Source organism: Alligator mississippiensis, chromosome 13 (genome assembly GCF_030867095.1).
Source record: "Alligator mississippiensis isolate rAllMis1 chromosome 13, rAllMis1, whole genome shotgun sequence".
Lineage (NCBI taxonomy): Eukaryota > Metazoa > Chordata > Crocodylia > Alligatoridae > Alligator > Alligator mississippiensis.
The window spans coordinates 55,369,944-55,656,600 of record NC_081836.1 but is presented as its reverse complement, the minus strand read 5'-3'; the positions used below and the strand labels follow the sequence as shown (position 1 = coordinate 55,656,600).

The 286,657-nt window shown below is 49.3% G+C and overlaps 1 protein-coding gene across 6 annotated transcripts; it reads left to right on the top strand.

Annotated features, from left to right (window-relative positions):
• The first annotated feature begins 93,623 nt into the window (after positions 1-93,623).
• On the top strand, positions 93,624-286,384 carry CACNA1H (calcium voltage-gated channel subunit alpha1 H). 6 transcript variants are annotated; one of them, XM_059716434.1, is made up of 34 exons: positions 93,624-94,381; positions 97,489-97,622; positions 106,470-106,567; positions 116,889-117,048; positions 136,083-136,395; positions 156,794-156,886; positions 160,044-160,830; positions 168,499-168,911; positions 202,425-202,576; positions 203,959-204,144; positions 210,238-210,355; positions 212,079-212,234; positions 222,318-222,414; positions 224,270-224,478; positions 227,114-227,548; positions 227,961-228,061; positions 228,555-228,678; positions 228,819-228,887; positions 229,069-229,253; positions 232,932-233,058; positions 233,431-233,556; positions 235,846-235,935; positions 237,320-237,533; positions 248,828-248,979; positions 251,993-252,102; positions 252,720-252,853; positions 253,539-253,609; positions 265,985-266,063; positions 270,539-270,660; positions 272,074-272,412; positions 274,916-275,071; positions 280,671-280,857; positions 282,639-282,817; positions 283,066-284,181. In XM_059716434.1, exons 1-34 carry the CDS (start codon positions 94,289-94,291, stop codon positions 283,534-283,536), a joined length of 6,480 nt encoding a protein of 2,159 aa, XP_059572417.1. In that variant the 5' UTR covers positions 93,624-94,288; the 3' UTR covers positions 283,537-284,181. The 6 variants fall into 6 exon arrangements, with proteins under 6 accessions (XP_059572417.1, XP_019350098.2, XP_019350095.2 ...); XM_019494553.2 differs by lacking the exon at positions 283,066-284,181 and adding an exon at positions 284,191-286,384 and having other exon boundaries at positions 93,786-94,381; XM_019494550.2 differs by lacking the exon at positions 283,066-284,181 and adding an exon at positions 284,191-286,384 and having other exon boundaries at positions 93,788-94,381; positions 222,318-222,408.
• The last annotated feature ends 273 nt before the right edge of the window (positions 286,385-286,657 follow it).

Sequence of the window (286,657 nt, the reverse complement as noted above, 5' to 3'; positions counted from 1 at the left end):
GGAGAGCTGTGTGGAGGGGACCTAGTTGCAGGCAACTGTCGATCCTTCTGGATCACGGTGCATGCATGAGAGGTCAGCGGGACTCTTGATGCATAGACCTAGGCAGGAGTATGGAGGAGTGGAGGCTGCCCAGATCTTCCATCCTCCCTTTAGACCAGCGTTTCTCAACCTGTGGGTTGCAACCCATGGCAAGAATCTGTGAAAGTGTTACAAAGCAACTTTAAAAATGGAGAAAACCGTGGGTTTTCCCTTGCAGGCTGGTAGTGTTGCAGCCTGCAAGAGGCTGCTTGGAGCCCCCCCTTCCCCTACCCTACACACTGGGGTGGGGGTCAGGGCGCAGCAGGTCGGGACTGGCCATCGGTGTTTCCAAATGAGTCCTGGTAGAAAAACCACTGAGAACCACTGCTTTAGACCATTGAGATAATGTCCAAAGTTCAGACCGACGAGACCTCAAATAGCAGTAATTGCACTTGAAATATCTTTTGCACTTGAAATATCTTGGCCTGTTATAACCCAATAAAATTGAATTTAGCCATGACCCCAGCCGTCTTTCCTGCCCAAGTGTGGCAGGGGCAGGGTGGACCCACTGATCTGTAAGGCCCCTTGCAGCTCCTAAAAACTATTAAACCAATTCTGAAAATGCTTGCAAGCATGGCTGTAGTTGTCATTTTATTAATGGCAGTCTGAACACAGCCCTGTTTTTAGCTTTAAACCTTTTAAACCAATCACCTGAAATAGATACTCCATGGGCACAGATATGGGTCTTTTTGTTGTTGTTGTTGGGGTTTTTTTTAATAATTCCAGCCAAAACTATAGATTAAATGACAATATTGTTGCTGGTCTCATCTGGAAAGACTGAGCCAGTTCTCTCCTCCAGTTTAAATCAGTGCGGCTCCAGTGAAGCCAGTCTGGTCCTGCCCATGTCACCCCAGGGGAGCAGCCCATCCAGGCCCGCTAGCGGATGGGCCTTGTCTCATTTTTCTGTGCCTCGCATACAGTCCCTCAAAATAACCGAGTGAATGACAGCTGCAAACGCAGATGCAAGGGGCCGCCTTCTCATTCCTCTTCTGACTGCTCTGTGCTGCTGAGCATCGGGGACAAGAACTTGCCAATAGGAAAAATGCAAAAATGACTCCGGTCTAGCCCTTAAAATTGCATACGCTGAAGGCTTTTACGGGGGGGAACAAGCCTAGCGTTCATTCCCCTGGCAACCTGGATTTATAATATCTCCTGCACCCCCCCCCTTTCAACTATTCATTTTATTAATTTGTCAATCTGCTTTGATGGAAAGTGAGAGAAATCGCACTTGGGATTTTCTTTTTTCAGTCTGAGCAGGAAGAACGAAAACCGTCGTGGAAATGTAGGGCATGCCATTGCGGTACAATCTGTGTCTTGAAACAATCAAGCTGGGTTTGTTTGAAACTGTCTGGCCATTTCCCTCTCGATCTCTCGCACACTTTATTTGACTTTTTTGTTTTGTTTTGTTTTATTTTGTTCAGTCATCTGGAACAATCATCCAGAGGGTAGATGAAAGCAGAGCACGCCGGATAATAGCTCTTCAGCGGCAGGTTGCTCATAAAATGGCTTTATCTGTAGGCTTTGTCCTTTTTCATCTTGTTCATATCAGTTGGAACAGACTTGCAAATGGGGTAGGGGCGGGGGAGGCGCGAGCGACTCCGCAGGGTGCTCGGTTCTCCTGGCATTGCGCAGAGGGATTGCCTTTGATGGGCAAGGTGAAATCCAAGCTACCGGCCCCTCTTGGTGGATACGTCTCTGGAGACAAGCATTTGCATTTGATTTTTGTTGGTTTTGTGTTTTTTTTTTTAAATGAACATACTCAGCGAGGCATAACTATGAGGCCCTTTGTGCTTATCAGCTGGGCAAGAGTGTGTCTATCTATCCCCTGCTCTTAGTTTGACTTTGTGGGAGCTCTTCACTAGCTTTCATGTTGCCTCTGCCTTTTAGCTTTTATCCTACAGGGATGAATTGCCCCCTTCCTTCTACTCCTCCTCCCAGGGAAGTCAGCAGAAGTTTCCCCAGCTCTCAGGGTAACTCCTAATTAGATGCTCATCACTCAGGCTGCAACAAGGTGGGCTCCCCTGCTTGACCTGTTCATCCTCACTAGCTGTGCACCTGCTGATAGGTTCATGCCTTGCTGGCGGTTGCACAGTTATTTAGTTTCATAGATGTTAGGGGCTGTACGGGGCCTTGCAGATCGTCAGGTCCAGCCCCCCCACGCTTGGGCAGGAAAATTGTTGGTGGAAGAGGCCTACACAAGATAGATATGATACTAGACTATGATACTATGAGATATCAATTCACAATGGCTTATGGAAGGGGTGGACGTGATGTTCTGCACGTGACCCCGAGCCTCTTTCCTGCATTGGCTTTCCTACTTTTGGGTTTCATCTCAGTAGCTGGGTCTTCCTTAAAAACCCAGGAACAGCAAATCTTGGGATAGTTGCTTCATCAGTCGCAAGGAATCTAAGAGAAGCTCCTTTTGCATTTCTTGGAGCAATGGGAATGGGCATCATGTAGCTCCCCAAAATTGTCTCAAAAGTGGTGGGCGCTGGACTTGTTAAGGGGTGGGGGTTGGGTTGGGGACCACTGATTATTTCTCGCAAAGCAGCCGTCTTGAGTTGTTTCAAGAATTTGAAGTCGTTGGACTTCTCCCGCTATACACTCACTTCCTTCGATTTCCTTTTTTTCTTTTTCTTCCCCCACCACGTCGTCGTCTCTTCAAGCATCCTAACCCTTGTGTCTGTTGTGCTGTCAAGGTGTCACAAGGTGGCAGTGTTATTGCTGTGTGAGCGGGAAGTCGTTTAGTTCAGTATCTGGCCGTTGTGCAGCAAATGTGTGCGTTCAAGGGCAGCTCTGAGACGGGCTTCGATGAGCAAACGACAACCGGTCAGTGCTATATACCTTGCACAATGCACCATGTCTAATTACATAATGCACAACACATGTGTCGGTGCAGGTAATATATACAAAGCCTTGCCAGGCCTCTCTCTAGACCGCAAAGCTGTTCATCTCTAACCCCAGTTCCCCAGCAGGACATTTTGACACCTGCCCAACTGCTCATTAGAGCAGCCAGGAAATGTTCTCGCCGCTGCAAAGCAAAATTGCATCTGGGCTAATGTGCCAACACCCCCCTTCCGCTTGGCCCGCCGCCCATCATTCAAAAGCGCAGTGCATTTTTCGTAGCACCCTGGTTTGACTTGGTTTTGTGTTCTGCATCAAAAAAGAAGGCTTGATAGGGGAAAAAAATAAAATAAAAAAGCAATTCTGTATGGAAAGGAAACGTGTTGGTTTAGACCAGCTTTGCCTTGGGCTGAAATGTTGCTGCTTTTCCCCACTGGAAGAAAACAAGTTGGGTAGAAACAGGGTGGCGGGGAGAATAAAAACCTGGCTGCAGATGCAATTCACTACCAGGAAGAAAAGAGGATGGAGCTCATGTGGGGTTAGCCGTGAATCCTTCCACCAGCAGTACTTCTGGGTACGATCTGGCCTCTTGTCAAGAAACCAGGACTGTACCCAGGGGTGCCTAATGCACTTGTGATATCAAGGTATGCTGCCTCCCCTGAAACGGTACTCCTAGCAACGGCCGCTTCTGCTGTGCCAGGAGGCCTAGGGATAATGAGTATTTACAGAAGGCTTCCCATCTGAGTCGGAGCTGGTATTTTCCAACTAACTCACACGGTTGCTTGCACGCTGCGACTCGGGGTTTTTATCAGAGCAGTACGGTCTGAGCTGATTGTGGGGGGGCAAGTGTCCCCCTGAAAGCACTAACTGGCAGGTTAGGCAAGAGCAAGGGGCAGGGGCACTGAACCGCCCTCGAAATCTTGACTTCCTTGGGGATGGGGGAAATTGCCCCGTTGCATTTGTTTTGAGCGTCGAATGCATTGCACTCCGGGGGCTGCTGGCGCCTTCCACGTGCCCCGGGAGTTCAGCGGGAAAGGGAGAAGCAGGCAAATCCTTGAGCATGTGCCGTGCAAGTCGCGGCCCCTTGGCAGCTAGGGCAAAACCAGAGCTCTCCAGCCCTCCTCGGCCAAGCCTCAGGGCGGAGGAACAACGCTGGTAGCTCAGAGCGCAGCGTTTTCATCAGCTGTATTTCCTGCGTTAATCCACTGCTTCTCTGCCTCCTACATTACTGTCTTGTGAATGCTTGAACTTCCTACTGCGTGGGCGGCTGGGAGCTCAGCATACTCGGTGCCAAAGACATCAGGAATATCAAGTAGATTCAGTGGCTGACATGCCATGTTTGCAAGCAAGCGATGGGGGGAGGCGACCGGGGCGTAGTAAGTAAATACATCGCCTTTCTGTGCGACGCGGCGGTGACGGAGCAGTGTCCAGTGGTCAGCGTCGACTCTTGGGACAGCAGGGATCTTGGGTGGCTCCGACACTCGTCCGCCGTGCGGTGCCGCGCAAGTCATTTAACACTCCTGCGCTTCATTGGGATGTCTGTAAAGCAGCAATAAAGAATAACACACCATCATCCCACCACGCTTGCAAACAGACATGCACGCTTGCACAGCGCACGTGGATTTTCACATCCCTCCCCGCCCCCCCGCCCTCCATAGGCAGACACAACAAAACCCTCTTCGAGCGGCTATTTTTGACAGAGCATGGAAACCGTGTGTCTCAAAACAGAGCAGACGAGCACCAGAACATGCCGTCCTGGGGACCCTCTCCAGAAAGGTCATTGATGACGAGCAAATTAAAATGTTTGGAAGCTCAGCCAAAGCTAACTTTGTTTTGATTTCCACCCCCCTCCTTCCCCGCTTCACTTACGTGCTGCAATGAATGCTTTGCAAGAAGGGGGGGAAATGGATGTTTAAAAGGGTTGTTTTCTTCCTTTCCTCAGCTGCTGTAATGAGCCTGTGTGTCAAGGGCAAAAGCGTTTTGTTCCCTGTAAACACAGAGTGGTCTTATTCTCTAATAAACTCACTAGGCGTGTTAAACGGATCCCGGGCTGTGGAAATCTAGGGAGATCTATCGAAACCCTCGGGGTTATTAATGGTCTACGGATGCCCTTTAAATTGACACCTTCGAGTGCCATCCTCACGTAGTTATTCGGTTCTGGGCAGCATGTTGCCAGGTTTTAATGCTCTGCCTCTCATCCCTGGATGGATCCTTCTTGCCAGTGGTACCTGTGTAAAGGCAACCATTAGAGTGAAGGATCCTTATGTTTCCACCCTATTGTCCAGGCACATCAATGGGACACCGCGTTACTTCAGCAGTCATACAAATCTGGCCGCGCGTGACGGTCCTTTCTGCAGAAGCAGAAGTTGTATTTGGCCCCAAATTCCTCCCTCCCCCCCATTATACAATGACATATTTTGATATCTGCCTGTTGATCTTTTTGCATCCGTTCACATCATGTGGTTTACTCCACTGGCTGATTTAAGAGGCTTTTGGAGGATACAGCCCCACGTTTCTGTTTTGTGGCAAGGAGCGCACTTCAGCAGTAGATCAAAGGCATTTAAAAAAAAAAATAGCGTGACTTAAAGTCTGTTTAATTCAGGCTGGTGTTTCCAAAGGGAGTTGGATCCCAGCACTTTCTCATATGCCACTTTAGGTTTTCAGATCCAGCTTAAAAAATGCCGAGTGTTACTCTTCAAGAAAACTTTGCAAGTTATACACACGCTCTTTCCTATCGGCGCGGTCAGCCCTGCTGCTCGTACATCCTATATGGGAAGAGCAGGGCTCTGCCGGGCTGCTCTCCGAAGGGCCGGCCCTTTGTCTGGTCCTTAATTTCGTCTCTGCCTCTCCTCCGTTCTTCGCTGTCAGAAAGACAACTGTGTTTTGGGAAGCTGGGAGTACAGACATCTGGCAGCTGCTCCGGTCTCAGCTTGTCAATCCATCTCCTTTTTGAGGCAGGAGCCGGCTCCCGGCACTACTCCAAACAAATCAATAAAACATTGCTAACCATCACGGGAGAGGACAGTCCTCCATTTCCAACCCAATAGGTGCTGCAGTCATCTGTCCACTCCCAGCGTCTTGCATCGTCCTCGTGGCAGGGGGAATATTTCCTTTGACAGAGACAAATGGGCCCCGGACCTTATGTTTCTAAAATGTCATTGGAGCAGGCTGTGAGCCATACCACCCAAGCCATGAAATGTCATTTATTTTGTTTCGGTGGCCGTCTGTGCTCCTGCGTCTAAAGTTTATGAAGTAGCATCCATCAGGGAGACCGGAGGAAGGGTCCCCTCTGCCCTTACGGCTGTGGCTTATTAGCTGGGCCAGGCTTTACGCGGTGCACTGCCGCTGCATCAGGTGAGCTCTTGCAGCTGGAGACAGCTGTGTCCAGTTGTTTTGATTGACAAGGCGATGAGGAACGGTTCCTATAAATTGGGTGAGGGATTCGAGGAATTCAGGAAGACGAGAGAAACCTCCCGAATATTATGGGTGTTCCCCAAGCTGGAAGACAAGTGAGGCATTTCAATGTCTTATAAGCTTCTGGGGGGCTCCAAGGGCCCACTGGAAAATGCAACAGCTCAGGGACTTGGTTTAAGCAGTCGGCAATTTGGGGAGGGAGGGTGGCTTCCCGGCAGCACGTGGCTGGAGGAGTGGGGAGCCGGTAGCTGAAGGCAGAGCTATGCACGAGGCCTGGAAGCTCGCGCCGGGCTTTCTGCAAAGCGTGCAAATGCGAAACAAACCTTTGGGTCGGTCTGGGATTCGAAAGGAGAGCGGCACGCGAGCACAAGCACGCTGTCTTGTTTGCAGTGCCAGGCTCTTCAAGACGGGGGCTCTGCTTTGAGATTTCCCTTACTTGAGAAGGTCAGAGTTTGGCTCAGGAACGGTAGCCGGCAGCCCACCACGCTCGGGCTTCATTGGGTTATAAGACTCGTGGGTGGCAAAACTGCATGGGTAAGAAATGAAATACCCCCTCGCAACTCCATCCAGCTGCTTCCAGAAGCCCAGAGGGAGGTATCCAAGCAATGCTGGCTTTTGCATCATGGATGAGCATTTCTGTGGCTCGGTTGCTATAGTATCTGTGAGTTGTCTGGCTCCAGTATACACTTATACTCATGATCATCACATCTCCATGGATTGCTCACATGTTTAATGCTAAGCCTGTGCGTCCAGGCTTGCTGAATTGGGACCCAGTTTTGCACGTATGCAGAATTGCATTACACAGAAAAATTATAACCGACACTCAGCTCCGTCTCCAAGCCCCCCGCGGGCTCCGTCTTCCTACTTGTGACCATAGATGTGATGGGGCCAGCAGCTCAAGCTGAGTTTCAGTTTAATGGATTTCATAGGCATCGAGTTGCATAGAGAAGTCTCATCCTTTTCGTGGTGCAAAAGAGATGGGGGTGTTCATTGGAGACTCAAGATCCTGGGGCAGTGTAGGTTCATTCAGATGGATGTGAAGAAGCCAAGGGATCCTGTCTGGAGAGTAGACTGCAATCTCGGGGCACTCCTTGGTGCTGAGGGCCAACTTGAGACCCAGAGTCCTCCGGAGCCCACCCAAAATCTCCCGTTGCTTTTGATGGGATTTAACCCTTAGTGCAGTTGGGCAGCAGCCCTAAAACTTGCTCTGGGAGATTGCCCTCCTCTACCGTTTCCGCACACGCTCATTCATGTGCCGCTGCAGACAGCTGCCAGAGTCACTGCTCGGGGAGGACTCATGGGAGGCAGGTGTTACCTCTGGGAAGATGTCACTGTGTTAATCACCTCTTTTTTTTCCCCCCGGTGATGTAAGATTATTCCTGGAGCAAAAAGCTGCGAGGGAGAGAGAAGGAAGGAATTAAAATGAAATGCCGATCCAGTTCAGAGGTGGCAAAAGGCAATAAACTCAGCAACCCTATATACACAAAGCCAAGTATTTCTTAAGGTGATATCTTTTCTTGGCCCGACTGTGTATATAGTTGGGGCAGATTTAGACAAGCTTTTAAATGCAAGATATTTATCATGGCTACAGCATCGCTCTTGCACTACCTTTACACACGGGGCGTGCATACACCTCCCGCACAGACTCTTTGGCCCATCCCTCGATTTCTGCTCTTTCTTCGGTGCGTGTAGCCCCTGTTTGAACACCGAGACTCCTTGCGCATTGATGGGTGGCTGGGTTTTATAAGTGGGGAGGTGTTGTTTTGGAGGGGTTTGACTTTATTCTCATTTGTTGGGGGGTTTTTTAAACAAATTCTCGAGACGGTTTAAATTGGGATTGCGACAAGCAAAGAGAACGAAAGGTCATATTTGCCATTGCCCCGCACTATGTCCAGACATTTATACTGGTTGAAAGCAGCTTTTAAAATGCTATTAAATGGGAGCCATGATTTACCCTTGGTTTGCCTGGGTGTGAATGATGGCATGAGCGATGGAGCAAATTGGAAGTTAATGCTTTTCTCTTTCTATACCAAAACACTTTTAAAAAAAAGAGAGAGAAAAATCTATCTCTGTGCTCGTTTCCATCATTTAGCTGCACTGGGCTTCTGCTTCGAAAGAGAAACTCTTGCCTTTGGCAGTATGTTGGCAATTGCCCAATACTGAAATAATTTGGGGTAAACTCTGCATTCATGGAACTTTCTAATGATGATGGCCAGCTGCGGCACGGACTGGAGTGATTAACTTTTAATGGCAATGCAGTATAAGCAATTGGAGACCTAGATCATTGTCTTCAAACTGTAATGGAATTGGTGCTTCTCCAAGCCCCGGACTTAAGGTTATCTTCCAAGCATATGGGAAGCGTATCTTTGCAAAGCAGCGATTCGAAAGGGTCTTGCTAACAGTTTTGTAACGAATCTGTTTAAATATCTTTTATACACGTATGCATGCGGTGTTTTCCTGCTGCATTCAATTGTTTGGGCTTGTTGCATGACTTTCTAATAAAAAAAGCAAATAATACCTTGCACGGATGCAGAGGTGTTCATCTGAATCTTACAGGGCTTCAAATGACTGGTGAATTAAGCCTCACAGAGTAGGCTGAAAAATCAAATTAAGTTTATTGTGCTGCTGCTTCCGCTACAAAACCACGGGGAGACAAATGTTGAGATAATAGAGAACTCCAGTGGTCCTTCCTTTTTCATGTCTTTATGACAAGGTATTTAGCTGAATTTGCAGATTCGTTGGGGTCTGACCCGGCCGCGCCACGAGCGCTTCTGCTACGGCCACGAGCTTGTGACCTCCGGGTTGTCAGCTGTGGCCATCGACTCTAGAGATCGCTTACGGAAACTCAAGCTGAGAAGAGTGTCTGTTCGTTACAAATTAGCAATAAAGTACATATCCAGAAAAAGAGCATTTAAAGAAAAAAAAAAGTTTCCCCCAAAAAGTTTGTTCAGGGGGGAAGCTTTTTATGAGTCATTTTTATGTCTGAATTTTTTGTTTAATTTCAAGGTGTCTAAATTTTGGACTGTTTTCTTATATATATAGAGAGAGAGAGAGAGAGCGATCTCTCTCTCTCTCTCTCTCTCTATCTCTATATATAAGAAAACAGTCCAAAATTTGGACACCTTGAAATTAAACAGAAAATTCAGACATGAAATGACTCATTACATTATATATATGGGGGAGAGTGTATGTATGCATATGTGTGTGTGTGTGGATGGATGGATGGATGGATGGATGGATGGATGGATCTATATATAGACAGAGATATATATGGGGGGTGTATGCATATATGCGTATATTTACATCACTGAATGCCACATCAAAAGTAAGAATGCAGAAAATGCCAAATCACGTCACTATAAAACATGAGAGGCTCTTTGCTCTATAAGGGAACATGTTTCTCTCAAAACTTAGTTGCATCTCTCCTTAATGATATAAGAAGAGAACATGTCAACTATTCTGTTATAATGTCCATAGCAATGCCTAGTATTTCATAGATAGATTTCATAGACATTAGGGCATTTGTGCCTGGTTATGTCCTGAAATGATGCAACTATTAAAAGAGGAAAACAACAGTACAACCCATAAATTAAATTCCAAAATGGACATTTTAGAAGTTAAGAATGAGTGCCCCCCTCCCCCCGCCCCTCAAAAGGATTTACAATATTTTAAAAACTATTTGGGGGTTTCTCTGTTTGTTGGTTCTGCATAAAAGCAAAACCCAATCTTGACATTTCCTGCGGAGCAGAAATTTGGAGTCTGAATGAGTTGTAGTCGGAACGGACACCTTCTGTTTTGTGCAGCGCACCCGCTCCATGCCGGTGCCAGCCCTGCGTTGTATTACATGCAAACCGGGGCTTTACTTTGGGCACGTGAGCAGACTAACGAAACAGTTACCCCTTGCAGCCCACTTCCAGTCAACACCTTTCCTTTCTCCAGGTGAGCAGCGGAGACCTCTGTTAAGGTTGTTTAACTTTTTCCATCCTGTTATAACAGGAATCACCAGGTGGCACTGTTAAGTCTTAAAAGTCATTGTTAGTCTGTGAGCATTTTGGTCTTTGGGAAAAACGCCGTACTGTTCATTTTTGAGGCAGGCTTTGCAAAAAGGTCTAAGGCAGTGGCTGTCTGTTTTGATCTCTCTATCTGGAGTTTATTCTTGGTACAAGGTTGCTTTTCCTAGGAGCATGTTATTTGCTATTTGTGCTAAGATCTCATACAGAAGAGTCGGCTTGTCTGCTGTTTGCAACCTCCGCTGTCCTAGGACTGTAGTATGTAGTATAAATCAACAAGCTACACCAAGAAAATGCCTAGGCACTGTGTCACTGATTTCCCTGCGTCCCCCACCGTGAGAGTCCAAGTTGCAAAAAAGTCTTCAGTTCCTTGGCAGAGGAGTGAACATGTGGTAGACATGCATATTAACAAGGCTGATTTTGTATCTCCTCTCCTGTAGCTCATTAGAAGTGAGTCTGGATAGTTATGAAAATGAAGGATCGTTGTATGAATCCTTCATCCTGTGAAGCATTAAATGCCCCGCATTGCTTTGCATAGGTGCCTGTTCCAGTACATGTCATTTAAAGATGTTTATAACTTCAGCGGCATTACGGTGCACGCGCAGTAGGAACAGGACAAGCCATCTGGGGCGTGAGTAGGTAACAGGCACGTCCTCCCATGTAGGGCTCTGTTTTACTTGATTTAACGCGGCAGTGGCTAAAAGAAAAGGGGCTGGAAATATTGCTTTCCAAGTTGCCTTACAGAAAGCAAGAACCCACTTTGCATTGCCTGGAGAGTGACAGGTGCTTTGCCAGAGCAGGGGAAGCAGCTTTGCTAACTCATTTAAGAGCTCCACAGACCAGAGTTTGGAAACAGCAGATGTAACTGAGGCTCTTTGAAATGTGTTTTCAGCTCCGCTTTGAACTCAGGCCAGAAATACCCAGATGCCACAAAAAAGGGGCTCGTTCTCGGTCTCTCTCCCTTCCCTGTACGTTACTTTTTGTCTACGTGCTGTGAATGGGGGAGGATGTAACCAAGGACCTCGTGCCTGAGTCCAAGATTCCAGTCCCAGATATTCAGAATCGAAATTTCAGATGTCAGACCCGTTCAGACTGCACCCAAATCTCTTGGGGCTGGTCCATCTCCCTCTGAAGTGTCCTCTATCCTAACATACCTGCTGTGTTAGGAAGTTCGTAGGAGTGGTGGCAGCCGATCGAGGGCAGCGATTCGTCCCCTCTATTCCACACTGGGGAGGCCACATCTGGAGTCCGGTGTCCAGTTTTGGCACCCCGCTGCAGAAAGGATGTGGACAAGTTGGAGAGTCCAATGTAGGGCAATGGAAATGGTTTGGGGGACAGGATTTATGAAGAAAGGCTGAGGGAACTGGGCTTATTGAGTCTGGAGAAGAGAAGACCGAGGGGGATTGAATAGCAGCCTTCACCTCCCTGCCAGGGGGTTGCAAAGAGGATAGAGCTGGACTGTTGTCAGTGGGGGCAGATGGCAGGACAAGGAGCAATGGGCTCACGCTGCAGCAAGGGAAGTTGAGGTTGGATATTAAGAAAAACTTTCTCACTGGGAGGGTGTTGAAGCACTGGCATGAGTTATCTAGGGAGGTGGTGGAGTCTCCATCCTTGGAGGTTTTCAAGACTCATGTACTCAAAGCCCTGGCTGGGATGATGTAGTTGGTGCTGGTCCTGCTTGGAGCAGGGTGTTGGACCAGATGTGACCCCTTGAGATCTTTTCCGACCCTCATTGCCTGTGATTCTATGAAATCTGGAAAGCTATAAAAACAATATTTGCTCTGTGCACTAAGAAACTAAAATCTGCCATTTTAAATCTAGTGATAGTCTTTAGAGGGACCACAAGAAGATAGCTTGGTGTCTCCATGTCTTGTCTTGCTGACCTCCACGCCAAATTGCTCATTTCGCAAGCAAATAAGTTTCCCGCTGTTGACCATTTGCCTGCAAACTCAGTCCCGGGTCACAGAGTATCCAACCGTGCCCCTTCTATTTCACACTTCACAGGTTCAATTATGCCCAAATCATCTCCTTTGCCTTCCAAAGGCACCTGTGCCTTTCCGTTGCCTTTCCCGTGAGTTTGCATGAGTATAACTGACCAGAACTTAGCAAACCCATTGGAGAATCAGCTCCCTCCCCTGAAGCTCTGCTGGCTGCGTAGGACTTGCTGGAGGAAATAGTAGCACCCAAAAAATTTGACAGGGTGAGCCTGGATTCCTAATGAGAAATCATGACCTGGTCTTTGGTTGCATGCAGTTGGCCCTAGATAAAACCAGAATGTCTGCAAAGGCAGGGAGAGCTTCACGAATACAGGGGGGAAGTTTTAATGAAGATTAAATCCACTGCATTAGCCTTCATGTGAGCTCTGGGAGGGAGATCTTGGTTTTAGAAGATAGTTAATAGCCCCGTTTGCACCGTTCTGTTATCCTGTCATATTACATGCAAACCAAATCCTATTAAGGCTTTTTCTTAATCTAAAACAACCCTATCTGAATATACTTTGGTGTTGGTGCAAAAAATATTCAAGACTTTCCTCTCCAGAGGTGACTGTTACCTGTTCTCTTTGCTGCTAACCTGAATGAGGACATAAAACTGGCCACATTAGGCCATACCCCAGCTCATTTAGTTCAATATCCATCTTCCAGTGCCGGCTGCTTCAGGGAGAGGCTTGAGGAAACCTGCAGAAGGCAGCTATAGGATAAGGGAAATCCCTCTTTTAAGCAGCCAGCATTTAATGGCAAATTCATGCGTCCTTTAACCACCACCTGTGGCATTTGCCAGAGAGTCTGCAGCTCTAGGATGAGCCTTCTTAGCCATCAACAGACTCATCTGCAACCATTCGGTCTAGCCGTAGCGAGAGAATGAGCCATGAACCCGCAGGAGGAAAGCAAGGGCTCCACAAAGGTTCAGCTCGGTGTTTCCCCCTACATGCAGGTGCTGGGGAGGCAGTGGAAGAGCAGAAGGCCTGTGGCCCTGTCAAGTCAGGGGACCCAGCTGTAACAAATCTGTGCCATGCATAGCAGATGGACTAACCAGCCAAACGGGGGCCGAATCCCTGCTTCTTCAGCAGCAGAATTGCAAACTTCTGCCACCGGCACGCAAATGGAAATGCCTTTGGCTGTTAGTAGTTATAGGCTCCTTCTCCTCTCTGTGAATCTGCACTAGAAGCCAGCATCTCATGCACATGCTCACACTTGCACACCAAACCAGTACATAGCGAGCCAGGCTCTCCCCGCTGCCTTCAACGTACGGGGAAAGAGTCTGGCTAGCCGAAAAGGTGTCTTTGGTTCGCTGAGTCTTGAATAGGATGACTGCCCAATGTACGATTCAGGGATGTGCTTGGTAGCCATGTTGGTCAGAGACAAAAAGAAATGCAAAACTCTAGAGCACTTGGTTCAGAGATGATACCTTTTATTAGAGCAACTAAGAAGTCGCAAAAAAAAATATTTTTTTCAGGCTCACACGCCCTTCCTCAGGGAAAATTAAAGATGGTAAAGTCCCCATAGGTAGGAAAAGGCAATCGGGACTCATAGTAGAGGTGATATCTTTTATTAGACCAACAAGATTTGTGCAAAAAAAAATGTCTTTAATTGCAAGTTTTCGGGCACAAACACCCTTCCTCAGGCACTGGAGAAAAGATTGTCAAAGCTTTCCTGGGTAGAAATGCAAGTTCATATTTCATAGGATTTCACGGAGGACTCAATAGATGGAAAACTCCTCTGCGCACTCAGTTCATAGCTGGTAGGGCTGTGCGAAGCTTCAGTCTCTGATTCGATTCGGTGGCCGAATCTCCGAATCCGAATCGAGTCAGAGGACCTTTTAATCTCTCCGAATCGATTTGGAGCCCTCCTGTGGGTTGCTGAATCAGCATTAAATCTTCAGATTTGCATTAGGCCGAATCGAATCAGGGACAGTGATCCGAATCAACGAATCGAATCACTGGCCCCGATTCGGGCTGAATCCGAATCGAATAGGGCCCATTTCTCACAGCCCTAGTAGCTGGTATGCAGCCTCTCACCTCCTGCGAGGCTCTGTGCTGATGCAAATGACCTTGAAACAAAGGCAGGAGCAGGGTCTCAGGGTTCAGGTGGTCACAGTTGCTTCCTGCTTGGGAAAATATGAAGATTTCATTTAAAAAATCAGCTAAAATTTTATATCTCCCATGTGTCAGGTATCCAGGTTGTAGCCGTATTGGTCTAGAGGAAAAGGCAGTCAGGGCTCGTAGTAGAGATGATCTCTTTTATTAGGTAGGAAATAAACTTCATTTTTGCATAGAGGAAGGTGGAAGGAAGTCTGTTTCTCTGGGTCCATGAGCTGTACGATTCGATGCTTAGAGGGAATAAATAAGCTGGGAGGTAACCTATGGCATTGGCCCACAGTGTTGGCAGACGTTTCCCCTCAATATTACTGTTGTAAGAAGCAGCCGTACAACCCAGTCGCTGGAGCTGGCTTCCAGAGGCTGAACTAGAATTGGACCACTATGAGACCATTTGCATCGAGCAAGCGGTTATCCCAGTTTAAAACCAAATAGGGGAGCAGACCCTATACTGGTCACTTCTGTCTGAGAGGTAACTTTACCCCTTAATGGAGTAATTTATATTGATATAAGGCTGAACGTTGTGTCCACTCCACTCCCCACCCCTTCCCCACCCACCCAGCATTTGAAATCAGATTAGTCCACAGTCAAATTCCTGTGTGTCCATGCCCCTAATTTAAAGAAGGAGCAGGTCCCGGGAGCTGGAGCAACTGGGTTTTACTGTGGACTTTGCTGCGTGACGAGGGAAAAGTTTCTCTGACTTGGCTTCTCCTTTTCTACAATGCAATGAATGCTTCTTGGCCTCGCCTGACCTCTCCCCAGGAGCCCGCCGTGATTCCTGTTGCAAAAGGCACAGCATCGGATTGAAAGAAACACAGGAGCCTTCCCCGTGCACCTGGAGATTGGCAAAAAGCATTCTCCCCTTTGCTCCGCTGCTTGAAAAGGCTTTTCATGAGTAACGCAGCCGAAGTGTTCCCCGGAAGAAAGTTTCTTCCCCAAGCCAACTTTCTGTGCCCCCATAATATCACAGGAAGATGCCTGTGGATTCCTGCTTACAGCAGAAAAAAGAGCTTCCAGCACAGCACATAAAAATATACTTTAAAAAAAAAATTGCTCCTGCATTTCTCACCTAGCGGTTCTTTGAAACGTTCCAGTCTTTCCTTTAATGCCGCGGTTGTCCAGGGTTTGAATTAACCTGCAAAACGCGCATGGCTTGCTGGTCTTTTTTTAAAGAGCCCTACAAAAGAGACATGCTTCAAAACACAGGAGCCCTCAGTATTTTATTCACTTGGATGGACAGCCAGGCAAAGAAAAGCTATCGGCATCACCGGGCGACGTAGACTTTTGGGAGCATCCTAGTTTCACTAACGTTCTGGGAAGCAAGAAGAGATACGAGCTGGTGTTTTCAAGACGGTCCCATTGACCGTCAGCGGATCACAGATTTTGATGCGTGTCTGGATCGCTTTTGAAAATGGAACTTGGGCCTCTAAACTGGAACTTTTGAACACGTCCGTCCTTATTGCTCCTTGCTTCAAAGACCCTCAGTTAAGCAAAAAATGCCTGGAGCAGACCCCTGCTCTTTAGGTTTTGTTTTCTTCCATGTCCAAGTGAATGAAAAACTGGGGGGCAACTTGTGCTTTCAAGTACAAATGCAATTTTCAGACGTGACTTCAGAGCTCCTAGCTCTTACTGAACATTAGGAGGATAGAGGTATTTTGAAAAATAATTACCCCAGGCTAGAAAGCAGACATTGAGCAAGAATCCCAGCAGCAGCAAGCACCCACCTTTCCAAGCCTACCTGACAGTTAGCTTTGGTCGACGTGGACGTTAACATCTCATCATGCTGATTCCTATTTGCTTCTCCACTACAAAAATGACGTGGATATTCTGCTCGCAGAAACCCGCCCGCCCCAAACCACCTGTTAAGGTGGATGCAATGATGGAACTGGCTATTGTGGCCTGTATTTGCTATGGCTGATTTCTCAATGTGTGCTCGCTATACAGGATGCAGAGATGACACACTGTTTATCAGAAGTGACTTATCCTCCGAGCCTCCTTCTGTCCCCTTTGAAATCAGTAGCAAAACTTCCATCGACTCCAGTGATTGTAAGAGCAGGACTGCTACCATGATATTTTAGCTAGTGCATCACACTGTCAAACAATGACTTTTCCTGAATGTACGGTTTGGTGTACAACCTTCAGAGCCAGACAGCTAGTTCGCCTCTTACTTTTAAATCCCCAAATCTTGTCAAATCCACAACATTTGAGATAATGGTTTTATGCCTTAAGCTTTGGCCCCAATTACCGATCTGTCCTGGAGGCCTACAGCACAGGGGAAAAGATCCTGCCGTATCTTTTGCGAGCTTTCCCCTGGTCTGGCAGCTCTGGATTTACAAGTTTTATTGGTTTAGAGTGTATTTGATGGCAACGATTTGATTTTTACTTACTGTAATGCCGTTTTGTAAGCAGATTGGTGTGGTTTGGTTGGAGATTGTTGTTTAAAAGGCCTATTCATTGCTAATCCCTCGTAATGCTATCTCTGCCGCTTTTAACATGATTAAATAAGAACAGCCTATGACGGCACTGTACTGTTCAGCTTCCTGCAGTGTATTGGATTAAAAGCTAAGTAAGGTGGATGCTACTGGGCCGTGGAAAGCCATGCTTTTCAGTGCTCCGTTTTAGGACAGTCCTTAGTTCAATCCCTAGTTCAGTCCCTACCTTTTCACCAAAGGTCACTTGAGTACAGCTGTCTGGTATTAAAACATGAGAAGGAAAGGGTATTTTAATCAGGTTTTGCTCCTGTCCAGACCTGTAATTCTTTTTAAAAGAGGCTGGTACCTTGCTGCTAATCACTCTCATAAGCCCATTGCTTATGTCACCAACTCCAAACGTGTCAGTACATTTGTATTTTAAAGGTTCATAGGTAACCTAGAACAAGAAAGGAAAATCCAATTGCCCTGGGGGTTCGTAGGACCAAGGATGCATTGGTTAGTCAGGAGTTCCTAATTGTATATAGCCAGCCACAATTTTTGGCATTGGAAGTTTTGCTGCCATAAAATACATTTTTATTTTTAAAAAAAGGAAATCCACATAGGAAAACAAAGAAAGCACAACTTTTGATGGAGATAATGAAGGAAAAACTGTTGTTTTTTTAAATCTTGAACTGACATTTCAGGATAAATCTATGTGTATAGATGCCAGGACTTGGGCGGGGGGCAGATTAAACCTCCTGTTAACCAAACATCCTATTCCTCAGGGTTCACAGTACAGCCCTATTCACCAAACAAACCACAAAGTTACCTGGAAAAAAAAGCTTCTTAAATGGAGCCACCCTATGAAAGCAAATATTGCTTCATAAATGAGCGCATGACGTGAGGTCCAAATCCTCAACTGATGCAAACCAATGCAGGAATGAAGCCCACGGTCCCTGTCTTCAGAAAACCCATATATGTGTTTCAAACTAGCAGCCAGTTCATGCAACTTGAAAATTGCTTCTAATTTTGTGCCCAGTTTCTTTTTAATGGACGCACCTGATCTTATTTTATCCAGCCCATTTTACCCCGTCCCTTCGAACAGCAGCATTTGCTTCCGCAGCAAAGAACTGGATGGCTTTGCATCCCTCTGTTCAGATCGAAATTGGGTTTTCGTAGCTGGACTGGAGAAAGCGGCTGCCTTTGGCAGATCAGATGCTATCAGCTCAAAAACCAAGATGGGGCTTGACTCAAACTGGGTATTGCTGCCGTGTCGGCCAATAGCTTACAAAAGCAAAGCGGGGTCTAAGAGGTGCCAGAAGCTTCATTACTTACCTTATTCAGGCTCCCTATGAGACTGGTAGTTATCAGGGATCCTCTGATTTAAAAAAAAAATCCCCAATTTTTGATTAAAAAAAAAAAAGTTACCCTAAATTCACAGTTTTCTGTGACTTTAAATGAAAGCCCGCTAATATAGAGATGTATATATAGTGGCATTTCATTTTAATCATGGAAAAAATGTGGATTTGGGTTACTTTTTGTTTAACTGAAAATTGGAATTTTTTTTAACTTACAGAAAACCAGGATCCCCGGTAATTATGGGGGAGCTTCTCAGCGTCCATGGTGCCATTAGTACCTGTCTACAAGTAAGGGAACGTGGCGACTGCAGGATGAAAGCAGTGCCACATCTTGTGCCTTTTTTAACGTAGTTGCCCTTTAGGTGAGCGATAGTCTCTCCCATAGCAATTAGTGCTTGTGAAGTGGGTTTGATTAAATTAGTTACCTCCCTTCTTCCAAAAGTAGGAATAATTAATCTTCTCGAAGACTTTGTATGAGTGGGAACTTTGTGATTGATTCATTTCGTGATCTTCCAAAGAGGTTTCTAAAGAGTTGGGTTGAGGGGGGGACTTTAAATCTGTACAACTCTACTTAGAGATGTTTGCATACACATCCATTTAAGCATATGCTTAACTTTAAACATCCAAATAGTTCAAGTAAGATCATGCTAAGCCTGCATTTTGAAGTTTATTCATGTGCTTAAGTGCTATCAAGTGCCAGTGCAAGAGGCAAGAATTTCTTAGGGTGATATCTTCTGTTGGACCAACTGCATAGTCAAGGTAGAGGTAGACAAGCTTTTGAATACAAGAAGCTATTCATCAAATCTCAGGCGATCTGATGAAGAATATCTTACATTCAAAAGCCTGTCTAACTCTATCCCAGCCATGCAGTTGGTCCAGTAAAAGAGATCACCCAAGGAAATCTTTGTCTCTTGCATAATTCTTGAACTGTTATGCCTACAACATCACTCTAAGGCTACGATACAGAACTGGGTCTCTTAAAACACACGTTTGACATTTAAAGCTGTAACTTAATGTTGAGCCAAATGGAGTATTCCTACATACGTCTGTATTTTGCTGAATCAAGACCCTGGTGCATGATTGGTGACCCTGGAGACTGACTTCTTCAGTGTACCACTAGCCCAGGTACAATGTGACATCAGCAATGCAAGTCTTCTCATTGGGGTGCAATACTGAAATGCAGAAACTCCATTTAAGGAATCAGCCAAGCATTAATTAGTCACCTCTTGGTCTTTATGTCCAGAGCTCAGTAAAGAAGCCTGTTATTGTCTGTCATATTGGCTCTTTTGTGATGCGGATTCATGCGTGCTGGGGACAGGACTAAGTTTACCAGCTCCACCTAAAAGCTTTAGTCTTTGTTGACCTGTTTTATTTAGATGAGTGTTTTCTGGGGAGGTCAGCTCATGGCCTAAGTATGCCAACAACAAGGGGAGCGTATATGAAGCATAATTAAATTGTAAACATATTTAAACTGTTTTCTGAGCACTTCTTATGAAGAAGCAAGGATATTCAGAGCATATTAAACTGTCAGATTTAATAAATCTAAAGCAGCATGGCCTTGGGCCAATACCAATGCATGTTTTTGCAATGCCAGTTAATTAAGAGCGAACATTGTTCTTTAAGCCTGTTCATTGTACATCTGAAACAGAGTGCACAGCAAGAGCTGCAGAAATGATACAATAAATTAGGCCTGGGCTCCTTTTTCATATGTTTAACCCTGAATCCTAACCCTGCAGAGGAAGGCAACATTTTCAAAAGATAAGACATGAAAGGAAAAAAAATAGCCTTGGTGGAGTGATGGATGGAGCAGAGCAGGACACTCCACAGAAAAGCAACACATTGTAAAAGGATACGGTGAATGCAGTTCAAATGGCAGTAAGTCAGCCGTTCCGTGACAGGGATGGAGTTGTGCTTTGTTAAAGGATAGCATCTCTTTGGGTGATTGAACAGTCAGGTTTTAGTGTGTTTCTCTCCTCCATGTCCAGTGACTACAAAGAGGAATCCAACTATGTGTTGAACAGGGTGGGGGAGAGTTGGCACATATTCTAGCCATAAAATTGCATTAGTGAAAATATTTAGGCTCTTGCGTGAGTTACAGCTTTATGGCATCCTGGTTCCTTTGAAGCTAAGGCCAGATACTTAGTATAAATTACAGAGAGCTGCAAACAGACCCCCAAAACTTTTTGCCACAGTTGGCCTTACAGGAGAAGCCCTGTCCGTTTCCATTCAACACCATTAAGACACGCGTTCCTTCATTATAGCCTCTTTTCTAGCCTTTGAATGCAGTGATCCCTTAACTAGGCCACTTTGCAGAGAACTGGGGAAAATTAGACACACTCTTTAATGATATTATTTTTAACAATTTGAGCTCATTTTAATCCCCTTGGAAATTAGATGAATATGCCTTAAGATGCCCTCCCCCTGGGTTCAGCTTTATTGTGGAGAGATTGCTACTGAACACGTGTTCTTTCCAATGGCAGATCCCATCCAAACACACATTTATGCCTAAAACCTAGTTTATGCTGCGTGCATGTGTATGTTTACAGAAAATATTACCTACTGTTGAAGACAGAGTTTAATCAGCACTGGCACTGATTAGTTCCCATTCATTAGACGGGATGCTGTGGTCATAATCGTTGCGTGCTCATGTCACAGTCCTAATCAAAAGGGGTGTTGATGCAAATTCTGGGCCTGATTCTTGCAGCCCTGCAAGATGGATATACAAGGATCCCAACCTGATTCAGTGATGGTTTTGCACACACTTCTTGTGGTTATAGGGGACCTGCAAAGCATTAGAGAAGCGGGCAATCTTTCCGGCTCTTGCCCGTTCCAGTGGGGGTTTGTTTCAGCACCAGGGACAGCTGCTCGTTGCCGCTTTCGGCTCAGCCTAGAGCTGGTTTCTCCACGGCGCAGAGAGAGGCAGGAAGACACTGAAGCAGTGGGAAGGTAGGTGGAGATAACGGAGCGAACGCCTTCCCACTGCTTCAGTGTCTTCCTGCCTCTCTCTGCACTGTGAAGCAACCAGCTCTAGGCTGGAAGATGAGATGCAAGGTCCTACTGCCTTGTCACCAGCAGGAGCGTCACATGCCCCTACGCTACTTCCGTGACTTAGGGGTGTTGGTTGTAGCCGTGTTGGTCTAAGGACCTAGTTCTTTGGGTAAATCTACTATCTTTTATTAGACCAACTCAAATAGTTGAAAAAATTCTTCTTTGCAAGCTTTCGGGTTCAAACATCTTTCTTCAGGCAGAGGGGTGTTTGTACCCGAAAGCTTGCAAAGAAGATTTTTTCTAACTGTTTTAGTTGGTCTAATAAAAGATAGCAGATTTTCCCAAAGAAACTTGTCTGCTTTCAGCGACTTAGGACACTTTCCTTTGGCGTTTTGCCTCTCACGCCATTTCCACTCGATCCAGAGGATTTTCCTTGTCCTGCCTTTTGTTTTAGAGTTCAGTGGTTTAATTGAGGGTCTTAGCATTCCACATTTCCCACGTGATTTGGGTTTTCATTGGTAGTTTTTCCAGCCTTTTGCTTTTTTTTCTGTGTCCTTTGCTGCTTTAGTTTGATGCGCGATACTTAGGGACCTACTTAAATCATAGTTTCACGATTTTTGTGGAAACCACAAAAAAACGGCGCTCTCTGTGATTGCCATGAAAGAAGGCATTGGCTGTGATCTTCCCCAGGAACCAACCAAAAAAAAGAAACCCTTAATGAAAATAAAATGCCAGCTCCCCAGTGGGAGGCAGCGGTCTTCACTGCGGCTGTGGTCCGGCCTTGCAGCCCACCTACTCACGAGCGGCACCAAGATGATCGCTCTCCGCCAATCGGCGCTGTAGGGCAGGGCTGCATGAAGGGCAGCCAGCAGTCAAGATGGTGGCCACCCCCTCATCCCATGTCCCCCGAGGGCCTCTCTGCCAATTGGCACCAAGGGGTGGGGCCGCAGTGAAATGACCATGAAATTAACTCTTTGGGTCACAACCAAGCTTCAAAAATTGCTTTCTGTCACCATGAGTTATGATACTATGCTACGTAGTCATTAGGGTTTCATTTTTATACCAAAGTTATAGCATCTTGCAGCATTTGTCTTGATCCTCTTCGATGCCTCTTGAAACTGCTCTGCCCATTGCTCTTCTACAGACTATTAACCTGATAATATCCACCTCTGCAGCGCAACCAATTGATCTGTGAGTCTCTCACCCAGATTCTGCTCTTTGTTAAATGGAGTCAAGCTGAGCAAGCCTGCTTTGGTAATTAGTACATTTGCTTAAAAACGAGCTTTCAGGAGGGACAAAACGTTTGAATGAGTTATAGTCAAACTGAGTAATTCCGTGCCAAAAGAATGGGGGAAGTAACTCTGAAAATGCCATAACTTTTCAAAATGAAATGCTTTCATTCAGGAAGCCTCAAATGCTTCATTTGGGTATTTTGAAAATGTCACTTGTTGCAGTTTCACAGATTATTTTTTAATTAAAAATGGACGCAAATGGAAAGAGGAAAACAAGAGAAAAGGTTTAATAACCCCCATGGGGAATGAACCAGCGCAGCACAGTACCCGGGAGCACTCTGCAGCATTTTTGGGGGTGCCTGATGGAAGCCATTGGGAAGTCTCTTCTTCGCTTTCAATGGGTTTTGGATCAAGCTGTAGAAGTGAGAAGCAGTTTACTGTGACGCTGGGGCTAACTGTTACAGAACTGGATCTTTACATGGCGTTTGTAAGGTTTTTGTGTAGGATAGCAGGGAAACCTGCAAATTCTGGTCTAATTTTGCACTCCTTTGCACTGGTGTCCATCTTGAGCAGGAGCTGGCAAATTATGGCCCATGGATTTGATCCAACAGAACCATTGGATCTGGCCTCCAGACCGGGCAGGGGGTCAGCAGTGTCCCAGTAGCAAGGGCTTTGTCTCATCTAGTGGTGGGGAGAATTGCCTGTTTGGTCATCAAGTGGCAAGGAGAAATGGTGGCAGCGGTGGGGACTGGGTCCCAGCACCGGCCAACTTTGGCCGCTCTGATTTGACTGCTGATCTAAAGTGACTCGGAAGTCAGTAAACTTACTCTTGAATTTGCACCTGTGCAAATTAAAACCGAGGTGCCTCTGGCCATTACAGCCCAGCCCACTCCGAGCTGCTCTCTCCACGTGATCGTGTGAGAATGTAAGAAGTCGGTCATGATTTCTCTCGCAAAACCCTGATTAGGCTCCGTGCCCAAATGTATCGCACGGTTATTTCTTACACAAGGTCCTTGCAAGGAAACGAACACCGCGAGCAAGATAAAGGGCTGTTTTCCTGTTGTTTAAATTAAATTCAGCGGGGCCCCAACTCTGCAGTGAATTACAGGAGACGTTTTCAGGTTTGCAGTACCTCTGAACATAATAAGGTTTATGCGAGAAATGCATTATGGCTAATGATATGCTGTAGCAACAGTTGTCTAAACAATACCGGCAATAAACCATTCCTGTGCCAGACGAAGAGCAAACGGGAAGCAGAGCCGATGCCTTTGTGATGCTTTTTATTTATCCGCAGCTAGTGCAAGTAAGTGCCGCTTAAGTTAATAACTAACGGGCTACATCTAAATAGGAAATGCTGCCCTTTGGACTCGAGGCGGTTTTTCTAGACGGCTCCTTTCTGCAGGCCTCTGTGAAGTATTGGAGAAGTGGCGCTTGCAAGTTTTAGACCCATTCTGTCTGAGGCTAGAATCGAAAATTGCCTCTGAATTATTTTTTTTTTCTTTTGCACAAACTGTTTTAAAAGTTTAATGAATTTTAAACCTCTGTGGCTGGAAGGACCTAGCATAGAAAATCCATGCATGTAATTAAGCTTCACAAATGTACACAGCGCAGCAGCGATAAGCCGTTGAGTCTATTGACTGCAGCAGGAGTCTTGCTTTCTTAAATGCGATTGGGAAAGCTGAGCCTCCTTCCCCACGCGCCGGGAGGGTCTCTTTCTCTAACTTGCCGACAGTGGTTCAATCTGGTGAATGAGAGTCAAGACTTTTTTTTATTGTGGATAGCTTGCCTCCCTTTTACATGCCTCAGTTTCCCCATTGAAGAAAACTGGGCTCCCATATAGTCAAGTCCTGAAAAAGTGTAAAATAGTAGAGTCTGTTTGAGGGAGGTGATGATAATGTATCCCTGTGAGCCTAGAAAGCAGGCTACCTTGGATTTTGCAAATTATATACTTCAGAGGGGCTAGTCTTTGTCTGTCTCCGTGTTCAGCAAGCCCCAGGCAGGCTTTAGGTACAGCAGTAATCTAAATAATTATAATGATTATTGTAACTCCTGTCTGCTTCAGAGAAAGTAAAGTCATTACAATTTACCAAGCAACTTCAAATGCACAGTAGCTAGGTTTTTCCAAGATGAAACGGGGTAAAATTAAAATTCACAGCCACTCCTTGCTTCACCCAGCCTCGGGCTTCGACAATGAAGAGCTGAACAGCCTCCCCTGTTGATGGCTGCCCATTTAAAAGCTGCCACTCATTAACTTCAAAGTAGACCAGATTGAAAAGGGAAAATAACCTTGTCTTCCTCCTGGCTGCTCCATAGCAGCCCAACCAGCATTACCTCTTTTTATGAATCCGGGTGGGTCGTGGCTCGGGGGTATGGGAAGCCACAGCTGACCTGGTAGGAATCTCCATCTGTGTCCAGCCTCCTCCATCGTACGTCTATCGTGTTTTAAGAAACTCTGGTTGCGAGAAGGACTTCCCTGCTTGCTGAAAGACAGGCCTGAGGCTGCTTTTCCCCCTTTCCAGTGTGACTTTACAAGGGATTGAATAGCAGCCTCCAACTCCCTGCAGGGGGGTTGCAAAGAGGATGGAGCTGGGCTGATCTCAGCAGGGGGCAGATGGCAGGACAAGGAGCAATGGGCTCAAGCTGCAGCAAGGGAAGTTGAGGGTGGAAATTAGGAAAAACTTTCTCACTAGGAGGGATAGTTAAAGCACTGGAACAAGTTACCCACAGAGGTGGCATCTCTATCGTGGAGGTTTTCAAGACCTGGCTTTCTCTGGGATGATATAGTTGGGGCTGGTCCTGTTTTCAGCAGGGGGTTGGACTAGATGCAACCTCCTGAGGTCCCTTCCGGCCCTAATTTTAAAAAAATAAAGGAAAAAAATATGTTACATCTATGCATCATTTCTACCAGGGCTTAGCTGCTCCTTTGCAGAGTAGATGAACTGGACACCTTTGAGTCTTTCATGGTGTTTTGCTCCTGGGTGACTGAATGCTGGACCATAGTATAACCAGGGGTGGGTGAAAGGGATGCTGCCAGTGCCAGGTGCCCACCGAGGGGGTGCGATACTGCCCCAACCGCTGCCCCCGTGAGCGATTCCAGGATCATTTGCAAAAGCATGCAATCATTTGTAATGGGAAGAGGGTACTGCAGGCCGAAAAAGAGGGTGGTTCTTGCTCCAGTCTAATGTTTCCAGCTGTATGTCTGAGCTGCGTTCTTAATTGCGATCCAGAGATGTGATCTCTGTTGTTTTTTTTTTTAAATCAGCTGTTTTATAAAATTGTAAACAGCTCAACTTACTTGTTCTTCAGGTGTCTCGGGAAAGCTTGCTCAGCAGGTCGGGGATGCAAGCAAGCACTCAGACCTATCCTTTCCCATCTCATTGAGTAGGGCTGGGATTAATTTTACAGGCCGAACAGCTGAGCCTCAATTAAATCAGTGACACACCAAAAAAAGAAAAAAAAGAGAGTGAGAAAGAGAGAGGGAAGATTGTCACTTTAGGTTGACAAATGATTAGCATGTGATGGGTAGATTGTCAGAAGCAATTAGATAAAAGATTGACTGTTCCCCCACACACGCGAGGAATCGCAAGCTTTGGGATGTGGCGTCTGATGTACTCGGTCGGCAAATACTCTGCATTGATGAACTCGGATGAGGGAAGCAAGGAAATCCCTCTCTTGCAGTTAGTCATTTTTAATTGCTAAGATGTCTGCAGCATGATCCGTTCTGTTGCCAGTAACCTCCTCGCAACTTTTGCAGGCTGGTATTTTCAGGAGCGTTTTCCATCCTCGCCCCAGCTCCGCTTTGGAATAGGGCCTTGTAATGGAGTGTGAAATGCTGTTCCCTCCTTATTACCGTGTCCTTTATCAGCATCCTTTTGGCAGCATGCAAAGCCAGATGTTTTCGAGTGTTTTAGAGCACGTTATTCGGGATCCCTAGCTCTTTCACAAGCTGATGAGAAGCCGAGGGCTTGGGTATGCCACCTTGGACGTCCGTGAAGGGCGTCTGTCTCGTTTCTGATCGTGCAGCACTGTCAGGAAGAGAGGGGTGATGTTTTGGCCTACACTGGGGGTTCCCAGTGGGGCTGTGAGTCGAGCGCATGAGGACTGACTTGCTTTTCAGGGCCTTACAAGCGCGTTGAAGTGGTGCGGTAATGGGCAATGCATGATTGTGACTTTAGGCATAGCCCTAAGCAAAGGCTGTCTCCAGAAAGCCTTGCAGCTCTCATATATCCTCTGCCTCTTTCTTGCACCAAAAGGGGTAATAATGTAATGCTGGCCCAGACCCCACTCCTGATCCAGAGAGGGGAGAAGTAGGCATGTAGCCCGCTTACTCCTGCCCTCTTGGACCCGAAGCCGAGTTAACCCCCTTCCCACATGATAGTTGGGGAGGAGGGGTTACACACACGCTTGCTGCTTCTGGAGGCGGTGGGATTGACATTGCAGTCAGAGCTGGAAGATTTTAGTCAATGGGTTTTAATTGGGCAGGTTTTGTCGACACTGGGTTTCATTTTCTCTCCATAACACTCAGTGCAAGCTCCTGGCCCAGGGGATGCCCTGCAGTTCCTGGCCACCATCCCCCCTATCGCCCCTCCACGAGCAAACTCGTGTCCCGGCTCACGCGCAGGTGATCAGATGTGATCAGCAGCCCTTGTTGCCGTGTGTGATGAAGCGAGGCACCTTTCTCCTGTGCAGGCAGCAAACGAACTGATTTAGGCTGAGAAAAATGGATGTTGCTGTCAAAATAGCCACAGCAGTTTTATTGTGCAGGAGGGGTTTGAAACAAAACCACCAAAAAAAAGGCTTGAGTGTTTAAAGGACCCAGTGCATCTTAATAGGGGAAGCAGCAAAAGTGATGCTACGTCCCGGTTCTCTTTGTCCAGAACGCGATGCATCCTGATAACCTGAATTCGTGCTCGAGCCGTTTGAGTCCAAGTAATATTAACAACCACTTTCCTCTTGCCTGGTCCCAGAAGCCATGCAGCAGCTAGATGCACAGCTCTTAGGCTTTGTTTCATCTTCAATTGGTCTGATTTTTTTTTTTTTAAGTGTGAAGATTTTCCATTCAATTAGGACTGAAATGCCTGTCATCTTAGTAATAACTTTGTACCGGAGCATGTATATTCTCCATCATATGTTCAAGGGGCAGAGGGAAGATGAGTGGATTGAAGCAATGCAAAAGGAAGATGAAGGAAGTGCTGGGGTGGGAGAGACCCAATGCACTGAAGTACGTGTTACTTCCTATCAGACTATGGCTTTATCTCTATGAGAAAGCTGCACTTAAATAAATACATGGGCTTAGAAATGGCTGTCATTAAATTGGGTGTCCTGCCACAGAGACTTAAATCTAACTAAAGGTAGAGTGTGATGGGAAGCAGCTTTCTGGTTTCATGATTTTTTTTTTCATTCCAAAGTGAAGGGGTTTCCTCCCAAATTTTTGACGTGGGATCGAAGGTGGCGGGAGAGAGATGCACGTGCACACATATGCAGCTGAGAGAGAAACAGGAGACTCTACCACCACCCCCAGAATAAATAGCTGGTATATGGGAGACAGAAGCAATCAGTACAGGGATTTGAACCTGTCTCCCATAGCCAGGTATATGTTCTAGCTGCTGGCCTCTTGGCTGCTCTGCAGCAGGAGAGAGCATCTGCAGGGTTGACCAGAAAGTCCATCCTAGATCCAGGAATCCTTCTGTCGAAAGCTTTGCAGCAGCTTGTAGGTTCACATGAAACATTTCCTTTTTTTTGTTTTAAGTTAATTGGCATTTTCTGGTGAAAAAGCCCTTTCCCAGCTGGTTCTGGTTAAGAGCATCTCACTGCAGCTTGGCCCAAGTCAACTCCTTGTTGACTTGCGTGGCTCTTAAAACTAATGCAAAAAGCAAAGGCCCCAAACCAACCAGCCGGCCCCCTCTCTGCTGCTCCCTTGCTTGTTCTCTATTTTCCTGCAACCCGAAACTTCCTGGGCCCGTGTCTCATTTCCATCACAGGCTTGAATTTCAGACGGTGACTTAGGTGGGCGGAGAAAATGAAAAGCAAGTTTTTCTCATCTTCCCTTCTTTTAAACCTCTCAGTAAACACTGCAGGCCAGATCCCAAATGCAAATTACCTTGGGTTTCTCTGTTCTTTGAGACGACGGCTGTCGTCAGCCACAGCCAAAACACAGGAGGAACATAAAAGCGGAGGGAATGCCGGGGGTGGGGACATTAGCTCACTTATGTATTTGCTTAGATGTTGTCCCTGGGTATTAACATTTTATGCCAATCACGTTCGCTCCCAAATCTGAGAGACAAGGGACCGTGCGTTGAGAGTGATACAAAGAGATGCTGGAGCGAAACATTTTAATTATTAAGATTTCAAATGCGTTCTTGCAGTGACTTTGGAGAGTTTGGTGATGTGGGCGCAAGGCTTTGCTTTCTCCTGGGCCTCTGTGCGCTGCAGGGTGCGAGGCTGCACGTTTGCATCCCTGACAGCTGAAAAATACCATGCAGACGGGCTCTTCGCTGAGCCAACACATTCCATAGGAGCTGGAGATTATTAGCTACAGGTGACTTGTGTTGGCTGGAGACTTAAAAGGGGTTGGAAGACTAAAGGGTTATCCACCCCCTCTTGGAATTCATGGTTGATTAAAGACTGTAGGGGGAAAGGAGCCTCTTCTCTATTCCTTTGTATTATAAGCTCTCTGGGTGCATCTACACATGCACTTTAAAGCGCATTAATGCAAATTAAAATCACTAAAATACCATGCTATTTAGTTAACGTGCATCAAAACAGGCTAATGCTCATTAAGCTTCACTTAAAAACTGTGCCTTTAGTTAATGCTCATTAAGACAGGCGAATGTGCATTTACCTAGTACCTCACAATGGAGGTACTAAATTTAATGTGCTCTAACTAAAGCACATTAATGCACATGTAAACACACCCTCTATGCCTGATAGATCCTGTGACTGTTGGAGAGACAGCGGTGGTGCAAGTCGGAGTGAACACCGCTGCAGTTTGAGGGACGAGCAGTTTTTGTTCAGATGGTTTAAAACTCCAGGGGTGGGGGTGTGTGTGTGTGTGTGTGTGTGTTGAACAGCTATTTAGCATGGATGATTTTATAGAAAAGAAGCTTCTTTTGATGATTCTATGCTCGCTTCCCTCTTCTATGATTCTGCGCTCGCCATGGCGTGTACAAACGCCCTTAGTCGTGACATACAGGTGTTTGCAACACGCCTGCCCGGAGGGTACAGACAGCCGTAACGAGGATGGGGTTATTGGAAGGGTATTGGTGCAGGCTGTTACACTGCAACTCGTGTGCCTCGATGCTCCTATAGCCATAGGGGTGTAACAGAGCCCTTCTAACTTGAACCCTGTTTCATCCATGGTTGAAGTTAAAATGGTTTCGCTGTAGGCCAGCTCCAAGTCTTCCTCTGGGGACAGGCTTTATATCTGGTGTGTTGGTCACAGGCTTGCTAGATCCTGCCCGGGATATGTATGAGAGACTCGTCCCTCTTCCAAAGGGCCTTTCACCCAGTGATTTCCCCTGGAGGGGTGTGCACCTGCTCCCCTGTTCACTTCAGTGGGTCCTGCACAGACTCGGGGATCCAGCTGCCCACAACAGTTGCAGAATTAGGGTGTCGAACACCAGAATCTGACTCTTCCCTCAGCCCGAGTTGGATCTCCTTCACCTGACTCATCTGACCCCCTCTTTCCATATTTGACTTAATGTGAAAGGATCCTGACTTCCTGCCTTAGAGCAGTATTGTGTCATTTGGAAAAAGTCTGCTCGTAGATCTGAATCTGGTCAGCTGGCATCCATCAGCACAGTCCTCCTAAACTGTATGTCATGGCAGTGATTTACATCAACTCAGGATGAGGCCTGGGAAGGCCCCTTCTCCCTATCCTTTACCCCTTCCCCTTTCAGCTGGTGTTCACCGAGTCCGAGCAGGGATGTGGGGTGAATTGGCACTGGCTGTAGTTCGAGCTGACGGTGAACTCCCCACCTACCTCGCTGTTGAACTCTTTCAAGAACAGATTTCTCTCGTTACAGCCTGGCTCTAGGAGGCTTTGATAAACTCATTGTGGCAAGACACCGAAATGAGATGAGGACGTGCAGGCGGGCCCATGGACTCCCCCAGCTGCATTGTTAATGTAGTTTCTTTCAAGTTGGGTTTCATTTGCGTTCTGGTAGTTGGATGCAGCTGGATGTTGGTGCTGTCCTGGTGTTGCCCCCTTAACTGTGGGTTTCAGTAAATCCCATCTTAACATTAATGTCATTTCCTTGCGTGGCAGTGCTTTTAAAGTGGAGGGCTGCAGCGGTGCACAAGGAAGTGTATTTGGATGTGTCTGCATGTCTCCTAAAAGTGTAGCCCAACTGTCTGGGCTGCTGGTGTCTACAGAAAGAAACCTTATGATGATACCCCTTTAAGCAGCACGCCGTCGTACACTTGTGTACATCCCTTGTTCCCGTCAGTTCGATTGCATAGGGTTATTTGTATGGATGGAATTGGGCGCGGCATAAATTTGCAAGGTTGGGGTCTTATTTATTTATTTGGATTCCTTTAAAGTGCCCCTATGGGATGTTCTTGGCACAAGATGTTCACAAGCTGCTTTGAACGCAAGCTGGATCTGAAATGCATTCATGTGTTTGCTCCTTGTCCGTCATCACATTGAAGCCGGAGCAGTTGCAAGTAATGAGTAGTCTGGTAGAGTCTGCAGCAAGCACGCTTCTTCCGTGAGTCCCAAAGGCCGCGTGTGAGAGGAAGTGACCTGCCTAAGGTCACCCAGGAGGTCGGTGGCAGGGGAGGGAATTGAACTTTGGTGGCCCAGGTTCCAGGCCAGCATCTTTACCATGGGGAACATCCTTCCCCTCTTCCCCCACTCCCCATAAACATATGTAAACCTCCCCTTGATCCATCCAGAACTCATCACTCAGCTGGTTGGGTTGGGTTGGGTTGGGTTGGGTTGGCGCAGGAGACAAACTTCATTTTGGCAGACCCCTCACCTCAAGCCGTCTGTCAAACGGCTTCCTCCCAAGACCTTTCAGGCACGTCAGTGTAAAGGTGCCAATCAATAGTGTCATGAGAACACCTCATCTTACAGGAATAATGTAAGCAGCACCATCCCGTGCATAATGGTCCCTTTAGTCCAATAGCCTCCTGTTTAATAGCTATTAATGGACCTGCCCTCCATTAATGTGTGTAATCACTGTTTGAACCTGGCTATATAATCTGCTTCTATAACCTCCTGTGGCAGTGAGCTCCACAGACAACTATGCACTTCGTTAAACAAAAAAAAGCACTTCCCCTTCTTTATTTTATACCTGTCTCCTGCTGTTTTCAGCGCGCGGCCTCTTAGTCTGAATAATGGTCCTCATCTCCTGTTGTTGCAAGTAGTAGATGCTTTAGAGGGAGAGTATATGAATGGGGCACGTCGAGAGTGATCCACCTCCCGTCATAACCCCTCTGGCATCAAACATTATTGGTTTAGGAACAGCAAGACGATGCATCGCGGACTATTGAATAGCTCCCGATGGACCTGGACAACAAGCTGTGCTTGCATCTGAAGGCTTCAAGGTGTTTTGTGGAGCTTGATTTTGCTTGCCAAAGCTCTGGTTAGGGCAAATCAATTTTACCCACATTGTACCAAAGGCATAAGGAAGTCAAGAGTTTGGCCCAGAGTCTCATGGCAGGTCTAGGCCAGATCTGGGACAGAGCCAGCCTTCCTCCTGGCAGCTGAGTCCTCGCGCTCATCTTTTGTCCCTGTCCAGAACGAGGGACTGCAGAGATAAAAGCAAAGTGGACCAGAAGCTGCTGAGACTCACAGGCTTGGCTCGAACTGCGCTCTTTAAATCTGAGCTGTTATTGCAAGCTGTTTTTTCTCACATTTTACCCAGCCAGCATTGAAATCAGCACAGAAACAATGGGGGGGGAGGGAGGAAATGCTGATTTAAATGCATCATCTCCCTGGCTCTCTCTCCTTTTTATTCTTTCTTTAAGATGAAAAATGACCACAAGAGAGGATCTGTCCTCCGAACTCACTTCCATGCAATATAGCAGGGCACCGTGCCACGGTAAACAGCATATTGGCACTCTTTAATTGGCTATATTATCCCCTTCAGCTACTGTTACGACCGGAGCTGACATGGGTCCCTTCATCTCTCAGCGGTAGTCAATATTGCAATTATGGGCTGGAGTTGAAGTCAATTATATCCATTATATCTTTCAACTACAGCTGATATTGCTACTCCGTCTTTCCAAGAGCGCTGTCCTTCCAGCCGGCTGTGTGCTGTTATTTTCTGTAGAAATACCAGAATTACAGGTGGCAGGTCCTTGACGCCAAAAGTGCATTCCCTCCCTGCTCAGCTCTGCCTGCTTTTGCCTCCACGCTTCCCGTTATCAGCTCCATCGATGGAGGCATTGCGAGCTGACAACCTGGCCTCCGAGCAGATGCTCGACAGCCCATAAAGAGCCCACTTTTTTTCATGAACAGATTTAGCAAATAGAAGCAGCAGGCAATGGCAACACCTGTGAAATAAATGGAGAAATGCTGATTGGCTTCCTGCAGCTGGTGGGGTGCGGGGGAAGACATTTCGTGGCTTTAGTGCTTCCGTGGCTGGGGGGGAATCCCAAATAACACCAGAGAAATGACATTTGTGGCTGTGCAGTATTGTTGCATCTGGGAGGTGAAGCTGCCAGCTGTGCACCCGTGGGGACGTGACCCCGTGAATGAGCCATACTTTCCCCTTTGAGTTGGTTAAGAAAAGATATCGGATTTCCCCAAAGAGCCTTGTCTGCCTAGGTCATTAGGCCAACACGGCTACAACCAACACCCCTGTATACTTTACACTTAGCGCGCACACCTGAATTGCATTGAACGACTCTCCGATAAAGCTCCAACCGCTTTGAAATGACTCTTGTCCTGCAAGAAAAGGGGATAGCTGGTAAGTGGAAATGAGTCATTTTCAGTGGGATTCCCCACCTGGGCTGGGCAAGAGCTAGGATACAAGAATTGGAGGGGGTGTTTTTCTTTTTCCCCTCTATTGAAAGCTGAAAACACCTTCAGAGCTTCCAGCAGGGAAGAACGGTCCTTTCCAAGCTATCCCATCTAGGAAAGGCTCTGCCGTGCTGCTAGAGCCTGTCTTCTGGACTGTTATTAGGGCCAAATTACAGGCGCCGCTTTGTGAACAGAGAGGATAATCAAAATCCAATTCAGCAGCCTTGTAAGACAATGTCAGCTCATCCCTGCAAGAGAGGATTCCATATGCAGGCGGATGATTGAGGGGAAAGTCGTTTCGTAACATGAAAGCGGCTCTGATGAGCCACCTGTATTGAAAATCCCTTTTGCTTTAGCGAGCCCGCTCCCTAGCTCTCGTCTCAAGTGCTTATTTTCAGCCAATCAATGTGGCATCCAGACCTTTGTGATTTTTAGCTTATAAGCCAGTTGTCAGGGTTGGGCGAGATTCTTCGCTGCTAGAAATTGTTGTTTGGAGAGAAGCAGACATGAAATACCCACACCAAACAGGGCTCCAAAGTATCTGTAAGCTTGACTGGTCCGTCTCCAACCGCCGCCAGCAGCTCTTTCGCTGAGCCCAGCTGAACATTTTTCAAGCACTGGGTCTTCCCCGTCTTCATTACGAATACCCCGCCACGGTCTGAGTGTTAGGCAATGGTTCCTGATACTGTTTGGGTTAAGCAATAATTGGCTGATGAAGCCCCAAAATGTTCTTCCTACCAAGAAAATACCTTGTGTTTGACTGAGAATTCTTGTCCAATTTTCTGATTTTTCAACTGACAAAAGTTGAAAAAGTTGTTTTTCTTTTTTCTGCTCTTGGTTTTCTTTTTTCTTTTTTCTTTTTTTTTCTTTTGGTTTCTTTTTTTTTTTTTCACTTTTTTCTCCTCTTGGTTTTCTTTATTCTTTTTCTTTTTTCTCCTCTTGGTTTCTTTCTTTTTTTTTTTTAACTTTTTTCTTCTCTTGTTTTTGTTTTTTTTTTTTACTTTTTTCTTCTCTTGGTTTTTTTTTCTTTTTTTTTCTTTTGGTTTCTTTTTTTTTTTTTCACTTTTTTCTCCTCTTGGTTTTCTTTATTCTTTTTCTTTTTTCTCCTCTTGGTTTCTTTCTTTTTTTTTTTTAACTTTTTTCTTCTCTTGTTTTTGGGTTTTTTTTACTTTTTTCTTCTCGGTTTTTTTTTCTTTTTTTTTCTTTTGGTTTCTTTTTTTTTTTTTTCACTTTTTTCTCCTCTTGGTTTTCTTTATTCTTTTTCTTTTTTCTCCTCTTGGTTTCTTTCTTTTTTTTTTTCCACTTTTTTCTCCTCTTGGTTTTCTTTATTCTTTTTCTTTTTTCTCCTCTTGGTTTCTTTCTTTTTTTTTTTTTTTTACTTTTTTCTTCTCTTGGTTTTCTTTTTTTTTTTTTCTTTTGGTTTCTTTTTTTTTTTTTCACTTTTTTCTCCTCTTGGTTTTCTTTATTCTTTTTCTTTTTTCTCCTCTTGGTTTCTTTCTTTTTTTTTTTTTTAACTTTTTTCTTCTCTAGTTTTGTTTTTTTTTTTACTTTTTTCTTCTCTTGTTTTGTTTTTTTTTTACTTTTTTCTTCTCTTGGTTTTCTTTTCTTTTTTTTCTTTTTTCTCCTCTTGGTTTTCTTTTTTCTCCTCTTGGTTTTCTTTATTCTTTTCTTTCTTTCCTCCAGTGAAGACCCTGAAAAATGTTATTGAAACAAAAGTCTTCCATGAAAATTTTTCCTAAGAGCCCCTTTTTGTCAGGGGAAAAAAGTTGAGCAAAACATTGAAGGCAGCTCTGTTCATTGTTTCCCCTCCGCTCCAAATAGGCGATCCTGTACTCGCCATAGCTGGGAAGATTGTAGGAGAAGCTGGAGGAACCAGTAATGAAAACGAGAGAGAGGATCCCGAGGCCGTCAGCGGGACACACGGAGGGATACGTGCCCTTTGGGTGTGCATGAATGCTGCCAGTTGTCTTAAAGTCCAGGTTTATACCAGTAACTGTGAATTATCTATTCACTGAATGGCTTCTTGTTGCCATCCTCAGCAGCGAGGCCAAGAGCTGGCTGGAGAATTGGCTAACCTGGAGCTGATTCCTCCAGACGATGGTTGAAGCGTGTTGGTGGTAGAGCAGGGGGGCGTAAGGGAAGCGCACAAAACGCATCTGGCTTGCCGAGCGCGAAGCCCCCACGCCTGCTGGAGCCAGGTGGAAGGAATTGAATCATCCCACATGGACGCCCCGAGCAGGTCTGTGCTGCTGGCAGAAATAGGCATGCATTTGAACCTCCTGCTACCGAGGAGAAAGAGAGAAGTTGAGGGCGAAAGACTGTCAGCTCAGCACAAAACTCTCTCTGCAAAAAGAGCCTCGTTACCAGCCCGGTCGTCCAATCTCACTGCAATGCACCTATTTTCCTGACAGCTCGGAAGTTTCCTCTGCGCCCTCGGAGCGAGGCATCCCTGCCTTTCCATCCTGTGATAGGTGGCACCACGTCTTCTGTAGGTTGCAGTCGTGTCCCCTGCTCCCCTCCCCTCCACAATCAGGTTAAAAGAGGAGGTTGCTTCTCTTTTTCAAAAACCTTCTGTGCTTTTATTTTATTTCTTTTTAATCTGAGTAGGATGAGTCTCAGCATCTCTTGCTTAAGATGCAGGGGAAGATCACTGCACAGATCCTTCTCTCCCCGTGTTTGCTGGGGTCCGTCTGCTTTGGACCGATAAAAGACATGCCGGTGTAGAGGAAGTGTGTCATGAAGATGCTAACACGGCCTTGTAGCTGAATTGCCGGCGTCTGTGTCTCCTTCCCGGTTGCAGGGGTGCTTAGACCCCTTGGTCACCCGTCGGTCACTGTCTGTGCACTGCAGTGTAGCTTCCCACTCACCGCAGCACACAGAATGGTTTTATTTGAAAATTGCCATTACTTTCTGAAACACCCACACCATTAGGGATCCTAGGCAAGGACTAGGGAAGATTATTTTTCTTTGACAAGAGTTTGGGGCCCGGAAGAATGATTAGATGTGGAGATCTGGTTCCAGCCACGTTTGATGCCCAAACAGAAATGAATCCATGTTCTCTGTACAAATTGAATTTGATTAGTAGATGATCAGTAGATTACTACATGCAAAAAAACCCAAAAAAAACAAAACCCCAAGCGGCAGTTTTGGGGTCTCGTGTGCAGTGCTAGGAGCTCCTTATATAAAATTCACTTGAAAGTTTTCCTTAAACCCCCTTGCTAGCACCTTTGGAGAAGAGCACTGGCACACCAAGTCAAAGAGAAGGGCCACCTTGTTTGCAGTGGATAGAGGTTACTCCACACATCCCGAGAGCACAAGGAAATGGTCTGAAACCAGCCACGTTGCTCGACCGTCCCAGCATCCCATACTGTGCCCCATTCAAAGAGGAAGAGGCAAGATCTCAGGTCGAAATAGGAAAATGTATTGATCTGTGAATGCTGGTCTGTAAATGAATCCCTTTCTTCATTCCTTTCCTGCTTCTGAGCAGCGGATGAAACGGCAGCTGAACCCACTGGGCGGTCCCCCGCCTTCGGGACTGGATTCAGTGGGAATTGCTTTTGAAAATCCCACTACATGCCCATCTGCACCTTCACGTCTCAAAATACTTTGGCAAATCCCGGCCCGAGTCAGAAGAAGATCCGGCCCTGACTCTCCCACCTGAGACCGACAGCGTGAGTCATTGCACTCTCTTCCCCCTCTCCCAGCTTTTTCTTTCCAGTCTCCCTATTTATTCCCCGTGCGTGGAGAAAGCCGCGATTGTTTGACTGCAAGGGGACTGCGTATCTGACTGCCGGCTCGTCGGCTTCGGCTGTGTTTCCTCTTGGTTTTCGGAGCAGATCAGCGCGATTCCTTGCTGGAGGATAGGAGAGCAGCCTGTGATTCAGGAGACTGGTCCCTTCTCTGCTACAGACTCCCTGCCGGACCTTGGGCACATCATTTAGCTTCCCTATACTTCAGCTCCTCACCCGTAAAATGAGGACAGTGCTATTTCCCTTGCTCACGGGTGTGTTGTGAGAATCGAGGTTGAAGAGATCAAGCACGGCAGTAATGGGGGCCTCTAAAAGTACTGCAGGAGGGAGGCAGGGGGTCACCCAGAGACCTGGATAGTCCCAGCGCTGAGGACAGGACATCGTAGCTGACACAATGAGGCAGCGGCAGTGCTGTGCCCACTGCTTTTAGGTGGCTTCTCATATCTACCCTTTCTTAATCTGAGATGCTCAGGTCTTCAGGACACAGACTGGTATCTAATGGCTTTCTGCCAGGACAGCAGAGCTGAGGCAGGTCAACACCTGCTCCGTCAAAATAATGGATATCATCTGCCTTCAATACTTCCAGGGGCCCCGGCTGCGATGCCTGGATACCTTATAGTCTTTGAAGCAGTGCCACTCCTCGCACATCTGTCAGGTAAGGCTATAAACCCCGTGTCACAGCTGCCGACACACACCAACTCGACCAAAAACATGCCCGAAGACTAAGGAGAAGCCAGAAATTAAATCCTCAAGGCTGTTGTGGCGGCTATGCAGTAAGCAAATCCTTCTTTTCACTAATGTGTCTGAATTTCAGTGAAGGAAATTCCAGACATCAGGGGGGAAAAAACCCCAAATCCTGCCAGTCCACCAAAGGCTCGTTCCACTCCAGGCTTCGACGAGGCTGGATGAAATCCTTTTGGGAAGGAGGTTAAAAAAACCCCCGACAAGTGCAGCGTAAAGCAGTCACGTTCAAGAATCTGGACCCAATTGTGAATTCCCAGAAGAGAAAAATATCACAGGAAGATTGGGATCATAAGGTATACGCGCCTATTGGCATCCCGCATGCACACACTTAGTGCCGGCAGACAAAGCAATGAAAAGCCCCCATTTTTCAGCTTGGCCAAAAAGATAAGATAGAGCAGCTAGGCATTTAAGATTTACAATAGACCGCTCTGCTTTCTCCGATAAAAAGGCAAAGCAGATCTTTTAAGTTAAATAAAGCCATTCCTTTTCCCCGGGCTGGCAGCAGCAAGTGCTATAAAATGACAACTATTGTCAACAGTTGAGCAAAAAAAGGCCAGAATTGGCTAAATGGGGCAGGATCCATTCCAGCGCGTCTCAGGGGAGAGGGGGCAGGAGCAGGCCCTCGGATAGCCTACAACGGAGCTGGCGGAGCGGCACCGTGTTAGGAGCACGTGGGAGGCAGGCATTTTACATATATTTGCATATTCTTTTAAAAACCACAGGAGAAACTGCATTCCTTGCGCTCGTATCTTCCTTAACAAGCAGAAATTTTTGCTTGCTGACTTTAATGGGCAATAAAACCTCCCGGCCGGTTTGTTGCACATAAATAGGAAGGCTACTTTTGGGAGCGTGCCTTTGCCACGTCGTGCTGCATTGCAGGGACCCTCGGGATTTGCCTCCTGAGACACTTGCCCCTCACTTTTATCCTGTGTCTCAGCAACAGTTATGGGAACCACATCTTCACCCCACGCTGATGGTAGGGGCTGGAGATTTCTTAGGTGTCTGCCCAGAGCATTTCTGTCTCTACAGATTGAAGCCAGACATGCACATTTTTTTTTTCATTTTTTAGCACAAAAATGATGTCAGGGTGCCTTGAGAGGAGCTGTTTCTTGGCCTCATGTCTGCATTTTCATCTATGGGTGGAGTTCACCTGCCCCACTCTGTTTCCCATAATGCATTGCAACCACGGTCTCCCGTTGTCATTATTGGTGTTGTCTAGATGTCTATCCCATCCTATCCGGAGGGGCAGCGGCTCAACGAGAGGGCAGGATAGCCACATGTCGTGGGATATGTAGCTTTGCTAGGAAGCCCAATTAATTCAGGCACGAGCTCTGAAAACCAGCACTCCTGTGCGGCACCACGGCAGCATTTTTAAGTAAAAGGTTGGGGGTTTAGGTTTTTACCCCCAGTAGAAATTTGTAGGGCGGAAGGAGGCAGATGAGGCATTTTCCAGCCATCTCTAGTAGGCAGGTATTCTGTATTCAGCCCTGCAGTTCTTAGTTCAGACAAAGCCGTTTCACTTTCGGGGGTTCATCTCCCCACCTTTCACTTTCGGGAGTTCATCTCTCCACCGCTGCCTTCGTACGAGGCACTTCTTAGGTGTCAGAAGATACCGTGGCCCCCATCTCCAAGGCCTTTCCACCCCTCGCCCATCTCGGACAGCAAGCGCCTCTTGCAATTTCCTTTCCTCTGGCCCCTTCCTGCTCCCCACCAAACCCTTTCTGCAGGCCAGGCGCTTCCTGAATCGGCTACCTCCACAGCATGCGCTTGTCCCTGATGGGCGCCGCGGGGCTGGAAATCCTGGGGCGGCATCTCGGCCGCTCCAGCTCCTCCAGATAGGTTCCTGGCTGCTTTGCCGGCTTTTCCAGACACGCTTGCCTTTGCACGCTGATCCATTCGCTGGGAAATCCTGACCCTGCAGATGCGCGGAGCCTAGAAGCAAGAATGGGATCGAGTCACCCAGCCACACATATACCCAGAGCGGGGGGAGAGTGGCTTGACCGGAGGCCTGAATTATTGGATGTCCATGACTAGTCTCAATGCACAGTATTTCAAGGGTGGGCTATAAATGGCTTCAAACATTTTATTGACCTCAAGTGACACCAACGGTCTTGAGTCACGGGTGTGCTGGAAGCAGCCAAGCCAAAGACTCCTGGGTCTAGCGATTGCTAAAATATTCTGAAGAGAACAGGGTTTGTTCGGGCTTTTTCTCTGGGACCCTTTGTTAGGGTAATCCTGGGCCATATTCTCAGGAAGTTTTTCTGTTCCGGTATGTATGGGTCGTAGGAGACCGTGCTTCTTACTCTTTGTCTTGCCGACTCTTCGCAGGTCTTGAGCTGCAATCTTGATTATCCCGCACCACCTCCCCAAATGTTTTATCCCCCAGCAAATGCTCTTTCTTTTCAGCTCAGATGGTTGAAAATCCTCTTGCATCTGCAGTTACCTGCTGCCCATCACCAGAGAAAGCTCCCCTTCTCCCCCGTCCCCTTGGCTCTGACAAAGTTTGAGGAGCCATTAAAGAGGTCTGCAACCCTTCAGGCTGCCCACCCTCATGTATTTCCACACGCTGGATAAGTTATCTGGCCGGGAAAAAAAGCCGTGCCGACAAGCATGGGTCACGCCGTACACCTGGAACGGGGGCAGCTCACGCACTCGCCCCCTCTCTCGGCTTGGCTCGTGCTGTTGACTTTGAGACGTGGACGCCACCACGCCATGCTTTCCAACCCTTGGTTTTTCAAGATGGAAAGAAAATAAGTCTTGTTTTATCCAGCCTGCAAAAACAGGACCGGCTGCCTTTCTAAGGGAGGTAACTCGCTCTCAGGGACTTGACACCAGGGCTAGGAAAGGAAATTCTGAGGCCAGGGTTGGGAAGGACTTCAGGTTAAATCACCAAAATGGCCTATTCTGGACTTGAGGTGGGAGGAGAGGCCTCCACACAATTTGGATCCGTTTTACTTATGTGTGTTATTTTTGAACACGGGGATACTTGTCTAAAATGAACCCAGCGGAAACACGAAACATCACTATGCAGCCTCACTGTTAGGAGAGGCATATGAACAGTAGTATAGGGAAGGAAGTGAAGGAAATTAGGCACAAAGCCATTGCTAGGGGAATTTGGAGGGTGGCAACGTAACAACTTTCTATTCAGATTCTTCCCCCCCCCCCCAAAAAAATCTTTAAATCAACTTAAATTTCTGCATTAAAGCCATTCTGCACTTCAGTTTAGCAACATCTACAAGCTTTGATATGTATTTTATAGCAGCTTATTAGAGCATCCGTGGTTGAGAATGTATTGCTAATGCATTTTATTGCATAATGATTTACAATAAGCGCTTAAAGAATGTGCAGTCATTGCTTCTAATAATCAGTGAATAAATATTCATAAAGCCTTTCTAAATGGCACCTTCATTTAAAATGTTCCCAGGATTCTGGTTTCTTGGAAATAACACAGAAGCTGCAGCCGTCTTGAGTTTTTCTAGCATTAGTATTGTGAGGCTTGATGTGAGGGCTGACGGGCTGTCTTGCTTGTCTCAAGTGTAACGCTGGAAACCCATCTCCCTCTGCATCTTCAAATATGCCATTCTGGATCCCAGTAAAAAGCGGGTCTGAGATCTCTGGGCTTAAAGTTTAGACAGTTTCAGGTTTCTTCAAGATGACAGCCGGTTGCATAATGGCAAAAAACCACCAGTGGAGACGGTATACCAAAAGGGACGTTGTGCTACTCGAGTGTATTTACGAGGGAACTCGAATGATTTCACGTTCCTCCCACTCAGATAGTCATGTTTGCTACTTAAGTAGTCTGCTCCCTTTTGGGTAGGTGTGAAAATCGTAGCAAATCCCCGTGGTTTTACATGGCACAAATGATTATTCAACCCCAAAGGACTCCAGCTGACTTCCTGCGTCTGGGGCGGGGGGCTGGACCCGATGATCTCGCGAGGTCCCTTCCAGCCCTGATGTCTATGAAACCTATGACATTATTATGATCTGTAGAAACACTGATCTTTCCCAGACAGTGGTTTAAAGACGACGGCTACAGGTGCAGACAGAAGAGGTTTCCACGCAGCTCAAGCTCCAGCTTCTTCTTTCTTTTACCAGAACCAGGCTTCAGCACACATGGCTATCTCCTGTCTGAACGGTGTGCTGCAAATAAACTTACAATTGCAGACACCGAAAGCGTTCACCATTAGGTGATCTCTCATTTTTGTTCATCATTTATTGCTTCTTTTTTTTTTAAGTCCTTTCAGTCTTTCGCTCCGGGAGTAGGAACTGTAATGGGATTTACTTTGGCTATGTGTTGCCCGTTACAGCTTGAATGCTTTTGCAAAAGTTTGCTTGGCAAAACCATTTGACTGGCAAGATTAATACCTAACTTTTGTCTTGTGGTTTTTGCCAGTACGCTTTAAAGCATTTCCTAGATGGGGCAACTGAGATGTAGACAGAGGAGGGCAGTAATTTTCAAAGCTTATTCACAGTAGCAGAGCCAGGAAAGAGCCCACCTGCATTAGTGTGCTAACCCCTGATGTCCATGCTGCCTCTAATATGATAGAAATTAGGATTGCTCAGGGAAAGGAATGAAGAAAGGGATTCATTTACAGACCAGCATTCACAGATCAATACATTTTCCTATTTCTACCTGAGATCTTGCCTCTTCCTCTTTGAATGGGGCACAGTATGGGGTGCTGGGATGGTCGAACAACGTGGCTGGCTTCATACCATTTCCTCGTGCTCTCGTGGCGTGTGGAGTAACCCCTATCCACTGCAAACAAGGTGGCCCTTCTCTTTGACTTGATATACCAGTGCTCTTCTCCAGAGGTGCTAGCAAGGGGGTTTTAAGGAAAACTTTGAAGTGAATTTCATATAAGGTGCTCCTAGGACTGCACACAAGACCCCAAAACTGCCGCTTGGGGGGTTTTTTGCATGTAGTTATTTGTATAGAGAACATGGATTCATTTCTGTTCAGGCACCAAACGTGGCTGGAACTAGATCTCCACATCTAATCATTCTTTCGTGCCCGAAACTCGTTTTAAAGGGGAAAAAAATCTTCTCTAGTCCTAACCCAATATCCCTAATGATGTGGGTGTTGCAGACAGTAACGGCAATTTTGAAATAAAACCACGTTGTGTGCTGCGGTGAGTGGGAAACTACATCGCCGTACACCCATTACTTTTGTCAAATGCGCCCATCACTTATGACTAGGTAGAGAAGCGAGGTGGCCCAGGAAATGGTGGTTGCATACCAAATGGTTTTATTTTAAAATGACTGTTACTTAACAGATGCTCCTTCTGACCCTGCAGAGCTTGGGTCCTTAGACCCAAACCTTGGAAAAATATGTTCTGAATTTTGCAGCTCTGATGGATCTGAGACTCTTCTCTCGCTCTCCATGCACGAATGGACTCCGCATTTCTACTCTTTGTTTCTTTTCTTCCAGCTGATGCTCCTTGAAATATATTATTTGCCAAAGAAACCAACCAACCCCACCCCCCCAACACACACACACACACACACACACACACACACACACCCCCCTGCTAGTGAGAACGAAGTAGGTTCACACATATAGCAGTGAGGTGGTTGTATGCAAATATTGTTGGCAGCTATATCATGTTGATTCATTAGCATTTAGGAAACTGTGATTACAGCAGGAAACAAGAAAATAAATCAGTGCGTTTGGAGCAGCCTGTTAAAAGTCCAGCTTCGGATCCAGCAGAAGGGCTTCACGTAAAAAAGAGCATCAAGTGCCATCTTCAGCAGGCAGCTCTCAGGTAGTTCATCATAAAGGCAGTAATTGACTGTCATGCTGCTTTCTTTCTTATTTTAATCCCCATTATTCATCACCCAGAAAGGAGTGCGACAACAGCCAGCCAGGAAGAAGACTAGCAAATGCTGCTGTAGGGCGCTCTCGGAGACAAGGAGGGTTTCCATAGAATCAGCTCATCAATTGTCCTTCCTTATGGCTTGGTGCCATGATGGGAACTGCAGTTACTAGGTAACTGTGCCATATCAAAGGCAATAGTGACTCGTGTACAGTGTGTACGCGCGCCTGTCCGATGGGCATGACATCCTTTCTCCATCAGTTACTCGATTAAATATTTCCCTGCTCAGTTTGTCAGGAGACAAAGCCCTGAACCCGAACGCCGCACTCTTGTCTATGGCAATTAAACATTTGCAGTCCCTGAACAATTGGGTTTTTTTTTTTCTTTTTAAATTCTGTTTAAAAAAGCTTAGTTAAATGTATTTTCCCACATGCCTAGCTGGAAAAAGAATTACGCGGAGAATGCTTTCTGGGTTTAAAAGCTTTTCTTTTTTTTTTTCATAATGGCATGAATAAAAAAAGAAAAGCGTGTGTGGGTGTCTGTATAAATAGTTATGGTCTGTTGTGCGTTCTGCTAATGCGTGGGCAACCAGCCAGCAGAGGGTATGCAATATGTGACTACAAACCGCTCTAGCATGGTGCGTGCCATGTGGTGGAGATGAGACGGAAACAAGAGTTATATTGGCCAGTGCTCTTTAAGTTCGCCTAAAACCGGGTTCGGATTTGGACGAGAGTTTTGCCAATCTAACCCCTTCCTCAGCTCCCCTTATGTCAATTGTTGCAGGTTTTTCTTGATAGCCCCTTACGTTCCCTACAGAATACCCCGATGCAAGGCATCGTCTTTTCACCGTGCTCGGTCCGGTTGGGTTTACTGGGACCACGTGCAAGTTTTGCCGAAGACATCCTTGACCACTCTCATTTTCTTCCACTCTTGTGCTGCCCTTCTTGCAAGCGAGCGTCCTACAAGCCACACTTCTTTCCAGACCCTGCATTTTATTCCTCCGTGGTATCCCCACGTCGTCTTGACCTCTCACCCCAAGTTTATCCATCCGAGTTAGGCCTGTTCATCCATCTTTAATCATCATTAGGATGTTACTAGACAGAACTGAGATGCTGCTCCCCTTTCCTCTGACAAGGAAATAACTGCAAGCTGTGTTGGATCTCAACATCAGGTGCAAGTCGGTGGCTGTATCAGGACTATCTTGTAGCCACGGGCACTTTCAGATGCATGATACTATAGTAAAGGCTTGACAATAAAGTATAGGTGAAATAGCAACATGTTCCAGCTGAGGTCCTTTGGTACTGCATCCATCCGAGCATCTGGAGAAAGGGCCTCCAGAGGTCATCTAGGCAGGATCATCCCCATCCAAACCATCCTCTACAATCCATATCTGAACTCTACAAAAGATGACCATCACTTCTGACACAACACAGACCAAGCACCTTACCTTGCCACAGGTAAAGCAGGGGAACCATGCAATAAGCCTATGTCAATAGTCCACCTGGCCATGTGGGCTACACCATAGCCTTATGGGCTGCTGGTCCTGAGGCCAATGGAGCAAGCAATTGGAGGATTTATCCCCATTTATTAAGACTATCCACTGGTACAGACCTGGGTATCATCTCCTAAATCGTCTCCTCCATCTTAGTGCTGGATGCTAATGCTTCCCTATGCCATTCCCCTTCCTGGCCTGTTATATCAACCTGTTGAAGCCATGCATAATTTGACTCGGTTGACCTTCAGCCTAAAATCAGTTACCCCTGCAGTTACCCCTCCCGATCTCTACTGTATGCTCACAGCCTTAGACTACTTGACTTGAGCCAAAATGATTTGCACTAAAAAATAATACCAAGACTCACTGACCAGTTCCTTAATGTTGTGTCAGATGAGAAGGGAAGAGTTACTATTCCCTGCCTCCGAATTTGGGGGGAGGGTGGGGGACAAAGCATTTTTTCAGCAAAGTTGTGATGGTTTGGAACGTGGCCAAGCGGATTTCATCCTCGCCACAGCCCTGTTAGGTCTGCAACAAAACGTGCTGTTTAACCAACAAATTCGAGAAAGAAACAATAATAAAAATTACAGTTCTTGGCACAGAAGTGTGCCCTCCTACCCAGTAGAAAGGTATCATTTTCATCAGTTAGGAAACATTGAGATTTTCCCCTGCAGTCATCACCAAGGAGACAAAAAAAAAAACCCACATTGCGTTTGTGTATTTAAAGCATCCCTGCATTTGAAGGTGCAAAATCATAGTCCAACAGCCTCAGCAAGTTGTATTTGAATAGCTGGATGTAACAGTTGGGTAGGTTAAGGCACGGATAACGTGCAGACTTAGAAATGAGCAGATAATTTCTTTGAGGGATTTTGTCCTCATTTTTTGTTTGCAGAATTCTCAGATGGGTTCATTCTTTTGTGTTTAGGATTTGTGCTTCGTGGCTAGTGGATACAGGCCAGGAACACGTGTGCACAGTGAGTTGAGCCAGTCCAAGAAAAATGGGCAAAAAGCTTGATTTCCTCAAGATTCCCACTATTCTTTCCTAGAATTGTGAAAATTGAAAAAGTCATCAACACGTGAACATTTGGGCTCATAGCATTTTAGATGGGAAGAATCTGAGCAACTGGTCATACATAGCTCAGACCATAGCCCTTGCTTGGGTTAACTTCTGGCTCCAAGTTCGATAGCTGTGATGGAAGTAGAGGTATCCGGTCAACAAAGACCATTCAGTTTCCTAGGATGGAGAATGTCTTAGTTAGTCCCTCTAGAAGCTAATTACCCTCATGGTTAATTTAGGCCATGTTTCTAACCTGAATTTGTCTAGCTCCTTTGTCCAGCTATTGGATTTTGTTACGGCCTTGTCTCCTGGAGTGAAGAGCCTTCTGGTATCAACTTTGTTCTCCACGTAGACTCAGCAAGGTGACAGTTAAGAGGTCACTTGATCGAAGTCAATAGCCAAAGTTCCTTGAGTCTTTTGATTTGTGTTTTTCTGTCTTTTAATCATTCCCATGGCGCTGCTTGGAGCTGTGTCCAAGTTTTCTCCATTCTTCTCGGGGTATGGAGTCAAAATGGGGCATAGCACTTCAGTAGCAGTTGCGCTAGTGCCAGGGAGAAAAGTAGACTAGAGCAAGGGAAGAAATGCATTCCCATTCACAGGAGATGTTGGTATTCTGCAGTATTCTGCAGTTTGGGTTTTTTTTCTCATGTGGAGCAACCTCCCACCCCCGTGTCCACCCTGTGCAAAAAGGAACGCAACCAAATGGAGACAGCGTGTTGGCAGGTTGCCCTAAAGCTGTGTCCTTTGAATGTCTTGAGGTCATTGGTGGTTGTGAGCCATGAACCAAGGAAATCAGGGCTTCTGCAGGAAACCAGGGATTCAACAGCACCCTTCGTGGATTCTGAAGGAAATTGCCCAAAAATCCAGTGTTTATATTGTAATAAATCAACACGTTTGCAGTGGAAAAAGTTGGGTTTTGGGGGGATGTTTCCAGACCGTTCTAGCAAGAGGTCTCTGTGAAGCTGCAAAGTAAGAAGGGGCGCGACGTCATTCTCTCACCGGCCAGTGGTGAGTGAAAAGTAAAGGCCAGTAGTTTTGCATTTGGACTCGATCTGTGGCACGAGGTGCTTATCAGATGCCGCCGTGTCTGACAACGGCAAAGTCCGTTGTCCAGGTATCAGCCTGGGATCCAGGAGCGTCGTGACACCAGATGGCAGATGCAGCAAGTAGCCGGCATTGCCACTGATCTCTCGGGGGGGGTTAAAAGAGATCCTCAGGTGGTCGGATGGCTCGGAAACATCACCGAGCCATCTCGCAGAGGCAGAGCAACATCTGTGTTTAGAGCACTTGGACATTTATGCGGTGGACACGGTCCGGCCAGCAAGCTGACCTGACGTGGATAAACTGCATAATCACAGGAGCTTGGTCTTAGCTTATGTGAGAGATCCCAGAGGCTCAATATTAGGGTCTAATCTGAGCCGGGTACACATGCCCAGTGCTTAGAAATGGGGTGAGAGCATAGTCCTAGTCAAGGCTCTTTGGAGCATCTTGTCGCGCCAAAAGCCACTCATTTTCTTCCCGTGATTTTGAGCAGAAAAGCAGAGTCTGCTCACAACAGGATTGCGGAGAGCTGCTGCCAGGCACATTCGCCTCTCCCCCGTGGCACCGTCGGTGGAAGGTACGTAGGTGTTACCGAGCGGGCGGGGGAGACGCGCCACCCGGGCTCAGATAAGAAAGAAAGGTAATTCGGCATCTCCATGCAGCAGCCCTCGTTAGCATAAATCCCATTTCATCAGCCCATCTGGGAGATAAGGCATACGTGCGCTTTCTCCGAGCGACAGGCAGAAGAAAAGGCTCGAAGCTCGGCTGCGATGATGCTGGATGTCTTCCTACTCTCCTCTCCTTTCTCTGTTTGTCCGGTGCAAGCTTGGACTCTGCCTTCATGAGCCTGCTGTGGCGTAGGTGAATTCACGCAGCGTGAAGCACCTGCACGTGGCACGTTTGCATTCTGTCTTCCCACCGACAGAGGCTGTAAACCACGGGTGTCAAATGTAGGGCCCTTGGGCCTGATCCGGCCTCTGGAGCGATCCCATCCAACCCGCTGGTAGTCTGGTAGGCTGCTGGACACTGCGGGGCATGCCCTGCCGTATAATTTGGGGTCCTCGCACCCTGATGGATGTGGCTATTGGTGCAAGCCCCCAGGCTGCTGCTGCTCCCACTACCATTGCTTTTGGCCCTGCAGATCCGGCTCAGAGTCCGGATCAGGCTCAAAGCCCAGGGTGAGTCTGGCACCCCTGCTATAAACCACTCCCTTTAATCCCACCGAGTCACGGACACGCACCGTTGAAAGACTGAGAATGCCTTTTATATCATCACGTCCCTTCTGCTCTTCGGGTAACGTCCACAGTGAGCTCGGACTGGGTTTCTCAGAGTCTCTGGTCGAACACGGGAGGGGAGAGCAGGCAATGCCAGACCAGTACTCATTAAGGCTGCCATTAACGACTCTGAGCTTTGGGTGCTGACAGGTCTTGCGGGTTTTCATCAGGTCAAGAGCAGCATGGTTGGGCATTTCAGTTCAAAGCTGTGTGCTTGGTGTCGCCTGCATCTTCCCAGGGAAAAAAGAAACCAGAGGAATTTAAGGTACCCTCAAGACCATAGCCGAGGGGAAGGTTTGGAAGAACCCAAGTGCTTTCATTCGGAAATGCCAACAACAGCTTTTTCTAAATGACGTTTTTGTAGCAAAAGCAATGGAAATAATAGCTTCTGCATGCGTATTATGGGAACTGCCAGTGTCACCCTCGGGGTTGAAAGTCCAAAGTTGATAATCATCTGAGGTTCTCCATCAATCCTCTGGATCATGGGGTAGTCCAGTGAGATGCCCGATGAAGGCGAGCCGAATTCGGGAGCGACACGGCTTGTTACAAGTTGCACAGGTCCATGTGTCGTCTGAGTTGGCGCCCAAGTGCTTTCTTCTTTCTCACTTTGCTTTCATCCATTGGATCAAAGTAGCTTCATGTTGTACAGTGCCTCTAGATCAGCTGGGATTCTGCATCGATGTTGAACAACTTCATATCATTTTTGCAGACATTGGATGCAGGTAGATAGGATCCAAGCAGGGTGCGTTTTCCCCATTGTGGCTTTCTAAACCCTCTCCCCAGTGCTGGGAAAATCTGGAATCACTGCAGAAGAAAGTTGGGGTTTTTTTCTTTTTGCACGCCTCTTTGGAAATATTGCAAACATTTAATGGTTTGAAAAGCAAGCATATGGGCTGCTGGAGTTACCCTAACTGATATCTGAGGAGTTATTACAGAATTAGACGGGTGTGACAGAGATGAAGCCGGCTAAGTGAAGCTTCATTACTTGCTCTTCCTCCCGCTTCAAGTTTCTACGGAAGAGAAAAGTCATGTGCCCCAAAAAACTAATGTCAACCCGTATTGCTGTTATAGATGAAGTGCGTGAGACCAGCAAAGGCATTTTTCAGGCAGTTCTCACATCTGCAGAGTCTCACTGAAATCACCGAGGCTCCCCGTGGGTGCGGGGATGCACTTGGGGGAATCACACTGCACGCTCAGCCTTTTAAGAAGTACCGGTGCTCTTGGAAGCAGGCTTGCTCCTTTCTGCGGCATGCTTGTTGCATCCCTCATTTAACTTCAGGAACAGGAATCGCTACCTGCCCTGAATTGCTTTTTTTTTTCTATCTATCTCCCAAGAGAAATGTTGGCTCATGTGTAGCTCTTCCAGTTCTTTGTTGTGAGGGTCTCGTCTGTTGTAAAAAAAGCAACTCTTAGGCCAAAATCTACTGCCCTTGTGCATCTTTCCTGAGAGAGCTGGATCTGTACAGGCAACTGAATCCAGCCCGTTGTCTTGTGTTTGGTGCAGACACATGAGGCCTTAAGCTAAGGATCCCACATTTGTAAAGTTGAGCGCTTATATCTCTATGCAGACTCCTGGATAAGCAAGGGGATCTTCAGGGTTTCTGAACCTCGTGTCAAGTGTGATCTGGGTACAGTCTCACTCTAGGTCTAGGTTTTCCAAGGGAGGTTTAGTTTGGAAATTAGGATAAACTTTCTCACTAGGAGGGTGGTGAAGCACTGGAATAGGTCACCCAGAGAGGTGGTGCAATCTCCATCCTTGGAGGTTTTGAAGACCCAGGTAGACAAAACCTTGGCTGGGAGGATGTAGTTGGGGCTGGTCCTACTTGGAGCAGGGGGTTGCACTAGATGTCACCTCCTGAGCTCCCTGCCAACCTGAATTTTCTATATGATTCTCTGATTTCTTATACCACTCCAGATCTCCTAGTGCTCAGCCTTTCCAAAGCTCTTCTCCGGAGGGATTCCCATAGTCAAATACTGGAGTGTATCCAAGTATTTTTATAACATATCCAAAATTTGATCTAATACTTAACTGCCTTCCCCCCGCCATTCATTAGATACGGTTCTAACCCAGTGCTACACCCTGACGTATCTTGTAGCCATGATGCATTGCCCTTCCTCTTTGCTTCTCGCCATTTATGTACCATGCAGCTCTTTCAAAGGTTCAAGGGGCACAATAAGGAATATTCTTTTACGACTCACCTATGTTTCTTAGATCAGAGTTGTTCTTTTATTCTCTTCAGAAAAGATCTTGCTCGGATGCAATCTTTATCTAACATTTTGCTGACCCCTTTTCCTTCCTAGACGTACTGTTGGAAACGAGCATCCCCAAAGCCCTGCCATGCACGTGGTTTTGAAGATCCACCTCATCAGATAATAAGCTGGTGAGCTGCAGTTAGTGTCTCTGTGCAAAGCCTGCAATGGGTCTCCTGGGAGCGTGCAGTATGTAGGGCTGCCTAGTTCAGCAACTTCCCAGGGTCACTTCGCAGTCCTTTTATTATTAACCATGATAGCTGAGGAAGAAACTTGGCTTCCTTCTCCTCTTACTGTGCTCACGCGATAACGGGGCACAAATCAAAATGAAAAACTTGCCATTTGAAGTTCCCTACCCCGCGTTATTCAGGGCATCAGGTTGGAGGGTCCTCCTCATCCTTTCTGGCCATAAAGGCCACATCCTTTCTCCCCGTCTTTGGGTCCCCCACTACAGAAAGGATGTGGACAATTTGGAGAGAGTCCAGCGGAGGGCAGTGAAAATGGTTTGGGGGTTGGAGGACAGGGCTGGTGAGGAAAGGCTGACGGACCTGGGTTTATTTTGTCTGCAGAAGAGAAGACCGATTGAATAGCAGCCTTCACCTCCCTGCAGGGGGTTGCAAAGAGGATGGAGCTGGGCTGTTCTCAGTGGGGGCAGATGAAAGGACAAGGAGCAATGGGCTCAAGCTGCAGCAAGGGAAATTTAGGTTAGATATTAGGAAAAACTTTCCTACTAGGAGGATAGCAAAGCACTGGAACGGGTTACCCAGAAAGGTGGTGGAGTCTCCATCCTTGGCGGTTTTCAAGACCTGGGTAGCCAAAGGCTTGGCTGAGATGACCTAGTTGAGATGGTCCTGCTCTGAGCAGGGGTTGGAGTAGATGTGACCTCCTGAGATCCCTTCAACCACCATTTTTTATGATTCTCTGGAAAAAAATCTGTGTGTGCAGGCCAGTGTTCATTAATGAGGCCCGATGGCCTGATTGGTCACTGGAAGATGGGACTCTATAATAGACTGGGGGATTTTGGACCAGGACCTGTACGTAGGTCACACGTGGGTCCATCATCACCATCTGATGGCTTGGGGAAGCCTGATGTCCCTGCCACCGTCGAGACCAGAAGCTACTCTGAATGCAGGACCCATTTCAGTCCAACTAAACCTATGTTCCTCGCAAATCTAAATGCAATGGTCCTGCAAGTGTGACAAGCAAACCAGAAAATTCAGAGGGGAGAGTGACATCCTCTGCTCTTCATCATCTCCGTGGCATCCTCGGCAGTGCGGTTACCGGAGACCGCACGCTAGCCCCAGGCACGGTACCTGGACGGGTCCTGCTCTTTGTGCTACGTGATGGCCTAATTCTGGGCTGGGATCTACACCCCTTGCAAAGTAGCAATCAGGAGAGATGCATCGTCTCCCAGTCCTAATCTTCTTCCTGCCAAATCCCCAGCAAATCGCTGCGTGACATCAACCTCCTCCTTCGTTCCAGCGCACTCTTCCCTCCCGATGGCGCTCCGTGCCCAGCGCTGCAGGTTCACCCGGCCCGTTAACACCATCCAAGTTCACGTGCTCCCCTGCTTCTGTCTCGTCTTCCCTCCAAATGACAGCGCATGGCAGGGGAGCGCAATCCACAGCTCACTCGCAAATAATTGCATCTTAATCTCCTTGCTGCAGATCTCCTGCCGATCGGTTCACCTCCCTTCTTTCCCCTGAACCGCCGACTGTAAATTTACGGGGCTTGTACACCCATGCTTTTCCCAAATCAGCCAGTTTATTCCAACGAGCCGGCAGGAGACTTAATGAATTTCAGCTGTTTACCTTTTTTTAAAAAAAAAAATGCATTTCTGTTTAGAGATAATTATGCCGCCTCTTCCAAGAAAGGTGCCGCTGATTGCAGAGCTGAATTAGCATTTCTGTTGCGTTTGCTCTGACGGCTGACTGTACCGGCACAAGAGCACTTCATAAACATTTACTCATTTAAAGCAGAAATCGCAAGGTTTTTTTGCTCCCCGTCATGGGATCTGTATCAGCTCAGCTTATGGCCAGACTCTAGTATGCGTCTTGGCTTCTTCCTGCTGCTCCCAATACTCAGAAAGCCCTTTAACCAGCTATTAGGGGTATCCCCAGCTTTCCAGTCTGTTCGGATATATGCAACATTTATATCACAAGCGGTTTAGGAGGAAGCTTTTTGAAGCCACACTTAGCAGCTGCCCATCCCACTGCCACTGACTTTCAGAGACAGATAGGCCCCTCGCTGCTACTCGTGCCTTTGAAAACCCTCCCTATAGAAGTCGCTGGTAGGTGCAATACATCTAAATTAGCAAGGAAAGCATCAGAAGGGTGTACGAACCCCATATCGCTACACTCGCTCTGAGAAGGAATTGGCTGAAATTCAGCCAAGCTGCATTTCAGTTGTGCATCAGGAATTTCTTTCCTAGCACCGCATCTCTAGTGGGTGGTTTTGCACGCTTACATAGCGGCACCACCAAACCGAGCCGTCATTACACAGGTGACAAACACAAGTGCAGTTGAATCCATAAAACACAAATCCGGGCTGTGTTTCTACCTTAGGGTTTGAACTAGGGTCCTTTGATCCTCTATGATTGTCCTCTATGAATTTCTGTGGTTTGAGTGACTCCTCACGATCTATCGTCGTGCAGCATGGTATCAGGAGGGAAGTGGTGTGAACAGCATCATCGGGATGACTGAAGAGTGGACTCAATGAGGGAATACACAGCACGGGCCTGGGATGGCTCTTGGGGGATGGCAACGCGAGCTGGAAGGTGGTTAGCGGGACGTCTGAGCAGTGCGTTGGGATGGAGACCCGGGTAACTTGGGCTGTGTTGCCAGCTCTGCCAGCAGACCTCATGGATTGCCTTAGGCCAAATCCTTGTGTCTAAGGTTTTCCGAATACAACGTATGGCTTCCCATCTTTGCAAAGCACGGTCATACGTGAGGATGACGAGTGCTGCAGAGGGGCTAGGTTTTAATACATATTTTCATCTCCAATTTCTACAAGAAGCAAACAGGTTTCTCCATCTATGCATGCAAATCTGCTCCTAACGAGATCCAGCTGTCTGCATTACCCGGAAACAGCCCATTAGGCAAGATGCGGGTGATGGCCTAGGTTAATTAAAGCTGCTCAGATGCCTGGCAGTCTGCCGTGCGTGGCCATCTCGGTAGGGATGACACCCCGGGACCTGCAGCACCTGTCCTGAGGTTCTGGGAGGAGCGCTGAATTGCTGTCCTGGCCCCTCCAGCTCCCCATCCAGTCCAGCAACAAGCCTTGCCTCTTGCAATAGCTAGCAGAGCTCCAAGGTCTCTTCCCGCTTAGCCCCTTACCCACGTGGCTTTTCCTCTGGCAGGTCGTGCGCCCGGTGCTGGATGCTCTGACTACAGCAGCGAGTTGCTATTCGGGGTGGCTTGGTAGCTTAGCTACATTCTCCGCCTCATCACGGCAAACTTTATGACCCGTGAAATTGGCTTAAGTATCAATCAGGTGTCCTCATTTATAAAGGCGCAGGAAGGAAGGAAGGAATGAAAGCATTTCCACTTTGCTGCACGGGGAGTACGAGCTCCCTGTGAAATCTAGTCTCCGCAAAGACACCCATTTCTTTATCTTGATTTACCAAGGAGAGCCGTAAGCAGGCTCAGGTGTGCACAGAGAAGTGTGTCGCCACGTTATCTGTGGGGCTTCGCCACCTTTCTGGAGGCTGCTTTGCAATAATGCAGCATTTCTTTGCATTCAAAGGGAGATTTTTTTTTCCCCTTTCCTTATAGCCTTGCAGGGATATAGGGATTACTGGGCTGTGAAGGCCTCTTCCTTGGAAAGCGCTATCTCAGACATCCATCACTTTGCATCTCCAGTGAATTGAAATTTAAAAAAAAAAAAAACCCTTCTGCAAAACTCAGTGCTTTGGGGGTCTTATGTTCACCCACTCTTACAGTAACTGGCATGTAGATGATCTCCTGAAAAGAGAAACAGCTGTAGGTCATGGAGTAATATCCATGTATAGAGTTGTACTAAGAGCTGGGGTATTTTTTTCAGTTTGCTTGAAAAGAAACCCAAACTTCAAATCAGCTCCAGAGCCAGCTTTGACCCCAGACAAACCACATTGTTTCCTGTTTGCGCTTTTAAAAATATTATTGCCATTTTTAAATAAATGCCAAGTGACTCTTTAAACAAAACGTCCTTTCAAAACAAAAAGTCAAAACATTTCATTTACAAGCATTGAGGCCAAATTCTTTCCATATTTCTCCCCCTGCCCCTAGCGGTTTGGTTTGGGTTTAACCAAAGCGGATTTGATGACAGCGGCGCATGTTTGCCAATGGGTCACTCAAATCCAATCTGTATTCTTCAGCTGAAAACTTTTGCCCAGCTCCAGCACGGCAGGTTTCTTCTGTGACATTGGGAAATGCAACTTATCCTGCATCTCATGGTAACTGCAAAGCTGGGGGAGATGATGGGAGTATTGCTATTACCCTGTATGACCATAATGCCTAAGAGCCTTGGTGAAGAACAAGCGCCATCCTCCAAAGTCCAAGCATTTGGATCGTTTGATCTTTGGGGAAGATATATCTACCAACTATCACCGATAATTGGTAAGAGCATAGGGTCCTGGATTACTAATATCCCATCCATTTTGCAAGGATGGTTTCAACCAAATACTCAGTGTCCACCATATACTCAGTGTTGTTCAATGGATTTAACCTGGGGGTGAAGATAGAAACAGGCTGTAATAGCTGCATGATTTCCTTTACCGGGTGTCTCGTTCTGCTCCAATACAAGGGATTTGGAGCGTAGGAAAGAGCAGAATTTGGCTCACGGAGCAGATCAGTGTCACGTATGTGTACTCTGTAAAGAAACAGCCATTGGGGGCTGGGAGAAGCAGGGCGCTCAGTCCGTTGCTGGACAAGGGTGTTACCATCCTCAGCCACGGTCCTCCTTAATGGCAGCCAGGATGATGGAAGACGTGAAGACAAGGAGAGGATGGCAGAGGGGAATTGGCAACGGCTTTGCAAAGCCTCCCTTCCTTGCAGTTGAGATGAGGTCCCAATGACGCAGCAGCACTTCCAAGAGGGAGGGTCTCAGACCCGTGGTCAGGCTGGAAATCTGAGCCCGTTGTCTTGGAAGTAGCACTGAGCCATCCTTTTAAAGCATGGGAAGGAGTTCCCCATGCAAACCAAGTGGTTGGGCTTGAGGAGTGGAGAGGCTGAGGCCTGAAGGAGCTGGCTTAACTGGCAAATGTCTCCATTTCTGTCTCCGTCTTATTACAAAACAGCCCTTTAAACCTGGGTTCAATGGGAATCCTGACTGCTTCGGGACCACAGTCACATTTGTACAGCTCGATCTAGGATATTTTACTCTTTGAGGCCAATGGAAACCTCCCCGTTGACTTCAAGAAGAGCGGTAGACCCCTTTTATTACCCCTCGGTGTATGCACCAGCCCAATGCTGAGATGTGAGGGCATCTGCCCCTCTCTAAGTGCCACAGGGAATCATAGAAAACTAGTTGAGCCCGCACTTTGCTGCAGAAGAATAATTTGATTTTTTTTTTTAATAACCTTTTGTCCTCATCATCATCATCTTCACTTTATGGTTTATGCATCACTGCCTGTTTCAGCTTCAAAATCTTTCAGAGCATTTCCCTCTGCTTTCTTCTCTGGTAGACTATAACGATCTGGCCTCCAGAATACAAGATTTAATTTATATGGAAGATTTGGGTTGGAAGGGACCTCAGGAGGTCATCTAGTTTGCCCCCCTGCTCAAAGCACATCACCCCGACTAGATCATCCCAGCTACTCCATGTTTGGCTCCACCAAGACTATCCGGGACACCTCGGGGCTGGCGTGAAGTATCTGGGATCTTCCACCCAACCACACCGCTGCTTCACAGCACTAAGAGCTGAGCACAGCTGCACTGAGCCCACTCCCTACATGCTGGCACCCCCCATCCCTTCCCTCGGTCCCTCTTGCCCAAGGTATTTGCAACTCCTATGAGGAAGGACGTGAAGTTCTTGCAACCATCTCATGGAAATGGGGAGATTAGGCTCCAGCCCTTCAGCACCGGTTACATAATCGTGTCGGCCCCATGCAATCTGATAAATGTATTTCCTGGCTTGAGACAACCAGCCCAGGAGCTGGATAATCCATCATTTTAATTGCTCTCAGAAAGCCTTGCGGATGGGTGCTGGAGGCTGCTGGCTTCCCAGCCGGTACAGCTGGAAATCCCGGGCATCAGAATATTCATGAGCTCTCGCTGCTCCTATTTGCATATCGCCGTGATCGCATCGTCTAGGTGACCTAATTCACCGTACAAAGGCTGCTCGACCGTGCTCCCGGCGGTGAAGGGGAACGAACCTTTCGGGTCAGGTGTTGCCCGTGCGTCTGCTTCGCCAAAGCAAGATTGCTCTTCCCTTCAGGAGCAATCCGGGCTGAAGGGAGAACGGAGCTGAGCTGAGCGAGGAAGGCTGCTCTGGTCCGGGGGGCTGAGCCACCCTCCTAGGATGCCCGAGTTCAAGTCCCAGCTCTGCCCCAGACTTCTTCTCTCACCTTGGCCTAGTTATTTAGCCCTTCTGCAGGCAGTTCCCATCATGAAATGGGGGAAAGTAGCTCTTCCGGGCCTTTAAAGAGGATGGAGCACTAGGATGCTGCGGTACCCGGTGTCGTGTCAGCACCATCGGTAGATTTGACAGCACGGGAAGTGGATTGTGTTGATCCCAAGGGTTGGCACAAGGCCTTGCAGCTTCTCCACGTTTCCCTGTGTCACCTCTGACCCCTGGAAAGTTGATCTGTAAGGGAAGGAGTGGGGTTTCTCATCCATCCAGCCTTATAGGTTTCCACTGGGTGCATTAGGTGTAGAGCACAGAGGCTGTTTGAAACTGGTGGCTGTTTGAACTGACTGGCACGGATGGAAATGCCATGCTGTATCGGGCGGGCATGTCTCTGGGTCGTGCTGCATTGGCCAGCCGATCCTACGCTGGCTTTGTTCATCTTGGCTTGCACTGCACATACCTCAATCCAAACCAGTGCAAAACCCCCTCGATTTTTTTTTGCTGGATTTCCGGCCACCTTGCAAATTATACAGACGGGCAGAGTTGCCATTCCCCCGCGCAACAGGCTTCCCGAGCTAGCGGATGCTCCGGCCAAGGCAGCCGGCTCCGTGCTGTCTTACGTGGAGGTGGCTTCAGCTTCTGGCAGTCATGTCTGCCACATGCGATTCTTCACGTCTGCTCCCGCCGGCTGTAAAACAGGGGAGGGTCGTTCATCAGAGCTCAATCAGCTCTAAACAGAGGGACAGCAGAGAAGATCAGGAGTCATATAAATTGGCTTTGTGCTGAAGAAATGGACTCTGGGAGCCCAGGTCCTCCTTCCAGATGTGGGAGGCTTCAATATGGACTATGAAGAGGCAGAGAGTAGGGCCATCGAAGGACCCAAGAGAGATTTCTCCCTCCTCTGGACCCCTACAAAGATGCCACACATCCATGCGGAGAGCTAAAGCATGCAATCCCTGCCTATGGATCCTACACTGAAAGGATGATACCCTTTGGGGCGGCGTTATCTTTTCTTTCAGGTCCTCGCACCTGTGGTCGGCCCTGACCGGAGACCGCGGCAGAACCAAGGAGCCGGGGTAGTCCCAAGCTGCTTTTTACCCTTTCCTCCAAGCTGCCTGGAGTGCTTCCTATCCTCAGCAAAAGTCTTTTGCTTCTGCTGTAAGCCGGCTTCATTTCTCATGTGTCAGAATAATGCCGTTTGCTCTGGATTGCAAACACTGCAGGGGGGGATTTTTAAAAAGCCTTTTTTATTGCAGTTTAAAAAAAAAAAATCCCAATAACTTTCCTATTAATATGAGGCTTTGTAAATCTTTTGTTTGCTGGGTTTGTTTACAGACCCCGCGTCTTGGACCTCGGCGACTTGACGACGTCTCTTTTTGAATTGGTGCTAAAATAGATCTTGGTTTCATTTCACATATTTTGGGGGAGGATATGAAACAATTTCACTTGTCAGCCATAAACAGGAGATGGATGGTTTTGTTCCCCAAATAGAAATGATTCCGGGAGGCAGAATTGGAAACACATGGCAGAGTACAGCTCTCCCCATAGCCCAGGCCTTGCTGCCTTGCTTTCAGCTGTTCGTGGTGTGTAGGGATGAGGATTTGACTCTCGTAATAGATTTGAAACGAAACAATAATGCAGAAAAGGAATGCTCCGGAGGTCCCAAATGATTTTTGTTTCGACTGGGCTCCTTGCAGACTGTATACATATACATATACTTGTGTATGTAATTGGTTGCATCTCAAGGTCTCGGGCCTGCCCAAACCACAGAGAGACTTGGACTTCACAACCGAGTGAAAACCAGGATGAAAAATCAGTCCCAATTTGCTATGGGACCAACGTTCATTGTCCAGCAAGCATCCCCCGTGCCATTGCCCCATGCAGTGGATATAGCATCCAGGGCGCCTGCCCCGAGCAGGTGGATATACCAAAGAAGCATGTTCCAAGGCAGCAGTCCTAATTGCTTCCCTCTCATGTGCTGTGTCCAAAAGCATAGCCTGGATGTGACTGAAATGCATGCATGCACGTGCATATACACACACACACACATGCAATTTTCCCACTGACTTCAGCAGAAGCTGGATCTGTCCCTCAATGTGCCTGTTCACTGGGTTTGACCTGGCAATGCAATGACAGCAGCCCGTCGGCTACTCTCTCCGGTTCCCCCACTGTGCTCTCTGCAGAAATCTGTTGTGGTCCATGAATTTCCCACCCCTTGCCTTTCCCTTCTGCCTGGCATGAGCAACAGAAGTTGTCTACACATCAGCAGCATCCCGACCTTGGTTTCTGGACACGGGTCCAGCGGCAGGCTTCCCACAACGTTACAGGATGATCACTAAGTAAAAGGTCCATTGATGGTGAAGAAGAGCCTACCCTAGGGCTGCAGCAATACAAAGAACAGAGGTACTGACATTATATATAAAAGTGTAAGAGTTTAGCCTCCAAGGCTGTAAATCTAGAGCTTCATACTGGCATTTATATCAAGTATTTCTTGCAAGAAATCCCCACCACCCCGCTGACAACCCTGGAACATGGAGGAAAGAGCTGCAATGCAATCTGCTGCTTGGAAATAGCTGTGAAAAATCAACTTGAGCAGCCTCAGCACCTTCCCGTGCTGCTTCTGGGAACAGCCTTTCCATGCACGGCACGTCGCAGGTGTCTCTCCGAGGCAGCTCACATCAACATAATGCTTCTCAGGTGACAGTCCCTCGTGACACCGCATCAGTGGTGTCCTCCAGAAGCACCGTGTCACTGTGCAGCAGAAGGGATGGAAAGGTAGTAGCACATCAGTGCTGGAGCGGCTAATACAATGCACACACGTGATGGTCCAGGGAGGGATACCCTAACATTGTCCAAACAAGATGCCCTTCCATGCAGTCACCTCATGATTAAACACTCGCCCAGCCCATGGAGGATACCGTTACCAAGCACCGCAGCTCATGGTTCGGGATCTCGCCACCCTTTGTGCAACCGATGCCATGCCCAGAGCCGTTGCACGGGACCAGCCTGGCCCAGATGTGTCTTCATAAGACCAAGCCAAGCCCTGCAGGACACAAACATCTGTTGTGAGGCAGTGCTGGCAAGAGCCAGGAGCATGGAGAGGCTCTTGGGGTTGCTCTCTCAATGCACATTAGCAATAGCCTGGTAGCAATCCCGGGACTCCCCCTTCCAGATGCAGTGAGATCTGCATGGCGCTCTTTACGGCTCTGCGTTGTCCCAGCTGCAATTTCTTTTACCTCTGGCTGCTAAATGACCTTATGCAACAGCATTCATTTTCCCTTCCTTCAGGAGGCCGCGAGAGCCAGAAGGCAGCCTTGACTTTCAGGACTTCCCTCACCTCCAGTCACCTACTATCCCTTCTTCTCTCTCTCTTTCTTTCCCCCTTTCTCTGTTCCTCGTGACCCTGTTTTTTTCATTATCAGCACAGGTGTTAATCAGCATTGCCTTAATTAGGAGCCTGGATAAACAGTGCATTCAGCAGTCCTGATGATGCTTGGATTCAAACTACTCAGGAGCTCGGCACTGAACAAATGCACTGAGCTCCTCCCTGCAGGGAATAGCACCAAGAAGTGGTAATTAGCAACTGCAATAACAGGTTTTGCTGATCGAGGCATGGAGCGAGGGGGGTTGGGGGGGGGATCTATTCAGCTGCAAAAGCCGGAGTTCAAAAAATGTTAAGATTCAGTAAATTCTTGTCTTCACCAAAGGGCTCTTGAGGGAACAGCAAACTTCTTTCGGAGGGGGTGGATCACAGGTTGCACGTCTGAATTTCATGGATACACACGGACACCTAGAAATCTCATGATGACGACAGGCTCCTGTCCTCATGAGTTTGGTTTTTTGGCGTGTCTAAACCCCTCCAGAAGCTGGAGCCAGCAGAGGTGAGCAGAAAGGGGAGAAGGTGGGAGTTGCACCCCGGTCTGTCTTGCCCAAGGCTTGGCCCGGGATCGGGTGATGCGCCCGAGGTGCGGCTGGCCCTGGTGTTGGCAGTGACTCGTTCCACCCCTAGGTTTGGTGCTTTTAGAAACCTAACAGCTTTTCAGGCACTGAATAATAGATCGTGCCCTTTCCATGCTTTTAGCCGAGGAAGCATCTGTGCTGTATATTGCATGAAGCAGAAGTCGGCTACGGTTGTGAGTCTGTGCGTGCACACACGAGAAAGGGAAGGCGAGAGATATTGGGGTTGACTCTTACAAGGAAGGATCAACATGATTTAATGGTCAAAACTCCCTTTTATGACTTATGCAGAGGTACTGGGGGGACCAGGTTTATTTAGTCTAGAGAAGAGACTTAAGAGCAGTCTTCAACTACTTGAAGGGGATTCGAAAGAGGATGGAGCTGGGCTGTTCTCAGTGTGGGCAGATGACAGGACAAGGAGCAATGGGCTCAAGCTGCAGCAAGGGAGGTTGAGGTTGGATATTCGGAAGAATTTTCTCATTAGGGTAGTAAAGCACTGGGACAGGTTACCCAGAGAGGTGGCGGACTCTCCATCCTTGGGGGTTTTCGAAACCCGGCTAGACAAAGCCTTGGCTGGGATGATGTAGTTGGGGCTGGTCCTGCTTGGAGCACAGCGCTGGACTAGATGTGACCTCCTGAGGTCCCTTCACCCTGAATTTTCTATGTTTCTTTGTTCCTAGTCTTGGGGGCGACACAGTGCCTTTTTCACCTGACCATTTTATACATCAAGTAACTTTTACCAAGCAAAGACATTACCAAAGAAACCCAACCTTTCAGGTGTTGCAGTTCTTGCCCATCTGTGATACTGTGCAGATAAACTGTTAGGCACCAGCAAAGATAGCATGCTTGTTATTCCCGCACCCACCTCTCTCTGATGAGTCTCAAGGGGGAGATGATTATTCAGGAGAGCATTTGCCTGCCAGGCTAGGAAAGGAGTGACAAAGAAAAGCAAAATTCGTCATTGCAAAGCGTGGCAGGGATGAACTCAACGGGCTTTTACATGGGGATGTCTTTGAGAGTTGGTTAGCTCTGCACAGGAGAAGGTCTCTAGCCCTGGGGACTCGGACCCAGTGGCGGATGCTCTCCATGCCACCCCCTCAGCCGATGACATTGTAAAACTGGTGTGCAAACTAATGGTTGCTCTCATCCTGATTTCTAAAGGGCCCAGGCACTGCGGTTGCCACATCTGCTTATTAAATACCCACAGGCTAAGATGATATGTAGCTCAAACTGAATATGATCGGCTGTGATGTCCTTTCGGAAGTTTTGCCTTTGCAATTCACCTCGTACCCTTTGGCACTTGGGGCTGTATCCTTCAGCCCGACTTGGGCTGCTGCTCAAATGAAGGGGGATAAATGAAGCCATGTGTCAAGGAGGAAAGGGACACAGTATGTGTCTGCGGACGGGCGAGCGGATGAGTTGCGCAAAGCATCTATGAAAGAGCCTGAGATTCTCGGACAGCACAATAAAGAGGGTAGCGCAATAATAAGCTGCGAGACAGAGCAGCCCCTCCAAGCGTTTTTATGGAGGAAAAATGTATATGCATATTATTTAAACTATAGCAGTAAAATTGAAAAGAAAGGGGCAGTTACCGTGGCAGGGCTTTCAAGTGGAGCCTGTCCAGGAGCGGTGAGAGGTGAACTGAAAAGGGGGAGAAAGGCAGGGGCACAGCGTGCACCCGCTTTTTGGATTGCGCCGCACCACCGGGGCCTTCAAAGGCTTTTTTTAATCCTTAAAACAGGTCAAAATCCTCTCTCCCTGCCCCTTCTGGCTCAGGGTCGCACCCCCTTCCAAGCCCCAGAGCCATCGTTGCCCCCTTGCCCCAGGGCTGGGTGCAGATAAGAGCAGCAGGGATGGATGGAGGATTCCCCGTCCCCGTACCTATTCCAGGACAGGGCAGGATGGGGGGGAACTACCCTCCAGACACCCTGTTGCTACTGTCCCCTCCCCAACTGAGACTAGCCCCTGTTCAGCCCAGCTGGCTCTGGAGCTTCCCCACCCCGGAGCCTTGGAGGAAGGAGAAAACAGCAGCAGCAGGGGGGCAAAGGGAGAGGGAGAAAAGGAGAGGAGGGGATATGCTTCTGGGTAGGAAGGGGCATTTTCACATGCTTTCGGGACTTAAACACTGGTGGCACTGGTGCGGCACTGGTGGCACTGGTGCAGGCAGAGGAGGCTGGGAGCAGGGTGGGGTTAGAGCTATTGCTACTCCCACACCCTGCTTTGGGAAATCCTGTATGCATCCCTGGAAAAAGGCTTTGGATGTGGCACTTGGGAGCACGCGGCAACATAGCTGCTCAGCCAAGTTTCTTGAGCGTGCAAAGCTGACCTCTAAGTCCCCCAGGAAGAAGCTGTATCACAAAAATCATCGGTTCTTTTTGCTTCCCGGTAGGCTTGCAGCACCCTTGGCAAAAAACACTCCTGATGGTTAGTTGTAGGGGCGCTTCTCACCCTGACCAGAGCGCCAGCATGGAAGGGCCACGGTGGGAAGGTTCAAGGTCACAAGGGGAAGTCCAAGGTCACAAGGGGAAGTCATCTGGGTCCACTGAAGATTCAGCTCTGCAGGGCCATCGTTGGTCCCCATCAAACCACACCTGCAACGAGGAGCCTGCGGGTTGCAGAGGTGCGGTGCAATGGGCTTTATTCCTTTCCATCCCCGAGGGGTAAGACGCGATATGTCATTATTAGCAACCAAATGCAGTCGACTGCCGGGGGATCCCACCCTGCCATTCCTACCTGCCTGTTCCAATACAGAGCGCCTCCAATGACAAAACAGGTCACTAAATCATTAAGGTCCATTGCCTCCCGGGATTGTCGTAATTTGGGGAGCTATTACACTGCGGACGTGGGGCCCGGAGTTATTTAAAGAAGTCAGTAGAAAATTGCTGGCTGATACTAATGTCTCTCTGTTCGGTTGGAGATCATTTAAATGTCAGTCTAGACTGCCCCTTGAATCAAAGCTGCTTAAATGATTCTGAAAAATAATTGCCTCTATTCATCAGACGAAAGTTGGGCAATAACAAGCCTAACAGGAAGGATTTTGTGGGGAACGACTTCTTTTCCTTTCTTTCTCCTTTTCCAGCTTGCATTTGGAAAAGTCCTTTTTTTTTTTTCCTGGAGACCCTTTCTTTTAGCAGAGAGGGGTCAGGTCCTCAAGCTACAGTAACGAGACGGGTATCTTCTACCGCTCGGGCCGTAATCATCGGTTGAATCAGGCTGTAACGGGATGGCTTTGGGAATGGACGCTCAGCCTCTGGCCCTTGAATTAAAACACACAGCCACCCTGAACGAGGAGAGTAGGCACTTAATCCCTTGGATAAGCCTTAGGCAAGCTGCCTTTCCAAAATATGACTGAAGCCATCCCCCAGGGCCCCAGAGCTTTAGCAAAGATGCTGTGAGCTAGACTAAACAATATCCATTCACCCCGAGTGGGCAGCGACTGAAAGGACCTGGAAGCCGTCTGATTTATTTTATTGTGCTCTCGCCCTTCGTTTTACTGCATCAGTTGATTCCTTGCGTCTTGTGGCCCATCCACAGCACGCCTGTCCCGGGCTTTGCAGGGGAAGACTAAACAAGCTTAGGGGCAAGATTTGGGGTTTTAAATATCGCCAAGCCAGCAGTGCCGCCTGCTCGTCTTCTCCTCCCTCTGCAGCTGTCCCATCTGCTACCAAGATGCATTTAGAAGAAGGCCCTCTTGGATGCTGACTGATAGATGGGAGGGCCAAGGACGTATTTAGCACGAGGGCCATACCACCATCCAGAGGATGTTTTGCACGCCATTACATGAGAAAGGCAGTGATTTAATAAGATCTGAACATCCTCTGTTGGATCAAAAGGACATTTCTCGAGCTGACCGGCTTTTCTATCCCATGATGCGTCGCAACACCAGGCAGACGTTCGGGACAAGAAGTGCACTGTCTCCCTGCATCATCGGCGGAGTCCCGAACTGGGAGATGCTGAGGTTTGTCAGCCCTTAGCCAGATTTCATCCTGCCCTCGCTGTCAGTGCCAGACAGCGGTTACGTTTCACCTTAATTCAGTCGGAGCGGTGAAGTGTTTTGTCCCCTTTGCTGCCCATGGACCCCTGGAAAGATCATTAGAAATGTCATGTCAGAGATACGTCCCAGCAGCAGCTAGGAGCAGAGCGCTTGTCAGCTGCCCAGACTTTCTGCGAGCGCCGGCGTTAAACGAGCAATGCGGCCTCACGGATCTCTTTGTCCTGTTTGCTTTTTCCACCCCCACGTTTCAAAAATAATTGCTCGGGGAGCTTTTTTGCAGAGTCAAGAGTAGCTTCTGGTGTCGTGTCCGGTGCAAAGAGGAGCACGGGCAGGGTTTAGATCATCCTGCAAAATGCGGTGGACGTAACATGCAGTGCAAGGGGACGGGGGGGCCTGGCAGGGCACCACACGTGACAGGAGCATGTGTTTCATGAAGGTTATGGAGAGAGCAATTCCAGCTGCAGGAGAAGCACGGGGAGGGGGAGCGAGCAGCAAATGCCCACATCGACTTTCTTCGCTCTCCTCCGGGTTCACTCTTTGGTCCCGATTTCTTTTCAAGCATTCCTCTTCCCCTTCTCCTTGCAAAATGAAAGCAGGCCTGTTTGCTTCTGCTTATTCATCTTCCTTGTCTGGAGGCTCCCTGCCCCTAAAGCACCGTTCCCCGGGTGCGTTCTAGCCTGTTTAGCTTGATTATCCTCAATTTGAGGCGCTTGTTACTTGGAGATGCCACAGTTCATTGCTTTGATTGCAGCGGGGGAGGCGAGAGATCAAAAAGGGCCCTGACCATTGCAGAGAGGGGCTGCAGAAGAGTATTTCCACCTATCCTAGGGTTGAAAGAGGGACCTCCAGGGTCCACTGCAAGGATGCCCTACCCCCAGCCTCTCCCAAGATCAGTTTTGATTCCTGGGCTGTTCCCCTGTCTGTGTAGCATCAAGCACAAACCAGGAGTAAGTAGCAGCATTCAGCCCATACCGAATGCACATCACTGCCCCCACCACCACTGAGCACCCAGTTTACAAAGTCCAGAAGCTGCCCAAGCTTCGGACTCGGGAAAAGTTCCTGTCCTAAGCCAATGTTGCATCTTCTGATTTTAAACCCATCGTCGACATTCGCCAGGCACAAAACCTATTTACACAAGGTGACATTTTTCCACTGCTGCTTATTTGACCCCATGTGCTCTGGCAGTGACGGTCACACGGACACAACACCGGCACTGACAGCGACAGCCGGGTTTATAGCACAGCCGTCACTCTGCGAGCCGATCAAGGAGGCGACAACAGCGTCTTGTGTTATTCGTGCTAGGAGATATTTGAAATGCAAAGTCGGTTTAAAATTGAGCATCGCTATTTTCAGCAAGATTATTCCCAGGTCACAAGGTTGAGAGCCCAGACCCCTTGTGCAACCACCAGTTCTGGGTCATGAGCATTTTAGAGGGAAAAGCCATCAGGACTCGTGGTCGAGGTGATATCTTTTATCAGACCAACTAGATTTTTGCACAAAAAAAAAAAGTCTTTAATTGCAAGCTTTCGGGCACAAACACCCTTCCTCAGGCATCGGAGAAAAGTCTGTCAAAGTTCTGGGTAGAAACACCTAATGAAGGATGTTTGTGTGCAAAAGCTTGCAATTAAAGATTTTTTTTTTTTTTTTTTGCAAAAATCTAGTTGGTCTCATAAAAGATAGCACCTCTCCCACGAGTCCTGATTGCTTTTGCCTGTGGACCAATACGGCTACAACCTGGATACCTTTTAGGGGGAAAAGTATTTTAGTAGCCGCGTCGCCCCAGACGCACAAAGCCCAACCTAAGCAATGTTTGACACCTCTATCTGTTTCAAATCCTCCTTCCGTGGCCCTGAGCGAATTGATTTCCATGGTGCATTAGTCGAGAAGCAGCCATTTTTCTGGTGCATCTGTGGCATTTTCTGGTCATTAGTGTTCGTTAGGTGAGTCGTTGCTGATTCTCATTACAACCCATATTGCAGGCAGCAGGGCTCTGTTTCAGCAATCATCCCTTGTAACGATCTCTCAGCTGTATGGATCAAAAATGACTTTCCAAGAGAGATTTTTCTGTTGGGATTAGCATGTTGGCCCCATGCTTATTCTGAAACATGAAATGATTTCTTTTGATGATTTTCTTCTTCTCTAAAGGAGGAACATTTCCACGCCCTTTGAACACTGCATAGATTTAGGGAAGAACATCCGAGAAGACTCGGAGGCCAGGAAACCGGCTAAGTGCAGGTCATGGTAGACCTGCCTCATTACCCGACAACACGCACAACCCAACTAAAGCACCTGGTGCGTTGAAGGAGCTTCATCTTGGGCTCAGGAGCCGATGTCAAAGTAGCAACCAGATAAATCAGCGTGCCATGAGGAAGTGGAAACCAGAATGATTTGGTTGGAAGGCCTGCTTCATCTCAAGTCGTCCACACTGGGACAAATAACCTACTGTTAATTGTCGAGCATCATAGAGAAGTCGAGCTGGACCTAGAGAAATCATCTAGTCCAACCGCTTGCCTGATGCCGGATCATGCTGATCCAAACCATCCTATACAAATCTATCGTCTAACTGCTTAGCAAAACTACGCAGTCAACCTGACGCAAAACCCCAAGACACAACGCCCGAACCACTGGTAAACCAGGAGGAGCACGGTGGCCAAGGTCCTGCTGCCAGAAAAGGTTGTTAGTATACTTGTTAATATATTCTCACGAGGTCCAAGGTAGAGGGCCATGCCCCGTCTGTAGGGGAGACGACCTCCCTGCTCACAGTCATTACCAGTCTGACCCGGGGGTAAAATTTCTTCCTGACCCTAAATAGGAGGATCGGTCTGACCATGGGGCAGCAGGGCAATTTAATGTTTAGATTGATGTGCTGTTGAGGAAAAGTGGGAACTTAGACTTTTCTGTGTTTTATAGCATTAATTCCCCTCGCAGGGAAATCATTGCTCTGGACAAAGAGGTAGCTCTCTTGCTAAGCAGGCCAGAGGGTTTTTAGCATCCCAAGGATGCTAAGACAGTCTTTGGGGGGTGGTCAGGACAAGAATTTAGCAAGCCGGGGCAGTGATGAGTTACTCTGACCACCAGAAATTGCTCTTTGTCCTTGCAAGATGGAGATTTCCCTTTCTCGGTGTTCTCTGAAACGGGGTATTTAGAGTGTTTACATGGCTGAAACCATCCAAATCGGGAGCCCTATCACCAAATTGTGCTTTGTGTCACTTCTGCCATGCCACGAAGGATACCTAGACAGCAGCTGGGAACATCAGGCTTGCCAGACTGGGTCAGTGCCAACGTCTACACCAGTATCCTGTCTCTGACAGTGGCACACCCCAGGTTCTTCCAAAGAAGTTGTAAAACCCTTGGAGTTGCATATGTGGGATAATCTGTCCTTGTCTTCACTATAATCTGCAACAGAGTGTAGTTTAAGCCCTGAAACATGAAGATGAACGTCCCTTCCAAAATTTGCCGGCCCATTAAGCCTTATCACTTTGGATGTGCTTATAACTTGTGAGCGTGCCTGCTCCTTTGTTCGACTCTTGCTAAATTTGCGGTCGCACTTAACAGCCGCGTTTTGTCATCTCCGCGCACCCACTCACCGTCATGACAATGCATTCATTTTGTCTGTGGAGTCGCGGCAATGATAGGGGGTGAGTGGGCGTTCTTCCTTTCAGCGTGGTGCATTATCGACGTGCAGACACAGGGCGTGATTTAAGACCTGATACTAGCGGGTGTAATTCCCGCTGAGTTATAACCCTTTTTCTCAGGGATGAATGGATTTTGCTATAATGTTTAGAAATGCTGCATAAAAAGAGCAGGAGTGGTGTATTTAAAAATGCAGCCAACAGACTGCTTTCAATTTGGGTGACCTAGTTCTTAAGGTGAAATACCCATAGAGAAAGAGAGAGAAAATTCAAACCAAGTGAAAGTTTGCTATCTCGGCATGCAGCTTGACTCATTAGAATGGGGATCGATGCAGATAAGAAATTAAATATTTAGGAAAACCGGAACGGCCTTCAGCTACTTCTGAACTGTGACAAGATCATTTCTTGCCATAGATGGGACTCCACCGGCTCTGCTGGTGGCTCGTCGCTCTTCAGCCACGACCCCAACGGCAGAACCTGCTGGGGGTTAACGCCGATTTGAAAGCAATGCCGCCGTGTGATTGCTCGATGCCGTGTGGCTGAAACGAGGTTGAGAGAGTCAGGTGGTTTCTGCCGCATGTGCCTACGACTTCCAAAATCCCAGATCTCTGTGCATTGCCTTTGGAAAGCGCAAGGGCAGCTAGCATGCTCACATCTCTGCCGCGTGGGGTCTTTGGTGATAAAGCAAAGTTTAAGATAAAGATTGAGCAGTGAACTGGTTTTGAGTAGGAACATTGCAATGGGGGGGCAAAGTTTGGCATGCTCGCCTGGGCATCCCAATGGTCTCCAAACCATTTCTACTTCCAGTTGTGGACTTGACTTCATCATTCAATGTGTTCTCCATGCCAGATCCTAGTCTGAATCGCAGCATCACCCCGTTGAAACCAGCTGGGCTGCGGTTAGCAGAACTGAGCAGGATTTGCCCCTAGGCCTGTCTCCTCCCTCTGTGAATCGATGATGAGGTTTACCTTATAAGATCCAAATTGTTACAATGGGGCCAAGAGGGGCCCTCGCTCGCACCTCTTCCTCCCTCAGCCAGGCACGGTTTGGTGAGCCCATTTACAGCGCTGGACTTGGATGGTTAGTAGCCTCCTGGGAAGCCGACAGCGTCTGTAAGATGGCAAACGAGGGCAGGCGAGGTTCTTTGAGTGGATGTGATGTCTTTTATTAGACCAGATGAGGAGTTGGGAAAAAGTTGGGAAAAAGTTTTGGGCGCAGTCACCCTTCTTCAGGCATAGGAGGTCTCTGCCGTGCTGAGACTGCAAGGAATGAATGATGGTAAACAGTGCTCTTTGGGTAAACGTGATATCTTTTATTAAACCAACTAAATAGCTGGAAAATGTGGTCTTTGCAAGTTTGGGGGCACAAGCACCCTTCTTCAGGCATAGGGAGAGTCTGCTGGTGTTTTGTGCTCTCTTTGCATGGAATAGAGGCCACTGTACAAAATGCAGATCTGTGAAAATGCAAATGCCTGGCAGTGAGGATCAGAGACCATGGGAGATGATAGGTGTGAGACAGATAGCGGGGAGGGAGAAAAAGGTAAAATGTTGACACGGTGATAGGATGTAGCTGGTAAAATGTAGAGAGGTTACTTGGGGTTATCGGGTGGCAGGCAGGTGATAATGTGCCATATATCCAATGTCTATATTTAGTCCATGATTTTTTGTATCCAGTAGATTGATAAAGTGCAGTTCGTAGGCTTGTCTGTGAAAGGTGTTTTGTAAATTCCCGTTGAGGATTAGAGCCGGGGGGTTGGAGAGACAGTGATTGTCTTGTGAGAAGTGTGCCCCCACAGGTAATTGGGTATTTTTGTCTCTGACAGATTTTCAGTGTGCGTTCGTTCTGGTACTCAGTTGGTGTTTGGTTTCTCCTACATACTTTCCATCAGGGCATATGGAGTATGCCCTGATGGAAAATACGAATATGCCATCAGATGGTAAAGCAGTGGGGTTTGAACCGAGGTCTTTTGAGAGCTTCGAGTGGGATCTGCTGCAGTCCAAACTAACCAGCTCAGACTCCTTAGCAAGGACAATAACTTTTGCATCCTCAATGGATGAGGCATTGAGGAGGATATATCGAGCACACTGCCCAGAGGGGTAGTATACACTGTCAGGGCTGGAAAGGATGCAGACCCCCTGGATCTCCCCAAACACCAAGCATCCCTGGGTCTTCCCACAGCCATGCAGCTATTTGTCCCTCCTAGGAGAGGTCCCAGCAGCCTTGATGTTTTCAACCTGCCTGGGAAAAGAAGGGAGGTTTGGTTTTCCACTGACCGTAATGAAAGCAGATCGGATTCAGGACAGCCGTGGCCTCTGCTTGATCCTTTGCAACAGGGGTAATGGTATGTGCTGTTTCCCAGGCAGGAAATGCCAGCTCCAATGGCTACTTTTCCTCCTCGGTTATGCAGCTGGCGAGGAAGGCAGCGAGGGCCTGAGAGCAAGCGCACTGACGCTTCTCTGGTGTGAAGCTGCAGCTGCTCACCTAGGACTCGGGCACCAACACCTGAAACAGCAGCAAGGCAGTCGTGCAAAATGAGAGCCACACAGCTTGCCGAGCCCCAGGCTGGCTCTCAGCCCATGCCGTGTCCCACACCTGCCCTCCAAACTCCTGCCTAGGAAACCCGCCAGCCCCGTGTTCTCCGGCTGGGGCATGCACATGAGCCCTCACGTGTTTGCCTGATAGAAAAGCACCCCTCCGAGTGATTATTACCGACCCCCAGAAAACAGTGCTTATCTCCGAGCATCGGTATGGCATTGCTGCAGCCGGTCCGTGGGGAGAGACAACCTGGGCGTCACCCTCGCCGTGGTGAGTTTTGTACTGAGTGCTCGTATCCAGGACTCGGGCAGGGATTGCAGCACCGTTGTGGGCCAAAGAGCGAAAGCATCGCCCGGCTCAGCCCTTTGCTAGAAGGAGACTGTGTGATGTAGCCGCTTCCCCGCCAGATGTGTCCCCTGTGCAGATTCCTAGCTGCCAGCGACCGATGCTTGCTCTGTCCCTTTTGACCTAATCAAACAAGTCCTGGATTCGCCACCCCAATCCCAACCTTTTCTGCATCGAAATCCCTGTTCCCCACCACTCCCTGCTTTTCATCAGGTCTCTTTCCTCCATCCTGGCCTCCTGTCACTCATCTGCATTGGCTCCTAGTGACACTCTCCCTCTCCAAGCTCTTCATTCGACCCCCTGGCTCAGGTCCTTAACTCAAGTCAGATCCCGTTCCCCCTTTGCCCCACTATCTCAGATGTGTCTGCCTTTTCCCTTCATCTCTTCCATCCCCCTCCAGCCTAGCTGGCTATCAGTTTCTCCAGACCCTAATACACTCCTGGCTCCATTTCTGTAGCCCCTACACCCCAGCCCTTGTCCTCACTACATTTGAAGCAAGCAGCATCTCTTTCTCCTTGCTGCCCAGGCCTGGGGTCTTAACAACTGAATAACCAGCCTGTCTACAGCGAGTATGCTCCAGCCTTGGATTGAGCAAGGCTTTCCCTGCTGTTACAGCTCTGGGCTGCTGTAGGGAAGCCATTTGGTAATTCCTCTGCTAAAACCCAAGTCTCTACTGAGCATAATTTTGTTAGTCGTAGCCGCTAGTTTTGATCATTTATCCTTCCTAAGCCTGTACAGCCAGGAACAGTGTGGTGGACGCGGAGGAATCCGAAGCAACACCTGTAAAGCAGCACGTCCAGAATAGGTGATGAGACAGCGCTGTATAAAGGCTTTATTGGCATTTTGTCAGGAGTGATTTGAATTGCTGCCCATCCAAAAGGCCTGCCAGCAAAGCTGTTTAATTCCCACCCCGCGCCATCATGTGCTTCTTCCATGCCCGCAGGTGCATCTGTGCTCTACCACCAACGCAGAGCAGTCGTCATCTCAAACGACCCCGTTCAGATCGTCTCCAGTGCATACTGTGCATGTAACCTCCGATGTCGCTCTGCACCCTGGCACGGGGTAGACGATGCTGGCGTCGCCGAGCTGAGAGCAGCATGTTCAGACGGGGCCTCTCCAGACTCCTAGCAGCCAGACGAGCTGCCTTTTCTCTTCGCTGCTTTAAAATACCTCTTGGAGCAGGCGGTGGTGGAGCAAGACCAGATGCATTTCCTGGGCTTCCCCTCCCACCCCCAGTCCCTGCTGCATTCCCATCCAAAGGTTTCGGGCGCGAGACAGAAGGGGATTTGAGTGTTTGATTCATTCTTGTTTCAATGTTTTGGAATGAAGAGGTTTCATTTGACAGACCCGAGGAGCTCGGCACAGCAGCCAGAGAGGCGTGCAACATGAGGGCTGCAAGGTGGGCTACTTTTGGATCCCTTGGTTGAATTGTGGGTTGAGGTCCATGCAGTTCACGCCTGCTGGCAGCTGGCACAACTTGGATGTGGTTTCATCTCTGCAGGTTCACCCAACAGTGGGTACCAATGGGGAACAGTAGCAGGAACTCGGGGCGTCAGGACAGCAGGACGCACCTTGGCGTTACTTTTCCTATGTCTAAATAGGATTATATTTCCCCATAGCACAACAGTTTTGCACACTGAATGTCCCTCCCTTTGTAAAGCGCTTAGTGCCGATCAGCAGGAAAATAGAGAGAAAGGCCAAACCATATTCTTTTGTTGGACTCCGTCATCGTTTCCACCCAAGTCCGTTCAGCTTCTCCGGGGGGGCATTCATTGAGACCGGCTCCCCTTAGCACAGACATGGCTGCGTTGTTAGTTGTGGAGCTGCAGCTTTTACTTAGCATGCATCTCTCATTCTGTCTCTTATTAATCACAACCCTGCTTGATTGGGCTGGCTCTTGATGTTGAGAGGATGGAGAAAGGTGACTTCTTCCTTTAACACAGACACAAGGGGAAAGGCCAAACAGTTATGCACTCATGAACGTAAAACAGGTTGCGGCTTGCATCAGGCAACAAGTTGGCGATTCTGAAATAATAAGATGTGGAAGATAAAAGTGCATCGAGATGTAACCACGCGCGGCATGAACAACATGTGCATAGTGCTCCAGAGAAGTGGGGGCCTACACAACACACACAGCCCTACTGGTTATCTGTCCCTTGCTGTGAACGGCACCCCAAATTCAAGGGCAGAGTTGCAAGTTTGCTGGCTTTCCCTACCATTCCCCTCTTTATGCAAACCAGCAGAGCCAAATCATGTTAGTCACAGTACCAGCATTCATTGGGCCTGATGTTGCAGCTTCCCTGAGAATGAATAAAGGATATGTTTTATTGGACCAACTACGTAGTTGGGATAAAGTTAGATGCTTTTGAATGCAAGGTCGGGTCTCAGATCACAGGAAACCACACTGCAGTCTCTTGCTGTGCCTGGCGCTCTCTCATCAGAGACCTGAGGACGGATGTCTTGCATTCGAGAGCTTGTTTAACTCTATCCCAGTGGCACCGTTGGTCCAGTAAAATATATCACCCTAAGAAACCCTTGCCTCTTGCGTAAGTTTTGGACCGGCATGGCTACAACATCACTCTTGCACCACTCTGAGAATTAAAACAAGATTTGGTCCTACATTGCCAAGTTTGCTAAATCCTCTTCCCTACCCCCAGCATTTGGGACTGTCTTCAGAGAGCAGCTCCCATTGACACGTCAAGGATGCAGCCTTGAGTTGCCATGACATCCAAATATCTTCAAAGGTACAGCGATGTTGTTGGCTTTGCTTTGCCCTTACTGACCCAATTCCCACGGTGTCTGGTCTCTCGCCCTCGTTCCAGCCTCTTTAAGTAATGATTTGTTCCAGTTGCTCCTCCAGTGATGTCAGCAGACAGTTGCATGTATTTTAATCGAGTGAGTCACAGAAGTGCAGATAGGCCCAGGCAAAGCACCCTTCAGGTTTTTGCTCAGATCCCTCACTTAAGTAAGGGCTTTGAAATTACTGAGCATGACACGGTTAGTTGGATTCGTTTGCTGATGTCAGTGCCTGAATCGTTTGGGGTCTTTGAGTTTTGCACAGGCAATTATGCATTTTGCATACCCGAGCATGGCGTGCACATCACCAAATGGGTGAGTCAGTGTAAGCAGCGGGCTGTCCATTGAGAGACCATTTAAATATGTATCTCTGTGTGCTGAACACCCCATAAAGAGAAATGTTGAGACTTTTTATTACAATATTTAGAAGAGAGTAGAGGGGATGAAGGCTTTCTTGAATGATGTTCTGTGAGTTTTGCAAAGGTTTTTTCTACCAGTTCCCAGGTGGCACAGTGTACAATGCAGTCCAGATTCCTTGGCAGGACTTTTTCCTGACCTCTCATCCATTTTTGAGTTACTCCTGATTGCATGATCAGCTTTGCTACTTGATCTCGAGGGCAGCATTGCAGGGTAAAGAGAAGGAACTGGTCGAATGCCTTAAATGTACAGCAGTGTAGGTTGTAGCCGTGTTGGTCTAAGGATCTAGGCAGACAAGGTTCTTTGGGTGAATCTGATATATTTTATTCGACCAACTTAAATAGTTGGGGAAAAAATTTTTTAGCAAGCTTTTGGCATTAAAAACCCTTCGTCAGGCTGAGGAAGCCCCTGAGTGCCTCTTAAATGTATAGAGGCAGACTAGGTTATTTGGGTAAATCTGTAATGTGAGGTGTGGATGTCTGCCTATGGCTTGAGACCAATACGGCTGCAACCAGCAATCTTAAATGTATCTATAATTTTTCTTAACTATGCTTATGTGGTACCCAGGGACGTCGGTGAGCCAACATAGTAAGGACATCCCCGTACCTGGCAGGGAATTTATGGGTAAGGGGAACATGGTTTGGACTGTATTAAGAGAGAACCAAGATGACTGGATTAGCCTTGGAGTAGTGAGCTCTACCTGGTAGGTCACAGGTGTAGAGATCCAGCCCAATGACTGAAAGTCCTCACTATCTGATGTGACTGTTGAGACAGCCTCTGAAGCAAGCCTGGTCTTAACTGGCCATTGGGACCCACCACAAAAACCTGCACGTGCATTCGCACAGATTCACAGACGTTTAGGGCTCGAAGGGATCTCGTGAGACCATTGGATCCACCCCCCTGCTCTGGGCAAGAAAGACCGTGAAGAAGTCTTTCCTTATATCCAGTCTGAAACCTTCTTCTAGGAGTTGATGGCCATTGCTCCATTGTTTGAGGCTGACTCCAACAGAGGGGTCTGAAGTGCGAATGGGCCGGGGGGTGAACTTGAACTCTCATCCCAGAGCTGGCTTCAGTCACCCAACCGGGGTACAGCAAGATGTCCTCACGGGCAGGTGTCACGTACTGCTCCGTGATTAAAGTTTGTCATCTTCGCATTCACACCTGCATTCATTGAACCCAGTCATCTCTACACGGGGCTGATGGTCTGGCACTGAATTACTTTCCTGTTTTAAAAAAAGGACATCAGGTTACAGGGGCAACAACCAAGCGACTACAAACAGGGAGTCAAGGCTGCATATGAGGATTTGCTCAATCCATGGGCCTTGCATGAGAGAGGAGGGGAGCGGGAAGATGGTCATTCCTGAATAAAAGAGTGAACAGAGGTTGTGCTGACAGCAAGTGACACCGCTAAGCATGATTACAGCTGCCTCGCCTTCCCAAGAAACCGATAGCATCGTGCTAGCAAAGGGCTCCTAGGCAGTCGGGCACGTCGCTCTTCCAAGCAGTTCACAAAGTGCTCTGGTTAAAACACTCGTCTGCCCCTGGTTTAATAACGTGCAGCGGCTGAGAGGTATAATGACAGTGGAGCAAATCCTGCAAAGTGTTGAGGGCTGCTCTGAGGTGCCAGGCACCCTGACATCCTGCTGATTTTAAAGGCATTCAGAGCTTCTCAGACGAGCCCCGTGCCTGGCAAAAGCAGACCTTTCCTATCAACCTGTGATTTGCTGGAGGAGGGTGATTTTCTCTGGAGCTCCAACCAAGCAGAACTGGGACATTGTCTGATGGCCTGACCTTTTCAATCCAGTGCGATTCAGTCCCGGCAATCTCGGGACTGTGGCTTTTGTGAGTATAATGTTAATTAGCAAGAAAGGGATCGGGAAGAGGTAGTGTATGCCTGTGCATCGCCATTGCCACCTAGCGTTCCCGCCCCGGTGCACAATTACGGTGCTCTAATTGCCAAGCCGGTCTTCCAGTCCTCTAGGGAACGGAGGGGATTCTCCTTTCATCCCCATGGTAAGGTCCCATTTCTCTGGATCAGAAGAATAATCTTAAATTCTTCCCTTCTTCTGATTGCAGAGTTCTGGGTGGTCATTGATTCGTTCCAGCTGCTGCGGCGGGCTGCATTGCATTTCAAAGATCATAAATAACAAGGCATCCTGTGATGCCGACTAGACTGGCGATGTTTATTCAGTGGCTTCTGAGGGGAGCAGCAAAACTTTTGCACTAGAAACTTAAAGAAAAGGAGATGCGATTTAGTAGCAAAGTTGTCGCGGCAGAAAGTGCCGAGCTCCCAGAAGCCGAAAAGGGCAAGAAAGCTGCATTTTCTTATCTGCGATAATGATTCTTGATACCCATTACCCTGTTTACCTTTAGTTCTCAAAGTACTTTGAAAAGGTGGTTTAGAATAATGCTCTGGAGCAGACCAGACAAATGAAACCTAATTCAGTGTAATTTAAACTAATAGGATTTTACCCAGGACTCTTTCATGCTAATATTGCACTTGATTGGGTGAAGCTATCCCAGTTTGGGGGGGGTTGCATCATCTGTCTGCTACTCTGAACTAGTGTAAATGTTTTAGTCTGTCTATTCCCCAAGATGATGCCCATTATTGGAAGTCGAAGGTAAGGACGTTTCCAGCTTTGTTCCCCTGCCGGGCAAGGGAGAGGTGCAAAGTCCTTTGACTTTGGGCCTTTCTGCTGAGACTTCCTCCAGGGTCTATTGGGAAGACCTTCCAGCAGGAAAGGTGAATGGCAAGACATAGCAGAAAATATTCCAGCATTATGCAAACTCATCCTTCAAGACTTAGAAAGCACAAAGCCCTGGATAGATTAGCATTTTGCTGTCTCGATCTCATCATGAGCCAAAGAGTGCATGTGCCCTTTTTAAAGGTGCATTCCTCTTTCTAATTCCAAGCTTAATCCCCAAAAGTTATGACTTGCCGCACAATCTGTCTTCTTTAACAGCTTCCCAAAACTACGATAGCAAGTGGGAGAAAGGCAGCTCCTTGACGAGTGACAAGGACACCCACTTCCCTTCTTTTAAGTTCATTGTAGTTTTGAAAACATTGACTTGAGCAGGATGAATTAGTCTCAGCGAATAATTAGGTGGCTTTAAGCCCCTTTTCTCCTGGTGAATTATGTGTCGGCGGGCTTGGATCTTTAAAATTCACTCGTTGCCGGCGAGCGTCCACAATAGGTTGGCTTTCGGGAGGACTGTTCACTGTTCTTCGTTCGTTTGCTGCCGACACTGATTGGCCACCGAAATCACGCGTGACAGCATGGGCCACGTCTAGCACGCAAAAAAATTCCAGCTATGGGGAAAGCGATTCATTCTTCGGTTCCCCCCTCGGTTACGGTTTGGAGAAGGGCCTGACAACACGTTGAATTGGCGGGCAGGAAGGGTCCGTTCTTGCTCCGCCAAAAAAGCTTAAAGAATCCAGCGGGACTTAAGCCCGTGCTTAAGTGCTGTTTTAAATCAGCACGGACGTAAGCATTTCAAGTCCCCAGAATTGTAGATTTTAAGCTCCGAAGGGGCCATTTCGCCTGACCTCCTGTATAGCGCGGGGCTGGGGAATTTTAATCAAGTTTAATCTGCTTTAAGACCAAATTTAATAGGCAGAAGTGACTTCTGGCTTCTGCACCGACTGCGGAGAGCTGCTGAGCATTCGGCTGGCATTGATTTCAGAGCAAGCCGATGGCGTTCGGCATCTCAGCGGATTTGCCACCTGTTGCTGTTTCGGCTCGTGTCTCAGCAGCATCGATTGCAGAAAGCAATCCTGCTGGCTGAAGAGTACCTGGCTTGTCTCTTAAAAGGGCCTTGGCTTGTAAACAGGGACTGTTGTGGCAAAGGGCGGTTTTGCTGTAATGCACACCTTGGTGTCATGCCAGTAAAGTTCGATTCACCATCCCACAGCTTCCTGCAGCTCCTGGGAAACCTGCGTAGCAGCAACCTCCCAGCTGTCCGGCAGCGGGCTTTTGAAAAAGGGATGGTATTGATCCGAATTGACCCAGCCGTGCTGCTACTTGTATAAAAGCTTTTAAAAATCCTCGGCGCACCAACTCACATTGCCAGCTCCGGTATTTCCCCGTGGACTGCAGCCTCCTCTCCCTTGATAGCAAGAGACCGTGTCTTGCCATGGAAGACATTCCTACAAAGGCTGGGGGAAGAAGGGAAGTTTCTCTAATTTGCAGAGGGAACATTTCAGGATAACTGAAGACAGTACAGCACAAGCCACAGGAAAATGTACAGAGGGAAAGGAACAGGGGTTTAACGGCAGAGAAGTTAGGAGGGACTGGATGGGGAGAGACCCTTGCCTCCCATGGGCAGGCTGGGACCTTAATATGCATTTGGATCGAGGGAAGGAATAGTCTAACGGGCAGGTCCAGGGTCTTAGACGTCCTTCTGAATATATCTCTGGTTTGCAAGGCAAATTAGTTGTTTTATGCTTCTGGAAACATGACACGTCCCGTAGCACTGGCTTAGCTTTCGCCCAACCTCTAGCCAAAAGAGCACATTGTTTAAGGTGCATTTGAGGTTGTAAGCTGGGGGCGCGTTTTCTCTTTGTCGCAAACTAGAAAAACATAATTATCGAGTCACCCGGGCGAATCCTTCCCTAGTCTCTGCAGTCGGCCCCATCTCCACGGGCCTGGCGCCAACTTCAGTTTCTTGCTTTGTTTTGGAAATGCCGCTTCGGAGCCGCGTGCTCATGCTGGCAGGCGGGGAGGGAAGGCGCCCGTCTGCAATGCTGCATCGTTTCCTTTTTAAGCAGTTCACAAGCAGATGAACCCAAATGATCTCCCGCAGTTTAATGACTAAAATTGTCTTTAATCAATTAAAAGTAAAAATGTTCCTTATGTTATGCAAGCTGACGTGTGAGAGTTGCCTCTTGGGAATTTGCTCTTGACTCATTTTCCCCCATTCCTTTCCTAGTTTCCACCACCGCCACCTGCCTTTAACCAGTATCATTGGGCGCTGACTATCTTTCAGTCATTTAGCAGCACATGTTGATTAACTGCAGCCTTATTTTGAGTGAGGTGTTTTTTCACACATGCAGTTAACAGTAGGGGAGATTCGTACTATTACTAGGATTTACTCCTGTTGTTCCAACATTTGGGTGCCCCCGTAACTCAGGTGCTGTAAATACATACAGTTCTTTCTCCCAGAAAGCTTACAATGTGACTAGATCAAAGAATAGTAAGCATGGGAAAGAAAATGTGAAGTGACCCACCAAGCTCTCAGGGAAAGCCAGCAGCAGAGCTGGGATCGAATCCAATAGCCCACCCGGGTGTTGCTTTTAGAAGTATTTTATTCAACACCATATTCTCCACCATCAACTCCAAGCCCCTTGCAAAGATTACAGGGAGCCCAATCTTTGATCCTAGTTGAGTCAGAGGTGTCTCCCATTGACTTTGGGGCCCTAGGTCAACACATAGCCTGAATGCGGTAGGTGCTTAGCGGGCACCTCTGCACACGACGCTTACTGCACAGTAGCCTAATAACACTGCATAGTAGTGTGCCGGTCAAAAACCGTGCTAATAAGCTACTGCACAGTGTTATTAGGCTACTGCACAGTAACCGTCACAGAAAAACGTGTGCCAGCGCTACTGCGCAGTAAATGTAGTTACTACATATTCATTTAGTACATCATTAAGGAAGTACTAAACTAAATGCTCAGTAGCTACAGTGCATTAATGAACATGTAGATGTGCCCAGTCTGTCTTATTCTGTTCTCCATTATTTATTAGTGACTGGCAACAAAGGTTTCAGACATGGCCACTGACTTGGGGCACTTCAGTGTCATGATGTCGAACTGGAGGGGATTTGGGCTGATTTTCAGAGAAACCGCAAGTTCTGTCAGGTTGGATTGGCTTTATGTGTGCCAGGCGTTGTTTGCAAATTAGGTCTTTGTGGTCTCGAGCTGGTTGTCCCACGTCAGTGAACCAGGTCTTCATGGTCCCAAGCTGGTTGTCCCACATCAGTGAACCAGGTCTTTGTGGTCTCAAGCTGGTTGTCCCACATCGGTGAACCAGGTCTTCGTGGTCTCAAGCTGGTTGTCCCACATCGGTGAACCAGGTCTTCATGGTCCCAAGCTGGTTGTCCCACATAAGTGAACCAGGTCTTCATGGTCCCAAGCTGGTTGTCCCACATCAGTGAACCAGGTCTTCATGGTCCCAAGCTGGTTGTCCCACATAAGTGAACCAGGTCTTCATGGTCCCAAGCTGGTTGTCCCACATCAGTGAACCAGGTCTTCGTGGTCCCAAGCTGGTTGTCCCACGTCAGTGAACCAGGTCTTCATGGTCTCAAGCTGGTTGTCCCACATCAGTGAACCAGGTCTTTGTGGTCCCAAGCTGGTTGTCCCACATCAGTGAACCAGGTCTTTGTGGTCTCAAGCTGGTTGTCCCACATCAGTGAACCAGGTCTTCGTGGTCCCAAGCTGGTTGTCCCACATCAGTGAACCAGGTCTTCATGGTCTCAAGCTGGTTGTCCCACATCAGTGAACCAGGTTTTCGTGGTCTCAAGCTGGTTGTCCCACGTCAGTGAACCAGGTCTTCGTGGTCTCAAGCTGGTTGTCCCACATCAGTGAACCAGGTCTTCGTGGTCCCAAGCTGGTTGTCCCACGTCAGTGAACCAGGTCTTTGTGGTCTCAAGCTGGTTGTCCCACATCAGTGAACCAGGTCTTCGTGGTCCCAAGCTGGTTGTCCCACATCAGTGAACCAGGTCTTCATGGTCTCAAGCTGGTTGTCCCACATCAGTGAACCAGGTCTTCGTGGTCCCAAGCTGGTTGTCCCACGTCAGTGAACCAGGTCTTCATGGTCTCAAGCTGGTTGTCCCACATCGGTGAACCAGGTCTTCATGGTCTCAAGCTGGTTGTCCCACATCAGTGAACCAGGTTTTCGTGGTCTCAAGCTGGTTGTCCCACATCAGTGAACCAGGCCTTCGTGGTCTCAAGCTGGTTGTCCCACATCAGTGAACCAGGCCTTCGTGGTCTCAAGCTGGTCGTCCCACATCAGTGGCCACTGTTAAGAATGGTGATATTGGTTCTTCTGCTTAGGTAAACAGGGCAACGAATCCAATGTGACAGCTTGTGCTAGAGGCTGGGACCTTCATGCTTACCTTGAATCTTGAGGAAGAGAGATCATGGGGCCAGCTGCCGAGGAGATCCTGTCTTCTGCTTCTCCAAGGGCCTGTTCATCTTCAGATGTTGCTGCTGCCATATTTATCCTGGTCCTGGGTACAGCAGCACAGCCCCTCAGTGGATATGTAGCATATGGCTGCAGAAGCTGGTTTAGCAGTACCACTTCCATGAAGGAGAGGGACTAAGCCAGCAGATACACTCTTCTCTCAGCCTGGGTGCATCTAGGAGAGGGAAGGAGAAGGAGTTGCCGGCAAGAATACATCAGCTGGGAGGTACACGAACGTGTCACATCTCTGCCTGATGCAGAAACCTTGTAACGGACCCAACCTAACCCCAGCCTTGTTCTCAATTGTTCCAGTTTTCCTCGTCATGGCTGCCACATTAGATCCCGAGAACTGGAGAGAAGAGGGGACGACTGAAAGTCTAGGGAAGCTGAGCCAAATGAACAGCACATTTTCTCTTCCCCCATGCATCTTCCCTCCACTTGGGATCCTCCCTAAATCAAAGCAAATGGCATGTGGGGCTGTTCTGCAGATGGAGCAGCCGTGGCACAGCTGTGCACATCTGGCAGGGGCCGCTTCTTGAGTCTGTTTACTCTCCGGCCACGGGCAGCCAGATTCTTGGACGGCTTGTAAAGAGATGTTACGATGAGAGGCAGACAGTAGTCCTCTGGCACCAGGCCGGCCTCCTGAGCGTCTCCATGTTTGACAGAGAGTGTTTTCCCCTCCCGTCCCACCTCCCCCATTACTTCTGATGCCGAGTTTCTCCATCCTGCTAGTAAAAGAGCTAGAAGAGGTTTTATGTGCAGGGAATGCACATGGGACCTTGGCTGCAAGGTCTTTCCTTCTGTGTAGCTCTGCCTAAGTGCCTGGGCTCTCAGAGCCTGGTTCGGGTCAAGCCAGGTGGAGTTCATTGCACAGACAAAGCTGTGCTCTTCTGATGGGTTCATTGTCTGTCAAGATGATAACAAAAAGCTTTCTCATGAGGAGAGGGTAGGAAAGTACTGGCACGGGTGACCCAGAGAGGTGGTGGACTCTCCATCCTTGGAGGTTTTTAGGGCCCAGCTAGACAAAGCCTTGTTTGGGATGATGTAGTTGGGGCTGGTCCTGCTTGGAGCAGGGGGCTGGACTAGATGTGACCTCCGGAGGTCTTTTCCAACCCTCATTTGCTATGATTCTGTGAATCCAACTGCCTCCATGCCTTAGTCCTCCTAACTTAGGGTCAAGTTATACGTCACATTCAGACCATACTAAATCTGTGGACTATTGAGATCATAGAAAATCATAGAGAAGTAGGGTAGCAAGAGGTCATCTATTGCAACCCCCTGCCTAAGGGAGGATCACCTCTATCCAAACCAGGTTAAGCAGTGTTAAAGTTAGACCATGCTATGAGCAGTTGAACATTAAAGGATTCATACCATTTCTTGCCTGCACAGCTCTGATTTGCCTGGCAAGCCCATGTCTGGCTAGGAGCTGGGACACCTGGGCTCTGTCCCTGGTCTGGGTTGGTGGGGGTGGAGGGCCTGGAGCGGTGCACCTTGGGATGCTGGAGGATTGCAGAGTGCTCATTTTATCTCTGTGGAAGAGACTGAAGTTACCCGAACATGAGCTAGACCCTCATCTAAAGTGGTGTAACTTTGAGATGCTCAGAAGGCCACTTAGCATGAGTTCATGGGCTTGAACTTGCAGACGCTCATGTTGTAAGTGCCCATAGTACAGCCTAAGTGTAATGTGTATCTTCACCGTTAGGCTGTGATCCCGTTCATAGAGGGATGCGGAGGTCTATAACTTGTAGCATTTGAGCTAAAGATTTATATGTGTTGTGTTTTGTTGCCTTTCAGCAGTAGGTCAGTGCCCAGCTCCCTCAGGGACAGTTTTGTGGAAGCCTACCTTTCGTGCTGGGCATTTACCTGTAACCCCCAGTTCCTTTTCTGCAGAACTGCTGCTTAGCCAGTTGGCCCCAAGCCTGCAGCAGTGCATGGGATTCTTCCATCTGAAGTGCAGCACTTTGCGCTTGTCCACGAGGTTCAGCAAGAAGTGCAAAGTCCTGCACTTAGGACGGAGCAATCCCATGCTGGGGAACAGCTCTGCAGAGAAGGACCTAGGGGTGGCAGTGGACAATAAGCTGGATATGAGCCAGCAGTGTGCCTTTGTTGCCGAGAAGGCTACCGGCATCCTGGGCTGCATTGATAGGAGCGTTGCCAGCAGATGGAAGGCAGTGATTCTTCCCCTCTATTCAGCACTAGGGAGGCCACATCTGGAGTCCGGTGTCCAGCTGTGGGCCTCCCACTACAGAAAGGATGTGGACAAGTTGGAGGGCAACGAAATGGTTGTGGGGCTGGGAGACAGGACTGGTGAGGAGAGGTTGAGGGAACTGGGCTGATTTAGTCTGCAGAAGAGAAGACTGAGGGGGATTGAATAGCAGCCTTCATCTGCACAGAGGATGGAGCTGCACTGGTCTCAGTGAGGACAGATGACAGAACAAGGAGCAATGGGCTCAAGTTGCAGCAAGGGATGTTTAGGTTGGATAGTAAGAAAAGCTTTCTCACTAAGGGGGTAGTGAAGCACTGGGACAGGCTACCCAGAGAGGCTGTGAAATCACCATCCTTGGAGGTTTTCAAAACACAGTTCAACAAAGCCCTGGCTGGGATGATGTAGCTGGGGCTGGTCCTGCTTGGAGCAGGGGGTTGCACTAGATGTGACCCCTGAGGTCCCTTCCAGCCCTCATTTTCTCTGATTAGCGACATCTGAGCCTATAAACACTGCAGGTTCCACTGACTGCTTCTCCTGTAAACATGTGTTTTACTTGTAATTGTAACTTGGCTTTTATGACTTGTCACTTTATTGCTGAGAGCTGCATACTGTATATAGAGCAAAAACAACAGTCATCATACCCATATGCCAAGCATCAAAAGTCACGGGTCAGGGCTCCCCAAAAAACATGAGTTTAACTTAAAAATAATGAGATTTTTTTTTTTTAAATATGACAAATGTCAAGAGTCTTTGCCTTCGCCTCCTGGTTTCTGAGCCTGGTGGTTGCCCTCGAGTCACATTTTTCTGGCAACCCAGATGGCTAGAAATATTCTTGGTTTTCTAACTGAAAGCTGCAGTTCTCTCCTCTCAGCTTGTCTCCAGGAAATAGGGTTTGAAGAAATTTCCCCGTGTCGCAGGACATGAGCCAAAATTGCCAGTCAGAAGCAGCATAACAACACTTTTCTAGTTTAGTGGTTTTCAACCTGGGGTCCGTGGACCCCCAGAGGTCCACAGACCATGTCGAAGGGGTCGTGAAAGATGATTATGATCAATCAGAAGTATGCAAATGGCCACGACTTCCAATCAAAATTTCCAAAGGCGTCCACAAGTGGAAAAAAAGGTCAAAAACCGCTGTTCTAGTGCATTTAAAATGAAATGCATTAGAAGAGTGGTTTTCAACCAATTTCGACTGGAGGTGTGGATCCCTTTGAATTGGAAGTTGTGGGGAAGGTCTCCACCCTGAAGAATTACAGAATTGGAGAATTCCAGCTATGGAAAACATGGATTATTCCCAGAAGTATTATGGAGGTAGAGGCTTGCCAATGGGTGCACAGGGAAGCACTGTTCGGTTGCACCTACAAGCGGGGTTTCTTGATACCAAGACCTGTGCTTGCTCTGTTAAATAATGAGGATCCCATCTCTACACCAGCCTTCATCTGGAGTTTCCCTATGGTCAGATTGGCTTGGAAAGTCAAGGGTTTTGCCTTCTTCTGTAGTAGGGGCATGGCCCTCTACCTGGGATCTCTTGAGTATATATTGACCTTTTACAGAAGCAAGACATTGGCTGCCATGGTCCCTCTGCTTTGCCCACAGCAGGTTCAGGTGTTATGTCTTGTGTTGTGTCAGGGCTGATGGTAGTTTTACTAAATGGTTAGATTATGTATGTGTATAGGATGGTTTGGATAGGGCTGATCCTGCATCAGGCGGGGGTTGGACTATATGGCCTCTGGAGGTCCCTTCCCACTTGATTTCTCTATGGTTTCTATGGGGAGCCTTCACAAGATGAGTGCGCTGAGAACAAGCTCAAACGGGGATTAAAATCAGTCAACGTTTAAATCCACAGTGCAGGTTTGGTGGGGTGGTTATCAACAGACGGCGTCTTCATGTGACAAAGAGCAGTTGTTTCTTCATTTTAAGATGGGACATTATGTCTACAAGGGATGCGCTGGACCTTCACCGGAAGGGCAGATACAAGAACTGGCCCATATGGTTTCAGGATGGAGGAAGCACGAATAGGAGCTGCATCATTGTATGCAATCGCCTTGCATTTTGCAGTCCTTCCCGAGTTAAACTTGGACATTTATTAGGAAATGTTTTTCTCTTTTTTGAAAAGATGTGACCTTTCTTTTGAACTCAGCCCTTGCTGCATCGTAGTGTATAGCATCCTTGGGCAGCTCATGGGCTGGGGTGTGAATCAGGGCTTTCTGTGTACAGGGAAATATTCTTCATTTAGGTGAAGTTAGGTTTTTAAAGCCAGTTTTAATTAAGCAGGTGTATATCTCAATTTTGGAAGCTTCTATTTTGCTGCAAGATCAGTTCATCTCTCTTTAGCCGAAGCTGGTTCCCAACTGACAGAAGCTAAATGAAAATAGGCCACTTTTATAGTGATGTGAGAGTGTCTACATGGGTCATCGTACCAGTCCGACTGCCCTCTGTTAAATTCGCTCCTTAGGTTACAGCAGAGTGGCTTTCTCGTGCAACTCAGCCATAGCCTCATCAATTAAAGCAACAGATAGGACAGCTGTCACATCCCCGACCCTGGAAAGAGGAGCGTGATTGCTATACAGCACGTCCTGGCTGCATTTAAGTCATTTTAGTGTTTCTTGGAGGTAATGTTTTGATGACTGAGCTCTCCGTTCAGTGGCGCAGTGTCCTAGGCATAGCTGGTTTTCATATCCTCTGCTTCTAAACTTTGAGCCAAATCCCAAAGGGGACGTTGTTATCAAGTGAGCGTAGGTAGGTCTAGTTTGCACACTTGGGTGCTGCAGACAAGGCAACTCACTGCACAATATGAAACAGTCTGGCTTCAGTCAGCTTCTCTGGACGTTTCATATCCCCTACGGCCTTTGGCATGTGAGATCCAGTACCTTCGATTCCACTCGGGTCACCAAAATCCAGCTCCCTGACCAACGTGTAACTTCTGCATCCTACCTCTGCATAGACTTTGTCTTCTCAATAGAAACGGAAAGTTTCCTGCAGGGATAACTTGAATGCGTTATTGGAAGACATGCTAAGTATGATCTGCGACGGGCTAGAGGATCGGTTGGTAGCACGGTTGGTCGTTGGTCTTACAAAAGCATGGTTCTTGGAAGTGCCATCGGTGGGGACAGGGGAAATTGAGAGGACGGTCTCATCTAGAATGAGCAAGAAGACCTACCAGGTCTTGTCCGTCACTCTGACAGCCATGTGCTCAAAGGGAATTTGGAGCGGCCTAGATCTATGCCGTTCCCCTGCAATTCGCTCAAAAGGCAGAAATATTCATCTCAGACCATTAGCGTTCTCCCGAGTGGCTTGCCCATCTGTCCCCACTGTGCCCTTTTATTTCCAAATCTCTGCTTCATCATTGGCTCAGTTGATTTTAAATCAGGGGGTGCTTTTCTCACGGCAGCTACAGTTTGCCAGCTTTTCACAGCCGGCCGGTGAATGGGTCGGTCACTATTACAGGCAGGTCTTGATAACATTAGCAAAAGGCATGAGAGCCCGAGAAATTCTCCGGATGCCCGCTGCATCAGAGCTGGCACGGTTCCACCTGATAGGCCGGTTGTAATTTGGGTGAGGGGTAGGAAGTCCAGAAAAGCGAGTTAAGTAGAGTGCTACTTCGAGCTTGACCTTCACCTCCCACCCCACTCACCTGGGAGGGTTAGTGCACTTGGGACAACCCAAGTTGCCAGCTGCCACATTTGTATTTTATTTTCCTTAAAGCCCCAGCTCCTGGAGTCATGGGAATACTCACGCATCATGTGCTTTCCTCTTTAAAAGAAGAACGAATTAGGGGCCCAACCTCCTTGTTCGCTCTTCTGAAGTCACCGGAGATCCCACAACTACACTCATATTTGCAATAGGTTACTAAATTACCCCCTGATGAGTAGGGGTCTCCCGAATTCGAGGCAGCTGCCAACCGAATTTGCCTGCAGATCACAGGACCAGTAGCCATTTTCACAGGCAGAGAGTGACAGAGTGCAGCCCCCATTGCTTCTGATTGGCTGAGGGACCCCGGTGTCCCCACCCCTCACTGCTGTTTGGCTGCAAAGGCTGTCTGTCATACGGTCCTGCCCCTTGCCACCGATTGCTTGTGATGGACAGCTTTCGCAGCCAAACAGTGGTGAGGGGTGGGGCCGCAGACATCTTGCCGTGCCGGCAGCCCCCTTTTCTCCTCCCCCCTCTGATGGGCTGCATGGATGGGCCACAGTGGCCATGAGGACTGCCCGCTCCCCAGAGGGAGCCAGCATTTTATTTTCGGCAATTTTTATTTTTCAGGTACCCCTCCAAAAGTGCGGAGCCCAAGCTTTTTTGCAGCACCTACCCAAAATCGCAGTTTCCGTGAAAATCACAAAACGGTGATTTCAGTAGGTCCCGGCGGAGGGGTTGTGCCCCGGCTCAGCTTTAGCAAGAAACGAAGAGTTAGCCTAGGAACAAAATGCAATGCTCTGATTGAAGGGAAATCTACCTGTGTCAATCTAGAACCGAGGGTGTTTGGGGAATCGCAGTAGCTCTTCTGCATTTGGGTCCCTGCCGTTCATTTCTGGATGCCGCGTCCAGTTAGGGATGACCCTGCCTCGAGCAGGGGGCCATCTAGACCTCGTGAGGTCCCTTCCAGCCCAACTTCCCTATGATCCTATGACTGTATCTTTGTTATCGTCAGTGGCCCAGCCTGGAGAAAGAAACTTAGGGTTTGCTTTCCCATTAGAGCGCCATGAATTACACTTGGTATTTCCAGCCCCATCCTGAGTATGGCTGTGCCCCACGGCCGTTCAGAGAATCCCACCATGAGTAGCAATATCATCTCTGTCGACCCAATCCATTTTCTAGGGGGTGTCAGCGCTGCGTATGAAGGTCAAAGCTGTTCTGAGGAGTGTTTTTAAAACTCTCTGGCCATGGTTTAAACCGGAGTTTCTGGGCATTTTAGGAACTGCTGGCAACTAATAGGAAAGAAACCATTTTTCACTGAGATCAGAACATCTCCTTGTGCAAACTGCCCTCACTTAAAACAAGGGACATTGTGTTCCCGGCTCAGCTTATTGTTGAGAAAAATTGAGAAAGTGCCTCTGTCAGGAATTTCTGGGCACCGCCAAGAAGCAGGATTAGTTCCATTAGGCCCCAGCACTCAGGGTAATCCTACGTTTGAATTAGGGAGCAAATCACTGTCATTAATCTGATGAGGAAATAAATAGGCCAGATGCTTAATACATGCAGACGCAACGTTGTCTGGTGGAAGAGAATAATGAGCAACTTCACCTGCAGCAAGCTGGGGTTTAAATGCACAACCTGCTTCCAAGAGCCTATCAATAAACTGGTCCTTTTGAGGTGGGAGCAGAGAGAGAGAGGAGATAAGGACTGGGCTTGCATGGGAATTTCGCAGCACTGGTCATGGGGCAAAATTCACCAGTACGTTCCAGTCTGTCTCCCTGCCAAGACAAGCACATTCCCTACAGTGTAATCTCCTTCCCAGTCCAACAGGAGCCACAACAAGGGGTAGGGCTCCCACACCATTCACTTGAAGTGTCCACGGCCTCAACAGTAGGAAATGTTTCTTTACGGGCAACCTAATTTCCCCTTTTCCTGATTCCTTCATGGGGATTGAGGGTTCACGTGCTTTGTACCTGCTGGGAATCTCTAACCACCTGGTTGACTGGGTACAGCTACAACTCTGATCAGTGTGGCTTCATCTTTCCTATTTTTAACCACCATGCTATATTCCAAAAACTCTCCAGGATTACTGGAAAATGCCATGCCCAACTTCAGCAGTCACTGAATAAAGGACAGGAGCATCTCCAACTTCCAGGTTGCAGGAGAGCTCTTTGCAATGCTGCATCTAAAATTTCACAACTGGGTGGTAAAAAAAAGGGGATTTAGACATCCGATCTCCGAGACTGTCCCTCCATGTTATTTTGCCTTGATGTGGCCTATGCTGCGCCTGTACCATGAGGAAATACAAGACTTGGTTCCCCAGATCTGTTACTTCAGCACCTTTTATCAGTGCACAACTCCCATGCCCTGGAAAGGAGAGAGCAACAGCCAGGGTGAAAGAAATGCAAACGCAGGCATAAAGGAATAACCCGGGAGCTGTGTTTACACGGGGTTTCACATGAAACCCATCAAGCTATGCAAATATTGTAAGTGGGATGTAGCAGCAGGTTAGGTGTGGTTGGGTTCTGGAGGAGTCTATTTTTCTTGCCGGAGCAGGATTCTCCCCTCTGCTTCTAATTAACCCAAAGTTGGGGGTGGGTTGGAGTCAGCCAGGCCTGCAAATGTCAGGAATCAAAATTTAAAGGCATCAAAGACTGGGGAGTGGGGGAGAGAAATAAACTGAAGCTGGGAATTCAGCTATCAGCAACTTCTTGGAGTCTGCAGTCAGCAAGCTGCTGCCTACACCCCCTCCTGCTCATCAGAAAGGGGGTCTCCAGTCTTACTGATGGATTGATTGGTGGATTCTGCATTTGATATCAGTTTATTTCTTGCCACAGAGCCTTCCCATTAGAAATGGGACATGTCCCATACAAAGCTGCAACGCGATGCTTTTACCCTCCCATGTTGCCCAATCGGAGGTTCTCTCCCAATATTAAAACCACTGGATTCGGCCACGGTCGTCATTCCATCTCCAGGCTCCCAACTTTGTGAACAGCCTTGCCCAAAGTTGGCTGGGAGGGGAGATGCAACCTGCTGGGTTTATCTGGAGCAGGAGGCAACCATCAATCCTTCTGGATCATGTATGGAGGAGTGGAGGCTGCCCAGATCTGCAATCCCCGCCCTTTAGGCCATTGAGACAGAATCAAAAAGCTGCACAGGACACATCTACATGTGTGCTTTAATGCGCATTAGTTTATTTTAATTTGCTTTAAAGCGTCACAGAAAAACTGTTCTCTTTAGCTAATGTGTCTTAAAATAGGCGAATGCACATGTTTCTAGTACCTCACAATGGAGGGCATGTCTACAGGTACATTAACACGGTTTAGTTAATACACATTAAATCTAATATCTCCATTCTGACGTATTAGGGAAATGCTCATTAGCCTGTCTTAATGCGCATTAACTAAACAGCACGTGTTTTTTCAGTGACACTTTAATGCTCATTAAAATAGTCTAAGCACATGTGTAGATGCTTCTGGAGGTATTACATTTAATGTGCATTACCTAAAGCACATTAACGAACATGCAGATGCGCCCACAGAGTCCTTGGTGTAAATGCGCCCATTTGGTGCCTCAATGGCTGTAGTTACAGGTGCATCCAGGATTCAAATCCAAGTTTCCCCCGTGGCTGATGTGGATTGTACCACTGAACCACAATGGCAAGAGACTTAGCTGGAGTATTTTCCTCTTAATCATCTCCTCCAGACTTGCTGTGTTCGATTGCACTACCAGCATCTCCTAGGAGAACTCCATTGGAGTCAGTTGTGTTATGTAAGCAGAGCATTTTAGGCCATCGTGTTTCTATGGTATGTGCTTTGGAGCAAGGACAGGCTCAAACACCCTGTCAATAAGCATGCTAGAAACACCTGGAACCAGAGCATCAGCTTGTGCAGACTATTGCAGCTCAATTGAAGTCCTTGATGTGATCCTAATGCTAGCGCTCTCCATTACGGGTTCATTCCAGCCTCAGTCTAGCCTGGGAGGTTTGTCAATGGCTGGGCTTTATCACAGTGAGCTTTTACATGCCCTTAATGGAAGCCAGGTTCCCTTTGCTTCCTGACGTGCTCTTGCATTTGCTCGCTTTGCTCTGTGGCTTTGAGGCAGGCCGCCGGCCATTAGAGATGGAATGTGGCTGAGTCTGATTAAACAGTCTGGATGGCAGTGAAATCCCAGCTGCTTCCCGGGTGGCGTATGGCTAACATCCTGCTGGATGCATGTCCACATCGCCCCCCTCGCGGCTCAGATTCCCGGCAGGCCCCGAGAGTCTTTGCAAAAAAACATCTTGGAGGAGAGTTACAGCAGGGCACAAACACGCCTGGCATAAATAAAGGCTCGGGGGCCACCGTGACGAGCTGTTGAGCCGTTTCCCCAGAGATGGAGACCTTGATAATAACCCAGGCTCTTGTTTGCATTCGATGGTTTTCATGGGTAATCTTCCAGAACGTAAACACTGAGTTTATTATCCAGGCAGCTCTTGCAAACACAGAGCGGGCCTGCTGCGGGGACAACATTAAGCGGGGACGTTGCATAATGAACAAGCCACCTACTGTATAATAACAATTAAGGCAAGGCACAAGGGGATAATTTTGCTGGCGCTATTGAGCGCAAATATGGCTCTTTTCTGCTTGGACTTCCTTAATATAGAAACAGTGCATTATTATGAATGAGGAAGTCTTCCTAGCGTTCCAGATTCCCTTGCTGATGCCCACGTCCATGCTTGCACGCACACATTTGTCCTCCCTTTAATTGGCTATTTCACACTTCATGTGGGAAAGGCAAGAATCTCCTCTCCCAAATCTAGAAGTATTTTTTTTTTAATTGGATCATCCCAACAGCAGCAGCCGAATCCTTCAGGCCTAATTCTGCTGTCCTTTACAGATATAGGACTCGGAGGTTACGTCAGCGAAGGCACTGGAGCTATTCTTGATGTCGGCTGAAGTACTCTAGATGAGACTTTACGGTTGGCTTTATGGTATTGCTGTAATGGTTAGGTCAGCCACAGTGGATTTCTCGAACCAAGAACCGTCCCATTTGTTTTCGTCACGGCTTACAGCTATGAATCAGGTGTTGGTGGGGGGAAGATAGACTTGATGGCTTCCTAGGAAGAGCTGAGCCTGCCCTGAGTCAGAAATATAGCCTGGAAGGCCCCATTGGTATAGTCTTGCCCTCACCCAGCCTTTGCCACCCTATGACTTATATTCTGTTCCCTTATCTGGTGCCATGTCTCTTCCAACACTTTGCAGCTGACTTGTAAATCTAACCACAGGACAAGTCTTGGGTACGCCCAAGTGTAAGGAAGGTAGCAAGTAATGTATTATCTGGCTTACTGGTTGGATCAATCGGGATTTCTAGGTTCGAATCCAGACTGTTATGGACTTGCCATGTGACTGTAGCCAAGTTGGTTAAAGAGAGACCACATTAGGTTGAAGTTAAGTAGAAGGCAGGATAGATTTGTACATTGTAGAATAACCAAAGTAGCTGACGGTAGAGGTAGCAGGTGCATACGATGAAGTGAGCTTCAGCTTGTGAAAGCTTGGGGGGGGGGGGGTTATATCTACTTTGGTTAGTCTATAAAAGTGCAAACCTGTTGTCTTTCAAGTTGGTTAAACTCTGCCTGTCTCAGATCACCCATCTTGGTAGCCAAGGAGTGAATATCTCTCATATGAATGAATGGGTGATATCAGCTGGTAAGAGACTTGGAGCTTCAGAGGTGCCCGCTGCTATGGAAGGATAAAAGATGATAGTGCCCTGTGCTGCTCTTGCACCCGTGAGAAAGATAGGTGTTAATGGCAAGATGTAGGAACCCGGCTAGACAACGACTTGGCTGGGATGATCTAGCTGGGGCTGGTCCTGCTTGGAGCAAGAGGATGGACTAGGTGCGACCTCCTGAGATCCCTTCCAACCCTCGTTTTCTATGATCCTATGACTCTGAATGTAAAATATCCCAGGTGGTCATGTTGTACCTTCCCTTCTGGTCTAAAATGAAAGCGATGCATCTCGGCAGGAGTTCCCCTTGCCAGGACCCTTTCCTGGAAACTTCAAGTTCAGATTTTAGCATTTCTGAGCTGTCATGGGGGTGGACTTTTGTTCTCGTTGAGAAGGGACATCCAGCTTCTTTCACATGTAAGTACTGCCACGTTTCTGCTTAGATTTGTCTTTGTGAGTCCTTACCGATGGTTGATAAAGTGCACGTCCTCCTTAACTCACTGCGTTCACCTGGTTCGAGCACGTCAGCATGCTGGTCATCCTTCTGAACTGCGTCACGTTGGGCATGTTCCAGCCCTGCGAAGATGTGAAGTGCAAGTCCGAGCGGTGCACTATCCTGGAGGTAAGACCAGTATCCTTACGCCCTTTGGCAAATGTCTTGCATAGCATCAGCGAATGCGGTACAGGGAGTGTTTTAGTATAGCTATTCATTTGGGAGCCAGCTAAATCTATGAAGAGCCATCATATGCTCTGAATGTATTAAGGGAATGTATTATCCAGTGGAGGATTGGATAATTTGTGGGACTGATAATGGCACGTGAAGGTGCCAATTTTGCATGCAGTCCTGGCCATTTACAACCCAGCTCTGATGGCTGCATGGCCTGCATCAAAGGGGTTAATGGTGATGCTTCATCCCAGTCCCTCTCTCTGGAGGTGGGAGATTATTCACCCTTTGTGTCTGCTTTGTTCCTCAGCCGAGTCTACCAGCTAAATCCAAGTGACTCGTTTGTTATATGCCATGGCTTATTGCCTGCCAGGGACTTGGCTTAAACCCAGAGCTCACTAAACCTTATGATGGAGTCTTAATAACATCTCAGAGCTCATGGAGGCAGTAATTTAACTGGTCCTATGAGTCCCTGAAGAGCCCTGGCAATCACGTATCTGCTGTATGCCACAGGACGGGCCATCTCGAAGCTGCCTGTGTGTGGGCTGCACCCCACCTGGCTTCCAGCAAGAACTAATTTTCTAGACTCCAAAAAATAACCGTGGAGAAGCTCAGGCTTCCTGGTGCCTTGCGTTACCTGATGTAAAGGTCATTGGTGTTCATCAGTGTAATGTCCTGGGGCCAGGTAAGTTCTTTAATAGCCCCTTGAGACCATTTAATGGTAAAGAAAAGGCCATTGAGCCCCTTTGCAAGTCATCCAACCCATCCACCGTGAGACTGGTCAAGGATAGATCTGCAAAGCCACCAGGAAAGGACTTTGTCGGCATGCAACCTCAAGCTCTGGGAAGTTAGGGGCAGATCTCTGTGAACCACACTAAGAGAGAAGCCGCAAGAGATCTGTTATGGAGTGAGCCATGGAACAGAGCTGGGAGGATGGTGCAAACCGTTGTCCTATGCCACGATTTCTGCAGTGCATCCAGCCAACAGTGCATCCAATCATAGTCAGGTCCAGCTGCTCCCAAGGAAGGTAAAATTGTGAGGTTGGCCATCATGGAAACAGGTGGAACGAAGGATTTTGGTGCTCTGGTTACAGGAGGAGAGGTGGTAGCACAGGGTCCCTGGCATCTGCTATTCTAGTGCCCCCTCTCAATTCGCATCGGAGGCTGGTGCCCCTAGTTACATTACTGTCCTAGGTCCCATCTGTGCTCTGAAGGTTTCTCCCTGGCCCAACCATGTTCCTCCACTGGGAAGTATACACACAAGTATTTGCACTTTTATAGACTAACCAAAGTAGACACACACACACACACACACACACACATCTTTGCATCCTCATCTATTTTTTCTCAAAAATACCCACCCTTGCATGGAAACCAATTCTTCTTTCCTAACTAAGAGTTTTTTTCACTGATGATTTGCTATTTGTTGTCCATCTTTCCATAACATTTCATCCTCACCCTGCAGTAGAAAACCACAGCATGTGGCTCTCATGGGCCTCGTCAGTCCCTGAACAGTTCGCAGGGCACGTGCCCCCAGAATATGGTTTGCATTCCCAGCTGGAGGATGGCAAAGTATGAGATGTATTTGTAAAAGTCAGAGTACGCTTGTGAATGATTTGCAGAAAGAAAAAAGGGCAAAAGTTATAGTCAAACAATATTTCCCCTCTCCTGGCTTCAGCTTGCACGGGGAATGGAAGCCAAAACATGAAAAATCAAACTCCCTTGCAGAGACATTCAGATGTCAGGTGTCAAATGACCCGAGACTGCTGGACCAGCTTTGGTTTGTCTTTATAAAAGGAGGATCTTGCTAGGTCAGAGCACAGGTAGACTAGCTAGATCTCACACATGTGCACATACGCACACCCACGCTCTCACAAGAGCTCCAGGAAAAGACGTCAGGTCACAGCCACCTGCTTTCTATTAAGTTTGGCAATAATCCACTCAGGCTTCAAAATGAAAGAGCCAGAGGCGCAATGTAGGAGGCTCTGCTGACTATAATGATCATTAAGAGAGCAGTTCGGATGGCAGATCGTTTGGAGAACATGTGTCTAGATCAAGAAAGCGGCTGTAACTTCCGCAAAGAGGCTTTTCAAAACACAAAAAAACCCCCAACCTTTCCATATGATTTAAAAAAAAACAAATATCTTTGCATCCTCGTTCTGTTTAATAATGTATGGGGCAACCTGTACCCGACGCGGCATCAAGGCATTCACCCATTTCAGCATATGTCAAAATAGTTAATATTTTTGTGTGAGAGCAGCGAGGCTCAATCTGGAAGTGGAAGCCGTGCTCATTTATGCCAGCCGTGAGTCTAAGTATGTACCGCGTGTGTTGGTAACGATGGAAAGAGAAGCCCAGGGTTGAATGGCAGTGACTCACTGACCTGCTGTTTTGGTCCCTCCTAATAAAGGCTGAGCCTGCCCTATGGACAATGCAAATGTAATGTGCCCTGCAGCTGCCTGCCTCCGCCTTTTCCCCTATTTTACCAGGACTTATAAATGCAAAACCTTGATCTACATCAAAGCGCGCTTGTACGTGGACTGTAAATGGTATCCGTGCTTTCTGGTGCCCGACGACTTGACACAACAAGAATCGTACCGGCTGTTCCCTACTTCCAGCCTGTGTTCCCTGTATCCCTGCTGCTCCTTGTCCACATTGCACCCTCTGTATACGCAGGGTGCCTGGGCTTTGCAATGAATTCAGGGTACCGTGCTGACAGTTTGCCAGGACCCCAAGGACTGTAGCTCATTAATATGTCAATTTGCCAAGCTGTCACCTCTCAGCAGCTCTAACGTATTTCTGCTCCCATGTCTTTGTCAATTGATTAACAGAAATTGCTTATTGTGGCCCAATAAAAATCCTGGCTGCGTTCGTCAGCACTCAGCAGGTAGCCTGATTTATTTTTTTTGCATTTCAAGGCGATGACTAGCACTTCAGTGCTTCCTTCCTCTCCGCTGTTCATATGCAGCATCCATGTAGCAGAAACATCCACTTCCCTTCCTTTGCTATTCCCATTAAGGGAGAACTAGAACTAACTGTTATCCTCTATTTTTTTTTATGACCCAGGCGTTTGACCACTTCATCTTTGCCTTCTTTGCTGTGGAGATGGTCATCAAGATGGTAGCCTTGGGGATCTTCGGGCAGAAGTGTTACCTGGGAGATACGTGGAATCGCCTGGACTTCTTCATCGTAATGGCTGGGTCAGTAGCCAACATTTTAAATGAACCCCATGCACGTGCACCTCGGCTGCTTTTGGTAGTTTCTTCAGGAATCTGCCCGGGCTAGAGCGAAAGAAAAGCTTGTAAAACCTGATCTCAGAGATGGTAAAGCACTGAGCTCAGCCGTAATGGATTTTGCAAACACACCTGCAAAATGGGAAATAGGAAGCTGCTGTTTATCACGCCCGCCTGACCGAGGGTTGGCGACGGGGGCTCGGGGATGGGGAGGTGGGAGAGAACGGGGTCCTTCCTTGCTTCAAGAAATCTCCCCGATCTTCCTGCACTCAGCTTGCCCTTTCCCTCCCTAGAATATTTGGAGTTAGCTATTCGTTGAACCGTGGGGCAAGGTGTTTGGAAGTGCCTGATTCTTCCTCTCCTCTTGCAAACCCTAAGCAAAGAGTTTCTGAAAAGGTGGAAGCTCATGTCGAAGGGGATGTAAACGCTCAGGGTATTTCTGTACCTGAGATGCTTGTCCAAGCCCCCTGCAACCTGTGATGTGAACCTGCATGACTTTGTAAAAGCGTTGAAGTCCCTGGTGTGGCGATCCTGTTGCCAGCTTGGTCACAGCCCCATCTGATCTGAGTGCTATGAGAGCCAGCCGGTCCCCAGACATCACGGTTAAGGCCGTCTTCTCGGCAAGGGATCTCCAAGATGCAATAGAGTTCAGTTCGGCTCCTGCTGACCTTGATGGCAAAACTCCCATTGACTTCCAGTGACCGTGGACTCGGCCCCTGCTGTATCCCCTGCAGTTGCGATGCTGAATGTTGCAACCGTGTGGTGGGATTTTAGCACCTGAAAGTAAAATTGATGTGAAAAAAAAATGACTACAAGCATAAAGAAAACAGGCTTTGCTTTATGCCGATAGCTGTGTCTGGGCAGCGAAACAAGGACGAGAACGAGAGAAGAGGGCATGAGACCCTTATGAGCGTTGTCATCGTTAGTAATTTAAGATGCCACATGTCACACAGGTAGGGGACTGAAATAAATGCATGAGATTTTCCGCTGGATAATGTCTCACGAAAACCACGGCGCTGCTGTGTAGCCAGAAGGCCTCAGCCACTTTCTTGGGGTGAGCGGAGAAGGCAAAATTTGGCTGAGCAAGGAAAATCTAGCCCAGGACGAGGGAAGTGTGGGCTGGGTAGGTTCCTGAAGGAAAGGGGCATCAGGAGCTATTGAGCGTGGGAGTGGGGGGCACGGACTCTGAATCTGAATTTCCTGGGCCTTAAATGCTGGAGGCTGCAAGGGAAAGAGGAACAGCGGGGAAAAAAGCCTTGCCATACCCAGGAATCAGAACTCGTGGTAGAGGTGATATTTATTAGATTTTTGCACTAAAAAAAAAAATTAAGAAAACTTTTTGCAAGACATTTTTTTGCAAAACTCCAAGAAAAGATATCGCCTCTACCACAAATTCTGATTCCCTTTTTAATCTAGACCAATACGGCTACAACCGGGATACCTCGTCGTACCCGGTTCACTCTCCCTTTCAGCATCCGTTCTCTGCCACCGTGCAACGTAGGAGCCTGAGCAAAGTGGTGCAAAATAGGAGACTGGATCAGAGTTAGGGCCTGACCCAGTAAATGGCAATTCTTATATTCTGGGGAAGGGCAGGGAGCCCTGGCAGTCTACCCTGTCCACTGGTCCCCAAATTGCAAAGGGCAGCTCACCCAGCAGCTGCTTATTCCCCTAGGACCTCTTTGGAGAGAGGGGTAACTCATTCCCAGAAATACCGCTGGATTATCTGGGCTCGGGAGACATGGGATCCTTAGCAGCCTGCAGGAAAGCCATGAACAGGTTAAAAGTTTAGCCTGTCTGAAATGTTTTCTGGGTAAAGGAATAGATGCAAAGACTGGGAGAAGCCTGCTCTGAAGCAGTTTAACCTGCATGATAGATGATTAGGAATAGGTGAGCTGGTGAGAGCAAGCTTACTGCTGAATTTCCTGGGTTGAGAAATGCCTGTTTGGGGGGTTAATTGTAGTGTATTTGGTGTAATTGGTGTTCTTGTAGTGTATTGGTGATAGGCAACCTCAGTTCCCGACTTCTTGCTGTGTTGGTTTTGCTTTGCTTTGTTTGTCTGGACGTGCAATTAGGCAAGGACTTCCTGGGTTGAATACAACATGAAGCATCCTGAGCTGAGCTTCCCTTGGTTGGAAAAAAATGCGATTAGCTTTCTTTGCTCCCCCCGCAACTCTCCCCTCCTGTCAAAAGGTCCCGCTGTGCCCCGCCAAGCCAGGAAGTGCTCAGTCTGGATCCATCCCCGGCGGTGCTGACCCATGTTTGTTCCCGGTGAGAGCCTCTGTAGCACGAGAGCGACACCAGCCCATCTCACACTGGGGAGACGTGCCGGTTTGGCATCGCATTGGCATTTGGAAGGGGCTCGGAGACCGTCACGGGAGCAATCGGAGCAGCGCCGCTATTCCGAGTAGCACGAGATTACCTGGAGAGGTAGCATGCGGCTCTTAGCATCTCAATTGCCTTGCCCCTCTGTCGCTTTGTCCTCCTCCCACTGCCTCGCCTGGCTTGTCACCATCAGGAAGGAGAGAATTGAGGTCAACTTGAATGACGAAGTATTTTGGAAGCGTATTTGTGCGGTCCCTGGGGTGGCCGCGCCGTTCGCAGCCAGCGCATTAGTGTAATAAGTGGGGTGTTTTGTTCAGCGAGCGGAGCTGGAAGCTATCGAGCGATTACGGGGCCTTTCCAATAAGCACGCAAGTGGGTGATAAATGGGCCTGGCCCACTGTTCTCTCTATCCCGGTCGGGCTGATTTGTGTCGTTCGCAGGGTTATCGAAGAAAGCCAAGGGTAAGGAAATTTAGAAAATAACCAGGGCTGTGCCTGAAGACTGGTCCAGCAGCGAGCGCGCTCTTGTGCTCTGCCTGCCTGAGAAATACATCCACCAGTGCCACTTGCTGCCTTTCCTCTGATCCAGGGGTAGGCTGAAAACATCTCCCATGCAACCAAAAATACAACCCACGCCGTCGACCTGCCACCCCTCAAGAGGGTTCGGTTTAAAAGGGGTGCTTATGTAGCTGTTCACTGGAGAGGGTCCCATTTCATGCAAACTGCCTTAGATGCCTTTCATTTCATCTCTGCAGACCAAGAAAGCAGCAGCTTTTCTTGGCGAAGGCGATTAGAAAGAGCTGGAGCTTCTCAGGCTAGTATTTCAGCATGCTCTACATACCTGTACTGAAGAGCAGGACATACCCATGTGAAGGAGGAAGGTCCCATTTTTCCCGCTGATGCTCAGTAGTTGAATGCCTATTGCCTTCCATGGCCCTTCAGGCTGTGTAGGCTGTCCTCATCTCGTGCAGGAGGGTTTGCATTTCTGACACCTCTTGTATGAATCGCGGTGAATGGCCTAATAGAGCTAGGCTAGGGAGAGACACCAGCCATGGCAGGACTAAAATGGGAGGAAAGGACAGATATTTTGAAAGCAGGGATGGGGGGGACAGTGAAGGGAACATGCCAGCCACCAAGTGAGGGATAACTGGAGACAAGTGCAGCGAGAACGAAAGGAAGAGGAGATGCAAAAGCCCTGAGCTGTGCTGCTGCCGGGTTTCCAGCTGCCGCCGACCACATGCTGGGGGATTACAAGCTTGTGTGTCCTTTCCTGCCTTCTCTGCTGAATACAGTTGCTTATGCCTTGCTGGGAGCAGAGCTGCGGGGATTGCAGCCAGTGGCACCCCTGCCCTGGAGAGAGCCTCCGGCGCCAAATCAGGGGCAACCTTGGCTCTGAGACAGATGTCCCGAGGGAACATCTGGGCTCTGCCATGCAGTATGCAGGAGAGTGGGGGGGACACCAACCAATGAAGCATAAATGAAGGGAGCACAAGTATGCATTCATTGCATGAATGCATTTATTTCGCTGCATTTGTCGACGGCTTCAGCGCAAGTCTTTTCTGCAAACCCTAAGCAAACCAGTCGCCCCGAGACAGAGCAGCGTGGTGTCTGTCCTGTCTATTCAGCTTCTGGCGGGCAGCAGGATGAATTTTCCCCTCTCGCTCCCCAACAAAGAACCAGCAAACAAATGAGGGGAGGTCAAAGGGATGAGACCAGCGCAAGAGCCCGCAGTGCAGCTCGGACCCGTGTCTGCCCTTTCTCAAACTGGGCCTTTCGAGTCAAAGGGTCCATGTGTGTCATGTCCCCTATGTGACCGAAGTGGGAGACTCCTGAGAGCCCGTCACACTCAGCATTGCAGCCATGAAGCAGTTGCAGAGTCAACTTCGTGGTCCTTCTTGAGGCCTCTGCCTCTAGCGTGCTCCAGAGCAGGTTCGGTATGGGTGCAAATTCAGACTCAGATTTGTCCTTGAATTGTGTCCCCAAAGCCCCTCATTAGCTGGGACAGCAGCTGAAACGTAGCAGTTCAGGAAGGCAAAGCTAGCTAGAATGACCCTCCTTTAACTCTAAGTGGAAACTTGACTTCAAAGTTCATGGGCTCACTTGTCCTGATTCTCAGTTACTTTGCTCCTGTACGTACAGCGCAGGTCAAGACGGAGACCAAAGGAAGCTTGAAGCCAACTTTGCAATCCCTGTTACCCCCAGGTTATACAAAATCCATCCGGTCACCAGTGTAAGTTTAGAGCAGCCCAGACGCTAATTTAATTTCCATTGCTCTTTCCATGTCTGGCCTAAGGAAGCAAAAAAACAGGCAGTGCAGTAGACTTGTGATGGTCCCAGCTCACCCCTAGCATTAAGGGTGAAGAGCAGGGCTGGTGTCCTCACTCCTTTTAAAGCCCCTTTATGCCACCAGAGGTGATGGAAGAGCGTCTGAATACACCTGACCGTCCAATACTCACATTTTACATGCAGATTTAATAGATTAGGGCTGGAAGGGACCTCGCAAGATCATCGGGTCCAGCCCCCTGCCCAGGGGGGCAGGGTCAGATCACCCCAGATGGTCCAAAGGATGAGTGTAGAAGAATTGCTGAAAGCCACGTGTGTCCCATCCTCCACAACCTGCAAATTGGAGTGAAAATGTTTGGGCTTTCCAAAGATGGACACTTCAGACACGTGTGAAAATGAGGATTAAGTGAAACCCAAAGGTGTTCATCCTCAAAGACACCTCTGGATCAGATGTTTTGGTGCGGGTTGGGGATGGCTTCACGGTATATAGAAGAACTGATCCAACGCCTGGTGTAGTTGCACAGATTGTTCCCCTTGACTTCACCGGGCTTTGGATCCACCCCTAAAAAGACCCTAAAATGACAGTTCTGAATAAATGCAAAGTATAATATTCATTAATGCTTCTTATGAGAGCAGACCCAGAGATCCTTATTAGTTCTTCACTGGGGGCCTGTTGAAATCCAAGGCAAGCTGCTGAATAACAGCTCTGTATGAATGCTAAGACTTGGCCCATTTAAGCCCCGAATACGTGCATGCAGCTTCCTGGCATGCACCGCCAGGTCTCAGCGCAGCATTTCCTGACTGCTTTTATGTCCTATTAGTAGTTTAAAAACCTGTATCCAGTTACAGGAGAATCTACTGAGTCAGCCACGTGATAAATTGCAAGCGTGCCTCCTTGGGACAAAGCCAGGGAACAGATTCGGGATGCAGTGCTATTAATTTCAGTGACTTTTAAACAATGGTTCGTCTATTCCTGTTCGGCGTGTTTAAAAGTAGGCACCTGGTTCTGGCTACAGGCCTACTCAATGTAACGAGCAGGTGTGAGCTGGTATTTGCTATAAATTTCCCACTGTGTGGTCCTTGGTTGGGCTCAAGACTGCTTTCCTTATAGTCTGTGTTACAGCCGCTTAATGAATCCCAGTTAGTTTCAGAAACTGCGTTCACCCCGTGCTGAGTTTCAAAGCTATCCATCAAACTAAATTCAGCTCCTAGCTGCAGAGTTTTTAGGTAGAGTTAGGGTTATAAAGACTTGTAATATTAACTACCTGGGCAAAAAAAAAAATATTTGTAGAAGTTGGTTGTTATTAAAAATAACAAGAAACGCTTAAAAGCCCCGAATTGCTCAATTAAAGCTAAAGGGACATATTCATCTTGGGTGCAATAGAGTTATCCCAGCAATGGCTTCACACAGAGGTAATGGAAAACCAACTGTGTGAAATGGGGGAGGCTGCAAAAGAGGCAACTTCATGCGGCCTCTTGCTGCAGTCCTCTGAGAGACGGACGTAATACCTCCCCTGGACCTTGGTCAGGATGGAGAAAGTAGGAGAGGAATCCCAGATGTATTGCAACTTCTCAGATGGACTTCAAGCTGGCAGTATGCATGGAGACTGCCCGGTGTGCAACATTTTCAGCCTTCATAGAGTCATAGCAAAAATTGGGTTGGAAAAGGGACCTCAACAGGTCATCTAGACCAGTGTTTCTCAACCAGTGGGACGCATCCCACTGGTGGGACACGAAGGTCTTGTAGGTGGGACTTCAACTCATTTGAAAATGTCCATTAATGATTAATATAATACTAAAATGCATGTACACGTATGCTTCTTGGCAAAAGTGGGGGTTTGTTTTTATCATGGTGGGACCAAGGGTTTTTGACAAAAGGGTTGGTGGGACGTCAAGCCAAAGGTTGAGAACCGCTGATCTAGACCCACCCCTACTCAAAGCACGACCATCCCCAACTTTGTCTAGCCAGGTCTCACCCACCCAAAAGTTTGAGAGTGCATCTTCCCTGCATAAATGTTCTGTGTTTTCACCAGAATACTCGTTGGGGTAAAACTCAGCTTATTGCAATCATGCAAAATCAATGCTCCGGGGGCGCCGGGAAAAATGAAGGTATTTTTAAATGTGGGCAGATACTCTCAAAGAAATAGGTTATCCCATACTCCTGTGAGATCGTAATCACAATTTCACTTGAATCCCCTGTGCAGCGTATTCTCGTGACTCCGATCATTAGCACCACCTCCGTCTTGGCACACTTTTCTTCCCATCTGGATGCTCCAGTAGAGAGGTTCCCAGTGGATTTTAGCTTATCAGGCTATCCTTGTTGCAGAATATGACCTAGGCCTCCCTACATTCGTGCTAACATAAAGACACCAATTAGAAGCTTTGGGTTCATTTGTGTACAGAGACGGTATTGTCGGAAAATGCAATGTTTTCAAAAATAGAAATTGCCTCTGTTCATACACTGTACCTCGAGACTACAGAAAGTCCAATCTTTTAACACTTTATCCTCAGTTAGTATAAATCAGAACATCTCCATGGGAGCCAGTGGCACTGTGTTGATACGCTCTAGCCAAGGATTTGCCTTTGTAGCATTTTATTCTCCTGAAATCAGAATGCAATGGAAAATAGGTCTGTATACAGTACATAAAGACCTGGTAGTTAGTGAGACCCATTGAATGAGAAGAAACCGCTTCCAGGGGTCAGGTCTAGGCTCTTGAGTTTAGCCACTGTTTAGACTTTTCCTACCTGGTTGTTAGGTGCTGTCTCGGGGTTTAAGTCCTTAACAATTTAAAGTGAAAAATGGAATTTGGGACTTTAAAATATTGGATGAGAACATGCCTATGGATGCTTGCTTTTGTCAAACTGTCTTCCTTCCCACTCCTGGTTTTTTTATGTATGTATGTACGTATTTATTACAAAAAAAAAAAAGATTCGACGCGGGGACCAAAACCCAGGTCCCAACGGTGCTGCCAATGTTGTTACGTTACGGGGACACGAGTGGTGAAAGATTTGTGACACATTTACAAGCACTTCCCTGCAGTCAAACTCTATAAACTGTAATTACAACCAAGCTAACTAGCCATAACCCCATTAAAAAAGCAACAGTACGCACATTTACCACTCGTTGCTATAAAAAACCAAGCAAACTGACTAAACTTTAACGTCTTTCTCGGTCCGGGAGTGAACTGTTTATGGGAAATGGCGGCAGAGCATGAAAAAAAGAAAATGTTCCCTCTGTCTGATAGTAAAATGCAGTTCCAACCACCTTACTGTCATTCATCAGATCTGCTGTTTGCATTTTTGTCATGGACCAAAAGTCAGTCTGGCATGAAAATGCCCATGTGCAATACCCGGAAGTACCCATCAGAAAACATCTTATCGACTGTGACCTGGGTAGAGTTGTGGGATCATCTCCCAAGGGAAATGGTGGACGTTTCCATTGCTTGGAATATGGCCAAGTACTAGAAAATATAGTGAAGAGTTTTGCACTCGCCAGGAGATGAGCTAAATCCCCTTCCCCTCCTTCTGTAACTTCTCCTCCTCCAATGGTTTCCATCAGTGCCGTGGGGTATGCCGGATGCTGCAGTGTGCAATGCAGCTGTGTTGGCCTAGCATTGCTAGCTGTAAGTGCTGCAGCCTGGGCATCAGTACCACCCACTTGGGATGCTCAACAGCTCAACCCCACGTCACCTCATCTATACAGCGCCTGGTACCCACACCCACTAGATTAACCTAGTGTGGGTCGGTCGCATCCCTGGACTGTGCTGTGGGCTCACCCACAGCCACCAGAAAGTAATAAGTTGGTGTTTCAGCCATAAACCTGCCACTATTAGAGGGTGATACATCCAACACTTAAATCACAGCATCAGCCAGGTATCTTCCTCCCGTGCTGCAGGAAGGCAGATTTGCAACAGCCATCTACGGCTGCTTAAAAATACACGAACACAAAAAGAGCGGATGTACAGTAACATAATCCAGTGTAGAACGACACCAAATGAATCAGGAGTAAACCTATGCCAGCGTCAAGTGTCATCTGTCTGCTGCTTGTCCTAGTACAGCCATCAGCCCAAAGTCCATTATCCTCTCCCGCACTAGATGAAGCACTGTAATAGCCACTTACTGGGCGCGTCTACTCTCAGGCTTCCCGAAACATTTCAAGGTGTAGAGAATGACCCTCCCCACCCTGATTTCTTTTCTCTTTCTCCCTCAGCATGTTGGAATATTCGCTGGATGGACACAATGTAAGCTTATCCGCCATCCGAACCGTCCGGGTACTCAGGCCTTTACGAGCCATTAACAGGGTCCCAAGTAAGTAAAAACCCTTCTTTTCCCCGTAGGGTGGGCACAACTGCATTTGTGGTTTAGATCATGCACCTCTGAGAGCACAATCAGCTATAACTCCCATTGACTCTAGCACGAGTGTGTAAAATGGCTCGTGCTTTATCAAGGATGACCCAGGAATGTCTCGTTCTTAATGGCATTTGCATGGTTGGTATCTTGAGGATGAGTCTTGGGGCGAGAGTGCAATGTTATTGAGGATACAGCTGGCATTGCCCATACTTCTAGGTGGTATCTAGGAGGCTAGGACTGATCTCAAAGAGCTTGGGCATGACTTTTGTTAAAGGCAAAAGAAACTGGCTTTTGCAAGAAGACATGTGCTGCATTGACTCTGATCCCATAGGGTGGCCGTATCCATGCAAGAAAAGCTGTCATGCAGCACGCTGGACCCCAGTCCCGTTGTCTCGAGACCAACGTTGTACGTCTGGCCAGCATTGCTCTAAAAATTCAGTGTATTCTGGCTGGCATGCTGAGACCCCTTTCAGAGTTGGAGTATCAATCGGTAGCTGGTGAGCACAGAAATCCCCTGCTCAGGAGGGTTTACTTTAATCTACATAGACCCCAAATTTCTGCCCTTTCTACACGTGTTGGCCAGTGCAGTTAGCACTGAAACTACTGGGTTGTGAAGCCTCATCCCTCCTTTTCTAGTGATGCAAGTCACTCTAGGACCACAGTTTTCTACTCCGTGCCCATCACCATCTTCTTTGAGTTGGAGACCATAGCTCCACCCACCCCGTTTCGTTTTGGAGGCAGTTGGCACTAAAAAACCATGCTGGAGGGACATGCCAAATCCACTCCGTGGGTCCTCCAAGGTTTTAATAAGGCTAGCAGATGTCTTAGTCCTTGTGTGATTGACACCACTAAACCAGACCTGCGCAGCAAAATCAAGGTGTAGATGCACTGCAGACCCGTGCCGGCTGTCAGCCCAGATAACCCTTGTTAAGATGTCGCTGTGCAGACATACCTCTATGTTTAGGACTCGGAGAACCCGTATTCCTAGTGCAAGGGAAATCCGAGCTCTAAAATCACCCAGCACAGAGTACAAGGGTTGTTAGGCTTGCACCCCCACCACCTCCTCCTGCTTGAATAGGGCAAGCAATAGTTTTTACTCATCAGGTAAATGTCATTCATCCTTCTCATCACTCCCGGTAAAGGTCAGGTGAGTAAATGTTGTATTTGGGCCGATAAAGTTTCATGGCTGTCTTCCCAGGCTACAAAAACATCCTATCTATAACAGTCCCAAGACGCTGTTAGCACAATGCAAATAAAAGCGTTCCTTTTGGCGTTTAGAGGGAGAAGGGGAACAGTTAAGGCCAGGGAAGATCCTCTTTTTTTCTGGATAGGCTCTTTTTTATTTTTCTTCTCCCCTGTATATAACGGCGCTGCGTTCTGGGATGAGTGACACAGCAGGCTATATCGCGGGCAAAATCTTAACGAGTGTTCATTGGCGTACAGAACAAAACGGGGGTTCACCCAGCAGAGGACGTTCAAGTGGTCCCTACACCCGTTATCAAGTAGATTCAGCTGCTTGTCTTCTAAATCCAATCTTGAAGGATCACCCAACGAGTCCAGCTCATTACCCGTTGGTACCAACCCTCCACCAAATGTTCCTTCCCGGGTATGCGAATTTTATAAGCCTTTCATCCGTTTCTGATATGCAGTCCCCTCGTTTTGAGAAGCCGTGTGATTTGTATGAAAATCCTCAGGTTCCCTTCAAAAAGTGCTTTAATTTTTTTCCTTCCTCTTGCTGAAAGCCTTTCTGAATATACGGTGCCATGGATTCTCATTGAACACGTTGCTTCGATGAATTGCCCATAATGTCAGCACATCGACAGATAGCAAAACAAACTCCCACTGAATTGTTCTGCTTCCCAAACCCGGGTTGAACGTGCAAGTGAGCAGATGGATGTCTGCTCTCAGGAAGCTTTGAAGTTTGTCTCTGATCTTGCATTTTTTGGACTTTCTTAAAACAACAACAACCGATTCAGCTCTGACGATTTTATGTTTTCTTGGATTTATTTTTTTATTTAAAAAAAAAAAGAGGCAACCGTGCACTGGGACTGAAGGAACATCAGAAGGTTTGGATTCCTAACTTTTTTTTTCCACCGCTGTTTGATCGGACCATAAACAGTACAGGGGTTATAAGGTCTTATGGGTGTTCGGCACTGTTGTTTCTAGTTTGAACCGGGAGTGGGAAATGCAGAGTGGCCTGAAACCATAAGTGGATGATAACAAAACTCTCCAAACTTATTTGAACCTCAAGACATGTCTGGGTGTAGGGTAAAAGGATCGAGTTGTTTCTTATTTTTTCCTGAACTCATGAACCAATTCCTACCAGGTTTTCATATTAGGTTACACAATAGATCAGGGGTAAGCACCCCTCGGCATGGGTGCCAGAGTGTGGCACTCAAAGACTTTTACTTGACACACGTGCCTCTGGGCGGATGGCAGGGAAGGGGCCAGGGCTACATGGCCACAACAAGGATCAGGCCCTTCGTGGCTCTCCTGCCATCCGCCCCGGCATGCCAGCATCTTACAAGTTGAAGTTGTGGGTGTCTTTGGGACTGCCCAAAAACATTGCCAACCCCTGCTATAGATGGTGATTCAACAGAGCAATGAGCTACGTGCTTAACTTTAACTTGAAGTCATTGGAGTTTAAGCATGGACATAAGCGTTTGCTTAAATTCAGACCTTCGTGTCCAGGTTCTTCCACACTTTGAGGAAGCTCTGATCCAGGTCTGGACGTTGTGTGTGCGGCCCATTTCTGTGTTGCCTGGCGTTACTTTAAGAGTTTGATACTGAAGCTTTGGGGTGGGATTTTTAAGGTGTCCTATGCCATGGTTGTGGCGTTGATCGTTCTCTGGACCATGGGGAATAGATAGTCGCTGAGGTTTTTTTTGTAATGGCGACTGCAATTAAAAAAACCCATGTTGCGTGTTGTGTTGCTTGGCCAAATGAACATTGAGGATGGTCTTATAATGTTAATAGCATCTTGAAGAAGTGCCAAAGTAGGATTAGTAGTCTTAGTAGTATCTCGATTTCTGCAGGGCAGATAAGCACAGGCTCTGCTTGTTTATGAGACCATTAATTCCATCCACTTTCGACTTCGGCCCTTTTAGTCTTTCAGCCCTTGCCAGGGTCAACAGCAAAGGGATGGTGATAACTCCCTATTTGACTTGATTTTTTCGGGGCAGCAGAAGTCAGTGGCAGTAATGAAGATATATGTTTGTCCAGCCAAGAGCCTCTGATCCAGGGAGATTTCAGGGCTTAGCATGGAAGACAATTCACCCACCACCCAAATGCAGAACCAGGCATCTCATCCAAAAAAAATGAACAGAATGATGTAAAAACAGAGCTGAAGGCGGACCTCAGGAGACCTTTTCCATAGGATAATCCCTCTCTTCTTGGTCAGCGTGGGCAAGGCAGAGGGCGGGATGATTATATTTCCTACTGCAGTGCAGGTAAACTCATGGGCAATGCTAGGCTAGTCATGTTGGGTCGCGAGGTCTGCTTCACCTCGTTGGATTTACCTCTCAGAGTAAAATCACACAGCAGCCAGAAGAGGTCTTCTCAAGCCAGGACAGTCCTTCTGGTCCTTCTGGAAGGAAGAAAAAGGTGTCTGTAGAGCTGTTTCCATTTAGCAACAATGGAAACGTGGCAACACCGTGTTTGTACAGTGCCCAACCTATTGGAAAAGCTGGCCGCCATCCTAATTCTGCCAACTGCGGAGACAGGGGTACATCTTTTACATGTAAATGAAAAGATTCAGGGCATTTGTAAGTAGAATCTGTAAATCCCTTGGTCAAATCTAATAAATACATACCCAGCTGCCCCTCAGTTTATTCAGTCTAAGTCCCTGGCGCAGCCCAAGTGCCCACCAGTCTCTTCAGGTTTAGGTATGGTTTTAATGGGCGTGCCTACATGAGACACTAACTGCATCGTAGCCTAATAACCCTGTGCAGTAGCGTGCCAGGCAAAAACCCTGCTAACGCGCTACTGCGCAGTAGTACTAGGCTACTGTGCAGTTAGCATCACTAAAAAATCATGCGTTGGCACTACTAGCACAGATTACTGCACATTGATGTAGCGCTTGATTATCCAAGTACTAAACTGAATGTGCCGTAACTATTGCACATTAATGAATGTGTAGACACGCCCAATAAGTAGTACAAGGCCCAGTGTTTATGGTGAGAGCCTTTCTGGTTAGCATTGCACATGCCACTCGGCCAACAAGAACTCGGCCCCCTGAACTCAACCGGGAACCTTGCTATGCATTGCAACAGCCTTTGGTTCCAGTTTTAAACAGTAGAGAGAACAACGAAGGGTCGTTACGGGACAGTTTGCAGAGGGGGTGGTTGCTGTGCATGGATTGAATGTTTGCAAAGAAGATGGATACTGGGAGGGAAGAGGTTGGGACAAGGAGAAACTGGATGAGTGTGGCGGGGTAGAAAAGTGGAAGAGCCTGGATCATGAGGGCAAAAGGCTTGAATGTGCTGACCAAGAGGGAGGCAGTGGACAAACCAACGTGGAGAGAGACGAGGGAGTGAGTGCAAGGGGAAGGAAGATGCTCTTGGCAGCTGCCTTTGTGAATGGACCGAGGGACGCTGAACCGGTACATTTGACAACGCACCCAACCCGTGACCAGTTCATCCAAGCGGGTTATAACGATAGTGGCTGCGCAGTAGAGAGGACTGTCTGCTATTACCCATCCAACTCCCCTGCGCTTTGCTGGGGCCCATCCAGTGCAATGAGCACTTCATTTTCAGATGTAATAAATTCACCCGCAAGACATTTTTCTTTTCAAGGCAAGGAAAGAAAGAGGAAACCCAGCCAATAAAAACATCATCTATATTAGAAATTACTCCTCGGAAATGACTGGAAAAATATAATTCTTGCAATTTAAGCTCCTGGCAAGAGCTGTAGGTAGTTTAGGAGCGGGAACTGTTTTTTTCAAGCCCATCTCATTGCTTTTTCTTATTTATAATATGTGGTTTAAAATGGGCACCGCGTGCAATGAGAATGAAAAGAAATTACGCTCCTTGTTTTCAGCCTAACTGATGCTAATAATCTTTTCCCATGGCACACTTGACATTTTACTAAGAGAGTCCAAAGCGCCTTTAGTAGATAGCTAACAGATGGGTTCAATCTCCAATGCAGTGCCACTAAACAACCCTAAATACCAGATGTAACCGAGTGGAAAAAAAAAAAAGTTGTCTGGCATAAGACGAGACATTTTAACCATTTTTGGAGAAAAAAAAAATAAGAGGGTGAGGGTTTCAGTGGGTGTGGGGGAAGGGCACAGAAGCCCAATTTCCTCTTACCACGGGGAATTACGTGGGCGTTTCGCTTTTCCAAAGATAGATTTGTAACGGAAATATAAAGGGCAGCGCTATTCATTGTGCCCCTGGGGGGTTAAAATTACTGCATGTGCTGGGAATGAGAGCTACGAAATGCAAAAAAGGAAGAAAAAAAAATCCCCACATTGTGCATTCACCTCCGCCACCTCCTGTATTTGAACGGTAGATATTTGTCATGACTTCATCCCCTCGAGTTTGCGCGGTTGACCGAGCGTACGAAGGCGATAGGGTGCCGTTGGTTAGCGCGCGGGGCTGGGAGTTGAGGAAGGACCATTTTTCCAACTATTTAGCTGGTCGAATAAAAGATCGCATTTACCCCCAAAAAACTTGTCTGCCCACTGGCCGCACGTACCCCTTGACGTCCATGCAGCGGCTGTCAACGGTAGCTGAGGATCTGTTGCTATTATGCTGAAAAATACAGGACAGCCTGGGCCAGGTGACCAGATCCTGATGATTCGCACTAAGCCCGATGCATGCAAAGCTCCCACTGGTTGTCAGAGGACCCCGCGATGCTGCCCAGGGTCGTTCAGCTCTACTGGGGGATGCATCAGACATGGCATGGGGTTAGGTGGAAGGTGAATCAACCTGAAAATGAGTAAGAGAAAATGTAGGTCGGCTTCCATCCACCTGGGACACGTCATGGACCAGGGCAGCAGCCTACAGAGGGAAATGATGGGAGAAGCAGCTCTATGCAGGCAGGGAGCAGCATCTTAATGGGACAAAATGCCCCTGAAGACAGCGCTGTCGCCAGCGGGGCGTGGGCAGGTGCGTTGAATCACGCCACGCTGTAAACCCGCACGGGACTTTCTTCTGGAAAGTTCAGTCCCTGCGACTCTCTGCCTTTCTTTGTTTTCCAAACTTCATTGTCAAGGTTTTTTTAGTCCTTCCTTTCTTTCCCCCTCAAAGCTGCAATTATCAGCTGTTCACATCACGGTTGGTTGGGCTTGCAAAGACTCATTTAACCTTTATTGAACTACTAATTTGCATCGCATTATCCCCCCAGGATGGATTTTTTTGTTTTGTTTTTTTGTTCTAGTTTTCACTTAAGACTTTGAAGTCACCCTGACCTCTTGCTTCTGAGCAAGGAGAGGCAAAGCAGCGGTTGGCCCGTGCTTTGGGAACGCTGGAAGACCCCAGCACGCGTGTCTGTTTGCAGAACAGACTTGGCGCTTGTGACCGTGACACGACAGTATTGCCGTCTCCCTTGGGTTGCATCCCCACAACACTCCTGCAAGCCAGGGTAGAGCTCGCACCTCCATCCAGGCGCAGAGAGAGCAGGTGCTCCATTTGTAAAGATAACACAGAACCGTAGACGAGGAGGGTTGGAAGGAGGTCGCGTCTAGTCCGACCCCTTGCTCAAAGCAGGACTGGCCCCAAGCACCTCATCCCACCCAAGGCTTTGTCTAGCCGGGTCTTAAAAACCTCCAAGGATGGAGACTCCACATCCTCTCTCCATAACCTGTTCGAGTGCTGTACTACCGTCCCAGTGAGAAAATTCTTCCTAATATCCAACCTAAACGTCCCTTGCTGCAGCTTGAAACCATTGCTCCTTCTGTCTTGCAGCTTGCAGCAAGACCACGGTAGAGCCAGGACCTGTATCCCAGCCCTCACCAGCACCCGACTCTCCTTCAGGGTTTTCTTCAGCTATTTCTTGCAAGGTCTTTTCCATGAATTCGACTAATATACCAGCTCCACAGCACTAGGAACTGCAGAGTATAGGAGAGATAGAAACAGGCCTGGGTAGGTAATCCCTTCTACCTCTCCGGTATACAAGCAGACATTTAGCATCAGTAGCATCGCCTTCTCCTTGGTATTCAGCACCATACTTCCAGTCCCTTTCCTTGTAAACTGTGCTAACACCCTGGTTTCGCCCCCCGGGGAGCTCTGCCGACTTGCTCTTGTCCTTATGGAACAATTACGTCTTCTTCAAATGCTCCATCAAGGCATCCGGGCCGCCACACCTCCCACCCCATAGCGTTCGAAACTCATCTGCCAAAGGGACCGCCGCCCGGGCTCCCGAGACAGCCCGAGCAATGAGTCAGTAATGGTAAAAGGACGAAAGGTTTGACAGCCGCACGGTTTGATGAAACCGGAGAGCCCTCTGCGAGAACGCAGCAGGTTTGACAGGCTTACCGTGTGATCGGCCACGCTCCCGTACATCCCGGGCAACGTTCAGCCGTGTTCCCCGTGTGCCCCCTCCGCGGTCTTTGTGGTCCAACCGTGCTGCTTTCTCTCCAGTTCTTGCACAGTTATTGTGCAAGAATATTGCACAGCTCTGCCTGGCTCTGGCACGCGGGTTTTGACACCTCCGTTGGTGCTGGTGATTGCAGTCTCCCTGGAAGGGATGGACGTCCCACATGTATCACAGAGCGGCGTTGCCTTCTAGTGGCAGGCCCAGGGAGGGGATAAAAGACTACTACTGCTGCCAAGTAGAGAAGCTCCTCTTTAGCTTCAGTATCTGTGGGTTTTGGGGGGGCAAAAGCTTAAAGCAATTAGCCCCACTACCCCAATCTGAGTGCGACTGCTGCGTGCAGCACAAGGATGCATTGCACTGCAGTGGAAGCTGTGATATTCAAGTCCTGTTGCACAAATGCACTCCGGGGAGGAAAGGGTCCCTTGGGGAGAAGGGGCCCTTTGCCTTCTGTTCTGCTTTTTCTTCTATTCTGTGTTTTTGCCATTTTTGAGGTTGGGGGGGCTGGGCGGACAAGTGAAGCTTCTCCAGGAAAGTTATGCCATCTTTCCAACCATTGAGAGAGGCACTTGTGGGGCTACACTAGTAGGGTAACTAAGAGGGGCTAAGCAGGGCACCAGCCTGAGCACTGATTTGAGGCAGGTGCAAAAATTGCCGCTGCCCTACGCAGCGCCACTGCACAGTGTGCAAAACTGCCCAGCTATGCCTCTTAGCTACCCCGACCTATCCCACCACCGACGCCGAGGAGGGAAGGGTTTGAGCGGAAGTTGTATGCAGGCAGCCAGAGCTGCAGGACCTCTAAGCTGGTCCGTAGACCCCCCTGTTTCGGTGATGTGTGTTTCTCAGACGGACCCGCGGATGTGGACTGCACAAACAGAAGTGACCGGAAAACAGGGTCTGCAAGAGGGGAGAATGGGCGCAGAGTTAAAGGGTCAGGGACCATCTCTGTGCCCGGCGTCCTGTTACATCCCCAGCTCACCACCACTCCCAATGCGCAAAGGAGGGTTTGTTAGCTGAGAGAAAAAGATAAACTAGCACCCGTTAAAGAGCTCGCCCCGTCTGTGGGTCCTTGCAAGCTTGCCAGTCCACATAGCCTCGGGCCTGGCGACGAGCATTGAATGGCATGAAACCCCCTGGAAAAGCACGTTTGAGATGAGGCCTGATGCAGGGAGACTTGAAGAAAGACAAGCAGCTTGCATTTAGGAAGCCAGCAGAGACCAAAGCAAAAAGCAGGGAGATAAAGTATTCAAGTGACTGGAGGTAAAGATACTCTAGGAGGGTCTCCTGTCCTTTCTTTGCAGCCTTGCACACCCAGGTCATGGGTGTGAACCCAGGCCAGGCCAGCAGTGACCAGGAAAGTTTCTTGCTGGTGGTACATAGACTTGAATTGACCTTGGACTCATTCCTAGTGCGAGAGACCGCTCCGCGCCGAAAGATGCCCTGCCACCACAAATCTCTGCCTTGCTGACAATCTCACATACAGACCTGCACATGGATTAGAGATGGTGCCTCGAATTAATGGTTGAAACATATTAGCAGAGCGTAGCAAAGGAGAGCCCCATCTCCCTTGTGTTCATTTTGTGGACAAATCGTCCTCGGAAGAGGTGTGAAGCCCACTGAGGTCCCGGCGCCAAGCTCTGGAGGCCAGAGTTGGTGGCATTTGTTTGAGATGCTTTCATGCGTTTTTAAAAATACATATTGGCCAACTATGCAGGGCATTCGTAGCTGGTTGGGGAGAGAAGCCTGCTACGTCCGAATGCTAAACAGACAAACCCTGGGTTCATGTGGAGCATGTAGAGTGTATCTTGCCCCAAAAAGAAATGAGTAGCTGAAATCCAGCTCCAGAGGTCTCTCGTGGGAGCAGCGTGCCTCGGCGTTACATCCTGACTTGTAACGTCACCAGCGTTTGCGCATTATGCACACAGAGGTTTTGGTTATCAAATGTTCCTTTGCAGCTTTGGGATTGGAAAAAAAAAAGATAATGGGGACCGCCAAGGGTCATGCAGGATCTCAAGTAATGTTCTGCCTCTTCCCTCCACCTGCAGAGACTGGTATGTCTCGCGGACAGAGCACTGGGCCGGGGGGAAGAGACCAGGGTGCTATTTCTGCCACTGTCCCTGACCCCCTGAACAGGTCATTTCATTACTCTGGTTCCCTTTGCATGCTTTGTCTTTGCGGTTTAGCTTGCAAGTATTTTGGCATAGGGCCTGTGTCCCACTAGGTGCCTGTACAGTGCCTGCTGCTTACGAGAGACCCCTGGGGCGAAAGTCTCTTCCACCGATGAAGTGCAAAAGTAGACGTAGGCACTGAGGTGCATACGTGGACTTAGGCATTTACATGCAAGTCTATTCCACCCTGCTTGAATCCCTGAAATATGGCTAAGACAAAAGGTGAGCGGGTCCCACTCTTCCTCACTGCCTTTCTATGACTGTCTGCAGAGTAAGATAATGTTGCTTTGCAAAAGTTGGCGTATGCGTGTATTTTCAAGGCCTTGAATAAGGTGGAATAGACTCACACTTGGGTTCCTAAGTCCACGTTAGGTGCCCAATAAGTGCAGTAGCATCTGACCTATAATCTCTTATGGCCTTTCTAAGTGAAAAGCAAGAGATGAGCCAGAATTGGCCAGATCTGGACCTCCCAGGCCTCGGAGGGGCTCTGAACTCTGATGAGGACACCAGATCCTATGTCTCATCCAAGGGCTTGCTTGGGACCCCTGTAACCTGCTCTCTCCTTCTCCCCACAGGTATGCGAATACTCGTCACCCTGCTGTTAGATACTCTGCCTATGTTAGGCAACGTCCTTCTCTTGTGCTTCTTTGTCTTCTTCATCTTTGGGATCGTCGGCGTGCAGCTCTGGGCAGGGCTGCTGAGAAACAGGTGTTTCCTCGACAGCAATTTTGCAATGTAAGTACAGCCAAACAGTCCCCATCTTGCCCTTTCCCTCTCTCCAGCTGAAGGAGAAGCAGGCCTGGGTGTTGTTCCAATAGACCACGAGTCTCATACCAATTTTTCCTCCTCCCCAGCTCATGCAATAAAAAGAAGGTGGGGTATTCGGCTCATAAGTCCTCCAAGCCGGACTGAACTACTAGATAGGTTTGTTCATTTGTTGCCCTCCTAGTACTTAGCATCAGATTTTCAGCTGCTCTGAACTGGCATTTGTTGTGCCACTGAAAGCAGCAGGGCTCTGCTGATTGCTACCAGGTGACGATGTGGCACTGTCGATCTATGTAGTCCTTTGTGGAAGGAATAATATAGTGTATTGTGGAAGGAATACTATAGTGTATTGTGCAAGCTATGCCCATACGGAGTGGAAGGTCTGGGTGCTGTACAAATTCATTAAGGTCTTGCTTTTGACCCATGTCTTTGGATATATCCATTCTTCAGATAAGTGCCTTTGCTCTGTAAGTGCAGCCTTTTATGAATCCTTAGTCACCCTGACGTTCCTACTCCACCGTGAGTAACGCCTTGTGCTGCATGGTGGGGAAAGAGTGATGGCCTGGATTGAAAGGACATGGTCCTCTCGAAACACCTCTCTGTGTTGCCCCAGAATTAAAATCAGCCATGTTTCTGACTGGGCTCCAATCCTAGTTTAAATTATCACTATATTTTACTAATGGGCACAGACATACTAAGTCTGCAAGCAAAGTCATGATGCCCGTTCGCTCCGGTGTCCCTTCTTGCTATGTGCAGTGTTGCAAAGTGCCCCAACGAATAAACCACGATCAAACCCTGCGTGTTGAGGTGCCGAGTGCAAATGCTGTCAGGGATTTTCTGCTCTATTCCACTGTACGTTTGAAAATACACGTTTTGGGGGCCGGTTAAAATCGAAGCTGTGCAGTCCAGCAGAAGGCACGTAGGGTTGGACATTAGGAGCATGCGAGCATTAATCTCAGCTCTTCCACTGGCTCTGCAGCTGGGCAAATCACCTGGGTTTACCTGCCTGCAGAAGGAACAGAGTTGTTTCGCAAGGGGTAATTAATGACCATGCAGTGCTGGGAGCGCTAATACGTCACTTCAGAAGGGAGCCTAGAAATCCCTGGGACTCGTATGAACAGGGCTTTTCACGCTTGTATTTATTAAAGATAAAAGGCACACAATAATATATGGGCTGCATTTGAAGGTGTCACGTCTGGGCATCTCATAATAGCCGTCTGGCTCGCTTGATCCCTTTGCCTGCATCGGGCATCATTTATGGTTAAGACGTGGTTGCAAATTTGGGGCCTCAACAGGGTGGAAGCAACTCCTCTGCCTCGTGGATCATTTGTGAAAGGGAAATGGAGTGAAACGCATTCGCCAGCCTAACATTATTTAACAAAGGGATGAGAGCTGGATGCTCAAACCAAATGGATGCGGGAGGATCAGCGCGTCCCAGTGGAATTCAAATCTCTCCCCGTGCAAAGGATGCAACCTGGATCTAAGGCTTTTCCCGCTTTCTGTGCAACAACACGCGTCGGGCGATAAAACAAGAACCGAACTGCAGCTGGGATCTGTAATGTGCGCTCCGAGATGTGGAATAGCTGGTGTTTCAGTGTAAAAGGCTGGCTCCTGCTCCAAACAGAAAAGCGAAGAGGGAGAAACTGTGAAAGCCAAAAAAAGAAGAAAAGAAGAGTCTGGTCCTGGGGTCACTGAGAAAACACATTCAAGGAAAAAGTCAAAAGTCAACAGAACAAAAATGTGCATTCCCGATAAGTGAACAGGGGGATCGTCAGCCGTCGCAGAGGGAGCGTTGGAAAATCCTGTCAGCTGGGACCTTGGAGGTGTTCAGAGCTCGGCCTTGGGGATGGCGGAAAAGAGAAATGCAGCGTGAAGGTCTGGTGGTTTGTGGATGGGACTAAGGGGAGGTAAGGAGGTCCCAACTGGCCCCGAGAGAGAGGGGCCAGAGGGTTTAGAGAGCAAAGAGAGAATAAAGGGCTGAGAGAGAGCAGGGCTAGAGGACCTGGGAAGAGAGCACGTGGCTGGAGGGCCAGGGTGCCCATCAGTCTCACTGGCCCTGGGGTAGGGCCAGGGATCAAGCAGGGCCAAAGGCCAGGAGAGGTCCACAGCTGGCGGGGCTGCGGAGCCAGCTAGCCTGAGAGCAGGGCCAGGGTCGAAGGAGTGGGACTAAAAGCCAGGAGACCAACAGGGTCAGGGACCTGCAGCCCAGCGAAGGGCAGAGCCGGGGCCAGGCACCCAGCGACTGCGAGAGGTGGAAAAACGGTCCGGGACCCAGAGCTGCACCCAGGAATAGCAAAATGCCCGGGTGTGGGTGGACAGAGATGGGGCCTGAACCCAGGAGGGGGCAGAGAGGGCAGGCTCGAGGTATCAAGTGATGGATAACATCTGCAAGGCATGGGCATGGGTATTGGGGAGGAAGGAGCCCACGTCATTAGCCCTTAAAGTGATGAGCAGCAACACCGGTGCCTACGAGATGTGACTTGGGAAGCCCTGGAGTAGCCTCCCTTTGCTGAGAGTATCCCTTCATCAAAACATGAGAGGCGAGGAGAAGGGGAGAGTGCCCAAAGACGGCCAGGTTGGCAAAGGCTGAGGGGGCATCCACCCACCCCCAGAGCTGAGCCCTATCCATCTGCCTCTTGTTCCCGATTCTGCCACTGACTTCTCGTATGGCCTTGGGCAAGACTCTTGACACCCCAGAGCTTTGATTTCTTACATACAATGGGCCTTTCCTTATTTATTCATCCGGGCAAAGATACTGAAAGCTATGGTGTCTTTTATCCAGCCCTCACTAGAAAGCGGTAATGCTTGTTCAGCTCTGTCTCTGGCTGTCAGAGTGCTTCCCCCACCCACATCTCAGCGTTCAGATACGGGCGACCTCGCGTTCTCCATCCGATGCCAATCAAAGACAGTTCGCTGCTCGCTGGGACCTTCCATCAGTCATAGGATAATCACACACTTGTCATTTAAAAGCCCACGAAGCTGTGTTAACGCTGCACTCCGAGCGGTTGCATTACCATTTTATAGTGAGCAAGCACAGCATGAGTGCAGTGTTTTGGGCGCCTGGAGCACGGAGCCATAATTAACTTAGACGGGTCCCTCTAATCTCTCTGACGAGTTTGCATCCCCCTGTAGCCAAAATTATATGTGATTTTCTGCAAAATGGACCCTTTAAAAATTAACCACATGGGGATCACTTGCTAAATACAAAAATTAACCAGCGCAGAGGCACAGGCTGTTATATAATGTCCATTAGCAGCTTCAAAGGCACCGCAGGTTTTCTTATCAAGACCTCTGTCCTAATCATTAAGCACTAAGTCAGGTCCCCTGCATTAAGCCTGAGTAGTTGGATATGGTGCAGCAAGACTCCTCTGCAGCCTGGGTAGGGAAGGAAGTATTCTGCCTCTGGGGAGCACAACGGGTCTGCGATGGCATCGGGACTTTCCGCTGCTTCTGCACACGTCGTCTGCTCGTGGGTGAATTATTCCTTGCCTGCTACCCGGTTCCCATTGTGCCAGGATGCAACAGGCTCTCCCACACCACTGGGGTCCAGGGTGGAGCACTGGTTGGGAGCGCCCGAGATCTGCTGCTCCGCTTCTTGACGCGGGTGCGAACAGAGTTACGCCAGCAAGCAAAGTGGAGATGGTGAGCAACAGGCTCACCAACTCCCAAATCGCCGTCGCTTCACTTCATCTGGGGTCTCTGAAGTCCTGGAGAAAGGGACGGGACTTGCTCCTATCTGTTCTGCTCCTATAGTCTTCCCCGGGAGCCCAGATGCTGCCCCATCTGGACCCCGGTTCTTGGTACAGAGCATGCATTTTAGGGAGAGGGAGTAAGGCAGAGCATTCCCCTGGAAAGCAAGTGCCCTGGGGATTCGCAACCTCCCTACAGAGACCAGCCCTCAAAAGAAAGCTCCTTCTTCCCAGTCCAGGGCTGCTTTCCAGACCCATGGGGCCTACTCCTGCTCCCCCTAACTTCCCCGGCAGCATGCATGGCTTTTTTCCAGGGCACCCGAGACAACTGCATCAGCTGTCAAACTTCTGAACTCTTATCTAAATGGGCCCAGCAGCCTTTTGAGGCTCGCCCTTTTGTGCCTCACCGAGGAATCCCCGGCGGAGACTTCATTGTGCCATTAGCAGATAAGGATAATGGTTCTCTCTGGCACCTTCACAGCTCTTGAAGAGCTAAATTCTGCTGTCAGTTTTACCCAGGCAACCCTACTGATTTTATCACTGCCTAATGACTTCAGCACTGCCTTGGCATCTGCCGCAGTCATTGGCATAACCAGGGCACGCAGCGCCATGGGCAAAAAGGAGCGGAAACAAATGCGGTGGCTTGCAATGAAGGGAAGGTCTTTAAAGCAACAGTTGCACTCAAGTGATGGATCCTGGAGCACAATATAGCCCGTTGGCTGGATAGTTGCACCTATTCTAGCATTGCCGCTGTCCTTCTGCATCCAAATCTCATGAGTCTGGCCCTCCATCGTGCCTTTTTTTAGTTCCAGGAAAAGCAGCCGAAAAGGAGGGGGGGACAGCTTCCTGCAATGGATGTAGGATTAAAATTAAGCCGGTGGTTTTAAACAGAGGTAAATAAAGATCTGCACTGGAATGGGAATGAGGTTTTGGCAACTTAGGATTGTTTGCCAAGCGGCACATGTCTCTAAATCCCTCTGTTGTTCTCGTCAGCCTACAGCAACGTGCCTGCGACCTCTGACTGCCCACCCGGGCATGACTTGCAGAGGGGCACCCTGCACACCTTGGCTTCCCTCCTGCTTTGAGCCTGCTGCTGGAGCAGGAGACTGGAGTCAGGGCTAAACTTTTCCCAGGGATAAGCTTTCTCTGCTTAGCTGCCAGAGGAGAGACCCAGTCCAAAGTGAGAGACAAGAGAGACCGCTTAGGTAGCTGCGTGGGCAAGAGCAAAGCCCTGGCTCTCATTTTGCAGACACTTCTGCAATGAGAGGCTCCTGTGTAGGCTTGGGACTTGCCTCTGCGAACACCCTGCGGCTTCTGCTGTCGTCTCCCCAGCGCGGGGAACCGATGAACTTCGAGCCCGTTTTGCAGAGATTAGCTTTCCAGGTGCAGAGCAGCAGAGAGCTGGAGCTCGACTGGGGTAAAACCAGCGCAAGTGAGATCAGCAGCTGGCCCGCTGTCTGCATTTCCCACCCCATTTCATCTCTCCCAGGCCGCTGATGCCAAAGCGGAGCGGTGCCATTGCCAACGCAGCTCTGGGCAGCTTGGCTTTTTATGGCTCTGCGGCAAACTTGGGAGTGCAGAACCGACTGCAGTTCCACCGTCTTCTCAGTTCCTCTGAAAACCCCTGCTTTATGCCTCGGAAAAGTCGCCGCTTTGAGTCAAGATGGGTTTTATTTCGACGCAGACAGATTGTGAGAGAACAGCGGAGGCATGTCTTTGAAGTGGCAACAGGAACATCTGCTTTCTCTATCTCTCCGAGCATGAAATAGTGGGGATGCTGTGTCACTGCGGAAAGCCGCTGCTCTCCGGATATGTCTCTCTTGCCTGGAAACCCAGCGTTTCAACTTGGAAACGCTGCCAGCGGTGCCCGTGGTTTCCCGGGACCCTATCCTGCTCTGTGGGTATGAAGCCCAGGCGACAGCACATCCTGGGATGCGGTCCCCGGGACTCAGCAAGAGGGGCAGCCCCAGTGTATCATAGGAAGTGTAGTCCAGCTGGAGAACCCAGCCCAAGAAGGAGAATGCAGGCACGATGCTCACACACTACAGCTTCCCTGCGGCACCTCATGTCCAAAGCAGAGCTTGTGGCTTTGGGGGGATTTGTTGGGAAATTTAAGCTGCTTCGAGGGAAACGTGGAGGCTTTTGGCAAAAGAAAACAAATGGCCATGTCCTGGAAAGCCCAGTTTTCTGTTGCCAAATGGTTTGGATGGAGCGTGTTTGACCAGACCTACACCCACCACCACTGCGTACCGTACCTCTCGTTCATTGGCCTGGGAATGCAGCTACGCGGCTTCGGTGCCCTGCCTTGCCTCTCCCTATGAGAGCAAAGCCAGACGTGCTCGGTGTCGGCAGCGATACGTCCCAAAGGAGAAGGGAGACAATATTGCTAGGATATTGCATATGTTGAACACCACACTGCTCTCCCTCCCCTCTGGGAAGAAGCAGCCTTGATCCGGGGATCCATTCAGGTGATGCTGGGGGAGTGTGGGGGGGGGGGTGTCTTTCCCTGGGGTACCACTGGTAGTGGCTTCTTGTCTGGTCCGACTGATGTGCAGTCCTGGCCAAACCATCAGTCTGGTCCGACTGATGTGCAGTCCTGGCCAAACCATCAGTCTGGTCCGACTGATGTGCAATCCTGGCCAAACCATCAGTCTGGTCCGACTGATGTGCAGTCCTGGCCAAACCATCAGTCTGGTCCGACTGATGTGCAGTCCTGGCCAAACCATCAGTCTGGTCCGACTGATGTGCAATCCTGGCCAAACCATCAGTCTGGTCCGACTGATGTGCAGTCCTGGCCAAACCATCAGTCTGGTCCGACTGATGTGCAGTCCTGACCAAGCCATCAGTCTGGTCCGACTGATGTGCAATCCTGACCAAGCCATCAGTCTGGTCCGACTGATGTGCAATCCTGACCAAGCCATCAGTCTGGTCCGACTGATGTGCAGTCCTGACCAAGCCATCAGTCTGGTCCGACTGATGTGCAATCCTGACCAAGCCATCAGTCTGGTCCGACTGATGTGCAATCCTGACCAAGCCATCAGTCTGGTCCGACTGATGTGCAATCCTGACCAAGCCATCAGTCTGGTCCGACTGATGTGCAATCCTGACCAAGCCATCAGTCTGGTCCGACTGATGTGCAATCCTGACCAAGCCATCAGTCTGGTCCGACTGATGTGCAATCCTGACCAAGCCATCAGTCTGGTCCGACTGATGTGCAATCCTGACCAAGCCATCAGTCTGGTCCGACTGATGTGCAGTCCTGGCCAAACCATCAGTCTGGTCCGACTGATGTGCAGTCCTGACCAAGCCATCAGTCTGGTCCGACTGATGTGCAATCCTGACCAAGCCATCAGTCTGGTCCGACTGATGTGCAGTCCTGACCAAGCCATCAGTCTGGTCCGACTGATGTGCAATCCTGACCAAGCCATCAGTCTGGTCCGACTGATGTGCAATCCTGACCAAGCCATCAGTCTGGTCCGACTGATGTGCAATCACTGACAACAGCCAAGAGCAGAAGCTAAGGACTGTCTGTGCATATCAGCAGCAGGCTTAACCTGCATCCTCTCTGCGGGACATCCTGAAGTTTACCCCATACAGCCCCTCTTGCTCCTGCCTGCCAAATCGAAACTTTATCATTGGCAGATACAAGAATCCAGGTGATCTCCACCTTGGCCAGGTGGTGCCTGCTGGGATGTTCCCTGCACGCTGCTACCCCGTAAGAGCATCTTCCTCCTCCTCACAGCCTTTGAAGAAAGGAGGTGGTTTAAAAGCAGAGGTAAAGGGGAAGCGCTGTGAAGTGCTTTGTATTTGTCTAATGCTACAGGACAGTTATAATGCAAGCACTTCAGTCTTAATGACCTTCATCGCTGCTCGGCACGGGTAGTACTTTTGGCTGCTCAGATTTTGCAAAGCAGTGGGCACTGCAAACAGCTCTTTGGGCTTGTATGAAAGGTACTTTGGAGCGGAGCTTAATTGGCCCTCCTGGCTTTACTTATACCAGTCAGTCATCAGCCTCATTTCCTGTAGTGAGGCATCTCCTCTCAAAAGACACGATCCTGTGGGGTACAGAGTGCTCCCAACTCCCCCTGGCTTCGTCGTGTAGGTTCATGTGCTATAATGCCTTGAGCGGAAGACGAACGATGGTTGTCCTGCCCGCTTGGGGTCAGGGCTGGGGGACGCTGGCAGGACAGGGCTAGAGGCAAGGGTAACTGGACTTCTCCTGCTTATGATAGACTGGACTTCTGGCTCCAGAGCTGCTTGCACCTGAATTTGCCCAGGGGCAAGAAGTCCAAGTGGGGACGGGCCCTCCATTGCATCTGCAACAGCACATGGGCAACAAGACGCTGGGCAGCTGGCAGAGAAAGAGGTGCTAATCCGCTCTAAGATAATAAGACGGTCCATTCTGGGGGCTCATTTTCTGGTGCCTTTCTCCTCCTAGCACATGGGTCCAGAGATTAGCAGCTTCCAAATCCATTAGCAAGTTATGCCCAGATTGCTTTATTTGCAAATAATAATGCGCCCGGGTAGGTGGTCTCAAAAGAGCAGCTCCCCTTTGCTTTGTGGTGCAAAGGGGCTTTTTACCCTGTGCCGGTGCTTTTGCTTTCCTCTGTTGGCTGACGGGAGCAACGAGAGACTGAGCAAAGGGCTCGGTTTTGCTACACCGCTGCCTTGTCCACGTGCCCTGCTCTTCTCTCAGCACGGTAGACACAGAGGGCAGACATGGCCGATGACCAGCTGCAGTGCCAGCTCCTGAATCCATTTGTAAGGGGATGAGGAGGGGGGAGCGGCACCTTGCTACTACAGCCTGCTTGGTAGCATAGACGCAAAGAAGCAGTTCAGGTTATCCAGCTCCCATGTAGAAATCAGTTAAGAGCGCAATGGGCTTAGCCCTCGGTGTTGAGGACGCCTGTTGTTTAAAGCAGGCTCCGAGCGGAGGAAAACAGGCCCAGCTGGGGGGAAATAAGGCAGGTTTAGTAATGCAGAAACCAAGGTGAGCTCTCTTTCAGCTCTCATGCTCCTATGCTTTTGAGCCAGTTGAGCTTACCGCTCCTCTGTATTGCCCATACCTAAATGACCTGGTTTGGCTGCAGGCTCACCAGCACCCCGTTATTAGAAACATCTGGTGAAGTGCCAGGCTCCTGACCTTCACCAAGCCCTGGGTGAACTACCCGTATTACCATCCCGTCTGCCCAGCCCAGCGGGGAGCGTGTGTTACCTAGAGGTAAAATCCAGCCCAGGGGACATGAGGTGCATCTTGAAGGAGGAGCAGCGCTGGAGGCAGTCGAACTAGGAAGGGGAAGGTGTATTCACAGCCTGGGGTTGGGAGGACACACAGCCGGCAGCGTGCTCCCACACGGCGTACTGTACGTGTGATTCCCTTGCACTCAGAATAGCGAGGGGGGAAGAGCAGGGCATTGGTGTCACCTGCGCACATTGGCCAAACCTGCCAGGGTCACTCATGCGGGCTGTGTCCACCCTCGGCATTTGTGCCGCGCGTCTGTGCGTTTAAACATTAACCAGGAAGGGAACTCTGGCATTCGTCAGCTGCTAATTACAGTCATAAGTCCAGATGGTCTCTCTCCCTTGGAAAGTCCAGCCTTACTCCTAATTATAATGACCCATGAGTAATAGAGCCGGGAGCCCCCTTAATGCCATTAGCAGCCAGTGAGGCCTGGGCTCCAGTACTGGAAGCGGGGGTTTCCCAATGCATCCCTGAAGATAACGAGTTCCAGCTTCGTTTGACATCTGTCTGGCTCATTAAAAGGCCCTGTCTACTGAACTCCAGCCTGAGCTGGTTTTCCCAGAAAAGCAATTACAGCTTCAAAGGGCGCCTCGCCCCACGTGGCACAAGCGGATTGTAACGGGCTGCAGTTACAAGTGCTAAATTGAACAAAAGGAGCAAGATTTGGGGTACTGATGACGACTTGGAAAGTTAAGTGACTTGCCCAAGACTGTACAGGGCAGCTGTAGCAGAGCAGTCTGCCCCAGTAGTCTCTGCATGTCTGTGCTGACCTGGCTTATCCAGATCAAGGGTGGATCCCCATCACTCCTAGGACTTTCTGAGCATCCCCTGCTTAAGGCTTCCAAATCCAGGAAAGGACACATGAGGAATATGAAGAATAACTTGCTGCCTGAGCCTCCGGTGACCTGTCAGCTGCTGTATGGAACTATCCTGCTTATCCCAAGGCCATTTAATTCAATTGACTGCTCTATTCTGGTCAGCAAAACCCAGGGTCGGAGCACATAGTGCTAAGACACCCCTTCATTCCCCCTGGTAGGGAGCAAAAGCTGCTGTCACTCCAGGGATGCTCTCGATCTCCAGAGCAGCATAGTGAGGAAGGGGAAAGGGGCAGGATGCCTCCGTCCTCCCGACACCAAGAAGCTTGGGTTTTCCATAGGGGGTTGGATGCATTTGCAAAGCAGACTCTTCCTGCAAATGCAGGCAGCCTTGAATAAGGAGGATGTGATCGTTAACCAGGCAAAAGGTCCCTCGGGGTTCGTTATCTCATGACAGCAAACCGAAGCACAAAGCAAAGAGGAGGATCGGGTCCGTGCTCTGTGAAGATGTCTCTGCCATCTACGGAGCCCCTGTGTAGACGTGTTTGCAATCCCATGGAAAAGTGCCCTATGCTGCTGTCTTCCGGGGGGGCTGAGGGGCCGAATCGACACTCCCAGGATTCAAACGTGCAGCTCCGTGGCATCCAGCGCCTTGCCTGCAAAAGAGAGAGCCTCTCCCCAGTGTGCTCATAGCTGGAGCCAGTTTTCCTTGGGTTTAGATTGCGATGCGCTTGTCGGGGCCACTGAGACCACTATATTTGCAGCCCTGACCGTAGAGGCCGAGCGCCACGGCACATGCATGGGGCCTGGGGTTGCCACGCTGCAGTGGCTGCAACTGCCGTGACGTGAGGTTTGCCTGCACTTTTGTAACCCATGCTGCAGCGACCAGGAGAGGGAGGGAGGGAGGTCGGACAGAACTGATGGCCCAGCGGCACGGCGCAGCTTGGACAGGAGAGCGCGCCGCGCTGAGCCGTCGCGTTGGGGAAAGCGCACGACTCCCCACCCGCAGCCACCGTCCGTAACAGGCCCGTCTCGTTGTCCAAACAGCGGTAATGCCCAAGCCCAAATAGGGCTTGGCCACTGCATCCATCCGCCATCCCCTGATGTGCAGCATCTCCGTGGCGGGTTCAGCTACGGGTTGCAAAGGAGCCCCGCAGCATCCTCCCCCCCGAGCAGCAATTTGTGCCAAGCAGCTCTCCGCCTTCCCGGTAAACACAGGCAGCTCCCGTTGCCTTCAGCACGGGGCCTCTCCGCACCGGAGCCGAAGAGATAATTGGCACAGGATCTAACGGGCCCCCGCAGCTTCCACCCACACAACCTCCAGCGCGTGTCAGGTGCCTCCCCGCACCGATTGTTCCAGAGAGGCCGCAGCACAGACGGCACGGCTGTGCCTGCTGATATGCCCGGGCAACATTTCTCCTGGCGTGTTCCTCCTCCTCCTCCCCCAGGCCCTCAGCGATGCACCCAGATGTGTCAGGACAAGGCCACCCCACCGCCGGCCCCGCTCCCTGCCAAACCCCAGCAACGGTCGCATTTGCTCACGTAACAGCGGCAGCATTCGTGCCATACACCCAGCCTGTTTTCTCAGCATGGAAATTTCCCTCTGGACAAGAGGTGGATGGGGCTGCTGGGAGGAATCCAGGCCGGTCTGCAAGACACCAGGCTTTGGGGGTTGGTTATCAGGCCTTTTGCAAGGTGGGTCGTATGCATGAGGCAAGAGATGGAAAGCGGTGCAGAGGCCTTGTCTTGCCCTCCCGTAAAGGAAGAGTTTGCCAGCTCCCTTGGGAAGACTCTCCCCTCCCTGCCCCCAGCCAGGCTTTTTTCCAATCCTGATAAATACCAACTAATTTATTTTCCCTGGGCACCTTCAGCTCCGAAATCCAGGTTTGGTGGCAGCGTTGCTGCTTTGGGATTAGTTCTCCAGCTTGATTTATTGAAATTGGACTCTAGAAAGCTGGCGTAGCTGGATCAAGCAGCCAGGAACCGAGCTGGGACTGTCCTGTTTTGTGTTTTAAGCACTAAACCACGCAGCCTTCCCTGGTGTGTGAGGGCTGCTGCAGCTTGGCCAGCAAATAGCTGCTTTTTTAAAGCTGGGATTTATCTGTAGGAGTGATGCTCGGGAGCTCTGTCCTCTGCAAGGCCGTCGAAGCTGGCCTGCAGCAACAAATCGTGCCTCAGTTTCCCCATGTGTAGCACAAGGGTGATAATCCTGCCCTTGCCCTACTCTGTCTCCAACTCATCTCCTTTCATTTGCATTATGATCTGCCCAGCGAATGGTGCCGGTCAGTCCCCGACCTGGGGTAGGGGCAGGCCACAGGAGGTGAATCCAAACCCTTGGGGCAGCCTGCTCCCAAATGCATTTCATCCGAGAGGTTTGTCTCTCAAATGCATTTCATCAGAGAGGTTTTCTCCCATTGCACCTGGGAATCCCACAAAGAAATAGGCCCAGTCACCGACAATATCCTAGAAATAGCCTCACGTTCGCCCTCCGATCAGTCTGTTGTTTAGTCCACCTGGCCTCCCCTTCCCCAGCCAGCGGTGAGTCAGGCTGGCGGGGAGGGGAGGAAGGGACTCCCTGCAGAGGTAGCGGGGATTGCAGGTGGGCACACAGGCAAAGCAGCAGCGATGACTGACGGAGGAAGGAAAGCTGCGTGCTTCTGTCTAGATAGAGCCGGGAGAACAGCATGCGTGGGCTGGGGCAACTGGGGATAGATGCATTCACCAGTGAATAGCAAATCATCGCTTTGACTCACTGTGCTTCCCTATTCGTGGGGCTAGATGTGAGGTTACAAATCATTATTGATCGGGGTGGGGACGGGGCCCAAAAATTCACAACAGGCACTGTCTGCAGCATATCCTACCACTCGCGCTCACCTGCATCTCTGACGGGCAGTTGCAGAGTGGCATTTTTGTGTCGAAAGGCTTAAATCAAGGCTTATGTTAAAGGCTCAGCATGAAAGCAGGGCGGCGATGATTAGAAACATGTCATTCATTTATTATTAGCAAGCACCCAGGAGCTCAGGGGCACCTCCCAGAAACAATTCACATCATAGCCCCTGCCCTGAAGAGTTACTGACCTGCATCTTATCCAAGTACTGCTTGGCCACGTTGTTGGAGGGGTGTTTCTTTTTGTTGGATTAGGTTTTATTTTCCTTTTTGGTTGGTTAGGTGGGGTGGTTTAATTGATCACCTAGCAGCTGTGATTACACGCGGACTGCGCCAGAGCAGGTACGGTATCTTGCTATGGACCCCAAGGGGTGAGACGAGGCCTAGCTCTACAGACTGCTCCTAACTGACCCAGCTGTGAAATGGGTACCTCGTCATTTAGACTGGAGAGTCAAAGGCAGCTGGATGTGATGCTAACCACATCCCTTGGTCGTGTGCTAGTAGCAGGGTGAAGGCACACCAGTTCCCATAGGGTCGCTTGAGTTCAGGCTGCACCTTTGGCCGTCGTGTGTGTGGTACAGAGCATACAGAATCCACTCCAGGGCTCTATATACATTAAACCTTCTGACTCCACTGCCAGTAGTAAAATGCTTGTGCCTGGCCTATGGGCCTACACTGGTGCTGGACAAATGGCAGGAAAAGTCTCATGATCCGATTGCCCTGCTCCAGAAAGAAAAGACGAGGGAGATGGCACCTCCCAGCCATGCTCCAGCCTCCCCTCGCAGAACCATAAACAGCATCTCGGAGCAATTAAGTCAGATCGGAGATAAGCAGACCGCTCCCAGTAATGGCTTTTATTTTCCTTGTGTAACAACAAAAAGCACCTCGGGCATCCAGCGACTGGGGCTCTCCTTGTTAAAGCTCAGCTTGATCTTCCCAGGGACGGGCCAAAGGATGGATTTTTTTTTTTTTGATTTTTTTTTTGAAAAGTCAAATTGCTTTTCAGCAGAAACAGGATTTGTCTGAAGTTCGTTCTGCACTTTGAGCTGCTCTTCATTCTTGGAGAGGACTCCAAAAGAGCTTCAACAAGGCTGCGCTGGCTATGCTCATCTGCTAGTTCATTCATTTCTGCAATCAGCTGCTTCTGGAGGTGGATCGGCGTCAGAACGTTTGGATCCGGGATTCGGTTTCTGAACTGCTGTCAGCCGCCACCTCATTGACGTTGTTCCTGCAAGGCGGGGAAATGCATGCCATTTTGATGCCACATCATCAACCAGATGTTGTAATTGCTATAACCTCGGGGTTTTATATCAGTGCATGGCAGATCTTCACTTGCTGTTGGAGCAGTGCACGCTGCATACATGTCATGCAGCTGCAGCAAAACAGTACGGCTGTGTTGACAGCTCTCAAACAAATGGACCGACCTAACACCGTGACTTAAGGAAACAAATCTGGCAGCCCGGGGCTGATGATGCACTGAGATGACGTTGTAGCATGAGACAAGCATTATTAATAGGATGCATAATAATAATCAGACCTAGATTTGCAAGCTGGAGATAAGTAGCAAGGTAGGGCTGACCTAATTTCATCTCTGATGCTATTGAGGGCAAAAATGCATGGGCCTGGATTTTCAGAGGCCATGTCCTCCACCTCTGACGGGGTTCCTCCTCTCCATGATGTATAGATGCCTTATCCTCTTGCACCCGCTGGTGAGCGCCCATCCTCTTGCACCCGCTGGTGAGTGCCCATCCTCTTGCACCCGCTGGTGAGCGCCCATCCTCTTGCACCCGCTGGTGAGCGCCCATCCTCTTGCACCTGCTGGTGAGCGCCCATCCTCTTGCACCCGCTGGTGAGCGCCCATCCTCTTGCACCTGCTGGTGAGCGCCCATCCTCTTGCACCTGCTGGTGAGCGCCCATCCTCTTGCACCTGCTGGTGAGCGCCCATCCTCTTGCACCTGCTGGTGATTGCCCATTCTCTTGCACCTGCTGGTGAGCGCCCATCCTCTTGCACTTGCTGGTGAGCGCCCATCCTCTTGCACCTGCTGGTGAGCGCCCATCCTCTTGCACCTGCTGGTGAGCGCCCATCCTCTTGCACCTGCTGGTGAGCGCCCATCCTCTTGCACCTGCTGGTGAGCGCCCATCCTCTTGCACCTGCTGGTGAGCGCCCATCCTCTTGCACCTGCTGGTGAGCGCCCATCCTCTTGTACCCACTGGTGAACATCCATCCTCTTGCACCCGCTGGTGAGCACCCATCCTCTTGCACCTGCTGGTGAGTGCCCATCCTCTTGTACCCACTGGTGAACATCCATCCTCTTGTACCCACTGGTGAACACCCCGCAGCTTATAGCAAGCCTCACCCTTGCCTCCTTGCAAGGCTGCTGATGCCTTGCACAGGAAGACCTGAAGGAGAAGGGAGCAGCGTGGCGTTTCAAGAGGAGAGGTGGGGAGGAGATGGTGAATTGGGTCTCCGCTGTGGCTTCCTGCTATCAGAGCCAGGTTGAGGGAAGGGGCAGGGAAACTTGAGGTGGGGCTGGAGATGATGGACTGCATGGGTGTGCATATCAAAACTGATGAGACTTTGGCCGAGCTGGGGGAAAGCGATGTCAGGGGAAGGGGTTTTGTGACCAAGGAGTAACGACAGCTGTGGAATAGGAGGGAGGATATGGATCCGACATGAGGCTCATCGAGCGAGCAGGTCAGGGAAAGCATGAAGACACAGCCAGACTTGCTGCTGTCCCCAACTGTGGCCGGTGCTGTTCATCCTTCAGTGTCAGCCGCTGATTTAAATCCTCAGTTTAAACTCCTAGAAAAAAAAAATCAAAAGCACAGACCAGCGGGCAGTTGAGCAGGCATCCCATCTGCAGCCAGTAATTATGGGAGAGCAGTGAGGATTAGGCATGTCATTAAAGGCAGGCGGCTGCGGGCAAGGCTTCTCGAGTGATAACTGCGAGGCATGAAAAGCAATCCCCCTGCTTCGTGCCCGTGCTTGACCTTCCCCGTGCCTGCCGGGAGCATCTCAGTGCCAAGTTTGCAAGGAAAAAAGCACGAGTCACTTCTCTCACAAAAGGGATGCACGGGAGGGGGGAAATCCTGTTTGTCAGAAGCATTCAAGCCATCGAGCTCGAGCGCTACACACCGGTCTGGGCCAGGCTGCAGCTCGAGATGGGGTGGCCAGGCAGCTTGGGGGCCTGGGGCTCAGGGAGCCTTAGTGCCACGTCCACCTCGTCCTCCAAGCTGTGAACTGATGAGGCTGCTTCAGAGGCATCCTCCAAATCCTGCCGGGATCCAGTGGACATCGGATCCCGGTGTAATTGAGGCAAAAGACTGTGAGTCCGGATGACTGGACCAGGATGTCTTATCTGGGCAGGGCCTCTGAGATAACTGGGGAGCCATGCTTGGTGCCCAAGGCCTTCCCCCCCACCAAAAAATAAACTGGGTAACTCATAGGCAGGGACCCAGCCATCCAGGAAGGGGATCAGGAGGTTGTTACTCTATAGACAGCTTTGCCCAGCATGACATTTGCCATGTGTCAGTGTGTGGCCACACTCCCATGTGCTGCAACCCTGGCTGTCCCGAGAGAAATATGGCAGGCCCAGATACCAGAGCTCAAGGTTTGCCCTGTACGTAGATCCAACAGGGCTCCTAGGCTACATTGGCAATGCTGCAAGTGCTATTTCGGCTCCTAGATCGGAGGAGCTTCTGCAGGAGAGCTGTGTGAGGACCCCAAAAATGGACCCCGTTGGAGATTGGACTTCCCGTCTCCAAGATCCTAGACTCAGACTTCCACTCCTCTGATGTTTGTGCTTGGACTTATCTTCTTTGGACGGCCCCCGAGTACCAGAGATCCTCATTTGCACCGTGCAACATAGGAGTCTGGGCATAATCTTCTCTGGACAACCCCCAAATACCTGAGATCTCACTTCCACCGTGCAACATAGGAGACTGGGCATAATCTTCTCTGGACGGCCCCCGAGTACCTGAGATCTCACTTCCACCGTGCAACATAGGAGACTGGGCATAATCTTCTCTGGACAGCCCCCGAGTACCTGAAATCCTCACTTCCACCGTGCAACATAGGAGACTGGGCATAATCTTCTCTGGACAGCCCCCGAGTACCTGAAATCCTCACTTCCACCGTGCAACATAGGAGACTGGGCAAAATTGTGCAAAATAGGAGACTGGATCAGACTTAGGGTCTGATCCAATAAATTCTTATATTCTGGGGAAGGGCAGGGAGCCCTGGCAGTCTACCCTGTCCACTGGTCCTCAAATTGCAAAAAGAAACGGGTCTCCCAGCTGAAACAAAAGCCAGCCGAAGTGATTTGGGCATTTTTACGGTGACTCGTTAGCATTAGGCCCATTTGCATTCAGCCTTTTTTTTTTTTCCACTCAGTTGACTTCTGTGCAAAGGTAAATACGCCGATCTACAAGCATTTGTCCTCTTCTGATATGTGCTCAGCAGCTGCGATATATCCACGGCCTGCTTTGTTTGCAAACTGCAGATGACTGGGTTCCTGTAAGGCTGTTAATCCTTGCTCATAGCAACCCTCCCTGCCACTGCCAATGAATAATTATAATCAGGCTTACCCTTAATGCCTTCCTGCCCTCTGACCCCGGACAACATTTCCAGGAATGGAGCTGATGGATGGGGGAGGATCGGGGACTATTATGATACCGTGTCCGGCTGATCGTGTCGGATAAACTGTAGCTGTTGAAATCCCGGAGCTGGGGGGGGATATGGTGGAAAGAGGGTTGGACCCAACTGAGGCACGGAGATGACTTCAGCTTTAAGGTATGAGTGGTATAACTGGTTGAGGACCAGATCCAGTCCCACTGGAGGAATAGTACAACACCCACTAACACCAGTGGAAATCGGGCTCATTGAATGGGCAGCATGCATGCTAAATTGGTGCCCAAAACTTTCCTCTGCTGCCAGCATTTTCCTCTGCTTTTTTAAGAACCATAAAAGAGATGGTTTAAGTCCAGCTTTCTCTCTGTAGTTTTGTGGCTCCCGTGTTTGGCCCTGTGGGATCTCCCTGTCCCTACTCCCAGTTGCTCATGAAATGAGAGACACTCCAAGCCCTTCTGGCCGCATTTCAAGCCCTTCTGGGTGGAAGATAAGACCCCGGCAGGTCCAGGAGTCAGTCTGAAGCAGCAGACATGTGATGCTGGTTGTCTGTGCAAAGCCCTGGAGCGGAAACCCAGTCAAAAGGACTTAGGCACTTCAATGAGCACTGCCATGTTTGAAAAAGGAGGGCTGGGCAAAAGGGGAGGGCAGCCAGGAAGGCAATAATGGCTTTGTAACCTCAGGTTTGGGGCATGAGATTCAGGTTTTGGGAGGATGATTGAGACCTATAGGACAGATGCAAAAAACGTGAGTATTTTCAGCAGAATAGCCGCAAAAGTGACACCGAATGGGAAGGCAGCCGCCAAGAAGGTAACAGCAGAGATTTCTCAATTCGCAGAAAGTAGGAGTTACATATTTCTCCTCCTAGGTTTAAGAAATCTGAATGCAATCCATGTGCATGTTTTTTGTCTCGGGCCCAAGAAATGCTCTGTGTGTGGCTGGATGTGGACGGGCCGAGATGAAAATCTCCGGCAGGCTGGTTTCCTGTCCTGGGCAAGAATTCGGGCTCTGCCGCTCCTCAGGTTTTCCAAGCGGATTCCTAAGAGTCCCACCGCTATTAGTCATGATGCCTAACGATTTCCCCTGCTCTTTGCCCTGATCCTGCAAAGGATAAGAAATCACAAGCCAGACGATCGGTGGGGCCAGGTTATTTGCAGGCTGGGCCCTAGGTATTAGCGCTGTTTTTTCAAATCCATCCGTAAAATGCTAGGGAAGGCGATGACGTGGTGGGGTCCTACGTCTTCCCTGGGCTCTGTTTCCCATAGCTTTTCCCATTTGGCCTCTAAACCCTGCAAGCAATACAGCTCCCAGACTTTCCCCTGAGAAAAAATTGCACAGTTGGCCAGACCTCCCCCCCAACGAATGCTCTTTGCCTTCAGCCGAAACATCCTGGGGAAGAATAAACCAGTAGCAAAGCTCCTACTGACTTTGCAGGGAGTGGGATTAGACCGGTATAGGCATCTAGGAACTTGGAAATACTTGGTGAGCATGAAGAGGGATTTTTTTTTCATTCTTCATTGTACCCACCCCTGCTCCTTTTCCCCAGTGTACGTCTTCTCCGTTCAGAGCAGTTCACTTTAGGTGGCGTTCCTCTACTCCCATATTGCCCTTATTAGATATGCCCCCAACCCCGTGCTGAATGACACCTTGGGCTTGGATCGAGCAAGGCATCACCCTCCTGCTATTGAAGCAAAGGGCAAGGAAGGAGACTGATTCTCTCTCCCATTTCTTTTCTTTCCCTCTAGGACATATAACCTAACTTTCCTGCATCCGTATTATCAGCCAGACGGGGAGGATAATCCATTCATCTGCTCGTCCCATCGGGATAACGGCATGCAGAAATGCTCCAATATCCCAAACAACAAGGAGTACAAAGTGGAGTGCACCTTGAGCATGGACTCCTACACCCAAAATTTGTATAACCCAGAATTCAGCAACAGAAATGCCTGCATAAACTGGAACCAATATTACAACGTATGCGTGGCAGGGGATGTGAACCCACATAATGGAGCTATTAATTTTGATAATATTGGCTATGCCTGGATAGCTATTTTTCAGGTAGGATTTTCCAACAGTTTTCTTTCCTTGTTGCTTGGAGGGTTTTCAGCAGATGTTTTAGCTGCAAAATGGATTTTGCCTGCAATAGCTTGCAATCGGTAAATAGAGGGGGCACGACAAGTAAATGAACCAAAGACTAACCCGTGTGCTACTTGGAAAGAGGCAAATGATGCCATTATTTTGTTTTCAGTGCATTTTAAGAAAGGGGAGTAGGTTGCTGATTGTAGAGGGTTTTTTTTTTTAATCTAGCAAACAGAGGTGTGACGTGATATAGTGGCTGGAAGCCGAAGATGGATGCAAGGCATGCATTTTTGAGGGCTTGGGGTCATTTACCATTGGAATAGCTTGGCAGGCTCTTCATCGCTTGACGGGACATCAGTCAGAAACATATGCTCCACCTCAGCCACAAGATAAGGGCTCAATCTCCGAATTACAGGGTGATGTTCTCTGGTCTGGGGTGGGGAAGGCAGGGGGGTCATAACACAGGAGCTCAGATGACCTTCTGGCTCTGATATCTATGGGAAGCTGCATGTTCAGAGGCTGAGCCTGATTCCCCGTCATCCTGCCCCGTCTGCAATCATCTGCCCCGGGCTGAAGTGTTCTTCATCCGCTTCACGTCGGGTAAAGGGCTGCAAAGTGTAGAGCAGACAATCAAGCCCTTTCTAGCTCGGAGCAGACTTCGGGTCCCCCTTGGAAAATGCCCCTTATTGCTGTCACTCATTTACTGACTACAAAAAAATAATAATAGAGCAATGCTTTTGTTGTAAAAAACTCAGAAAGACCACACCAGGTCAGACTGTTTTCCTTTTTTTGCAATCTCTGGGTTTATCTTATGAATCCTGATTGCCTACCTCATTGCGTGGCAACCCTTGAAAGGAGTTCAAGGCACGCTGCAGCATCCCAGGTGAGAACCAGTGCTCTAAAGTCATATGTATGGTCATAAGGCCATTATTTCTCAGAAATAACCTACACAGCAATGGTCTATATATCAATTTTCACCTGTAATTCCTACCTTTGGCTGTTTCAGAACAAGGCTGTGCATAGGCGCTCTTATTCCAAATTCGCACCTGTGCTGATTTAGTTGTATTGACGCATGCTTCTCTCCATACATGAGAAATCAATTGCCTTTCTGGCATGAGTTTCTGTGAGGATAAGCCCGAAAGACGATGAGCCTGGTGAATGAGGTTAGGATCTGGATGGTGTTTTTTCCACCAGACCTGTGTTAAAGGTGCGGAAGGAGCAAAGGGCTTTCCTGCACCCACAAGGTGCATTGGCTTCACTTAAACCATTTATAAAAGGGACTGGTTGCACTCTTTGACTCTTACTCAGACCTAAAATGAAAATCCCAAACTGAATGAAGTTGCATCAGGTGAAGGCTCCTTTAAGATTGTCCACACAGAGATTTAATGCGGTTTAACTAATCCGCTTTAAATTCATGCCATCGGTTGATTCGCCTTCACTTTCCCCATGTGCCCCGGTATAGACAGTCCCCTAATTAAACTGGGATCGATCCCTTCTGACTAGCAGAATTGCTTCTGATGCCAGCAACTGGGACTTCTTGGGGGATTTATATTCAGGGCTCATCTGCCCATCTGGAGCATGTCATCATGGTGTGTCCTTAACTTGTGTTAGCTAACGTGCAGTAAAACCTCATCGGGACCAAGCAGAGCATTTGCAACACAGCTTAGCAGGTCAGAGCAAAGACCAGACTTTCGCTCGGGCCTTGACCCACTAACCGGGGGGGAAAAGCAACAAGCTGCTTTGCCACTTGGTTTTTATCTTGTATTAGTTGCTGCGTGATAGCTTACCCACAGAAAGACCGCACCATTTTTCCCTAATAAGACAATCCCATACAACTAAATTGCTCTCACCTCCTAGGCCAAAACCCCCCAGAGCTGTAGCAGGCAAATCTCTACTCTCCTTAAGGACTTGACTTCTCGGTTTTGCTCCCCTTCACTGGAGGTAGCATGTTGGGCATAGCTAATTATAATACATTATTCGGGCGTGCAGGGGACGGGAGCTCATGCATATGCATTGCTGCAGCGATATGATCTTGTGATGTTGTGGTGAGGTTTAGGGAGATGCCACAAGGTGGGTATGCAGTTTATTTGCATTTGCAACTGCGTGGGACGCTGCGGCTTAGCTAATGACATGAAGAGGGAAGAGGTGTGCCTGGCTGGATGGAGACCTGGTGTTAGATCCCTCTTGGCGAGCTGTATTGCAAAGTTTGAGCTTCATCACATGATCTGGTCCTTCCACTTTCTGACATACAGGGATGTCCCCCCCCCCAGTTATGCCCTTCAGTTCCTCTCATCAGCGCCCTTCCATTCCTGTCTAGCTTATTTCTCTTTTCCTATTTGATTCCCTTTTAATTTAGTTAATTGCCAATAATTACCTCTTTGCATTTCTAAGCCATGTGATTGCCTTTTCAACATTCCTGTCTATTCTTGTAGGCAGACGGGGTTCTTTTGGGTAAATCTGATATCTTTTTTATTAGACCAACTCAAATAGATGGGAAAAAATGTCTTCTGTAATCTGAGAGCAATAAGGAGCCTAGCTCCCAATGAAAATAGCCTGCTGCATGTAGTTTGTCAGCTCTCAAATGCTGGCCTCATGGCCTGGCTTGAATTACATTACTGCTGGTATTGGTGTCTCTATAAAAAACCCATCCAGAATGGGTCAGATGGGGCCCAGGCATCCACTATTTTCCATTTGGAAAACTACTTGGGTGCCTGAACGTGTCAAGAGAAGAGCAGCCTCATTGATTTTTTTTTTCTTGTAATATTCCTAATGGGCAGCGTGTGCTGCATGGGAGAAGGAGGGAAATAAAAATCAGGCTGGCAGGCAGATTGGAGAATGTCATCCCAATAGGCAGTATCCCTCTCCTGCTCTTGGGTCTACACTTTGGCCGAGCCGGGCTGATCTCTCAGAGCCTCACACCGCTCGGCCGCGACTTCGTTACAGAGGAAGGACGGGGACGGATGCACTGCAGATTCTCCGTGCTAGTCCGTGCTGCTTTTTAACCTCCTGGGAATTTTTGGTGGACCGCAATGTATGCGTTCCACCCTGTTTCCCGAGCAGACGCTAGCCCAGATGCGCTGGAGAAACGTGTCCTGGGAAGAAAACATTTCCAAGCACAGAGCACTTCCAAGGTTTGCGGCGAGTCCTCTGGGAACAGCAGAGGTCTAGCGAAGTCTGGTATTGAATAGATAGATCATTGTGACATCCCGCTTTCAGATACCGAGAGGTTTGTGTTTAGTTTTAATAACGCTGCTCGGGCCGTCTGAATACTAAAATGCACTTCCAGCTGACACACTTCTTCTGTCCGCATCCCTTGAATGCTTTGATAGCTGGCTTTCACAAACAGAGAGCGTGACTGCAGATAAAGGGGTAGTTTAGGAGTCAAGGCTTTGGCTGAAAAGTGATGCTAGAATATGGGGAGTATAAAGTATTACCAAAGGCATGAAGTACTAAGTGAGAACAATTTCTGGGAAATAGAAAACATTTAATAATTAGAGCTATTGAGCTGCGTTCTCATTAGATTTCATAAGCTAAGCAGGGTGGGCCAGGTCAGCATTTAGATGAGACCTCCAAGGAAATAAGGCAGGAAGTCTGGTTGGTGATGTCCAAAGGCCATCGACTTCTTTGTTCCAGATAGGGGGTAGGAGTCAGGCTGTGGCTAGACATGCTGTCTGTAGGACATGACAGATCCAAGGTCCTCGTCCGTTCTGGCCAATAATAACCCCACGGTGCTTTTTGCAAGAGGCGTACGGGAGGTCTCCAGCTTGGCGAACAGCAGTCTGGGGGTCTTGGATTACTCCTTTATTATTCTAAGCTGCGTAGTCAAAGGTTGTGCACGGTTGCAAAGCTGCTGTGCTCCATCCTAGAGGTGGCTGCATTGTCGTGGTTGAACCCCTGGACATTTGAAGAGATGGTTGCGAGCGATACAATCGGTCTAGTGGTTTTCCACGGAAGATTTCAGCGTTGTGGGAATTGCATTACCGAGAAGCCCTACTGCAGGCGGGTCATAAGGCCATAAGCAGTGCCACACGAGGTCAGCCCAGGGCCCAGTGCTGTGTCTGCAGCAGCGGCAGGGGTGGATGGTTTGGTGCAGTCGTCAGCAACCGTTTTAGGCTGCATGTCGGAGGGACCCAATTCAGGTCTGCGATGAGTGCTAGGACCCAGCCACCGCCTCCACGTTACAAGGAGAGCATCCCACCATGGCAGCACGGGACAGCGACTGCTGCCAACACCCCATGTCCATGGGCCAGATCTGGCCCCCGGGACATAGTTTGCTGAGCCCAGCTTTAGAAGGAGACCCTATGAATGAGGCATGTCTGGAGCCTCACCCGCCCTGGCATTTACCATCATTGCTTTGGAGATGCCAAAGGGTACATCCCCAGCTGTTCTGTTTAATAGTCATTAATACATTATCATCCATGAATCTATCATCTCTCACCCATGAATTGTCCTAGTCCATTTGTTACCCGACCTGCCTCTACAACCTCCTGGGGTAACAAGCCAGCTACCGTATTTCTCAGTGTATAGGTTGAAGCAGTGTATAAATCGACCCCATTTTTCTGATCCCAAAAGTTAGGAATTTTGTAGATCTGATGTATAAGTTGACCTAACTTTTGGGATCAGAAATATGGGGTCAACTTATACTGGTGTCTGCGGGCCAGGCACCTGGGGAGGTGGGCATGTGCTGCAGCATCATTCGTGGGGGATGGGGCCAGGCTCAGCGCTTGGCTGGCGCAGCCCCAGCCCCTGCAAGTGCTGCAGCCTGGGCCGTGCCAGCTGGGCACCAAGCCTGGTGCCACTTGTAGGGGATGGGTCCGTGCCAGCCAAGCGAGTGCCTGCAAGTGGTGCTGGGCTTGGCACTCAACAGTGCCGCTCACAACAGATGAAGCCAAGGCACAGCCCAGGCAGAGCTACTCGCAGGGGATGGGACCACGCCAGCCGAGCCTGACCCCATATCCTGCAAGCAGCTGGGAGCAGCGCTGCCAAGTGCCGAGCCCAGCCGTGCCAGCTGAGCACTGCTTGCCGAGGATGGTGATACAGCGTATAAGTTAAGGTTGAATTTTCAAAGTTAAAAATTGGGCTTCCAAACTCCATTTATACACCGTGAAATGCATTACATGTTGCATAAAAAAAGTCCGTGGTCCATACAAGAGATTGCTTAGTCGGTGTGATGGGCCCTGTCTCTTCTCCCTCCCGGAGTGCCACTTTCCAATGGGGCTGCCTAAGCCTAGAAGCACAAATCCGTGTGGAGGCACAACACCCCTTCGTGAAGCCTGACTTCCCGATGTGATGAGTGCTCACAGCTCCCTTTGAATCCGGACGGCATGATGAACAGCCCGGCAGCACCTCAGAAAGCCGAGCCCCCTGTTAAGCTGCCTAAATATGGATCCAGGTGCCTCGCTTTAGGCAGCAGTGCTGGGTGAATTTTTCTTTTTTGGGCCAGCTGGTATTAATTGCAGGCTTGGAAGTAACTTGGCACGCGGCGCTGGAGTCTCCCTAGCAAAGTGAAAGCAATGCTCCGGCCCAGGCAGAGCTGTAAGTCAGACGCTGCAGCCAGAAGCCCCGGATAATAAAATCATTAAGGAAATACTAACGACCATGGCCGCATCCATGTGCGCGGGAGAGGATAATAATTCCTTATGTAATCCTGCAAATGATTCATGTTTTGATTCCCTTCATTTGTTGTGTAATAGGCGAATGCATGTATATATTTGTTACGAAGGCACGTTCAATGGCGAATTATGTGAACTAATTAGCTTATTACAGAATAAATGAAAGGAGATGGAACCTAAATTAACTGTGAGGCTTGGCATGATATTAAGATCCCTTTATTGCACATGAATTTCAGGAGCAACAATAAGAGCAGTAATTATGGGTGTTGTTGTCATACTACAAATGATGAATTACCCACCTAACCAAAGCCTAATTTAATCTGAATTACTGACACCGTTTCACCGGGCAACCCAAACACTGCCGCCTTCGAAACCAGAAATTGCAGTACGGAAAGGCCTGAGCTAAAGTTGGAGCGTAGCTAAGAGTTACCGTGCAGGGAAAGGAAGGGTGATGCGGGCTGATTTAAAACATCGAAACAGTTACTGGTATCCTTTTCTTTTCCATCATGACCAGGGATCCTGGTTTTCTCTGATTTAAAAAAATCCCCAATTTTCAGTTTAAAAAAAGGTAACCCCGAATCCACATTTTCCTTGATTTAAAATGAAACATCATATATATGTGTGTGTGTGTGTGTGTGTGCACGTGTGTGTATATATGTGGGTATATATGTATGGATGTGTATATGTATATGTGTATATATCTGTGTATATGTGTATATATATATATACACATATATATGTGTGTATATATGTATGATGTTTCATCTTAATCAAGGAATATATATATGTATGTATGTATATGTAAGTATGCGTGTATATATGTATATGTATGTATATGTATTTATGTATATATGTGTGTGTGTGTATATATGTATATATGTATATATGTGTGTATATATATATTTATATATATATGTATATACACACACACATATTAGTGGTGTTTCATTTAGATCACAGAAAAATGTGGATTTGGGGTTACTTTTTTTTAATCAAAAATTGGGGATTTTTTAAAATCAGAGAAAACCAGGATCCCTAATCATGACATATATAGGCAAGATCTACAACACACCCGGCGCTAAATTAACCAGGCATTTGTTCGAGTGTCACTGATCCTAATAGGAAGCAACAACAGAGCGTATGGGACTTGTTCCCATATGTCTGGCAATCCCGGGGTAAACTCTGAACGTATGTTATGGAAATGTAGTGCTATATAGGAAGAGAGAGCTGTCTAGCAATTAGGAAAGGGAGCCAGGAAGCTGTTCATTCTCTCTTGTATCTGACTTTGGGTGTGCCCCTTGCAGCTTCTGAGCTCTCTGCTTGTTACGTTCCACCCCAGAAGTGGCTGCATTTCAGACCTGGGAGAAGTGCACATTCCACTTAGGGTTCCTCCTGGTTGAAAGGCCTCAGGAAAATAAATCAAACCATCAGGTTTTGGATGCAGCCCTCAAACTTTGTGAGTGTTTTGGTTTCGTGCCCATTTAGAAAACAAAAAACAAATCGCAAATTGCTTCCACAAGCCGTCGCGCTCAAAACACGCCGCGGCCGACAAGTTAATCAAGTCTTATAAGCAACACATCTCTGGCCCTTCATCAGAAGGCTGCAGCGAGGGAAGTCTCCGGGGAGGCTGTTTTGTACAAGAGCAGCCCCCATGCTGCTGTCAGCGTAAAGCATGGTTGTGTTCAAGAGAGCTGAAGGCAGCTTTGGCAAGCGAGCCGCGTGACATGAATGCCCATGAAAGGAAAAGCAGAATCACCTTCCCGGAGAAAAACGCCTCCAATACTGAGTGGTATTAAAGGAGCTGTCAGCAGCGACAAGAGTTCTCGGTGTTATCTTGATCGCTCGCCTAGACGGGGAACTTTTCACTGCGTCTGGCCACGCCACAGCCAGCACCACGTTACGGCAAGGAAGGTGGGAATGATGAACGCGGCCCATAAATATTGCCCCGCTCAGGAAACCACGCGTTGCGAAAGAAACCTGGTTGGAGAGGGTAAAAATGGGATGCTGGCTGCACCCCATTCATTCCCATGCGGAGGAAACCGCCCTGAATGAAATACCCAGGCAGGGAGGAAATCGGTTTGCAGGGTGAAGGCACTGGTGGCCTTAGGGTTGTTGGGGCCCGGGGCAAGAGAGTCGTTCAGGGCCCCTTAGACGTATGGACTCACTATTACCCCACCACAGTTGTATCGTGGATCTTTTTAATAGTCTTTGGGGGAATTAGATAAATAGTTGAGTGTTAAAATGCAAATACCTAGAACCACTTCCTTGCAAAAACTTCACACCGCCCAAAATTGGGCCACCGAAAGAGTGGGGCCCGGTTTGCCCTCCCCTAAGGCTGCTACTGGGTAAGGGAAAATCAGGCAACTTGGCCCCTTCTCGCATAACCTTTCATCTCTAAAACCCTTGGTTCAAAGGTGATACCTGTTATGAGACCAACTAGAATTCATCTCCAAGCACTCTGCAATCATGAAATGAGCCACCACGTGCGCCTTGCGGGGTAGGTGTCGTTATAGCCATATTACGCCTGGGGGAAACCGAGGCCCAGGAAGACTTAATGACCTGATTTTGACTCTCAGCTTCCAGGGAGCGTAGACAGCATTGGACCTTTGCAAATCAGGCAGTAAGTCACCTGCTAGGTCCCGAGGCGAGCCAGCAGCACTGCACCGAATGGGACCTCAAAGCCCGGTCACCCAGCGCCTGCGCTGACCCACGAAGCAACACTCCCTGCCATGAATGTATGTTGGATAAAGTGCCTCCGTCTCTTGATGAAGCCCAGCCAGAACAGAAAGCAATTAATGTCAGGAGCTGAATGCAATACAGGCCCATGCACTGCCAAATCCTGCTCCTCCTGACATGAGAGGGACTCGGGTTGTGGACTGCAGCCAGGGCAAGGGCCGCCGGCCTGTAGAGTTTGGGGCGGGGAGAGCTTTTCTCCTCTTCAACCAGCTGCCGAGGGTGCATTTCTCTGCTGCGTGGCTGCTGCCTTTCTTGCTGAGCCAGCTAGCTACTTCAGGCACACTCCCGGCACGCTGGCACGGGGCCCAAGCAAGTGCGACAGCAGAAGGCAGCCAAGGCCTCTTTTCCAAGCCAGAGTCTGATGTTATGTTCCCCCTCCTGAAATCCCCACTCCGTTTTCAAGTGGAGACGTGCCTCCTTCCCTCCGCCTTGTCTAGAAAGCTCCTGGGATGTTTCATGTCCTCCCGCAGTCTGAAGAATTAATTGTCCTCCAAGCCTTGATTAGGGGCAGAGCAAGGGACACAATTCAGCTCTGGTTTGCAAATGAGCCATCCTGCAGTCTCCATCCTTGGAGGGTTTGAAGACCCAGGTAGACAAAGCCTTGGCTGGGATGATGCGGTTGGGGCTGGTCCTGCTTGGAGTAGGGTTTTGGACTAGATGTGACCTCCTGAGGTCCCTTCTAACCTGAATTTGCTATGATAGTATGGACATGTAGCATTTGGGGCAGTGTATTTACATGCATCAGCCCAGAGGATTGAGAACCTGGGTGGGTCAGACTTGTCACCTCCCCAAATCAGGGGCTCGGGTGGGGATTTTGTTGGCGTTGTTGTCAAGGCTGTTGCTGTCCTTTGATTTGAGAGGCACCGGCCTACCCCATCAGAGCCCTTGCTAGTACCGATTTAAAACATCCCTTCCCCTTGCCCGGCCGTCCTCACGGTTGTGCTGGGATTGAAACAGCATCACCCCATCCCTGTCAAAGGCTGCCAAGGCTGCAGTGCTATAAACACACGCGGGAGAATCCAAGAGTCCTTTGTGCTAGTCTACACTCATGATTTTCAGCCTAGGTCAGGTCTTTTCCAAGGGCGTGCCATGCAAAGTGCCAAATACAGCCCTTCTTGGAAGCGATAAAGACCACGTGAGAATCTACCGGCCTTACATGACGGCCAGGGTGATTCTGCACGCGTTCCCATCCTGGCGATCTTCCTCCCTGTTTGCAAAGCTGTCAGTGAGATTAGTATAAACAGGGACCGTTTTTGGCAGGTTTGCCGCTGTGACAGTCGGTGTTAAATGTCAGGATGCTTTGATTGACTTCCTTGCAGCAAGATTGAGCTATAGTGGTTGCCCAAGGTGTCAAATGCCTGTCATTTCCAGCGCACAGGAAGCGTGCGGGATTCTCCTAACATAGCCTTTCTGTCTGTCTGTCTTGCTCCGCTTTTGCACTTTCACCTCTCTCTAGCTGTGTCATGAAGGGAGCTGACAAGAAGAGTCATTTAAGCTGGAAAAGTCAAAAGGCCAAAAGCTCCTATTGGCGACCGAGGGTGGCAGCTTGCAACACGTACATTCACAAGGCCGGGGTTTCCCAAAGTGGCCGGCAATACCTGAGACGATATAAAGTCCCCTGATTTTCCAAATGCACCGAGAAAAATTATCTGAATATTTTATTCACCGAGAGCTGCAGATCCAAGGTCAACTGACTTTCTTTGTAAATCCCTGCCGAACCTGGTCAGTGGTTTTAGCCAAAAATAAAAATAAAAAGGGGGCAGGAGGAGCCTACATGTTTCGTTTCAGAGCAACTTGTCCATCAAAATGATGCTATGCTACTAAACTTCAGCTTAATTTGTGCTTTTTTATTTTTCCATATGGGTCATATGAACTATTTCGTTCTGTCTGGGTTGGGGGGGGGGGGATTGCTTGTTTTGATGAGAAAACTGAAAAGCACATTTTTCCCAGCAGCTCCAAATGAAATTTTATTCCATTTTTTTTTCCCATGGCCCAGCAAACCAAAAAAATAAATAAATTTTTTGAACAACACTAGTGCCGGGAGTCAGGCATCTAAAAAACAAGCCCTTTAACACACCCTTGGCTGGACTCCCCAAATCACTAGTCACTTCTAAAAATGTTGGCCAAGAGATACAGCTTGGTTCATTTAGACTGACCTCCTCTCCTGCCTGCCACAAGCCCAGTAACCTGTGGGACGGCACAGATGAGGTCCAGAGCCCAGATGTGGGCACTGTGAGTCCTGTTGCTTTTGGAGGCTTCTGCCCCAAACACTCAAAAGTCTCTTGAATTTGGGGGAGAGAGAGGTGCAGTAAATCCTGGTTTGTATTTGGCATCTCTCTTCCACAGTGGAGGCGAGAGCTTCGGGCTTTCTCAGCCCCTTGAAGATCTTGCATGGCCTGGGAAAACAGCAATGCAGCCAGGAGTCAAAGCCATCGGGGTGATGAGAAGCCACTGTCCCCTTGGGGGCGTCAAAAAAAGTTGAATATTGGGAGCAAGGAGAGAGTTCCTCTAAACTTAAGTCTTTGGAGAGCCCAAAACATGCAACGTACCCCGCAGAGCCTGTTTTATGTAGCCCTCCCGGACACAGCTCAGTGCCATTAAGATGATCATTTTGGGGCTCAGCAGAGGTTCAGTGCCAGACCCTTGCCCCCCTTGCCCCCCGCGTGTGTGTTTTCGGGTGCTTTTTGCTTTTGTGGTCAACTTGTAGGTGTCATGAGCCGGGGTCCTGAGCAAATGGATCCAGTCCAAGGAACTAGATCCTCGTTCTGATCCGTTGCGATGAGCAGCCATGGGACTTGCTTTCTAGTCTGAAGTCACAGCGGGTGCATCTACACGTGTGCTTTACTGTGCAGTAGACTAATTAACTCTGCAGTAGAGCGTCACCGTCTACACGTGCGCTGATATTAGTGTGCAGTAAATTAACTCTGCCGTAAGATAGCGCTGTTGGGGACAGTACTGTGTTACCGCAGTCATTATGTGTGATTAAACGCATGTGTAGACGGCGATTGTGGCTGTACATAGTCCCCAGTCAGCCCAGCCAGCCGGGGGCCAGACTCCTGCCCAACTCTCGTGCCCCAGCCAGCCCTTCGGCCACCCGATGCTGCCACCCGTGTCCCCTGCCAACCCAAGGCTGCTCTGCCCTGGCTCAAATTGCTGCTGTCCTAAGTGCACGTGTAGACGCTGCATCCAGGAGCAATTTTCTTCAGTTCAAAGTACCCTGGAGTTTATCTTGGTGCATTAAGCGCGCGTGTAGGTAGACCCAGCATCTGATAAATACACACGGCTCTGCCTTAGTGTCAGCTTCTACTGCCGCTGCACAGCAGAACCAGCCCGCGTGGTACCAGCCAACCTTCCTCCATCACACTTAGATCTAGCCTTGTTTGTTCGGTGTCTTTGGACTCCTTTATGAAATGCCCTTCCAAAGGTCTGGGCACATGTGCAGGAATTAGCATCACTTGTGTTGTAGTCATGCACAGAGGCCTCATTGGGCTAAATGATGTACACACATGGCATCAGAAAGCAATTAAATTGCTTAGCAATTAAACTTGAGACCTGGCACAGTGGTAGCAATGACAAGCCTTACGCTCTGCAGCTGGACCAGCATCCCAAGTAGATACTGGGTTGGAGAAGGGCTGCCATGCACACATATCTGCTACGTGGATCCTGCCAAGAGAAGATCTCTTGTAGGCTGCACGTTGGCTTAGGTTGCATTTTGCTTGGTCCGGGAATTGCTCTACAGACACTTTCCCTTTCTGCTTTCTTACGTTATAAGACGCTGATTTACAGTTCTCCCAGTGGTAATGGACTCGTTATTGCTGGAGTTAAACAGTTAAATACTTTCCCTGTGCATAAAATACTTTACACAAACAATGAAGACCAAGGATAATTATCATGGTAAATCAAACCTCATGAATATGTACTGAGATATGATTTATTGTTATAACCAGCATTCATCTGAAACGGGGGACGTTTGTGCTGAGAGATGAGGTTTTTGCATTATTTAGTGAAGAAGGGAAAGGGAGACAGATAATATCCTCTGTGCTACAGATGTTGCTGGGCCTTGCTGGGGCTTTTAAAGAGTTAGGCATTTCCTTTCAAAGGTGTCAGCTCCTGTCTGCCAAAAAGCTGTTAGACTCCCTTGTAACAATTGCTGTCAGGTTCAATGAAAAACAGAGCAGCAAGAGCAGGACAGTTGCGGGCACCCAGTCAACTGGTTTGCAGACAAAAATGTATGGGCTAAAAGCAATCGGAGCTCATGGTAGAGGTGATATCTTTTGTTAAACCAACTCAACTTTTGGAAAAAAAAAAAATTCTTTAGGGTAAAAGCATGCCTATAGTGACAGATCCACCTGGACAGGAGGGAGTATTAGGATAGGTTGTGTTTTAGTTGCAAGGAACATCCTTCCTGTTCAGGCTGGACAATGAGATGCATGCATGCTTCTAGCTGATGGATGGTGTCCTGCCCTTAATAGTCAGTGTGTGTCTTTGGGGCTACGGTGCATTGCCAACCATATCCGTTGGCTGTTTGTTGAGCGGAGAACAGGTTGCCTTTTATTGAGCTGTGGCTACTTTAGGCACGGCTTTAAACATCCAACACCAAGGTCCGTAGCACAAACCAAACTCAGTGACTTCAACAGCAAATACACCCACAGTTTTCTTTTGGGGTCAGCTGTATTGGTCTGGGGCTAGATGATAAACAGAGTCTTTTGATTCGAGTCGATGACTTTCGTTAGACCAACTTGGAAGTGGGTTGATGTTTCTGGCAAGCTTTCGGATAACACGGTATCCTTTTTCAGGCTAAGTGCAGTGCAGACTGGGGATACTGGGGAATCAGTCAGTAGTCTATGCCAGAGGTCCCCAACCACCGGGCCATGGCCCGGTACTGGGCCACGAAGGGTTGGCTGTTGGGTCATGGCACAGACCCATCGCTCAGACTCCCGTCTGTCTGTCATGCGCGGAGTTAAAGCTGGGCAGCGGGGCAGCCCTGGGAGGGAGGCAGCCGGCTCCATGCGCTCCGTCCCGTTCCCGTGCTGATCCGCAGTATGAAAAAGGTTGGGAATCACTGGTCTATGCAAGTGGAAAGAGCAGTTGAACTGCTTGGAGGCCAATCATAGCTTCTGCATGGGGAGGGGGAGAAAAAAAATGGTTGTGGGTTATGGTATGGGTACCCGGTATGGGTGGGGTTTAGGGGAACATAGTTCATGTCTGTTCAGTCCATGATTTTTCGTGTCCAGAGTGGTGATGCAGTTGAGTTCATGGGCATTGGGCAGCTCTCTTGAAGGTGTTCTGTCATTTTTCCTTTGATAAAGACTGAGAGATCTGACAGAGACCGGTCATTTGGGGAGAAACGTGCCCCTACAGACAAATGTGGGTTTCTGTCTTTGACGGCTTTCCTGTGCGTGCCCGCCGGTTCTGGCTTGTCTCTCCCACCTACCTGCCGTCTGAGCATTTTGTGCATTGGATGAAGCCTATCACCGTCTTTGATGTGCAAGTGTAAGATCCAGGGATGGGGATGGTTTTGTTGTCCGGGGTCGACATTGTGGGGGCTGTGGGGATGCGTTGACACGTTTTGCAGCTCTTTTCCAGGCTTGGTTTCAATCCATCAGTGGATTGGTTTGGTTTCAACCCATCGGTGGCCATTTGGGCTGTGGGAAGTTTGCTTCTGATGATCAGCCTTGCCAGATTTGGAGCCTGTTTAAAGGCTAGGATGGGTGGGTCAGGAAAGGTCTCTTTTAGTTGTGGGTGTTTTTCAAGTATCGGTTGAAGTTGTTTAAGAGTTTTCCTTACTGGTTCGATGGAGGGATGGTAGGTCAATAAAAATATATATGCCTACAGAGGCACCTACACTTACAGCTAGAGGGGTGATGCTGTTAACTGCCAATACCCAGCAGATAGTCGTCCTGTTTAGGGCTGGTAGCTAGAAGGAGACTTAGCCTATTGAAGCCGATAGCCTTTTTTTAACCCATTGCCTGGACTTTGAATTGGACTTTCAAATCCCATTTTAACTGCTTTCCTTCTTTTCCCCAGTGAAATGGGACTTTACAGGACTCCACTAAAATCAGATCAAACGCCCCTGTCATTCCTTCTTTCCTTTCCCACATGACATTCATGCCAGCAGTCAAACATTTTTGACATACCCTATCGGCAGCCTACTTCTTATCTGTATTCTTGGATCCCTGTACGTTCCCCAGACTTATCATCGACTCTCACAGTAAACTGAACACATCGGAGGGGTAGTTGAGAGTGTTACTGGGCTACCCAGCTAATAACAGTGCGGCGTGATCACGGGCAAGGCTCTGGCGATGATGTGAGAAGGAAAAAACCCAGTTGCCTGTTGGATCCCAGTGCGAGCTGGCACCCTAACGGTTGGATCCAGGAGAGCCGTGTCCATTTGCTCGCAAACAGCGCAGATTCGCACTCGTGTCAGTGCAAGAGACTCAACACAAGGCTGTGCAATGATTGGTTTTGGCAGACTGACTTTCCATAGTGGATCCACACTTTGCAACACTCGCCAGTTGTAAAGGCAAGGTTAAAAACACTTTGCAAAGCAAGGCGGGCCCCAGTGCGAAAGGAGAAACGTCTGTGCAAAAGATATTACTCAGAAAGTAATAAAACCTGTTTTTCTGACCGGAGAGGTTACTTAACAGCTTGTGTCATGAGGAAATAATTAAAATTATGAAATGGACTTGAAAAATATAGTTAGTGATTTGATTAGCTGCCAAGCGGTCTGCGTAGGAAAAGTAATACTCCATTATTCATTGGTCAGAGCTCGTTAGCCAAATCAATATGCCCATGAAAGGGCAAGCGACATAGATAAAAGGCCTTCCAAACGGCGTATTGAAGGCCTTGTAAACTTAGCGAGAGCACCACGCTAATTAACGAGCTCCCTCGGTTTACAATATCATCGGAACTTGCCTTGACAGGGTTTACAGGATCCTCCTTCCCGGGCCAGCCAAGTTGAAAGATAAGTGAAAAACATCGCGGGTCAAGACCCACTGTCCAATTCAGCGTAATGGATCTTGATCCAGATCAGATCTGTCGTGCTTGCAAAGGATACAGCTGGCACAGAGATAATGATGTACGCGCAATATGGAGATATAGATATATCAGTTCAAATGGACCTTTCATACCGAGATCTCAAAAGCTTTATAAATATTTGGCAGGCATTCCTGCATTCGGCCAAGCAAATTCATGCTTAAGTGCTGTGTTGAATTAGATCCTAAACTTCTGAAGGGAATAAGCCAAAAGGCTTAACCAAGATGTCAGAGCTGGGACTGGAAGTCAGTAGTTCATGCTTTTAGCTCCTTGATCTGTCCATGAAGCAAAGTTGGGGTGGTTTTTTGTTCCCAGACTTAGTGAGGGTGCCTCTGCCAGTCCCGTTAGTTCACGTGTTCGCAGAAACCGAGTCTCCCTGCATGCAAAGGTCTGGCATCAGGGATAAGGCTACAATTTAGCATGCCAAACGCTTGGTTCTTATCATCTTTTAAGCTTCATTTCACAAAGCAATTTTCCAAATTTTCCTCCGTTGATTAGCAGGATCTCGAGGTTGATTTCTATCTGTAACAGTCCATCTGGCACTCACCATTAGTACTTTTATAATATACAGAAAAAGAATCAAGTGTTTCAGAGGTAACATTGACTTTCCTAATTAAAGTAGGGTTGGGGGGGGAGGGAGGAGGTTATTATTTTTCCTCTCTCTAAAAACTGACACCAAAAAGAAGAAGAACCTGATCTAGGACTGGACCAAAGCCACGTCTCAGTATGCATTTTGGCCAAGCCCAGGAACAATGATTTTATGGGGAAAACTTGTAGACGCAGGGAAAGAAATAATGCCAAAAAGAGGTTGAGAGAGTGATCTGGGGATTAAGGTGGAAAAAACACAATGTCAGCTGCCAGCCTCCCCCCCACTGTACAGTAAGGATGTCTGAGTTAACCGCCGCCGGCTTTCCTCTGCACCTCCTTTGTGATGCTTGTGGGAACGTGTTAAATTGATTCGGATTGAATTTGCACGCCCGGCCTGATTCAGAAGAGCAACTTAGGGTTTCTGCACTAAATATAACAGGAGAGAAGCGGCATCACAGCAATTATAGGAGTACCTAACTTCCCCCTTTCTCTAATGACTAAGCTGCTGCATTTCAGCTTCTGCTTCCCGCGGGGCAGGAGCCTGCACGGCGGCAGCTGTGTCAGAGCGGCTGCCACGTGGTGAGGCCCCATCTCATATTATCCCGGGGGAAGTCATTCTCCCGTCTGTCCCGTTGGTCATTTTGGATCCTAGGCTCGGTGATGTCAAAGCATGCGTTCCCGTTGAACCTTGAATCAAGCCCTTGCCCTGATGCGAGGGAGACTCGGCATGCTGCAAATCCCCAGTGTAAGAGGAAGCTTAGCACTCATCCCTTTGGATATTCATGATAGTTGGATGGGTTTCATCCGTCTTTTACCTGGCTGAAAACATACATAGGAGAGTTCAGGGACTGTTCAATACCTTCAGAGGATGGGCATGGGATGCAGGACTTGCTGACTGTCCTATAGGGTTTTCAAGGGGCTAGCACAGGGGTCGGCAATTATTTTGGGTGGAGGGCTGCTTCCCAAGTTTTGGCAAGCCATCGAGGGCCGCACGACAGGCAGCCAGGGGCAGATAAATATTAATTTTCTAAGTTTTTTAGGAGCCGCACGGGCCAGATACAATGGCCTGGTGGGCCTCATCTGGCCCGCGGGCCCCTGGACTAGCATGAAAGCACCACCCTAAGCCAAACTCCCTTCCCAACGCTACAGGGACCGACTTCCCTATCCCTGTCCATCTCTGGCTTATTATTGCCATTGGCAGCGCCCTGAAGGACCAGCTTGCGAATCATCCTAATTGAATCTTTCAGCCCTTTCCCTCCAGCTGCCGGATGGAGTTCGCCACATATCTCCGAAATCTCTTTCATCAGGGGAGAATTAGAAAATGTGTTCCTTGCCGCCTTATCTCTGTTGATAAATAATTGCATGTTGCATTTATTGGAGGCTTTGAACTGGCGCGTGTGGAGGGGCTGTTTAATATGTCCGCCTGCAGATGACTCTGACTTGAACTGAATTTAATTATGGCAAATGGATTACCGAGATTGAAAAGCACCGGAAAGGTGCTTTGGGTCCTTGCAAGACATTCGGAAAGGGGCTTGGAGGGCCAAACATTGGGACTGCTGTCAACTGAGTTAATCAAATTGGAGGCTGGAAATGGGAGCGAAGTCATTTCCGTTTAGGAAAGGAGGTGATATTACCCTCTGGGAGCTCAAAGGGGCGAGTAATGAGAGTGTTGAAATGCTTTTAAAATGCAAAGGGGGATGTAGACTGTTCTTGGCCATGCAGCCAAATATTTGGGGTCTAAGAGTATAGACGCAGGGTCAAACTTGGCTCTCCCGCGGTTCAGCCTATCAAGAGCACTCCCATGATAGGAGAAGGAGGTGATGCCAGCATCATTGACTTCGGTTGGGTCCACAACTACAACTTCTTTTTTTAGCTAAGTCAATAATGGGCCAGATTCACAAGGCTTGCTTCTGTTTGACACCCAGATCCTGCTCTGACAGTATGGAGGGGGTTCTTAAAAGAGCTAAAAATTGTATTTAAACTCACCTTGAGACCTTTTAAGTAGTCTTGAGGTCCGTAAAAGGGGCCTTCTATATGAATAAGACAGGCCGTAAATGGATAGATGCTTGTTTTCCATCCAAGCAATTGGGTATTTTATCTGAATGTGTCTGGACATCTTGCGAGTAAGCCTTCTCATGAGATTTCCAGACGGTTTGGTCTGAGACCACGTGAGAATCGCTTGTCCGAAGGTATTTCTGCATTTCACATTGCGTGGTGAGCTTGCAAAGAGCTGCCGGCATCTCGGGAGACAGGGGAAGCCGGGCGAGCAGCTTTCTGCGTTGCTTTGTCTCGCGCGCAAGTAAATAATGCAAGTTTTAATTACGTCTTAAATGTTCCGGGGGTCGGCGCGAACGCCCGTCGCCCTCTGGCGGATAAATCCCGTGGATCGGTTGATACGGGTCGAAGAAGTTATCTCATCCACGGGGGGGGGGGGAGGGGGAAATCACCTATTCATATTCGGTCCCCCTCCTATCTCCCGAGCTGCGGCAGCTGTTTCTCAAGCAGAGCGCCGCCAGAACCCAGGCGTGGAGCAGCCTTCAGGTAACTCCTTTCACAGAGAGGCCCCTGCCATTTAATCACGTTGCTACATTCGATTTGAGGTTTGCCGGCCAGATGCCAATTCAGCAAGGAGGTATCTCCAATATGTTTCGGGTCCCCAGGCTCATTTTTCATCACCAAGAGGAAACGGATGGAGCACCTGTTACCGCAGCTGTTAGAGCGCAACTCCCAAAGACCCAGCTACGGAGGGAGAGATGGGGGCAGCGGGGGAAGGAAACAAAACTTCGAGCAACGCTAAGGAGCCTGATTTCTTGGGTAGCCGGCAGCCATTTGATTTCCCACCAAGCCACCTGCCAACTCGATCCCCGCTCCGGTGTGAAACAGCACGAGCAATTAGTGCAAGCGATGATTGTCCGCCTCGCATGCGCGCGCCAGGAATTCGGATGCAACAAGTCTTGGTCCGTGCAAACGTGTCAACCGCATTCAGCTCCAATGCCAGGTTCCCGGGCCTGGTTGGGTGTACGCCACGGACCTGAAGTCGTTCCCGGATGCCAGCTATTGAAGCAAGAGGGGGGGATCGAGGTACATGTTGTTTCTGCATCTCTAAATGATCTCTCTTCCAGCTCATGCATAATGCAAGACTGAGCGACGGTGCGGCACCACGAGACACTTTCTATTCACCCAGGTTCAGGGTGATTCTTGATCCCGGTGTTGAGCGGCTGCCGACCGCAGACGAAATCCGACTGCCAAGATCCATGCGGACTTCAGCCCCGTCAGAAAACCACGGAAAGGAAGAACAAAGGACATATGCTCGCATCCCTTGTATGTACAGATCTCCCTTTTAAAGGCCGCTGCTGCAATTCCCATTGCAACTCATGTCAAAGAAACCCTCCTGACTCAGTGGCTCTCAATAAATATAACCAGCGCTTTGTAGATTTGCTCTTTGGTAACCTCCGGACAGATTGGCCAGGAGATTTGAGTCTGTTCTCATTCACGTCCAGGTAACCACCTGGAAATCGGTCGTCTCCCTTTACAGCCCTGCAGTTGGGTGCCTCAAGCCAACGGAGGTGTTTCAGGTCGACACGGGGGTTAAGCAAGGCCAGAATATGGCCCAGCGACTAAGTTTGTGCCAGGACATGTGATTTCTGAATCAAAAGTACTGCTTTTGCTGCCATTGCACTGTGCCGGGTTCTCCCCAGCGCTGGTAACAAAATGATGCAATGCCTCTTAGGCTGCTTTTTAACTAAATAAAAAGCTTGAATTACACATCGGCTTTGGCTTTGTTCTGCACGCAGCCAGTTTGGTGTTAATTAAATCCTCGGCTCCTTTGCTAGGGAAAGGAAGATTGAAAACACGAGTATGTAATCGATTCGCCGTTTAATTAAAGTAACTTTCTTCCATTCAAAGAGTTTGCCACAGCCGGGCCAATAATGCAATTTTAACATTCAGGGCCAGCCTGGAAATGACAAGGAGTCGAGGTGGAATAACAAAAATCAACAAAACGTTAAAACTTGAGCTTTGCATTCGAAGTGTTCAAGGGCTCAGAGACCGAGGTGTGCTGGAGAGCCCTGGCCGGAGAGCGAGGAGGTGCTTTAAGTTGTGCATTGCACTGGCTCTGAACCAGCCCTCGACGGGTTTTATTGTGCTGTCAGATGGGTTTGAATCCTTCTAGATTCCTTCAGAAGTGTCAGGCCAATATTTCGGCCACGTGCATAGCGCTCCCTGCAAACTGAGCCAAGGAGAAAAGCAGCATTGCAGATCTGGAAGAGTCCCGACAGACTTTTCAGTCTGATGAGTAACAGGCATTAGTACAAGTTTGACGTTTGCTAACTTTACTCCAGATTGTAACTCTTGTTCTTTTTTGTTCCCCCCCCCCCCAAACCCCTTCTCTTCTTTGTCTTCCCTAGGTTATAACCCTGGAAGGATGGGTTGACATCATGTATTATGTTATGGATGCACATTCTTTTTACAATTTTATATATTTTATATTGCTTATAATAGTAAGTATGAATCGTCAGATGCACGCGCTTCTTGGCACGGTTTGGCAAAGTTGTTTGCTATCCCTTTCCCGGAGAAGATCCAGGTGCTGTGATTATAACTCCACCAGTCATGCCCAACGCCCTCCCAGCCAACCCGAAGTGTAAGGCTGTCATGATGGTATGGGGTGGGGGTTTTTTGGACCGCCCCCCCAAGAAAGGGCTCTGTCCTTTTTTTGCAAACCACATGATATATTGTCATAATTTGTCAAGCCATCCCGTCCTCCCCCGCTCCTTGTGCTCTCCCAGTCTTGGTTTTATAACCTTGACTTTTGCTAGCCATCGTGCCTTGTCTACGTGATTGCTAACGAGAACAAACAGCACGCAGCCTCCCGCTGCCAAATCCCCAACTTGCGTGCCAATCCAGAGGGTAATTTGTTTAAATCAGGGACTGCGTGCGTGCAGCCCCCGACGCTGGCACGTCCTTGATTGGAAGAAACGTCTCCACCACAAGACCTGAGGGGCTTTAGGTCGCTGCGGTCTACTGGTGAGAGCGGGGAGCTGGGAACTGGGGAGGGTGGCGCTCTATTCCCAAATCTGCCCTTTGGCAAAGTGCTGCACCGGGCCTTCTCCATCTGGTCCACAGAAATAATCCTTTCCCCCCTTGTAGACCGCTGGGAGGTCTGCCAGCAGTGGTCTATAGAAGTACAAACTGTTCTTTTTCTTTTTTAAGGGAGTTTAGCTCTCCTTTAGGAGCATAAGATAAAGCTGCAAAGGTTAAAAAAAAAACAATATTCACTAGTGTTTCTGGCCCAGCACAGGGAAAGAAAGGCTATGAAGACATAGTACCTCCACTGCCCTGAGTCTGCCAGTGCATAATACAGCATTCAGGTTGTCGCAGTTTCCCCCTTTTCCCCATCACTCGCCCCGGTACCCAGGCCCGTAGCCAAAGACATGCGGTGTGCAGGGCTCCAAAGACGTACGTAGGTTGGGACACTGTGTAACCCCCTCTATGTGCTCATGTTGTGAGTACCAAGCCATACTACCGCACCCTTTTGGGCACGTTTGGAGGTCCCTAAAGCATCCGCCCAGTCAAGGGAGCCGCTTCCAGAGAAAAATCCCAACTTCAAGGTAAGGCAAAAGGCAGGAGGTAAAGAGGAGTGAAGGAAAAGGTTGGATATTTCACTTGGCTGCTGGAAGATGACATATCAGAGCTGAACATGGGGCTAGGAGCCCTCCAAATTATGCTGTGCCCCTTACGCATTAAACACTTGGGTATTCGACGGTGGAGGGGCAAAGCACCCCGGCTCCTAAGAGCAACCCCCACACACATGGGTGGGTTTTCTAGCAGCTGGCAACCTTGTGAAGTCGAAGGCTGTCAGGTCCTCTGTACTGGGCTCCAACCAGTAGACGTATTCCCAGTCTGGACCCTTTCTCCACACACATAGCCCTTCAGAGCAACCAGAAGCCAAGTAGCAGCCAAGTCATTTGTGGCTGAAAGCACAGGCTGATATTAAAGATGGGAGGATATCGCCGGGAACAATAACCCAATGATTTCTCCTGAGGATTCATGAGACGACGGCCCAGATTAAATCCATAAATTTCCTTCTGAGCCAAGCATGCAGGCTGGGCCATATGGGCAGCAACACTTCCATGATGTCTCTTGACGTCAGCCAGTCTTCAGTTTCAGGGCACTGGTTCTTATAACAGGAACATTTGCCATTTTCCTTAGGCTGGCCTTTGGCAGCAAATAAAATGAGAAAGCAAAAGAGAGAGAGAGAGCTGCAGAAGAGAAGCCAGAATGATGTTCTCTCTATATCATGAGAACATCTTTGTCTGGTAGTGTGGCCTCCGCAAAAAAAAGAGGGGTTGCTCCTTGCTCCGGACCCTTTTGGAGATGCCCACAGCGGTACAGGAGCTCTGTTACCCCTGGCCAACCATGCCCACCTCCTTGAAGCCCCTTGCCTGGCCCTTTTGGGTTCCCTTTGGCTTGAATGACACATTTGCACTTGGTTCTTTGCCTAATCTGGTATCTTTTATTAGTTTCATGAGAACTATTTTCCAAATAGTTGGAAAAATTCTTCTTAACAAGCTTTTGGGTATAAATATCCTTCGTTGGGCTTTATACCTGAAAGCTTGCTAAGAAGAATGTTTCCAATTATTTGAGTCAGTCTAATAAGAGATACCAGAACCTGGTCTGCCTATGTGCTTAGACCAACACGGCTATGACCTATACCCCTATTTGCACTCGGGTAACTTATATTAGTTTTGTACACCATTGTAAACCCTACTGGGATGCAGAGCAGATTGACACGAAGCAACCCTGGGGTGGGGGGCAGCTGCAGGCAATAGGCAGCTCTTGGATTTCCTCTCAGCATTATGAGAAAAGAAACAAGAAAGCAAATGACTTTGAGCAAATGACTATCCTGGGCTAATGTGGACACACGATGCATGCGCCCAGGGCAGGGGGTCGGACTCGATGACCTGCTGAGGTCCCTTCCGACCTGAACATCTATGCATCTGTATGCAGCTGGGTAATGTATAGCAGTTTAACTATAACAGGATAATCCTCCACTACATTTGAGTAAGTAGGACTGTGTCTCATCCCATTTTACACTGCTGTAGAGACCAACTGCACTGGTATAAAGCAGTCGTGTATCCATGCCCTAAAGAAATGAAATAGGTGGGAGAGCTTAGCAGCATCCCCAAGGGCAGTGTTCATGAAATGCAGATGACAACGCTTCTGAGTGCACCGAGTTAAATGACCTATTTCTCAGCGGTACCCGATTACACTATTTTATCAGTCCCCCTTTAACATAGTTTTCTGGGGCTTGGGGGGGGTTTTGGACCTTCCAGGCCTTTGTCAAAATGCCTTGAAATGGCTCGAGTGCCGATTTAAAAGCTTGCAAGGTTCTTTGGGTAGACGTGAGATCTTTTATTAGAGCAACTGAGTAGTTGGGAGGAAAAAAGTTCTTTGCAAGCTTTCAGGTGCAGCCACCCTTCAGATTTAAACGCTCGATGCAGCACTTGGCTTTCCGAGGGCAGATTTGGATGCTCGGCACGTCCCAACATTTAAGCAAGCACAAAGGTGTTGCAAACACCATGGGGCCACAATGCACGTGTGCATGTTGGGTGCCCGCTGGTCACTTTTCCGACTAATTCTCCCCCTTGGCTTCCCCAGGTTGGTTCTTTCTTCATGATTAACTTGTGCCTGGTTGTGATAGCAACACAGTTTTCTGAAACAAAACAGCGGGAGAACCAGCTGATGCAAGAGCAGCGGGCCCGCTACCTCTCCAACGACAGCACAATTGCCAGTTTCTCGGAGCCAGGCAGCTGCTACGAGGAGCTCCTCAAATATATCTGCCACATCTTCAGGAAGGTGAAGCGCCGGACGTTACGCCTGTACAACAATTGGCAGAGCAAGCGCCGGAAAAAAGTCAACCCCAACAGCACCACCAACGGGCAGAGCCGCCGGGGCAGGAAGCGCATCACCTCTATCCATCACCTCATCCATCACCACCATCATCACCACCACCACCACTACCACATCAGCAACGGCAGCCCCCGGGGCCCGCGCTCCAACCCGGAGATCTGCGGCCTGGAACTGAAGGTCATGAAGCCGAGAGGCCAACTCATGCTTCCTTCTCCATCGCCCAATTTGCAGAGCCCTCCCGCTCCCGATTCGGAGTCGGTGCATAGCATTTACCACGCCGACTGCCACGTCGAGGCCCCCCAGGTGAAATGCAAGTCTTCCAACACCCCCACAAGTATTAAGCTGGCTGCTGGGCTCACCAACCACGGCAACATGAACTACCCGACCATCCTGCCTTCTCCGGCTAGCAAAGCCAACTCTATCCCAGGTCCCAAAGGAAAGAAAAACGGCAGCTCGCCTGTGCCCATGGTGAATAGCCCGGTGCGCTTGAATGCGGATTCGTTTGGGAAGCTGCAACACCTGATGGGAGAACACGGTAAGGGAAAGGGACCTGCCCGGCTGCTTGCAGGGGAGCGAGGGGCGTGAGCAGTGCCCTGGATGAACAGGCCGGCCAGGGCTCGCTGGAGCTAGGTGCTGTATTTATTTGCATGTCACAGACACCCCCCAAGCTAGCACAATGAAGGGGGGGGAAAAAACCAAACTGTACTTTGCACCCAACGGCCCAGACACCGTTTCTTCATGCAAGGCGCCACCCTGCCATTTTTGACCGCTCGTGTTTAGGGGGAAAGGTGAGCGCGGTTTGCAAATAGCCACGGTATTTCATAACTCAGTGGGAGCTCCTGCTTTCTCGGCAGCGATGACAAATGAACCTCCCGGGGGGCGAGTTCAGAGGCAGGGTAGCCAAGTCCCCAAGAGCTTGGCTGCTGTTGTAGAGCTCGCTGGAAATCACGCAACCTCTCAGTGCCTGAAAGCGGGGCCTGGAGGGAGGGTGAGGTGGCTTTCTGCAGACCTGGAGGGAGTCGAACCCAGCTCCTTGCCCCCCCGGGGAGGTTCACGTTCGGTTCAGTGCGAGGTAGCCCCTCTCTCACTCGGCGCCACCATCTACTGTCCTCACTCGAGTCATTTAGGAGAGCAGCAGGAGTCGGGTCTCAGAGATGGCACGCTCATCCTTGTCTGAGACCGCTGTGAGGCTGAAGCCAGCACACGCTTCCCTTTTCATCAGTCCCCCTCCCCTCTGATTTCCAGATGCTCAGGAGACCCTGTGGCTTAATGAGGAGAGGGGACTGGGCTGGGACTCAGGAGAGCTGAGTCCTGGCTCTGCCACCGGGTGGCTCTGTGCCACTTTTTGTTCCGTGCCTCAGTTTCCCTATCTGTAAAATGGGGAGGGTGATACCGACTGCCTTTGTAAAGTATCAAAAGCGCTGCAGAACAGCCGAGCTGCTGTTGTTTCAGGACAAGACGTATTTGGGCTCCTTTGTCTTGTTTCTGGATTATTTTTCTCCTTCCGTACGCAAACGTCCCTCCCCTCCGAGATCTCTAACAAATCAATGGCAAACTCGAGGCACTGGGTGTACTAAAGTAACAGCAACCGGAGTGAGGGGAGAGTGGGTGGAAACTGCAGTAGTCTTCTAATGGCAAAACCATTAAAGGGGTGTTGAGCTAATGGGAGAGCAGAGGAGCCCAAACCAGAGGCAGGGAAGAGGTCAGTCGTGTCACGGGCTTTGTCAGTGCTAAGTACAGGATCCGGGGATAAGGCAAATTGCTGGGCAACAGGCTCTGGTGCTGCGTCTTCTACCTGCAATGGGTTGACTGAAGCATGCGATGCAACCGTTCAAACTGCCCCTTCCTCAGGGTCTCTTCCCCACGGCTGTGAAAGAAAATCCTTTTAGCCTTCCCCAGAGGAAACAGCACTGTTCTTGAAGCTCCCTCCCTGCTTCCACCCTAACCTGGAGCAGTGCAGCCCAACCTGGGGCCCTGTTGCCCTCCGCCTGGCGGGGATGGGTAAGCAGAGAGGGGCAGATCACCGTGGGAGTCTGCAGTTCGCCGGAAGGCAAGGCAGGTCTGCACCTTTATAGATGAATGAAGTAAGGGGGGGGTGTGCGTGTGCATGCATGCGCATGCACACACACACACACACGGGTTCAAGACCCTTGGGTATACATCTATACATATACGCGCTCTATATATACATATATATATATATACACACACATATAGGTTCAAGAAAGCTTGTGGGGTGTGTGTGTGTGTGTGTACGCACCTCCCTCTTTATATGTATATATGTGTGTGTATACATGTGTCTGTATATGTGCATGTATATGTGTGTCTGTATATATATGTATACTTACACACACACATACATACATACACACATACAGAAGCATGTCTACACACACATGTATACATATAGAAAGAGGGCAGGGTATACACACATATACACAGAGCACAAGTTTTCTTGAACCTGTGTGTGCATGCGTGTGTGGGCGGGCACACACCCCCACCCCCACCCCTTATTTCCTTCATCTTTAAAGATGCAGACCTGCCTTGCCTTCTGGCGAACTGCAGACTCCCACGGTGATCTGCCCCTCTCTGCTTACTTATTCTCTCCAGACAGAGGGCAACGGGGTTCCAGGTTGGATATAGAAATTACTATCTATCTATCTAGATAGATAGTAATTTAGGCCCCTCATTAACCCTTTTCATGCTCCTGCCCCACAACGCATAAGCAGCACAGCTTCTCTTTCCCATGGTGTCTCTTAGAAAGATGCACTTGGAGCTCAAATTGCTGAGCAGGATCTCCCCTTTTGAAACAAATTGGACATGTGCCCAAAGAGGTGTCATACACAATGTGTATATATCTATCTATCTCTCTCTATATACACACACACACACCCCTACACAGAGCACAAGCTTTCTTGAACCCGAGTTCATTTCATCAGGAGCTGTGAAAGGCGGTGCAGAAGGCAGAGGATAAGGAGAGGAGACAAATTGCAGTACAAAAGGCAAGGGAGCAGGCGAACCTAAAGAAACCTCCCAAAGAGCAGCCTGGCTGCCCCCACTCTAGGGCACAGATGCCATTGCTGGTGGCTTATTTCACTTCTGATCTCTGGTCTTTTATCCCTGGAGCGATGAGCTGGTGGGAGGATTGCACAGCGCTGCCGCCTCACTTCTTGTTGCCCTGGGATAAACCAACTCAAAGAGAGCCCCCAGAGGCCAGCTGGCTGGGCTGGCTGAGGCAGACCCATGGGGTGGGTGTTGTATGACACCTCTTTGGGCAAATTTCCTATTTGTTTCAAAAGGGGAGAACCTCTTTGAGCTCCAAGTACATCTTTCTAAGAGACACAACGGGAAAGAGAAGCTGTGCTGCTTATGCCTTGCGGGGCAGCAGCGTGGAAAGGGTTAATGAGGGGCCTAAATTACTTCCCCCAGGTGTGACAGGTGGGCAGCTAGAAGCAGCTGCAATCAATGATTGCAGGCCAGCCCAGACCTGGTGAGGCTTGAGGCAGGTAGGCTGAAAGAAGCTGGAGCAGCATGGGGCCAGGACTGAGCAGCAGGAAAGGTAGGAAGTAGCCTGGGGAAGGGAAGATCTTCCACTGTTTAACTTGGGGCCTCTGGTCTGGACCCTGGAGATGAAGGCTGAGTTCCCCTGACCTCCCCTCCCCAGTGGAAAAGGAAGTAACGACCCTGGACATCAAAGGACCAAGGGCTGGTGAGCCCTGCACTGGAAAAAGGCCCAGATCTGGGTGTTCACTCTCCCCATGGACTCTGGTTGTGGGTATGAACTTTCTTTCCCTGCATAACTACGTGGGGAAACTATACATAGCATAACTAAAGCCATTGCCTCTCTCTGGCAATGGCCTTAGAAAGAGGCAATGGCTTTAGTTATGTCGGTGGAAAATTTCATGATGGGGGCATCCAGCCTTGCTGCCATAGACACTGATGGCTAGCCTTTAAAAGATGCTTATAAAGATCCCAAATCCTGCTCTCCTGTCCCTAGCTGCAGGCAGTCCCCCAGCCCCAGGCTGCTCCAGGGGGTATCTCTGGGGTTGGATCTGAAGCCCCAGTTGGCTGCACATTGGTGTTCAGCGCGCAGGTTGGAAGCAGGAGGAGCCCTAGCCAGGGATACCCTTCACTTCCCCTCTCCTTGCACAGCAATAAGGCTGTGAGCCCACTGCAAACACTGAGTTTTTCTAAATCAGAAGTCTGTCAGCTTTAAAGATGAATAGGCATGCATCTCGGGAGCTCCTCCACCATCTGCATCACTCGTTTCACCCCATGTCGAGCCACGGCAGCATTGCCAATATTGCAGTCTTGTCCCAATCAGGGGCACCCGCTTCCAGGAATCCTGGGATTGTGCGAGATTTGGGGCGTTCTTTGTTCTTGAAGTTTTCCAGCCTGTGTGGTCGGACATAAAAGCTGGGGGGAAAAGTGGATCCTGGAGACTCGGCCGCCAGGAAGTAACTCCGGAGGCACCAACGTTGCTACTTGTCTAATGCTTGCGTGTTCCAGCGTTGCATTTATAGACAGACGGGTATTTATTGTAGCGGCGTGTAGGGTAAAAAAAATAATTGGCGTGCTCGGAGGGTCAGAGTTAAGGGTGTTTGTGAGATCTGCTGGATGGTGTTTTCTCCATCGGCATTGTTTGTAACCGAGTGTACAAGCTGGCTAAAATAGCGGGGTGTTTATATACATGATCATGGGTGGAAGTATGTATCCTTCGAAATGCTCTGGTGGGGTAGAACAGCAGGGGCCAACTTTTTGGCAGATGTGCCACAAATTAGCCCCGTGTCTTCCCCCAAGGGCTGCTCCAATCCCCTGCCCCTACCCTACTGCTGCTCTGCTTGCTGCTCCAAGCCCTATGCTCCCCTCCAGACCTGCCGCTCCGCTTTCTGCTTCCTTCCCTGTGCTCCCTGCCTGATTCACTGCTCTGCTTTGTACTCCCTGCCCTATCTGCTGCCGGGCTGCCCGTCCCCTCCCCAACACAAGCTGCCCCTGCTATTTGTCACGCGTGTCGCAGGTTGACCGCCCCTGGAGCAGAGGAATGTTATGTGTCATGTTCTTCTGCTGCTTATTCCAGGGTTTTGTATTAATCACTGGCACGGCCTTTGCTATATCAGTTAATGAGGGCTCGGGAGGGAATGTGTTTACTTTGCCCCCGCTCAACCAAGGTCTGGGAGCGGGAGGTAAAGAAAGCGCTGAACAGTCAGCCGGAGCGTACGCTGGAGAAGGCCTCGTGCACGGGGAGCAATGTTCTCTGTGCTTTACGTGAGAGAAAGCCATGCCAAAGGCTCTGCAGGCAGCCTCTCCTCTCCATTGCACCTGTGTTAATTCAGGGACCTCCGCTGACCTCACTCCACCTTAATTTGGGGCTGGGATTTGTGCTATTAATCGTGCAACAACAGCATCCCGTTCATAGAGAGACCCTTCCCCCTCCGGGATGCCAAAGCTCGGGATCAGCGACCATTTCTGTCTCGCCAAAGTGCTGGAGCACAGCACGTGTTTGTCGATGGACGGCACGATGCTGAGAGCTCTTGCCAGGCATCTTGGGGAAGAAGGATGCACTGCTTGGGTCCTAGGTCTGGTTTCCACTTTGCCCAGCCTGATGCATGATTCTACCCCATTGCTGAAAGTGGAGCTGGGCAGGCATCACTGGGGTGCGGATGAGACATTAAATAACCCCTTCTCCTTCTAGCAGGGATGCTGACGGGGCAGGAACCAGGAAGCAGGTAGTGTTTATGCCGATCCAGTTGAGCAAGGAGCCTTAGAGACCTTGGTCCCCCTCTATTAGCAACTGCTAATGACTTGTAAACCCACTGCTGCTGGTTCTTGCCATGCCTGGGGTTAAGCCAAGGTAAATCCCACCTGCTGAAGAGGGCTCCAGCCTGCACTTAGCTGCAGGAAATCCCTGCATGCTGGACCAGCTGGACACTGCAGTGAGACCCTGGGTCCCCCAGCTCCACCTACAAGTCCTGGCCTCCCTCTGGATTTGAATAAGAAAAGGTCTGCAGTGACTAGTTTCCCCTGTCTCTCCCAGCTGGGAAGAAGGAGCAGAGCCGAGTCCAGGCAGTGCCAGGGATGTGCAAAGCACAGGAGCGTTTGGAAGATAATTGCCAGCATTAACAAGGCATTAGCAGCCAGGGAGCTCTCAGCCCCATCTGGAAAAAAAGAGGCCTGGAGTCTGCTAGAAAAGATGCAATTGTGGGAAAGGATTCGCTCTCCTTTGTTGTGGATCTGAACAACAAAAAGAAAATAGCACAGCCTGTTCCTAGGAGTTCATGTGCCCTGCAATGCTGTGAGGTTATTTTAACAGGCAGCCAAGGAAAGTCTGGTATTTTGAAGACATCTGCGGCGCCAGTGTTTTGCACATAACTTTTAACGCTTTGATGGCACGGAGGAGATGGGAGCCATGTGCCTCAAACATTAGTACCTGCAAGACCGCTTGTGCCGTTGCTTTTCACCCGATCTGTCCATTTAGGTCTAAATCACTGTTTTAGCGAGCAAAGGTGGGGGGTGCTATAATGGCTCCAGATGTGAGTTAGGAGAGTGGGGAAGCAGCTCAGACTGCTGCTATCCTGGGCATGAGCACCTGATTCACACCAGAAGTTGGGTATAAACACCTGGGCGTGAGCACCATGCACATAAGGACCTGATTCACACCAAAAGCTGGGTATAAGCACCTAGGCATAAGCACCTGATTTGCACCAAAAGCTGGGTGTAAGCACCTGGGCATAAGCACCTCCAAACAGGCCCCTCTCATGAGATGAGCAGGCAAGTTTTGCAGGCTTGTGACTTCTGCCTGATGGCTGGAGAAGTGGCCAGACTCAAGTCCTCGCTATCACTTGGCTTTCAAAGGCATGAACAAAACCATAGCTTTCTTCTGCAGGTTTCCTCTAGAAGGTCCTGGCGTGCTGGATGTCCATGCCGCGTAGCACTGTAGGAAGCTGGGGGCTCCTAGGCCCAATGACCGTATCAGCTGATGGGTTCTCTATGGCCCCCGGGAAATGAGTTTGTGGGTCTTGGTCCAGTTCCCAGTGAAAGGGGCCCAGGTTTGGAAAATAGCCGCTGTCCTGAGTGCCCAAATTGGAGCACCTGGAAGAAGGGATGTCTGAAAACCAGGCCCACGTATAGAAAACGCCTACCTAGAATCATTGGCCACGTATGAACATCTTGATGCAAACCACCAAATCCCCCAGTTACCCACCTCTCAACCTAGTCAGAATGATATCAGGAGCCAACATGTCCACCCCCTTCCCAAACCAGTCACTTCCAGCAGACCCAGTTGCAGGAATTCAATGAGACACTTATGACATAAGTGTCAATGAGACACTTATGGTGCTACTGGGCTTCTCCGAACTGCAAACAGGATCCCAGTTCAGGCAGCAGGAGAGGTTTCCATGCAGGGTCAGGTCAACCCCAGTTTCATCCCTGTTGGGTGGCTCGCCTGCATGTTGGCTGGGAAAGGGCCCCCGCGTGGACACGCGTCTTCCAAGGTGGGTCGGCGATAGCCCTGCCTGGTCCAGTTTCTGCAGGGGCTCCCTGCATTTCTCCCCATGCCACACTGTACACTCGGTAGCCTATTTGATTAAAAAATCTGGGCTTATCCAGGGCTCCCCCTGTGTCTTGTCTGCAGTGAATTTATTATAAACTTATGAAGCGAGGAGAGGCGAGGGAGTCTGGAGAGGTCATACTTGACCGGAGGTATTTAATCAGGTGCCCTCCTCAGCCCCACTTCCCCCCCACTCTCCTGTATCATCTAAACTGAAGCATCCTCTAAATAGGGTGCAACATTTTGATAGTGCCCGTGACACTGCTACTGAGGTTAGGGCGCTGGATTTGATGGAGACTGAATTGAGAGCATGTGGCGGGCCGTTCTTTTTCCCCGGGATGCCAGAGCGCACACCGGTCCCTGTGCAAATGGCTCTCCGGCAGTCTTAGGGACAAGATGCAAATAGGGTCTCTGTGGGATTGGGAGGCAGCTGGTAGATTTATAATTTTTGGGGGGACTTAATGATCTTAAGACCTTTTCTTCCAGACTGCAGCAAACACAGACCCTAGCACCCCACCCCGGTCATTCAAGCATCAAGCCCCTCACGTGTGATGGGGCGACTGGAGATCATTAGGCGCCCGGGTTATGATGCGACAGTGGGGAGATTTCGGGAGGCAGGCGTGAGTTGCTAACCCTGTGCGTGTCCCTTGTCCGTAGGTCTGCGCAGGGCTTCCAGCAGGCTGTCGGGGTTGAACGTGCCGTGCCCGCTGCCCAGCCCCCAGGCCAGCATGCTGACCTGCGAGCTGCAGAACTGCCCCTACTGCGCCAGCATCCTGGAGGACCCCGAGTTCGAGTTCAGCGAGTCCGACAGCTACGACTCCGACAACAACGGGGTGTACGAGTTCACGCAGGACCTGCGGCACGGGGACCAGCGGGATCAGATTCAGCAGCAGAGGAACAAGAGGAGGAAGAAGAAGAAGAAACCCAAGGAGAAGAATAAAGTGGCCAGGCTGTGGTCCGCTTTCGGCAACAAGCTGAAAAAGATCGTGGAGAGCAAGTATTTCAACCGGGGGATTATGATCGCCATTCTGATCAACACGCTGAGCATGGGGATCGAGTACCACGAGCAGGTGAGTGACGTTCGCCTTGTCCTGGTTGGTGCCTGTGCCCTGCCTCCTATATAATGAGACCTAAATCCCTATATAATGAGATCTAAATCCCTGCTGTGGGGATGCTGAATTTCAGATACCGGGTGTTTGCGGGGCACGGCTCGCATCCTCGGGGTCGAGTGCCGTTCACAGATAGCATCGTGTCCATGCTCTTGAGGATTTTGAATAGGGGATCCATTGGAGATAAGCTGCTCCCTGGCAGGTCGAGGACAGAGGATCAGGCTGGGACCTGGCGCTGTACATGGTTACGTGCGTGCTTGTCTTTGCGGGTCTGTACACGTGTGCTATCCGTTGTATGGGTCAGGGCCAGAAGCGCCCCCCAGACAGCCTGCCTGCCAGGGGGACCTGGTCATTCAAGCTGAGCATGGTGTGATGTTAACCCCATCGCTCCCTTATGTGCCTTCACTACAGAAACTGGCATCCCTTTACCACCCTAGCCCATGGGGCATATTTAGTCTTAGGCAAAGCTTTGACTTTCCTTGCACGAATTACTCCACTGGAAGCTGTCTCCCGTCCCTGGGCTACATGGAGTGCTGTGAAAGCCTTTGAGCATAACCCTGGGTATTTCTAGGTGATGCACTGTTGCAATTCATGCTCCAATATGAATGCTTCCCAAAGCTAACAAGTTGTCTCGTAGGTATTTTGATGGCTTTCAATAAAAAACAAACTCCAAAGCCCACTCTTATGACACATTAAAAGCAAAGAAATCGTCCCGTCTTTCTCCCTTCAGGAGCGAGCACCACCCTTCCCAAAGGTTTTTGATTTGATCTCACTGTGGGATGAGTCCATCTCTCTTCTAAGCCTTTTAAAGGGAGGAAGAAAATGCCTGCTGTTGTAGGTAATACAGGAAACAGCGGGATGTCAAGGGACAGCGTTTGCAGCGAAGGACGGTGCGTCCTCACCGCCGGCCCACTGGAGCTGAGGGCTAGCGGGACGAGGGGGAGAGAGCTAAGTCACCCAGGGAGCCAGAAATCAGTTGAGTTGTTGTGCAGGAAGCTGCTCTTCCCCGAGACTTCTTGGACAAGCTGGTTAACCCCAGCTGTTTACAAACGACGTGCTCAGAAACACTGTGCGCTGCTTCTCTGCCAGCGATGGAAAGTGCTGCTCGGTGAGTTTGCTAACCATTTGCAGCATCCCACCAAAAGCCTTCCCAAAGTGCGCACCGCTGACATGGGGAACGCATCCAGCAGAGTCAAATTAGGTTTCTGAGCTGATTTGCCTTCTGGTTTTGCCTCCTCGGACACGACTAGTAGAGGCAGTGCCGTGTCATGGAGGGAGCCCTTAAGTGCAAGAACGCAAAGGAAAAGGGGCTTTCTTCTCCGATGCGCTGCAGCATGTGGGCTATGCACAGCAAACCAAATTGATCGAATAAATCTCCCTGGTTGCTTTTCCACTTCTATCTGTTTGCCAGACCCACGTTATTCACTGAGTGGCTTTTTTTTTTTGTTCTTTCAAAACGGTTACCTAAAAGAGTTGAGTAGCAAACCTGCAATAATCAGCTAGTCCAGAGACACGGAGGTGGCCTCCGAGATGATGAAAGAACTTTTATCGCCCTCACGTTTTGGTCTGAGGTTTTGAATAGCGTGGTGGATGAATGTCTGTTTCCTCCCTTTACACCTCCCTTGAATAGGTCCATTCATTTGCCAGGGCGGCTGTGTTTCTGCAAGGATACCTTTTGTTGGTCCCTAGACAGTCTGTTGACTCACGATGAGGGAAATCCTTGGATCAGCGGCAGTGAGAAAGCACAGGTGTATTGCGGAGCGTGTGTGACAGCTTACACAAGCTAAACCGTGATAATTGTGTCCTTGTTCCTAATAGAGTACAACTGTAGTCTGCAGATTTATATTGGCTCCCAGCCTGGACACGATTTGGGTAAACCGTCTCGAAGCCAATAGCAATAAAAGCTTCTTAAGCCGCTGGCTAAAGAGCTGCAGACTCCAGCCGGTTTTGCTCCTAGCCGCTGGACAACTTGGGTACAGTAAAAAGGAAAAATTGTGAAGGGAAACCTGTGAACACGCATGACTGCGAAACATCTCTATAGCGTGCAGCAGGGATGAGACCGAGCTGAGCCGGGCTTCTAAATACCTCGCCCCGGCAGCCTAATATCAACTGGACGACCTCCAAGGCTTTGCCCTAGGCAGAAAAATGATGCTCGAGTGAAAGCAAACACAGCCAGACTTTTAGGTTATTTGACTGGAAAGCTCTGGGCTTCTGTGAGCAAAGCCTGGGAGACTTCAGAGCTCACGACCCAACCAGCCCTATGCGAATCTTGGCCGTGGGAGGTTGGACTAGAGAAGCAGGTTTGAGCAGAGACTTAAGAGTGAAGTAAGGGGGTAGGCTGCTTTGGGGTAGGACATGGGGAATAGAGGTGGGAATGGGTATTTTGGGGTTCACCCCATTTGGTGCCAAAATAATCAGCTTAATCACAATGCCGGTGCTTTTTAAGCTTAGTGGCCCCGAAACGCAAGCACAGCCCTGGGGGGAGCAGCTGCATGAGCTTCTCCTAGGCTGTCCATGATTGAGGGGTCGTCTGTCTGGGAGATAACCCAGCTGCTGAATCTCTGTCTCGCACCCCATTAAGCTTGGGAGCCTGGCAAAGCTTACTGGGAACGAGGGCTCCAACCCTAAGGGTCCACGGGGAAGTGGGACACGGTTATAAGAAATCAGGAGCAACCTGAAAGGGGAATCCCTGTCCACACTGCTCTGGTGACAAGTCTTTGTCTGTGGGGGAGCTCGCACAGCTAGGCCAGGCGGTGTCCAACCACCCTGTGCATCTGGCTGCTTTCTCCTGCCACGGCAATCGGCACCTGGTGCAGAGCACGTGCTGCGAATGGTCTGCCAAACCCCACCGCGAGCGGCGAATAGTCTCAACCCCTGGGTCCGTGTTCTGGGATTTCCTCGGAGGTGGTTACAACTCTGACCAGGTTGGCCTCGGTGACCCTTTGAGACCAGTGGCATCTGCCAGCTGTGCTGCTGGAGTCCGTAGTGTTGAAACTCCTCCACTCGTTTCAGTGAATAGCCATTAGCTGGTTGCCTTGACCAGGCTGAAGGCCAGCCCTTGGCCAAGAGGTTTCTGTCTCCAGATCCCATTGGCCATCATGCCAGCTGCTCAGTTCTTCCCCAGCTCTTTGCTTTTTAACATGATTTAACAGCTGTTTGCTTTTCATTCCTGGCTTTTCTGTTCTGTGAAAGCAACTGGAGGCATCACAGACAGACCGGTGTGCAGGGGGGTGGGTGTGTGTGTACATAAATATACACACAACAATGTTGTGAGGTGTGTGTGTGTGTGTGTGTGTGTATCTATAGATATACATACACACACACACACAGAGACTTCACAACATTATCCCAAGCCTAGGCAGGTGGTCTTTTTTTATTTGTAAGTACTGAAGAACGTATGCCATGAAAGTTAAAATGGCAATAGACCTTTATACGTCATTGAATCGTAGAAAATTCAGGTTGGAAGGGACTTCAGGTGGTCCCATCTAGTCCAACCTCCTGCTCAAAGCAGGACCAGCCCCAACTACAGCATCCCAGCCAAGGCTTTGTCAAGTCAGACCTTAAAAACCTCCAAGGATGAAGACTCCACCACCTCCCTGCGTAACCCATTCCAATGCTTTCCTAGTAAGAAAGTTTTTCCTAATATCCGACCTAAATTTCTCTTATAGATTCACAGATGCTAGGGTCGGAAGGGACCTCAATAGATCATCGAGTCCGACCCCCTGCATAGGCAGGAAAGAGTGCTGGGTCTAGATGACCCCAGCTAGATGCATATCTAACCTCGTCTTGCTGCAGCTTGAGCCCATTGCTCCTTGTTCTGTTATTCAGCACCATTGAGAACAGCCTCGCTCTGTTCACACAGCAGGTACAGCCCTGATGGTAGCATTTGCATGAGCTTTTCCAAGGCTGCCCTCCAGATTGTGGAGGGACAGTCTGCCTGAGAGACTACCCAGCTGCTGGATCTCTGCCCAGCACCCCCTCCAGCTTGGGAGCCTGGCAAAGCTTACCACTTCTGTGCTTTCCGTCCTGGCTGCAGCAAGGCACTCCGCAGTTAAAGCTCCCTGAGGCAAGGATGCCTTATTGCCCCTGTTTTATAGATGTGTCCAGCGAGGATGCGACCTGCAGGGCTGGCACGGCCTCGCTCCCTGCCCACGTTGTAATTACAATACAAACTACCTCCCAGGATACACCAGCCTTGGTAGCAATGGTCCCGTCAGACAAGACAAAGAACTGACGGACTCTCTCATTTACCCCGCGGCTCATGGTGTTAATTAGAGACGAGGCAGAGCATATTGCCACAAACCAAAGGCCCCGAAACTTTGGGAAAGTTTCTTTGGATTTGAAACCCTTCCCGATCTTTGTTATTGGCACTTTGCTCTGGTGTTAATTATGGTTGCTTAACAGGCTCTCCTAATGAATGGATCCCAGGTCGCTTCAATGGCAAGCCAAGAATTGGGTCTTTCAGTAGCTAGGTCTCCTTTCAGATACAATCCATAGAAACCGGTAAACCGATCAAAGCACGGAGAAACACGGGAGACGGTTTCTTCCCAAGCAGACGCCCAAGCATACGCAGAACCCTCTTTTTAAAGGGCCTGCTATTTTTGAAGGCAACCTAAGATGTAATGGCTGGATAGCCTCCTCACAAGACATTGTAGGCTTGGAGCTGGAGCTGTAGAAGAGCCAAACAATAGAAACCAGCACACGGGTGATAATTGGAAGCCAGTTGCTTAGGGACGTTAGTCATTATTTTGAATCCGATACCCTTGTTCAGCACATTCATGGGACTGACTGACCCAGTTCTGTCTCTGGCTGCCACATCACACACCCATGCTAATTAGAAGGTTATGGGATGCTGTTCGTTAGTGGCAACATGACTTGCATTTCAAAGGTTAATTGGCTGCTTTCGATTTTTATTCTTTTTTTTTTTTTTTTTTTTTAATGCTTTATTTAGTTAGGTAGCTTCTGGTGCAAGTAGGAACTCCCCTGAGAAAGGACACTAAGCATGGATGGCCACGTTGATATTCTTGTTTCAAGCCATTTCCATAAATTGGATGCTTTTACTGCGCGTCCTTCATGGCCAACAACTTGTTGGTGTACTCCAGTGGATGCCACATTAATGTAATGAATAAAATGAGCTGCTGGGAGTCAGCGCCCAGGTAGTTGAGACCCCTTTCCCGTATCATTGTCGAGGAAGGAAACGGCCGGGAGCTAAAGCAGGTCCTCGGCAGTTCGAGTTGTGCACGGCGTGGCGTACAAAACGCTGGCCTCGGGGAGCCGTTTGCCGTCGCTCTCAGCGGGAGGTCACCGAAGGATGGAGGTTCCCACCCGCCAGCCCTGAACTGCGTCGGAGGCACCATCTATCCGCCCTGTTGTTCCTGGGCTGATCGTGCGGTCAGTAAAGTTGATCCTGCCTTTACCGCGGCTTCATTCTTCAAGCGTTTGCATCTCGGGAGGGACGAGATGCAGAAGCATGCTGCTGTCCCTTAGCAGCCCGGTGTGTTGTTTAAAGGCAGTTATTTGCTCTGGATGTCTCTGGCACCGGGATCGGCCGAGTACCGCGGGGAAGCTGCCGAAGCCCCGGGATGCTTTGGAGGGTGGAATATTGTTTCTTTTTCTTTTCTCCAATGAACTAAATCTAGCCGTTCGGACCACAGAGGAGATTTTCCTCCACCCCAGCACCTGACTAATTTGCGCCCTGCAGCAAGTCGTGGTCCTTGCAATGTTTATCCTCAACGGCTGTGACGGCCAGCGTTGTGTTCATTCATTTCTCCCTCCGTTCCTTGCTTCGACTCCATCTTCCTCACAAATGTACCGCAGAGCAACACGGTCCTCGGTTTATGCCTGCCTCGTGCCACAAAGGGTTTGCCTTCATTTTTGCATTGGCCACTTCCCGGCATCCATTGCCCTCCGCTGCCTTGCAGCTGGGAAAGGTGCGTCGGGCTATTGGCACGGTCCAGACACTCGCCCTGAAGATAACCGTCATTCTCCGTGGTCTCGGTCTTGATCTCTCCTTCCCCTTGTCTCTGTTGTAATCACCTGTTGTCTCTGGCTTTACGCCCAGGCTGCGAGTGGGACCGCTCCTGTGTTAGATGCTCGTACAGCATTTACCACCAAGGGGCCCTGATCTTTGATTTGGGCCTGTGGCTTCTGCCACAGTGCAGATGATGGCATTGCTCCTTTCTCTCTCCAGTCCAGACATTGCTTGTAGGCAAGCTCTTGTGGGTAATAAATTCCTGATTTTAAAGCTAAGAGTAAAAAAAAATGTTCGTTGCTACCAACATGCAAACTTTCAGAGCCATTTGGGGAGCCTGGAGCCAGGCATGTATCCTCAGGCTCTTATCTGGTACAAAAGTTGGCTTTCTTGATGGCGCTGGAGACGGCTTTTTGGGCAGAGAGAAACCATAGAAATCAGATCCGGTCTGAAGGCACATCTAATGAACCTTCATGGTGGGCCTGAGTTCACTTCTCCACTCAAACACGACAATGATCCTATGATCCCTGCTGACTTCCCGCCCCTGGGGCTGGACTCAATCCTCCGGGGTCCCTTCCAGCCCAAATGTCTATGAAAACCACCCCCTTGGAGAGGGAGGGAAGGGCTTCATGTGTGCACCACCATGGCAAGGACTTGCCCAAGGCTGTAAGGTGAATCGGTGGCACTGAACCCAGGTCTCCTGGTTCCCAGTGTAGTGCACCCCCCACCAGACCACACTGACTCTCGCGACGTAGAATAGAGGCAAGGACGCCGTTGCGGTTGTGGAAATCCCTCCGTGGTCAGCCTTGCTGGAATTCCTTCTCCCACATTTACCCCCAGCCATCTTCTCTGAACTATCCAGCCTTCTTTGCTGATCCGTCATCCCTCCCCTGGATCTCATGTTCTTGGCATCACCTTTTATTCGACAGGCAAAGTGCAGCGGTTTCTCCCATCCCTCCGCCTCCAGCTGTGCGGGAGTGACCCGTGGTGCAATTACTCACCCTGGGATCGACATCCTGGGCCTGCCTCCACCAGCCCCGGGCACTGCCTAGGAGCACACCTCCTCCCCTTGCTCTCTCTTGCATGCATCTCGGATGTGAGGCATCGTAGTTGCCTCGGAGCAGCCTGAGCACACCCAAGACACCCGAAAAGTGGGGCTCGCAGCAGTGTTCGGGGCTGGGCTGAGTTGGCTGCATTTGTCTTGCTTTCAACTCCACAAAACATAGTCCACTTGTTTGCATGGGGGCAGCCCAGCAGACATGGCCTTGCCCTGCCTTTTGAGCAGCCACGGGTGATAGGGGCTTGGAAGGAGAAGAACGGGGCTAGTATCATGAGAGCGGAGATCACAGACAGACTTCGGTGCTCAGACTTTGGCTTTGCACTTTGTCCGTAGCATGCAATTGTCCACGTCAAAGTCTCATGTGATCTCTGTTTCCACTCTGCCCAGACGGTTCTTTAAAGCAGGTTTATATTGAATGGGCAGTGATGGGAACTTGCCAGGAAAAGATGTTTCATAGATGTCATAGGCTGGAAGGGACCCAGGTCCAGCCCCCCTGCGCTTGGGCAGGAAAGAGAACTGGACGCAGTACTCCAGAGCAGGGGGATGACGTCCTTAGCCTTGCTTGAGATGCCTTGGCAGATGCATGCCGGGGTGCCCAGCTGGTATTTCTGAAACGCACACTTACAGATGTTCTTGCATAACCACCTGCTTTGGGCTCGACACAGGTATAAAGCTCCAGGTCATGCCATGCGTCATTCTCAAGGACCGTAACGGGCTTGAAAAATGTCCCATTCCTGCAACACGCGTGCTTCATAAGTGGCCGTGATGGCGCCGAGGGCTACATAAGAACGGGGGCATCCCGGTCAAAGAAGCTACACGTCAAAACCCAAGCAAAGCTTCATCTAACCTCATGGAGAGCAGCAGAGCAAACTTCCCAGCTGCGTCTCATCACGACCGCGGGTGTAAATCACTGGGTTACTCGGCCATCTTTCAGGCATTGCCGCGATAATGGATCGAGTGCGAGGCAGAAGGGTTGAGTACAGCCAGCCGGCGAGAAGCAAACTATACGAAAGGAAACATTCGGAGCAGAGCAGGGCCTTTCGTGAAGAAGGTGGGTTGTGCACACGGGGCACGGTGCCACATCTAATCCTCAGCCGATTGCTGGTTGTGAGTGAATGCATTTCACCGGTGCTTGTGCAAGGAGAGAGTTCAGGTTGAGAGGGCCCCCAAGCAAGCACACCTCCCCATCCAGAACAGGCAGAGCCGGGGCTCCTCCATCTGAGCAACGAAGAAAAACGAGCTGGGGCTAGGAAAGGTCGCAGCACGTCATTTGTAGCTTGCGGCGTCTGGGATGGAGGCCCTGAAGAGATCCAGGGGACTTCAGGAAGCTTTCTGCAGTGCTATCCCCCATGCATCCCTCCCTCCCCTCGGCCTGCCCGGCTCCGTTGCTGCGTGACGCCAAAGCAGGGTATCGGCTTTGTGCGTGTGTAGCCAGAATATGGCTAACGAGATAGTCGTGGAGTTGTCTGAAGGCCGTGGGGATGACGTGCAAATAAGCCAGACAATCCAAAAAACAAGATCGGGGAGGAAGGATCTTCAGAATTTAGTAGGAACGTGACAATAATGCGGTGCACCATGGTAGGCGTTTTGCAGGATGGAGAACTTTGGGAGCTATCTGGAGATCTTGGCAATGGGGTAATGGCCACCGGGATACTAGGAAAGCCATCAGTCGAGCTGAGCGGGGCCGTTTCCTTGTACTCCTTGCCTGCGTGTGTCCGCCTGCTGGGAATTGTCTTTGATTTTCAGCTCTTTGAGGTAGGCACCGTCTCTTTGTTCCCTGTCCGTACAGGGCTGAGCAAAGCGGGGCCCTGACCCAGGGTCCGGGCCCCTGGAGGTAAGCATGGCAGAAACTATAAATCATGGGCGTGGGAAGAGTTTGCAGCCTGAATTGAAAGAAGTTGCAGCAGGGGAGTGCAACGACCACCTGCAGGAAGGGGGATAAAAGTCGGAGACCGTGGTGACACATGGGCTAGCAACAAGCATAGGCTGCTGGTCCCCAGGCAAGGTCGGTCATTGAGAGACAGGACCGATTCCTCCATCTGCTGCACCAACTGATCCACATTTTTTGGGGAGCGGGGGTTCTTCATCGGCCTTACAGAAGTGGGGTTTGAGAAGGAATTTGATATAGGAGAGGACTGTGATTTGAATGCTGGGCCCGAACTCCTTTCTCCGTTGGGCGGTCCGTGTTCATCGAGTTGTGAATCAGCCGCTTTTAATGGTCCATCGACCATCCGACAGGATTGCTGTTCTGCTTCGCCACCTCGTTAGTCTGTGACACCCGGCAAAAAAAAATCTCTTTCCATTGAAGCTTTTGCTTTTCCCACCCTGGTGCCTTCCCTCTCCTTCGCCCCTCTGAAGCCAGCAGGATTTGGATCGAGATCCCAGCCGCTCCAGCCACATACAAAATCCCGAGAGGGCTGCCCAGCACAGATGGAAATCAGCCTTATCTTGTGTCCTACAATCCCACCCTGTTCCTGAGCGGATGGCACACGTCCTTTTACACTTCCCTTTCCTTCCGTATTTTTTGCTTGGTTGTGTGCAGTAGCAAAGGGACTTGCCTATACAATTTTTTAAGCTATAATAGGAAAAGGTATTGGTGCATCTATAACTCCTGTTTTGCATGCATTTCTGAGCGCATTTCTGTTTTACTTTGGGGGGTGTTTTCCAGCTCAATGGAAAGTCGAGATGTGTATATAGAGAATTTTTACCAAAAAATGTTCAGGGTGCCCCCCAAAAAAACCCAACAACGACAAGCCCATACCTGAAACGATTAAAAAAACAAACAAACAGAGGAGTTAGTGATTTTTTTTTTTCGCGGGGTAAGGAAAAAATCATTTTCTGACCACCTCGTGTCTTGGCAGAAAATCCATTCGTTTGAATGGGTCCCAAAGCCCAAGTGACTTTCCGGTCGCTCAAACCAGTTCCTCCGGCACAGAGCTGAGATCCACCGCCGATGCCAGTCTAACCTATTTGGCTGGTTTATACGTGTCCCATCATCCTGAATCATCCTTAAGACTGCCACGTCCCTGCCGTAAACCTCCAAAATCAGCAAGCCAGCGCCGTTCATCAACACAACGTTTGCTTCGGAAAAATAAATGGGTGTATTTACCGCCCCCAACACCTTGATTCATGCATTTTGCTCGGAGGCTTGAACCAGGTTTCTCCAGCTGTGAGTGTTTTAAATGAGCAAGCTTTTTCTTTCCCAGAGGTACAAATGAGGTTTTAAGTGTCTCATTGAAACCTCGTTCCGAATCTTTCATCACAAGATTGAGATACTTTTATAAACCATCGGGGGGGTTGGAGAAAAAATGCCTTTGAAATGAGCAGCGCTGCCGCTAGTGAATGAGTGAAATCTGGCACGTCGGCTGCAATTTTTATTTTTCTTTGAAAGCTCAGTTTTGGTTTTCTTCTCTCTTGGGGCTGAATTTACAGCTCTAAAGCTCACCTGCCTTCAAGTCTGGGGAACACACAAGTGTGCGCTGGGTTGGTAGCACTGGCCGGAGCAGAGACTTTGGGGCGCACCAGGAGAGGAAGGGGACACGGGGCCTTGTACCCAAATTGAGCGCGTCTCTCTGCCATCTTCTCCCCCACTTAACTTGTATCTAATATCCCCCAATGAATCCAGGAGTTTTTACTGTCCCTGCAGAGAGGGAAGAGACTGGACTAGGACGGGAGTCGGGTCTTCGGGGCACAGACAGGCCTCTCTGGATGTCAGGCTCCCAGAGGGAATAACCCATGGATGTGTCCACACTCAAAAATTAATTTGGATTAAGGGAAGGTGGAGCTGAAAGGGCAGTAGCTGTTTCTGATTAAGCCGGTGCGTAGTTCGCTTTATGCCAGATGGAGAGCAGCTTGTTCCTGTCGGTCTTGGAAGTGAATTGGTCTCAACGGGAACGGGGCATTCTTGTTTCCCAATGAAGACGGTCCGCGGCTGGAGGTATTTGAGAAGAGCCCTTCTGGGGTAGGTATAACGACCGCACCTTGGGCCGTCTAGTTTAAGCGAACAGCAGTTCCCTAAATCCTGGTCTGGACATTCAAAAAGCAAGCCACGAAGACTGAAACAGCATCTTGGATCCAGGCTTGCCAGGTGCCTTCCCTCTCCTTCACCTTTCCTGCGCCATCAGGATTTGGATACCTCAGCTCCGCCACTCCAGCCAAATAAACCATCCTGAGAGAGCTGCCCCGTGCAAATGGAAATCAGCCTTATCTTGTGTCCAGAGCACCTGCAAAATCCCCCCCTGTTCCTGATGCGGTGGTGCAGGTGCCTTTACATGTTGCGAGCACTTCCAGCGCCCCTTCCCTCCCTTATTATTGCTTGTTCGTGTGCAGTAGCAAAGGGACTCGCCTATACAATTTTTTTTAAGATATAATAGGAAAATGTATTGCTGCATTTATAACTCCTCCAAAAACACCAAGTAAAATAGCAGTTAACGAGTCTGGGCTCTCAGAAATGCATGCGAAACAGAGCACCGTGGAGGGGTTTGTGTGTCGTCATCACACCAAAATGAAAAAGCAGGCCTGATTTTTTTTTGATTTTTTTTTTTTCCAAGCACGGTCTTAGTTTCCCTTGTCCAGGGTTATTTATCATCGACTGTAGCAAGCTGTCTTCTAATTGCCTGTCCTTATTTCACGTTCTCCAAACCCCAAATCAAATTCCTTCCCCTTGCACTGCATAAGCAGCTTGCACAGGATAAATAGCCAGAGGGGAGGTTTAATAGTTTAAGAATCAGGTTGGAAATAACTAGACTCTCTGCAGCCATATGTTAAAATCCCAGCGGTGTCGGCTTGTTGGGAGGTAAGTGGTGCTCCAGCTAGTTGATTGTGCATTTGCTTGGAAGCAGAGGACGTGTGCCCCTTGCACAGACGTCGGAGAGGCTGCGCCAGGGTTTGGAAGGAGAAGGGTTTGCCCCAGTGTATTGGAGCCCGTCTGAGTGCCATTCTCCGCTGCAAAGCCAGCTGCATTATCCCTATCTGCATGAGAGTCTAAATCTCATGTCCCCGACTCCATTCCCCCTATTGACTTCAATGGGAAGTCTGCCTGAGGAAGGACTGCAGCCCATCGCTGCAGCAGCACTTTGGGGTGCAAGGTGCTAGATATGTGTTTAAAGCCTTGGGACTTATCGATGCCAAAGCTGCTCCAGATCTCCACTGGAGGATGCAAATGGTGACGTTGTGAAGGCTGATCAAGTCTGGGGAGGGTTATATTTCTAGTAACGACATCCCTGCATTTTTAGAGCAGACTGCGTAGGAGGCTATGAGAAACCGGCTCCTCGCTGCCCAGCGCTGTAGATGGGAGAGATACGGTTTGCTCTGAGAAGCAGCCAAACTTTTGTGCGAGGCACCGGCCCAAACCTCTGAAACCTGGGAGGTTTTTCCTTGTGCCTAATCAGCATCCCCTCGGCTCCTCTTCCCTTTAATGTTCACGTTGCGAGGAAATGGAGCCGACTATCCTCGCGCCGTATTAATGCTCCATCTACCGCAGTTAATCAAGCTCTAGATGACACTAAATGCAGCATGTCAATTTTGTTACCGCCTGTCATCCGGAGCTGTAATTTACTCCCATTATCCCCGGCCTCGAACGAGCAATCGTGTTCTGGCTCTTTAACTCGGCTCCCTCCCTCCCTGCCCCACGCGCACGTTGGCTGCGCGCACAAGTCCTCCCCACGCCGGCCCGGGCGCCTCGGCGGTGCCGTGCCGTTTCCCACCACCATAGAAACCACGTCGACTTCCAAACCCCCCCCAGAAACTATTATGGTAATAGTGCTGCTCGATCCAGTTACAAGCGACATTGTAAGTCGGTGAAGCAAAGGCAAAAAGCGGCAGAAATTCGTGTGGGTCGAGAGGAAATAGAAATCCATGCTATTTACAGCACCCAAAAAATACACTTCCATTTCTAGCTGCTTTTTCCTTTTCAAAAAAAAAAAAAATCCAAGTGAATTTGCTAGGATTGTGTCTCATCACATGCAGGGCGTTGTATTATGCCCCTCTCTCTTCCCCCTCCGTTGTAACCTACTTTTCTCTCTGGATTTATCTAGCCCGACTCTGCAGGGTGCAGAGCCTCCTTCCCGGTCATTGGACTCCAAAGGAGCTAAGTGTATGACAGAGAAAATGCTCGTTGCTTTTGAGGATTGGGCCCTGAGCTATTTTTCAGCTGCCTGAGTTGAAAGGCATCTCTCCGCTCACTTTGTTTAAATGGACGGGCGAGTGCGAGCAGGGGGATGCACGTCCCAGCCGTCGTTCAATCCTCTTTCTCTCCCGTATCTTCCGAAAGTCGATTTTTTTTGTCCGACGGGAGCAAGCGGTGAGAATTGAGAGAAATCCACCATTAAGCAGCCAGCGAGGCAATGCCTCGTTGCGCTCGAACGGCCAAAGGTTGCATCAGTTTAGCAGCAACGTGCTGGTGTCCACGGTCACCTAGGCAATAGAGCTCATTGCCATGGCAACGTTTGTCACCTTCCCAACCAAGAGGGTTTCGAGCACATCGTGATGGTTAGCAAATAATTATCGGGAATCGAGTTGGCCTCCTGCCCTTTTGACTCGGGTTGGAGCTAGACGATAAAGTAACGGGACCGCGCTCGCACCGGCGCGTCCGTTCGGGGGACACGAGGGCGGTTTCCGCCAGGGGAACGCTCCCAGGCGCCGTTGCTTTCTGAAAGCACGAGGGTTTGTAGCGGCGTTGCTGCAGGCTCGGTCGTCACGTTCACGACGCAGGGATCTGCATGCGCTTAAGGTCAATCAAGAATCCTCTTTCCCTCCCTCAGCACGTAAAGCCTCACGTCTGCTTCCAAAAACTTTCAAACCGTCTCAGCGGTGAGATCACCGTTCATTTTCAGTAAGACTTTTTTTTTTTAAGGCAGGGTGCCAAACTCATCTGGCCCCGGGGACTGGATGATTCACACAGGGCCAGTCCACAGCTGGATCAGGCTTGTGGACCCCCCCGCTCCACCAGCACACCTGGCCCGAACAGGTACCGCATGCAGCCTGGCCTGGGACTGATGCAGCATAAGGAGTAGCACCAGGGGCCGGATTATGGGGGTCAGATCCGTAGGTTTGACACCGCTGTTTAAAGGGTATCCTCTTTTTTTTTTCCCTGTGTCCTACCGCTGAGGTTGGGATACTTGGGGCAGCGTACTAGAAGTAATGGGGGTACAAGCATCAGGAATGGCAGCCCCATCGTTTGCAGTACACCGCACCCACCTCGCTGCACAAGACACCTTAACTATGATCCTCGCGTGTCATGCCAGGGACCGGGGGCTGCAACCATGACACGAAGCAAACGTGCCTTGATTGCAAGTGGAAAGGTTGGGATGTAAAGCCATTTTTTTTGAGCTGTGTTTCTCGCACCAGGTGCTCCCCAGGTGAACGGGGGCCAGCTGGTTAAACATGCTGCGTGATGATGAGCACCGGACTTTGCCCTAACAGGACAATACAGAGGTTGATTGGGCCCAAATCTCACTCGCTGATGCTGTTGGCAACTGGAGTCATCAGAAGCGGTGGTGCGAGGAGGTTTTCTGCAATGGTTTGATTAGGGCCATGGGCCGTGGTCTTGATGCACAACGCTCGGTCACACAGAGCCCAAACCTTGGGACTCGGGCGCAATGGCAGGGAGAAGAAGGCAGCTCTTCCCACCCTAAGAGAGGGCGTCGGGCTAAGCCAGCTGTGTGCAGCTGCAAAGTGGCCCTGAGCTAAAGGGCTTCAGTGAGAGGAAAAAGGGGCTGAGGTCAAACAGGCTGAAGCCTGGATACAGGGTAGGATCCAGGGTGCCCTGTGTTAGTCCGGGAGAGAGAGACTTCAGGGTGCCAGGGTCTGAACTCCAAGCCAAATGAGTCAGGGGAGCCCACAGAGGGGGGAAAAAAGGGACCAGGAAGAGCACCTAGATCTTGTAAAGGCAGCCTCCTTTCTTCATCAAAGTATGGCGAGCAAGACATTAGGGGAAGACCCTGAGAAGCGGGAGCAAAGAGCTGGGCATGATGAAGACAGCTGCCGGGGGCATCGCAGGACCCCTGGGCACCATCCCGTTGCAGCGTCCCATCAACCTCTGGTTCAGTAAAACAGTGGGATTTTCTGCCCTGATTGCATTCCCATGTCAAAAGCTGATTTAGCATCGTCTAGAGTTTGATTAACTGCAGTAAATGAAGCATTCATACAGCGAGGGGACGGCGGGCAGTTTTCAATCCTGGTGCCTCCCCATGGAGCCGGTCCAGCAGCAGAGAGTTTCTAACTGGGTTGAGATTTAAGAGGCTTAAGGAGCTCAGCAGAGCTGGGGGATGCAAGTTGGGGGTATGTAGCTCCTCGCCACCTGCAGCACAGTCATCTTCTGCCTAAAAAGCCCAGCACATCCGAAGGAGAGACTGTGGAGAGGTGAGCAACAAGGAGTCCTGCCTTTTGCCGATTGCTTCTTCTTGCCCCATTTGAAACGATAGCCATATGCAATTGCATTGCTTGACCGTTCGAGCACAAATGCTTAGTCCTAATGATTTAGGAGGTTTTGTTAGTGTTGCCATTAGTAGCGTGAAAGTTGCCTTCTTGGACAACACATCCGGGCTGCACCAGAGGCCTCCACGACTCGAATCATCCCTTGCTCCCGCAGGCCTTTCAAGAGCCAGCGCTCTGTAAAATTTCAAATTCTTCTGTGCATCAGCGCCGCGGGGGACTTGTAATCCAAGCGGGTTGCATTGACTGAATTAGTGTTCCTGTGCTAATATTGGTACTGCTTCATTATTTTACTGATGATTTATTTGTACTGCATGCATTAGAAACATTAAAATTTCCTGGTTGCTGCATCATTTTCCTTGAGTCACCAAAGAAACAAACCGTGCATTCAAATGTGTAGTACCAGGCAAAAGGGAGGCGTTGCAGCTAAAGGCCATTTCCTAATGTGTGAGCATCCTTTTCCAGAGAGGGTTTTTTTCCCTCTTCTGCTGTTAGACGTTCACGTTTCAGGAGAAGCACACCTGAAAACAAACTCACCATGTCAAGACAGGAGGTGGGAGTAGGTTTGGTTCTTGTGCAGCCTACGTTTTAAATGAGGCCAGTTTGAATTCAGCCAGTCAAGAAATGCCAGTGCTTTTCCTGGGGGAAAAAAAAATAATTGGCCTTTTTCAGCAAAAATTGAATTTTTGAGATTGCCAAAATTTGGGGAAAATGTCGGCAAGCTGTAACAGCTTAGCAGGAGCCCCGCTGAACCTATTGTAGAGACATTAAGGTGCATGTGTGTCGGAAAATCATCTTGCGTTGAGCGATCGTAGACCGATTCAGTCTAAGAGGGAGAAACAGGGGTCTGCAATTGCACACTCACTCCCAAGGGCATCCACTTCTCTTTGATGGCTTTGAACATCTCTCCTTAAGCTTCAATTTTAGTGTATTGGAATATGGAAACTTCAAAATGAGCATACTGGACTTGAGAAGTGCAAACTTTGAGAAATTTAAGTAAATTAGGATGGGGGACTGACTTCTCCTTTCTAATGCACTGGAAATGATACGATGGCCATCCGCTTTCCTATAAACTGCCATGATTCAGACCCTTCATTTCTGGAGTCCGAAGAGCGTATCATAGGCTGTTACCTGTGACCGACCCGGACCGCGGCTCTGCTTCGTTAAAGCAGCTCCTAAGTTTCTAGTTGCAACCCAGCACCTACAGTTGGCTACGCGGATATGCAAAGTCTAGCTTATTTTACCTTCCGTCTCTTTTATGATCGCGGCTGATTTTACCCACCAGTTTAGTGTGACGCGCACAGCTGTGGCAGGCATATCAATAATTCAATTCCAAGAACTGCGTGGCATTTCTACAGCTAACCATCTGCCAGCTTCCCTTGCAGGATTCAGCACCCCAGGCTGTTTGCTATGTCGCGTTCCTCGGAAGAAGCGTCTGTGGGTTGTTTAGTTTACATGGGATTTTTTCTTTTTTTTTTAGAAGGGGGAAAAAAATCGGATTTCCCCTGAATGTGTTTTCTTACATTCTTCCTTACATCTCAAAAGGCCTGGGCAAGGAGGAGAAGAGATACTGGCTGTGTCGTAGCACATGGTAATCCCACCCATGCCGGTAAAGCCGCGGAGACCATCAATTTTGCATGAAGGTTTCTGTGACTCTTCATCCGCGGAGTACAACTGGCCTCCTTGCAGCAGAGCTGAGCCTCTGCTCTCTTGGAGGGCACAAAACTAAAGGGAGGGTCAAACTGTATTCCTACCCCGAGATGCCCCCAAGGACTGAACTGGGTTGGCTTATGAATCATGTAATAGTTGGTGGTTACGGCAGAGGAAAGGACTCGGTGATTCCTTCCAGCTCTCTGTCCCAGTTGTCTTATTCCCATTGCTCTTTCCACAAGAGAAAAAAAGGACAAGGTTACCAGTTACGGGGCCAAACCATCCTGGCACAAATTGCAGTAAAGTCAGGGGTAGAGTCGAGTTTATTTTTTAACAAGGTTGAATTTGGCCCATCTGAAGTACCTGATGGGGAGAGATGGTTTGGACTGTGCAGAAAAGCCCCTTTGAGCTTTTATAGCCCACATGCTAGAGTGGTTTTTAGAAAACGCCTTCTGATTTATTGCCTCCATTAGACAAGGTACCTAATGCATGCTTCAGAAGTTTATTCCAGGTGAATGTGATTCTCCTCCGACCTATCCACATAGAGCCAAGACAAGTCCCCCCCAAGGGGGGTTATCTTTATTCTCTTTTCTCCAACCCCTTGCTCAAACCCCAACTACATCATCCCAGCCAAGGCCCTGTTCATGCAAATCAGGCTAATTTAACCCACCAAAGTTGCTACAACTCTGCTGCTTCCCATTTGGCAGCTTTGGCGCCCCAGCCTCGAGGCTCATCCCAGCTGTCTAAACCAACCCACGCCCACCCTTACAGCCGACCCACAGCACCTCCATGCCCCCCCAAACTGGAACCAGTACTCTGTGACAATCAGCCTCTAACTCCTCCTCTGAACACTGACACAACCTCACTAATGCACCTTGATCTTTGAGCAAATAGACAACAGCCGAGGTTGGCCAGGTGCTTGAGTGCCAGGGGTCTAGTACGAGTGCACTGTGTTGGAAACCTTATCGGGTAGTTGAAGACCACAGATACTTCCAGTTTCCACCCAAAAACAAAAGTTTGGTGAACGTGCCTGTCTGAGAACAACTGTGCCGTAAATAGATGGCAGTGGTTTGGTTCCCTCAAGCCAGTCTCCACTGTCCCCATTATCAGTGTCTGAGTTTAACCACTCCACCGCACTATCCTCACTACAGCCTGGTCATCAGGACCCAACTCTTGCCCCCTTTCTGGGATATGAGGTCCTGAGACCCGGAGAGATGTAGTGACTTCCCCCAAGACGGTTGTCCGGGCACCTGAATGTGCAAATCTCCTGGCTGCTAGAGACCTTGCCCCAGGAGCATCCAGCCTTTCATGGTTTTCCTTCTTGGAAACATCTCCAAAATCCTTTAGTGATTCACAGGCTGAGACTAAATAACCAGGGATATAATTTAAAGGAAATTTGATAAACCCTACTTTACCTTCCTTAGGGTGCAAGTTTCTTTAAATAGATGGAATCCAACCCAAAAGCCCTTGCTACCTTTATAGGCACAAGCTCTCAGACACACCGGTAGGTATAAATGATATACCAACCTACACACCAACTGCTGAAACTTCCTTAGCCTGACAAAGGGTTTTTGAACCCGAAAGCTTGCTTAATAACTTTTCTCTAACTATTTGGGTTGGTCTAATAAAAGATATCAAATTCACCCAAGGAACTTTGTATACCAACCTACAAGCCTTTGCTACCTTGTGTGCGTGTGTGATATATAGATCTAAATCTGTATATATCATACACCCTCAGACTATTATTATATATATTCATTTTGTATTTATAAAATGACTCCAACCTACACGCCTGTGCTACCTTATGGGCACGTCTACAGGTCACCCTACGTTGTTGTAGCACGTCGCAACTGCGACATAGCAATCGCTTGGGTCTAACGTGTGGCCGGCAGCTACGTCGCTGTAGTGGCGCGCTCCCCCATTTTAGCGCGCCGCTACGGTGAAGTAGCCGGGAAAAACAACCATGTGCCACACACAGCGCAGCATGGGTGGTCACTGCGCCACACTTTAGTACTTCCAAAAGGAGGTATATGAGTGAGGAATATATAAGGTAGCAAGGACTTGTAGGTTGGTTTAATTGTATATCTATAAAATAAATATAAAGTAGATTGAATCCAAGCTACAAGCCCTAAGTACATAGTGATTATTACCACTCTATATAGGTAGAGAGGTAGGGCTACAGGCTTGTAGGTTGGCTTCAATCTATCTTTAGATTGTAGGACTTGCAGGTTGGATTCAATCTATCTTTATTTCTATATCTGCTTATATCTCCATGTATCTATAAGTGTGTGTCGTGTTGGCAAATACCAGTCCACTTCCTTCTAGCAGGCGAGTATGTCCTGGAGTCTCGGTGCATGCATAAACTACAGATGAGGCGAGGTAGACGCTGCCTGAAGGTTGGTACGTGGGCGCATATCCCCCAGCCTTGCCTGAACACGCTGCGGGAGAACCACCTCGGCTCTGCTAATTGCATCTCTCTTCTGCAGACGGTGTAATTTAGCTGAGACTTCACCATAGGAGTTGTCAAGATTTTAAGTAAAACAAACATCTGCGGGGGGGAACTTCACAGGCAGCACCTAACAACACGCAGCCAAGCCCAGCGAGTATCTTCACGTAGAAATGAGAGCCCTTGTCAGCTAGAGGCAGGAGAAGATGAAGTGGCAATTGCTAGGCGAGCCCAGGAGCTAGGACCTGAGGTCCTTCAGCTATCCCCGGTGTATCGCAGACCGCAGCGTAGGTGTGTAACAACTGCAGAGCAACTTGCCCGGATACCTTGCTCTCCTGCCCCGAGTCGGCCCTCAAATGGTTTCATGCTGAATCCTTTCTTCCTACAGCTTAGAGAGCAGGGGAGGGGTTTGGAGATTGCATTTCAGAAGGACCCAGAATTGCATCTATGTCAGGGGTGGGCAATTATTTTGGGTGGAGGGCCGCTTACTGAGTTTTAGCAAGCCAAAGAGGGCTGCATGACAGGCAGCCAGGAGCAGATAACTATTAATTTTCTACAATTTTTAGGAGCCCCGTGGGCCGGATAGAATGGCCTGGCGGGCCGCATCCAGCCCACGAGCCACATTTTGCCCACCCCTGATCTAGTTGATCTCTGACTCAGTCTTCTGAGGACCAGAGTATTTGAGGTTGATCTCCCCATGCCCCCAGAAGACATAGGCTAAAAGCAGCACTGCTGGGATGCCAATGATTTAGTCCGTCTAATGATGGAGATCCTTGGATACAGAGCTTCAAGCTCCCTCTGCCAATGTGGGATTATTTCCTAGAGTGCAACCTTGGCTGCCTTTGCCAGCTGAAGGATGATCATTTGCTCCTAAAAGTTTTACACAAAGACATGAGTGCTGCACTCGGCCGTCGTCCCTGTGACATCAGTATTGTCCCCGTGGGACTCGGAGGGACGTAGAGATGAATGGATCTACGGTTAGAGCCAGGAAGGATAAGTGCACTGGACAGGACGCTGGGGGGATTTTGGTTCCCAGCTCAACCATAGATCGCACCCAGTCCCCTTTGTTTGCCTTGTACCTAAGTTTCCCATCTGTAGAACGAGGGTCATCGTTTTCTAGAGGAGTGTGGTGAGGTTAATGATTGGGAGGCCCTTGGATACGGCATGTAATGCTTTGATGGGTGGGCGCAGTCGCATAGCAAGCCAGGATCATAGCAGGGAAAATAGCCCAGCAGTCCCGGTCCCTAGAACCGTGCTATCGCCACGACACTAAGCTCCTTTCCTCGGGGTGACAAGCAGTGGGAATCCCACTCCGGCAAGAGGGTGGCATGCTACTACCCTGCAAACTGCATCCTAAGAAAGTTTCTCCTGGCCCTCCTCCCCACGGCATCGTTTCACCCCATTAATCACTGGGGCCTGGAACAACTCTGGATAATCTCTCTCCCTCTCCATGGTCTTTTCTCCTTCATCCCAGAGCGTGGAGGTTAACGGTGGCTTGACTGTTCAGCAGCTCCTGAAAGATTATCCCCCTCCTTGCACTTAATTCCCCATCAGCCTGTCTCAGATCTCCCCCCCGCAGTGTGAAAGATGAGTTCATCCCGTGTTTTTTTGGCATGGTTGGCCAAGCACGCTCCACGTCCTCCGTTATGGATGAGCACTCCTCGGCGGCAGGCTCTTTGTCAGTGCTTCTCTTGTTTGCTTTCTTCTCCAGCTACCAGTACGCGGCCCCTACACCGGGGTGCATTTGTCAAAGGGATTCTCCTTAAGGGTCTGTTAGCTGGGGATGAAAAATGGCTTGGCCAAACAGATTTAAGTAGGCCCTTCTGTATCATCGTGGCAGCAATAGAGACGGCGCGTCTGGCTTTTGATTGAGTATTTCCAGCGCCATTAGTTGGGGAGAAGTAAACAACTTCTATCGAGTTTGCGTTTTAATGACAACACTGCCGCTTTTGATCTTTGCGTTATCGGAGAACAGCCAAGGATGTGAAAAGGATCATGTAGACGCTGCAAGGGCCACGGCACCTTTAGCCGTGCAACAGAGTCAGATGTAGCTATTTTTGCTCCTTTATAATCCATCCATAGTGGAAAGGACCTATGGTGACGGGTACCTTGAGCAGGTTTGGAGTCTGTAAATAGTTGTGAAGAAAGCGAGCAGAACTCGCTCGTGTTCGAGCGTGGAAAAGTTGCGACGTTCAGGGGATGGCACAGGTAGAACTTCCTTTGGCCTCCTGCCTATTGTAGTTTGGCTAAAAGATTGCGGCAAAGCAAAAGCAAGGTGTAAAGACGTTGGTTGAATATGTAAGCTCCTTGGGCGGGGGGCTCTGTATTTCTTTGCAGCCTTATTCAGGCTGTGGAGCGTATTCCAGGGCTGCCAGTTTTCTAGCAAGTCTCTCAATAGCTGATGTTTCTACTTCAGTTCCCAGGTCCTGGAGTGCTGTGATCCTGCGAGAATCGCAGTTTGCGTGGCACACAGAAATGTTTCTATCTTTTGTGGTTGTAGAGACACACTTACAAATATGCTCCGAGTAGAGTCTAAAGGCTCACCAATGTCAAAGGAAAAGAAAAAGTACCCCAAAGCCATTATTTAGAACAATTTTTTTTTTTTAAATTATCATCTTCATGCCAGCAAGCTGATTTTGGGGGCTGGACATGTGATATTTTAACATTTGTGGCTGTCAGCACGGTGTTTGCACTTAAGGAGCAAGCAGTTATGGAAGTGAAAACTTCCAGCACAGGTGAGGTGAGGGGGAGGGCTGCTGCCCTGTGTTGAAGTTTTAATTTCCATGGCTGCTTCTGGAGTCCTGGAAGTTCCCATTAGTCGTTGCCATATGTTCTGTACCTCCAGGTGCTGTGTGGGAGCCAGCATGGGCTTACTACAGGTACCAAGTGCATCGCCCTGTCAGTAATATGCCAAGGCATGATGGCAATGTCCCCATCAGCTGCAAACGAGCGGGGGATTTGAGTAAGACCTTTCCTGGATGCCTCTGGATGTGCAATGGGGCAGGCGGGAACCAAAATATACACTCCCTCCACCTGCCTGGGTTTGGTTTGCACAGAGCCCATGTAGAAATGGCTGTAGATATTCTGCACCCCATCACATCCCTGCACTCCTGGGTACAGTGACATCCTTCTGCTTCTTGCTTTTACCATTAAAACGGTGTATCAGCTGTGCCAACCCGAAATAGTGCACGCAGAGCACTCGCCTGCGCGCCTTCACTGTTGCGCGCGCACACAAAAGAAGTCATTGTACCTCTCATTCATTTGTTTTCCTTTGCGAGTGAGAGACTTGGCTTTTTTTTTCTCCTGAGACCTCTTGGTCTGATAATGGAAACCTGGGCTGTTCTGGAGGTTTTCAGTCCCAACTTTTTTTAGGTCATCTCTAAGACCAAGCAAATGTCTATGGGGAGAGATTCCAGCTTTTAAGAGCAGCAGCTTTCAATTTGCATGTTAGTAGGAGAGCTTTCGATTTCTTGCCTCAGTCCTTTCTCTCCCATGGCGGGGGGAGCAGTAAGTGATCTGATCGAGCTTGGCGTGTGTGCCACTTGAAATGAGCTTTGCATTGTGCCGAACGGAAGCACAGGGATAGGAAAGTGATGCTGCAAGGCTTAGATAGGCGGTGTCATGCGAGAGACTCTCTCTGGGAGCATCTCCCGAGGAGCTTCTTCCTCGGAAAGCTAAATGAAAGGCACTGCATCGCCATACTCATTCTCCTGGGAAACAAAACCTGCTGATTCTTGACTCCGGCACTTCTGGGATGAAAGGAGAGAGGTGTTTCTGTTGGGAGCACGATCTGCCAAGTTTATCCGGTAGAGGAGACCTAAAATTAATGGAGAGCAAAGCTTGGGAAGGTCAAATAACGCCTCCCCCCGCATTTCTTGCCCCCCGCTAGTTCTGCTGCTTTTGTTGCAGATGGCATTGTTGGACAGGGTTCCCTCTGTTTGCATTGTTTCAGATTTTCCGAGCAAGACGCATAGCACTTCTGTAGTCTCCTCTGATCTTCCCCTCTGTCGACGTCCTATTTGCAATTCATAATAAAGGAGTGGAGCATTTTGCATTTAGTTGGCCTTGTTGCGCATATCTATTTGGGTAAGTAATTATTAGCAGTGACTTTTATGCCACAGAACAGAGAGGTAGAAGCAATTCCATGGAGCATTAGGAGATCAAAAAGGTCAATTGAAAGGAAGAAAAATTACCATCAGCTATCTTCAATTAAACTGTTATCACTTCACATGAAGGAACCCATTTAAAGGGGAGGCATAAAACCTCCGAATGGAGTTGGCTGAGAGAATAATTTCTCCATTTTAATTCCCAGAGCAAGAGAGATGACATCCATCAATATCGTTAAGGAGATATATTTTTCAGGCTAGTTGTAACTAGCGGCGGTTGGGAATTTTTCAACCAAGAGTTTTTTTCCGTCGGAAAATATTGGTTCGCAGGAACCAAAACTTTCTATGGAAAGTATTGGTTTACAACTCGGCTTGCATTCAAAAAAGCTTCCTCGCGTGGGGGTGGAGATCTGGGCAGAACGAGAGAAAAAGTTACTCTGGAACAGTGAGTGTCCAATAATAGAATTAAAAAGGGGTTAACAAAAAAAATAGAGTTTAAAACAATTTGGAGAAAATAACCTTTCCCTGGGCAGTTATTGCAGCTATTCAATCCTTTTGCTCTTGAGATGCAATAGGTTTACTACTTCTCCCGTTTCTGGCAAGTCTTCAGGGTTATATAAAAATCAGATTGCTCAAAGCTAAAACCCAAAGAACTGCATTTGTACAAGCTGCATTCAGGCAGCCATTACGAAGGGGCACAATCCCAATTTTTCATTTTGCCTGCTTTTATTTTAAGGGCCTTGTTAACGTAACAGAGACTTCATGATTTTGAAGCATTGAAAGCAGACTAGAATAAGATAGGCTATAATAGGATAGGCATAAAATGTGCTGTCGTTTAAATCCAGCATAAAACAGACCTGGAGCACTTTAGGTCATCCAAGATCCCACTCTGCTTTTTGAGGCAACAGAAGAATTAGCGTTGGTTTCTGGTCAGTGTTCAAGTGCTTTCCGCATTTGAATTCTTGCTGCAGCTTCAACTGGACTTGAGATTCTTCTCCCAACCCAATCCTACCTGCCGGTGTTATGTTCCTGTACCCTGCCAGCCAGGGCAGTATTGCAGGCCAGAAATGCTGCATCTTAGTGGTGGGTGAAGTCCTCTTCTTGCATTGGTGCAGAGGCCTGAATTAGATGACCTGCAAGGTCCCTTCCAACTCTCTGGTTTCTTGGACTCCCTTTACCTACATAGCCTTAATACTAGTGGCTGCTTGTACATGCCACGGGGGTTTAATTCGGTTTAGTTCTCCCTAAACTGAAACAGTGGGTTTTTAATTTTCAATTTAGGGAGAATTAAACCATATTAACCCCCAGTGGCATGTATGCAAGGGTGAGGGCCCGATCCTTGCCTGCCTCTCCAGCAGCAGGGGTGGGAGGCGAGCTGCTGGTGGGCCGAGCAGTCTCTGAGCTGCGCGGAGGCCCGGTGCTTCCCTCCGCGGCTGCAGGGGTGCCGGTGCTTCCCTCTGCAACAGAGGCGGCACCCACAGGTGACATCCACCCGCTGGCACCTGGCCTGGGGGGCACTGTAGCTGCAGAGGGAAGCACCGGGCCCTCAACACAGCTGCTTTAAAGGCCAATTTCGTGGCGTGTACAAAGGCCCAGTGTCCTCACTTGAATTCATCTCCTATTTGGCTGAGATGAGCTGAGACCCTATCAAAGTACTGCAGTGTCAAGCACGTGGCAATTTGCAGTGGGGGTTTCCCCAGCGCAAAAACAGAAGCATGTCATTATTTCATACTGTGTATAGAAGGAGCTTTGGAAGGAAAGGCTCCCTCTACATGTATCATGACGTCTCCATCCTCGAATATAAACGTGCTTATGGCTTTCCCAGTGCTTCACAACAGAGTGAACCTGGAGTTCTCTCAGAGTGTTTGGAAGGATTTATTTAAGTCCTAACCGCTTGTAAATGAGGCGTGAAAGGGAACGCCCCAGTTTCCCTGGGAGGTCTAGATTTGCTGGAGTTCTGAATGATGGATGCAGGGAGAATTGCCCCAAACAGCCTGAATTATCAGCCATTCATGATGAGGTCTGATTATTTTGTTCTGGGCCAAAAAAATACCCCAAAACAGCCACATTGGCTCTGGGAGTGACAAGAACTCGTCTTCCTGGGCCATTCACCACTGAAGGAGCTTTACTTTGAAGCTCAACAAGCAGGTCAGTTTGTAGCACCCACTCTCAAATGATCTCTAGCTGCACACAAATGGCAAGTCAGGCTGCTTTACTCATCATCCCGCCAGCTCCAGCCACTTGCTTGTCAAGCAGTTACAGATTCGTTGCATGTTTGTAGTCCTTTAACCATAGTGGAGAATAAAGCCAGTCCTTTGCAGCAAATGCCTGTTACGTGGCTCTTCATTGCATATGAATGAACAAGCAGTGCCTGCATGAGATGGCAAGGGTGCCTTGATGACCCATGAGATGGCAAGGATGCCTTGACCCCGCATGAGATGGCAAGGGTGCCTTGATGACCCATGAGATGACAAGGGTGCCTTGATCACCCATGAGATGGCAAGGGTGCCTTGATGACCCACCCTCCAATGAACAACACACTGAAGGCTGGGCAGCATCCACATCAAGTTGAGCAAGTGTTCAGAGAGTCCTCTCTGCAAGTGGTCAGGAGTGGAAGGACACTGAGGCATTGACACCAGCCATCCCAAAGTCAGGACCATGGAGTCACCATCCGTGTAACCACAAAGAAGAAATGGTCCCGGTCTCTCTTAGGTGCCACAAGAGTCCTGAAGGCAACAGAGAGCAGCCCAGCAACATGGGACCCAACTGCAGTCCTTCTTCAGCCACACCAACCCCAGCTTCGAAAAAGAGGCCCTCTGCAGCTGGCATGTTGGGCAAGGCATGGAGATGAAGGACAAAACTCAGGCTCTTGGAGGAAATAAATCTAAACGGTGGCTTTCCCCGAGCCATGGCCAGTGCTTTGCTAACCCCAGGTGGTCCTCGAGCTGTATGGACTAGGTATATCTGAATTCAATATGAAGCATAAACCAGAAGCAGCAATAAAATTAAATGTTTTACCACCCGCTGGTCCACGCTTCCTTCCACGTGTCGGAACAGAACCCAGGAGTCCTGCTTTCTAGGCCCCACACTAAATCCTGTTGCTACAGAGTACAACGGGAATCGGGTTGTAAAAAATATACATGTTTTAAAAAGTTATGGTTAAAAAATTTTAAAGCTGTATTTTCTGATGCTGTGCTCCTTTTAACAACTTTATCGATTCGCTCCCTTCCTGTGGTGCCAGCATTTTAAATCCATTTAAGCTATTTTCTGCAATTTTTGAACAATATTTCCTTTAAAAAAAACAAAACAACTAATCCTACCCAAACCATCATTTTAATCTCTCCTTAAAAGGAGGCTTTCATCTAGCGATTGCTTTCACGGTGACGCATAACTTTAGAAATCTAATATGGACCCCAGTAATCCATCAGTTAAACAGATTAGTTGCGTAGGAAGCTGTACAGCTCACTGAGTAAAGCAATGGTTTTAATCTCTCTCGGCACACCCAGTGCCACAATAAGTGCCAGGTCCATGGTCGATAGTTGAGGAAGGTTGATAAAAGTCAATTTGTTCCATTTGGATTGCTGCTCCCTCAGGAAGGATGGACGGGGAAGACTTGCTCATCTGTATGAGTCAGCGTTCCATTATGGCTGAGGCGGCATAAATAGGCTTTGTTGGGAGTGCTGCATATGAGGCTGAGGAAACTACCGAGGAAAGGTTAATATCTCCCCCACATCTATGCCTCTGCTGGCATTGTAGAGCTCTGCGGGGCCACCAGAAGCTGCCCTCTCAGGCTAGAGACGGACATTACACATAAACCGGTATAAGTGATCAGAAACCAGTTCAGACCTGTAACACAACAGAAGTTCAAAATGGCCAAAATTGGTTTAAGATAAACCTGAATGGATGTAGTATCAAACTAAACTGATTTAGGTTAAATCAGTTTATGGAACTTCTGTCCCAGATCCCCTCCAGATTCAAGTTAATTCACAGTCCTCCAGCATCCCAGGATGCTTTGCACCTCCCTTACAAATACCCACCCCTTGCAGGGTGGGTGGGCTAGCCTTGGCCCAGGCTGTCTGCTCCAGCCTAGCAGGAAGATATACTCTAGCACCCCCTGGCATCTGGCCTGGGCCACTGCAGGCATGGCCGCATTTCTGGAATCAAAAGTGAGTGTCTGTTCACTTGCTGATCGGTTCAATCTGCACAGCTTAGACTAACCTGCAAAGATTGAATCTTTTCAGCCTTGGGCTTTTTGACGGTCTGTACTTAGCCTCAGCGCCACTTAACACCATCTGATTCTCCATTTTTCCCTCTTCCTGGCTTTAAAGTTGTAGATTTGTAGAGCTTGAAGGAACCTCAGGAGGCCATGTTTTCCCATCCTGGCACTGAATCAGGAGCAAGCGTACTCAAACAGATGCTTCTTACTGCTTTAAAAAACCTCCAGTGAAGATTTCACAACCTCTCCTTGGCCAATCAGCAGTGAGGGGTGGGGCCAGTGGGATCCTCTACCTCCCTCTCTCCCTGGCTGGTTCAGACCCCTGCTCCTCCTGGCTATGTACCGCCCTAAATTTAGGCACAGCCAAAAGAATTGCAAGGAAGAAGGCTTGACATGTGTTTCCACCAATGAGGACTCTTTGCAGTCCATTCCTCATTCAGAAATGGACAGGGGACGAAGTGTTTAAAAACAGGAAGGTCTGATGTAAAACAGGACTAGTGGCCACCCTACCTGTGCCATAGCTTCCCTATCAGCCCAGAATAAGGATTTTTGAAGGTTAAGTGAAGATGTTACCATCTCCCAAGGGGACTGTGGCCAAAGGATGTAAAAGCAACCACTGATCTAGGATGCTTTAGGACCGGGGACCTGAGTAGCAATACCTGGAGATTTCCAAAGGGGATGATGCCCAGGAGCAGCAAGTGGACTTGAAGGGCTGAGGTTGCTCTGCAATGCCCAGTGTGTGTGGAGAGAGGCTTTTGCAGATGGAGATGTTATAATCTAGCGGGCTGTTTTGCAGCTGTAGCTGCCAAGTTTGTGTCTGGGAAAATTTAGGTTTGTAGTCGGCTCCCTGAGCTACTCTGTGCTTTCTCAGGGGAGAAATGAAGACCGTTTAGATACCAAGATGGAAAAGACCATAGACAACTATCTACCATATTTACTTGAGTCTAAAAAGAGGTCCCCCCCACTGTCATTTCACATGCAGGGGGGGAGGGAAGCCCCTCGTCTTAGAATTGAGTATGAGCGTGGGGGGAGCTGGCAGCTGCTGTGGCTCAGGATCCAGCCCCTACCTGGAGTCAGGGCCATAACCACAGCTGCTGTCTGCCCCCCTGCCCACCACCTGTGCACCCCATCATTTTCCCCCCTGCAGCCTCTTCTCCCCATCTCCTCCCTCCATGCAGTTTCTGGTCCCCGACCTGCCCCTCTCCTTCCCCTCCTTACTTTGCCACAGCAGTCTCCATGCGTGCTGCAGCCTGGGGCACTGAGCACAGCCCCATAGCGGTGGCATGGAACTGGCATGGCTGCTATGGGGCTGGGCTGGGACCTTGCTCTGTGCCCCACGCTAGACCGAGGACCGAGCATGGTCACGTGAAACAGAGGTTGGGGGGGACAGGCAGGGGGCAGAGGTGGCAGGGGGCAAGCTGCTTGACCTCCCCACACCACCTGCCCCCCACTGCCTACCCCCCTGCAGCAGCGGAGGGATAAATTAAAGGCAACCCTCCAATAATTAGTTTCTATACATGGAAAATTATAACCAATTCATAAATTTTCCAAAGATAGACTCTAATTAGGGGGGGAGAGGGTCGTCTTACATTCAGAGTCACCTTGGATTTGAGTAAATACGGTATTTCTCTTGCATATTTTACTGTCTTAGATAATTGCGGCTCTGTTACTATAAACTGCTGGGCTGCTGTCACTCCTATTGCAAATGCTTCTGTAACCTATGAACATAATAAAGAATAACACTGCCTGGCACATTATCCAGTACTGTGCTAATTCCCCTGGTTCAATTGTAATAGTCCAAACGGTTGTATAATTTGGGTTCACCTACTCGCTTCCCCCAGGGCTTTCCTGTTTCCCTCTCCCCGTCTTTTTAATACTTTATAAACCCCACAAACTGACTTTGGTGCCAGAGTCCTTACACAAATGAAATATATTGCAGTAAGTGGAAAAAGAGACCCTAAAAATAATAGAAACAAGGGGAGAAGCAGACTATAAGGTGTCCAGAAGAGAGTGCGAGCTGACAGGTCCTTATGGGAGAATATTATTGTTCATCCTCATGGCCCAAGTCCCTGCAGCCTGAGCTTCAACTTTTTAAAAACAGAAGCCAGGCGCACGCTGACACGCGCGGTCCCATTGATGGCTTTAGGCCCGGAACGGTGAAAAACCCAGGGACAAAAATGAACGGCATGTTTCTGAAACTCAATGTTCCCGGGTTGTTTACAGTCCCCTGCCTCTGTGCCAGGCTCGGCGGTTGCTGTTCTCTGGGATTAACTCAGCTGCGACGGGGGTGGAATTGCTGAAGTCAGTAGGAAGCTCACGGCCACGTGTCTGAGCCATGTCCTGGCAAGAGGAGGGGGCTATTGCATACCCCAGTGAAACGCTGGACCTCACTGTGCTGAACACTGCCCATACCCATAGAGGATGCCTGCCCTGCAGGGTTTACAGCGTGCATCAACAGGACAGACAACAGGAGAGATGAGGGGCGTTATTCCTATAGTTCAGGTCACAACAGTCTCTTCTAGTGGCTGGAAGAGGGTTGGTTGTTGAGTTTGCACAGGTCTGCACGAACCTTGATCGCTGTTCATTGGGAAAGGAGAAGAGTGGGGAATGAAATGTTCTCTGAGCAGCAAACCATTTCATAAGCCATAAAAAATCTCCATGGCGGTCTGTTTTCTAGGCTCTAGTTGGTGTTGAAAGGGGGTAATTGCATTTGAAGGCATTATCAATGGGTTTTTGGCTCGTGTGCTCTTCAGCTTCCACTCTAATAATACAAAAGCCCACATCAGCAACCTAGCCAGCATGCAGGGCCATCCATCCTTGTCTCTGCCCAGTGGCTCCAGCGCCCATGTCAATGCGGCTGCAGTCTAAATGTCTCTCCTTACAGCAGTCCTTGTCAACGCATTAGTTCTGCCTTGCACCAAATATGAGCAATAAAGGATAATGAAGATCCCTTGTTTGAAGCCTGGTTGGCTTTGCAGTGTCAGCACCCTGCCCATCATCAGCTTTACAGAGAAGCTGCTGGTTCATCTTTATCTCTCTGCTAAGAGATCAGTGACTAATTAGTGCTATTGATGATTTCATCAGGGCTTTCCCCCCCCCCCCCCGCTTCACCACCCCCCTCTCCCCCCAGTCCTCTGATCCTAGAGCAGATTTTGTCATCTCAGTCTCAGATATGTCAGGCAAAAGTGACAGCACCGGAGAATTAAGCAGTGAGGGCAGCAAATTGTTGAAACAAATGGGTAGATGGGTTCAAACAACTGCCCTAGCACATTACCTTGCTGCAATCTCCACGTTTCAGAGATCAAAAGTCTCGGCACAAAGGATCAGCAGGTTGGCTTTAAAAATCATGGACTGATAAATATACTGTGGGTTCTTGATATTTGTCTCTTCTTTTTGAGCCTCTGAGTTTCAGTGTTTTCAAGCATTTCTCTGCAAGGGAAAAAGGCTAGAAATGTGCTGGGGGTTGTTGTTTTTTTTCACTGAATGCTGAACTTTCCTCATATTCACGTGACTCCAAGAGGCAGAATTTTAAGAAAAGCAGCAAATGAACCCTGAAACAACAGGGCTGGAAAGGCAGCTACTCCGACCCTCTGCTGTGCTTTAAAACATCCAGTGATGGACATTTCCCAGCTTCTCCAGGGAATCTGTGCCCACGGTTAGCCACCCGCATGGGGCAACCAACCCGAATCTCCCTGGTTGCAACTTAAGCCCAATGCTCCTTGTCCCGTCCCTCTTGGAGATGGACAACGGTTGATCACCACCTTCTTTACAGCAACCCCTTGTAGTTGAAGACTGTTATCAACCCCCCACCTCAATCTTCTCTCTGCCAGGCTAATCCCAGTTCTTCCAACCTTTCCTTGAATGCCATGCTTTCTAGACAGCTCATTATTTTTATTGCTCTCCTCTTCGCTCTTTCTAATTTCTGTGTCTTTCTTCAAGCATCCAGTATCATGGCCACATCCTTAAACGTTGCTGTGTAATTGCATGGCACCTAACAGCCTTTGTGGGGAGTCAGGTTAAAGTCAAGCTTAAATTTCCAGGGATTATTAAATATCCTGAGAAGCTCAGGATGGAAATCATCCATTTGCATAGGAATATCTAGGAGTGGTCTCAGCCTCTGGTCATGTACTGGCAACATTTACTTTAGCAGGGTTTTCGTGAGTTCCAAGAACAAGCCTTCCCTGGCTCGGAGGATTTAGCAATGGCCAACAAGGAATGGGTTTAGTTGAACATGACTCCGTTATAATCAGAGAAAACACCTCAACCCCATCTCTCCATTTAGTGACATGCTTTTAAAAAGGGGAACCCAAGGGATTGATCTAGTATTGCCGGGAGCTGTTCCATGCGTTAATGTAGATGGTCCCTTTTTTCATTTTTTTTTAGAGTATTTGGATGCTAAGGCCTGGGAAGTTGGCTCTCAGGTGTATCATTATGATGAGGATGTCTGTGAATTATAATCAGCGGGTTGTTTGGGAGGGCCAAGTGGATTAATGTGTCTTTTTTCAAGCACCTAACAGCCTTTGTGGAGAGTCGCAATGGATGGGCCCAAGCAAGGTGGTTCCTTTGCATCAGGCCAGCTGTTGTGTAGTGGGTCTGGAGCGGGTAGGGTCTCCTTGGCTGTTGTTGGGTGAAGTTAAGCCTTTCCCCTTCCTTCCTGTTTGCTGAGTACTCAGCAGATGGTACAGAGAATAAAATGTGCATTTTTCTGCGCCGTGCTATGGTATCGCAAGGGTCCCCTCTCTTCACGATTTCAGATAATGCAGCAGCCGCCTCGAGTACCTGTCAGCTGCTACCATGCGGGCTAATGGGTGATGAAAATAAAGGAAGCTATTATCACTCAGGAGATGAGTCAGATATGAAAATAGCCCTTTTTCCTGCACAATATTGTTACACGGAGGAAATGGAAAAGTCTCATTTTCTTTTGCAAAGTATCTGGCATTTAGCTTTCCAAGTGCACATTGCTGTTCTTCAAACTGCTTTGGGGGGAAGTAACTCTAGTGAGAAGAATCTGCCTGGATCTTTTCTTTGGGATGTACTTGTATTGCTGTAGTGCCTAGGGACCTAGAATAGCTTGGGCTAGGTACCGTATCAATGCCACTAGGTTTGATGAAAGAGGGACCCATAAAGGTTTTGCCTTAAAGGTTTTCTTGGACTGTTGGAAGGTCAGTTTTCCATGTCTTTCTTCCAAGCTCATACCCACACAGGTGCAAAAGGTCTCCTGTAGGAATAGGTGAGACTTTTTCCATGGGCTTCAGTGAGCATTAAATCTCTTAGGACCGCATAGAAGACTTCTCTCCATATTTCTAACCAGAATGTAAGAAAAAAAAAATCCAAGCCACAAGGAACTCTTCCTATTATTTTTCGAATGGGATTTTCAAAGATATCAAAGACCATATATCCCATTGACTTCTGGGAATCTCCATGCCCTTGCGGTTCTTCTGAAGCAGAGGATGGAGGCGGCAATTTAGGGTGTAGAGGGTAATGTGGGAATTAATTCCAGGAGGAAAGGAGTGCCCTGACCGTGGGCAATAACAAGCCATTCAGCATCTCCTTCTGTGCCTCCGTTTGACTGTGCATCTTTCTGTCTCGTAGCCGGATGAGCTGACCAACGCCTTGGAGATCAGTAACATTGTCTTCACCAGCATGTTTGCCCTGGAGATGCTCCTCAAGCTCCTGGCCTTTGGCATCTTCGGTTACATCAAGAACCCATACAACATCTTCGATGGGATCATCGTCATCATCAGGTCACTGCCAGCTGCATGCTTGTTTTTTCACCCCACACCTTCATTTAGTCGTTTCCAACCAGTCAGTCGGGCTATGAGTAACGTGGGTTTTGGTTAATCCAGAACTCGGAGGGGGGCTTAATAGGATGTAATCTCTTGGCTGTTTAGGATCTTTAAGATCTCGTCTTTAGAAGGTCCGTCCAAACTATATAGACATTGTAGATGGAAAGTGAAGTCTCTTTCTGATGCACAACTGGGGCAAGGGTGGATTTTCCATTGAAGTGTAGCAGGGCTGGTTCTTGGGAAAGCATTGCATATCTACCCACGTTTCTGGCAACATCTACTTTTCCTAAATGAATACCTGTCTCGGAAAAGCCAGAACATGGCAATACTGCCAGTGGTGGGACTACAGCATAAGGCATCAGCTCAGTGCCCTCTTCCAAGGGTATCTGTCATCACATAAGGATGCTTGAGGTCGGGGGAGAGGTGGTTTTGGCACGGCAGCATCCAGGCGTCCGTCCTCTTCAGTGTCTGTCCACACTGTGTCAGCTCTGGCAAGCCCATCCATCTCACAGCTTCATGGTCGCTAAATTCGCTCACTGATTTTGCAGGGGGGGGAAAAAATGTTGAGAACTTCAGAAGGTGGAAATCAGTGTAGGGTCATGGTCTTCCATGGAGTGAGGCTAGTTTACTCCAGATGGGACCTGGGTCATTGGTTTCAATGGAGTTATGCCATGTTCTTCCACTGGAGAACGTGATCCATTGACTCTAAGGAGCAATGCTAGTTTTCAAGCAGCCGATGATCTGAGCCATCGGCCACAGTTAAGTCACGGTGCCCAGAGATAGTCCAAGACCAGCTTCTGTGAGAGAGCAAATAACTGGGAACTCGGAGATAATTCAAACTCAAAATGCATAGCCAGCCACTGGAAACCCAGAGGTAATAAGTGTAAACACAGAGCTCATTCAAACTCCGACTTTACAGCCAGCCACGTCTCCGAACCCTCTTGAATATTAGGGTGTTTCCAAATCTCAAGCTGCATCTTGAGGTCACCTCTTGTTGCCTTGGTGCCAGCTAGTGACATATACAGGAAATGCTTTTAAATCACTGTGTCACAAGGCACCATAGAAAAGTGGTAGATAAAACCACGGTGTTTTCTGTCACAAAAAGAGTATGCCTTTGTTTTAAAGGTGCTGATCCTGAGATCGTTCCAGCGTCCAGAAGCAGAGCAGTGGAGGCAAATAGAAGAACTGGCCCCTGTTAGCTTGACAAGTACCCCAAAATGCTGCCCGAGTAGATATTCAGTGAGAGACCCGCCGTCCGGCACGCTTGGGTGTACTTGCATCAAACTGCCACGGACGGGACAGGGAACATGAGTTTGTTTTTCCCTCTTGTGTCCCCACAGCGTCTGGGAGATCATCGGCCAGTCGGACGGAGGCCTTTCTGTGCTACGAACTTTTCGGCTGCTCAGAGTCCTCAAGCTGGTGCGTTTCATGCCCGCCCTTCGCCGTCAGCTCGTGGTCCTGATGAAGACGATGGATAACGTGGCCACCTTCTGCATGCTGCTCATGCTCTTCATATTCATTTTCAGGTACCAGCAGCTGCTGCTTTCCCTCCCTGGATTAATAGTTGGGCTTGCTTAAGTTATACACGGATTAGAATAACAATGGGGCATGTTTGCCAAGCAGCCTAGATCACGGGAGCGCTCTCAATAGGCTGACAGGCAGACATTCAACGGATGATTTACCTCTTTGCGGTCTCAGAGTTTTATACAGTCCTGTAATCGGGAGACAAATTATGAACACAAACAAACAGCAGTAAAATAATCCCTGCAGGGTTCCTGGGAGACAGGCGAGTTTAGTTTAAAACCAGGAAGTTGTCTACCAAGGGAATTTGCCAGCTCTGTGTTTCAGAGGGAGAGGAAGTACAGTGTCCAGAACTTATTATTATTTTATTTTTAGCCCTGCTGTACAGATGAATGTGCCACTAGAAACTAGATGATCATAGGGTAAAAGGGCCTCCATCCTTTGGTCAGCTTCCACACCTCTGATTGGTATGAATTAGTCATGACCCAGGAAAGCAAGACCAGGACCATGCGAGGGAGAGAGCAGAACAAAATGCAGGGTTGCTTGGATGTGCTCTTTAGGACCAACCAACCACAAAGGGAATAGCACGGGCTGTTGTCTATGGCTATTTAATGGCTAGCATGAAGAAGATGGTTGGTCTCAACTGGCAGAGGACAAGTATCCATATCATCAAACCCCGCTTCCTAGCAATGGCACAGGAAGTTTCTTCCGTGCAAACCTGCTTCCTAGCAATGGCACGGGAAGTTTCCTCCGTGCAAACCCGCTTCCTAGCAATGCCACGGAAAGTTTCCTCCTTGCAAACCCGCTTCCTAGCAATGCCACGGAAAGTTTCCTCCGTGCAAACCCACTTCCTAGCATGGCACAGGAAGTTTCCTCCGTGCAAACCTGCTTCCTAGCATGGCACAGGAAGTTTCCTCCATGCAAACCTGCTTCCTAGCAATGCCATGGGAAGGTTCCTCCGTGCAAACCTGCTTCCTAGCATGGCACAGGAAGTTTCCTCCGTGCAAACCTGCTTCCTAGCATGGCACAGGAAGTTTCCTCCGTGCAAACCTGCTTCCTAGCATGGCACGGGAAGTTTCCTCCGTGCAAACCTGCTTCCTAGCATGGCACGGGAAGTTTCCTCCGTGCACACCTGCTTCCTAGCATGGCACGGGAAGTTTCCTCCGTGCAAACCTGCTTCCTAGCATGGCACGGGAAGTTTCCTCCGTGCAAACCTGCTTCCTAGCATGGCACGGGAAGTTTCCTCCGTGCAAACCTGCTTCCTAGCATGGCACGGGAAGTTTCCTCCGTGCAAACCTGCTTCCTAGCATGGCACGGGAAGTTTCCTCCGTGCAAACCTGCTTCCTAGCATGGCACGGGAAGTTTCCTCCGTGCAAACCTGCTTCCTAGCAATGGCATGGGAAGGTTCCTCCGTGCAAACCTGCTTCCTAGCAATGGCACGGGAAGTTTCCTCCATGCAAACCCGCTTCCTAGCAATGCCATGGGAAGTTTCCTCCGTGCAAACCTGCTTCCTAGCAATGGCACGGGAAGTTTCCTCCATGCAAACCCGCTTCCTAGCAATGCCATGGGAAGTTTCTTCCGTGCAAACCCGCTTCCTAGCATGGCACAGGAAGTTTCCTCCGTGCAAACCCGCTTCCTAGCAATGGCACGGGAAGTTTCCTCCGTGCAAACCTGCTTCCTAGCATGGCACAGGAAGTTTCTTCCATGCAAACCCGCTTCCTAGCATGGCACAGGAAGTTTTCTCCGTGCAAACCCGCTTCCTAGCAATGCCACGGAAAGTTTCCTCCATGCAAACCCGCTTCCTAGCAATGCCACGGGAAGTTTCCTCCGTGCAAACCTGCTTCCTAGCATGGCACAGGAAGTTTCTTCCGTGCAAACCCGCTTCCTAGCAATGCCACGGGAAGTTTCCTCCGTGCAAACCTGCTTCCTAGCATGGCACAGGAAGTTTCCTCCGTGCAAACCTGCTTCCTAGCAATGGCATGGGAAGGTTCCTCCGTGCAAACCTGCTTCCTAGCATGGCACAGGAAGTTTCCTCCGTGCAAACCTGCTTCCTAGCATGGCACGGGAAGTTTCCTCCGTGCAGACCTGCTTCCTAGCATGGCACGGGAAGTTTCCTCCGTGCACACCTGCTTCCTAGCATGGCACGGGAAGTTTCCTCCGTGCAAACCTGCTTCCTAGCATGGCACGGGAAGTTTCCTCCGTGCAAACCTGCTTCCTAGCATGGCACGGGAAGTTTCCTCCGTGCAGACCTGCTTCCTAGCATGGCACGGGAAGTTTCCTCCGTGCACACCTGCTTCCTAGCATGGCACGGGAAGTTTCCTCCGTGCAAACCTGCTTCCTAGCAATGGCAGGGGAAGGTTCCTCCATGCAAACCTGCTTCCTAGCATGGCACAGGAAGTTTCTTCCATGCAAACCTGCTTCCTAGCAATGGCATGGGAAGTTTCCTCCGTGCAAACCCACTTCCTAGCAATGCCACAGAAAGTTTCCTCCGTGCAAACCTGCTTCCTAGCAATGGCACGGGAAGTTTCCTCCGTGCAAACCTGCTTCCTAGCATGGCACGGGAAGTTTCCTCCGTGCAAACCTGCTTCCTAGCAATGGCATGGGAAGGTTCCTCCGTGCAAACCTGCTTCCTAGCATGGCACAGGAAGTTTCCTCCGTGCAAACCTGCTTCCTAGCAATGGCATGGGAAGGTTCCTCCGTGCAAACCTGCTTCCTAGCATGGCACGGGAAGTTTCCTCCGTGCAAACCTGCTTCCTAGCATGGCACGGGAAGTTTCCTCCGTGCAAACCTGCTTCCTAGCAATGGCATGGGAAGGTTCCTCCGTGCAAACCTGCTTCCTAGCATGGCACGGGAAGTTTCCTCCGTGCACACCTGCTTCCTAGCATGGCACGGGAAGTTTCCTCCGTGCAAACCTGCTTCCTAGCATGGCACAGGAAGTTTCCTCCGTGCAAACCTGCTTCCTAGCATGGCACGGGAAGTTTCCTCCGTGCAGACCTGCTTCCTAGCATGGCACGGGAAGTTTCCTCCGTGCACACCTGCTTCCTAGCATGGCACGGGAAGTTTCCTCCGTGCAAACCCGCTTCCTAGCATGGCACGGGAAGTTTCCTCCGTGCACACCCGCTTCCTAGCATGGCACGGGAAGTTTCCTCCGTGCAAACCTGCTTCCTAGCATGGCACAGGAAGTTTCCTCCGTGCAAACCTGCTTCCTAGCATGGCACGGGAAGTTTCCTCCGTGCAGACCTGCTTCCTAGCATGGCACGGGAAGTTTCCTCCGTGCACACCTGCTTCCTAGCATGGCACGGGAAGTTTCCTCCGTGCAAACCTGCTTCCTAGCAATGGCAGGGGAAGGTTCCTCCATGCAAACCTGCTTCCTAGCATGGCACAGGAAGTTTCTTCCATGCAAACCTGCTTCCTAGCAATGGCATGGGAAGTTTCCTCCGTGCAAACCCACTTCCTAGCAATGCCACGGAAAGTTTCCTCCGTGCAAACCTGCTTCCTAGCAATGGCACGGGAAGTTTCCTCCGTGCAAACCTGCTTCCTAGCATGGCACGGGAAGTTTCCTCCATGCAAACCTGCTTCCTAGCAATGCCACGGAAAGTTTCCTCCATGCAAACCCGCTTCCTAGCAATGCCACGGGAAGTTTCCTCCGTGCAAACCTGCTTCCTAGCATGGCACAGGAAGTTTCCTCCGTGCAAACCTGCTTCCTAGCAATGGCATGGGAAGGTTCCTCCGTGCAAACCTGCTTCCTAGCATGGCACGGGAAGTTTCCTCCGTGCAAACCTGCTTCCTAGCATGGCATGGGAAGTTTCCTCCGTGCAAACCTGCTTCCTAGCAATGGCATGGGAAGGTTCCTCCGTGCAAACCTGCTTCCTAGCAATGCCACGGAAAGTTTCCTCCATGCAAACCCGCTTCCTAGCAATGCCACGGGAAGTTTCCTCCGTGCAAACCTGCTTCCTAGCATGGCACAGGAAGTTTCCTCCGTGCAAACCTGCTTCCTAGCAATGGCATGGGAAGGTTCCTCCGTGCAAACCTGCTTCCTAGCATGGCACGGGAAGTTTCCTCCGTGCAAACCTGCTTCCTAGCATGGCACAGGAAGTTTCCTCCGTGCAAACCCGCTTCCTAGCATGGCACAGGAAGTTTCCTCCGTGCAAACCCGCTTCCTAGCATGGCACAGGAAGTTTCCTCCGTGCAAACCCGCTTCCTAGCAATGCCATGGGAAGTTTCCTCCGTGCAAACCTGCTTCCTAGCATGGCACAGGAAGTTTCTTCCGTGCAAACCCGCTTCCTAGCATGGCACAGGAAGTTTTCTCCGTGCAAACCCGCTTCCTAGCAATGCCACGGGAAGTTTCCTCCGTGCAAACCTGCTTCCTAGCATGGCACAGGAAGTTTCTTCCATGCAAACCCGCTTCCTAGCAATGCCACGGAAAGTTTCCTCCGTGCAAACCTGCTTCCTAGCATGGCACAGGAAGTTTCTTCCGTGCAAACCCGCTTCCTAGCAATGCCACGGGAAGTTTCCTCCGTGCAAACCCGCTTCCTAGCACGGCACAGGAAGTTTCTTCCATGCAAACCCGCTTCCTAGCAATGCCACGGAAAGTTTCCTCCATGCAAACCCGCTTCCTAGCAATGCCACGGGAAGTTTCCTCTGTGCAAACCTGCTTCCTAGCAATGCCATGGGAAGGTTCCTCCGTGCAAAACTGCTTCCTAGCATGGCACAGGAAGTTTCCTCCGTGCAAACCTGCTTCCTAGCAATGGCATGGGAAGGTTCCTCCATGCAAACCTGCTTCCTAGCATGGCACAGGAAGTTTCTTCCATGCAAACCCGCTTCCTAGCAATGCCACGGAAAGTTTCCTCCATGCAAACCCGCTTCCTAGCAATGCCACGGGAAGTTTCTTCCGTGCAAACCTGCTTCCTAGCATGGCACAGGAAGTTTCTTCCGTGCAAACCCGCTTCCTAGCAATGCCACGGGAAGTTTCCTCCATGCAAAATACTTGAGACTTCAGAAATAACAGTCCAGCTTCCTAGCTGGTTCAGACTGGCATCTTGCCAGTGCATGTCCATCAGTTTAAACTAGCTCAGCATTTTCTCAAATACATATGGCAAGCATTTTGGAAGCGAATATCCTTTTATCAAATACACGGGAGGTGCAACCAGTTTATATAAACTGGTAAATCTCCTTAATGCTTGCTGGTGTCAGTCCAAGCTGTTTTCTCTGATCTTCTTGTGCTTGTTACTTTTTCCCCCTTATTATTTGTGTTGAAGTTTTTGTCATGTTGATGTCCCATGGAAAAGCTCATGACACCGTGTCTAACATAAGGCCTTGACATAAGGCAGTCCAAAAGAGAAGAAGGTCACCCTTGCAGCTGGCAGTAATTGGGCACTTCGTTGTCCATACCAGCCAAGAGGACAAAGACCGAATGGGTCCTAAATGTGGAGCTCCTTTCTCTGCTCCTGGACTCATTTAATTAGCTTAAGAGAAAATAGGTCCTACTGTGCCAAGTGTAGAGCAGTCTCTCTGTTAACCATATCCCTCTGCAGAAGGTCTTTAGAGAGGTATTTGAGACATGTTTGTGCTCATGGAGGAGTTTACAACTGCGTCACTCATAGCCTTTGGTCTGGGAACATCCCTTCCGAACTAAAGCCCACGCAACATTTAGGAAACTAATGATTTGATGGTGCCAGTGTGTGTGTGTTGGAGCCCAGAGTCCAACGTACTCTGAAGGGAAAGGGCTGCAGACAGTCTAGACTGAAACGGCAGGGACAAAAACCACTGTCTTCAATGAAGATATTCCAGGGAGTTACTACAGGAGCCTACGACAAGGGTCATAGCCATGCTCTTTCGCATTCACACCTTCATCCTCTTTCTACTGATAAATGTAAAGCAGGCTTTTATCACTGAAATGGCAGGACCGCTCCTTGTGGAGTGTCTCATCCTCCATGCAGTGTCACTCCCCACCTCCCGAAACAGGGATGCTCCTCCGAGATGGCACACGCATGGTGCAGCTGTGCAAGGAAAGTGCCCCAAAGGGCACCGTGGTGCTTCTTAAAGCTACACATTCCCATAAAGCGCATGTTCTGTGTCCCTTCCTTTTCCCCCTCTAGCATTCTCGGCATGCATCTTTTTGGATGCAAGTTTAGCTTGAAAACAGAAACAGGGGACACCGTTCCAGACAGAAAGAACTTCGATTCCTTGTTGTGGGCCATCGTGACCGTCTTTCAGGTAAGACCCGAATCTTCTGGTTAGTTTTTACTGCATGCCGAGGCAAGCAGGGTCCCTTTGCACGACGCCACCCCCGTAACCAACTTCCTTCTTAGCAAAAGCCAAAGGTTGGAAGGGTCCGGAGATTGATCTGGATTTGTATTTCCAAGCTGGGCACGTGGAGCGTTTCTCAAAGGCTGCTGCTGTCGCACCATGCCCGTGGGCAGGTAGCAGAGCTCTGTCTCGGGGCGCCGGGCCCAAACCGTTCACCGGCGCTGCAGCTTGCGTTTAAAACAATCCCGTTCTTTTACACTTTCAGGAGGAACAACCTGACTCGGGTCAATCTGTCTCAACCAGTTTTGGAGCTGCTGACTCCATGCACAGTGCGTTTGAGACAGAGGTTTCCAGGCTGGTGAACAAATTGGGGGGGACTTAGAAAGCGCTCGGTATAAAGAGGCCGGATTCCTATCGGAGATGAGACGGGAAGTATTGTTGGACTGTCACTTCCATTTCACAGCGTTGCACAGTAAAGCGTTGACGCCGCTCTTTCCAGAGCAGTAACGTCCATAATATTACAGCCCTCTTTACAAGCCACAGCAGACGGAGATGGGTTGTAGGGAAACATCGCTCTGAAAATGTTAAGCAAGATCTCTGAGCGTCTAGGATAGGTGCGCTTCTTGAAATGATTGGCATTCGACATATACATTGATCCAAAGGCAGCTGGATGAAGCATGTCAGCTCTGGCCGATAGCATGATGCCTGGAGAGAAGGAGAAATGGATTTTAATTTGCTGCCAGGTGGCATTACCATCAGATTCACACGGTTTAGGCCCCTCTCTCTCTCGCTCTCTTTTTTCTTTTTAATATTAGGCTCCTGCATTATTTTTAACAGGGAAAGTCTCACGGGTAAATACATTTAGCACGATGCCCAAGGACTTAGGCCTATACCTCCATTGAGGTTAATGTTAATTATAATACTAAATACAGCTGAGTCTGTATTCCCAGCCCTAAACACTGCCATCAATTTAACAACAGGGTTAGAGATGATTTTGGTGGCAGGACCCAGACTCAGGGCAAGAAATCGATACCTTATTTTTCTAAACCCCTGGATTTTCCCATTCCAGGACAGCTAGAAGGTTGGCCGGTTTCTCGCCATCAGACTTGCCGTTGAAAAGAGATGCCAGATCTCACCAGTTGATCATTTTTTTCCATCCTAGAAGTACTCCAAGTTTCTGGAGTCCCCATATGTCATTAGCATGGGGAAACTCTGATTAATTTATGAAGGGAAAAACATGTTGCAATGAAAGGAGGGCTAAGCCCCAGGAAGAAGCACCAAACTGGTGAAGCCCTTGGCAAGTCAGTTAATTAGCAGATCATCCCTGGAGCAGGAAATTCCCCACCAAGGAGAGGAGCTGAGTGCTGGTGCACCCTGCACGTTACTATAGCTGGGCCTTAAGCTAACAGCCGCTTTGAAGAGCAAGGGGAGCCCGTGGGCCGGCAGAAACGGTCTTGAGCGTGCCTTGGATGCAAGCTTTGCCTTGAAGATGCATCTCCCATGCAGAGAGCTAACTAAAGAAATCCTTTGCATTAGCTTACTAATGATTAAGCTTGGAGCAGGTTAGGAAGGAAAGCAGGTCCCTGACTCTGTAGCAGAGGAAGGGCTAGATGGGTGAATCCACATGCATTTAAAAAGCCCCTGGGAGGAAGGAGGAGTAAGAGCAAAGTCTTCCCCTTCCCCTCCACAGATCCTCACGCAAGAAGACTGGAACGTGGTGCTCTACAACGGGATGGCATCCACCTCCTCGTGGGCTGCGCTGTACTTCGTGGCCCTGATGACCTTCGGCAACTACGTTCTCTTCAACCTCCTCGTAGCCATCTTAGTCGAAGGCTTCCAAGCAGAGGTAAGAGAGTTGAATGAAGTTTAATAAAGTTTTAATTAAGTTTAATGAACTGGGGGTTGTCCACAGGGCTCAACGGACATGGACCTGTACTGTGGGGTTGACCACATAGTTTCCACGGACACTTCCCAGTAGGGTTTTGCCTGTTTGTGCTGAACGTACTCGCTCTAGAGCTCGTGTATCCTATAAGGAGCTGCCTGGTACATCTCTCCTGATAACTTGCATGGTGGAGACCCAGCTTGCACCAGCAAAAAGGCTGAATGTCCCTAACCCACTTCCCAAACGGGATAAGCTATCCCGCTCTTTTGCCACTGTTACTGCATCTACATTGGGATTTGGGGCAGCCTGGCTATGTCTGCTAGGGGCGCATCTTTGCAGAAGCAAAGAGAAGTGGGAAATTATGTCAAAACAATCATGGAAGGCCAATAAAGATGGCAAAATCCTTCAAGGCCAATACCTATGCAGATCAAAAGCCCTAAAAACTGGTGCATCCATGCTGCTGGACTAGTACATTACTAGGGAACTTGCAGGTTCGTGTTTAGAAAGCCTTTCTTTTCTGCTCAGGGTCATTCAGATTACCGGATGGGTGGTCAGGGATGGATTACCGGATGGGTGGTCAGGGATGGATTACCGGATGGGTGGTCAGGGATGGATTGCCAGGTGGTTGGTCAGGGATATTTCAGAGGACAGTTGAAGGTGTGGTAAAATCTCCTGTTTGGAAACAATCATTTGATAAAGTGAAGGGCTTAGGTATTTAGGACAGTGGAAACCAGGTAAGTACATAAAATAGATAAGTAAATACTTACTTCAACCCAAAGAATAAGTGCTACAATAGTGTACATGGCCAGGGAGCTTGCGAGCGTCCTGTTTCCTTGCCCTGGATGGGAGGATCAGGGAAACGACTTGACTTCTCCGTCTCCGTTCAGAAGTCCCCAAGTTCCCGATCCCAGACCCCTGCACCATCCCGCTCTTCTCCACCCTCCCTTTCAGAGCAGGGCAGATCCATTTGTAGAGGATTTGAGAGTCGTGATCCTATTTCTGTTTAAAGTATGGTCTGCATACGTGTGCGTGTGCTCAAGAAAAGCAGCTTTTATGAAGGCAATAGTGCAGGGAAATGCTTTTGTGACTCATCTAAAAGCATCCAGCCCCAGTTCAAGAGGAGAATAATGACTCTGAAAATGCTTTCATCGCATTTGGGGGGGGGAATTTTCTCTCCATTTGAAAACACAAACAGAAATCCTGCAGAACATTTGAGAGCACTAACCCAGCCTTAGCAACGCTGGACCGAGAGGGGGGAGAATAATTTCAGTTATCATTGTCTAAACTCCCCTGAGGAGCACAGAAGAGCAGAAATTTTATCTTTAAACTTTTTTTTTAAGTTTTTAATTTTGACTCCAGATATCCCACCGGTTTGGGTTTGGTTTTTTTTCACACATTCGACTTAAATTACACTTGGGGGGGGAAAAAAACAGTCGTCTGTGAAGTACCATTGAAATATTTGTGGACTAAAAATGCCCTTCTCCCCGTCTGCCCCAAAACACACTTATCTCCCTCAAGGAGAATCTGCATGGCGTTCGTTAGTTAAATGCTCATCCCCAATTCCCTTTAAGTGCTCAGCTAGGGGACTTTATCATCGAAACAGCTGGAACTGAGTCCTAATTTGAAAATGATCCTCCCGGCCTTGTTTGTTCCCAGGCTCATGCTTGCTGCCTCCTTGGGATCTCCTATCTTTGTGAGAGGCCTTTGCACATCCTCTGCTGAGGGTGCCACAATGCACAGACCTTTGCCCTGTTCCTGCCCTTATATAAGTTCAACGGGATCTCACTTCTGAAAGTTTTAGCCGCTAACTTCAGGAGAAGCAGGGTCAGGTGAAAGAGCAGAGATTGCCATGCTCGCTCCACCGCTGAACCCCCGCAGGAAGTATTTCTCCACGGGGAGAGATGCTAGTCGTGCATCGTGGACTTGAATCCTGCTGGAAAGTGCCTGGACTCTGATGCGGCAGCTGACAAGTCTCTGGCAGATTCACTGACATTTAAAAATGGTAGCTTTGACCGCCTTCCACCTGCAGGTGGATCGCTTGGTCGGTGCAGTAGTTCTTGCAACATGGGTTTGTATAGGCATTCATTTGGAGGGTTCCCGTCTTTTCAGCGAGGTGCAGACTGTTCACAGTGGCAATGCACCATCCGCATTTTGCGGCGCAATGACAATTTTTTGCAATGACAATGCGTCCTAGGCGTTTTGCAGTGCATCACAGAAGTAGTCAAATGAGCAGGCACGGGTAGCTGCCAGGAGGAGTTTGGAGCGCTCAAGATGATGCATGAATACGGAGGCCACCGGTCCTGTTTTATGCAGGACCGTCCTGTTTTTCAACCCTTTGTCCCCCGTCCATTTCTGATTGAGGACTGGACGGCAGGCAAAAATCCTGTTTTCAGTTCATTGGTGGAAATGCATGCCAATCATTCATCCTTGCGAGTCTATTGGCTGTGCTTAGAGGGCGGGTGCACAACTAGGAGGAGCAGGGCTCCAGGAGGGAGGGAAGGAGGTGGAGGATCCTAGTGGCCCCACCCCTCGCTGCTGATTGGCCAAGGAGGTGGTGATCCTGCCCCTCACTGCTGATTGGTCAAGGGGGGAGGGGTTGGTGGTCCCACCCCTCACCAAAGGGATACCCCGTGTTTTGGGGGATGCATCAATAGCCACCCTAATCAATCTAAGACGGGTGGAGAAGCCCATTGAGTGGCTACTACCAGCTCCATAGAGGTTAACGATGGTGAAAATCGTGCCCCGTCGTTAGGCTCCAGAGTCACCGCCTCACTGCACAGGAACGGAAGATTTTGTTCCCATGTATATTTTCACAAACATGTATGCACGGGCTTTCCTATAGCTTAGACGTCTTCCGATTGTAAAGGCATGGTTGGCACGTGTCCAGGTGGCATGGTAAAGGGCTGGTTGGCATGTGTCCGGGTGTCAACGTAGTAAAAGAAACGGTGTGCTTCCCACTGGCCACTACTGAATGGGATCCGAATGGCATATATTGCAAACAAAACCTTTCATTTAGCTCGTATGATAGGCCCCGGCTCTGTTTGGAGCCAGGGTGGGGGGGTTGCCTTTGCTTCCTGAAGTCCAAAGCTGAGCACGTGGAGTCTGAGCGTGCTGTTTGCCTTTGCCTGAATCCTTCTTCAGGCTCGAGCCAATGCCCGTTTCCTGTCTAGAGGCGATTTTGAAACCTTTGCCTCTCGGGACCCATTTCTGCTTCTCTGAGCCACGCCGCACGGCTCTGGAGAAGATCCTCCGGGAGGCTATAAAAACAGGGACGTGTGCGGCTCTGCGGATGCCAGCTGCTGCATGCGCAGAAGGACGGCGCCCCAGCATCGGCCCTTTGATCTCCAGCAGCTTTCAGAGACATGATCATAAAAACCCTGGTAGAAGGGGACAGGTTGTTCCAAAAGTTGTGAGCTAATTAAAAGCCAGGAGCTTGCTTTGCATTCCTCCTTTGTTTTCTGCTTGGGGGTGAAGCCAGTGCCGTGGCCCGTTGTCCCCAGACAAACCCAGCCAGCTACTCTTTGTACTTCCCCTTCCCATCTGCTGCTGTGCCGCTTGCACTTTCTGTTCCTTCGAGTTAGAAATCCTCTCTGAAAAGACGCTCGTTTTTATAATGCATCCTCAGTGGCAAAGATCGACCAAAAATGAAGAAGTGTGGGCTAAGCTAGGAATAATTCAAGAGTTGCTCCAGGAGGTGGGGGGAAAATCAGTGTTTTCATTAGCCGCTCCCCATAAGGGAGTGTTGTTTTTAGCTGTCTTGGGGATTTATATGGCTTCTGCTTGCCCCACGCTCTTTCATTCAGTAGTGGAGGACAATCATAGTTTCCCCTTCTGATGATTTCAGTGAACAAATAGTGATGCATTTTCCTAATGCACGGCCCTTTCCTAGTGCATGGCCGTAGGTAGCCCGAGTTCTCCTCGGGGTCACCTGCGACGTCCTTGCTGCAAAATAAAAGGCTAGAGATGTCCTTGCTGCAAAATAAAAGGTGAAGACGGGTTCCCCAGCCTGTTACCGGCACCTGAGTTAAAGTGGCAATGAAGACAAGGCAGTTTGAGTTGTAGCTTGGCTTCTTCCCTGGGCATGAATTTTGACTTACCCAAGTTAAAATCCGAGTTGCCTCTTGTAGCCTGCCTTATTGCAGTCACGTGAGCACACACAAAATATAAAAGCACCTTTTTTTTTTTTTTTTGAATGGACTTATCCTTAGACCTCAGCTGTTCCTGTTCCTCGCCCTCGGGTTCTGCAAGGACAGCGTTTTAAAGTTCCTGTCCCATGCCCAGGGCACCAGACAAGTCTGTCACTGCTTCAGCATCCTTTTCTGAACCTTGTGGAGCAGATTTGACTGATACCGTACTCTTGACTCTAGTCCCACACACCCGCTGGTTGTGCTTTGCACTCTGCATCACACGTGTAACCCACCTACACGCAGCGAGAGGCTCTGGAGGGGCTGGATAACATTGCTTATGGTCCACAGCAGCCTTTGCTATCATTTAGGTTAGGAACAGACATTGCATTTGTCCCCAGACAACCTGCACCTGCGTTTGTCCCGGAACAGAAATGTGCCAGGATTGGTGTGTACACATATCCGTCTATCCACCTGCAAGGTGGATAGGAAACGGGCTGGAGCATTGGGCTTAGAGGGTAGTAAGCAATAGGCCTCTGTCAGTCGGCAGCTATTCGATCCGGCTTCAGATCTGGCTGCTTTGGATGGCCGCGATCTGATCCGGAGCTCCGGACCAAGTTCCCACATTGATCCGGCCAAAGCGGCGCCGAAGCTTCGGCAGTGCCTCGGGGATCTGGCCATAGGGTGTAATGGGGAATCAATTAAATATCTATAACTTTGTTTTTTTTGTCTGATTTTGATGATCTTTGCAAAAATGGTAGCTTCTGCTGAGAGCATGATGCCTGCCAAGTTTCAAGACGATTGGCGCAGGGGTTGGGGGGGACTGCACCCCAAATTCTTGAAAGCAAAACTCATGTCACGTCTATGCGTTACACCACAGCGGGGTGAAAACTGCAGGGGTGGTGGCCCCGGTGAGGCCACCAAGCCTGCCAAGTTTCCAGAAGATCGGTTAGTTAAGAACTGTTAGTACTTCTTATCCTGTGAACCTTTCTTAGGATTTATCCCAGGATGACCGACCAAATGATTGCGCTTTGTTCCAGGATGCAGTGGTTTATCGTGGAACAAGTGCAATGTGTTTGTCGCCTTAATTAGCCTTTTAGCTCAGTAGACGCTCTTGGTTGGAGATCCAGGAACGCTCGGCTCACTCCCCGGTGCCTCCAGGGACCTGTATCGTGAATGCAAACCCAGCCGTGTGTCATGTGCATGCTTTATCACAGTTCTCTTTTGGGGGGGGGAAAACACACGTTCTCTCCATTCAACACACTAGCCGAGCGCAGAAACCTTTCCATTACAGCCTTCCATCCTTCCCACAACGTCCCATTCTCTAGCTGCCCACTAGGAAGCTGAATCATGTGCTAGCATGAAGGCTGGAATTGGCGGCCCCGCACGGTATTCTCTATAAATATGTAATTACCGACTTAGCAAAATAGGTCCTGGCTCCTTGCTTCTGTTTAATGGCTCCTTTTGGAGCTCTTACAGTTTGTGATTTAAATATGGGTAAGACACAGTGTTTAGAGCCATCATTATTTACTCAGCAGCGCATTAGCCCAGGCCCACCGCCGCAGGAATGACATTTGCAGCATGCGTTTTCCTTTCCGGTTTTATTAAGTGTGAGCCTCAACAGCGGCTTGTCTCCGCATAGGGTACAGTACACGCCGCAGCAGTCCCATCAGGGGCCGTATCTCGGCCGCGAGGGCTGTCTGCAAGCCATGCTCTTACAAATGAATAACGTAGCTTTATTTTTTGTAACGCAAAAATGTCCCTGGCCGTAGCTCACAGGAAGAAGCATTCACTACAGCTGGAAAATTTTTTTTTTCTTTTCCTGTGCCTTCCTTCCTCGATCCCCTCATTTGATATTGATGCCAACACAGGAAAAGTCTTTTAGGAGTCTTCACAAAGCGTTATCATGCTGAGAAACCTGTGAGAGGTCATTTGTCCTTGACCTCCTTCTAGGTGCTATCATGTGCGGGGATGGCGAGAGAGGGGGTTATTGTGCCTGTGGCCACCTCTTCTCTCCAGACCGCTCTTCGAATCACATGGGCTGCAGACAGACTCACTTGATTGCCTTGTCGGTCTTACCATCCAGCTGAGAGCGAGCAAGATGGGTTTTGTTCTGCCCTTTGGGTCATCGACAGAATTGCCGTTTCCTCGAGGACCTGCGCTGGGCTGGCAAGAGAAGGGAGCCCAGCTTGATCTTCACGTCTTGGCTGGTTAAACGAGGCCGGCTTGATAGGGATCTTGCAGAAAAAGAACGAGCCGGGAAGTCCACGGTATTGCATTCACTAGGGAGGCTGGTGTTTCTGGCAGCAACGTACAGAACTTCACACCGAAAAAGAAAAATTGCAAGTGCGTTGTGAATTACTCGGAGGATCCAGATCAGCTGAACACTGCCCCAAATGTGTGAAGGTTTTGGGTTGTAGCCATGTTGGTCTAAGGACATGGGCTCTTTGAGTAGATGTGATATCTACCCAAAGATGCACCGTGTGCCTGAAGAAGGGCGATTGTGCCCGAAAGCTTGCTAAGAACTTTTTTCCCCAAAGTTGGTCTAATGAAAGACATCACATCTACCCAAAGAGCCTTGCCTGCGAAGCCGCACGAATCATAGCTTCCCAAACTGCACATCTAACGGCTCCGGTATGCGAATGCTTGAGCTCCGAGACAGAAGTTTAATTTCCCTTATTCGTCTTCCCTAACTCAACCCGTCTCTCCGCCTGCGTGGCTTAGCAATACATCACAGAGGAAATTCACTTCCCTGCCACTTTGGGGAGCACGTCGCAGCTCCAAAAACAACGGTGATGTGTTCGGGCATCAATTGGGGAGCCGTGCTCCTCTGCTAGGACCAGCTGATCTAATCCAACAGTTAGATGCCAATTTGCACAACTTGTCAATAAGCTGAACGCATCAAGCTGGAGTCGGTTGGACGGCCTGCCAGGGTAACTCCATCCCGCTGGGCTCGCATTGAATCAAACCATTGGGATGAGCTTTGCAAAGCAGAGTGGTTGCACTCCTGACTTAAGTGAAGCGAGGGTAGCCTTTGCCACGAATCCACGTGGAAAGCCAGAAATGACATCTCAAGGATGGTAGGCGTGCGGGGTCGGTGCTGGGATCCAGAGCACTATTGCATCACTGCCCTTTTGCCTAAAAGGACCCCATGGTCGCCTCCTGACTCCTAATGGATACCACGAACCGCCCTGTGACAGCGGCCCCGTTGTTGGCAGCCTCAGAGGTGACCCCAGGGCTTCAACAGCCGCAGGGAATAACACGTCCTCACAGCCCATATGTAGAGCCCTACTTAAATCAGGGTTATGCAGTTTTCGTGGAAAACCACAAAAAACAGCGATCTCCGCAAAAAATGGCATTGGCTGCGAATTCCCAGGAAATCAACCCCCCAAAATAGTATTAAAAATAATATGCTGGCTCCCCCCTGGGGCCTCTCCACCAGTCAGCTCCATCCAAGGGGCTGGTCTGCCATGAAATGACTGCGAAATCGGCTCTCCGGGCCACAACCAAGCCACGAAAATTGCTTTCCGTGAATTAGGTAGGGCCCTACCCATAGGCACTTCATGCAGACAAGACGCAAGGCACAAGGGGAAGAATGCCAGCAAGAGCCTGCCCCATGCTGCGCGACTGCGTGTCGAATTTGGCGCCTGCTCAGGATTGTACGGGGGCGGATACGCCAAAGCACTCGGCAGTAAATGCTCTGTCCGATCTACCCATGGTAAAACTCCCATAGGACCCAGAACTAAGTCAACGCCGAAGGGGTGAACCTAGGCTGATACGAACTGCCCCAAGCACTCCACACTAATGCCGTGGTAGTTTATACCTGATGAAGTTTGTCCCCCAGGAGCGCATCCCCATGAGCAGGAGCGCATGTTTCCCTTGGGACAAACCGCAGCGGCACCACATGTACCGCCGCTGCGTGTCCAAGGGAAACGCCCGTGCACGCGTGCTTTAGCGTGCAACATGGCACGTTGCCCCAGTTGGGGTGGCAGAGGCTGGGGCCAGCACTTGGGCTAGCCCCAGCAGCCGTACCCGGGGTCCGGAGGGCACCGTCACAATCCAGCAGCACGGAGCTGGGTTGTGGCTCCAGCCAGCCAGGCTTGTTTCCAGCAGCGCATGCTGCTGCCACGTGTGCGCCCCGTTTTTTTTAAGGCACGGGGTTTTTTGACACCAGGATCTCCCAGTGTCAAAAACCTTCCCGTGCTCCAAATGAGCAGTATGGGGCATGCCCGCACGTGCAACGCCGCAGATAGCTCTGCAGTGCCACGCACCGCACGTCCACGCTCGTCTGGACGTGCCCCAGAAAGCAGAGGAAAATCCCATCCTCGGTGTAAGCAAGAGCACCGTGTGGCTCAGCACTTGTTTCCTCTCCCATGGCTGTCACGTGTGCGAGGCTGGAGATGCACCGTAGGCAAGGAAGGGGCTATCGCATGCAGAGACCGCGCACACGGCAGGTGTCCAAACCTCTCGGGACCGAGGCCGGATTCGCAGAGATAACCGACTGACAGCACAGAGATAAACACCGCTGGCTGCTAAGAAGTGTCATCGTGATGGCTGATCTCCATTGTGATGCATATTTGCTTGCTCAAGATATCCAGGCAGGAGGTGGCCAACAGCAAAACATCATTTAAATGCTGATCTGTTAAAAAAAAATAGATAAAGAGACGAGCAGGTGTTTTTAAACGAGAGGGTGTTTAATCTGCAGAACCGTCGTTGAAGGGAAGTAGTCATTGTATTGCCGTGAGACCACCGGGTCTTGAGCTGTGGTTATCATCAGAGAAGTGACACTCTTCCCCTTTTCCCGTATAATCCTCTCTGTCTGCCTTCAAGACGTATCGACTGATTTTCCTGACACAAATCATTTCCCACTGCAATGTGCAGCCATGCCCCTCTGCAAAATGAATGGGAGAGCTAGCGCGGGTCTATTTTACCTTGTCTACAGCATTGCCAGGTGATTTCCAGGTGCAAAATCAGAACAAGAGAGGTAAGACCTGGCTCGGTTTTCACCTTCCAGGCTGAATTTGTGGCTCTGGCAAAAAAAAAAAATCAAATCAAATCCTTTTGACATCCTTACCGAGCAGCTTTGAGCTGGGATCATGGAGAGGACAAATATTCAGCCCGGCAATGCCGATTTTTTCTTAGTCTCTTCTCTGATTGCTACCACGCTTGTTCTGCCCTGAGACTCATTGTTCGGTGCGGCCAGGCACAGCGAAGTCAATGCAGCTGTATTGATAGTAGCTAGATCTTTTTTTTCCAGGGCAGTTAGTTCAAAGGCTGTTTTAATAGAGGTGCTAAGACCACGTTACGGTAATGCCCGCAGACTCCAGTCAGGACCGGGGCATGTTGTACTGGGTGCTGTACAAGCATCGTCGAAAGGTCCAGACAAACGTGCCAGTTGACTTGATCTCAAATGACACTGATAAAAGCGGTTACGGTGTCATTATGACACCCCCACGCTCCTGTTGCAAGACACCTGTCGCAAAAACCATTGCAGCTCTCACTCTGTTGTATTCAGGGTTCAGGTCACAGCAATCGAGTTCACTCGTACGGTGCCAAACAACAAATCTCCCTGCCCTTTTAAAACAATTCAGTGTTACATCTGTCCGCAGCCCAGGAGACGGCCTCTGTCCCAGCTTTCCAGGCACTTGAGACGCATTAATTGTTTAAGACTCACAGCAGGTCATTAGCACTGCTCTCATTTTGTACAGAGGGAGATAAAAGGGACGAGCCGGTGTCAGAGCCGGAGGTAGGCTCACGTTCTTCCATTTCTCCGGCCTGTGCACAAGGTGACGTGGTGCCCACGCTTGATTAAATTACACGACGAGCGAGTAATTATTGGTAACTTTGGAGGGAAGTTTATCTGTAAAGGTCTCAGTCTCCAATCACTCCTCAGATGTTACATTAACCTTTCATCTCCCCGCAGGGTGATGCCAACAGGTCAGACACGGATGAGGACAAGACGTCTGCCAACTTCGAGGAGGATTTTGAGAAGCTGAAAGACCTCCGGGCAGCAGGTGGGGGTGCGCATTGCTCTACCGTGACCCCGCTTCTGTAGGGCCGTATAAATGATCCCCCCCCAACACTTTTCCTCTTGGGTGTAAAGTGTGGGTGAGAGCATAACCCGTTTCATCTGGTAATTAAACCTGACAACAATCTCATAATTAGCCCGGAGGAGTGTGTTGGCTTTTTGTCCTACTCCAAATGCTTTCAGGATCTTGAAAGGACTTTTCAGTCGTAGCACCCATGCAGAGAATATGTGTTTCTTGAGCACCGTCCTTGTTTTAAAATATCCAAGGATAATTGAAAATGGCACCAGGAGCCGGAGCAGCCCGGGGTGACTCGGTTGCCCAGTCCTGCCACTCAACTAGCAAATCCCAAATATCAAGTCATCAGAAAACTCCTCGTTGCAAAACAGTCGGCAACCAAACCACAAGCATCAATCCCTCTGCAGAAACTCTCTGCTGAATAACTGCAAATAGCAAGTTAGTCCCCAAAGGGGGGACGTTGCCACCTGTTTGCCGTCAGCTCACAAACAAAGGACTGGGCTGGCTTCTTGGAATAAATTGTGGGGAATGAATAAGTCTCCATTAACTTGCTAAATGCCAATACGCCTATAAACAACATAAGGACCTTAATGATTGCATGACAAAGCCGTTAGTCTCTGAACAAGTGGTGCGGACAGCAGCATCCCGTGCGCTGTAGATTAACGGGGTTTTGAAACTGAGCTTCTGCCCCTGGAAGTCAGTGGCAAACTTCCCGCCGACTTCCAGAGGGCAGAACCGGCCGCGTGCGAATCAGCTGGTGAGTAAACGGATGATAAAAATACAAGGATGCCGCATTACAAAAGCAGCCGGCAGCAGCAAATTAGCTGGGGTGATAAAACCCTTGGGTTTCTCATGGCAGTAATGTAACTTGGTGGGGGTGGACTCGTTTCCTGCACTCCATGAACAGGTGCTAAATGGTTGTTCTCTCCTACCTACGGCAGACGGTCTCATCCTGTCCCCTCGCCCAGGATGCACGTTTCTGCCGGCATTCAACCAAAATGCACCCAGCCATAATGCAAAAATAAGAGTTACGCTTGACTCTCGGCCTTGCGATGACAGCGCAGGGTTGCGCTCCAAAACACAGGCGTGTTGTACTCTGTCGCCTCTTGCTTGCCTTCGACATGAAGACAATCGCTGCAATTTTAAACAGGTCCGGAGCGTAGCTTTCTGTGATGATTTAATGTCGTGCCGCTCCCCTCTTCCATCACAGGCCGAGGGCCCTTGCAGTAGGGCTGAAATAGCAGAGCGTGTATTGCTTATTAACTAGCAGCCACTAGCATGCAAAAGGCGTTTCATTTGCTTATCCTGGCGTAGGCAGATTACTCTTCTACGTCCGTGGGTGTTTAGGATCCTTTTTCATTTCTTGTCTCTCGAATGGATGGTGAGTAATATTTGTAGAGTGCCTTCCAGCCTGGAGGAACCCAAAGCACTTGACAAATAGCACAGAAACCTTGCACAGCCGTCTCCGATGGGAAGAGAGAACAAAGTTATCCGGGGGGAATTTGGCCAGAGCCCCAGCCCTAGGAGTGTTGTCTCGAGTGAAGGGCCATAATTCAGACACTGAAAAGTGCTGCCCGTCTACCACTTCTCCTGAAGGCCACTGCAAGGGGCAGTCTCGGCAGATGCTCCTAAGATTTGGCCTCATGGATAGTCATGAGTTTGGCCTTGCATCTCCTGCCCATGCTGATTGGTGGTAGTAGCATTCGAATTGTCAAGGAATTGGGCTTTGATCTTGAACCGGGTGGGTTGCCTGTTGTTTTTTCTAACGTGCTTTTGCAGTCCTCAGCCGAGCTTCTGAACCGCTACCCCGCCTCCCCTCCCTTCGTTGCAGAGATGAAGATGTACTCTTTGGCCGTCACCCCAAACGGACACTTGGAGGCCCGGGGAAGCATGCCCCCACCCATCATCATGCGCACCGCCGCTACGCCCATGCCTACGCCCAAGTGCTCGCCGCACATGGACTCGGTGCACACCTTTGTGGACTCGAGGAGAGGGAGCAATGCCTCGATAGATCCCCTGAGCTACGATCAAAAGTCCTTGGTATGTTGCCAGCGCCGGCGATCTCCCTGCGTCGCGTCTAAAAGTCAATCCATGTATAACCTTAGAGCCGTGCTCCAGTTTATTAGAGTTCCCCAATACTTGCATTATGAGCCTGTTGTTGGTGGCTTATAGCGGTGCCAAATTGTGACCGCTTGGGCTGGAATTATCCTTGCTCACAATCTGCTTCAGGTTGATTTTTTTTTTGGAGAATTTCAGCCAAAAATTTAAGAGAGAGCTTCCCGTGGGATGAAATGTTCCAAAAAAACCTGTGAAGTTGGAAAAGCTGTATGTTTTTGTTTCAGGTGGTCTGAACCACCTTCGTGACCCATGGGATTAGTACCTCCAAATTCTTCAATTCCCCTTTTAGATGCAGCTCTCTGGCTAAACTGCATCACACGTGATATATCGCAGTGCTTCCCCGTCCCGTGACGCATTGCAGCTCAACAGTGAATTCTCCCTCCCCAGGTTGGGCAGAGAAAGATGGAGGGGATGAGAGGAGAGGAAAAATGCACAAGATGCACATGTGAGGATAGAGGATGTAGTGGCCCCATTTCCACTGGGGGAAAATCAAGAAAAAGGATGAGCAAGCCTCACACTCGGGATGCAGGCAGCCCAGGATGGTTCCCTGGGGCAAGTCTTGGAGGGTGATGGTTTTGCACCGATACGGTAAAACCCGTGTGCTGCCCCTGGGTGTCACAGATGAGCCACTATCCCCCTCGGTAAAGCTGTTTAGTCAAGGTAACACTTCCGAAAAGCAAATCGAGACGGCTAGTGTTTGCCTTGGGGGTTCACAGGATTGCTGGCTGCTGGCAGAGGTTGGCTCGTGGCTCAAAGAAGAGCCCTCCTCCTTTTCCAGGAGTGCATCGGTGCCACCAGCCAAAGGAAAATGAAGCGGTGAAAGGAGCTCTGGGCAAACCCAGTGAGAAGGATGAAAGCAGCCAGCCCCGTTTCAAGGCCGGAAGGAAATTTTTCAGAGAAAAGGAAGTTTCCTTCTAGGCTTTGCTGCTCTGACCTTGAATGCTTTTATCCTGGGAACTATTCATCAACACAAATTACACTTGCAAAAGGATCAGCATCGGGAATTGGCTGTGGCTAGAAAAAGCCGTTTGAGCTGTTTCTGCCCAAAATTATGGAAAAATAAGAGTAGGACATGGGTAAAGTTGTCCAAAGCAGCTAGGGGATTTAGGCACCCAGGTCCAATTAAAAGCCAATGGGGTTTAGACCCCTGAATCATGCTGGACTTTTTTTTTTTTACAATGGTCCCCAATAGGAATACAGTCTTTGGGCCTGATCTGTATTGACACCTTTGTGCTGCCAGAGTGGTGTAAAAGGATCGTTGGATGGATGGATGGATGGATGGATGGAGACATTTTGACTGCGATGCAGAAAAATGCATCTCCAGTGGGCAATCCCACTGCTGACCCTAGCTCCCTTCGCAACAGTGCTGCTGTATCTGACTCCTACCCACCAGGGAAAGACTAATAAATAAAACAGTTGCGTAAAAAGGGGCCCTGGACCCTCAGGAAAGGAAGGTGAGCAATCCTCCCTGGCTGGGCTCTCTCTGTTCACCTGGAGACTCCTGAATATGAAAGTAAACTCAGAACCAAGATTGAGTTTCCAGGAATTTTAACTAGGTTACCAGGATGAAAAAAAGTGGGACTCTGGCTGGTATGTAATGTCAGACTACAGCCTTATGCCATAGGGCACTGAGGATAGATCAACACTGATTAGTTAGGGTCTCCCTCATCCAGCCCAAGGCACATGAGCCACCCTTCCCCATCCATATGCTACCTGCTCCTAATGATGCTTCTTGTCTGTTAACCAGTCCTCTGGGAATCAGACTTCAGAGCACTTGTCTCTTCTTCTGTCCTTGGCTCTAATTATGGGCCGTAGATTGAGAGACAGCGGGATTACGAAGGGGCTGGAAGTCAAGAACACGGCATTGTGAATGGTGGGTGGTAAAATTGTGTGTGTGTGTGTGGCTTCCAGCACTTGGATGAGTTCCCAGCACACAGTAGAAAGAGGCAGGAAGGGGGGTGAGTGAGGGTGAGGATTTACCTAGTCACCTAAAGGTCAATAAAGTTTCCAGAGTGGGGTTGTCATGGTCAAAGATGGGGGTCTCTTTGTAGAGATGGTTCTGTATGGATGGTATGGCCTTGATGGTAAAGCTGACCCTACCAACAAGTGCAGACATAATCCAAGTGGGATGCACACCCGCATTTTCCATTGGAAAAGGACTGCACATTAGATATCCCTCTATCACTTAGCTGCCTAAGAGGTGGAGCAGAAATTTGGCCCCATGTGCCTAAAATCTACACGCCTTCAAGGATTTTGCAATGTGAAGGGGTTGTGCCATGCTGAGGGATGTCTTCCACTTGGGCTCAGACTGTGCCTTTACAAAAGCGCCAGTCTGATGGAGTCAAGATGAGGAAAGGCGAGTAAAAAGCACTCAGCTGGAACTCCAGCCCCTCAATGCGTCTTTACCCATTTCAGCCCTTAAAAACACCTGAAATGTTCCCTTGCTCAATGAACGAGCAGCTCATCTTTGGAGCCTCCAGCCAATCTGTGCAGTAAACCCAGCCTTAAGGTGTTCCCTTCCACTTTCAAAGTCTCACGTGCTTTTCCCATCTCTCAGTCCAGCCTCCGCAGCTCACCCTGTGCAAACTGGGGACCCAGCAGCAACTGGGGAAGCCGGCGCTCAAGCTGGAACAGCCTAGGCCGGGCCCCGAGCCTCAAGAAGAAGAACCAGTCCGGGGAAAGGGAGTCCCTGCTGTCTGGAGAGGGGAAAGGGAGCACAGATGATGAGTCCGACGATGCCAAGTCCAGCACCGTCAGCAGGGCGTCCTTGCACCGCCGGGCGGAGTCCTTGGATTACAGGAGCTCCTTGGACTTGCCCGAGCTCCTCCAGTTGCCCAGCATGCGCCATTCCCTCAGCATCAACCCCATGGCCATGCTGCCCACCGAGTACCAGGACTGCAACGGCAAAATGATGCACGTGCCCAGCGAGTTTTTCCTGCGCATCGACAGCCACAAGGACGACCCCTTGGACTACGATGACGACATGGAGGATGTGAGTTGCTGCGAGGACCGCCCGATCCCGGGGGGCTGGTTCAGATCCTCTTTCCTCTCTGGCCTGTGCAGAGCGTGACTCGGCTGGCTACCATCTAATGGCCGGTGCCAGCAAAATGAGTCCCGGTGCCGGCGAATTGGCATGCATCTACCCTGTACCGCCGCTCTCCCTCTGTAAAAATAGGGGTAACGCTTCCCTTCAATACCACAGTGCTTTGGGATTAAAACCCATTCACAATTACAAGGTGCTGTAGCAATGGGGCCTTTAAGTTCCTCAGTTGGGGACAGGTTGGTCTGAAACAAGGAGACCCCAAACCGACGTTTCTCTGGAGCTCTGTTTGGGCTGTGCCGAAGGGCTTGAAGGAGGTGGAAAAGAGAAAGGAAATTAAAGCTGTTTCTTCTCTTCCGACCAGAGTTACTGCTACAGGATCCGCAAAATACTGGAGCCCTACAAACCGGAGTGGTGCAAGAATCACGAAGACTGGTCCCTCTACTTGTTTTCTCCGCAAAATCGGTAAGACACCCAAATAAAATCTCAGCCTCCCCGCGGGCTCGCAGGAGGGGCTTGGGCCTGGGGGAGCTCGTTCCACTGGAGGGGGTATTGCCATGGGGTATTTCCCCTCCGTCTTGGTGCTCCTTGTTGGTTTTACCATAGGGAGGTTACGCTGTCTAGTCAACCCCTGGGCAAAATCCCTCTTGGACAGGGAAGGACTAGATGAGCATCTCAGAAGTTTGCTTTGATCACTCTTGAGACCGCATTCATGCCTGAGGACACAGGCATTTGTGGCAGAAATATGGGGTAACAGCAGTGCAAGGAAAACGATGATTACCCTTCCTAATTTCCTCTATAATTATGGCAGCACACTGTGCCCAAGCAGAAACTGTCTCAGCAGCGCCGGTTGGGATTGCCTTCTGAGCGGAGAGGCTCCATCAGAGGGGCCGGTCCCGGGACGGCGGAGCCCGCCTGGCTTTCGAATGACGCCTTCCTTCCCGCCTCTTTCCCCCAGGTTTCGAGCCATGTGTCAGAAGGTGATCGCCCACAAGATGTTTGACCACGTGGTGCTCGTCTTCATCTTCCTTAACTGCATCACGATCGCTCTGGAGAGGCCCGACATCGACCCCCACAGCACGGTGAGCAACCGCCCGCCCGTTCCCTACCAGCTCTGCCCGAGGCTTGCTCAGAGAAGGAGCCTGCAGGACACTGGGCACCGGGTTGCTGGTTTTGTGTGGTTAAGTGACTCGCCGCCTCCTTTTGCCTTGTGTTTTTTCAGGAGAGGATATTCCTCAGCGTCTCCAATTATATCTTCACTGCGATCTTCGTGGCTGAGATGATGGTTAAGGTAACTATGCCCCGTCCTCCACCTGGAGACCCACAAGGAGGCCTGGTTGCAACCTTAAGGGGAGCTGAGCTTTGCATTTTATTTCCCGGTGCCCCAAATCTTAATTTTTTATGGACAACAAATAAGCAGCAGGGTTTGGTGAACAACCACAGCTTAAATTTCCTTCTCCTTTTGGTTCTAGGTGGTGGCTCTCGGCTTCTTCTCTGGAGAAAACACCTATCTCCAAAGCAGCTGGAATGTCCTCGATGGGGTCCTGGTCTTTGTCTCCATCATCGACATTATTGTCTCCATGGCATCGGCCGGCGGGGCTAAGATCCTGGGCGTCCTTCGCGTCTTAAGACTGCTGCGAACCTTGAGGCCTCTCCGGTACTTTGCATCCTGGGCAAAGTGGGTTTTGGGGCTTGTTGTGCTTGGATGGGTCAAGGAAACACTTTGGTTGCAACACATACACGTAGACGTTGCGCATGTAAAACTCTGCATGTGTAGCCAGCTCGAATTGCGGGAAGCGCTTTGGAAGCCAAATAAAGCCACTCGCTTCTTGCTTTTCATCCCCAGATCTCAGTGTTTCACATAAGTGAACAGCATTGTAACCCATTCACAGATGTGGAAACTGAGGCACGAGTGGACGGAAGTGACTTAGCCCGGATGGTGCGCAGCAGGCCAGGTCCCCCGGGTCCCCGCGCTGCTCTGATTCATTTCAGCCTATTGCACAGACCATTTCACTAGCAGCTACGATGAATCTCCCTTGCCAGGCTGTTATGTGCTCGCCCAAAAGCTCTTGCCCACACTCACGGTGATTGAAAAAATAAGGGGTTTTTTTTTTCTTTTTCAATTTATCCTCAAAAAAAAAAATGTTGCCCACTATAGGAGAATAGGTAACCAGAAATCGGTCAGTCTGACCATAACAGATCTGTTTAGTGGAGGGTAGGGGGAGGGAAAAAAGCCCCATGATTTGTGTAGTAAAGGATTCTTCCAGATCTGTAAAATGGTGGTTACATTTTTGGATTAAGGTTGAGCCAGGATCCTTCCCTTGTGACTCATGAGAGGCAGAGGAAGTTATGACAAGAGCCCGGTTCTGTTTTCCTGAAGGTTTCCAGGCCGGCCTGGTATAAACACAGAGCTGCACCAATTTTAACGAACAGCGAGATTTGAAACCAGCATCGTTAAATTGTGCCTCTTCCTAGACGGACTCTCTATGTCTTTGAGCTTCATTTAGATCAGTTTAACCTGCACTGGTGAATTCAAAAGCCCCCGCTAACCCAATATAACCCGTCCACACCTGATCCAAGAATGTCCCCACGGTAATTTGACTACATACATGGGTTTTTTAAGCAATCTGAGACAAGCCCCTGCAGCATCTGGGTGTGGGCAAGCCCTTAGTGGGTATGGGGAAACACCTGAGCTTTCTGTTGCTTGGTGTCTGAATCGCATGAACGTGAACATCCAATGTTTTTCAAGTCAGCACTGTGGCTTTGTAGGGATGGGGATGTATGTGGGTGTATTGCCTGCTTGAATGAGCGTGTTCAACCATGCATATACCTGTAAACAAGACCAAAGTGACTGTTTCTTATATAATTTGCCTTCACCAGCGTCTAGAAAAGCTAATCTCATTTGGGGCAGAAGGTGTTATCTGTCTCACGCGGCGTATAGAACGAAAGCCACACTCCTTTTATCAGAGTTTTACATATCAAGATAGCGTATCTCATCCAAGCCACGTGTTAAACTGCACAACCTCGCAGCCATTCGCGGGGCGGGCAGGGGGGGAGTTTTGCATTGGCGAGGAGCAAATTTGCAATTGAGCTGGCAGCGGCAATAATTTGATAAGCTCCAGCCTCCTTCCCTGAGCCCCGTCTCTCTAATATCACCCTGAAACAATTTAGCTCTCAGCGAGGCAGGAGAAAGGCGATGCTTTCAATATTTGCAAAAGGCATAAAGGGGATTTGTGTGTTGTTTACTCTTGTGCCATAATAGAGAGATGAGAAGAGGATAAATGCTGGGGGAATTCTTATCGGCGCTCGGCTCCCGCATCCATTTTTTCCGTATGCCCAGCAAGAGCAGCTGCCTGCGCTCATTGGAAACAGGAGGGATCGCATGGTCCTCATAAAGACAAGTAGCTCCCTCAAGCGATGGGGGAAAGGCAGTCTGGGTTAGGCTTCTGCCTGGGCAATGGCTTTGGTCTGCTCATTTATTATTTCCTAGGTGACAAATTAGCTGTATGAACGCTCCCATCTCTGTTGTTTCCATCGTCCGGTCTGTTGCCTGCACTGGTCCGCGCTGCTGCCTGTAAACCCTTCTGGGTAGGAGCCATCTCTGACTAGTGCAGAAGGGCTTTTCGGTGCCACTTTAGTATAAAAAAGTCATGGTGATGATAATGGAAATCGGGCCCCAAGCAATGCCTGGACAAATGCAAGGGGTAGAATTGGAAATTGAAAATTAGTCCCAGAGAACAAATTGAGCCGTTTCTTCTCTCTTCACTTCACAAATAGCAGCCTGTTGTGGTTTCCGCCTCTCTGGGGTTCCTTACAAAACCCATTTGCAGTATTACTTAAGGAACAGTTTCATTTTTCTGGGGATCCATAGGTGCCATTAGCTCTGTCAAATGTTCTGGCAGCTCAAGAGAGCAAGAAGCTGTGCAAACCCTTTCCATTCAGAGGAAGCAGAAGGGGTCTGATGTTACCAAGTGACTGGGTAGCCTCCGGCTTGCAGCTTCTGCTTGTAATCTGGGCCCTTTCTCCGTGCATCTCTGCTGACCTAGATTCTCTGTCTCTTGGGCATTAGAGCATTAAGTTAGCCGTGCAAAGAAAAGCCACCACCGAGGACATTCTTCACCCCCATCCCCACTTGCACCTCCAGAGAAAGCCTTGACGTCCTTCAGTGGAAACATTCGGCCTCCCTCATAAGCCAGCCAGGGCTCATCATCATCGGGCTATTCGTGTGCATGCACGCTTCTCTGTCCCATGCGGGACATCCTTTCTCTAGGTGCTCGCATGTCCAAGAGAAATGCATGCTGTCTGTGCTGCTGCAAACCTGGCCTCTAAGACTGCCTGGCGTTTGGAAAGAGGGAGCAAGCCATGCTTCTCATTTAATAGGATAACCCCTTCTAAAATGGAGACATCAGTCGTGAACCTCTTTTGGGTCTGAGCTGGTTTAGGAAGCGGGCATCCTGACAAAGACCTGCAGGATAAAATGCACCTCCCCTTTCTATGCGGCTTGGTCTCGCGAAGGTGCTGAGCAGGTTGGCGGTACCGTCAGCAACAGGAGGCGGAAAAGTGGAAACGGCAGAACCAGCGTGTCGCGGACTGAATCAAGAATCCAGAGCCACCCACCCTGTGCAGAAACACGGGTCCGGGTTGTAAGAGCCTGTCAATCCCAGATTGGCCTTGTAAGGTATCTTTGGACCTGCCGATAAGGCAATCATGGAAAGCAACCATTGGACCCCAGGACTCAGAACCATGGCCCCGGGGCTCTCAGCCCAGCTTTGCCATCAGAAGGCCATTGTAAATGGGGTTTTTACTTGGCTTCTCTGAGTTCCTCCATCTGTCAAAGGAAGGTCAGACTTTCCAGTAGTGCTGTGCATTAAAGTTTATAAGCCATGATAAAGACATTACCCACATGGTCTTTGGGAGTGGGGGTGAAGGGACGGGAAAGCCCATGCCTTCTGTGAGGCTACTTTCTTCCACGGAAAGCACGAAACGCCCTACCGAACCAGACCATTGCTTCAGTGCTCCCTCTCTGACGAGAACAGAACTTCAGAAGAAGGATATGTATGGACTAGCCTACCCACAGGAGAGATTACCTCCCTCACCATCCTTGGATAATGGTTAGCTTATGCCCCTGGATGTGTTTTTATCTCATTTACTATAACTTCAGCTATTCTCATTGTCCATCTAGAAATGACTAATCATCTCTAAATAGCACCTGGAAGCGCAGAAGGGTTGTAGCAGCTTTACTGCAGACGAGGAGGAGGAATAATCATGTGGTCAGTGGACACACACACACACACACAACAATTAAAGCTTTGGTTGTTCTGCTGTGTTTTCCCAGAGTCATCAGCAGAGCCCCTGGTCTGAAGCTGGTGGTGGAGACTTTGATATCGTCTCTGAGGCCCATTGGGAATATCGTGCTCATCTGCTGCGCTTTCTTCATCATCTTTGGGATATTAGGAGTGCAGGTAAGACTCTCCGCCACCTTCCTCGTCAGCGCTCACTCAGAAAGTCCCTTCTCTAGACAGGAGATTATTCCCCCCATGGCAAAACTATTCAGAATTAGCTTTTTCCTCCTGGCTCTGAGACAACCCAGTGCACCTCAAAGGTCCTATCCTGGTCTCCAAGGCAATCCCAAATAGCTTTAGGAACCTCAACCTGCTTCAGCCAACAGAGGTGTGTTTCAAGCACCGTGTCTGGAGGCTGGTATCTCAGCTTGCTGGAAAACGGGAACGAATCCCGAGCAAGACAACAATGAGCCTTTGTTGGAACAGGAAGAAGTTCCTGTGCCAGGCTTTCCAAATTGTCTTTTTTCCCCCCTTTCTGCTCTTCATTTTCAGCTTTTTAAAGGCAAGTTCTACTACTGCGAAGGGTCAGACACCAAGAACATCACCACAAAAGCCGACTGCACCAATGCACGCTACAAGTGGGTCCGACGGAAGTACAACTTTGACAACTTAGGGCAGGTAATGCCATCCCCTCCTCCTCCTCCCTCTCCCCCCAGGGTTTCTGCATCTGTATTTCATGGGCTCTTCCCAGCGTGTCTCCCCAGGATAATCAAGCTTTCAAGCAGCAGAGACATGCCCAGAAAACCTGAAGCTTCCACTTAGGCTTCTGTTATTGCAAGGGGTTTTTTGGAACATCAGGCCAGAGATTTTGTTCAGTTTAAGGAGGAATTTGCTCCATAACTAACCTGATTTATGTAATGGAGACAATGGGTGTATACTCCCATGATAAACCTGAGCAAAAACATACTCAACCTGCAGATCAGGATGTTTTATGTTCTGCTTTCTAGTCCCAATCCACAGGCCCGCTACAGCCCTTAGCTAGGAAGCCTGGTTCTTTAGCACAAGCTGGAGGGCCTCAAGTCAGTCACTGTGTTGGACTAGAGGGTGCTGTTACATGTGCTCTCGGTTATACTGTTATGACCCCCTGCATTTTCACTGGCAGTTTTGCCAAAGTCATGCTTTTTATCTCAAGACCCAACTCAGTTGGCATTTGTATCCTAATATTCCAGCACCTGGCTATGGCTGCTAGTGGGCAGATCTCAGCTTTCGTTCTTAAAAATAATGCATTTCTAGCGCCTGCAGTCACACAGAAAAACTGGGAAATGTGACCTCCCAAGGCTCAAAACTCAACAGTCAATAAAAAGAACCCGGTTGCATTATTTAAAAAAAAAGTCCAGATTTTAGAGGGTCCGACTCATTGATTTGTTGAATCACTCATTGGCAAGGCCACCAATGTAATTGAGTAGAATGTGGCCTCTTATGATCAGTACAGGAGTAGAAAAGAACAAAACTAGAAGTGAAGGCTGAACCTTTCATGGTCCAAATTCAATGAACTGTTACAAACCAAACCAAAAGTTGTAAATGGCTAAAACCACATGTGGCAGATTTGAGCCACAGGGGCGGACGTGTGGCTCCTTCCCGGTTCTGTCTCTAAAGTACCCCTCTATTGCTTGCCTGCCATGCCTTGTTGTTATTGAGATTAAGTAAGGGAGGCTGCCCAAGGGCCTTAGGGTGAGCCTGAGTCCAGTCAACTCATCAGCAGGTCCCTCCCAGACCCCACTCACCTTGATCCAGCCCGTATGCTGAGTAGGCCCTCTCAGACTGTCTGTGCTCTTGCAGGGCACCTACAGCCTTAAGGGCAAATTGTGTGGCTCTGTTCCTCCCCTACACCGTGCCCCAAGCCATGAGAGTGTTAGCACTTCAGACCTTCCTTTCTCTTAAACCCTCTCAGGACTCTCAGTCCCCCTGGGTCTCTCTGCCCTTTCTCTCTAGGATCTCAGACCCCTGACCCCTCACACAGTCCTCTTGGGCCCTATTGACCCTCTAACCCCTGGTCAGGCCCTCTCTAGCTCTGTTCCACTTCTCATCCCCTACCTGGGCTGGGGGCAGCTCTTTTCCCTTGCTCAGCCCCTTCTTTGGGCTAGGAAACCTCTGTACCCTGCTTAGCCCCTGCTCTGGGCTGGGGAATCCTCTGTCTCCCTGCTCAGCCCCTCTTGGGGTTGGTGAGTTCTCTGTAAGCCTTGAGCCTGTCTCCAGCAGAGCTCAAGGCTTGAAACTCAAACAATAGTATCCACATAAAATAAAGGCCTCTTTCCTGCATAAACCCTTTCTGCCCTAGGTAATATTTTCTTGTTCCCAGTTGCTCTGCTTCCCCTACCTTCCTTGTTCCTTCAGGAGCCCCTTTGCCTTGCTGCAGAAAACTCTTCTCCTTGGGGCTCACAGGGTTAGACCTGACCAGTTCTGGCACTAGATTTATCTAGCTCCAGCCTGGCCCTCTTCCGGTCAGGTGAGCCTCCAGTCAGCCCCCACACCACTGGGAAGCCGCCTGTCAAGCAGCTTCCCCCTTGAAGAGGCAGACACACCACAGCATATTCCATTTAAAAATTATATCAGCCTATGCAAAACATGCCACGGATTGTGGATTGTTTTTGCAGGGCAGCTTGAGTCCTCTTGGATGTAATTCTCTCTTAGATGATTGAAATCTGTTGTTTCCCTTCTCCCCTCCATCAGTGTTATCTGCAAGCTCAGCATTTTTTCCACCTGGTAAATTGAACAGGGAAGAATTTGTCATACCTAAGTCACCTTGCCATCTCTTTGGGATTTTACAGCCTCCCCTTTCCACCTCCTAGTCTGAGAAACTTGAAATGCTGAGGGCTCTGCTTGCCCTTGTCCTTCTTCCCTTGACAGAGCAAGTAGATGGTGAACAGCTGCAGGATGGATCTTCATATTAATTTCTTTTTCTTGCAGGCTCTGATGTCCTTGTTTGTCCTTTCATCCAAAGATGGCTGGGTGAACATCATGTATGACGGCCTGGACGCTGTGGGCATTGACCAGCAGGTAGATACCAAAGACCCAGATCCTGAGGTTTTTCCCTGGCATTCAGTATCCCCAGTCTGTTTGCACATCACTCCTGTGAATGTATCTGAATTAACACTTGCATGCCATGTAGGCTGTGATGTGAAAGTCCCAAGCTACCTGCTATACCTCCAAAGCAACAGCGGAGCATCTCTGGAGAACCTGATGACCACAGCACAGCACAAAAGGGCACGTCAATTAGTGCTAGGATGTGCCCAAGCTGTTGTAACGGGGCCTCAGCAGAACAGGAATCCTCCAGAGGGATTCTGGGAATCTAAGCTAGACTTTCTCCCAGGGTCTCATAGGCAGGAGTTGCCAACATGGCAGCTACACATCCCTTGCGAAAGCTTCGACATGCACTGCTCCATGCCTGGAATAGGGATGGGGTGCATGGAGTCAAGCTGTGCCCTACCCTCATCCAAATTTCCCCAACCCTCTATCTACTTAGAAGGAGAAAGAGTCCATGCCTTCCCATTGGTCTCTGGACAGGTGCTATCCAAGGGTATGGGGAAGGAGGCTCTTCATGGGGCAGCATTTGGGCTGTACTGAGCCTGGGTTGCTCAAACCATTATGGTGAGTCACAGATCCTGTCAAACTGGGCATGGTCTCGAAAAATGGATGTGCAGAAAGAGAAAGCTCTCGGCTCCCAGGCAGCTGTGAGTCACTGGCTTGATCCCTAACATCCATCAGCATCACTGAACACAGATGAAATCCCCCGGCAGTAAATGTTCTGCAGTATCTTACAAAATATAAGGCTTTCATGCCCCAAAGATGAATAGTTTAGATCAAGTACCGTAGCGCCCCGGGTGGCTTTGCAAATATACACCATTGCATTGTTCCTTTAAGGGGCATGTTAATGGATGCACCCAAAATAGAAAATCATCGGGGATGTTGGAGAAGCTAGCCACGTTGGATTTTGTGAGGTGAGCCTTAGGGGAATAAAAAGCACCATGTCATAATAGCAGTGACACTTCCCACTTGTCTTCTGCAGCTTCCATGGATCTCAAAATGCTAGAGAAACTTTAAGCATCCATACCCCCTTCAAGGAATAACTTGAGCTCTGGCTTTAGCAAACATCCATCATCACTGGGAGATTATACAATAGTGAATTCAGAAGGGTTTTTTTTTCTCAGCCAAATCCTGGCTTTCACTGTAAAAAAAAAAAATGTTCTGAAATGGTAAAATTTCTGTAGGTTGAGAAAATGGGTGAAATGAAAACGTGCTGGAAAAAAGCCCATGGTTCCTCTCAGCTCCATCCTCTTGCCATTTGGAGATTTCTCTCCGCTGCAGAACATGCGACACGCATGCTTTGCGATGACATGTATTGCTCCCCTGTTACTCTCTTCTCCCCTCTCTTGTCCACCAGCCCAGCCAGAACCACAACCCTTGGATGCTTCTCTACTTCATCTCCTTCCTGCTCATCGTCAGCTTCTTCGTGCTCAATATGTTTGTGGGGGTGGTGGTGGAGAACTTCCACAAGTGCCGGCAGCACCAAGAAGCAGAAGAGGCCCGTCGGCGGGAGGAGAAGCGGTTGAGGCGCCTGGAGAAAAAGCGCAGGAGTAAGGAGATATACATGTCTGGTCGGTAGACTGCGTTACAAACCACAATCTTTCTGAGCCCTGCCTGCTTCCAAAGCAAGACTTTCATTTTCCTTTGGTTTGGTTTACGTGGGACGAAAAGGGCCATTTTGCTTCTTGACTACTTTGGCGATGCCTTAAGTCTCAGGGTTACAAACCCCCCTGGAAGTGTCCTCTACAGGCTTGGTGAGTGTTGCCCATTTATGTAGAGGCCTGGCAGAGAGAAGGCCAGGCAGTCCTCGAAATCACCCTCCTGTTGGTTTACTGAGCCCACCAGGTGCAGTTATCACTACCTGATGTCTTTAGAAATGAGAGGAGAAGCCCCTGGAGTGACTGAAAAATCTACCGAGTCAATGGGAGCAATGCCACCACGTTTGTAAAGGCAACTTGCAGGGGTGTCCCCGTGCCAGGGGGCTTAAAGTGTCGCCCGAGTGTTTCAATGACAAGGGTGGCGGGTTGATTTCTTTTCTTTTTTTTCCCCCCTCCCTTAGAACAAGTAGTTGCAATGCTTTTTTTAGGGTCTTGGCGCATGGCCCCGCATGCCACGCACATGCTGCATGAGGGCATGAATAAAATGGTAGGCTTGGGAAGAGGAACGGAGCCCTGATAATGGGGCCATTGAGAAAAAGCCTTCTTGGAAGGCGTCCATTATAAGAGATGCTTGCCCAGTCCCCCCCACTGCTGGAGACACTGCGCGCAGAGCCAAGCTGTCAGTCTTGGACAGGTCTTCCACACAAGTTAGCTGAAAACATTTGGCCATCTGGAGACCCATGAGGGACCCATGTAGTTTTGCTGTAGTGTCACCATAGTGGTTTTCTTTTCGGGTGGGGGGGTGGCAAAAAAAATGGTCTAGAGTCCAACAGAATCAGCCCAGTTGTACAACCAAACCTTCCTGAAGGCTCCAAAATGTTTCCACTTATTTTGTCCCTCTTAGCATTCTTCACTTTTGCTCTTCCCACCAGCTGCAACAGGGCATGGAAGTAGAGGTTTCGAAAGAGCAATGAGAAAGGGTAGTGGTAGTGAATATTGCCAGCGTGCTGAGAAGCGGGGGTACTGGAAACGTCACCAGAAACCTGCCACTTCCACATTTCCAGCCAGGAGTTGTAGAGCTGGTCAGATTTTTGGAGCATTAGGACAAAAATATACCCCCCACATAGCCAGTTTGGAACTAAAAAAGGAGAGATGTAAAGTGGTCTGTACCCCACCGAACACAACCACATGTTGCCGTATGGGTTATTCGTGACCTTGTCATTATCTTGCCTCCCGTAGCCTCCGCTATAATGCCCTTTAATGACAAACTGGTTTCCTCCTAAAGCATCAAGCAAAAGGCATCCATTTTCAGCAGGGAAAACTGCTGCTAGATCCAATAGTCGTTTGTCCGTGCCATAATGACATAGCAATTGGGAGTCGTGCAAACAGAAATCTCATCCCCAACTGGCTTCCTCCTTCCCGTTCCTGGATCTGATCCGCACCGGAGTCAGAGAACGGTCAACCTCCATCTCGTACCAAATTCCCCACTTCTCCCTTTGCTTTTCCTCATTAAATTGTCATGAGAGACCCAAGTGCTAAGCAGCTGTTCTCCTGCTGGGCTGTCATCAATGGCAGATTGACCTGAAAGCCAAGCCAAGGCTGCATACATTTGCTTTTTAGTTAGCCAAGGGTTAAGTGGCTTAGTTAAAATAAAACCCAGCCTCACTCAGCCCTTCATGCCCTCAAACAACAGAAACTCTTTGAGATTTAAAAACAATCAGCTGCAATCTTGCTTTTCTTCTCCATTTTGGTTCACGCACCCAAACTTCTGGGTTCAAGATGGGATTAGAAGTGGCAACTGGAAAATCTTGGCAGGCTGTTCTTCCACCCTGTCTAGCACAACATGGGGAAGGTACTTGAGCCTGCTTGCATGTGATTTCCAGTCCACATTTGCAAACCCAGGAAGAAGGGTCAGTTAAGCCTCCAAGATTTGAAGCAAAGACCCATAGCTTCAGTGGGCTTTTGGAGTTTTGCAGTTTATCGCAAGAAGTCTCTGAGCCCAAGAATACCCCCAGTAATGACTGGCAGAGCACGTGCAAATGCAGCCACTCCACAAATGATAAGCTAGTCTTCATTGTACAACAGTCAGGAAGAGCAACTTCAACTACAGGAGATGTAGCAGGGCTTTGCTTCTCTTACCAAAGATCTACCCTAGCCTTGAGGTCCATTTTGGCTACTCAGGTTAAGGCTTACTCATTACAGCCTACCAGTCAGTGTAGCTACCGGCACATTGGGTTGTGGTATCACATCCTACCAGCTTTGATTCCCCAACCAAAAAGACCAGGTGCTTGTTGACAACTGGGTCACTTGGGGACATCCTTTACCATGGGTCCCGAGCAGAGCTACAACTCATGCCTCTAGAGTTGTAGCAGGATGCTCTGTCAACGCATCCCTTTCCTTCATCTACACCAAGTAACGTTCTTTATCAGGGTCCGTTCCTCCAGGGCTTACACCTCCTACCTTTCTGGCCTCTGCTGAAGTGCAGATTAATGTCTGATATGTAGCTAATTTGGTCTGAGTTGGAGCACCATCCCAATATCGTGAAACCCCAAAGGCACAGTGGAGATCAGAGGGCTTCATCTGAACCCCCAACTGCTTCGTTGTTCTTGAAGGAGTGGTTTTACAAGCTCATTGATGCGTTGGCAAAGAAATTTGAAGGAATCCCATCCCACATCTTCTGCAGCTATACCTGTAGGTTGTAACCCCACTAGGTCCGTGATCTTGAAGAGTCCTGGCAATTTGGTGGTATTTGCCATTATCTTTGGAGGGCTGAGAGGGTGCTTTCCCTCTCCAGCAGCATAGCCCACATGGCTCACTTCCAGCTGGGAAGCCCCAACTCAAATCTAATCCAAGCTCAAAAACCAATGCAGCTGTGGGTGGAAGACGGTTCCTGAAACCACATAGCTAGTGGTAGATTTGTGCAGCGGGATGTCTGTCTCTCAAGACGCTGTTCGGACTCAGCCCTGGGCCAAGAGTGCCCAAGGGATGATTGAGCTTCTTTGTTGTTAATACCTGAGAATTTGCATTGCTTGGTGAAAAGGAGCATATTGAAGTGTGGAGAGCAAGAACAAGAACAACAGAATGACCCTCTGCCGTTTCCCCCCAGCTTCAGCCTATTTTCAAAGACCCTGCTTGTAGGGTGAGAAGAATGACCCCACATCCCTTTCCAGTGATTCAAGTCTTTGCTGACGTGCTACGATCGGGGACGGTTTCAGTCCTGCGGACATTTCGTCCTTAGGAAGTGGCTTGATTACGCTGGTGTAGTCAGTGAGCAGGTAGATGACACCGTCCCCTAATTTCATCCAGCCTTGGGGATTACTATGCCTGAAAGAATCGGGGGTAAAACTCCACCAGGAGTCATTTGTCTGGGTTCATCCTGGGATAACAGTTTGCTCAACACTTCTCAGCAATCAGGACTCATGGTAGAGGTGATATCATGCCTGATGAAGGGTGTTTGTGCCCGAAAGCTTGCAGTTAAAGAATTATTTTTTGCAAAAATCTAGCTGGTCTAATAAACGATACCGCCTCTACCGCGAGTCCTGATTGCTTTTAGACCAATACGGCTCCAACCTGGATACCTGGCAGCGCTTCTCGGGAAACTCTTAGCACCTTGCTCAGTCGGGTTAGCAGCATGTCCCTGAACCATAACAAGAGGGACTTGTAAGGGGAAAAGAGCAAAATCATCAGCACCCTCTAGAGAAAAAAGGTTGCATTACAGACTAGCGAGAGCTATTCTGATCCTAGCTCGGCGCTGTTTCTGGTGGGTGGGTAAATCTCCATTATTTAGATTTATAACAGGTTTGTCCCTGGCTTGGTGCTCAAAGAGACCAAGCAGAGCCAGTCCCTGTCTAAGTGATAGATGCCATTGCATTGCTTTCCCAGAAAACTCCCAGGCCCTTGACTCAGATATAATCCTGGAAAGGCCAGCAGGGAGAGCGCCCAGGAGATATTTCTAGGTGGTGGACTCGGGCCTTTCCAGATGTGGAGTGTAACATGTCACAGAGAGCACGCAGGGAGGAGGACAGCTTTCTGGAGGGGAGTCAAGGAGAGACATCCAGCCAGAGAGCGGGAGCATTTCCGCATGGGTAGTGCCTCCAGGAGGTACTTGTCTTTAAGACCTGGCTCTGAGGCTTTTTCTGCCCATCAGCCTTCAGAACGGGCAGATCTTAGTTAACGTTTTTATTCTCATCATCGTTATTTTTCAACGATTTAAAAAAGAAAACGTGGGCCGGGGGGACTGGAGGGGAAGGGGTTTGGGCTCTTGGGTTCATTTAGAAGACAACGGGGTTGGCTAAAAAGGTTGGCAGACTCAGAAAGATGGGGCGCGTGGCTGGTGCCGTGTGACGTGGTGGCTCTGGTGGCGTGTCAGTGTATGTGTGTGCACACCCGTGCCGTGCCGTGCCGTGCCGTGCCTGAAGGAAGATGGCGAATGGGCTGCCTTGTCTCTGCCCTGTTGTGTGGTACCCTGTTTTGACCTGGATGGGCGGGAGAGGATGGATGGTTCATCACTGGAAGCAAGACCTGGGACGTGGGCCAAGGGAGAGCCGCCCAGGGTGCAAGCGTTCAGTAGCCAGTGGCTTTCACGAAGGTGAGGACCATGAGAGCAGTATGGAGACGTGTCCTCCTCCCAGGAGAAAAGCAGGTGCTTCCTATGTCACCCTGTGCCATCGCAGGAAGGCCCTATCTCTAAGCAAGCACGGTGCATAGCTGGCACTCGTACTACCCAGGCACCTGCTGTCTGCCCCTACCTGCCAGCTCGTCTGCCTGTGTAGCGGTCACCTTCCTATCTGTCTCTGTGCGTACAGCCAACCGCGTCCGCCGCGTATTTCAGACCCTGCGTGCATGCACGGACCGGCGTGTGCCTCCACTCACATGCCCCGTAGACCCTGCAGGCTTGGGCAGGGGTCTAGAAACCATTGAGCTGGGAGGGACAAGCACATTGCAGGGCAGACCATCCTCGAGCTGCCTCTGGGGCTGCAGATGAGATGAATGCCGACTCGCTGCGAGGGCCGTAACCCTGCAAAGGCTGCAGGAGTCTGGAGGTTGCATGACCTCGCTACGGGTCCAGGCAATGCACAGCTATGCAGCAGATTCATCTCGGGGTACCCCAGGTCCAGGGCTCCGTGACTGCTGCTGGATGGGCTTCCCCGAGGCTCTTGGAGCCGTATTTTGCCTCTGCCCACCATCTCGGTGCTACAGCCCTGAAGCCTCTCCAGCCAGCTTTGCTTCAGCGGTTTGGCCGCAGCCTTGGGACACTGCCGGAGATCTCCCTTGAAACCCGAAGTCATTTAGGGTTAGAGTGTGGTTAGAGCCAGAGCCCAGAAGGAGGGGAAGTTAGGGTGGGGGGTCCGTCCTGGAGCACCCCAATCCCACATTGGGGTATCTAGCCGGTGAGTGCCTTAACCATCCCCTTTCTCCCCTCTCTGCATCCCAGGGTCACTCTTTCGAAGCAAGGCTCAGGGGTTATTTAGCCACCTGCACCCAAGACTGGTGCTGGGGGAGACCCCGTGGTGGTGTCAGCAATAGGCCTGATGGACTAACCTGCCAGCTGCGATGATCGCACACGTGGCAGGCCTCTCGCACCTCCCCGCAGCCCAGCTGGGCAGCAGGAGCAACCTGGCAACAACCTCTCCGCAGAGAACCGCTCTGTGCCGTAGCCCGTCCTCGCAGCCCACCCCCTGCATTGCCCCTCACTACCTCTAGCTAGTACGGCACCCCCTGCACCCATTCAGCAGCCTCCCCCACTCTTCCTAGAGATAGGGTGCCTGCATGAGAGGGTAGTGGCATTGAGGCAGTGAGAGCAGGGACTTGCAAGTAAGGGATTGCATACAGTCAATTCAGCTGCAAGTGGCTGGTAGTGCTGGGAATGGACCGATATTACTGATGTCTTTACCGGAAGCAGAAGAGAGCATAAAATCCAGGCCCACTCAGCCATGCCCACAGCCGGCCTGGTAGTCTAATGGGTGTCGTCCCTGTCGTGGTACCCTGCTGTTGCCTTTTGTGTTTCGTAACGTGTGCGTCTGTATGGCATCGAACACAACGTGGCACCAACCCAACCTGTGTCTTCAGAGCATCCCCCTCGTGTAAGCTATAGTGACTGTGAGCGGTGCATTAGGTACTTAGTTCTTCCGCTGCCTCTGTGTAGCTATGGGCTGGTCATTTCCCTGCTGCCTGCCTCTGTTTCCCCACCCATAACCTGGGCATAAAGCCATCCTTCCCCCCCCTCTTTGAAAGCTGCTTTGAGATGTGCAGACTGCACTTGCTATGTAAGTGCTAAGGAGTATGCGACTGGGTGTTTGCCGGCTCACTCTGCTCTCCTGAGAAAGAGGGAAGCAAGCTGAATCGGCTTTAAAAATGCAGCCAGTGTGCTTATAAAAGCAGAACTCCATTGTATCACAATGTACTTATTGCCGTGGAGGTAAAACTTGAAGATAAGCTCCGAAATTTCCCTGACACAATCATCGCCTCCATCAGATAAGCCTACTGCATAAATAAAAGTGCTGTAATTTAATAATCCTGTAGCTCCTAACCTTTTAATGAGGTTCTCAGAAGGCATAGAGTGAAACCATCCTCCCCAGATTAAAGGCTTTTATTAAAAACAAATGGATCAGTTTGATCTCTTCTGTACTCTGGGGGCTGGGCCAGATTCAGCGCTGCTGCATCTGCTGCACAGCTAATGGAGTTGCACCAAGGTTGCTTTTGGCCCGTGGACTACAGGCTGGTGCCAGGTCAAACCTGAACACGGCTCCAGCTCTTACGAGACCAAATGCAAGAACTTAAGACCTTGTGTGCTGAAAGGAGAGATCAAGCTGGACTGAAAACAAAGCTGGCTTGACGCAGCACTGGGAGGGCCCTCCGCCAGTGATGAGAAGCTGAAGCTTTGGGGTGTTTTTAAATACCGTGGTTGGTTCAGTGAACCGGGAAAAGGCCGCATGACGTACGGAGCTGAGAATGCAGGAAGACCCAATGCTGCTCTGGACAACTTTCCCCGTTACACCAAAGGGGGCACGGGCACAGCTAACTGCAGACTGATTGATGTTTCCTTGGGCATCCTCAACAGACAAGTGAACATCTAGACATACGTGGCTGGCAGAAGGAGTAGGTGGGTGTTGTTGAACAGATGCCAGAGTTTTTCCCTAATAGGATGGCGCTTCTGAGTGCTGAGCACAGGCAGTTCTCTTGGGGGCTAATGGAGACTTGTGGGTACTCAGCCATATTCAGGATGGTGCCCGTCCTCTCTAACCACCACGGGATCTGCAATCTCTACAGTCCGCATCACTGCAACCTACGCGCTATGCACCCAAGTCGTCAACACCTCCGTCTGGGAACTTCAAAGCATCTCGCTTATATTTTCCAGGCAGCTTCCCTAATGCAGGTGTAAAGCCTCACGATTGGAAACATGCATGTAAACCCACTTAGCTTTCTGTCCCGTGCAGAGGAGAGTAACGGAATAGCTCGGGCTTGTCGTTGCGAGGCCAATCTCAATGCCTTTTAGGAGGTGGTACTTTATTCCCTCTCCTGTCTGTAAGATCTCTGGCTGAGCGGTTGAAATATTGCTCGCAGAAGGTGAGAGGATAAATTGTACGATGATTAGTTGCTATCAGGAGGTGGCAGAGAGAAATGAGCCTGGTTTGCCTTTTGTACACGTATGCTGGTGTCCCTCTTCCCAACCATGTTTCCACCCACTCAGACCTTCAGCTGTGGTCAATGGGGGTGGTAGACTGCTTTTGACATTTGGGTCACAGTTGGCTGTCTGCAATCCCATCCCTGAAGTCATTTTTGTGGAAAAACCCAAAAGAGTCCTGCCTATTGCCTGGTGTTGTTAATTAACAAAGTGCTTGATGTTGTCTCACCCCTGCAAACCGGTGTTCTCTTCATCAAGGCTCTTCCGTGGACTCCTGTGTCTCCAAGCTGTAGCTGTAGGTGTGTGCAGTGAACCATCAGATGAACCCACCCAAACCTGGAGAGAATCTGATGGCACTTTCTCCGTGGTTGTCACCAGTGCACACAAATGCGTGTCTTTGATTGCACCAGAAGAAAGCCCCTGAGTTTCACGAGCAGCCACTTGTGCTGTTGTGTTTAGTTGAAGACGTTACGTCTGCAATCAAAGACACTATGTCTGCAATCAAAGACGCTATGTCTGTAATCAAAGACACTATGTCTGATGGAAACTGGAATAAGCTGCGACTTGGCAAAGCTTTGCACCCATGTGATTGGTGACGTATTTTAAAGCAAACCCCGATGTCTTCGTACTGTCCTATTCTACTGAAATGCAACAAAAGACATGGCACGGATTTTTCTCTCTTGTTGGGTACACACCGTGGTGTCCCCGCTGATTTCAGAGGGGATACTCCTGATTTACACCAGCATAACCGAGAGACAAATCTAGCCCGCTGTCCTTTCTGCACACCCCTGCACACTACCTTTTAGCAGTGCATGACTGGCATCTCCTCTAATGGACATTGCATGGGTTACTGCACCAAGCATGAGTGCTGCATGCGTTTCTGAATGTCATCAGACTTTACCCTGAACTGTCTTTGTATGTGTCTCAAAGTTAAAGTACTTTTCCATCCATTAACTGGCTTCAGGATATCAGAGCGCTCCAACAGATTAGGAGAGTCAAGAGCTTGCTTTCCTCTTCCCAGCTCACGTTAAATATCTCCCAAGGTTTTGAGCAACCAACTCAACATTTGACCATCTGTCCACTACAGAGCAGAACAAGTACTGGCCTATACTGCACATCACACCAATATGCTGTACACTATTTAAATAGAGAAAGTGCCCCATGGAGTACAGTCTATATACCAGATGCAGACATGAAGGGAACAGTCTAACAAGAACCTGTCGCTGCAGCTGTTTCATTTTGGGCTCACACTTCATATTAAGGATGCACCATATAAATAGCCCACAAAGAGTTAATAAATGGTTATGAGACCGTTTCATAACTGATTAATTGATTATTATAGTCAACAGGTTAATAGATAACTATAATCAGCTTATAGCACGCTTTCCAGTTGTGCACATAAGCCTAGTGCATATACTACTCAGGATATGCCATTAATCCTTTATGAGACATTAATAAATACACTTTTAATATAAAGTAGGATCAGTCTAGATAATATTGGTCCACAGAGTGCTTCTATTTATTTTTATTTTTTTTTTGCACATTATCAAAGGATGCTGTTCCAAATTTTTTTAGGTGATAATCAGGAACATCCTGTGTGCTTCCATGTGCAAACTGAAATACATATTTAATTTCAAATATTGCCCCTTTTTTTTTTTGGATGCACTGTGGAATTAGCCAAACTCCAGCCACTCTCAGCAAAGATCATCGTTCCAATCCAGTAGGACTGAAAGGATTTTGATTGCTAATCAAAACCAAAACACACACAAAAATAATTGTGTTTGCCTTTGTGTTGTTTTTTCCATATTTGTTGGGCAGAAAAATTAAGTCTAGGTGACCCTGATCAGAGGAAGAGTTTTAAAAATATTCCCATTGCCTGTTGAACTGCCAAGAAAAAAAGGGGTAGTTGAACGATACAGTCAGATCCATTTTTTGCAATTTATTTCAGCTTTCATATTCTGATCTGGCATCATCTGTATTTAAAAAAAAAATAGCATAACATGATGAGTGCCGCTCCATCTGAAAGACATTAGCAAGAATTGGAGGTACTGGGATCTCCTTTGTGTTCCAGGTCTCCTTTTTAAGGTGGAATATTTCATTTCCCTGAACCTTGAAACATTTGCAACTAGATCGGAGCGAACACAAGCAAAAACCCTGTCGGGAATGGTCTTATGCTGATCTGGACAGAACCTACCAAGCCTTTTCCATCTGCAAACTCTCTGACAACTCCCAATCTGCCCCTAAATCAGGCAATTGAACTTTTACACTTATTGAGTTTAAATAAAAGTTAGAGTCCATCAGGCTGACTGCTGTCACAGTCTAATTTTAGGCACGCACAAACAGTGAATAGGACTCAGTTGCAGGGTCGTGCCCAGGTAGCGGCGACAGTGGCCACACCGAAGCTTGTTATAGAAAGTATTTTTTTTCACCCTTAAAAAATAATAATCATAATAATAATAATAATAATAATAAAGCAAGACTGGAGGGACAGGTATTGAATTCATGTGGCCGCAGCCCAGATAGTTTCTTCGTTATATCCCAGCCCCCGTGCTTCAAAAGAACCTTGTACTGTGTAATGTGAGAGTTTGACCACACGCCTCTGTCAGCATGCTCTCTGTGGGTGAACTTCACGCTGGTGCAGTGAGTCGTGTGTCCTCGTGCTGCTGAATTTTACCCTTGGAGCATCTCGTTCCCCGAGAGACCCCTCAGTGGAAGTGGTCACACCACCGGGGCCCGGATCCGAAAGACATCACTGCAGGTCTGAAACGATCCCTGCTCTTAGACGGGCTCAGTGGCTGCCACTGACTCACGGTGTCTTTACCGCTTGCTGCTTTCAATTTGCAAATCTGCATTGTTTGCCACAAAGTCGTTGTAAGGGTGGTAGAGAAGGCACATTGCACCCTTCTTCCTGTGGATGGTCACCCTGACTTGGTCCTGTATGCTGATAACCACCAAATGTGCACCCCTAGCCTGTCTTATCCATTGCTGCATTTCCTTCATAGTCCCACGCGTGTAAAGCAAACCCCTTTGCTCACAGAAGAAGAGTCCAGGTTGGTATTCTCACCCCCATTTATCTGCAAGCTCAGGCTGGGTTAGGAGTAGCACTGCATGACCTGGTCCAGACAAACCAAGTCTTGCATTGAGCTGAGGTTGAACCTGTTGATGGCTTGAAGATGTTTCCTTCCTTCCTTTCTTGTCCACCCTGTCTCTCGCACTTCCCGATTCCCGGCAGATGTGAAAGTGCTTGGAATACAGAGAGTGCGGAGGTTATTTGTGGGCCTGAGGAGACGCTGTAAGTACAATGAGATCTTGCAAGAACGAGCCTGCTCTTCGGAGAGCTCCGGGTCGGTTCTTGCAAGCCAGAGATAAGATACGAAATCCCGTTTGAGTGCTGGTCTGGACTGAATCTCTCTCGGGTCCATTGCTGTTAATTCAAAGATGTCTGCTTGTTTCATGTGAAGCTTTGTTCTCTGTGTCGGCTCCGACTTCTCAGAAACCCCTGACCCAGTCCTGCGGAGAAGTTCACCCCGCACCCAAACGCGTGTAAAACACTATTGCTGTTGGGTCGTACATGCCCACGTGCCTCGTGCTGGTGACGGGGAGCCATGCTCATTGCTTTGCCTTGGCTTCTCTCTTTCAACAGAAGCCCAGCGCCGACCCTACTACGCTGACTATTCCCCAGCCCGGAGGTACATCCATACCCTTTGTACCAGCCACTATCTGGACCTGTTCATTACGTTCATCATTGGTGTCAACGTCATCACTATGTCCATGGAGCACTACAACCAGCCCAAGGTAAGAGCCGTGCGTCCTCCGTGAAATACATCTGAGCCAAAACCTGCTAGGATGGAGCAGTGGAGAAATTAAGGACCATGTGCCTTTCTCACTGGGCGTGTCTACACGAGACGTTTAATGCGCAGTAGCCTAATAACACTGCATTGTAGCATGCCGAGCGAAAACCGTGCCAATACGATACTGCGCAGTCGTATTACGCTACTGTGCAGTACGTGTTGCTAAAAACCATGCGCCGGTGCTACTGCACAGTAACAGTTACGGCACATTTGGTTAGTACTTCATTAAGCAAGTACTAAACTAAATGTGCAGTAACTACTGCGCATTAATGAACGTGTAGACGCACCCATGGATTATCACAGGAGTCTCATGTCAATGGCCTGTGAGGCTTGGGAACATCCCGAGCCATCAGGTTAATCTCCATCCTTGGGGGTTTTCAAAACCCGGCGAAACAAAGCCCCGGCTGGGATGATGTAGTTGGGATGATCCTGCTTGGAGCGGGGGGTTGGACTAGATGTGACCTCCTGAGCTCCCTTCCCACCCTCATTGTCTGTGACTCTAAGTGTCATTAGTACAATTAACTTGTTAGCGTAAGCTCCTAGTCTAGCTGTTTTAGGGCCAGCTTTGACCATACAGCCAGGGAAGAGTAGCTGCTGACTCTCCTCTCGCATTAACAAAGAATTGTCCTCTGAAGTCAGTCGGGCGGTGTGTCCATGAAAACCCCAGCCAGCAGAGACGAGTCAGGCAGTGTCTTTGAGCAGTACACAAGTGCAGCTAATAAGTGCAGGGAGAAAGGCATCTTTTTCTCAATGGATTTGGAGTAAGTCGGCCCTGTTGCTTTTTCCTCATATACCATACAAGTCTTTCCTCTTGACAAAGCCCTTGGCATAAAGATTTTGGTCTGTCCGGTCGCACTATATACTACCATTCTGGCATGGAACCGGTTTCAGATTAATAAATTCATAGATTATCAGGGGCTGGAAGGGACCTTGCAGATCATCGGGTCCGGCCCCAAGGTTGCAGCCCTCCAGACTCTTTGGTCGGTTTTTAACGATGTAAGGTTTGCCGTGTAACCTGCAAAGGATTCTGGGAAGCCAAGCCACCAGGCACCAAGCCACAGTAATGCACGTTGTTGGCCACCTGCATCGTGCTGTGCTTGTCGTTTCTTTATGGAGCGCACTTTGTTTTATTTGTGAGCGTTTGTCCTGATTAGGGCTGGTTTACATGTGTTGACAGCAGGGTAAAACTCAGCAGACTTATTCTGCAGATGTATCATTGTAAATGATTCCAGGATTGGACCCAGTAGAGAGACCTTAAGTTAAATAACATATTGCCAGGCTTTTAACAAAGGTCTCTATATTATGTTGGGCAGGATAATGAGACCAGAAATAAAGCATTGAGAAACACACCTGCAAAAGCTTTCAGACCTTGTTCTTGAAAATCAGTGCGTGCTCATCCCACACATCTGGGGAAAGCAGAATTTGGGTATCTCCTAGATGTACAAAGGAGAATTTTGACCTGAAATGAGGCTTTCTCTCAAGCTGTTGTGTTCCCCAGTAACTAAAGCAAATAAATGCTTTTGTTGCTCATTACTTTTATCTTCCTGTTTCCTGTTTTGCCTGTTCGTTGCTACTCAGCTTTGCAATTTTGCATATTTGTAAGAAACCAATATCCACGCTTGACCCCAGAAAGCCCAATCAGAATAGCTCCTTTATTCTGGGGCCGTCTATTTTAAGGTTTGAGTCGTGTTTGCTTGCTATTGTTGGCCTCCAACTCCAATGAAATCCATTATAAACAGTCATCATCTTAGACTATAAACACTCCAGATTCCTGACTTCCGAGAGCAGCTTTATAGAGAGAGTGAATATTGCACCAAATATGGACATACTTTGCCCAGTGCTAGGGATGCAACATATTTCAAGAAGGGAAGTTTTCATCTGTCTCCGACATTATTTATTTCACGGATTGTACTAAATGAAGCTGCATTCCTTGAATCACCACGGAGGAATGACCCAGCCAGTCCCATGCCCCATCCTACTCAATGCTGGATAACTCAGAAGAAGGTATATGACCTTCATAAATCACCTGAGAGCAAAGTTACATTTCCCTTTTGATCCCATTGGTGGACTGGTTTGCTTCCAAGGCTAGAGATGAATGTCCTTGCAGTGCTTAGCTTAGTTCAGTGGTGCTCATTAACCTTCTGGCCCCACAAGCCAGATGAGTGGCCTGCCCATGGGTCAGATCCAGTACAGAGAGTTGGTCCACAGGTGCGATCCAGCCACAGAGTAACCGTGCATGATCCAGCATGCAGGACTGCATCGCCAGGCTTGCAGGGGTCCCCACCTGTCTGGAAATATGGTGTTAGGGGAGTGGTGGCAGCACTAATTGCCATGATTTACAGAGCCACAGCAATTACCACTGCTACTTCTCCACTGCCAGATGCTGGACCTGTGGGGATCACAGGCTGGATGACAGCCTGCAGGCCAGAAGCTGAGCACTGCTGGCTTAATTAATATTACTGCCAACAATGTTCTGGTTATTTCAATGTATAACCGTTCTGCATCATTTAATGCAACCATGCTTTGTAGCAATGCATTGCACAGGCTGATTCCACACTGGGTTACAAACAGAGGTTCATTCAAGACCTAAAACCTCAGATCTGGATCTTGAAAACTTCCGAAGATTGGGCTTTCCAGACACTGGGATTTGGCTGGGGTCTGCCCGTAGTTTAAAAGCTGCTAATTTTAAGCACCGTGAAAACCTGGCACTCTCCAGTTTGCGTGGAGGTTTGATTCTGGTGCACTCTTACTGCAGTGACTTGCAAATCAGGCAGGTGCTTCAACTAATTATTCGTGTGCAGAAAAACTGGTCTCAAGTTTCCAGTCACCGCTGTTTCACTCCTGAACTTTGCTTCACTTCATCTTGTGTCCCCACCTAGACTGCGCTCCTACTCGCCGATCCCTTTGCGATGGGGCTCGGGTGAAGGATATAGATCTAACAGATGCCTTTCTTTCAGTCCCTGGATGAAGCACTGAAGTACTGCAACTACGTGTTCACCATCGTTTTTGTGTTTGAAGCTGTTCTCAAGTTGGTGGCATTTGGTTTTCGACGATTCTTTAAAGACAGGTGAGAGTATTTTCAATTCCTGTAATAAATCGGGACTGGGCCGGGGTATAGGCCAGAAGTCAGGCAAGGGTCAAGATATTATCAACTGGTTGCAAGGAGTTAAAATAAATCCAGAATGACCCCGCTGCTCCTGCTTTATTGAGGAATAGGACGTCAACCCAGTAGAGCTTGAATGTATTATGTAGGCCCATTCACCGAGTCCGCTCAAAACACTTATCACTGCTTAATTATACCTAATCATCTTGAGCAGACTTCTGTATCAGGGAAGCCAATTAGGAAAGCAGCTGGGTCTTCCTTCGCTCAAACGGACTTAACCTGTGCACAGCTTCCAATTTCCAGGCTGGATTAGGGTTGGCAGAAAGTGTGTAGCTCAGGAGGGATCAAGAGATGTCCTCGGTGGTCTTCAGGCCACGTTGGACTAAGTCAGCACAGGTCCTTGGAAGTCCGTGGTACTTTGCTGATTGCTACTAGCTGAGGTTCCCATACAAGATACCAGACCCGAATTGGGAACAGGGTGCTGGTTTTGCTGAGGGAGAATACAGGGCCACGGCTCCTGAGCATCTTTCTGGCATTGCTGTCCATGGCCAGCCTTTGAGGTCTGTGGTTTTGTCCATTAGATGGAACCAGCTTGACCTTGCCATTGTTCTGCTCTCCATCATGGGCATCACCCTGGAGGAGATTGAAATGAATGCGGCGCTCCCCATCAATCCCACCATTATCCGGATCATGCGGGTGCTGAGAATAGCAAGAGGTAAGGGTTGCATTTTCCAGTCTTTGGCCTCTTCACTGACCCCTCCTGGCCTCTGATGTAATGCCACGGAGGTCAGGGAGGGTCACTTCAGGAGCAAAGTCAGCCCTTTACGCGCGGGAAGGAAGGGGCTAAGCAATTTCGGTTTCATTCAGGCTTCCGGGAAGGCTGAGTTTTTGCTCCAAACGTAGCTCACCCAAGTGCCATAGTCATGCCCAGATGAAGCTGCTAGTTTTGACCCGCCTGTAATTCAAACCAAGAGTCACCGACCTCTTACAGGAGGCAATCGGTTGTTTGCTGTGGCTGCAAGCAGGAGGAAGGGCTGGTAGAGTTTCCCCCATCTCATTCTCCTCCTGGAGATGATGCATCATGTCCTCAGGGGTGTGGGATGTGCTCCAGGGGGGCAAGAGGCAGAATTGACCTGGAGAGATTACCTCCAAGAGGGTCCAGTAGAGGCGAGGGCCAGAAGTGAGACACAGGGAAGGGTTATGTGGGCTGCTGTCTCCTAAGGGTCACACCCAGTTGCATGAGTGTCAATCCGGAGTCGCTCCACTGGCATGAATGAACTTGCTACCTGGCGTGCACGCAAGGAGAAGCGGCCCGGCAGGGTCTAGCCTGTTACCCTTTATATGAAATTCTTTCCCACGGCTGGAGTCTCTGTTTCCCAAGGCTTTGCTTCTCATTGTAGTACTGAAACTGCTCAAAATGGCCACCGGCATGCGAGCTCTCTTGGACACCGTGGTGCAGGCGTTGCCCCAGGTAAGCCCGCGGACGCGACCCATGCAGCACAGGCACCGAAGAGTTTGGTCTCCCTTGCAGACACGGTGCTCGTGTCACAGCATTAGGCACCTCGAGCGCGGGCCCCTGACCCCAGGGCTTCTCCCCTCCAGGCTGAGCGCGAGGGGTCAAAAAACTTCTTATGGTCTTAAAGAAAAGAAATGAATGTTCCCAAAATATCTTCAGGTCAAATATAGCTGTTCCTCAACCTCTTCCATGACCCAACCGCGAGCTCTCTCTTGTGGTCTCAAACTCCCGCTCCTCCCATACCCTACCCCTTCAAGGTCAAATATTCAAGTAAATAATAGAGGTTTATCTTCTTTAGAGACAATACATTTTTTTTTCTCTTTAATTCTGTAGTAAAAATTCGGGGGGAAATGTTAAATGAAGGGTCACCACCGGGAAAAGGTTGAGATATATTTAGTTGGACTGAGCACCCCGGTGGTGTGGGCATAAGAGTGAAAGGGCTTGATGTACCGTCCGTCTTTGCGTCGCACGCATGGCTCTGACTTGGAAGAGTCAGCACCAGGGAACGGGACTCGGTGCAAAGAGATCCTCGTGCCCGGTTAAACGGATCTATCGGCAAAAAACTGCCAGCTAAAAGACACCGCAGCATTACCAGCTTTTGCATTATTTGATATTTGTCTTAATATCCTTAGTCTCCCGGGACCGTCTTGTTAGGGGAACGTCTTTTTTTCTTTTAAAACAAAAAAAGTTGGCTTCCAGTTCTCATGGTTGGGGGAAACCCCGGTGCCGGATTATGAGACCCTAAGCTGTGTCCAGTTTAAGAGGCCCCATACGATCAAAATAATCCATGATAATGGACGTTCATGAAATTTTAAGATGAATTATTGCTATTTCTGCACAGCTGTAATAACTCAATATGAATAATAACCGTGGAGCCATAGACACGTATATTTTTGTCATATTAAAAGTGATAATGTCCAGTTGTTGTATTTTCTTATTTAGAGGCCCCTCATATTGTGAGGCCCTAAACTGTAGCTTAAATAGCTTAAGCCTAAATCCAGCACTGCCTAACCTCAGCCCCAAAAGGATCAAGATCCAGAAGGCAACTCAAAAAAATCCATGTTTTTGTGTGCACGCACATGGTTTTTGATCCTGTTTTGAAGCCAATGGAGTGACTTTTATTTATTTTTTTTGTGGCTTGACTCATCGTTTCTGATCGATTCGTTGTGGCAGGCCCGAGCACGGGAGAGGACCCCTTGATGCTCCACCGCTCGGCGTCTTCTGGAGTCCTTCACCGGGAAGGGCTGAAAATGCTGCCAGATCCGAACGGGTTACATTTCCCGTCTGCTTTGCTGACGCACGATGCAAGATGGTGGAGATTTTTGCTGCTTTCCTAGGGCTTAGCTGACAGGGAAAATTTACCAGCAGGATTATACCGATGTTATTAAACCACCAGCCTGTGTCAGCATAACTCCCTGTGTGGACGCTATTAATCTCCGATAAACATGTCACCAGGGGGAATTACAGCTGTAGTGATATAATGACACCCATAGAGATCTGCCCAATGTAGACGAGCTCTCCAAGCTCTCGCTGGAAAACAAGCGGCATTTCTTTTTCTTGGAAAGTCCCCTTGATCCATCAATGCTGCCAGTCCAGGAGGTTTTAATCTAAACCATTGGCGCTCTGGTATTCAAGCCTCCCTTTCAAAGAAAGCCTTTAGCTGAGATGAAAGCCCGGACTTTACAAACCCGACCCCTGCGCCGGCGGTGGATTTGTATATGTGCTTTTTTTTTCTCTCTCTCTCTCTTTTTTTTGCTCAAGCGATGTGATTACAGACCTTTTGCTTTTTGGTAAAGCTACAGCAAGGCTGGAGGGTGTTTTTTTCCGCGGGCAGCACTTGAACCCTAGCTTCTGCTCGCATGAAATCTCCCAGCTCTTGCAGGGAAAAGTCAGTTGGGGAAATGAGAGCTAAGGCGACTTGATCCCAAGGTTACACCTGAGATCCCCGCACACCTTTGAGCTTCTTTCTCCGAGCTCGCTCTCCCCGTCTCGCTGGCAAGGGTTTGCAGAACGGCTGCTCTGCTTAAGCCCGCTCGTTAAGTGATGAGACGGAGGAATTTTATTTGTATTGGTGCCGATGAAGCTGGTGGAGAAATGCGTCTGGCTGGAGCGGGTTGAAGTAGCTCTTTCCAACATTCCCATGCGGTAGTGATTTCAATTAATTACAAAATGCTGGTATTAGAATAGATTTTTTTTCCCCCTCTTTGGGATGGCTGATGTCAGTTGACTATTCATTTTTTTTTTTTAGCAGGAGCGCTAGGCTCAGGCCAAACCAGCAGAACAAAAGGATCCCACGGTTTTGGGGAGGGTGGTGTTGGCATCCAACGTTTGTGGCTGGTCTTAACGTGACATCGAGTGTCCAAAGCCGCCAAGTACATTAGCAGGCTTGGTCGCCTCTCCTAGAGCTTCCAGACTGAACATCCCCTGATACCGCTGTGCCGTGCGCCCCATTGCACCCTGCTTCTTCACAGGGTGGTTGCTTTTCTCCCCAGTCCTGCAGGGTTTTTTTCTCTTTCCTCTGCAAAATGACTGGGAAAGATGGGGCTGAGCAGAAGGAGAAGCAAGGCAAAGAAACAGTGATCAGGGAAAGACTTTTCAAGGGTAGCTCTATACTCCAGCCCCTCTGCCCAAAATAAGTCAAAGCCCCCCAAATGGGGGGGAAGTTCAAATTGGGATCCAACTCGATGGCTTGGGCTCCTGTTTGCTTGTTTGGGCTGGTTTCACCCAAGACGGCATCGGTGTTTCAGTGAGGACCTTGCATTTTCCAGTGTCACCGTTGGGTTGACCAAGTGATGAAGGTGTCTAGTGATGGGGCCGGGGCCACCCACAAAGACCTTACCGGTCTTTCCCCTCCGGTGGTATAAGCTTCCTAGAAGAAGAAGCTTAAAAAATGCAGAAGGGGAAAGGGAGAAATGCAGGGAGGAGAGTTAAGGAGCAGCGACAGAGCGTCTTTGGCAGCGAAAGGGGACTCTCCAGCAGACTTGCGACGTTTCAGTATCGAGGGCAACAATTTGCTCTCCGTTACACTGGTGTAAACCTGGAACGTGTTTATTGATTCAGGCTAAATAACTCCAAATCAAGAGTGTTACTCTGGGTTTTTAAGACTTAAAGTGACTTAGTTCGTTTGAAACGGTGACACTGCCATGAAAGTACCCCCGATGTAAGGTCCGAAGGAGCTTTGTTGATCCCATCGTTGGGTTTCCTGTATAACATCGGCTGAAGAGCACCAGTAATTCCTGAATCCAGCCTATAACTTCTGCCTGAGCTGTAGTCTCTCTTTCAAAGCGGCATCCAGGCTCGACTCCCGGGTGGGGAGCCCTCCGCTTCCCTAGGTAGATTGTTGCAATGGTTAATTAATGATCCTCATTGCTACAAATTGGCGCCTTGTTTCGATTCTGAGGTTACGGAGCTCGCTCGGAGTTTCCATTGACTTTCGTTCTGCCTTTTTCTGCTACAGTGAAAAGCTGTCACAATCTCTTCCTTATGCTGGTATTTGTATGCAGTTATCAAGCCACTGCTTAACAATCTTTTGGATTAAAATATACACATTAAGCCTCATTAGCCTCCCTGGGAGGCTGGTTTTCCAGACCTTGGATTATTCTTGGAAAGCTTTTCTGAACGCTTTCCAGTTTGGTTTTTTGTTTTTTTTTACATCTCACAAACACCAGACCTGGATACGGCGTTCCAGTAATAATCAAAATATTGCCCTTCTCTGAAGTAATACCACTGCCCCTGTCTTCCCTGTATCGCCTGACTCCTACCGGCAAGGACCACATTAGCCGTGTTAGCTACAGCATCGTACTAGGAGTGCACATTCGGTTGTTCCCGACCCTGTCTCCTGATGCTTTCCAGGATACAGTCTTGCATCTCATAAGCGTGACCTACATCCTTTTCCCTAGATATATGACTTTGCATCTGATGTGCTAAAACACACACAGTCCATGTGGGCTTCCCTAACCCGGTTGGGTTTGCATAACGCCTGTCGCTTGCATTGCCAGTCGGAGAGATTGCAGTCAGCCCCGGATGGCCAATGCTGCTCCTGATAACAGGCAAGTTGCAATCCAGCTCAACTGTATTGGCCCCTCAGTACTAACAGTAGTCAAATATGGATTTTTTTTCTGTCCAAACACATCGGCAGCAATGGCTGACGAACACTCGGGAGCGGAGGATGCTGTTTATCCGTCGTCCTCTCCTGGCTGCGACCCTGCTTCGCTACGTGTCGTTGAAGAAGCATGTGCAGACGAGACATTTGCAGAAATGAGAAGCACAGTGGAGTGGCTCAGAGAGCAAAATTGCTGCAGGTTGATCTGGCTTGCCCCCCTTGTCCTCCTCCTCCGCGGGTTGGATGCTGCTCGCTCACGCCACCCTCATTCTGCTTGGAGCCTTTCCACATTTTTCACCCCCGTGGCTGAGAGCGAAATACCGGCCCATCTATCTAGAAGATCTGGGTCCTTTTTTAAATTTCCAGCTGTGGAATGCACATTAATTAAACACAGGGTTGGACCATGTTACCCCCTTCTCATCTTCAAAGCTTGAAAGGCCGTAGAGCGGAGGTGCTGTGCCAAGACAAATGTGAAGAACTGAACTCCCAGTTTTGTGCTGCTTTTGCCTGAAGGACAGAGGCTTCGCTTGGCTGCTGTCTGGGAGTTTTAACTCTTCTAGGGGCTGTAACTCCCATGCAGGGTTTGGTCGCAGCCTGCAGCATCCTCTAAAGGAGGGTATACGATGTGAGCAATTGTGTCGTGTTGCCGTACGCTGGAAGTACACATCCATCGCAAAGGCCCGGAAGCACTGTTATGGGGCTAGGACTTGCAGAGGACAAGACTTGGGCCAAGGCTTCACTGCTCTCATACTTGCCTGTAGCTCCCAGAGGGTCAGCAGCCTTGCTCTTGGTTACTTCAAGTCTAAATTTGGCCCTAAATGTATTTAGCCAGGAAAGAAAACAAAAAGGAGAATCGACTGGGCCATTCCAAGTGATTTTGGGTGCGGCGAAAAATGATCAGCCTCTCCTTTTAACCCCGCGTTGTAACATGAGACCAAAGCGGCCATTTCATGCCGTTCGTTCTGCAAAGAGGTATCGGTTAATTGGCACGAGATGAAATACATGGTTGAGATGCCAGTTGGAAGGCAGGAAAACTTAAGAGGAGAGGAAGAGAAATGGAGGGGAGCCAAGCAAAAGTCTAAGGGAGAACAAAATTCTGCAGTACCTCGACTAACGGGCAACACAGTCGTAACAGCCACAAAATATTTATATATCAGTACAGTATTTATATATCAGGGCCTTTCATCCAGAAGGATCCCAGTGGACAGCGAGAGCCAGGGGTCAAGTCGGTGTAGAGGACTCTAGATGTCCACTAAAGTCACTGAAAATACAGTTTGGCCTTCTGTACCCAGCAAACTGCAGAGAAAAACCTCTCCTAGACAGCATAGGACAGAAAGCAGAAAATGCTGTATTTCAAGGGGAAGGCTAAGCTGGCAGACCAGGTCTTCCCACTTGGTGCTTGAGTGACAAGGTTCTTTGGGTAAATCCGGTATCTTTTATTAGACCAGCTCAAATAGTTGGAAAACTTCTTCCTAGCAAGCTTTCGGGTACAAACACCCTTCGCCAGGCTGAGGAAGCATCTGCAGTTGGTGTGCGCGCTCCTCCTGGATGGAAGAAATCATAAAGAAGCCAGAGGCTGGTACGCACGCAAGAAAGCCAATGGTGCTTGCATGTGATCTTTAATTATAAGCGCTCCGAAAAGTATGCAACACAAAACCTTCCCTTTGGCTAAATACATGGGCACGGCATCCCTCTTTGGATGGGAGTTTGGGCTTGTGCCGTGCTATGCCGGAAATGTGCAGCGATGGCAGGGACAGTGCTGCCTCCTGGTTGATGCACTGAGGATCCAGAGCCTACCCCTCTTTGGAGCCAAGAGCGATCGCGGCTAGCGTAAAGCGATGGAGACCTGTGCTTTTTGAAGCAGAGAAGCCCGAGGTTCCAGCCCTGCCTGCTTAGGTGTCACTTGTCCCTTTCTTAATTAACACTAATTGGCTCCCTGGTTGCGTTCCTGCCCAATGCCTGTTCCTCTAGGAGACACGTTAGAGAAGGCTCTTGACGTGCCGCAGCCTGCCCTAAACCAGTTGTGCACTTAAGCACGGGCAGTGCCGTCCAAGGCTGTCGCCCTGGTTCCTTCCACCAGGATGGGAAGTCACGCGGATGGCCTCCAGTTTCCAGGTTGGCAAACGCATCCATCTCATCCTGCGTCTGGTGCATAAATTACCCAGCATTTTTCCTGCTTCCCAAGTTCTTGCTTTGCATGGCTGGAAGGAAGCGATCGGGACTCGTGTCCTTGGAAAGAATTGGCAGAGGCTTCATCTTATGAGAAATTGCTCTTGACAGGCGTCCCAGAGTGCCTCGTGTACTGTCTGCATGGACGGCGGAGATGCCAAGGTGTGGGCTGGCGGAGCAGAAATAATTGATGTCAGAGCAACAAGAGGCACCAGAAGAGCTTGAAATGTGCCGCAGCCAACCGCCGCGAGAGCAAGCAAGACAGGCCTTTCATTAACACCTCTCCTGGAGCCGGTGTGCTCAGCGAGGGGAGGAGGAGAGCCGTCAGGTTTTCTCTCTGATTGGCAAGGACTGTCCAAACTTGGCCCCGAGTACCCGCGTCCTGCTGTCCCTGATCCATGAGTGAATCGCGTTAACGCCCGATCGGCCCTTTGCGACCTCCTTTACCTGGGAGGGGAAACCCCGTTATTCCCTCTTACAAATGCAGGAGGAACCCGAGCACGACGGGCCCGATAGGAAGCCCATCAAAGACAACAGGAGCTGTCCTACTGAACTGCAGAAAGCTTTGGATCCGGCCTGTACGGACGTGACGAGACGCACCCCAGCTCATGCAGCAATTCCCAGTTTGGACTGGGAATAAAACATCTGTCTTGGACTCTGCACTTCTGCACAGGGCCAGACCGGGCTCAGAAAGCAGCTTGCATTGCCCCGCCAGTAATGAGGCATGGTCAATGCTGAGCTGTGGCTCCAGGGCTTGAACCTCGAATGTCCAAAGCCTCAAGACCCTCCTTCAAGAGGGAGTGAAACGGCTGTACCCAGATGGAGAAACTGAGGCACACACAAGGATCTAGGTGAAATGCCCATGCTCGGTGGCCCCAGATTTCCCAGTTGCTCAAGTCAGTGCTGGGCTCTCTGGAGCTTAACTAGCACCGTTGCATTATCAGATGAGATCAGGTGAGGCTGCTGGAGCCCAAAAGCTAACGTCGGGCAGTGCTGGTGATGGCGATGCCCCGGCCCCCAAGGCAGAGGTAGCATCCCGAGTGCACAGCCCAGGGCATGCCGAGGTGATGCACTCGGCTTCTTGGAGATGTCCAGGCGGGCTGGATGGGCTCGGCCATGCTGCTTCTACGTTCCCTCCCTCCAGGCCAAGGCGAAGCTCCCAGTGATCTGAGACCCACGGTGCACCGGCCCATATCCTAGCAGCTGGTTGAACCCTCTGTGCTTGAGCCTGCCCTGGCTGCCTGGAAATGGGGTCTCTGCAGCAGCCCCCTGCTTCCCACACCTACCTATGGGGCCGGACAAGCCTGGGGACAGCATCCTCCATGCCCACTGCCCCCAGGCTTGTCCAAGAAAGGTCCAGGAGAGATCCCAGGCTGCACCATCTTTCCTGCCATATGCAAGTTTTGCATCCTTTCCCTCCCCAACAGCCCTGCCGGCTGCTCCCCAGCAAGACGTGACCTCTGCTGACATGGGAGCCGCGGGGCTGACGGATTGCACGCCGGCTGCCCCCGGGGTGGACGGGAGGGTTATTTGTTGCTTTCTAGACCCGGTTCCAGCAGCCCCAGCATGGTTCAGGGATGTGTCTGCCTGAGAAAAGCATCATCTGCGGAGCGGGCCAAGCCTGCTGGAGCAGAACCGCTCGGCCTCAGCCGCCGGCTGCCAGTGGGATGATTGCTGGCTGTTGTTACACGATCCCCTGGAGCACCCATGTCTCTTCCTTCTGGGGAGGAGGCAGGCATCTCCGGCCCCGCTTGCCCGGAGCGCCTGGCCAGGCTCCTAGCTGCCCCGGTCACCCTACCACAGCAGTGATTCATCCTCAGCCCTTGACAGCCTCCCTAGATCTCCAAGTGCTTTGTGGACACAGATGACCTCCCAGCGAGGGGATTAGGAATGGGTACACGTTGTTACAGGGAGCAAAAGGCCCCACACGCCGCCTGCCTTCAACGCTGCGCTGCTGCCCTGGCCGACGTCCACGGTCCCTCCCCAGCGCAGCGATTGCAACGTGCCGCCCATCTCGTCCTCCCGCCTCTGCAGAAGCAGGGAGCTGCACAGCCCCTTTTTTTTCCAGGAGCAGGTTGCATGCCCCTGCTTAGCACCTCGCCATCGCCTCAAACGCAGCAGCCTGGGGGGAGACACTGGGGTGCATGGCCGGCGATGGGCTGTCCTCAGCCCGCTCCGTGCCAGCGCGTCAAGAGGGCTCTGCAGCCCCGGCAAGCAGGTTTTCCTGAAAGGTCGCAGCTGGAGTTCAGCTATTTTTCCTCGTCTCTCCTCTCGTTCACACTGGGTGTTCGTGAGCTACTGGAGCCAGAGCCAATGATTATTTCTGATGGCTTAATATCCACTCACATTATCTTCAAGCCTCATAAACCAGCGAGCATAAACTATCAGGCTCGGAGCATCGCGCCGGCGTTCATTTATGGCAAGAGTCTCCAAGCTGCCGTTCCAGTGTTTGCAAGGATCATCGTCAACTCATTTTTTAATGAACACGTTGCTGAAGCTATAGGCCTGCACGCGCTAGACAGGGCTGAGTACCAAGATCGGGCCAGGACTATTCAGCAACCCTGCCTGTGACCTTCTTGAGAAGGAGAAGCGATAAAACACACTTCGGTTACATAACACAATAAAGCAGTTACCTCTGCTAGGTTTCTTGCCGTTCTTGAGATTGAGGTTGCTCAGCTAAAGTACAGAGGGGAGATTTATTATATGATTTTATTAGCCCAAAGTAGCTCAAAAAGCAAATCAGAAATGGCAGAAAATGAAATAAAGCTGGTTAGATGGCAGTATCCAAAGCAGCAGAAACTGAACTCAGCATGGGACCCTGACAGTTTGCAAGCGGTAATAATTCAGTTCAGTTCGGTTCATTCGAGGTCTGACCACAATCTTGTTACAAAGCCAGACTTTCCTCCTAGCTCGATGCGAGTCCAGGCTGGTGACTGGCACCAACGTGGAATCACAGAGCCTTAAACACAGATCCTCATTTGCTGCCAATCCATGTTTTGTAGGCCAGTCTCACTTCAATTCAGCCGAATAATTTTCAAGCGGGAATAAGGCATTTAGACCCGTTACTTACTGGTAATTGTCAAAGAGTGTCGATTGACTTCAAAATGACCTTGCTATTCATAGCCAAACTGTGACACTTCAACATACAGAACGACCGCGCGTTCAGACCAGAACGTAAATCCACGGGTGGCAAATTCTGCAGTTCTTCGAGGCTCTTCGGGATTTTAGCAGCGCTGCTTTAATCCTGCCTTAACGAATGGTCCAAATCAAGGCAGAATCTTAAACTTACGAATCATTTCAAAGCTGCTGCCTCTTGCCAGCAGCGCTATAGGGTCTATCGATCATAAAATCCACGTTGTTGTTTTAGGCTGAAATCTTTGGACGGGCCAGAGTATCTCTCACTTGATTTTGGCTGGACAGGAATGACAGTTTCCTCTTAGAAAGGGTCGAAGGTTTGAGCATCTCCAGCCTCAGCCCTGAACCTCCTCTGCTTCAGCGCTGCTACAACCAGCTTTTCAAGATTAAGAGTCCATTGAGGTCATTCACTGTCTCAGCGACATATTTCTTTTTCTTTCTGGCTTTCTCAGCAGTCTCCCCCAGGCAGAGTGAATGGGGCACTCATTTAACCCGACTGGCAGCCAACCGCAATTTTGAATTCTGGGAGCAAACCAAAATACGGCATTTTGTACATCTCCTGCCCGGCGGCACAGATTAATTCCAGTTCCTGGCAACAATGACGCATCCCAGGGAGAAAGTAACTCATGCTTCTGGCAAAGATTTGAAATGGCCAGCTAGGATATGGACTGTGCGTCTCTTGTTAGTGTTCGATGAGAAGCCACGGCACCTTGCAACGTGGGAAAATTTGCAAGCTCTTTTAGTGGCACCTTGCAACTTGGAAAAATTCCCAGCAGCTTTGTTTCAAGGCATCCTGTGCCATCCCATTTGGGCAAGACATGGGCATATACACCGCACTCTTCCGACTTGGCTCCTCTTCATACTTTCACCGGGTGCTTTCCATGGGTTGCTTGGAAATGTGGTGCCTTGCCCTGTATCCCACAGCTCCATGCTCTGTCCATCCACCCTCTGCAGAAATGTCCACCTGGAAGCTGCAAGGGGACTCCGTGTCAATTCGCTGTACATTTGTGAATGCTTCTGTCCTTTTAACAATTCATCATGTGCTTTGAAGACATTTTATCTCCTTGAAGACATTTTATCTCCTTGTACTGACCCGTGTCCAGCAGGATATAATTTTTAATGCAATAGCAAAGAACAGTTATGCACGCCCCTGAAATAGTGCCTGATTGCACCCTACGTTTTCCGTGATGAGGACAGCAGAACTGCTTCATATGCATAACTTGTCATTCTAATTGGCAATTACTTAGAATCAGGGCATTGAGTTCTTCAGACCATACAACATTTTGATTCATGCACCTTAAAGATTTATGTTTCAAATTATGTGCCATACCTAAATTCCTGGCAGCCCTGGGTAAACTTTTAGTATCAAGTCCCACCTTCACCCGAGATAATGATAATAATAATTGGACAACAGGAAAAAATTACCACTTTCGGGCCCCCGTTCTGTTTGGGCCACCTGATTCACCCATGCCTGTGTCTGGCCCTGCAAATTGTATTACCATTTGAATGCATCGACCTCTTTAATGTAAAACAAATACCTAATATGTCTCTTTGTTAAAATTAGGAGGATGGGGGGGGGGGGTTCTGTTGATCACATTTCTATTTAAAATAGATGGCATGCCCTGAACTATTTGCAGTTCGTTGTGGTCATTTAGCAAGGGAACGAAGCCCTCCACGAATTGAAGAGATCTGTTACAGATTGCTTCTGTTTTCTGGCCTACTTTCCTAAATTTTAATTAACACCCTTTAAATTTATGTTCTCCGATGATACCATTTCACCTCCGGCTGCCATATTAAGTACCAGCACTTGACCTGCTATATCTCTATTACAATTGTATAGGCAAAAAAGCTTATGAAGCAGAAGAAAAAAGGTAAAAGAAGTTATTTCCACAACTTGGCAAGAATTTATAGTTAAGTCTAGCCAGTTAGCTGTAATTACTTCAGCCTTCATCTCTTCTGTGTGAATCAGAGAGCAGCATCTGCTGCTTGACGTGTTTTAAAAGCCTTGGGTCTGAGTTATTCTGGCCTCTGCGTGGTCGTCTGTAGCCTTCTTGTTATTAATAAGCTCTATATTTTTGGCATCGTCACGACCTCTTTGTCTGTTGTACGGCACCTAGCACACTTTGCAGCGCTCTGTCAATGCATTACTAATAATAGGCGTAGTGGGGGGTGAGGTGTGTTTGGTAACGTCTTTTACTGCACCAGCTCTATGGTTGGCAGAGATGTTGAGCAAGTTCTTGGGCACAAAATGCCATTATTCGGGTCTGGGAAAGAAGCAGATGCAGCCTACGATCAATGCCAAGTAAAACAATGGCTTTTGTTTAACGCTGTAACGTAGATGGAAGTCATCGCTTTTAAAAGGGAAGAGTATAGTCAACCTGTGGAGCGCAGAGAAGCAGCTGAAACAACAGCCTGGGAGGAGTGAAAATGTCTTTTACCAATGCCACGTGCATTGAGGGTCAAGGTGATTGCGGCCGAGTCGTGCTTGCACGTGGTTCTGGTGAGGCTGGAGAGAGCTAAGACACATGAGGTCTTGGAGACTAGTTCAGGTAGGAAACACAGACAGATGTTTCCATTTTATACGGGTTACCAGTAAACCCCGAGCCTGGGAAGGGGTGAACGTAAGCAGTGATTCAGGGTCAAGTCCTACTGAAGTGAAGACCACGGTTGGCCACAGCAGCACCAGGTGTAAGCAGAACTCAAGGGGCCACATACAGATGCCAAAAGTGGCTTAGACATGCAAGGGGGAAAGTGCCAGGAAGGCTTCCGTTGGCCAACATTGACCATTGCCCATGTTTCCCCATCTCCCCTCCCCCCGGTTATATATTGACTGATGTCTTTTTGCTTGTATGTAAAATGTAATGGAGCAATGACACTTGTGATGTCAATGTGGCTGACCCTTCTTCTGCTTTCTTCTTATGTAGGTAGGGAACCTTGGCCTACTTTTTATGCTCCTGTTTTTTATCTATGCTGCCCTGGGAGTGGAGTTGTTTGGAAAGCTTGGTGAGTAATGTGCCTGACACCGCTTTTTTTCATCCAGTCGATATTTCCCTGTACCTGTTGGTTTCCTTTCTTTTCTGGCTCTTGCCTCGGGCCCTTTTTTTTTCCCATTGACACTCTCTAGCTCTGAAGATTAAAGCTTTTGCTTGATCTCAGGGTCACAGATGACACATGAGGATATAGTACAGAACCTTTCTGATGCGCATACACGCGGGTTTGACACCATATCCAGTCGCAAAGAAACTATTTACTGTCTAAATATGAGCAGGGATATGTTCCCTAGGCCGGAAGTTTAAGACACAACACGTGAGTCTGCAGAGTTGCATAAGGGTCAGGCTGATATTGGAGTGACTCCACCGTACACCTTTGGCTCCTCTGATCTTCCACCCCGCTTCATTATTTCCTTTCCCTTGGCTCAGTTCCTCCTCCAAAAAGGTTTTCAGACTCGTAGAGAGTTAGGGTTGGAAGGATCACTCAGTCAATTGTCCATAGACAGTGTTGGAAGGATCACCCGAGTCTTGTCCATGTGATTGTTGTTGAAAACTCCAATCCCCCAATCTGAATACTTGAGCAGTAACTCCCTGGCCAGGCATCCCTGATGTATTACCCAGGGACATGGTAGGGTGTATGGCTGCTGGAGGAAGGGCAGGTCATACTGGAGACAAACTCAGCCTGGCATGGTCCTGCCCTGCTCCCAGGGCCTGGCTGTTGAAGGAGGGAATATCCCACTTCCAAGCAGGTGACTTTGCACCAACCGTTTCTAGCCAAACTCAGTGTAAGTGCAACATATGCTCGCACACAGTGTGGCTTCTTGGCTCCCTTCTCATGTCTGATGCTCATGAGTAGGGTGACCATGAAATCCAGGACACTGTCCCCCTTGCACCCCCACTGTCCTCCCGTCACCCCTGAGCCAGGGCAGGGCAGCACGGTGCACAGAATCATAGGAAATTGGGGTTGGAAAGGACCTCAGGAGGTCACCTCTAGTCCAAATAGCAGCTCAAAGCAGGACCAGCCCCAACTACATCATCCCAGCCAAGGCTTTGTCTAGCTGGGTCTTAAAAACCTCCAAGGATGGAGATTGCACCACCTCTCCAGGTAACCCGTTCCAGTATTTCACCACTGGTGATTAGTGGCTTTGCACCCACATAGCCATATGTTCTAGCTCCATGCTCTCAGAGGCCTGTGACCTGCTTCAGTCCCTGCAGGAACCACCACGCATCCAGGGGCATTATCGACACGCTATCAGGCATGCCCGCGCCCCCAGCAGATCATAACCACGGACGCTCCCATGGCCCCGTCTGCTGCACCATCACATTTGCTATTTGGAAAGCCCAGGGACAGACTGTCCCAGGGGTCTCACAGCTGTGGCTCGGCATTCCCACACACGCTGCTCCAAAAGCCTTTGAAGCCCTGGGTCAGGGCTGCGCTTGGTATTGGATAACAAAGCTTCTGCAGAGCGGCTCCTTTTGCAGCCGACGGAGTGCAGGGGAAAGGCTAATCGTCTTCAGATGGGTTTTAATGAGTTGCACCCCCGGCGAAGGCCGGGACTGAAAAGCTCAGCTGGGCTGCAGGATTTATAAGAAATAACGAGAGCTTCTGGAAGTTGTGCAATGCCCGTGACTCCAAAAGCAGCAGCAAGAGTTGTCTACAGCCCTGCGAGGCTTTGCATCCCTAGATTGCCCTGGTCGATCCCTGCAGCCTCGCTCTGCATACCCCTGTTCTTACAGATAGGGAAACTGAGGCAAGGGGAAAGTAGCTTGCCCAAGGTGACCCCACAATCACTGCCACCGCTGGGAAAAGCTCCCAGGTTTTTTGACTCCTGACTCTAGTTATAACTAGTTTCCAGGGGAAACATGATCGTTCACACCAGGGAACTATACTCCTATGGTCGAACCTGGATTATTCGTATCATATGTTTCACAACCTGCTTAATTTGAGGCGGGCTCTTTAATGGAGAAGGAGCCACTGCGCTGTTTGCTGCAGCTCTGTATGCACCCCTGGGTGTTGATCAAACCCTCATCTTCAGAGGAGCCAAGGAACCTCACCCCGGGAACAGTCCAGTTTCTACTAGATCGCTGACTAGTCATAAAAAACCCGGAGCTCCTAGCCACCAGATGCTGTACACACATGTAGCAAGAGCCAGTCCTTTCCAGCCTAGATAGGCAAAAGAAATGTTGCTATATCCCCATTTTACAGGTGGGAACACTGAGGGAAGCGATTTGCCCCCAACTGTATAGAGCATGGGGCAGAACCCAGACCTTGGTTCCAGTTCAGTGCTTGAATCACTAGGCTAGCTTGCCTTAGCTGCCTTTGCAATTGTGCATCTGCACTATGATATTCATACTTGAGCAGCTCGCTGTGCTGTGGGCAGCACTGAAAAGGTAGATTGTGGTTCCCTGGCGCCTGTCATACCCACCCTCCTTTGGGCAGAAGACACCCCACTGCTGTGCTTCAACATAAGGACATGCCACTTCAAAATCCCGCCTCTCTCCATGGTTCGGGCACTGTCGAGGGACCTGGAAAATGATGGTTTGCATCCCTGCTCTGAGCCGGGCAGCCGATGGATTTGAACCTGGGCTCCCACACACCCAGTGAGGTCTCCGAGGAGTGCTGCTGCCACAGCTGCCCCTTCGCTTTTCTTCAGAAATGCCCAGAACAAAATTGTTTCCTTCCACCCAAAACGGATTGTTTTTAGTCGCCAAAAACCCAGCCTCCTGAAAGGAAATCCATCTGCCTCTTTGTTTTTGTCTTATTCACGCTCAGCCTCCAAACCAACCCCCCCGTGCCGTGCAAAGCCCTCGCACAGGCACCTTCTGCTGCTCCGACTCCTTGCTCTGTGCGCACTCGCGCTACTTTTGGCAACCCTGTGCAATCAGGAATTGCTGCGTGTGGTTAGAGATTGGGAAAAGCCTCAATCCCAGCTGTGGCCAGCACCCAAAACTCCAGCCAGACAGCAGCCCACTTCCCCTTCCTGACTTTTATTGGGAAATATTTTATTTTCTCGTCCGTGGCAGCTGCAAGTCACTCCAGCTCCCTCCCTGTGCCTCTTGGCCAGTTGGGGTTTTTTGGGTTTGGGGTTTTTTTTGTATGTGCTTCAGAAATGACTAATAATGAAACACAGCAAGAAGGATGGCTGCCTGTCCTAATGAAAATGTAACGAGCCTGTGTTTTATGGAAGGAGGGACATATTGTGTTTGCAATTTCCATTCATTAGGGTATTAAATCGTGGGGGAAACAGTATAAAGGCGCTCGCTTTATTCCAGTGAAATGGTCCCTTCTGGGAAATGTGCTCTGTAAAAAAAATAAAAAAAATCAGGATAATGAACCACAATTGAGGGGAATAATAGACAAACCATACTGTGGAGCAGTAAGGAGGGAAAGTGTGTGTTGAGAAGCCCAGTAGCCGCCGATGATGGAGAGCCAGTTTATACGTTTTGACTCGCATCCACATAGCTTGAAGCATCGTCTCCGGCTCACGCTGCCAAGCGGATGGAGGGGAATGGGATGAGGCTGGTACCCGACGCAGCCCGCTTTGTCTGCGTGATGAAGTTAGCCTTCTTACATTCACAGCAAAGACGACGACACATCCTTTGGATGTGCTATCTAGGACAGTTGCTTGGGGAGAAGAAAGCGTCCGCAGCAAAAGTTACTATTGCCCCTGGGAGCAAAGGAAGGCAAAATCCTCAGTGCAGATCAGCTTGGGCTGGCCTCCAGGGTCCTGGCCTCCTGAAGCCGGTGGGCTATGAGATGAAAATGCAGGGCAGCATCACATCTGCTTACATGGCATGCTTTTGGGGTCAGGTTCTGTCCTTTTGGTCCTTTCTCCGTACAGCACGTAACATGAGGGGTACCTGGTCCTTGACTTGGCCTCCTGGGTGCTGCTGCGGTATTGCTAACAACATTTTGTGTGACATGAAATGATGGGGCAGAATGAAAGAGGCCCCGTCCCTCCTGCAAGGACCCTTTGTGGCACCCCTCGCCGTGACATCTAGGACGCTCGATAAACACAGAGGCTTGGCAATGGGCACGTTCCTGGCCACAACCCTCCATCCCTGCTGGAGAAACCTCCCCCTAAAGCAGCATCACCTGCTTTCCAAGTAGACCTTGCAAAACCAGAGCATCCAAGCTCCCTCCTTCCCCTCCATCAGCATCCCCCCGCCCCGGTAGTACTCTTTTGCAAAATGCTAAATACTAGCTGTTATTATTCCAGGCTCTTGTAAAGTGCTTTCCATCAATTGGTCTCCAAGCAGCGTAAAAGAGAAAGCAGCCTCACTGTCCCCATTTTACACCTGGAAAAACTGAGGCTCAAGGAGGAGATGCATCTTGCCCCCAGGTCACTCAGTAGGCCAAAACAGTCTCCTGAGTGCCTGTCTAGCGCCCCGTCCATGAGGCTGTGCTGCCCTGTTGAACTAGCCTGACTGCAAGGGGGCCAGGCTCAGAGCTGTTTTCACGGTGGTGCTTTCCCTTGTTGTGCGCAGATTGCAGCGAAGACAATCCCTGCGAGGGCTTGAGCCGCCACGCCACCTTCGCCAACTTCGGCATGGCCTTCCTCACCCTCTTCCGGGTGTCGACCGGAGACAACTGGAACGGCATCATGAAGGTAGGTGGGTTCGTTGCCCGGAGCACGCTCGCTGGTCCCACGCGCGTGAAACAAAGTGAGCAGCAGAGGCATGAAGACCGGCCAAAGGGAAAAATACAAATATTGACTTGAAACATTTTGCTGAAGATTAAATTAAGAGTTTGGGAGTTGTGGGGGGGGGGTCTCTTTTTTGTTTGGTTGGGTTTTGGGGGGAAGCAGTGTTTGGTTTGGTTTGGTTCGGGGGTTTTGGTAGGGCTTTTCTGGTTGGTTGGGTTTGCTTTTGGGGATTTCCTTTGTTCGGGGGGTGTTGCTGGAGTCTTTTTGTTGCTTTTAAAAATATCGAACAGAGTGGTTGGAGGTGTTTCCGCTGGCGTCTCTAACCCAATAAATGGTGAGTGCAGGGCAGGGGATGGATCACGCTAGAGAGATCTGGCTGGATGCTCTCCTCTGTAGCAGCCACTTCTGCCACTGTTGGAAACAGGACCCTGGACTAGAGAGACCATTGGTGTGACCCAACATGGCACTGCTTATGTTCTTATGTTGAAATGAAACTCTATTTTCTTTGTTTTAGTGTTTTCTGGCTGGATTCAGCCTGAATTTTCCAATCCGTTCCCCCCCCTCCAAGAACTGTATCTTTTGGTGAATTAACAGTTCGTCTCTCAAAACTTCCCCCAACTCTCCGGGCTGGTGGGCTTTGCCGTGCTGCACGCTGCTGGACAGAAACAAGTGGGAGGCATAAGCCCTATGCTGTTACCAGATAACACCCATCCCCTTGAGCAGTGGGGACTGTGCCCCTAGACATCTTCACTCACCGCATCCTCTGTGCCACATCCCCGTAACCCAGCACTGGACCAGGGTGTTTCTGCAGAGCTGCCAGTCTCTGTCTTTAGGCCTTTCACGATTTCATAGATTTCGTAGACATTAGGGCTAGAAGGGACCTCGCAAGATCATCAAGTCCAGCCCCGTGCCCAAGACGTAGGAAGTCAGTGGGGACAGATGACCCCAGCCAGATAAGCATCCAAGTGTTTCCAGAGTGGGTGGTATCCATCTACTCTGGATACCACCTACTCGAGGTATCCACAGTAGGTGCTTGCACCACTTCTGCGGGGAGCCTATTCCAGACTCTGGACAGTAAAGAAGTTTTTCCTTACGTCCAGTCTAAAACCGTCTTCCACCAGTTTGTGACCATTAGACTTTGTCTTCCCTTGGGGTGCCCTGGTGAAGAGATGTTCTCCCAGTTCGTGATTGCACACCCCTTATATACTTATGATAAGCTACGAAGGGGTGGGTCTCCCCGCTAAGTCCTCAATCTCTTTCCCAAGTAACATTTCTCCAGCTTGCACCGTGCTTTGCTTGCTGGCTTTGGAGCCGTTTCAAGGCTCGTTAGCCAAGCTCTATTTGGGTCCAGCCTCTTCCTCTCTTTTCCCATCGCAGGACACGCTCCGAGAGTGCACCCGGGAGGACAAGCACTGCCTCAGCTACCTGCCGGTCATCTCCCCCGTCTACTTCGTCACCTTCGTCCTCATCGCCCAGTTCGTCCTGGTCAACGTGGTGGTGGCCGTGCTCATGAAACACCTGGAGGAGAGCAACAAAGAAGCCAAGGAGGATGCCGAGATGGACGCCGAGATCGAGCTGGAGATGTCCCGCGGAGCTGCCACCCCGGCCAGCAGTGGGGGTGGAGGGAGCACCGCTGCCTCCGACGGCAGGGCCCCGTACGGGAGCCAGGAGGGCGGGAAGCTGGAGTCACCCCTGCGAGTGAAACAACAGGCACTGGTAATGATGCAAAAAGGCCTCTTCCTCCTCTCACCGGTGGGGAACAGGAGCTTCTGAGCCGTCCGCGATGACAGGCAAATGCTCCAGAGGCGTTCAGAGCCAAAGAGCTGGCATGACACCATTCAGCGCAGTGGCTCAGACAGGGTCTCCGACCCCATCTCTTTATGAGATTTCCCATCCGGGCAGGGTATCTTGGCACTGTTACCTCCATGCAGACCCTCCGGTCCTGGGGTTTCACCGCCCCTCTCTCGAGGAGCGTTCACCTTCTGCTGTTCTGCTAGAAACCAGCAGCGGAGAAAGGATCCCATTTGAGTCTGGAGGAAGGACCTAGGGGGCTGCTCTGCTCCTTGGAGTTCACTTAAACAGGAACAGCCACTGCCGGGGGGGGAAGTTGGTCCAGCTGGGTCACTGGGAAACACCAGGCCTCTTGTCCTAACCACCCCCATTGCAGAGACCAGGGCGATGGGCTGAGTTTCCTTTATGGCGACAGAAATCCAGATCAGGTTTTCCTTAGTCCTACCTTCTTGGTAAGGGTTTTCAAAGGAGCCCATATCACTTTGAGATCCATTGGGGAGTGCTCCCCAGTTTGCAAAAAAACCATCATTGGACCCCCTACCCCGGGAACAAATCCTAACTCCCAACTCCCTTCAGGTAGCCTCTGAATGCCAATTTGGTCGTGGGAGACTCCAAAGTCCCACGGGTACCAACTGATGTAAACTTCCTTGGCCAGTGCCGAGACCTCACCTGCTCTCATGCAACCAGGATTGTTAAGTCTTTGATTCTTATTAACCCTCCCGGAAAAGAACAGGACAAACCAAACTAAGGCTGGAGAGAAGTGAGGTCTGTCTCGCACGGTGTTGGCGTGTGAACAGCAAATGCAGAATGGCTGTGTCGGTACAATCAAAACTAAATCTAGCATAAGATCAATGGGGGGGTGCGGATGAAACGGCATTTAATGATGAACTCTATTACGGCAAATGAAAAATGACCCTTTGGGCAGTCGCAGGGCTTCCAGCATTTTGAATGTAGCTCTTAATGGACGTTTCCACCGGCCAGTGCAGCACAGCAGAACAGGTTGACTTTCTCTTGGGGGTGTGAGGGAGATCTTTTCTCTGTATGCAAACAAATCGCGAGTATTTGGGGATCTGTAAATATTCCCCGAACGTACTGGACCCTGGGGGCGGTTTGCAAGATTGTTCACGTTGCTGATATTACTCACGATGAGCCCCCAGAGTCCCATTGGTATCGCTTCTTGGAGAGGCGACTGAAACTTTCTTAGAATAACAAGTAGCAGACGACCAGTCGCACATAGGGGTTTTGACGTGAGTAACTAATAGTGGTACAATGTGTGCAACCCTCGGGCTGCTCAGACCTTTCCATGGCCATCCACCAGCCGATACTGGGATCCCAGCTGAACAAATTTGCCCCGTTGTGCTTTACGCTACTGCCAAATCGCCCCGGGGACGGCACTGAAGTCACCTGGCAGTGTCTCCAAGGTGAATTCCTGCCATGATCTGCATCTCAGGTGCGTTAGGTCCGTACCGGTGCCTTAGTGTTCATGCATCACGTGCCGACTGGGACCAAAGGGAGGTGTGTCTGCTTTCAGGTCAGAATTTGCAAGTTAACGCACTTCCCCCCCAGTACACACCACCAGTTACAGTGGGAGGAGACTCCCAACTGGGTTGCCATGCCCAGCTGGAGTGGTACCTTAGTGTCCATCCAACTAGGCTCCCCAGTATGTAGATGCATTTACACTGGGCTGTTTTGCATGCCATTCTTGAAGGCACAGTCCTATTTCTAGTACCAAAGAAGCCAAGCTGGTTGCCTTTTGGGATAAGCAGTTGGGAGCTGGTATGGATGACCCTGTAGAGAGATCCAAGGAGGGGAGATATGATATAAATGCCATCCTCGGACTTATTTACCTCCCAGGCCCAACCGCATTATAGCTGGGAGTGGAGCCGTTAGTCTTTCCTAGCGATTCCCCTAATGCTGGCCTCACCATCGCGACAAAGGTAAGGGGAGCCCAGTTCTTCACTGCTAAGCAGTGAACCTGGCCAGGAAAAGAAAGAGGCACCTACTAAAGGGTGGCTGAGGTGCTGTTGCATTGGGCATTACCTTGGAAGCTGTAGGAGGACTATGGATAAACCAGGGCTCCTCACGGTACTGACAGGGTAATGGGATGAAGTTGGTATCTCGGACCTGGAATGGAAGGACCTCTGACCAGGCCTGTGTACAGTGGGCTTGTATGCCTAGGAAAGAGGTAGCAAAGCACCCAGTAGGCTCCAGCCACGTGAATTGGCACCAGGAGGTCACATCTAGCCACATGAATTGGCATCAGCGTGTCACCACTTCCTTCCCTCTTCCGTTCTCCATTGCACGGATGGGGCAGGCGTGGAAACACAAAGGGGAGAGTGTGTGCACGCTTAGGAGTGACGTGTCTCCCACCGTCCCGGCCTTATTCTGCTACTGATACTTTTTATCTCCCTGATTTTTGCACCCCAAGGAGGCACTGAGCTGTGAGAACGTGTCTTTAGCCATGCCAGACTCAGACCCGCTGGAGGGCGGAGAGACTCCCGTGATGCAGCACACGTCCTTCTGCTCTGTTCCTCACCACCATGTCCCGACACCTTCCCACAAAGCCCCCGGCCACGAGTCAGAGGTGAATGAACCACGTGCCGTTGCTTCTGCCTTGTGCCTTCATGCTTCAGTGCTGTGCCGCTAGCCGTGGCATGTTAGTGTTCCCGTAGCGTCGTCTTCCTCCTGTCGCTTCCCGGCTAGAACGGTCCGTTTCCATTCCTGTCTTTCATCCTGCCTTTGCATCGACAAAACCTGTCCTGTCTCGTTCAGCTGGGACCGGAACGTGCATGAGGTGCTGCTTTCGGCTCCAAGAGCCTCGCGGTGCTTGTGCAGATAGACGGATAGATTTAAGACGGATAAACCCTTGGAAATAATATTCCGGCCTGCCTCACGAACCTTTTCCGTGGTGAATCGGTCTGAATGCCACATACGTGATCCACAGCTGCCCTAGTAGCTTCGTTAGTCAAGATGATCAGCCGGCGATACCGAGTTCTCACGGATTTGCTACTTTGGTAGGCATTTTGGTTAGGGTGCGAGACACCGGGGCACATTTCTTAAGCTAAATGGGAGTGAGTAGTGGGTCAGGTGCTTTTGACGGAAAAGGGCAGAGTTGCGTTTCCTTGCCGTGAAACTTCGGAGCAGCCTCGAGCAGGTGCATAACAAAAGTAATAGATGCAACGTGGCGGTCCGGGCATGCGGAAAGAGGATGGTCTAGAAAACGGCCACAGCTCCTCCACGGCTTGTTAGCCATCCCTCATTGCATGCAGATCCTCCAAGGAGGGGCTGGTAAAAAGTTAGATGGGCGCTTCTTCGGGAAGCAGCCCGTCGCTGAGCAAGCCAGAGAAGCCGTGCTCAGCTCATGACATGCCGCAAGGAAGGTAGGAGCTAGTTAGTGGCTTTCCATCCCACTGACTTGGGAGCACACGATAAGAGCAGGAGTTGCCCACACTGGCACACACAGCTTGTGAACTTCTTCCTTCCTTGGCTGTGGATCAAATAAGCTGAAGTTTTATCTCCGCACCCCTTCCAGCACCACTGCGTGATGAATGAGGTGGCCTCAGTCTGTTTTCCTATGCAGCTGCCAAAAGACTCGCAAGTGTACTAGGCACTGAACCCCTCCCCTGCCAAACCACGCTTGCCTTAAACATCATTTCTCTTTCTCCAACTCTCCAGTGACCTTTCCCTAGCCCAGCAGGCTGGGTTGGGCACCGCTGGCATCTCTGCAGTGGGTTGGGCACTGCTGGCACTTGCCCGCTCTTGTTGGATGCACATGTAAGCACTTGTTTTAGACCGAGCTGCTCTTTGCTCAGGCTCTTAGCGGACTGTGAGATTGGCCAAATGGGCCAAACTGTCTCCTGTTTCTAGCATAAGAGTAGGCTACAGGGGTCTCCACCTGCCATTTGCAATAATGAATGGCTGACCATACAAAAGGGACCCAGACCCCACGGAGATGAGTGAATATAGCATGGCAACATCACTGTGGGATTTGCAAGCTCCCCAAGGCTGGTCTTCTAGGGTCTCTTCAAAAGCAATCTGGCTTCTTCGTTACCGGGATACCTCCCCCATCATTGTTCATCTGTAACGAGAATGACTAGAGCGGCATATGCCAAATATCTCTGGGTTTCCTGCAAGCTGGTATCATCTCCCAGCCAATTCTGGGCTAAGGTTTAGTCCTTGGCTGTAGAGGGCAGGACAGGTCACGATGGCAGCCTCGTCTCCTTTCAAGCTGAGTTTTGATTTAGCATCAAAGAGGGAACATGGGAAGGGCATCTTTTGGAGACAGATAATAATTGGCCCTTTGCATGTACTCTGGTCCCAGGGTTTCTGCTATCATGCAGATAAGGTGCCAGGGCAGACGGCTTGTTAACATCGAGGAGAACGAGGGGGAGGAGGGAAGAGCGGCCCGGTTAAGCTGTGAGAGTCAGAGACTTTCAAATGGATCCCAGGTCTGGCAGGCACCGGCGGGAAGATGTGTTTTCTGCTCTTTTCTGGACTTTTCATCACCGGGGAGCCTGCAATCGTTGGTGTGGGAAATTGCTAGGGTAGCCCCGAGTCCAAGAGACAGACCCCGTTTGCAGAGGATGAGTGAGAGAGATCAAAAGGAGCAAGCGCAGCCGATACGTGCCTTCGTGGCATCCCCTTCTCTGGGAGTCCTGCCACGGCTCGTTTGCAGGCAGCTGGCCCGGTGCCTCCAAAAAGGAGCAGCCATCCAAGCTGCAGGGCCCGCGTGTCCTGCCAGGCATCCCTGCTTGCAGAGCCAGGGTTGACCGTTTAATCACACAAGAAGGGTCATGTCCTGCAAAGGCATTTGGAGGATTATTTCTCCACACAAAAAAAGATAGTGGAGTCTGTTTGGGGGCTGAGAAGAAACACCAAGTTGGCAGGTCTCTGCACTTAGGTGCATTGTGCACCCAAAGCGGGGGGGAGGCAGCGAGGATGGTCAAAGTGTGTGGTTCCTGGTTTAGCTGCTGAACCCTGATCCTACATGTCCTTTCGGACCTTGGTGTCTCAGGTGAGAGAACCACTATGGGAGATGGGGCTTGGACGTAGACTCGGACATGTCCACGCGCCTCAAGCTGTCTATTCATTTCACATAAGCCACCAGCTGGCTTCTTGGCTCGTAAATACATTTGCCTCACTCCCGGCCTGGACCCAAATCCAGACTAGTGACCCAAAGGAGAAAGGCTGTGCATCCTGTCGTGGTCCCTTGAGCCATCTGGTCCCTTCAAAGGGTGTTTCTGCATGATAACCCGGTTGCATGGTGGTTGATTTTGGAGGGTATAATGCCTGATAATTGTGGGGTAAGTATGATGCAACTGAGTGGTGTCTGCAAGCCCATTCAATCATAGGATCATAGCAAATGAGGTTGGATGGGAGCTCAGGAGGTCACATCTAGTCCAACCCCCTGCTCCAAGCAGCACCAGCCCCAACTGCATCATCCCAGGCAAGGCTTTGTCTACCTGGGGCTTAAACACCTCCAAGGATGGAGATCCCACCACCTGTCTGGGTAACCTGTTCCAGTGCTTCCCCACCCTCCTAGTGAGAGAGTTTTTCCTAATATCCAACCTCAACTTACCTTGCTGCAACTCAAGCCCATTTCTCCTTGTCCTGTCATCTGCCACCACTGAGAACGGTCCAGCTCCATCTTCTTTGCACCCCCCTTGCAGGGAGGTGAAGGCTGCTATTCAATCCCCCTCGGTCTTCTCTTCTGCAGACTAAAAAAACCCATTTCTCTCAGCCTCTCCTCATTAGTCATGTGCCCCAGACCCTGAACCATTTTCATTGCTCTCCGCTGGACCCCATGTCCCGCACTAAGTTAAGCCATTCCCTGGTGCGGCCCCAGGAGCATGCCAGGATTTTAGCAATGCAAAAATCAAGGGCTCGTGGGTCCAAACTGAAAACTTTTATTAGATCAACTGAGAATTGCAAAAAGAAAAAAATCTCTTTCTGCAGGGTTGCAGGCTCAAAGGCCCTTCATCAAGCTCTGGGAAAATTAAAGATGCTAAAAAGTCCCCATAGGAAGGAATAAACTTCATTTTTGCATAGAGGGAGCTGGAGATAGAAAAGCTGTCCCTCTGGGTCCATGCAAGGGTCTGTGTGAGAGTGTCTCCGAGTTGCTCTTTGTTGTGTAGATCAGGCAGGAGTCCATCCCTGGACGTGTCCGATGGCAGGCAGGGAGGTTGAAACATCTTTCTTGTTGTTCTGCAATGAAGTTTAAAATCCAAAATCGGCTAAAATTTGCCATCTGCCATGTTTCAGGGATGTATTTGGTAGCCGTGTTGGCCCAGGACCAAAAAGAAATGCAAAAATTTAGAGCTCGTGGTTCCAAAATGATACCTTTTATTAAACCAAACTTTTAAACAGGCTTTTAGCAACCAGTCCAAGGACAAAGGGAGCTCTCGCGTGAGCGCCATCATGAGCAATCATTGCTCAAAGTGCCTGGTGCCCTGTGCAGGCTGAGCGTCAGCATCTAAAGACACGGCGTCAGACTAGCGCACACGATCGCCTTGAAAATGCCACGGATTTACCCGGCGTTATCGCTTTGGTCCCCTTAATTATTGCCGTCACTCTCTTTCTCGTTACTGCCAAAATCCATCCTGAAGTTTTGGAAGCAAACGCTCAGGAGCTTTTGGAAAAATATTGTGATGCTTCCCGGGGAAATGGCTCTGGGGGCCGCTGTGTTCGACTCCTGCAAAGGGAGCCCAGGAGTTTCCTGACAGTCGATTTCTCATGAGCTAATTATGGTTCAGCTCAGGTCTTCAAATGGTGTCGGCTTATTAATGGTCATGGCTAGACGCGGGCGCCAAGCTGGTCCACACTGTGCCAGGAAGGCATCTGTATTAGAGGGAAGGGCTGAGGTCCACCTCTCCTGGTCTTGGTCAAAGGCGGCGTTTTGTACCCAATGCCACCTCCCTGTAATAAATTGCTGCCTTCTGAGCCAAGTTCAACAGTGTAAAAGCGTAGAAGTAATTTGTTTCGAGGATTGGTCCTCCTTAGGGATTTGATGCGTAAAACTCCTGAGCCGGCGCCGAACGGAAAGCCCAGATTTCTGCAGATCCTCGGTGATATCTGAGCCAGGCAACCCCAAGCCCAGACTTTCCTAGCGCGACTCAAGGAAAACAGTGCAGCCGGGAAGTAAAGTGTGTTCATTCGCACATGTGACCAGGAACATTATTATTATTATTATTATTATTTTATCAGCCACTTGGAGGCTGACGTTGGAAGCAATTAGTTGTTCCGGAGATAACTCAATGAATTGGGAGGGAATGTGTCTCATAATTAAAAACACAGGACAGAGAGCTGGGACTCCTGGGCTCTAGTCCCATATCTGCCACTCAATCATTGTATGACCTTGGGAAAGTCACGTTAACATCTCCATCTGGAAAGCAGTATGTCGACTAATTAAATGAAGCATCGTGAGCCTTCCTTGGACCAAAGTTGCTATAAAAGGACAGAGTACCAGTATTATTACATCAATTCATATTTGTCATACTAGGTGCTGATCTTACACCGGGTAGCTGAGTCACTGAGCGGCTGTATGGATTCAGCCATCAGCCTGGCTAGTCCACGTTGCAGGTTCAAAGCTGTAATGTCTGTCTAGGCGTTGATGTGGGCTTTGTGTCTCTGTGCATGTGGGTGTACACGGCCATGCATCCAATATACATGGCACATGAATTGCCAGGAACACGTGTCTCCATCTGTCGGTGTGGTCTCACGAGCCATTTTGCCCAAGGTTGCCGCTTGTTGAGCCAGATATTGCCGCTCCCTGCGTGACTGCTTGAGAAATACCGGAGGTTTCAGAGATATTACATTAGCCGTGTGCTGAGAGATGAGTGCTTATCTGCTGCAAAAGCCGCTCTTTCTCATGCACCGATGCGGTAGGCGGCGTTTCCAATGACTTAAACTGTACTACTAGACCGCCAAGGTGATAGCTTCCAAGCTGTCGGGCCTTGAGTTATTGCTAAACCTGCAGCCATGAGAAAAGTCTCTGTTGTGTCCCCTTGGAGTCCTTTTTTACAGAAATGCTCCAGAGACATCAAAATCATCAAGACAACAAGTGGTATGTTGGCCCAATGTTTAACCTCAGTGCATCTTTAAAAGGATGGTTGGTCAAGACACCATCAGAGCTTCGTCCCCATGGGGTGGAATAACCCAACTTTCCTTCTCTCACTGGTTTGCAGGAAGGAGCTGCCTGCCTCTGGGCGAAGAAGGAGTCTCAAAACTTCCTGACTGTCCGCAAGATCTCGGTGTCCAGGATGCACTCCTTGCCGAACGATAGCTACATGTTCCGCCCCGTGATGCCCGCCAAACCACCGTACCCGCTGCACGAGGTGGAGATGGAGAGCTACCCCTGCAAGTCACAGAGAGGTACTGTAAAAGGAAGAGATGGTTAGTGAGTGATTAAATGCGGATGATGAGTGGTATGGAGGAGAGACCAAAGAGGCCAGGCCTGTTCAGTTTAGAGGGGGAACGCGGTAAGGGTTTACAAAATACTAAATGGCCAAGAGAAAGTCAACAGGGATTTATTATTTACTCCCTCTCAATACAAAAATGAGGGGGTCACAAAATAAAACTAGTAGGATGTATTATTTACGGCCTCTCGGCACAAGAACGAGGGGTCCCAAAATGAAAGTAGTCGGTGGTAAGATTGAAAATAACACAAGGCCGTTCTTTTTCATAGAATTGTAGACAATATGGGTGGGAAGGAGCTCGGGAGGTTACATCCAGTCCAAACCCCGCTCAGAGCAGGGCCAGCCACAACTACAGGGCTTTATCTAAAAAACCCAAGGATGGAGAGTCCACCACCTCTCTAGGTAACCCCTTCTAGTGCATCACCACCCTCCTAGCGAGAAAGTTGTTCCTAATATCCAACCTAACCCTCCCTTGCTGCAGCTTGAGCCCATCGCTCCTGGTCCTGTCATCTGCCCCCACCGAGACCAGCCCAGCTCCATCCTCTTTGCAGCCCCCCTGCAGGGAGGTGAAGGCTGCTATTCAATCCCCCTTGGTCTTCTCTTCTGCAGACTAAATAAACCCATTTCCCTCAGCCTCTCCTCACCAGTCCTGTGCCCCAGACCCCGAACCATTTTCATTGCTCTGTGCTGGACCCCATCAGTGCAGCTCCCACACTCCTCTTAAGACTAGTTGGAGGGAGAAGAGAAAAAAAAAGGGCCCCAAAAGACAAATGATCGGGAGGGATATTTTTCTCCGCAGCAAATCTCTCTCTTGGAAAGGCTGTGGCAGACCGTCAGGATGGATTTTGTCACAGGTCCAAGTTCCCCGACCTCGGGGTGAGATCTCTTGGGGAGATGGATAGCCATGCTTTTATACGGAGCAGAGAGATAAAAACAGACAATGGCACACTCGCCACTGAAGGGCCGCACGCCCCGCTGCCAAAAAGGCAGGGGAACTTGAAACCCAAGTGGAAGTTGAGCCAGGCAGCAGGGGATGGAGGGGGCGGGCGGCTTTGCGGGGGCGGCAGGGGCCAAAATGGGAAACAACGGTCAGGCATTTGATTTGTGACACCAAGAGGGCCTTTTCAGAGTGGGTCAAAGCTCTTGACTGATGCTGGAGCTGCTCCAACTGAGCTATATGGTAAGACTCCCATGGGTTTCATGTGAAACCGGGTTGGGACATGCATTTGCCCTTGTGACATGCCCTTGAGATAGGGCCATGCTTCAGTTCACGGCTGCCTACAGAGGGTGAAGGGACTTGCTGTAGAGGTCACGTCTACAGGGTGCAAGGCAGCGCTGTGCTACACCACACCATAGCCCCTCCATATGCGCTGGCCCCTTGGCAGAGAGCAGGGCTTATTGGCACTCGTGCAATGCCGGCGTGCACAGCGCGTGTTAGGGCACGCAAACACACCCGGACTGCTTGCAGGTTAGTCGTTCTGGGAGCGTTGAGTAGCGCTATCCGGACTGAGCCACTGGTCCACATCTGGCTTGAATTGTGACCACGGGATACTGCCCTTTTTGAGTCGGACCCAAAGCGATAGGGAGAGGCGGCGGTGGGGGGGAATGAATGTGCGTTTCATTGCCCCACCCTGGTCGCCTTGAAATCCTGGGGGCCTGGTGAAGCGGGGAAGGTCTGCATTAGCATCAGGCCAGCTGCGTAGCAGCTGGGGTCAGCGCTGTCTCTCCATTGCACAGGGTCCATCACCTCTACCCGGTCCCAGCCCGTGGGGACAAGCTCCTCTCTGAGAATCCCCACCGAGTGTCTTCAGCTGACCGCCGGACCGTCTTACCGCAACACCCGAGACCTTTGGAAGATCCATCCCCTGACGGCCACCCCGCGATCTCCCAGCCTCAACCGGCTGCTGTGTAGGCAGGTAGGAGACCGGCAGCCCAGGGATCTCCACGGCAGTGAAATTTTTCCTTTTGCTCCTTTTCCTGCTCCCCTGTTCATCCTGTTCATCATCCACCGCCTTTCTTCTCTGTTGGGGGTGGGGGGGGGGCAACGTGACAAAACGAGGACAAACAAAGTTGTCTGTGACGGCGCGTGCAAAATAGCTATTTGAGCACGACGCAGCCTAGCGTCTTTTCTGTTGACTGCCTTCCTTTTTCAATCAATTCCCAGCCTCCGCATCCCAGCCTAGGGAAATCACTCGGCGCGTTTCAAACCATCAGCGGATACCGTCCTCTTAGACGGATTCCAATTTCAGAGGAGCAGCAAGTGTCGGCGCCGAACGGATGTTGGAGGGAAAGCGTTTCTGTATTGTGCAAAGCTCCTGTTAGCCCCCTGCTAGTCCAAATAATTGTGGAGGCTGCTAAGCCAAATTCAGCCTTTGGATGCATGCTCACGGCTCGGGCTGGAAGTCAGACAGGGGCACACGAACATCTGAGAGCAGCGCTTGCTGGGACCAGTTCAGAGCAGCCTGCATTTGATTCGAGTGTCTCATGGCTTAATAGCCTCACGGGACCTGGAGTCATTCATCAGGTCCCTCGTTTGGCAAGCCAGAGACCTCATCCACTCGCTTTATTGGGGATTCTGGTGGTCAGCACGGCTGGTATTTTATTAAAGGAGCTTTTCCCTGTTTGCCAAAGATGAGAAAGCGTTGACCCCATATACCCAGGCGGTACCAGACCAATGGTACATGTCGCGTGGTATAAAATCACAGGAGGGATGTCAGGCAATCATAGAGAATCAGAGGAGTGGGGTCGGAAGGGGCCTCCAAGAGGTCATCTCGTCCAGCCCCCTGCTCAAGGGAGACTCGCCCCCGTCTAAACCAGCATTTGTCTTGCCTGCCTTTAAAAACCTCCAGCGACAGAGGTGCCGCAAACGTGGCTCTGAAAGTGCAGATGCTTTAAACCTAGGCATGCAACTTTTGCGGTGTACCGTGCTGTCCTATGGGGAGATGTTTGCTCCCAGCTGGTTCGGATACCCCGTAGAGCGATAGCCCTAGTCCCGAGCATCCTAGAGGGTGGAGATGAGCACAGGATTAAGAAGGTCTGGAAGGCTTCGGAAGAATAGGGCCTGATGGACGAGGTACGTGAGACCAGGCCTGGCTCTGTCCTCCTGCAAACCTGTTGTGCCCCCTTAGTCGATGAACCTCCGTGATGGATGGCACGGTGCATGCAGGGATTTTACTGGTCCTCAATGTCGCTGGGCCTTGTCCTGCTCTGCAACAAACATACGTCGTGTAAGCCCTTTGGGAGAGCCTTGCGCTCCTGGCCCATCTCTCTCTCTCTCTTTCCCTTCCAGGAGGCCATCAGGACTGAATCCGTGGATGGGCAGAAAGCGGAGACCAAGGACAACGTGCAGGAGGAGTCTGGCGAGAGCCTGCAGCCGAAAAAGCCATCCCAGAGCACCCTAAGCCCCCCTCTGCTGCATCCTGCCCCTCTCTCCCTGCCAGGCACCCCTCCGCATTCCCCTGCCTCGCCGTCGCACCACAGGCACTCGAGCGTCCGCACCCGCAAGCACACGTATAGCCAGCACAGTATTCCCAGCCGGGCTTCGAGCGACAGCAGCGACCCGCTGCACCCCGGGAACTCGCTCTTCGAGTCCTCGGACCTGGCGGACGAAGAGGTCAGCCACATCAACAGCTCGGCGAAAGACTGGCGGGAGGCGCCCGGATCGAGGAGCCTCTCCGTCTCCCCTTTTGCCTCCCTGGCTTCCTCGCCAGCCCACCGCAAGAACTGCAGCACAACCAGCCTGGCAGGGAGCGGCGGGAGCAGAGAGAAGGACTTGAAGAAGTTTTACAGTGTTGACACGAAAGGGTTCCTGGACAAGCCCAGCTGGGCAGACGACCAAAGACGGCACTCCATCGAGATCTGTCCCTCGCTGGATGATGGAGACTGCAGCTTTGAGCAGCCGGCGGAGGGCGCGCCGCGCTCGCCCATCCACGTTCAGCTCGAGTCCGAGTACGTCCACGGGGCTCGGAGGAAGAAGAAGATGAGCCCGCCGTGCATTTCTATAGATCCTCCCATGGAGGACGAAAGCGGCGCGGCCTCCCGTACCAAAGCATCCGAGAACAGCCTGCTGCGGAGGAGGACGCCCTCCTGCGAATCCGCGGCCTACAGAGATTCTTTGGACCTGGCCGAAAACCCGCCGGGGGAGCAGCCCTCGAAAGCGGAGCGGCGGGTCCAGCCGCTGTGTCGAGGGGAGCACCTGGCCATCCCGAACTTCTCCTTCGAGCAGTCGGACGCCAGCTCCTTGAGCAGCCTCTCGGAGCTCCTGTTGGACAGCGGCCAGTCCTCGCCCTCCACCGGGGAATCCCGCCCGGACCCCGCGGCGCTCGAGCTGAAGAAGCTGGAGCCTTTAAAAACTCAGTGCAACCACCCGGAGACCAACAAGGAGCTCCTCGTGGTCACGAAGAGCCCCCTACGGAAGCACGGACTGGTCTCTATGACCGTTGCAACAGATGAAGACATAGAGGAACCCGTATAGCTTTCCAGGGGCGGGGGAAAGGGGAGTTTTAAGGGCTTGATACCAATGTGGTTTTGAAGCAGAAGGGACTGTCGCCACATCTGGGTGGCTGATCTTTCTTTTTTCCCAGTCACTTGTTCCTAAGCGCTGTGGAGGTTTGCAAAAAAACACAAAATCAATCAATCGATAGGTTGACGCGGTGGCAAGGTTCAGGGCAGGGGAGAGGGTTATGCAAACTTTGTTTTCTTTTCTAAAGGGAAGATGGAGTCGTGTCGTTCCCCCCCCCCCACATGGCCTCAATCACATTGATTCGGGTTTGGGCTTTTTTGGGGCAGGGTGGGGTTTGTTTTTTTTGGTTTGGGGTTGTTTTTTTTAAGGGGGGCAAAAAAAAAAAAAAAAAAGGAATCGTCTCGATTTTTAAACAGGCACCTTTTATTGTGCAACGACGTCACAGTACACGGAAGTGCCCAGAAGACGGGAACTGTACATTGTCTGTATATCAGCAGTTATATAAATAGAAATAATGTATTTGTGAAATACAAAAAAACAAAAAAAAAACAAACAAAAAAAACCACAAAGGGAAAAAAAGACAAAAAAAAAAAAGACCCACAAAAAAAACCTCTCTCTTCATAATGCACATATTTTTATAGAGAAACAATACTGTTTTTTGCATTACATCTGACTCCCCAAATGGGTGGTGTTTTCTTGGGTTTTATGTGGAAGTAACTATTAAGGCTGTTCATTTTCCTAATGTTTCTCTTCCTCCTTTACTTTGTCATTCTTTCGTCTCCTTCCCCTTTTCCTTCCACGGTCATCCTGTTGGCTTCTATTCACAGCTAATGCTTTTGATTTGTGTGTGTGTGTGTGTGTGCACACGCATGTGTGTGTGCATGTGTGTGCGTGCACCCCTGTGCACTCATGTGTGTATGTGCGCGTGTCTTTTCCTCCCTCGTTTTTCTTTGCTACTTTAGAGGTTTATCCTCTCTACAGGAAAAATAAAAAAAAAAAAACCAACAAAAAAAAAACCAAATCACTACTGAATTGTAGCCAGTGCAATAATAAGTTATTCATTCTTCTTGTCTGTACAAACTCCGTTTTATTTTATTTTTTATTTTGTATTTTCCTTTGACTGAATTCAGGTTAAACGTTGCAATAATCTGAACTAACGTGCACAAATAAGGTTTCTCGAGTTGCAAGAGAAAAGGCGGGGGCGGGAGGGGGGGAGGGGAAGGACTTTACAGAGAGATTAAAAAAAAATACAAAACAAAACAAATAAATAGTAAATTATTTAAGAAATGTATTT

Bases quoted from the DNA above. Each gene is read 5' to 3' on its own strand.
- CACNA1H (XM_019494553.2), top strand. From the start codon at position 94,289: ATGCTGGTCATCCTTCTGAACTGCGTCACGTTGGGCATGTTCCAGCCC. The intron at 224,479-227,113 runs GTATGTTGCCAG...CCCATCTCTCAG, and splicing joins GCTACGATCAAAAGTCCTTG to TCCAGCCTCCGCAGCTCACC. The intron at 233,059-233,430 runs GTAAGACTCTCC...CTTCATTTTCAG, and splicing joins TTGGGATATTAGGAGTGCAG to CTTTTTAAAGGCAAGTTCTA.